Source organism: Parambassis ranga, chromosome 10 (genome assembly GCF_900634625.1).
Source record: "Parambassis ranga chromosome 10, fParRan2.1, whole genome shotgun sequence".
Taxonomy (NCBI): Eukaryota; Metazoa; Chordata; class Actinopteri; family Ambassidae; genus Parambassis; species Parambassis ranga.
The window spans coordinates 14863842-15111128 of record NC_041031.1 but is presented as its reverse complement, the minus strand read 5'-3'; the positions used below and the strand labels follow the sequence as shown (position 1 = coordinate 15111128).

The 247287-nt window shown below is 41.5% G+C and overlaps 4 protein-coding genes and 1 non-coding gene across 16 annotated transcripts; 1 reads left to right on the top strand and 4 right to left on the bottom strand.

The window, feature by feature from the left end:
* Positions 1–64918: 64918 nt before the first annotated feature.
* On the bottom strand, positions 64919–139785 carry fgf13a (fibroblast growth factor 13a). 2 transcript variants are annotated; one of them, XM_028416581.1, is made up of 7 exons: positions 139499–139785; positions 137882–138044; positions 104025–104192; positions 82759–82869; positions 78397–78500; positions 69903–70101; positions 64919–66909 (listed from the first exon to the last, which is right to left on the bottom strand). In XM_028416581.1, exons 2-7 carry the CDS (start codon positions 137928–137930, stop codon positions 66773–66775), a joined length of 768 nt encoding a protein of 255 aa, XP_028272382.1. In that variant the 5' UTR covers positions 137931–138044; positions 139499–139785; the 3' UTR covers positions 64919–66772. The 2 variants fall into 2 exon arrangements, with proteins under 2 accessions (XP_028272382.1, XP_028272383.1); XM_028416582.1 differs by lacking the exons at positions 104025–104192; positions 137882–138044; positions 139499–139785 and adding an exon at positions 84939–85128.
* A 7232-nt stretch (positions 139786–147017) lies between these two features.
* On the top strand, positions 147018–151638 carry f9a (coagulation factor IXa). Its single transcript, XM_028416383.1, has 8 exons — positions 147018–147178; positions 147370–147557; positions 147648–147672; positions 147750–147863; positions 149410–149544; positions 149617–149927; positions 150019–150142; positions 150278–151638. The coding sequence occupies exons 1-8, from the start codon at positions 147073–147075 to the stop codon at positions 150865–150867; spliced, it is 1593 nt and encodes a 530-aa protein (XP_028272184.1). The 5' UTR covers positions 147018–147072; the 3' UTR covers positions 150868–151638.
* mcf2a (MCF.2 cell line derived transforming sequence a) lies at positions 151627–171110 on the bottom strand. 6 transcript variants are annotated; one of them, XM_028416379.1, is made up of 31 exons: positions 170963–171110; positions 169627–169997; positions 166117–166185; positions 165780–165894; positions 165410–165500; positions 164075–164194; positions 163576–163692; positions 163182–163331; positions 162968–163101; positions 162746–162860; positions 162505–162624; positions 162229–162420; positions 161959–162150; positions 161699–161870; positions 160409–160485; positions 159670–159755; positions 159473–159539; positions 159280–159395; positions 158918–158987; positions 158742–158834; positions 158554–158646; positions 158306–158431; positions 157989–158210; positions 157495–157587; positions 156608–156686; positions 156384–156447; positions 154702–154802; positions 154199–154311; positions 153793–153905; positions 153521–153621; positions 151627–153424 (listed from the first exon to the last, which is right to left on the bottom strand). In XM_028416379.1, the coding sequence occupies exons 2-31, from the start codon at positions 169727–169729 to the stop codon at positions 153384–153386; spliced, it is 3345 nt and encodes a 1114-aa protein (XP_028272180.1). In that variant the 5' UTR covers positions 169730–169997; positions 170963–171110; the 3' UTR covers positions 151627–153383. The 6 variants fall into 6 exon arrangements, 5 of the variants coding, with proteins under 5 accessions (XP_028272180.1, XP_028272179.1, XP_028272181.1 ...); XM_028416378.1 differs by lacking the exon at positions 170963–171110 and having other exon boundaries at positions 169627–170327; XM_028416380.1 differs by lacking the exon at positions 170963–171110 and having other exon boundaries at positions 162986–163101; positions 169627–170327.
* Positions 171111–171445: 335 nt separating this feature from the next.
* On the bottom strand, positions 171446–207003 carry atp11c (ATPase phospholipid transporting 11C (ATP11C blood group)). Of its 6 annotated transcripts, none has more exons than XM_028416374.1 (32): positions 206453–207003; positions 200018–200353; positions 192707–192826; positions 191267–191356; positions 186795–186875; positions 185460–185567; positions 184609–184737; positions 184341–184429; positions 183799–183849; positions 183311–183375; positions 183136–183217; positions 182914–183064; positions 182253–182450; positions 181701–181871; positions 181128–181339; positions 180922–180993; positions 180764–180837; positions 180561–180664; positions 180257–180438; positions 179793–180059; positions 179539–179713; positions 179347–179449; positions 179117–179262; positions 178858–178917; positions 178176–178303; positions 177722–177857; positions 177558–177623; positions 177361–177464; positions 177123–177279; positions 175038–175146; positions 173949–173980; positions 171446–173658 (listed from the first exon to the last, which is right to left on the bottom strand). In XM_028416374.1, exons 2-30 carry the CDS (start codon positions 200021–200023, stop codon positions 175042–175044), a joined length of 3432 nt encoding a protein of 1143 aa, XP_028272175.1. In that variant the 5' UTR covers positions 200024–200353; positions 206453–207003; the 3' UTR covers positions 171446–173658; positions 173949–173980; positions 175038–175041. The 6 variants fall into 6 exon arrangements, with proteins under 6 accessions (XP_028272175.1, XP_028272174.1, XP_028272172.1 ...); XM_028416373.1 differs by lacking the exon at positions 200018–200353 and having other exon boundaries at positions 206453–206573; positions 206901–207002; XM_028416371.1 differs by lacking the exon at positions 200018–200353.
* A 30914-nt stretch (positions 207004–237917) lies between these two features.
* On the bottom strand, positions 237918–237989 carry trnac-gca (transfer RNA cysteine (anticodon GCA)). Its single transcript has one exon. It is a non-coding gene; the product is annotated as a tRNA-Cys (tRNA).
* Between the last annotated feature and the right edge of the window lie 9298 nt (positions 237990–247287).

Sequence of the window (247287 nt, the reverse complement as noted above, 5' to 3'; positions counted from 1 at the left end):
TGTAATGCTGCTCCACTTCCTGAAAATATATATATAAATATAAAAGCAATTTTACTTTAAAATCCTGTTTCTCCATTTTTAAAAAAACAAACTTGGACACAGCTTTCTGCTGATGATGCAGCCTTTAAAGGTGGTCCGTGTACTCTGTAAGATTTACTGAAAAAACAAACAAATGAAATAAGTGAAATCTGTGTAGTGTTCCTCTTTGAAGAGGTTATCTCTACATGTTGAAGCTCTTCTCTCCAAGTCTAATCCTCTTACTCACAAACACACACAAAAGCAGTGAGATCATATCATATTTCATATCATATTAAGCTGAATCAAAAAGGCTTCTAAAGTCTAATACAAACAGTATTTTTTAAAAAAACACTGATGCACAAATCAAAAAGCCTGAAAGCTGTTATGATGCTAAACGTTTGTTTCATCATAATTATGACGAGTGTATCTGAGGAAGCGGAGTTTCTCTGAATCCACACATGACAGAGCTGCCGTTCAGTGAGGACGATTTATAGAAATGATTGTTGCTATTGATCAGTGATCATCACACAGTCCAGAATATATAACACTGCTGTTTCCTTTAATAGTCCCGTTTTATCACGAACCAAAACTCTTCTTTTTTTTCTGTCTTTTTCTTTGACTTAGTTTTGCTTCCTCGCTGCCACAGGTGGATGAATAATGACGCAAACCTCGCCGGCTGTGTGGCCCACAGGCCTCCTGATGTTATTGAACTTTATTTATTTTTTATTTATATTATTTTGTTTTATTTTATTTTTATGAAAAAAATCCAAGTTTCAAATATTTTTTCCAATCAGCTTTATTTTAGCCACTGAAATGATAAAAGCGCCATGATGTTGGATTCAGGTCAGTTCATATTTAATTGGCGTCCGATTAAATAAGTTTTCCTCTTTCGTCTCAGACATCTGTTGCACTTCATATCTTGACTGCGGGCACAAAAAAAGTCAAGTTTTTGTTTGTTTTTTTTTCTTTGTTTGTTTTTAAAAAAAGGAATGAACCAGCTTGAAAGTCATATAAAACAACCATGTTTCTCTGTGGCTTCACAAAAATAAAAGCACAGTATATCTGAGACAGACAAACGTCAGAGTAAAACGCGACCTGACGCACCTGACAGGTGTCGTGGACGCGCAAAGCCATCAATCTTTCAGTTCTGATGGAGCTGATGTCATGTCATAAGATAGATAGTCTTAAATTTGACTTAATTGTTTCTAATTTACATGTTTTAATGTTTTAAAGCCGCCCAACACATTTCCTGACAGATGTCCACAGCCAGCCGTGCTGGGTCCATGTACTGAGAGGTGTTGGTCTGTCTGTGAGTGTCGGGCTTCATTTGCTGACTTACAGACACAACAGGATGTTTTCTATTCGTTTTTGTTCGTCATAATGGAGGCTCCGACTGAATCCAGCGTTTTATCCATTTCACTAAACAACGCACCGATGATTGTGGTTTGCTTCAAAGGAGAACCCCCCCCCCTCCTTTTTTTAGATCACCTCTGGAAGGAGGTTTGGGAACATAAGACTTCCTTGAAGTTGTGAGGGTCCAAACTGGCTTTTAGCAGAGCTGAATCAGATTCCGTGTGTACACACTACGTCTAACAAAAGCAGGGGCTAATCCACCTAATTTACACAATGCACAGGGCCCTGTTTACATGGGATATACCCACAGAGGGCCCCAGGTCCGTCCTCTCTGCGTCACGGACGGACAGAGGTGCTGGTCATTTTTATCCCTCTCTCTCATCTAACTTAAAATAAAATGAATGATTATCAGTGTAATTTACCACAAAACAGCAAATAATCTGACGCTGATTATTATTTTTTTTATTAATGCATCGTCCTCAGAGATCAGGCATCGTCCCCCACACATCAGGTTATCTAAATTTAATCACACATTTTTAAAACGTTTACTCTCCAAACAAAATGTGCAAATATTACTCCAGCAGCACTGTTTATTATCTTGTGACGTGGATTCATATTTTAAAACTAATTCTGCTCTTTTGATTTATGAACTAGTGGAATCACATCAACCATAACTACACTAAATGACTGTGTCTAGGCCTGTTTACCATAGAATGTCAATTAGCACAACAAATACAGACACCTGAAGGCATCACACAGACGAACGAGAAGACATGTTTGACATATTCACCACATATAGCAAAGCTACGTGTGGTTTTACGCACACTGAAGCCAAAACCAAACGAATGAGCTACTAATAGAATCTAATAACAGACTTTATGACGTCCATATATTTTACAAGATGTCACAAAAATAAATGAAATGACATTTTCTTATTTTTTCAGAGGCACTGATGCGTAAACACACGAAGCTGCATGATGTTATATATACTAAAAGTTGAAAATAATGGAGAGCTGATCATGTTTGTTCAGAAGGCGCGCTCTCATTGAGTCTTTTATCGACTATTTAGTACAATAAATGACGATTTCTGGCAGCTGCGACGTTTTTTTAATTACTTTCATTACAGTCCTAGATTTCCTCTTTATTCGACTTTAGAGCCATTTAGACTCTATCTCTGCCGTCTGGTAGGTGTGCGCGCGCACGTGTGTGTGTGTGTATACTGTGTGTGTGTTTTTCACTGTTTCCATAATTGCATTTATCCAGAAGGGGTTAGGTAATTACTCTGGCACATCCAGGTTAAAATATATATATATATAAATTCCGGCGCTAAATTGAAATATTCTGCTTTAATCCTCGCTAAATCCCGATGTGAGCAGCAGAGGAGTCATGTGGAGCTCCGGTTGCTTCTTCAGGTGAGCGCTGCGTCGCAGGGGGGCGGAGGATCTCCTCTCGTCGCCATAAGCATAAAACAAGATTACTAGATCTTTATCAGCGAGCGCACACCCCCCCCCCCCCCCCCCCCCACATTTTACGCAGAACCACAACTTCACAACCACAGGTTCAGCTCAGACAGGGGATGTTGCATAATGAGCAGGAAATGAATTGTAAGTTGTTGTTTTTTTTAGAGGAGGGGGAACTTAAATGAATAAAACTTCCCAGCATGCATTTCCAGAGTTTTTTCTTTATTCCTTTAACTACAGAGCAGGTGAGCCTGTTTATGTAAATCTGTGTGAAGATCCATGCATCTTTGCTTTTTTTGCAAGGAGGCGGCTCCAAACATTAAAAATAACATCTTTGTCTTCAGATAAACAAAATATAAATATATGACTGATCACAAGTGGAGTGCAGAGTCTCTCTTGCAGGAGTAAATACTGGTAGAAGTTTGTATGTTCAGCTTGTCATGGTGTTGCCTGAATTTACCTTCCCTGTATCTTTAATTTGTAGTCACCAGGAATAAAAGGCTGAATCTCAGCTTTGGCAGCTCCCATGTCAGTCTTTGCAGGAGTGGGTGACAGAGAACAGCAGAGGCAGATAGCATGCTAAAATCGCATCACTTGAGACCCCACATCAAAGTAGACCAAACCTCATATTGAGTGAACTTTTAAGCCAGAAAGACTGTGTGACATCAGAGCACCTAAAATGTGACTGTCATGTTTTTCAAACTTCGCTGAACACGAAGCTCAAAAGACTTGAGACGTGTGTTCAGTGGCGAGCACTTTTCAAACACACACACACACACACACACACACACACACATACTAAGATTAGCAGTCTTTGTCTTACAGGAACCTCAAAGACCAATTAGATTGAGGGACGGCTGTGACGAATTTGTCAAAAAGTAAGATGATAGATTTGGCAGTGAGCAAACATGGCTGGGGATTTCACTCAAGCACAGTCAGTGACAAGGCACTGTCAGAAAATGTGTCAGCAGACCTGCCAGTTGACAGAGATACAGCTTGGGATTGAGACTGATCAATTCCCAAACTGCCAACAAGACGCGGCTATGAGAGCAGCGCTTTATTTTGTAAAGAAAAAAAAGAAAAAATCTTTTTTTTTTTTGTTTGGATGTATTGTCAACTTTTTTTTATTAGCATCACAAACCATCCCAAGATACAGGAGTGGCATATTTATCTGAGGTCTGAAAACTGTAACAGCAGCAGAGTTTTGACCTTCCACACATCTGTGTCTGGACAGAGGCACAGCAACTCAGTGTATGCAGGTTTTGCTGTTTAATGTACACCAATTCAACACGTCTAATAGCCAGGCTCGTCTTTGGCCACTATTTCTGAAGTGAAATCCGATACTCAAAGCATTTTCCCCTTCAAAGTAGTCTCCTGTTGTGCTTTGTGACCACAATAGTGTCAATCTCGTACTTTCAAAGCCTCATCTCTGTGTCAGCTTTGAGTAGCTGTCTATACATGCCTCCGAATGGAGTCGAGGCTTTGATGGCTGGTCTGAAAACAGTTTGGAAACATTATGATAAAAATCTGAAGAGGAGCAGCCATTTTTGATTGATTTGGTCTGCACGAGAAATTTGACCTGTGATTTGTGGGACAGGTTTTGTAAGCGGCTTATGTGTGTCATAGCTGTAAAGAAGGAAACTCCCAATCAGCTGTGGATCACACATCACAATTCCAGCATCTGCACTGTATAGTACGCTGCGGTTATCCATCAGTGGATGGCGACAAAAAAAAACAACAAAAATCTAGGTCAAACCTCACATTAGAATATTCAGCATGTTTGTAATCAACATACTGATTTGCTTCAATTAGTGCAGAAAAGATTCATCAGTTGATCAAGTGTCTGGAAATCTTCATCATTTGTGCTTTTTGTCAGTTTAACATGATGTTGCCAAACTTCTACAAACAGCTTTCAATGTACTCAATCACCAGATAAAATTAAGACTGATCAATAGTTGCAGCCCGGCTTTTAGTTAGTTAAACAATGCTGTCTAGTTTTGTCAGACATGAGTGCAGTTAACGCTCTTGTTTTTCCCGATATAACAGTTAAAACCAGTGGGAGGTCGGTGGACATGAAAAAGCTCCAAACAGCAGCCATTTGAAAGGCCGTTTTTTTGAAGGGATGCCAAGTGATTGGGAATAATCGACAATAATCACAAGAAAAGAGAGGCGATCTCAATAAACTTTGTCATTCATCCATTCAAGGTTCAATCATATCAGAGGTGTTTTGCATAACTATAAGACGCTGCTTCTAATCCTCAAAGGGTTCTGGGGCTACTTGGCTTTGCACTGTAGTCATTCAAGGTCGCAACCTGGTAGGAAATATGGGCTGCCATAGCAACACAAGGATGGCCTCTGAAGGCTTAGCATAATTCTTCCCTAATAGAAAAATAACAGCGGCAAATCCCATCCTTAGTGAACTAGCTTATTTGACAGAGGCAGACTCCCACCTGTGAAGCACATAGTCACCACACCAATGCGCTAAGACTACGATAAGATGAAAAAGAACCCATCTCTGGATGGGGATGGGCGGCCTAAGCTCAAGCCAAATTCTTTCTCTTCTCTGAAGCTGAAAACAGCCCACAGTGTGGCTCTGGCTAGCTTTAGTTTTTTTTTAAAGCTGGACAATACAAGCTGCCAAATGAATCATGCTCTCTATATAGTTTCTAACTTTGAAGTGCTTAAGCCGCGCTCTGAGAAAAAAAAACTTCTGGCAGGAGAAGATGGTTTATATAGGATCAAATCAGTGAATTGTTTTTAGCTTCCTGTCTTGAAATTATTTATGAGACTTGTTGAATACTTGGAGTGTTCGCGCATATATCCGAATCAGGAGGTTCTAGTTGGAGTAAGATGACATTAAACCTGCCCAGTAACCATCTTCATCCTTCTGATTGGGATCACAAAATATCTGACACCCCCCCATCCCCCCAGCCACCACCACCACCAACACCACCGCTGCCATCCCCCCACTGCCAGGTACCACAGAGATGGATTCTTGTCACTGTGTGAGTTGCGTTGAAATGATGAGCACTGGGGAGAGAATAAATTACCGTAAGAGTGGGAGGCATGTAAGTATCAGGCGCTACAACGGTGCATTGCTCTCTGCTTATGGAATGGCTAATGAGGAGCGATATCCAGCAATGTTGCAGTCATGGTGATCGAGCTCAAATCAAAGGCTTTGTGAAATCATTACTGTCAAAAACTACCTATGAAAGTCACATGATTGCCCAACATGGATATCTGTAAGAGTTATATAGTGTTGTTTTGTCACATGTAAAGGCAAGCGAGGGAGAGAGAGACAATGCATTGAAGAGCTGTGATGCTATCTCTGCTGTGTACCTGAGTCAGCCATTTTTAGCTCCAGTTTATTCACTATATTCAACAGCCTGAGAGTCGTTGTGAGGCTGTGTCTTCCTGTCAGTATCCTGCCAGCCACTTGTCTCATTCAGCTGCATTTTAAAGGCTTTTGCTACCTCATTCCTGACTGTGTGTGTAATCTCATCATTCTCAGTGATGTTTTTCCTGTTTCACGGTGGGCACAAAGTCAAGATGATGGAGTAGAAGTGAAAGTAGGGTTTTCATTAAATTCAAACTCACTACTATCTTAATAGAAAGAAAAAGTCTTAAATGATTCTGGGCCTAATATCTTAATTTCATTGAGGTTTATTCTGTCTATCTCACCATCTGCTGCTCATGCTTCTGATAACTGTACGGGTGATGTATTAGTACTCTAAAGAGACTTTTTTGTGATGCAAATTAGAGTTCAGTAGCTTTCTTTTCTTATCAAGTCATCTTTTTGCTGCTGGGCAAATATGCAAAATTTATATATAAATATTCCATTTCTCCCATTATGATAAGACCTATAGCCCTTTTTAATATATTTCCTTTAAAAACAATATCTTGTTCTTTGCCCTTTACACCTTGGAATTCTACCTTTGGCTATGAGACTGGACCCTCTGCATTCCTGCAGCTTGCCTACTTTATAGAGTGATGCACAGTGGTGTCTCCACATTATATGGGCAGTGACAGTCATAATGGCCATCTGAGGCACTGGAATCTACTTTATGCCAGCGCAGCCTCAGCGATTGGATGAAGAGCAGAATGGAGTAATTAAATCAACAGCGTACGGACGGCTGTCCGACGAGACGCTAGATTCGGAGCCCTGAAGGGAATCCTACTGAATGTGTAAGCCTCCTGTTTCAGAGTCTTACACCGAGCACCTTTCTACATCAAAGCTTGCTCAGCACCGTGTCTCAAAGATTCACATCTCTAGGAAAGAATGGCCTCTGCTGAGATATGGACACCTCTGGCCTCATTTAACGTGCACAGTCCCCTCCCCCCACTCCAGGCCTGAATCCGGGGATAGAGTGGCTATCTGACGAGATCACACAGAGAGGTGCGGGAACTTAAAGGCAAAGAGTTACTGAGCATCCTACCAGGAGTCTCAAAAGGGTTCTATTAAAGCATGTTCAATATGCTGGTCAGGCCTTTCAAAGTGCTGCACACCCTCTAGCCCCGGCAAACTCAAAGGGCATCAGTGCACATTCAGTAAGAGGAATCTGGCCCCCATTAATTTAATGAGTCCAGGGTATTAGTATGCCATAGCCAGCTGTGAGTCTCCCTTTTTTCATCTCTGGTGGAGTTTTAAGGAAAGATCCACCAACTTGGGAATGACAAAGGAGAGCAGGGAACAAGGTGCTCTCATCTAATCTGAGATCAATTTCTAGCAGTCAGCCCTCAGAGGGCAATTTCCAGTGGTTAAGATGTCTTTGTGCAAGCTGGAAGTCCAGATAAAGAATGCAGAGTGGCACTTTTACTGTCACCGGGAGAACTCTGCCGCGTCTTTATCATGATTGCATCCTCCGAAAACAGACACGGAACTTGTAAAAGAGATTGGCACCTGGAGACGTATTTGCATAACATATTTGGAAACATGCTGTGGTCATTACAGTGCTGTGAGTGTTTTTTTCCCTTATTCAAATCTTGTCTACAGTCACTTCACAGTTAATTAGCTTGGTAAACAACGACGCCGCTTTCTAAAGTTGTAACACCTGACTTAAAGGAGAACACACATCCTGTCACTGTACGGCAGGCTGACATGCGACTGACAGTCACCTGTAAGAGATTACACAGACAGAGGAGCTTGCCAGGGCCTGTCAACCAGGAAGTAGCTGCTGCTGGAGCTAATTAAAGGCAGAGAAACATGGTAACACAGCCCAGCTCAGATCAAACATTCCTCTTCATGCCAGTCCGGAGTCTCATCACTGGGATGCTGAGGCCTCCTGTGACCTGCGTTGGGAACCTGCTGGGTCCTAAGCCTGACCTGAGAGCTGTGGGGTGAATCATAGTGGGTCAGGATCCCTGTGGGGTGCACCTTTGGCCAGACTTACCTGTGTCTGTGTATCTGCATACCAAAATGTGGCCATGTGGCTGTCTTGGAGTGTGTGGGTGGACTCTGACCTGGACAACAAAGAGAAAAGAGAGCATGGGTGAGAGGTCAGAAGAAGAGAGGCGGCTCAGAGAAAACACACACACACACACACACACACACACAGGACGCACTGGCTAAACATGATCAGAGGGACACATGCAGCTCAGCAGAGGTAGAACCAGATGCCCTCAGATGTCCTGATGAAACTTAAGCTCAATGTAAACATGTCAGTTCAGAACGGACTGTGCTACATTTTTTAGAGATAACCCTCAATTAAAACTAAACTAAACTGTGTTTCTCTGTAGATAAAAAAAAAGTACAACTGGCCAGTTACAAATTAAAAAGCAGTTTCAGATCGCCGTCTCTCAAAATAACACTGAGCTCAGTCGTAATGAGCACTCTCACTGAACAAAAGTACCTGCAGCCCACTGAGGAAAGGTTGTTCCAGCCAATATTTATAGACAAGCGATAAAAGAAAAAAGATAAAAGAACAGATAGTTGACTCTCTCCGGTCCGTCTGTTTCTCCTCTAAATCTGTATGTCAGTGTGTAACTAAGTGGAGGAATCTATCCAAACAAATCTCTCATGAAACTTTTGTCTCTTGCAGAGGATGCAGTTTTTATCGCAATGAAAACTGATTGGAGATCATGCATATTCTTTTTAATTTGCTTGTGTTTTGTCTGTTTGGTTGCAGTATACGTTGACACCACATCGCTCACTTGATTTAGAGTTCATTCTGAGCAGCGCTCCACCATTTTAAGCTAAAACTTTCATCACTCTCTGAACCAAATCTTCTCTTGTTTTCTTTCTTCGAACCTTGAAGATGCATGCCAGGGTGGATGAGCAAATCACATGGGTGACAGCAGGCAGCAGGCGGATGTAGACATCGCCTATGTGTAGTGATCTGGCCCCCGTCAGGCGATAAGGCTCCGACTGCTGTGTCACGGTGTCGTCTCGCTGCCGTATGCAGGAAGACAGCTTTGGCACGTCACGGCGGGGATCCACTGCCGCTGCACGGTGGCCACCTGGAGCAGGTCTCCATCTCTTACCTGCCACACTGCACGCTGACACAACATCGTGTCTGCAGGCATGTCACTGTCAGCCCAGACAGACACCAATTTGCCACCATCTTGGGAAGGTGAACAAAGCACGTGTGATGCATCCAAGAAACATGTTCAAATCTGCACCATCCACTTTTTTTTCCTTCTTTGGATAACACTTCACAATAGCAGTGAAAAATTCTATCCAGCCTGTTTTGTGTGTGCCTGTCAAGTAGAAGGCCTGAACAAAATGAACAAGTCTTTGACTGGATTTGAGCGGCCCAGGTTCTCTTGTTGTGTAAAATGGAGTGAAGGTAACTTTCTGCTTCACATCTTTGTAGCTCGGAGCTCGCAGTGACTGGCGGAGTGAATCTGAGCGCCGTGTTCTTTCAGCAGTTGTCGCGTGGTCTCAATCTCTTTACACGTTCCAAAGCCGGGCTCCTCTCTACCAGGTTTTAACAAAACTGTGTAATCAGCAGATGTCTTTATAGAGCTGCCCACATGCACACCCTGCTTTCTTTGCCAATTTCACTTTGGCAAATTATAATTTTTTTTTTAAACATTATTATTATTCTTTCAGCAGCTGCAGCAGCAGCTGTTGGTTTGGTGCCTATAATGTGGCCTGAGGTTCCAAATACAGCTTTGCTCAGCGGTTTGAATTCAATGATAAATCTTTAAGTTAGTCCACTCTATTATACCGCAGACCTGCTGATTTAAACAAACTGACGTAGGGATTTTAATCTCAATTCTTTGACCTTCATGAAGACAAAGTCAAAGCACGTGTGCAGGTTTTTAAAGCACTCCTTTACCGAGCGGGAATATCTTCATTTATATAACCGAGACACCAAGGACTCTCACAGGGGAGGATGGCGCACTGAGAAAATATGAATTAATTCAACTAAGAATAATTTAAAATACAGGAGGCACACATTTTAGAAAATGACTCTTGTTGTGTTAATTAAGATTTGGTTATAAATTTATTTCTGAATTGACTGAAATCAAGCTTAGATTTAAAATAGTACCTATTTACACTTTTACACTGGTTAAAATGGACATCATGACTGCGTGCAACTTTTTTTTTATTCAAATATTTCCATACTTTAAGACTTTACTACTTTAAGACCACATTTGTGACAGAAACATTTACACCGCATTAAGTTTTCTGATGAACACTTTTGCACATTTCACACAGACAGCCTGTGATCTGTTTCTAAAACGACTCGTCGCTGAGGATTAGGTGATTTACAAAAGTTAAAATTACCTGCTGAATCCTACTTAAGTGTTGCTATCTGATGATATAGAATGATGCAAGAAAGCAAAAACTCCTCCGAAGAATTTCTTCCAACAAAACTTCACATGAAAGTCAAAGAACAGTTTGCAAACTAACTTTTCTTGGACCGAACAGCCATCCATCCTTTATGGGCATGTGGCAGCGTGCATTTTCTGAACCATGAGCACCACCTGGGCGCCATCAGGGCACCGCCATGCCAGTGTTTCTTGTCTGTCGCCAACTTCAATATTGCTGCAGAAGGTGGCAGACTTGTGAAGGGTTGGGTACCCGTGAATTGAGCTGTCAAAATTAGCAGTGTTTCTGCTGTCTTTAAATGGCAAAGTGGGTCACGCGCTGCGGCAACAGCTAAGACCCAAGAGGGATGCCATAATATTCCTCGCTGAGAAATTATTCATTACTGTATGTTATCACATCAACAAAATATTTTCAGATTTTTGGTCCTCATTACCATCTGAAATAACCTGGCAGTTACGGAGAACTAATTATTTCACATAATTGAGTCATATTAAGTCACATTATAGTGTTGATACTTCTGTCACTTACTGCTTAATGTCTAACCTGACCTTTGATCATGATCCTGTTAATGACAATTCACTTTTTTTTATTTATTTTTTTATTAATTGCAGATTTCACTTGTATAATGACATGGAGACAGGGAGATGTATGTGTGAGTGTGTGTGTGTGTATTTGTGTGGGAGTGTGTCTCATAAGTGGTGATGTTAGACTTGTGCACTTGGCAAGCATTTTTTTCGCTCCATTTGGTGACAGATTGGGTTTAAATAACATTATATCTTCACAGTTGTGACTCACAAGCCTCAGCGTTACAAAGTCAGGGTGAGGTTTAGCACTTCAGATGAGGATGAAGGAGAACCAGGTCGCCTCACTTCGTCTTTTAGTTTATCACTTTCTGCTGGGTCTGATGTGGGACTCAATGAAGCCTTCAGTGCTGCTTCACTGTCTCAATCAGCCATTCTTCTCCAGTCTTGCCACTTAGTTTCTGGTGATATCATGGGCAGATGGACAGATCCTGAAATGAACTGATGCTGCTTTGCTGAAATGTCCCAATTTGTCTAAAAATATAAAAGCGAGCAAGATGGAAAAAAAAAGTAAAATTTTGACACAAATTCAATAACACATGTATCCAGTGCCTTCTAACATGTTTTATTGGAAGCTCCTCATCGAGAGCGACATGTTGCATTGTGGGGCGCTAATGCTTCTTAGCTACCATGCTAACAGCGGCGCTAGAATGTCTGACAGGACTTTGAATATTTCAGCAGTGGTCATAGCGGGGAGCGTCTCCTCTCTCCTTGCCTCTCCTCTCTGAACCCCAGGTAGGGGGTTGGGGGTGGGGGTGGGGGGTCTTTTTTTAATATTGATGCTCTGGGCTCCTCAGAAAAAAACTCCTCTGAACCTAAATGTTGCATTAACTCTGTGAATCATTATATGTTGCAGTCGGCCCTGACCCCCTCAGTAGCCATGTTTGTTTTTCGCTAGCGCTTTGCTATCAAAGGCTAACTGCTTCACAGCACCTCCTGGTGCTCCCCGGGAGGAACCTTCTCCTTTTGGAATAGAGAAGTCAGCCCACAGATTTAAGGTAATAACAACGTCTGTTTCACTGTGAGTGTATTTTTTTATTATTTCGGTCTTCCATAATTTAGATAAACGCTGTGAACTTTGTAATGATTTCGCAGAATGGAGTCGGGGGTCGTTTTCTTGGTTCAGAGCCTTCAAAACAACACGTGAGGATTGGGGCTGGTTGGATTTTTCATTGTGTTGTCTGCGTCTCACACTCCACAGGTAACGTCCTGCTCATTACTGCTGCCCCCTTTTGCTTTTACTTCAGCCACAGGCCGAGTTTGTGTCAGATGAAGCACTGGCTGTGACATGTCTCTTTTTGAGCGGGGAGTGCGCTGTACTTGTTGTCCCAAAAAGGACACACTGGAGTGTGGCCTCATGCTCTAAAGCTTTGCTTACGCTCTGCTTTGGCACACTTGTTCTGTCTGAGCTGCCTGTCCTTCAAATCCGAGGCTTAGCATGAGGTGGGGCGCAGAGGAGGGACGAGGGCTGTCACTGCTGTTGCTGCTGTGCATGACGCCAGCAGTGCACAGACACTAATAAAGACGCAGGACCCCATTGACCAAGCAATGAGATGTCACCACAAACAAGCTGCAGGATGTTGGCAGCCACCTTACTTATACAGTGGACAAAACTTCACTCTGTGAAACACAAATGTTGTTTAACTGTTTGTTTTTTCTACATTTTGATTTTGTTTTATAATCTCTGTTTAGGCTGTTTTAAACTTTAAGGGGCGACATGTGCAATTATTTAAAAAAAAACTAGCTAAAGGTTGCTAAATTTAGATTTATTATTTGCGTAAATAGAAATTGTATTTCAGTGTTCAGCGCAAACAAATGTTGCGATGGAGGAACAGATAATTTAAAGCACGTTTTGATGTATGCCAGAGAAAAGCTGAGGTGAAACTCAAGCAGAAAACAGTGGTTGTATTTCTGACAATTAGCCTCAAAACTGTTATTACCAGTTAATTATTTATTTACTTTCCATGTCAGTCTGATTAATTTAGCTCCAAAATATTACATATCACTTTGCCTGAGTTATAATTATGTCAAAGAAAAGCCTGAAGTCCAAAAAAGCAGGACTATCACTCTCATGGGCCTCACATATAAGGGTGCCTTAATTTGACGGTGTGAAATTGGAGCTCCTTTGAAGAACATCCACAAAAACCCTTTTCTCTATTTATTTCTCATCAGTGCTGTGACTCCAACGTGTCTCTTTTGTAGAACGGAATTATAGTTGGGCTAATTTAAAGTACATTCAAAGAAATATGTGACCAAAACCTTCAGGTGAATCCATTTTGTTGCACTAAATGAAAAAGAAAGAAAAAAAGGGGCCTCTGCAAAAGAAGCAGGCCGCCCACCTGAATGCACCTGATGCTGTGTTCACATCATCATCATCATCTTCATCATTATCATGATCTTCATCAGCATCGTTACATTCATGATCATATCTTTGCAAAACATTTAAAGTATCTATCAAAACGAAACAAAACAAAACGATACATAAACTGAGTTAAAACTCACACTCATCGTCAAAGTATTTCATGGAAAATTTGTTTTAACGCTGTTTTATTTTTTTTTACTGAACAACAATAATTATTTTGAAACATACACATTCTTCTAATTAATAATATTATAAATTAATTGTAAAATGTAGCTCAGCGCTGAAGTTTTTGTTTTATTTTCAAACACATAACCACTGATTTTGCATTTTATCAAATTAAAATAAGAAATGTTAATTTCATTTTATAAATATAAGTTAAACCAAAATACGCCAAAGTTTAAATTTGATTTTCTAATAAATACACTTAACAACAAATATTTTATAGGGAAAAAATGTTTTCTGTAGTTTAAAAACATTATATTTAACGTAGGAGACATATTTATATTTTTAAGCAAATCGTTAATTTCCATGTTTTTTAAATTTAAAACCCTATAAAAATGTGACATTGGCACACAAATACAACATATTAATCCACATCACTTTGAAAAATGTGATTGAAAAAATTAATTATATTTTGAAAATTTTCATTAAGTGTCCACAGACATGGTTTTTATGTCTCACACGCTCACAGACACCTGTCAATAATACTGAGTTTTATAACATTTATAAAGGAACTTTATGGATTTCAACCCACTTTCAGCAGATGGAGAAAAGAAAGTTGAGAATCGCTGAAAAGTTTTCTAGCTTATGTCAGACAAACAGTATCTGTAATTATGCACTTTTCCTTAGTTTAGTTGTTTGTTGAAGACGCCATCTGTTTATATGTTTCTTTGTAATTCTTTTCCATTGTTTTTTTTTTACATTTACAAAACTTAATGCGCAGCATCAAAAGACAATGAAATTCATTAGCTCTCTGTTTCAAGGTTTCTTCTAATTAGCAAGATTGTCTTATTTCAAGTCGTTTTTTTATTTTCTTCAAGGGACATTGTTCGGAATGAGAGGCTCTCATCCTAGTCGAATAATATGCAACGATAAATAAGAAGCAGAGTTTTTGATCAAAAAGAAAAGAAATCAGATGTTTCTGTCTGCAGATGTGAAACTTTGCTCAGTTTGCAAAATGAAAGGCCACCATCTGTTTTTGTGTGTTTGTCTGTAAAGAGGACATTGAACTGTCAGCAGTGTCCCTCCTACTTAATCAGAACGCTCACACGTCCCTGCAACACAAATCTGCAACTCTTTACCAGTGTTTTGTATTGTATCAACATCAGCGGGTCAACTGTGGTCAAAATGCCAAATAAGGGTTAATACCACTCAGCCTTCTGCTGTAAAAATAACAAATAAAATCTTTCTTCATTTCATTCATTCATTTCTTCTTTCTTCACTTCCTTACGTCTTCCTTTTAACCTGTTAAAACCCATCTGAAGTACATTCACCTCCACCATCTAAACTTTCAAATCTGCGATCAGTGGGAAACTCTAGTGTGGGAGAGGGGAACTCAACAGTCTTATCCTTTAAACCTCATAGAAAACTATCTCTTCACTTGATTTCCCAGAGTTAACTTAACACACAGGGAGAAGAGAAGGATAAAAAAAATGGAAGTCTTTTCCTTCTGTCATATGATGAAGGCTTTCAACTGAAAAGACTCAAGCAGACTTTCATATGAAGCTGTCACATTTTACTCATCTCATAACTCAAAATTCCAGCCAAAAATATGTATATGTAGTTTCTCATTTTGATGTTTGGTAAAGTATGTGCTGTTATTTTATTTACACAAAACAATCACATACAAAGAAAAAAAACAAAATCTTTCACTGTGATGTCAAGAAACCATTTATTCGCGTGTGCAAAAAGCAACGTGTAATAATATCTGGAATAAAACGTTCTCTATAAACATCGCGCTGCTTAAACAAACTAAATGTGCCGTTCTGCTGCGATGTTTAATATGAGGAGGAAGTCAAAGTATGCACGTGCTGTTTTCATGCAGCAGCAGCAGCAGGAGCATCAGCTCCATCTTCTTCCTGCCCTGTTAGCTTAGCAACAGCGGCCATTTTGTCTGTGTTTGTATTGGTCCAAATGTCTCTTTTAGGTCATGTCACATTTCTTTATAATTCCACTCGCGAGAGATGATGATACAGATTCACTTTAAACATTTTTTTGCAAGAACATGAATCTTTCGTTTGAACCGAGATATCTGACCTAAAATGTTGTTTATATCAAACATGTGCGATGCGTGTGTTGCTTTCAGTTCCTCCTGTTCAGTGTAAACCACATGGCTGTCACACGCATACCAGACATTCATGTGCATGCGCGTCAAGTACGAGTGCGCACGCACACACACACATAAAATAAGATGAGCTGATCCCTCTCTTAGAGTCTGCGTCAGCCACCCGCTGCTCCCACTGCCACACCACGTAGACAACCAACCACAGGATGTACAACCCCAGCTGTCCAGAGGTCACCTTGGCTTGTTTACTTGACTGCAGTGGATGCACGGTGGCAGAATGGACCACCACCATCCACAACAGCTCATCTACCAACGTGTGTGCTCAGCTTTCAACTCTTCCTGGAACCCTTATTCACGCTGTATGGGTAAGTAGCACAGGTCCGCTGCGCCAAAGAGAAGCTGTGATGGACAGACCTGCTTTTAAGGCTGCTCTTTCTTATGTCTTTTAACTCTTTGAAAATCTGCAATTTAAACTCACGTCATCAATTAGTTATCAGTCTACCAATTAGCATCTTCCCTTTCAGCTTTGACAGAATAATTCACTGGAAATCGATACATTTTTAATCCACTGATCCACAGGATCAGTTGGTCTGGGCTACCAGGAGACTACTGTACACTTTCCTCCAATACTCTAACTGAGCCTGAAACAGAAAGGAACACTCTGTAGATCGAACATTTCGCTGCATCTTCATAAAGCAGCAGCTCCCATTCACACAAACATCAATAAATACATTTTTTTTACACATTTTTTTTGCTTTACACACAAGCATGCTGATGTGTTATCTGTTACTGCATTTCAGAGGGTTCTGGGCCCGTTCGCAGGCCCAGTCACCAGCTCTGAACACTGACTTACACACAAACCTACACACTCACCTCTGCACTGCTGAAACGCCACACTGTGGAAACACTGGAGCCTCATCTGAATCTGGTACAAGGTCCAAAATGTCCATGTCACAGAAGGGGTAAATGGACTGTCTGGGAGTGAGGCCCGCAGACTGGGCTTTCTGTGGGCTTTTCCCGAGAACTGCCCTGACCACCCTGGTAAATATAGGAGAGCAAATCCTTTTCAGGTTGAGAGTATGACACGGGACTGCCACATAAATCAGTGCAGGCCCAGCCCGGCACAGGCTGGGAACGCCATGGGAGTGGTAGGCGGCTCTACGGTGAGGTTTTTGGGGAAGGATTATGGATTGAGACGTACAGCTGGGAGGCTAAAGTTACACTTTTCATTACCACTTCGAGGGGGTCTTGGCTGCCTGGAAGCCAGTCAGATTTGTGAAGACCTCTTTCTCCCCCTGGAATGGTTGTAATTCTGCAGGCGTATTCTTCACCTGAGGATAATTGTTTTTGATATGGCAAGAACAATTTGGCGAAACGCGATGGGAAATGCTGTTTTTTTTTCTTTTTTTGCCAGTGGAAGAATAAAAAAAAAAGGAAAAGAAAAAGGAGAGGGTATTGTGAAAAGTCCTCATTCACCAAAAGACCAGAGTAAAGAGAGAGCAGTATGCCCCCTTCTGGCTCTTTTCTTCTCTCCCTCTTTTCTTCTCCTTTTTTCCCTGGCGTCTGGAGATGTGAAGAAATGTCTTTTGATCAGCTCTGACAGAGCCTGGGCCATGTGAAGAGGGTGGCTAGCGGGACTCTGCCAATCCATGCAAGGCAAAAATGTTCCTAATAAGAGAGTAATAAGCTAACGAGTGCCGGGTGTCTGTCTGATCCACATTCTAGGTACCGTTTGTGCCAGCACACCCAGTGCCTTCTGACGTGTACCCGACTCTCATCTGTCTTTGGACTGTTTGCCAGGTCACTTCATTTCACCTGCCCAGTCCCATATGCTCTCACCAATGGTGCAATCGTCTGAAATTTAAGAAGCTCATGGGCACAACAAAATTGAAAGTGGCTGTATTTCTATTTCTGATTTTGCACACTTTGAGCGACTGTCAATGTTTGGATTTTACAATGTGTGCTGTATTTGCTGTGTTGGGGTGGAAATATAAAGTGCAGGGTCGGTTCAAGGCTAAGTAAATTTGTCTCACCTTGCCCACACAACGTCAACTTGGGCTATTTCCACAACTGACTGCTTCCATTGTATGTGTGGGTTTGAAGTGGTCACATATCAAAGGGCTCTGTCTCTGCAGGGTGTATTCTCTGGTACTCTGTACAGCACAACAAGGAGATAGTTACCTCTCACAGCTTCTCACTGCAGCATCCCAGCCCAAATAAACACATCACCTCCACTGCAGGGGGAGGAGGACAACAGCACAGCTGCCAACTACCTCTTTATCCTACCCAGCAGCAGCACCGGCCAAGTCCACAGTGCTGCGGGGCATCCCAGGCATGAACAGGTGCTCTGTTGGTGGAGTTGGGCCTGGTCTCGGGCCTGTCTCTGGGCCGGTGCTAAGTGCTGGATGTGTGAGGGCTGCTAAGGACGGGCTGGCCAGATTTTAATGGTGTGTTGGTGAGTCCCGGGCTCAGTGCTGGTAATTACGGTGGGGAGAAGGCGATTAGGCAGCGCTGAGCAGCCCAGCGAGGGGGACGGGCCCACGCCCAGCAGGGAGGGGAGTTCTGCCACAGGAGGGACCAATCAAGTGTGAAGCAGAGCGCAGACCCTGGGCCTTGGTTCAGTGGGAAAAGGCTTGGCCACTGGTTCAGAGCGCCGCAACTTTCACGGATTAGTAGAGACACTATTCTGAAGACTGAAAGGGGGAACACAGCACGGAGGCAGCATCAATGCATGTGTGCACGCACACAAACACACAGTCTCTCTCTCTCTTTCTTTTACTCTCGCTCGCTCAAACACAAAAACCACCAACAGCTGGGAGGAGGGCTACAGCCATCGCCATTTTACCATAGCAACGGCATATCTCACATTTGAGCCCAAATGAAGACACTACAAGCTGCGACTGGGATATTTATTCTTCCAGTTAATGGAAGTATTTTAATAGTTTCTGTCTGTGCATGTAGAATGCATCCCCCTGACTGAGTTAATGAGCTGCAATTGGAGGTGCTTAGTGCATCAGACAAGCATTTTGTCATTTTGAAAATTACAGGATATCAACACTGCAAATTTAACTTCTGTATTTATGTGGCACGAGGTCTTCCATATCTGCTGAGAGGACTTTCAGATTTTTGTTAATCTCCACTGCTTCCTCTGGTCCAGCGTGGAACTCAATGCAAACAAATGGATCACATTTGAGAGAAGCAGCTCTTTGAAGTGAAGTGCTAAAATTAAACAATTTTCACTGTTCGATGCCTTTGGCACGTCCAACTTTGAAGAGTAATCTTATACTGAGCTCCAGACGCATTAGATCCTTCTATTCATTTGGTTTTAAATGTAATTCTTGAAAAGCAGATAAGAAAACGGAGAGCTGTTAAACTGTGAGGTTGGATGCTCTGTGGGGAAGGAGACCTAGTCATGATTAAGTGACTCAAAATGACAAATTACTTAAAGATGACTTTTAAGAAATCTCTTTGTGTCATGAAAAGTTTAAAAGTGGTGCAAATTGATTGAGATACACCACTGTGAAAAAAAAACATGTCAGGATGTCAGGGAGCTTTTTTTTTTACAATATTACTTATTGCAAGAAAATGAAGTGAAAACACCTTTCAAAAAATTACACAGGAGACAGTTATAACTGAAAACATGACTCTATACAGATTCTCAGAGTCCAGGTAAGAAGGTGGTAATGGTGGAGACATAGATCACTATATATATATATATATATATATGTTCTTTCTCTGCATGATGAAATGCTCGATTCTGGTTGGTAAGTTGTGGTATCTTACAACCTCCTATTGCTGAAAAACAGGTTGTTCGACATGGTTCCGATCACTGGAACGATTATTATCCAATAATTTTGAATCAATAGTTTCTATAAATGTTAACCTTGTGAAACATATATCAGCCCTATCAATCAAAAAGTTGTGTAATTACTGGTTGTGTATCAGTGCTTGTGCAGCAAAGAGTTAGTATCATGACACACCAGTGCTGACGTAAAACAAATGTAAATGCTCCAGCATTCCTTAGATAGGAATATTGCTGATGCAAATGGTGACAGCAGCACTTATTGGGTTAATTTAACGGTTCGCTCGCACACAGAGCATTATATCATAGTAAAGATGAGTGACAGAGTAAATGAGGTTTTGCTTGCTAGTCCTGAAATGTGATATGTCACATTAGGCTGTGTTGTTAAAGCTAACTCATCATCGTGTTTGACTTGACAGCTTTTTTTTCTCTCTCTCTTCGGGTTATTTGTTTGGCAGCATGAAAGACAGGCAAAGATTCAGGTCAGATAACACTCTTCAACACGTCACAATAAAGATTAATCTAACTGATTACCAAGGTAGGCATCACAATAATAACTTTATTATGAACTCTTATGCGTATCATGGTGTGAAATTCAGATTAAAACATAAGCAAACACCATAAAATGGTTATTTACTATGTGACAATGATAACTAACCAGTTTACCTGCATGCTCCTCTGGGATGTATTAGAGAGAGTGGGCAGAACAATGCAGCTCACTATACATGAGGCCTTTGGCTGCTGCTGTTGTTGAAGGATAAATTGGAAGTTTTTATCAAGCATGTCGACGTCTCCGGCTTTCCTACCGTCTTATTTTCTGTGACTGCTTTGGTTCAGTTTTGTCCTCATTTTGGGAAGAGAGAGTAAACACGTGATGCTGATTTGTTTCTAGATGGGGTTGGGGTATGAGTGCTCAAGTCCTATTCTATTCTGTTTAATGGCGTCTCTTCCCCAGACAGCCTCTGTGTGCGTGTGTGTGTGTGTGTGAGTGATTTAGGATTCTTTGAGATGAGGAGAGTACGTCTGTATCCAGGGGCCTCCCCCCACCTCAGTCCCCCCCCCCCCCCCCCCATCCCATGCTTGCTTTGGGTACTATCATCCTGCAAAGCTTTCTCTCTCTCTTTCTGACACACATATACACACACTTCCTGTCTCTCTCTTGGTTTCTCTCTCTCTCTGCATTGCTCATCATGCTTCGACTTTGAAGTCACAGCTTTCTCTTTCCCTTTTTTTGTCTCTGTGTGGCTTTGATGCACTAACATTCAGTGAATAGTTCCTCTAATGCCTGTATCCTTGTGCCTTATTCTTCCTCCTCTGCCAGTGTAGGAACGGTGAGTCTCTTGCGTTTGAAACGACATCCATAAATTACAACTTGTCAAGTGTCATTTTCCTTGTTTACAGCCATTTTGGGCTCCCACTCCCCCGTGTTCCTCTCTTGTGTTTCACATTTAATTGCACCAATAATGTTGGTGGTGCTCACCAGCTCTGCACATGCAGCTTGTTGCCACTAAGGGGGTGCGGAAACTATTAAAATATTTTCCAGGTTTTACGAGTTTTATGTGTGTAATTTGTGTGGATATATCCCACTGTGTTACCACCAACTAGGAGAACAGAATGAGATTGTGCTGTGGCCTGTGTTACAATAGTGAGAGGGAGTCAGAGAGAGAGAGACTGAGGGGTGAGAGGAGGAGTTGGGAAGGAGAAAGACAGAAAGAGAGCGAGAGAGAGAGAGAGAGAGAGTTGAGTCTGTACAGGAAATCTGCACTAAGTGTTCCTAAAGAGCTTGTGTTTTTCCTCCCCTGCACAAACAGCTTAATTTATTGCATGTCTGTTGAAGTCAACAGCCCTTTATAACCCCACAATAATTTCCCATATGTTCCATATATCACCAGAGAGGGTGGAGGAGAAAGGGAGGGTGGCAAGGAAAAAAAAAAGACTGAGGCAGCAAATACATTCAAGACCTCAAGACACACACACACACACACACACACACAGGAGACCTGGCTAACTGCAGCTGGGACAGTACCCTCATCTTTAATCAGCCCCCGCATTGGTATGTGCGGATGTATGTGTTATTCCCAGCACACCGCCACACCTGTGGGTGGGCTATGAAATATTAAACACTCCTGTTCATGTTGTTTACTTTTCATCATTAAGGGAGAGTCCTTGATAATAGAAAACTTCTCTCCTCTGAATGTGAAGCAGGGAGTGCCTTGTAAGGGTCTGGCACAACGTCCACTTCTCCAGCAGGACCAGTTTGTACTTGTCAAAGCCCATGTGCCACCATGCAGTGACAAGGAGTAGGAGTTCTAAAATAAGATGGATTTAAGTCAGCAGGCCTTCACGTCACGTTCTTAGTGTCTGCAGTGTACAGGAATAGACAGTGTTTTACCTGTGCGTGCTTCAGAAGCTGTGAGTAATGTCTGATATATTCATTTTTATTTTTTATTTTGTTTGTTGTTAACATCTATGAACAGCATATTGCTCTGAACTCCAACAGTATATCAGCCTGTGGTCGCTGGTGAGGGGACAAGATAAATATTTTTCTTTTATCAGAATCAAAAATCCAGTTATTTTCTATTACATTACATTCAAATTATAGATTTAACAAGTAAAACTGTTCTTACAAATACTTTATGCCAGATACTCCGGCCCATACATTTTATTTAGCTGTATGATCATGAAGATTAACTTTTTATAGAGAATTCAATACACCAATGGAAAAAGTGAAGTAATGCTATCAGTAAGTTTTCTGATCTTGACTGATTTTTTTCTACTTAAAGTACTTGAAATACAGCAGTAAACAGGTGGAGAGAAAGTCTGTAATCATAACTGCCCACAAATGTTTCCCTCTTTTCATTTTACAGCAGGTGGCAACCAGCACCACCTGCCATGTTGGAGAATCAACCAGATACACCAGTGATACTTTTCATTTATTTTTAATATCAATGATTCAATGTCAATTCAATTTATTTGTATTTTTTTCTCTAAGACTGGTATTATTGAGTCATTTTTTGCTTGGTTTTGTGGCTTACATGTTTGCCCTGGTGATAAATGAGGATTAAATAATAATAATGTGGTTGTAAATAACTGTATTAAATAATGATCTGTAATATTCTATGAAGATATTTTAACTTTTAATAGTTAAAATACACAATAAGGAAAGAAGCATGTATTACACATTTAAATAAGAGCAACATGTTAAAATGTTGCATCTGTAGCTTGTAAGTCAGCAGTTTATATGACCTAAGTTCTTGTGTTAGTGTCCTTTGCAGGGCCGTGACTCTGTATGGATGTGAACTTGACTCTCATCAGAGAAGTGAAGAAACAGGCAGCACCCCCCGTTGGTCTGCCTGATACTGCCGGGGACAGGATGGGTTTCTTCTGGAGGGGTGTGGGGCTTGTTGGTGGTGCTAGTGTTTGAGGTGGGTGGGGTTGGGTTAGGTATAGGGCTGCCAGAAAGTTGATCGATCATGAGCTGCAGGTGGCTGTGCTCGAGAACAGGCGCACTCTTGAGTACTCTGAAAGCCTGTCCTGACTACCAAGCAAACTGCACACACACACACACACATACACAGCAGACATGGAGGAACACACCCCAGCAGCCATCAGATGACACAGATGCGCTGGCTTGACAAAATGGTGATAGGTCGATTGGATTGTTGATTAATTCTTACACTGGATGTTTCATGATTTGATGACTTCATCAGCAGACTTCAGCAGGAAAAAAAATGCTGCTATTACCACATGTGATTTTTAGGTATTAGAAGCTGTTTCGGTAATGTAAAGGCTTATCTTAGGCTTAGTGATTTATGCTAAATAATAGAACTCTATTCTATTTGCCATCGTGAAATTAGAGGCTTTAGAAAATGTCCCTGTTCAAACATTGTATTTGGAGCTCCCAGTGTAACACACCATCATAAATATGAAACACTGTGGTGGATCATATATGTGAGACCATTTCTATCCATGCATCCACAAATGAGTGAATCATCAAGTTATACGCCGAGAGCAGCCTCATCCCCTGCTACTGCTTATTCATAAAGAAATAGGTTAAGCCTTGATGTTTAAATCAGAGGCAGAGTGTAAATCTCCTAAAATCCTTTCATGCTTGTTAAGACAAAAGGCTCTTGTTTGGGAACATGTATTTGAGATCATAGTTTTTCTATTGCAAGCAGCCACATTTGAATCCCTATAAGGTGCAATGGTGTAAGAGATAGATGCAAAGCTGAAGACAGAACAAAGGGAGACACTCAGATGGGAAGGAAAAAAATGGGCATTTTACTTTAAAGTTTGTCTACTCTGAGAGCTCTGCAGATGCACAACTTCGCTTAAAAAGAGAGAATGATTTGGCGCTTAGGTCCCATGGGATGGAAACTGTCTGGACACTGTGTACACTCAATAGCGGATCAATATCTGTACGATATCAACCAGACCCAACCTGGCTCCCTCCTCCCACTATCTGACAAAAAAACAACATGAAATTGTATTTGATGTTCTCTATGGGCAAATGATTGAAGGTTGCCCGAGGCTAAAGAAGATTTGGTAAGGAAAAGAAAACTTAAATACATCACAAGCACCTAATGACTTACTGTAGGCCTACACTGTATACTCACAGCTTCTGCAGATGTGCTTATCACTGTCTAAATTCAGGTCTATTGCTCTTCAGCCTGAACACAATATATTACCTTGTTATTGTAGGCCTGTGTAGTAAAGGCCAGCAGGAGAAGGGGAGTTTTACTGCCTCTCCGAAATTGAACAAACAGGCTTTCTTTGCCCTTTCAAACTGTCACACAGGGAAATTATTATCCCTGACATGCAGCAGTAAAGAACTGATATTTAAGCATTGATGAATCCAGCATGTTACAGCTGAGGCTACCAGTCTGGCTGCTTATAGGAATAGAAGGAAAAGAAAATTGGATCCTGCTTGAAACCCTGGCTGCTCACTGGATACTTGATGAAAGCCATTTCCTCAGAAATTTATATTAATGCCCCCAAAGACTGTATGAAGATGAGGAAAAAGATATGTGGCTTGAAATGATTCACTCCAACTGCCACTTGCAAGATAAGAGGTTTTTCCTCTTTCTCTCCTCCTTAGCATAGATTCCTGTAACAAACAAAGACCCAAAAAGAGGGAAATTGTGTAGTCGATTAGAGGAAATAAGTGAAATGTCAAGGACTTCTCTTCATTGCTAAAAAGGCCTTCTCAACACTCTCTCTGCTGAATGAGCCGTTTGTGAATGGGCTGTAGCATTCAGCCACTATCCTATGCAAACAAGTTGTCCAAGTACCACATTGTTTCAAAAGACCTTGTGACACACAAAAAAGCAGGCAATGTCTTGGACACACATGCTATCCCAGACTCTTTCACGCCCAGGCTAAACGTTTAGCCACCCTGGCTAATTAACTGCTGTGAAAGAGTGTGCATCAAAAGGGGGGCGGAATTTGGAGTCTCTCTGACCAACCCTCAGGTCCAGAGGTCAGCCCTCTCCAAGACAGAAGTTAGGACGTCCTGGCCCGGGACCTCTGGATGCTAACCCTTAACCCCTGCTGGAGTGTATCAAAGCTCCAGCAGCAGAGGGTTGCACAGACGCCCCCCAACAATAACAGGAGGACATCAAAGACCTAGTTGGAAAAAGACGTGAGGAAAAAAAAATAAAAGCTAGCCAATATCAAATTCCCTCTTATTCTGCAGATATTCCAAAAGATGAATATAATTAATCTCTCCAAGTTGTCATGGGTCTAAAGGGCCCTTGCTGTGCTGCAGCCTCCTTGGGGCACTTGAGGAGAATTATGTGATTAAACAGACCTGTGAATTCTGGACACAGGCGGAGAGAAGAAAGCATCAGTCCTCTTCATAATGCCCCTAATGAAGTGGCTGGTGGCTCCGTCATCCCTGGCTGGGCCTTGTGCAGCCTGTTCACAATCTGTCTAATGACAGAGCGGGGGCTGCAGAGCGCACCAGTGCTTCCCAATGAGCCACAAAGGGAGATCACAGGCTCCATTGTGGCTAGGCACAGGAGCTTAGCACTCATCAGACCCAATAAACCTGTCTCTAGTCAGGCTAGGACACACCCCTGCCCGCCAGCCAAGAGCCCCACACAGCACACTCCTTCGGTCGTCAGTCTGTCATTATGACATCAGGGTGTCACGGCCTCATCACTCACTGAAATACAACTTACACTCTTTCTCCCTACTGTTTATATTTACATGTTGAGATTGGAATAACAGGCCCTTTTTTCCCCTCTTGGCCAAGGCTGCTGTGTGCACTGTAGTCCAGATAATGTATGGGTATGTATCTGCATACACTGGGTGTTTATACTTGCCTGCCCTTTTGCCTCCATTTTAAACAGGGCTGTTCCTCTTGGCCTGTGCTGCCTCCTGGAGCTCCTGCCAAACGTATGCAAATGAGCTTGTCCACAATGGTGCCCACAGCTGCACGCAGTCAGCCAAAGACAGAGGACAAGGCGGTCATCCCTTTCATCCGTAACCCCTGATCCCCTCTCAGTGACACGTCATGTTCACCCCAATACTGTTCCCCGCCAAAGAACCATGTCGCCTCCCAGCCCAGAAAACCGCTCCCTACAGCTTTTCTCTATACACACAGATGAGCCTTTGGCCTGGTTTTCAGGAACATTGGACAGAGAGTCCAGAATCTGCTCAGACATTCTGCATCGTGATTCACATACCTCCGCCCTGTCAATGGCTCTTGAACCTTTGTTGGGCCAAAGTGAAAAAGGAAATGTGGGGAAAAGTAAACAACTTGTGTCTTTTTTTTCTCCACACTTTTTGAACAGGCTTTCCTCAGTGGTCATTATTTGGGCTAAAATTACTGTGCAAAGTGGACGAGGACGTAGGGAGAGGGAGAGGCAGAAGGCGGAGGAGGGAGGGAGAAGGAGGAGGGTTATCCAAAAAGAGAGGGGGTAAAGAACCTGATTGCTTTAATCTCAGTGCTCGCGGCGCACCCCTTTTCATAAAGCTCTTTGGCCGTGTGATTCAGACCCAGGCCCCAGTGTTCTGCGCCCCACTATTGTTCTCACATGAAAATCAATTCCCTTGAAGACCCTCCTTAATCCCGTTTTTTGGCGTCAACAATGGCCACTTGTGCACGGCCCTGATAGACTAAGAGCTGGGATGATGCGGCTGTCTGCTCTGATTCCAGCCCATTCAGGTAATGGCGGCCTGCATCACTTTGTAGTGCCAAGTGCAGGACTCAACAGGAAGACGTTTGCGATCATAATTTCCTGCAGAGCAGAGGCCCAGGCACCCTACACACCCACAAGACTTTTAATTAGGGCAGACAACCACAGAGATTAGAGATCAGCCTGTAACAATGACTGTCCCTTTGAACGGGCCTCAGCCTCTGTCCCCACTGAGCCCATATGGAGAGCATAGCGCCATGATCACGCTAATAACGATCACCTCAGCAATAGCACACAGCAGTGGTCTCCACGCTGGACCACATGTTCGGCAGATCTGCTGTGTATGCAAATGTTTATACAGAAAATAATAGTGATGTTGGCAGTCGGATTCAAACTTAAACTTTCATTTGGATAAAAGAAAATATGAGTTAATTCCCTTTTTTTCATCTAGATTTTCAAAAGAGGATCAAAGCTTCTTCTGAGGTGTCTTAAGGGCGAACCAGGCTGGCGTCCTGCATGACTGTGTTCATAATTCTGTTTTTGGTTCTTCAGGTAGATTTTCAGATGTCTGTTGGTGTCTTGAAGACAAAAACAATCATGTCTCGGCCTGTCAGGTGCCGGTTTTTCGACGAGTTCTGATGTCCGCTTGTCTTTTTATTGGATTCATACATCAAAACAGTGCAGTTTCCGTGATTGCTGGACTCCAGATAGAAGCTTTGATGCAGCCTTCCTCTAACTCTCCAAAGGCCAACAGGAAAGGCAGCAGAGAGCAGCATCACAGCAACAATCCCCCTTAATTACAGTCAGAGCTATATCTAAAAATCCTGATGAGGAATACAAAGACCTAAGTCTACAGAAGAGATTTCATTACTCGTTCCTCTCCTTACCTTTTCTGTGTTTGGCAAAGAAAAGGAACAAAGGAGGAACCCTACTGACTGAAAACTACCAGAACAGTGAAACAACAGGACACAACTGATCGCTCATGCATGGCTGGGATTAGGATAAAAGTAGAAAGAGCATGGAGAAGAAAGCACACAACAAAAGAAACAGGGGACTGACAAACTTTTTTTTTCTTTTTCTTTTGTGGTGAAAGGGATGGAATGAAAGGTCTGGTCATATGAAAAGATAGAGAGAGAACGATTACCAAACAGAGGCGGTCCTTTTTCGGCCTCTGTACGCCTCCACTCTCGTTCCTTTTAACCAGCTACATGAAAGATGAAGCCCACGTCTCTGGCGACCAACATGACACAAACACAGCAGATAAGAATGAATTGTTTATCGTGATATTAGTATTAATTCATTCATTATTTGTTTAAAGGCAAGTGCCAGCCAAACTTCAATGTGAATTTCTAAGAGCAAAAGAATGGAACGTTGTGATTGCCATTGACCAACTGGCTTGTGAAAGTCGTTCATTACACACAAACTAACAAGACAGCAGTCTTTTCAGCCCCTGCCTCCACTAAGTGGAGATCATCCAACAATACTTTGAGTGCCTCCCCTGCCTTTGGACTCAGTTCAAATTGTATTCTCTTCGTTATTTATCTCCTCCAACAAGAAAAGGAGGGGAAAGGCAAGTGATTAGAATTTCTCTCTTTGACTTCTCCTCATTTAAGGGGGCATTTGTGAATGTGGGGAGGTGATGGCTGCGCCTCTATTTCGGACGGCTTGTTTTAAGTGGTGCCCCTCCAATCCTCCCTTTCTGTCGACGAAGGGTGAGTGGGGGGACACAGTTAACTTGTTTGGAGGTGAGTGAGGTCACGGTGTGAGTGTGAAGTGAATCACAAGCTTCCAGGATAATGCAAAACTTTATCAGTGAAATGTTTGTACACTATTTCATTTCATTTATCACTGTCAATATGATTCTCAGCTGTGTTTACCCCATAAGCTCAGGTATATATAAAAAAACAGTTTCTCTTTGAGCATGTTCCTCTGTGTTAACTGAATAGATGTAATTGCTTTACATCTATTGACAGAGTACAATTCAATTCAATTCAATTCAATTTTATTTATATAGTGCGTTTTACAATCAGAAATTGTCTCAAAGCGCTTAACAGAGATCCAGAGCCTGAACCCCCTTAAGAGCAACAGTGCAAGGAAAAACTCCCTTTTAACAGGAAGAAAGCTCGAGCGGGACCTGGCTCATAAGGAAGAACCTTCCTGCTGACAGTCGGCCGGGTAGAGGAGGAGAAGAAGAGGGAGACAGGACAGTACAATATATGAGTAGGATACAGTTAAAGTTTCAATAAGTGGTTGTTAGAATCACATTCATAAAACTAGAAGATTACTTGTAGCAATGACTTTTTGTGTATTATTGACTCTGAAATCATTCATTTTCATACTAAAGCTCCTGATTTGAAACCATAGAAAGCACCAAAGCATATCTGCACCATAGTGAGCAATACTGTATTTACATATTGGACATCACTGTCCACACATGCCTCAAGTGGATGGAGGAAATGCCTCTAGTTAAGTGTCATTTTTCCTCATAGCTGGCTTGTTAAGCAAGTAAACAAATCATCAGTCAATTTACAGCATGCATGTTGTGTGATATACTGTGTCATACCTGAATGTCTGCAGATAAGTGTTTATACATAATCAGTGTAATCTGTACGCAGGTCCACAGTTATTCTACTCTAACAGAAAATGTTAGGAATCAGTTACGTGGGCACATATTGAGTCTTTGGAGAAGCACATTTAAAAAAAAAAAAAAAAAACCTCCTCCCAACATTATCGAAAGAAATGTAATGTAAGCACCATAATATTTTTTTAATTGCAGAATATAATAAATGTTGTACCTTTTTTAAACTGGTTCAACTTTGTAAACACTTTTGACAAAACTAACAAATGATGGCAAGAAATTATTGTTATTGCACCAATCAAGGAAATAGTTCACGTTTCATTTCCTTTCATTTATAATGTGAGTAAAAAAAAAAGAAAAAAAAATAGCCCTAGAGAGTCAGTAATAAAAAAGTTGCAGGCAGTATTGTATTATGATTAGTCTAGGAGTAGACATAAAGTAGATACCAAAGGACCTGGTATGTCTAAGAACCCCAAAGAGTACATTTGGATTAAAATACCACATTAAATGAATATAATAAGGCTGTAGATGGAAATGTATTTGTAACTTTTCATCCCGTAATCAGATAAATTAGAAAACAAAGCCTCAGCTGGAAAAAAAAATCTATAAATAAATAGAAATATTCTTTAATGCGGTAAGGATGCCTCATGAGCATCGACGGATGTGGAATAAGCTGACAATAACGACAGAACTAAAACACTGTTTGATAGACATTGTTGTGCAGAAGCACACCAGTAAGTCTCTGGAGTGCACAGAAAGCCCAAATATACAGCTCAGCATAAATGAAAGAGATGAGTTTTTAAGTGGCTGCTGAGAGAAAATAGCCTGTCTCACTGGCCAGCTGTGCATGCAGCAGCGAAAAATAAACACACAAGTAATGAAGACATGTGAGGTTTGTATGTGCAAATAATAACTACAGACTCACACTCTGAGGCATTCAGAAACTTCATCATCCAAAATGTTTTTTGTTCTCTCTCTCTCCTTGTTTTAATTTTATTTGAGTAAACACCATTTTTATGAGTTATTTTGTCCCATTTTTGTGAATTTATTTGTATTCTTGCACCTAAAACAATAACCGACTTATTCAGTGTACATGATGGAGAAAGAATCCACGGAGGGGCAGTGTGCAGAGACACAGCAGTGACACTGCAGACCTTCAGTCAATAGCACAGATAGTGTTGCATCTTATTCATATGTTTGCTTAAGTGCTCCTTTCTTCTTTGAGGAAGTTCTCTCCATTATCCTGAAATATAAACCACACACTTCATCAAAAAGTGTGTGTGTGTTTGTGTGTGTGTGTGTGTAGGGGGGACAATGGTGTCTGTTCTTCTGATCGTAGGAGTCTAAGGGGGACTTTTCTGTGCCACCCCCGATTCTCTCGCATCTTGTCGATGGCTCCTCTAATCGCCATGACTGACTGACCTTTAGGCCGGTCCCCTTCTGGGATTTACAGCTTTCACTGGCTTGACCTTTGCCACCCAACACTCCTTCAGACACTCCCTTCACGTGAATTGATGCTCCAAGCTGGACGAAGAGCTACAGCTCACCAACGTGTAGGCTGCTACTGCTACCTCAGCATGTCAAAACCTCTCTAGGTGGTATGATTAAGTCAGTGGTTCATTAACCCCCACCTCCCACCACCTCATCTACCCCCCACCTGCATAAAGAAAGTTTCCCCCTTTGGCCCGGAGCAAGGTAGACCTGCTCAAAGCTCAGCCTAATGACGTGTGCCATGGTAGAGGAGGCTGAATGCCACCACCACATGTGGGGATGATTACAGGAAGTGGCTCAGAGTTGCAGGGGACCTCGGGACTTTGCCGGTGGGTGTGGGGGGGGGGGGGGGGGGGGGGGGACTCCGTTGGGGCACAGAAGAACTGAATTCCCAGAGGCCATTGTATGGGGGCAACTCAGCAAAAGCCCCATTCTGGCCAGGTCACGCAAATTTAGGAGTGAGTGAAATGTGGGTCTGATGGGGGTAGTGCTCTCTTTATTCTTTAATTAAACAACCCTCACACTTTGTCTCTGCAAAGTTAAAAAAAAACAGAATATGTGGTGTTCGTAATGATGGGTAAATGCATGAGTGGGAAAACACTGTTTGAACTTCTGAATAAAACGCACCAGGCTCGGTCTCAGGTCGAACCTCTCGGTCCACAATCCTGCTCAGTATAACCCTCCTATTCTCAGAAACACAGTAGCTAAAGTAATACAGCATTTCCTCTTTGGGAGGCAGTTAATGACCCCTGAATAAACAAGTGCACTGGAGCATGAAGGCACCATTTCTTGCACACTTCAAAATGAACCTTGCTTTACTCCTCCTTGTCAAACTGACCGGCATCACCAAATCACAGATGACTTTTCTGTGATTGCCTGCAATCACTTAAAAAAATATGGCAGGAGTGAGATGATGACAGAGGAGTAACAGGTTCGGTCTTTGCCCGACAAACTGAGCTGGCGCGAGGAGCATCTATGTCAGCTTTTGTTTGCTGGAGTGAAGCTCATTCTTCCCACCTCTCAGTCTGTAAGACTTCAAAGGTCACAAGTTATTATTTATTGCCTTGTTTGACTGTGGCTAATGAAATCCCCAATGCCTTAATAAAGCAAGTTGGTAACCTCCTACCCAATGAAGTGGTCTATTCTCTCTTTTCTCACAGACAAACAAAAACAAAACAACAAAGAGAGGTGGTACATAAAGGAGCTTTGGTCAGATGGGTCACATGCTGTCCATTGAGTTTCTGGTCCATCAAGACCATTCAGGAGGCTCTATAAAACCGGCAGGCTGCTTAAATACCTGACAGTAAGAAAAGAAACAAAAACAAAGAGAGAGAGGGGGGAACAACAGTTAAAATAAATAAGACAGCCCCTGTGACTGATGTGTATAGATGGTGCCGGAGAGTCACTGACAATTCAAGAAATGTGGCTGTGGCCACAAAAGGCGGCTGGAAAATACTGAAGGAGCTTGCTGGGCACATTTTTTAGGCCTTTCCCACTTGGACCCCCTTTTGAGTCTTTGTCTGTGCTCTGGGTCCATAATAAAAGTCAATCACAGACACTTCTTGTTTTTTTTCTTCTTCCCTTCTGGCAGTTAGTAACCCAACATCAAGCCAAGATGCATGTTTACATAACTAATTAAAGATGGGTATCTCCATTCCAGCAAAACAACAATTAAAGGAAATAGTAGAAATACAGTGCTTTTCCTGTCATAGCCTGATTAAGATGTTACTTGTATTTTAGCCTGAAAATATGGCAACATCAAAAGATGAGTGGAGAAGAAAGATAAATACTGGGCAGTCATTAAAATCCATATTTATGCAGCCCAATTTTCCTTGTGAGGGAATTGAATGTGTTGGTTTGTTGGCTCCATTTGATCTGCGCTGAGAAAAGAGATGTCTGAACCTCTGGGGCTTGTGATCCCAGGCTAATGCATGGGCAAAAACAGTCAATTATATTGTAAATTATGAGGAGAGGGGCATCAAAAATGTTTGAGCACCGCCATTTTTTTATAGATTCTAAAAAAAAAGGAAAAAAAGAAACAGGTTAGATCAGTGAGTATTTGGAGAAACCGATTTATCAACAATGACATTTAATTATAGCCAGGTAATCACACAGTTTGTGAAACAGCACAGCAGACAAAAAAATAACATGACCCTAAAATACCTCACACGCCACACAACAACGACACAGAAATTCTTTCAGAGACTATAAAGAGCAAAGTTTACATCAATGTCTCTACAAGTATGCACATCTTTTTCTGTCACACACAACAGGCTAAACAATAAGATGTTGTTTAGATCTTTTATTTCTCAATTCCAGTCAAGTGAATCCACCATAGCTCTGACTCCCCATTTCTTTAATAAAGCCTCAGAAGAATTCAAGCTTCTCTGCAAGTCTGACAAAGATTTCCAAGCCTGCAAAATAGCAGCAGCAGCAGTGTTTATTTGAATAGAAGTGTTTTCATGTTTTTAGCTAAGAAATACGTGTATAATTTCCCCAATGTCCCACTTTTTTTCTAGTGTTAGTTCTAATCAGACCATACTGTATGTATCCTTGTGGAGGGAGTTTTATACTATTTTACACATCACAAAGTGATTTGTAGTGAGTGTTGGGGAGTAATGGAGTTTCATATTTAGACTGGGTTACAAAAAGTGCACAGTACAGTCACAATTTCAAAAGGTGATAATAATACAGAAAGGACTGCTGCATTATTCTCTTAAAATATAAAAATAGGCTATTACTGTTTATTTTTTTAATAGTTGAACAGTTTATTGTGAAACGTTTACCTATACTACACTTCTATTAGCATAGTTAGCATTGTAGCTGGCTTGTTAAGCAGGTGTAGCTAAAAACAGAGTGGAGACCAGCCAATATACAACAAAAAGGGTGATATATTTATGGCTTATTTTTTCTAATATGACAGATCTAAAACTTTTTAGCATGCATGCTATAGCTTCCTTGGTCTGTGCAGCATTGTAGATTCTTATAACTACTATTTATACATTCTTTGGCTATCACATGCTTTGTATGGGGGCAAAAACAGGGTTAACTCATGTTGGTCTTGCTTGTCCTGTAGCCTGGTGCTTTGGAAAATAAATGGTCAGTGAAGTTTTGGGCCTTTTTGCCAGACAAATCAACATTAGAGTGAATAATGCTGGCAATCATATGCGTTTTAAGAATCGGAAATTACTTGTTTGGATAATCTGTAAGGGTTTATGTTACAAAATACTTGCATTTTGAGGATGTCAATATTTGTGTTGTGAAGCTGCAGCTGTAACCTGTATGCACTAATCTGCATAATGTGACCCTCGTGTGCTGTTATTATTCTACAGTTAAACCTAAACCTCTCACTATTTTTTCTCATCTTTCATTTTATGATCAATTAAATTCTATTTTAAATGTATTTGAAGCTGAGAAGTCACTGATAGGTAGTAATGTGCAGTCAGTCACACTGCAAATGATGCACTGCACTGTGAGTGCAGTCTAAGCACAATGAAACAAAGGACACACAGTGGCATGTTATAATGATGTACACATCCTGTGAAGATTAGCCACAGCGCAAACAAATGATCACCTTCACTGAGCTATTTTGATTCTCTCATTTGGGTGCACTTCATGAGTGCATTCCAAAATTAGAAATTCCATTTTGTCACTGTGGCCAGTGGGCAAAAACTAAATACCAGTTAATTCTCTGCTTGAGATAGCATATAGATGAGTAATCATCTGTCATAATCATAGCAATGTTTTTCAGTAATGGAACAGATATTATGTCGTTTCTTGCATGATGAGATGTGGTCGGCTCTCCCTTTGATCTTGTGCACTCACCAGGAAGGAGCAGATTAAAAGGTTCATGAAATCAAAATAAATCTTCAATTGGTTTTTTAGCGGAGCATTAAAATAAAATTTTAAAAAAAGAGCTCTATGCAGAAGGGTCACGTGTAACATGGTATATCCACATCTGCCTTGTACCCTATATAACCTGGTACATTTCTGACATCCTCATTGGAAATGTAGTGGCAGCCTGCTTGGTGCAGGTTTATTAAGGGATCACATGTAACCTGAAAATCCACACTTTTAGGCTATGCTTTTACATGTGCTCAGAGATCACAGTCTATAAAATAATAAGCATGTCTTTGGTCATATTGCTGTGTGGTCGGAGGAAAGATGAGGGCTCCTTTTAGTGCCGGGCTAAATTCATGGGGGGTGGGGGGGTTGGCTATTTGAAGTGTGCACAGAGAGCTCAGTTTGATTGGTTAAATCTAGGGCTTCACAGAGGAGCTGCCCCTGGTACAGGGGGAGAGTAGATATATTTTTTTTTCCTGTGGCATTTTTCCCCATACAAGAAAAAAAAAGATGGGCACTGGAGCTTGGCTGGAACGTGATCATAAGCCAGCACCAGACCAGAGAGCTCCCCATTAAGGTTTTGGGTTATAAACAGCATCTGTTTCAAATGGGGCTAAGACTAGAGGAGCACTCATTCCCTCTTTCCCTCTGCCTGTACCACAGATCTGGCACAAACCATGAAGTCTCTCTTTTCTGCACTCGCTTCTCCCATCTCATCTCATTGCGTCTCTATTCTCCCTCCTCTTTAGAGTTTTATGTGCCTCCTGCGCATGGTCTTTTTCTTTTAAAGAAAAGGATTTATTTAGTGCACAGTGCAGGCATGCACTCTGGTTTTGAGCTTACTGCCATAACTTAACTGCCATAAGAGTGACAATATAAACCACAAAATCACCAGTTTCCCTAACTGATTTCCTCCCCCTTGTTAGCCATGTAAGCACAGCATAAAAAGACAATTTTAGACATAAATGGAAATGACATGTGGCCTGTTGGGAAAAATATTCCTGACAAGTTCTTTTCAAATCTTAGGTAAACAGCCTGATATTATTATTATTATTTCTATTGCTATAATTGTCTGCTGAGGCCACTGTTCCTCAAAGAGGCTGTGTCGCCCTCTGCTGGTCAAGATATTCAAATATGTTATGTCAAACTTAACTTCATAAGCAGACACTGTTGTGTCCATAAGTGATTGTATTTGATTAAACTGAACATCACTGTTCAAACCAGCAGTTTGTTTCAAGTATGTTGCGTTCATCCTCATATATTTATACGGCTTGAGACGGGCTGGAGTATGTTGTGGTGTGAGTAAACAGGAAGTGGTTTATATTTACACCAAGGCCTCACTAATCCTCGCTCTGTGGACTGTGGTATCATTAGGGACTAGCATGAAAGTGCTCTTGGCAAGTTGCCTCTTGAAATAACAGCTATTAGGATGCAGCATCGTGTTTTTCACCAACACCAACGGACCTTTGAGTCCTTCTACAGAAAATGTATGAGCTGCTGGTGTTATCTGGACTAATTCAATGAGAAAGAAAAAATATCATGACTTCATTTAAATCCAGCGTGCCTTTGTGTGTAAGTGATAAGGTGGCTGATTTCAAGTTGAAAGGCTGGTGAGAGGGTGGAGGTAGGTCTTTGTTCCCAGCTTGCTGTGTGTGAGTGTGTGTGTGTGTGTGTGCAGAGCTCCAAGCTGCACCTATCTGAACGCTATGTATTAAAGTTTATAGCAGATTGAGGCCCCTGGAGTGAGGGGGAGAGAGAGGAGAGACAGAGAAATAAAGAGTTTGCAGGGAAGAAAAGTCTCTGCTTTGTCTATTCAGAAATGACAGCTGAGCTGCAGTAAGTACGGGGGAGTACGTCGTACACTCAGCCCTCCTTTTGACATCTATGTCAAAATAAGCCCCACATTTTTAACCCCTTCACCTTCCTTTAAATCAGCCAAAAAGGAAGCAAAATGAAAGCATGTCACACAGCCTGCTGCATGATATTCAATATGAGACAGTTCTACTACAGTGTAATAGATTAGCGATGATGCTTGGCACGGAAGATTAGTTGAAGACTGGCTTACACTATCATAGGACACTGTCTGGCTGGACTGAGACTGGCCAACAGATGGTCACCTGGATTAATAGAGTCAATTAATTCATCCCATTATGTAATTAAGGATGGAGTCTGTTGAGCTGAGAGGGCCAGGCTTGACTTCCAAAGATGTTAAGCATCTGATTTAATTCCTAAAAAAAGCAAATCCGCTGATCCAAACTATTTTTCCCCAAACCTCCAGCATCATGTCATTTGACTCAAGATTCAATTTGCTTTGTGTCCACAGTGTGTTTGAAATACTTAGTAGGAATACCCCAAAATCTTACTGTAACAAATATTTTGTCTTTGTCTTTATTATAAATTAAAATTCTGACATTGATTTTGCACTTAATTTATTGAATCACTGTTATAGCATCTCAGAAGTTATCACATCTCATTGCATTGACCCATCTCTGTCCACTAGAGGGAGCTAGAACGTGAGCAGCTCTCAGATGTGCTGCTCTTGAACATTCGTCGGCTGGTTAAAGAGGTGCAGCGTGGATCTGAGTTGAAAACAGTGTTTTGAGGGCACAGCTGATGAAACGTTGGGTCACAGATGAGAAAGGGATGACATGAAAGTGTACATCATACTGTTCACTCCCTGCCTTCCTTCCCCAAGATCTGTGAGCACATCCATTACATCTGGATTCAGACAGAATTAAGTAGTCTTCATTAGGTGGCTTCCTGTGTTATTGCAATTGCTTTTTCAAGCATATGCAAGCCTGCCGTTTGCATGATTGTATAATAAGTTCTGTATTTACTCATCTGGTGAGGAGGATTTCTGAGTTCTAAGACGTTTGATGAATGATGTAAATGATTTCCCTGTCAGGATCAATACAATTGATCTTAAGCTGTCACCGGTGAGTTCATGTTTCACTTATAAACCGAACTTATGTTATGATGAAAGCTTTCTTACAGCATGTGTTCTGAAAAAGCAGGATGAAAGACAACACTTCATAAAGAGCATAAAAGACTGCTTACTTTATTATGACACGTTTAACAGTTAATTTAAAACAGAAATAAAAATGTTTTTTTACATGTGCACTTAGCTTGTATCTAATCCTACAAATGATATCATTACAAAGGAGAACACTGAGTTAATTTGGCTGAAAGGGCAAAGTTACAAAATAGCAGGAAACCAAATAGGGACTTTGGCGAGACATTTCCCGGTAGGGGGCCATGGTCAATGGGGGGTATGTCCGGCTGGAGACCTCCTGAGAGCTTTGGGGTCACACACACGCACACACACACATACACAAGCATTTTGTAATCTCAGCTACTCCTATTAATTGCCACTGTGTAATCTCCTAAGGTTTTCACACATACCAACAGTGGGTCCTGTGCTCATTTAATTTAATGTAGGTTAGACAGAGAGGATAACAGACAGTTAAGCTGATATTTCTTGCCTCGCCCTTTTCCTTAGCATCCCATTGAAAAACCCAGCCAGAAAAGAGGATGCTGTCCTAAGTCATGACTAATCTACACAAATTCTTGGTCTAGCCTGCTTCCAAACTGTTAAATGTCTAAGAACAATGTTGAATCAGAATCCACTGACCTTTCTTTCTGTTTGTACTAGAAGATTAGTATGGCTGTATGTGTGTGTGTGTGTGGAGCCTGGAGGTCTGAGTGATGCAAGAAAACAGTCTGGACTGTGTGGCCAGTAGGGTGTGTCTCAGTGCCTTCGTTACATCAAAGAGCCTCACGTTCACTGTGCTCAGAGGAGAGGAGAGGAGAGGAGAGGAGAGGAGAGGAGAGGAGAGGAGAGGAGAGGAGAGGAGAGGAGAGGAGAGGAGACAAGGTGCCATCAAGGTGACACCAAATTTACTTCATGTATTTTTAGCTAACACTGTTCAAAGTCTTCCTGTGAAGTGCTGTAATTAAATATCTCAAACTTCTCCTGGCACTTAACATTCTACAAATAGAAACTTAAGCATGAAAAGCTCTTATTGTGCCTCGGCGGAACAGTTCAAAGGTAAATCTGTCTTCCTGTTTGTTTTGATCCAAGTGAGAAATGACAGCTGTACAGCATGAACAGTGTGCATGTTGTTTAGTAGCCAGCTCTGTGTTGACCTCATATTGTACTATACAAACATGATCTAAGACACTTTTACACTTTTATGTCTATATTGTCCATTTTTCTCAGACTTGGGCATAGTTTCACACAAAGATGCATATTTATGTGCTTTTTTAATACAAAAAGATCACCTTTCTCCTTTGTGTCAACATGAACCACTACCTCATTTTTATCACCAGGTGGCAGCATTGCACAGAAAATCCAACCCAGCAAAGCAGCACCAATTTCAGTAAGATGTCACAGAGGACATAATTAATTCCATGTCTGTTCTTGATGTATTTATAGCCATAACATTTTTTGTAGTTATCAGGTGTTTTTTTTATGCCTGCCAGATCATTTTAATGCTAATGCTAAAATGACAGAATGTAAGTGAGCATGTTTTGATAGGAGTCCCATGGGAGTGTTGCCTCTGAGCTCTCTCCCTTATCATCTGCAAAAATATCTTTCTGATCAATGAGTGTGACTCGACAAGCTGATAGGTTTGTTTAAATGTAGTTTTTTTTTTTAAAAAAAGTGCAGTTTGATGCTGCAGAGAAAACAACACAAAGTGTCTGTGATTTTTCTCCCACTTTAAGTGAACTGAGTTGAGGTTTGAACCATCAGCATGGAGCCCTAAAGCCATTTAGTCCTAAAGAGCCTTCACTTGCTCTTGTGTCTTATCATTCAGGGCTGGTTAATGACGGTTCAGTGTGAAATGGAGCAGCCTGATAGGCTGTAACTCTACAGGGAACATTTCCACTTGTGGGGGCTAACCTCTAGAGCCACTTTGTGAAAGCACTAATACAGGCTGTGGCTGTCTGTGGACTCTTAATGCACCAAAAAGGAGATAGGGGCCGAACAAAGTCGGGATACTGGTGCAATAAAAAGGAGATGGTTGGATGTGAGGAGGAGGAGGAAGAGGAGGAGGAGGAGGAGGAGGAGGAGGAGGAGGAGGAGGAGGAGGTGAAGGCCTGGCTTGCTGAGTCAGTGGAGGAGATTGGAAACTGCTAAGAGAAACATGACCCCAGGGCATTTTCCCATTGCAAAGACCTGTGTAAAGTGAGATTAGCTGGACCACAGGGGGCATTAACACTGGAGTCTCTGGCGTCAGTGCCTGATTGACCAGGGTTAAGTCTAGAAACCACCAGGACAGTAGAGGGTGAGTTAACACTAAAGTGTGTTTTCTGCCTAATAAGGGCATTTAAATTGCATGATGAATGGTTGCTTTCATTTACCACAGAAACTGATATTTTGGCAGATTTTTTACTAAATCTATTAGTCACTGCAGGCTGCTGATGTTTTCTCATCAAAGGATGTCAACTGATTTAGCAATAAAATATGGTGAGAAGCGGCACACAGACATCTGATTTCTGCTGTCTTAACAACACGTATTCATTCCATTCACCATGTTTGCTGCATTTTTCACACACATTTTTTCCACAGGACCTTAACCTCCACCTTTATGCTCACTGTTTAGCAAAGGAAGACAGCACCGTTCTTCCTTTTACTGTCAGCAGCAGTTGTGTTGACCTATTGCCCCGGCCTCGGCGCACTTCCTTTTTTTTCTTCCTGATCTATTAAACATCCAAGCCAGCCAGCCCAGAATGGTCTCATTACTGAGCTGTCAAAAACAAGAGTTTGATCGTAGTGTGACACACACCCTCCTCACACCTGCAAATCTCAGAAATACGTCTGATCTATCCGGCTGATAAACCTCATTTAGAAAGTGTAGACCGCTCTCTGTCTCACAGATGCTTTCAGGTTTATAAAAGAGATCTCTATCCACAGCCTGACATCCAACGCTGTCAGCCTCCACAGACCAGGCATGCTGTGATTACATAACCAGAATCTGAATATGGGAGAGAAGACAGGAAGGCACAGACATACAGTACTGTAGTGATGATAATTATCCAGCACTCCATCCTGGCACTGTAACAGCTTCTGATAATACTGACTGTACAATAGATCAGAGACACAAACTTCAAATTGAGATGTTTTTAGATTTTTTTGGTGGCTAGATATTATCACATTTGAGGGTGACACTAACAATTAATTAGTCATGTAAGTAAATGTAAGTTTGCATTTCTGCAGCATTTTATTCTGTGTTTTTCACTAACAGCTAATCTAATCATGATCACTGTGTAATCTGACGATCAGTTAATAATTCATGTGGAGTTAATGAAACAAGGGGGGATAATTCAAATTACATTACAAAGATAAAGACAGACCACATTTGTGGAAAACTATGTGTCAGTTAAAAATCACACAGCTCAATATAGCAAAGGCTAAGTTGGGATGTGACCTTGATGTCTCACCGATCTCAGCTATGTGTATTTAAAAACCTAAAACACAGAGGCTCTATTGATGCCATTGCCTGAGCTGCTAGGAGCAGTGGTGCAATACTCTACTGATTTATGACAATAACTTTCCCATCTAGCTTAGCCACCTGCCATCTGGCTGAAATAAAACAAACTTGTGATGCTGTTATGTTGGAGAGTATTTCTCTTTGCTATTTGTGAAAATGCCAAATGTTTATACTGTGTGAACAAATGCGAGCACAAGCCATTTACACTGAGTAATCTCCACTCTCTAGCTGAAAGAAGCTAAACTTCCCCAGTATACGACACCTTTGCTCCCCTGGGGGTTCTGTTTATAGGCCTAACTGTGCCTGATTATGATGCCAGGAGAGGTGAGGTTAGGGTTAAGGGCTGTCAGATGTAAGGTTAGGGTTAAGGCCATGGCTGACATGACTGGCCTTGTAAATCACATGAAGGAGGCAATGACACAGAGGGAGAGTGAATATCAATCTGTGTGGAATGAAGTCAAGCATTTTATGCCCCCTCTGATACGTGTAAAACTGTGCGAGCAAAGGCTTGTCGGCGCTACAGCGGCTTACCGGGCCAGATGGAAGGAGAGAAAAGAGGTGCTACCCTCTGATGTATCACTGAGGAGCGGACAACACCGACACAAACCCTTGGTCTGTCCCCCGTGGAACTTAAAAGGCCTCTGTCAACGACAACACCATTAATCTCCACTCGTAAAAGCTGTAATTCGTTTTTTTTTTGAATGGAGGGTGCTTCACTGATCAAAGGTAACAAATGACTGATATCAAAGCCACTCTACTTGACCATTCCATTACTTTATAGTAGCAATTTAAATATCCATTGCAGAATTATATAATATACATAAAATACATAAGTCTCTGCATGTTAGTGGTGGTGGGTGGTGAAACAGGAAGTTGGTACAATTGCTGCTCTGTAACCATTGGCAACCTGGTTCTAAATAAAATTCTAACTCTGCAAAGTGTACAGCAGTAACATCCATGCAGAAAACAGGACTGCACTGTTTTTATATTTCATTCATTTGGTTGTTTGTGAAAACAGTAACATTTGTCACCTCCCATGAGAAGTCATAGGATGTCTTCGTAACATTTTAAGCTAACACAGATCGGCTCTATTGGAGAAATTAGCCATTGTTCTCCTTTAGTTATGCACCATCTATCAGCAGCATTGGCGTATGTGATGGGACTATATGGACATGTTACCTATCATAAAACATTATGTTAGGTTTAGCTTAACAGAACATCTGACTGTGGGACTGGTGCAGCCACAAAATTTAAGTAGAGAGGTAGGTTGGGGATGCTGGGTTCCATGCAACATGGGGTACTTTCATCATCTTAGATCATCTTAAAATTCATTTTACAAGGAAAACCACTCCTGTCACACACTTACCATGGTTGGCTGCTATTAGGATGAGTCTCATCACAAGTGACATTGCTGCTGGTTAGCTAATGTCAGCTACTGTCGGACTCCTGTACCATCCAACCTAGTGACATCACCATCTCTGCTAGAATAAGATGGCACTATATATATGATGGTAAAAGTGTCAATAAAATTGCTTTAATCCTGCATCATTGTCAGTGTTAAAGCTGTTATAATTGTTTAAATGACTAAGCCAGCTTTTAAATTATGCTAACTACAGTCAGTGTTTTAATAAGACAAACAGTAGCAATTAATTCAGAAATATTTTCCCATGTGACATTAGATGGTTAAATTAGAGCAGAAATAGAGCAGTTGTCACAGAACATTAGACATGTAGCTGGAGAATGAGCACAAAAGGTTTCACCTCATCCTCACTGTGTCTCATAGTTATCCATCTATAGGCAATTATTAGTGTAATAACTGCAAGACCACAAATCCAGCCCCGTCACATTCTGCTATCAAAGCACTTTCTTGCCACAAATATCTGTCTGTTGTCTGTCTGGCCACACCCGAACCTCTGTCTCCAGCCTCTTCTCCAGCCCTCCATCCTCTGTGCCGCCCAATCTCCCCGCAGGATCATTCTCTTTCTCAGTGTCTCCCACTGTGGCTCCTCAGCTGCCATGAATGTTGTCCTGGGTGACATGAATTAATGATAAGAGCAGAGGCTTCACAGACCAGGCAAATCCATTACATAACCCAGACAGGTCGGCTGCACATCCACACAGTTTTTGACACTTACAATGCACAGTATTGTAGCTCACCTTCCCTGTGACCCTATTTCTCTCCTCTCCTCTCATCCCCCGAGCCTTTGCCCCTGCACACAAACATATGGTGCAGAGGGTATGCAGCTATAAGGGAAGTATTTATCCCAAACTTGTGCAGTGAGTGTTATATTTTTAACATAAAACTTGGTTAGTAGAGCACTGCAGTATAGAAAGAGATAACCTGATTTGATGGAGGATGCTGATGACTTTTTCCACGCACAAAGTTTTTTGAAAGTAAAAATAATCAAGTCACAAAGACGGGGACATTCTGTGCTGCTCTGCAGGTACGCCTTTACTAATAATCAGAGCAATGTGCAAGTCATCTCTCAGGTGGCATTAGGCAGCAGAAGGCTGTTGTGTGTGATCATTAAAAGACATTTGTGTGCCTCAACACCCCAGGGAGGACAGAATGTCATGGGTGCCCCCCTGCACCTGGATGCCTCTCATTATGTATTTTCTGCAAAGCCACACAGGAGATGGTGACTAAGCATGTACTCCTTTTGTTAGAAGGCCTTTTCAAACATGAGTTGATACTTGATAATACTCATCATCATCATTTCCAGAGGTGTTCAGTGACAGAACAGAAAGAACTTTGTTAACACTCATAAATGATAAAATTCCTGTATAAACTGCTCACAGTGCATCTCCTCTCCAGTGCCAAGGTGCTCAGCCAAACAGTTAAAGTTTAGCATGATTCAAGGCTGTACGTTAAGAACCATTGTCGTTTTAGGCTGTTCCTTTTCATCCTGCACTGCAACGGTCTCATAAAATATTGAGCACAAAAACAGAACCTACAGACTGTGTTTGTTTTGTTGCACTCTTTCCTTGTTTCTTGCATGTTAGGGCGCTGATACAGAACAAAATCAGAGCTTTTCTGTAAGATTACGAGAACAGATCGACCGTATCAGTGTCTCTATCTAGCTTAGACATGTATTAAACATTATCTCTTCCTTGGGTCTTTATTTCTTGGCTTGGAAGTATGTCGAATTCTCACTCCTTTCCCCTCCCTGTCCTTTTGACACTTTCTCTCCCTCTCATCCTTCATCTCATCCTCACACTTACTCAGCTTCACTGTTAAAGACTACCATTAAAGCTGTGGAAAATTTGTGATTGGCCATTAACAATGGATTTGCTCCGACAGTCCCATTTCTTTCTTCTTTCTTCACGGGTAGTTATCACAGAGTCAAAAGCTAAAAATCCTAATTATAGGTTTTAAGAAACCCAAAAGTGCTGGACTGAGTCAACTTAATTTAATTTACACAATGCAAACCACAAAACCCGAGGTAGGTATGTTTTTGTAATATCTTTCTTTAAGATACCTGCGATGACAGTGTGCAGCGCTGTGTGAGCTAATTCCAGAATGCACAGCCTTTTTATGTACAGTATACACACACACACACACACACAAATACACACACATATGCGCCTGCCAAAAAGTGATCTTAATTACTTCTGACCTCTCCCATGATGGCAGGTTTGAACAGCTGTTAAAAAGTAGGAAATGCAGGAAAAACACTGTGGCTGTAATGGAAGTGTCATAAATAGTTCATTGCAGTCTTCCTGCGGGCAGCAGCATACCTCGCAGCCTCAGAAACACCGTTCAGCTGTACAGTGGGAACTCGCTCCAAAATTACATAATGCGTCAGAAGTGTGTTGTTTACAAAATAATGGTGTTCCTGCTGGGAAAAAACAGTGGTCTTTTTAAACACATATACACACACACACAATTCACTCTGATTTATTCAGCTTTGACCTTTTGCTGATCTGTCATTCACTGTCCACAGCACAGTCTGTATATGTTTGTGTGTATGTGTGTGAGACGCCAAAGGAAAGCTATCTGGATTTATATCTCCAATAAATGCTGATTTGTGAAATAGATATTTGTATGTGATCCCAGCTGAAGTGCCCACTTCACTGTAAATTTCATCTCCCTGCATGCTGGGAAGACATTATGGAATCTAAGCTGATTATGTTGGAAACAACAACAAACCTCGACCGCAGCGAAGAGCTGAAATGGAGGCTGTAGCAGGAACACAACTGGTGGGCTATAAACTTAAATCCTCTGTCTAAATATTTCTATTCTATAAGTGCTTATTTAGACATCACTTGGGGAGGCGCCTCTGAATGCTTATTGTAGAGTTGAATCAAAAGGACAGGAAGCTAATTAAAAAGAAGATGGTTGTTGGGAATAAGACTACATCTCCTCAGTCACGACTCTGTACCCACCCCCACCCCCAACTCCACCCCCTCCTCCCGCTGCTGCCAACATTAAATGGGCAGCCACTGGGATGGAACTCGGGAAAGAAGGAGAGTAACATGAAGCCAGAACAGTCGAAAACAAGTCTAATCTAATTCAAACCAACCAATCACACAGATGTATTTTCGCTGTCTCCTTTCAACTGTGATCTTCAGTGCATGCTGGGATTCATTGTAATTATAGTCAGAACCTCCAAATCAATGCAACCATTCTCTGCCCTTTGTCAATATGCCTTCAGGAAGTCTCCCTGTGGAGGTATTCTTCACACGTCCAACTGAGAAGAGCCAGGGGCAAATCCAAAACATGCTGGAGGGATTTAAGTTCCATCTGGCCCGGGAACTCCTTGGGATCTCCAGGAAGCACTAGAGGTCAGCAGGAAGAGGGGTGTTTTACTTTCCAGGTACAGAAAATAGATGGACTAATGGTTAAAGACATTTAAGGTTACACAGAACATGCTTTGAACAGGAAATGAGTTGATTGTATGATCAACAACACACTTGATTTGCGAGAGAGAGCAAAATGGTCTACTGTAAATTAGGCAAAAGAATCACCTATTTCAGTTTTAATGTCAATGTTTTCCCTGAAACACTCTGGTCCACATTAAGCAGACCTTCTCCCTCTAACATTCTTCCCAGACAATACTCAGAGTGTATTGATTGTGGTGAACAGCCAGACACCACAGTTTCATCCTCACTTACCAAGAGAAAAATTAAACGTCTCCTGATGCAGGGTATCTAATTGTAGTTTAAGGAGGTATAATGTTGAAGAGAGGCAGGACATTTGACAAATGTGATCAAATTACACAAATGCAGGATAAGAATTATGATTTGGAGGATTTCCCCCTTAAAAAAAACTGTTCTATCATAATCATACTTCCAATATGCTGTATAGGCATTGCCCACATAATCTCACAGGGTTCAAACTTTCCATCCATGCTTACATAGTGAGGTTGAATACTGTTTTTTCCCCTCCAAGGCTAATTTATTTATGACTGGCTCCACCAGTTTACCTTGCAGAGATCCTTGTCCGTGGTTAATGCTAATAATGAGAGCTTGTTTATCTTTAATATATGCTGTAACGTCATCTTAAAAGCAGTATAAATGGTAATACTTTCTGAATATATGTGTAAAAGAAGAAGTTCCTTGACGCTGTGTTCTATGTATTTATGAAGTCTACGTCAGATAAAGATACATTATTAGAGTAACATGCCGAGTACAAACATCTCTGCAATATTTTCAAGATATTGAAAGTGGAAGAAGGAATGTGAAGAGTCAACTGCAGTCTCCATGACAGCGAAATCCAATGGTGGGCGTCAAACCATTCACCAGGGAGCGGCCCCCGCAGTGTGACCCTGATCTGTGGAATCAGAGGAACTCAGCTACTCACCTCTGTCGCCCTGGACCTTTAAGCCTGGCTCCAGGATGCCTGCTCTTCTGTTCCAGGCTACAGCCTTCTCAAAGGCATATTAAGTTCTGAGTTTCTTTATTAAGAAAAAACAGTCAACACACAATTATAGCTTCTTGCATGGTGCTTGGTGTAGAACACAGAAGCCAGTGGGCAGAGTGTGTGGGACTGGATCTGCATACTGTACTTGGCTTTCAGTGCATGAGCATGGTGTGTTTGAAATTGCTTGACTTATAAAAGATGCATTTGTTTATAAGTAGGTCAGAAAATGAGAGAGATTTGACAGGCTTGCAGATATATATAGTACATTCATGTATGTAGATCATTACAATATTCTTATTCTATATCTAGGAATTGATGTCAAATGGATGTACTGACTGTGTGTTTGTGTGTACAGTAGAAATATTTTGCACACATAAACTATAAAGGATAAGTGGTTGTGAGTCAGAATCATATAATTACTCTTAAGTGAAAAATACAGGACAGATTGCTCGGCTGCAAGGCTGTTCTACCGAGGTGCGAAGATCGACAGGGGTATGTTTCAGCCCCCTGTTGAGGCGCAGCAGGCGGGCATGTAAAGGTGAAGTTGTGGGTCTCCCGGCTCACAATAAAGACCCCCTGGGAAGGGTAATCACCATGAGGCCCGCAACAGTCAGCACAGCAGTGGCCCCTTGCCACAAAGACACTCCTCTCCAGAGACATGGCTGCGCCTTTGTGCTCCCCCCATTCTCTGAGTGTGTCCCACTCCAGGGGGCTTGAGAGGCACCACAGGGTGCCCATTAAACCATTAGGAGTGGAGGACAGCCCTGACAGCTCGATATACAAAAAACGCACAAAAAACACACAAATACACACGCGCATAAGAATACACAGGCTTTCAAAACCTACACATGTACTGTAAGTACACAACTGCTCCAAGACAACAAAAGCGGCCAAGTATTGTTCACTTAACGTTGCTGCCAGCTGAGCCTGAGTGGCAGCAAAATCTGTCATTTTTATCCCTTCACTCTCTCATTTGCTGCTTCAGTCACTCATTGACTCACTGATTTACTGACACTCATTCACTTCTGCGGCATTCAAGGTCAGTGGTTTACTCACAGACCTGCAGACCTGCAGAATGAAGCATTGCATTTTACGTTGTGCTCTAATGAGTCTAAGAGCTGGGGCATTAGGTGTGGTGCACACTGCACTACAAAGGTCCTTCCCAAATGTGTTTTTTTTTAATCGATCAACTATAGATAAAGATGATAGACAGGAATACAATGTGGAAATGGATGATCGTCACTTCCAGATCTACACTAGAATCCCTTCATCTGTTGAGGAACGAAGAGTTAGAGCTCAGACTACTGTGCTTTGTGATGTCTGCAGGCTTTGACACCCTTGGCATCTCTGCCTTGTAACTTAGGCTCTAATATGTCTTAGTCGCAAGCTTCAGTTGTTTCACAGCCTTTTAAAATTCATAGTTGAGAGGATTGTAGCCTGGTACACACTAATGCTCTTCTTAAAAGCCTCTTTCTGCCTTCATCTCTGAGGCAGGGTTGTCATTGAATGTATATGGACTTGAGATGAATTATGATGTCTGTATTTACAATGTCCTGTTATTAGTCTTTATACATTGGGCTCATTCTACTTGTAAGATCTAAAAGCTTGAGGAAAACACACTTGTTGAATTTCATTGGAGTGGACATATAAATATAAACGTTTTTTGACGCTACTAAAATTTGGATTAAAACACAATAAAACCGGAAGTCCGCTGACACGTGATCTGCCTGTGTCACACCTGCGGAAATATTTGATTGTGTTGCGTGGAAATGTTTGGAAGTGTCACGCTGCAGCAGAGGATTTTCCACAAAACTGTCCTACAATTTATACTCGGCTTCAAACGCAGGAATAGTTTTAACGGCCATACAATATTTGTTTTCCAGCGTTTTATGGCAAATACATACATAACCAAAGTTTGCTGTTGGTTGTACGAGTTGATTAGTAAATATTTACTGAGAGAACAAAAGACACAAACAATCCCGGGAGATATTTGATGATTGATGATCAGCCCCATGTACAGTATTTCAGGAGTAACCATGATGGGAAGTGGACTAGAGGTAACCACAGAGGCCACACAGGTGTTCCAGGTGAAGCTCTACACAGAGTAAGTGGAGTTCTTCTTATATCTGTGCTTTGCTGTGTTAATGGCCGCCGTGCCTTCGGGGAGGCTGTTTGTAAAGTTGTGATCAACAAGGCTTGTTGTTGTATCATCACACTGACAATTAAAGAAATATATATTTCATGTTTTATGCCTATTGTTTTTTTATGTGGTTGTGACAGAAATTGACCAGTTCAGGTTAGTCCTGCTTGTTCACTGTTACATGATATAGCCTAATAGTTGCCAGTAGGCGGCGCTAGTTTATGACCTGAATTAAGCCTGCAGGTTCAGTTCTGGTAGTTTAATGAGGGGTTAACAGTAACTTTTTTACTGTTGTGTCTTTATGTAAATGTAAAAATAGATGTGTAAAATCTGTGCTGGATTAACAGGAGAAAAATGACTTTATCCAGATGTTGGACTTGAATTTATACAACATTGCACAACAATGATGTATTCTTCAGCCTTCCTGGTACATCTATGTTGCAGCCTGATGCAGATTATGTAAACCTCTTCTGGAGCTATATGTGCTGATCATAAGATCTTGGTTATAAGATGCATGGGTGGAAAAATGTTCACAGTAAACCGTTCCCTTCTGTCATGTTTTTCTGCCTGTCGAGACTGAAAGTGCACAAACATGAAAGGGTGAAAGACTGTGCCTGTGATCAAAATTTAATGGTTTTAAGTTTCAGAAGCCTTTCGCTGCATTTCTCAGCATCACTCGCCCTGTCTATAAGGCCACTTTGATAACACACTTACCTGAAATAAGAGAGGTGTGTATGCCTGTGTGTGACTGTCACAGCTTCTCAGTTCCTAAAGTTACAGTTCACTGACAGGTTGTAATGTCATTTTGTCATGTTGAAGTCGGTGTGTAGAGCGATTACTCACACATTTTAGCCACAGCAGGTAATATGAGTTCTTCAACTGACTGTGGCTTTGCGCTTTTTAGAATGTGCTGATCCAACAAATAAAGGCGCTTTCTGTGCTTTTTCTGGAACTGATATGTGGTTAACCCTTCACTGATGTATTCCTCACTCTTCCTCTGCAGAGGCTTTGGATTTACTTGCATGTGTCAGGTGTCACGTTGTCAGATCACATGTTGTAGTTGTTGCTAGCAAGTAAAAAAAAATAGATAGGTTGTGAATTATTAAGAGGTGCAGCTATTCAGAAGCTGGGGTGAAATGGAATCACCACATCAGCATCCAGTTTTCAGGACCATGGCTAGAAACCTGACTGTAGCATTTTGACCATTTGTCTTACTGTACCATGTGTTGTTACTGGCTTCAAATACAGTGAAAACAGTATTATTATCTGGTGTTTCTAGTGTTTCTTTTTACTACACACCTTTTTGGCATCATTTCATAGTATTGAATGTCTTCAGTAATGTTCTACATTCTGTTTATGATGGCATAATCCACTTGAGTACATTTTTCTTGGCCATATATTTACATCAGTGTAATGAAGCAGCTTGATCTGAAGGCTATGTTGCTAGATTATCCATAAACAAAGAGTGAGTCATTTTGTGTTTGGGAATTGAAAGCTGCAGCCCAGATATTTTCCAGACATTACCCAGCAAAGCTGCATATGAGAACACAAATGTCCCAATCAGACTCAATGGACTGACTTTGTCCTGCCAGGCTCCCTTGTACAGTCTGTGCAACGTCTGATTGAGCCTGTGTGTGAATAGAGGCGGTAATTGTCTGGAGAATTTACTGTGACTCAGTGGGTGTGTTGATGATGTGATGCTCAGAATAACACCCAAAATGACTTAACACTCCTGATAGGTGCAATATTCCTACACCACATTTAGTTTCTTGATGTACAGCTTTACAAACCACTTCTACCTCCACTCATCTGTGCAATACCTGTTAATACTGTTAAAGGTAGGGTAGGAGATTTTGAAAACTCAGTGAGAGTCAGCCAGATTTCGAAAGTACCGTAAACACGCCTCTTTCTCTCGGAGCTCATCCCAAAGCCACGCCTCCAATAACATGGACGCGCATTACCTGAAGATGAGCTGCGGTCTGTGACTTTAGCCATCATGCACGCACCTCTCTGGTGTGCGCAGAGCAGGAAGAGAGTGACAACCAGCCAATACTCCGCGCAGGGGCGTCCTGGAGGATTGGCTGAAGTTTTTAGCCTTTTATCTCACGCACACTCATGCATGCTAACCCCCTCCCAGGTACGGGCACACACACACACACTCACTTCCCAGTTTCTTAATTGGCCACTCTTATAACATCTGTTTCATTAACATAGACTATACGCAATCTGTTTAGCTTTTGTCTAGTCAGTGTACAGTAATGGATAAGAAAAAGCAATACGCCTTGTATACTGTATCCTACTCTTATTTTAACTCTGTTTAATATGTGATTGGTTTTTATCTTGTCTTATGTTTTGCTACTGTATGTGTGCAGTTGCAATATAAAATACCTTCATATTAATTCTTGATAACACTAAAGCAGTCCTTCCTACTAACTAGATCTCTACCTGTTTGTTCCGCCGAGGTGCAACTCCTTTCCTAAACCAAATATTTTATTTTCGTCTCCTCTTCGTCACCTAAAGGGTAATTTTGACAATGTCTGGACTTGATTCTCTGGACTTTATGTGGAGGTTAGTCTTTCACAGTTTGAGGATGAACAGTGTTAAGATTGTGCTCATGCATTTTTGTAATCATGCTTGTACAAAAAGCTAAAACATGTCCATAATCTATGTATTATTATTATTACTATTATTGTGCACTATTCAGATCACAGTAAAACACCTTAAGTTGTTCAGCTTATCACTATAAATGTTTGAATATTTTCAAGAAATATTATATACAGCATGTGTCATTATTAGTCATTTCTTGACGTCCATTAATACCAGAAAAATGGGACATAAAGTGCATCATACATGCAGTGACATCACTGTTGAATAGATGTACACAGCAACACACAGGATGATCAGTTGCTGAAGGGTAATGACAAACCAGTGCCAAAATCACGTAATTATCAGAACAAAAAACTCATGTATGAATCAATATATAAACATGTTCTGCCAGTTGGTACAGGTGAAATAAAACACCCTGCTGTGGGCAATTACAGACCATGATTTATAGCTGTTTGCGTAATGCATAGCACTCCACAGAAATGATGAATTGCTTGCTGCATCCTTGGCAGTGAATCAATACGTCGAGTTCATACAATGGTGTCATGGTGCACTACACACATTCAGTACAAGTGAATAGGTTTAGCATACACCAATTCTTCTTTATGTGCCTTGTCCATATGTAATGTCTCTGGGATGGGTAAAGTGCAGTTCAGCACAGCCCATCAGCAGCCTCAGGCCCGTGGTGAGTTTTTCAGCTTAATTTGACTGGCCTCCTCCATCTCTGTCATCGGAGGGCTGTTTTTGGACCTGGCTATCACATTATTAATAACGCTGATACATTCTCATTTGCCCCGCCATGGGAAATGAATTATTCTAATGAGCCTAATTCCACTGTCCCTCCAGTTCCTCCTGCTTAGCATGAGGGGCAGGATGGATGAGGTATGCGATTGAGTGGAGCAGTGACATGCATGCAGTGATTAAACTGAGAGTCTGTGTGTTGTCTGCAAGAAAGCTCATGAGGAAAAGTTTTATCAGAGATTCATTTTGGGGTAAGGAGCTGTTCAATAAATTAATATTGGTCAGGTCTAGGGTCCCCACTGGCCAAACAATGTTTTGACTTCCCCTGGGAGGTAAGCCAAGGCAGCACTGGCCAAACATAAAGGAAGCGGTTTGCCTCATTTCCACTCTTACACCCTGTCTGATATACTCTGTCCATCTCTCTCTCTCTCTCTCTCTGTCTCCCTCATTCTGTTGTTGTTAGTGTCTCTCTCTCTGCAAACAACTATGAGTTACTGTCTATGAGATATAATAAAACCCAGCACAGCAACCCGTTGGCATTGTTCAGTTTGGTACAGAGCCATAATCTAATTGGAAACAGTGCCATCATGCTGGACTGTAATTATGGTTTCCAGGGCAACTGCACTTTTTTATTTTATTTATTTATTTTTTTACAGTGGAGTCGTGAGGGGGAAAAAATTATTAGGGTCATGCGATGCTTTCATCTGATCTTTTTTTGCTCACTTACCTGGTGGTTTTACAGCTGTGTTAATGCTTCATTAGACAGCAGAGAATTACCACTGACAGGGGATGACAGAGGTTCTTGTGCACATTTCACATCTCATACTGCCTTCCCATGTTTAGACTTATTTTACCTTGGGTGAAAGCACAGGTCTGTGAAGTTGTTAAAGTTCAGAGTCGTGGGTTCAGTGATCCTCTGCTTATAGTTTTTCGCTGCCTCCTCTGCTTATCTGCCTCTCTTAATTTTAAAATAACAACATGGACAAGGATGTGTGACAGCACACATGAGCCTGCACAAACACACACACAGGTACAAAATAATGCATAAAAAATGAACACATTCAAAAGTATATTTCCGATCAATAACCAAAAAAGTCTTGACAGCTCTAAAGCACAGCAGAGAGATCATACAATACTCTGTGAGTGTGGGTGTTTTAACAGAAATCAGAGTTAAATATAGTGCCAGAATACTTTGAGGGATTTTAAGTTCATGTGTTTTTTATAGCTTCACCAGTTTAAGGAGCAAAAGAGATCATTTCCGATCCTGTAAAATGATCAGTTATTGAGTTTATCTACTAAATAATACAGATGACCATCGCTAGTTTTACTCATACTTTTTGAACGTCCATGTGTCTGTGTAGTTTGCTGGTTACTAACTCAGTTTAAATCAAACTCTGTATTTCTGGCCCAGGTTTTATTTTATTAAAGTCTCTTCTTATGAATGGAGCTTTGTTCTGGTTGTGAAGATGCTGCCACATAAAAGGCTAAAAAGTCTGGTAAAGCTCAGTCATAACTCGCCATGGATTAGTCTGGTGTCTGTCTGTGTGTAAATGTGTGGACACGTGTGCACGTCTGTGTGTGGATGGGATAATGATGACGGGAATGATATGACACATGTAGGCGAGGGACAGTGCCTGTTTGTTCGTGGAAACCTGCGTTGCTCCATCTGCTGCTGTTAGGCAACCAGCTGCCTGCTTCCCGTCGGCCCAACAACACCAGCCCCAACTACTCTGATACCATGGCAACCAGCTCCTTCCTGTATGCTGCCCAGAATGACTGACCCTCCTTCTCTTTCTTCTTATCTTGTTTTTGTAAATAATGTCAGGGGTCTTTGAAGATAATTCATGAACTCCTCTTATGGTAATTTTTTTGTCTCAAATGTTGGAAAGACAAATACAAAACAGCACCAGCTGATACATTGTACAGTAAAAAATACAGTATGCAGTGTGTTACTGTACTGTGGCACTGCAAACGGCATGCACCCAGATGACAGACCCACACATGACACTCGCTCACTGCCTCACTTATTTGCAAAAGCATACGTTTCTGCTATGTGCATACATTAAATTTAAACCAAACCATCAGCCCCTTGCACTCATCTGGAGGAAACGCCAAGCTCTTCCATTCATTGAGGGGCCTCTCTTCACCTCCTGTAAAAAAAGATGATCAGTGCTCAGAGGATCAGCCTTATCACCACCATACTCCCTATGATTTTCCTGTACAGGGCAATATCCACAACATTTATAAGATTTAAAGTAATTAACAATAATGGGGTGTGAGTCGTTGTGAATATATGTACCCAGTGATTTAGGAGTCAGGAGATTTTTTTTATTTCAGATATTAATTGAGAATACGTGTTTATAATTAAGTAGACTGCAAAGGAGTGCATAGAAATAGTGACAGAAATACACAGAACAAATTCTCTTGGTTGTTAAGTCAGCATTTATGACATGAACATGATGAAGGTACAGTTAATAAGATGTTTTTTAAAACAAGCACATGTGGTTCTGGCAAGCTCTTGACAGGCTAATAATAATTAATTTTAAGTGATTGCAGTGCCTCCTAGCAATATGTACCCCCACAACACAGAAGCACTTAGCATTCAAGAAGTTGCAAAGGTAATGACTAATGCACTGGCAATCTCTAGCAAGCCAGTGCAATACATTTAAATTCATCAGTACAGCTAAGTTATTTAGCTTTTTATTATATTGCTTTGTCTGCTGTTTAAGATAGCTTTTAGTGTCTACTTGGTTATGATTAGGCACAAACCTACTTTATTTGATCTGTATCTTTATCTCATATATGACTGAGGTGATTGTGGTTTTTATACCTGTTATTAATGGACTTACTACTTAAGTCTAATGAACTGTTTTGGTATATTTTGCTTTATAGTGTGACATTTTGAGACCCTGATCAAGTGTCTGTGTGAGAGAATAACTAGTGCCTGTTAATTTTACAGTTTTGTTTAAAAGTGTCACATAAAACCAATACAGCATGATTTTCAAGAAAGTAGTTACTTATTTTGCTCATCACATTTGCATCTTCAAACAGGCCATCACATTTAGAGCAGCCATAATGATATGTTAATTTCACTACAGGAGCGAAATTGTGTGAAAAAGTTATCCACAGGTTTACCAATAAAATCCATAGTCTGATACCATTTCCACTGTATTAGTTTCAGGCATTGATTTGTGGTTTTGCTAAGTGGCAGTGTTGGGAAGTCTTGTGTATTTGTGTGGGCCTGTATTTGCAAATCTTTTTGCACAAATGTACATATGTGTTGCTGATTAACAGTGGGCGGAGGAGATGCCTTGCTCTTGCCAGCTCACCCAGTGATACTGGCAGACAGTACTGCCTCTTGGTGAAACAAGCTAAAACTCTCTGCTTCCCAATGTAAACACTGGATGGCATTATGCTAATACATGAGCAGATAATTTAATAAAAGCATCTTTATGCTTGTATCTTGCAGAAAAACTGGCCTCATCACTGTACTATTATTGTACATTACAGTATATTGAACTACGGTATTATTATTGAACTATTCTCTCTCATGACTGTGTAGCTTGCTGTGTCTGACCACGCAGTCAGACTACATGCACTCTGCCAAATGGCATCAGTCTTTTAGACTATGACTATTTTTCAGTGAACACAGTGATATTGTAACAATATACTATTTTCTTTTACCTTGGAAACCCTTCTTAAGGTGCCTCCTATGATGCAGATGTGTGAACACATTACATTTGTATGTCTCTCCGGGCTGCTGGTTTCAGCTGTACTTAGAAAGCTGATTGACAGTTGGCCATAGATATTGACAACTGGGTTCACTTAAGCTCAAATACTGCTGAGCCATTAATGGGTATTTAAGCCCCCCATCTCCAACCACGTTCATTACTCCTGCTAACCACAAGTCCTACTATTGACAAGTGGAATCGACACCAAATTATCAGAGAGCAGAAAAGGAATGTGTACTGTGTAATGGACTCTACTTGCGTGAAGCACAGAGACAGCGATCGCTCAAAGATAGAGACTAAAGATATAACTAGAAAGCTGCCTCTGCGGGGAGCGAGAAAGTGATTGTGTGCAGATAAGACCGGAGATAGCAGAACAAAGAGCCACTAGAGAAACTGAGAAAGAGAGTATTGTAATGGTGCAGAGGAGGAGGGGACACTTGGAGTAGTGTGATAACGGGGAAGAGGAAGATGGAGATGAGAGTAGAGTAGAGATATCTGAAGCTCACAGATTCATGTGTAAAGTCTGAATTTTACTGATATCCCAGGCATCAAGATGGACCAGGTTGGACTGAGTTCCAGTGTGAGATAGTTGCCAACAATACTAGCAATAGCTGAAGCGTTTCAAAGGATGCAGGAGGTGTTTATATAGGAGGGGATTTTGTTCCTGTCCTACTACTCTCACAAAAAATGTTCCTGTCCAATCCTGATCAGTTTTTGTAAATAGTGTTTCCCCAGAAAAAGTGACTCCGATTGCAGGAATTCCACTGGAATCTGGTACTTGAGAGACCAGACTACTGATTCTTTGTTTAAAACGGTAAGAGAATTAGGATGGCTGGGCAAGTAAAGACCTTTCTATTTGTCTAACACCGAAATCTTTTTTTGGCATCTATTCATAATTTATCCATTCATACTGACTGGTAGTTCTAGCCGCCTGCTCAGGTGGCTACCTTAGCTCTATTCACACTGCACCGCTTTGCCCCTGTGTGGATTATTAATAGGGAGCCAGGCAGACTGCAACACTGCCAAGATGGTGATGCCAGACCCACCACAGATTTAAAATTTCCTCACAGAACAATTATGGGTGATGTCACAGAGGTTTACCCATTAGTCTACAGTTTTTAGTCAATTTGAACTTCCCCATGGGGTCTGTGTCTGTCTGTCTACACATGTAGCCACACCATAAGAGTTGTAATGAGAACAGTTGCTTTATAGAAAATCTCTTTCTCCCCTATATGGATTTCCATATTTTTTCATTTTCTTGGTGACATTGTAAAAATCCCCCCTTTTCTTGACTTTCAGGTGTAAACATATAGCACCAGTACAGTGAATATAACGGCACAGATTTATATAATATAACGGCAGAATTTTTCAGCTTTGGCAGGCAGCATAGGAAATGAGCTGCTTCCTTCACAGAACACTTTGATTAGTCAGCGTCCTGTATGAACAGGGCTTCTTTTTTTCTGTTCTCTTCATTACACAAGCCATGTCTTTTCCCTTCCCTCTTTTTCTTTAGGACTTTTGTTCACCCTCACCATTTTCCTCTCTCGTGTTTTATGTCAGGGCCATTTTGTTCGTGTGGGACTGTTACTGTCAAGTTTATGTAAAACAGGAAATAACCTTCGCAAGCTGTCATATTCTCTCAGCAGAACAAATTGCTTTTCTCAAATATCCTATCGGTAAATAAACACCATCCAAATACGATAAGGACAACACCAGTATTGACTCATTCCTGACCCTCAGCCCATGGCAGTCAGTCCACTGGGATATTAAATCTGTACATGTTGTTTTGACGGCAGCGAGGATAATATGTTTTTCTTTTTATACAGTCTTACCAGTGATGCATATTCAGTATAATATCAAAACATTATAACGCACAGGTCATGATGTGTTCTCAGTTACTCATTTTTTTCTGACGCTCTTAAAAGTACATCCACATCTGTGGCTTCAGACACAAATCTTCTTGATATGCAGCCATCTGAGTTCTCGTTAATGGGGTGCTGGGTGGTGAGGTGTGTCGGGTTTTTACCCTCCCCACCGTTTACCAAAAGCTGTACTGTACTGTAGGAGAGCAGAGGAAGAATGCATTTGTGCTGCAGAGGCTTCATAAATATTGGATATGGCCCCTGTCTTCCCCCCTGCTTCTCAGTTCCTGCTGTATTGCTTGACTGCATGCTAAGAGAGGTGAGTGCTGGATGTCTGCCTCTTTCACTCCCAGTTACATAATGTCTGACCTCATCTACTGCAGTGAGGCAAGAGCTGGGATTCCCTCCCTCACATGGAAACAAGCAGTGGGGGAAAAAGGAGAAGTGAAACAACGAGGAGAAAGGGAGAACACTGAACAGCATAAACAGAAAATGCTTTTATTATTGATTAGGTAACAATCATAATAAAAAAATATCATATTCTTTATATATCTGTGATTCACAGTGCTAGAAATGACACTGTAAGTATGTTAGTCAGGCATTGGGAATGAGTAGCACACCAAGTGTTTCCTCTAGTCCAGAGGGATGGATTTGGCTTTGCAGGACTGAGATTTGAATATGCTGTGGTTGAGTGTACTGCAGCAAATCCAGCTGGAACAGGTAGAAAAGTAATGACGCAAATAAATTGAAAGTAGAATATTTGAAACGTACTGCAGTTGCATAACACTCCATGCTAGTCATGTGGATGTCTCTTGACTGAATCCAACATTTTCATAAAATAATTACAAGACTGCTAAATTGATTGTTGCAGTCCATGCCTTGTGTGGGTCATATTTGTTTATATTGTGGTTTGAATAGGGCTGCGTGTTTGTGTGTGTATTTAGTAGCAGGAATAATCAAAGAAGTGAGAGCTTTGACCGTTAATACAAGATCTGAATGCTGCGGGCCAAGAGACAGAGGACTGAAAGTTTAGATGTGGATGAAGAGTGAGGTGTTCTTCATTGTGTTTTTAAAATGTTCCTCAATCATACTGCCGATGCGCTGGCTCCTTAGTTAGCTACCTAGTTAGCTACTGTCTGCTAAAATAAGTCCATCCATCAATGATGGATCATTGAAATAAAGGAAACTTTACATCCTGTCAGCTAGTTTTATCAGTTAAAATACACAGTAAAAATAAGGATTTCCTATTTTTTATTGCATCTTATCATCGATTTCACAGCCTCTCTCTTCACTTAATGCCCACAGCCTGCACCATGAAATAGATTTTACTAGTTGCCCATAACTGGTTGTGAGGATGCTGAAAATTAAACTACACATTGTCGATGTGTTCTTTAATTATTTCAGCACCTCCAACAGTATGCAGCTGAGTGGGGGACACCATCTAAAAAACAGCCTACATTGAGAGAATCATTTTTACAATGTGTTGTTTTTTGGAAAGCGGGAAAAAAAATTGATTAGAATCTTGGATCGAGTTTCATGTGAAAAAATCAAGAGATTTTAAGCCCAGCCCTAGGTTAAAATATGTTAAACTCTGGAGAATTGACACCCCTGCTGCATGAGCAGAATAGAAATATGTTTGCGTCTGACACATAATAAGTTTCTAATTACACACTGGGTTAACACAGACTCAAACATGACTCAACATGTGCCATAATAAATGAAAAACAGACAATAATATGACATCTATGTTCTTTTGATGAGTGTGAAGGGGAGTGACTGAGGAGACAAGAGAGAGTGAGGGTACGACTTCAAACAGAGGTAGCTATTTGAACCCACAGTATCAAAGTGGATGAAATGTTTCTGATCCTCTTCACTTATAAAACTCGCAATACAGTCTCACACATGGCGTACCAATAAATGTTGTCATGTACAGTCAGTGATAATATTGAATTTGTAGCCGATGAACTCAACCAAAAGCTAACCTGACATCTCTGACAATAACCATTGGACTCTGGTGTCGGCTCCTCAGTTTAACAGAGGAAGACCTTTTTACCAAATAACATTTTCCACTGACATTTAATTATACTTCAGGGATAAATGCATTTTTAATGAGCTGGAGATAGAAACTGTTACCAGACTTTAACCCCACAAGACCAAAAGACAAAACAGCCACAAGGAGATATTGTATATTTATTGTAATTTTAAATTGTTTTGTGCAAAACAACCCGAGGCGTTTTCTTATTGCATATTTATCACAGCGGTGTTTCCATATATTGATCTCACTTAGTGTTTTTTTTATTTGCTCCTTTTCCATTCCATTTCTAATATCATACTGTATATACCACATAAAATCAGTTGCCATACATCTTTGTTCCCTCCCTACATCATCCCTAAATCGTAATTCTCATCCAAATCTGCTCTTTCATGTTATTACCTGAGGATTATTCATTAAAGTAATGGGTTGTTCTGTTTGTCTAGATTATAATAATGTTAATCTGACTTTCCGGTGTGAGACTCAAATGTGTTATTCCTCTTTGGTTGTTCCTGTCTGTGTTCAGACTATTAGCAGTGCTGCAGCAACCAATTATTTTTTTTATCCCTATGCACTCCTAATTACTCATCAGACATTTATATAATCTTTGACATAATGATGAGCCCGGTGCAAAAACAGTCAGTACATATGTGATCCCAGATAAATCATTCAGCAGGTGCTGAGGTACAGCCGACTTTCGACAGATGTGAGAATCAGTACGTCATCACAGGAAATGAAACAAAGGGCTTTAAATTATGGATTCTGTCAGCTTTTGTGTAATTTGTGAGACCATGTGGTCTAATTCTATTACCTAATACAGATGTGATGTCTCCACAGTTATGCAGGGTGTTGGGTGTTGTAATAGTTTTAAACAAAAACATCAGTAACTTCCTTTCCCATGTGAAGTGATACCTGGAGTGCTGCAGCGTTTGTGAGTCTTTAGACTAAACCTAATCACAAACACTGAATGGATGAGAACTGATTTGCATTAAGTTTGTAAAATTGCCACTTAGTCTATTTTCAGCCAGCCATCTGTGTTATTTCATGCTGTGTGAGTCTGTACTCCTGTCTTGATATAACTCAGTGTGTGTGTGTGTCACTTTATGGCATTGACAGATGCACAAGTGCAACAACTAGTTCCAAATACTTGAAGAACAAAATGATGCCAGCAGCTACTAAAATATAAGTTGTTTTTACAGGTATTTGTATTTTATTTTTACAGTTTAGAGCTGAAAGGTAAAGAGACGAGTGCCAGATTCAAAATGACATGTAACAAAGGGTACCAGCTGTATGTGCCACAGGACACTGTGATCACACAGCGGAGACCTGACCCCCCGTGCCACATAAAGTTCAGACAAAAGCTACCAATGCTATAGTACATTGAAATAAAGAACTATACTGTACTTTGTTTTCAAGGCTTCTCATGTGCTAGCTGTAATGTTGCTGTCCATGAATTTACTTTTTCTAAAAGCAAGAGATAAAATTAGCTGATACACAGAGCTGATAGAAGGTGTCTCTCTTATCCATTAAGGATGCTTAATGGAATAGTTTAACAAGTGTTCGTAAAAGGCACTCAGTTCCTTGCATTCCACCGGTGTTACTGATGTTTGTGTTTCAAGGACTGTTTCAGAAGGAAAGACATAAGGAAGAATTTCTCTATACCTTGGATGCATCACAGTAAGTAAATGTTTTTTAGTGGTTGAGCTATCTCTGATAAACACCCCATATTAACTTTAACTCGAGCTTGAAAGAATAAGCAAGAGGCTACAACTGTACTGTGCCTCTAATGGTAGAAGCAGTCATGTCTGGTGCTATTTGTGGTGGATGTTATCAGTGTGCATTCTCCTGGCAGTGTGTCTTACCATCTTTCCTGCTTGTCCCAGGTGCTCTGATGTGCTGGTAGTGCTGATAAGCAGAGGTGTTAGACACTTTCTGCTCAGGCTAATCTGTTGAGAATGAAGCTGCTGCTTTTTCTGTGCCAACCAGGGGCACATGGGAAGGATGATGGAAGAGAGGTTGTTATAGGGACAAACAGCAGCCAGCTCTATTTGGATTCTCTGCTCTCAGAGGGCACTTGGGTGTTGAGGGACCCGAGGCCTGGTGTGTTCAGGGTGAGCAGCAGTGCATTTCATTCAATTACATCAGTTTCTCGAACCTGACAAATTTTACCGCACAATGTTAGTCCACTTGTCTCTGACTGCTGCCAAGACATGTTTACCTGCTCTTAGTACATTTTTTTACACAATAACTAAACTCAAATGTCATTCATTTCTACTGTGTTTCTTTCCTAGGAGGTTATGCACATCTTAGCTTCCTTGTCCCCACTGCAGTCTGTTTAATTTTTATTATGGCTCCAGGGCTCAGAGCTGTATAGCTTAGCATTATTTATAGTCTGTTAGCTTCAATTTCTCTCCTTGGTTTGTTTGTTTTGTGAACTTTATATTTATTACTTCTAGACAACACATTGACTAACAATTAACATAGCAATGTATAGATGAAATGATTAATAAAGTGTGCACAGCACCTATGAGGGATAAGGAACGTAGAAGTAAAGTGCCCCTTAAAACTTTTATTGTGTACAAAATGCATGGATCATGGATCACTGCAGCTTGTTGTTATAATTAGAGTAATTTAATGCAGTGTCTACTTGATTGGCAAGTAGAAAATTGTTTTTTGCAGAACACACCTCAGTAACTGCAACAGTAATATACAGTTACAGATTTGCTAGAGAAAAGTCAAACAGTGCAGAACAAGTCTGTCAGAAGTAGGAAGAGAAACATTTGGAAGGTTCTGGATAGAAACCTGCCGAGAGATGTGTCTAAAGAGCCCAGAACAACTGCCAAGACACTAGTGAAAGCCAAGTCTGGAATTGAACTGTCAGAGAAGACGGTCACTAGAGTCCTGCACAGGAATAGACATTCATATCGTTTCTATGGATAAGGAATGCTGCTCTGAAAACAAAGCAACAGTGAAGGGGATGACAAAGACAGACAGAATGGGAGCCAGTCAGGCTGTGCTGGCAGTGATAAAGGGTAATGAGTTATAGCATTCACAGGTACACAGTGCTCACATATATCACAGCTTCATCAGCTCTGTCTGATTCGTGACAGAATATTTCAGCCTGATCTCACTCAAAATCTCAAATCCTTCTACTCTGTAGTGGCAGTGGCTGTGATTGTGCATGTAGCTGTGTGTGTGTGGACATACCAAGCATTTGAATTTGCTCTTTTTTGTGGGTTCCATGAAGACTCATTAGTGTTGCCAAGTGAAGGGCAGAGTAACTGATTGGTCAGCGACTGAGGGAAAGGGAGAATTATAGGGGGAGAGATACCACTGAGGAAAAGTGGCTTCTCTTCACATCACCATTTCTGAACAAGGCTAGCAGCCTCCGTTAATGAATTGGACTGTCCCATGCTAATGAATGGAGTCAGGAGATGGGCAAAAGGAAATGAAGGGAGTAGGGGGATGTCAAACCACATGAACAATGAAGTAGCTCATATCAGGGCCTATATTACAGAGGCTTATTAGTCCTCCTGTCTCTGCTGGCAATGGGCGTAATGAGGTAGTCTCCAAAGACCAGATTGATGCCTACTCTAACTCTCACACTCCAAGAACGAGGAGCAGGGTTCATCATGAAGTTTAACAATAGGTTGCAATGACACCATTTAAACTTTAAAGATTTTACTTTATTTTTTACTTACACTTACGTTTTACACTAGCATTTACACTGGACATCATCTGTCATTTTAAGTGCTTCTTCCCCAAGATAAAAGAGAGTGAGGACGAAGCCTGACCTTGTGATCAAAACTAACAGTGTCATGCTATCATTCAGATTATTATTTCCACCTTGTCCTACCAATGACGAATTCACCAGGTAATTACTCCTCTCTGCGCTCACTGAAGTGTTCTAATTTTACCCGTCAAAGTGGATTTTTTTCCTTCTTGCTCAGTTACGTAAAGACTTGACCTTGTACAGACCAGAATTCCCCTCAGTATGCTTGGACCTAAAGGCTTTTGGTGTGTGATCTTCAGCCTTAGCTCCAATGTGATGTGTTCTCTTGGAAGGACATTTTTGTGGTAAATTTGATTTGAAAGTGTTAAATTTAACTGCTAACGATGGACCAAAAGACACAGAATTTTAGGTGGAAAGGCTTTCTTTCAAAATCGGCCCGAGTGTTCTTGCAGGCTTCACCTTCATGTATGTTACATTAGACCATGGGTGGTGATTTACCATTAAAATAATAACAATTTTTATGAGTTTTAGAAGGCAGAGTTATTTATAGCAAACTATCTAAGTATTTATTTATTGATGAATGATCGAAATCAGTAACACCCACTGAAACCAATGACATGTTTACCTTTTTTTGAAAATGGCTTCAGTGAGGTTACACAGACAAGGCAGCACTTATTCAGACACAGGGAAAAGCTATAGCAAGTGGAACAATTTTCTAGGTATCAAGTCTTCTATCATGCTCCAAAACAGATATTGATTTATTATATAGAATGAGTGCTATAAGCCTGTACACCGGCTGCATCTGTGAAGCAATTATATCCCACCTCTATGGGACACATTGGAGTCCACAGATAGTAACGATGCAGGGAATAGAGTATGTCCAGGAGTTTGTCAAAGGTGAAGAATGCAGAATAGATGAATCCCAAACACCACCAATCATTGCAATCTAACCAACTAAAGCTCAATTCTAGTTTAGGATTTGGGTTGATGGTGCAGTGAATAAGGACAAAGAAGAAGGTCTGACACATTTTAAAAGTATATCTTAATATAAACATTTTATTCAGTGCATTTTTTGTGTATACAACAAATAATAAACAACTGGAAGTCATCAGACAGCCACAATGTCTGTCTGTATATGTTGTTTTTATCAGGTTTAGCCTGGTAGTTTGGAACACATGATCCAACATGGGTTAATACACATAGCCTACATCATGCAGCTCTAGACCAGAATTTCCCTGCTTTCTCCCATGCAACAGATAGGTTCACCTAATACAAACCACCTCCAGAGGAAACCAAGAAAACAAAGTCTCCCAGAAGCATGTACCAGAAAGAAGTTATGTAGCTGAAGGGAAGAGTACATAGCCCACAAAAAGGGTCCTTTTTGTACATATTTGTGTTTGTACATGCCCTGTGCAGGAAAGGGAAGATGTTCATTTTTGTAGGTTTTTGTCTTTTTTTTCACTTTTACAAATATGACGTGTCCTATAAAATGTTAAGCCACCTAAAAGTCCACAGTATTCTTTTTAAATATAGAAAATATTGTCACCACAATAAATTACTCAAACACATAACAAGCATCCTGGGAAGGGGCTTCACCATATTCCTATGGTGAACTGTGTCAGTCAATAGAAGTCGACAAAAAAGGATGGCTACAGAAAGGTGTGGGGGGTGGAGTATGACACAAGCACAGAGGAAGGAAACAGATCACGAGGACAAGAGCTAGAGACGCTGTGACACAGTGGTAACAGAAGGGAATGGGGACATAGACTAGTTGTTTCATACCTCGATCATCGAGCATATCGGCAAAAATCACAACAACATCAAGCACGCTGCCATCTCCAAAGTGTTTGAAATCACTTCCTTTGTCCATTGTTCTTTTCCCCCTCTCACCCCACAAAATCTTTTTCTTTCTTTTGTCAAAAATGTACAATGAAAAAAAAAAACTCCAGCTTGGCCTTTATACTGGCTTGGTTTTCAGCGGCTTAAAGGGACACTCTTTCGATCTGTCTTTGGTTTGCTGGAACCCTTTTCAGTAATTAACAAAAATACAAATACTGAACAATGGCAAGGGAAGAGAACAAGAGGGGACGAAAACAAAACCAGTTATCAAATAAAAAGCTCTCAGCTAATTCAGAAAATTAGCAAAAAACCAAGGTGCAGCTGTGACATCTCTGAAAAAAGAAAAAAAAACTGCAAGAGAGCCACACTGTCCCTTATATATCAGGTCAGTTGAACATAGGCTTCATTTTCCCATGCTAGAGAACTCAGTCTCTGAGCGTGTGCACTAGGACGCAGGAGAGCTACCATCTGGCTGGCCACAGTCCCAGTAGCACTAGGCTGTGCCACACCAGGGAGTTTATAGGCTTTGTATTCACAGAAGCATGGATGAGACAGAGATCAGGGCTTGAGTACTGCAGCCTTGTAGACCAGCACCATTACTGGCTGCCCTGAACACCTGCATGTCTACCTTCCTGTCTCTGTCTTACAGAAGCTTGAGTGCTTGGTGTCTGCATGACTTAAGAGAACGTACTGTCCACAGAAAATTAAGAACAAAATAAGATAAAGATGAGCGGTATCATCACCGAAAGATAGTGATCAAGATAATAAATAAATCTCAAGCCCAAAACAGAAAAAATAATAATAACAATTTAAGTCCAGAATGAGATATGTTTTAGGTTTCTTACTAATAATCCTGTTTGATGATGTTTGATGTTGCCAAACTGCTTTTTTTAATCATTATTTATGGTGTCTGGGTGTTTATGCAAGGATTGTTGTCGTAGCTAGTCCTGTACCACTGATCGGAGAAGTCTGCTTGGATTCACGCTCTGCTAGAGGTAAGGTTTTCGTGGTTCACCCCCCAGGCCTGGGTTTGGCTACCGGGCTACGTTGATTCATTCTGGCTCACGGCTTTGCCTCCATTGAGGACAGCTGAGGCACTCCGACTCTTGGTAGGTGTGCCGCTGCCAGAGCGGGAGAACTCCGTCAACTCGTGAAGGGATGGCTCTCTGTACATTGCCACTGTGGAAACACAAGATAGTTGCACATTAGACATTTTGACATTTTTATGAACTGAACAAAACAACTGACAATGTGCTAAAAACATATGACTCAGCTTTAATAAAGCCCTGGTTCAGTATTACCTTTCCTTGCCTTGATTTAAACTAATCGAAGTTTCCCTAAATATTTTTTTTGTTGTTTTAGTTAAACAAAATTGTTCGAAATCTGTGCAATCTGTGTTTTTTTTTCAACTTTGCTGCTGTCACAGATTGCTAATAGTTAAACCACAAACTGCTGAATCAGCAGATCACAGTAAACATGCTTGGTGCTGAAGTAAAAAAAAAAACCTATATTTACAGCATGCCATTATAAATTCTGGAGTAGCTAGTGCTTTAGCTTTGCTGTGTGTGCAGCATTGGCCCAATTTGCATCTCAGCAGCAACCTTTTCAGAAGAAATATCAGTAATCTGAGGTTCATAGTCTTTGGTTTCAGGATGTTGTCAACATCCTTCTGCCTAGAATGCGATTTGATGTTCATTCCTGGGGGACTCTGCGGCTGAAACAGCAAACTCGGTCCCTCAGACACTTCACTCAGCCCAGCGTTTTTCCTTACAGCAGCAGTCCAGAGAATATCCCTGTGTACACACATCAATCATGGGCAGGATTTTGCTGAGAGGCTGCTAATGATCAATTCTTGAAAAAGTCTTGCTAGTGACAGTATTGTATGATTTCTAATGGTAGGTGACTGACCTCAGGGTGATAGTATCACATCAAAACCACATTTTTAAACGTTCCATCTTGGTTTTTTATGCTTTTTTTTCCACACAAAGCTTCTGTGATAGACGCCACTTGACAGACACTCTCCAGATAAAGGCAGCTCTTTCTATTTAAGAGGATTTTCCTGTTTGCCTTTGAATGACACGAGCAGAAGTTGCTTCATCTAGAGGAAGACAGAATGAGAGTCTGTGGGCTGAGCCTCACAGACTGGAACCAGAGGAGTAGAGAGTAATGCCTGGAGGAGATCCTACCACCAATGCAGAGACAGCTTCTTAACCTGTTAACAGCACTGCTGCTGAAAGTGTATGCGCTGCTGGAACAAATTCTCTTTTCTTTCTCTTTCTTTCCACACCACCAACTACATATAACATTTAAAGTATGTCCAATATTTAGAAAATACTGTGTCAATGTTGCTGGAATTTAGTAAATTATGGGGCATTTAATAAATGTAACCTGTTCTGATACCCTTTACCCTTGTTGGGATTGTTACTATAGACTTCAACTGTATATTATTTTTACACAAAAGACAGCTGAGTGCTGTGATTTACACTGTTCGTTAGAATTACTGTCCTGCCCAGCCTACACCCATCCTCATTATTTCTTTCTTCTCTTTCTCAGTATTTCTCTCTCAGCATAAAGCAAGGCAATTGTTCCCTAGCTATTGCTCTTAAGTGTGTTTGAGACCCCCTAGGAGGCCAGTTAAATGAAAGTGAAAAGCCATTATAGTGATCTCAGAGGGCAGGTATGGATTCTTAATAAGGTGGAGGAGCTCCAGCAAAGACACAAGCAGGGGCAACATCACTTTGGCAAATAGAAGACATCAAAAATGTAAACTGGAATATTCAATTCTTGGGCTTACTGAATGAAAGCTCCGACATTTGGGATGACTGATAACATTCAACATTAACAAAGCCTTATATGGGATTATTGTATTATTATTACTATTATTTTTAGTGCAGTTGTTCATGTTGCTAGTTTTTCCTGTTTGAAAAAATACTGTAATTAAAAGTGTGTGTTTGGGATTGAGTGAACACTTTGATTTTATTTTTATAAATTTGGCATTTTTATTGGCTAAGGATAGAAAACATTTAGCCAAAATTTGACAACTGGTTCCAAATGACAAAGTGTTTATTGGATGAGTGGTGATCAAGAAAAGCAAAGACGTGTCATGTTTTTATTGGCTTTTATGTCTTGTACTGGACTACATCAGGTTCAAAGCTGTGTCTAATATTTTGGATACAAATCCAAACTGTACTTAACAATAGAAAAAAGCTGCCATCTTCTCTGCTTTGTTGGAGTCATTTGCACTGTAAGCTTTTTATTATTTCTTTCTGAGACAAAAACAATATCCAGTGAATGCTCTTCCTTTGTCCCACTGAAAGGAAACAGACTCTGGCTGTGTCTTCTCTCTGCTGACAGGTAAATCTGTATGTTAGAGATGAAAGGACTGCGGCCTTTTCAATGGAGAGAACAGAAAGCGTTCTCCCGCTCTCCTCCCTGCTTCCTCTGTTCTCCTCTGCCATTCTGCCACACATATAGTTTGGATGGGTGGGGCTCTCCTGTGACTGTTACTGTCACAAAAATACAATCCTTGAAGCTATTATTTAAAGCATTTAAACATATTGTTCCTGCTGCTTATGACTGCAGACAGTAGCTCAGCCTCATTCTGCTCTGTCTGCGGTGAGGTGTGACCAGCTACAGACAGCTATTGAATAAATGGCAGAAACATGAAAGCAGTTCATTTAGTCCTGAGCAAAAGAATGTCCACGTGGACCTGAAGAAGCATAAAGAAATGGGGGGATTTAATCAGAGAAAAACTAATAGTTTCCAGGTCACCAGCAACCACTTTACCAGCTGGTACACGCCTGAACAGTCAAGAAAAGTTTCTCAATAGAGTAAAGCAACTTTATCCTTGGTGCTGCGAGATGGACCACCACACACACACCTTTTTTAGTTTCATATTATAGTTATGAATGTCTCCTTTTTCTCTTTTTTTCATTTTTTACAAAGCTGATTTATTTCTGTCACTTTCCATCTGAACAACATAAAAATACGTCGAATGGCTGCACTGAATATGAGCATGCAACTCCCGTTTTCTAATATCATGTCTACCCATCTCCATGATGCTATGATGTGAGTGTAGCCTGTGTGAGTGTAGCCATTCAGAAAAGACGTGAACAAAAGCATAACGTTAATATTTACCAGCAGATTTTGAAAGAGAATTTGGGCAGGTTTACCTTTTAGAGGTTTGGGAAGGAAGTGGGCTGCTGGCTTGTTCTTCTTGACGTGGTTCCCCTTCATGATTTCTCCTTCCTTGTTCAGACCGAGGTACCAGCCCCTGCCCGACTGCTGCTGCCGGTATATCATGGAGGAGTATGTCACATAATAGTTCTCGAACACCGACTCCTTGAATTTGCACTCTGGTGTAAAGTGTTCCTGGGGGCGGAGGGAGAACAAGCATATACAGTGTGTAGTAGTTGTTGGGCAGTAGTTTACAAGGTCTCAAGAGTCTTTGACATCCTGTTATGAACAGAGGCAGCTGAAATCCCATTGTTTATTACTTAAGACTGCAACTTAAAAATGATACACTGTGCTGCACACAATCAGACACAAGCCGATGATTTGAACTTTTATTACTGATAATCTTCTAAATCTGTTCCCTCCTTTTAGCAAAGAATGATGAAGCACTTCATAGCACAAATAACAGTGATATGACGGATACAGTGGAGCATGAATAAAACATACAGGATGAACAGCACATTCTCATTTGGTCCCAGCTGTTAATTATGTATGAGGAGTCATTATCTTTGAGTTTTGTCCGTTGTGTTTAAGATTTCGTTGAATTAATAGGATCTGACCTTAAGTAATAACAGTTTGAACTACAATACAATGATTCAAAGGCTTTAAATGGATTATACAGTATGCTGCTGTCTGTGTGTAGTTGTGTCTTCTTGTGTTACACAGTTACTTCCATTTATTCTTCACTAATGTACCTGTTGTGGAAAGACTCCTTCGAGACATGCAAAATATGTCTTCCGGACTGTGCAAGAGGTTATTCATTCTTTCTGTTAGCTTTAGAATACAGTGCTTCTGGGATATGAGCAGTAATGCTACAGCAGGGCGTCTGAGCTTTTATTTCCCCTGAGGCTTACTGAGGCTTTTTTTTGCATGTGTGTATGTGTGGGTGTGTTTGTCTAATGCATGGAGGTGCATGGGCAGCGAGGCTACAGAAAAGTCTAATCAGGTAGAAGACTGTTCCCCCTGAGAGGGAGATTGAGGCACGGTGCAGGAGACGGCAAATGAGGCAACTAGTGGAGCTAGCGAGCAGTTCTTATTTGTAATGCTTCTTTTTGGGTCACTTTCTAATACTCTTTACCCTGGAAAATTGGTGACTATGCAGAGTGTAATACTCACTAAAAAAGCAATTGAATCCTTTCCCATATTAATAACTTCACTCTTCAACGTACAATTTGCCAGTATATGAGTGTGCCTTTCTGGTGCCAGACATTTATAATAGCTCCTGTTTTTTAAACAGCACCATCCTTCATGTGCGGCAATAACAGGACTTCAAAAGACTTAATCGGGTTAATGTCTGGTGGTGATTATGTGCTCTGCTCATCTTTTATTGAAGCCCTTTTAGACAATGCAGCTACAGTAAAACACACAGCAGCTGATGTAAACACTCTGCCCTGTGCCTTTTGTCATACCCTACCTCAGAGCCCGCTGGAGACTCAAAACATACACCTATAGTACCCACACTCATTTATCATCGTTTCTCACTGGCCTCTGCAGACCACCACACAGACAGAAGCCTCTGATGGAAACACTGCTGATGTAAATGGAAGGCTTGTAGCACATGCCGCCTAAATAGTGTGCATCCTGTTGGCTCAGCCCCTTATTCTCAGATAAGCTGGCATCAAAAGAGTACGAAAAACCCATTTGAATAAATGTTAAGCCCATGAGGAGGGTTGGAGGATCAGCTGGGAGCTCACAGTGTTAAGGTTCAATTGCTTCTGATTTCAGACAAGATCAAGACTTGTCAAATAAAATGCCAAAGACACTTTATTCTCTATGCCTACATGCCTATACTGATATCCCATCCCTGTCTCCCAGGCGTGTCAGTCAAATAGCAGTAATTGCAAGGGCCAAGACAATAACAACAGCTTCCCAGATCTCAAAGCCAAGCTGGAACCTGGAGGTGGTGACAGTCTTTATGTATTGCATTTAATAATTGAAGCACTGTGCAAAATGCATAAAGTTCAAATAAAGCTAACATTTTCATTCACACCACAAAGCAGGTCAATTTTTGTCTGCATGTCTTACCATCTAACATTATTACTCTCACGACCGTTCCCATAAAATGTGAATTGCATACCTACATGTTCAAGGCATCTTATTGTCCATTTAGTATATTATTATCAAATTTTAAATGTAAGTCATATTTGTGACTACTTGCCATCTCCACTTTCATCATCTTCAAGTCAGACATTTAACCTCACCAATATAAGGGATGTTCCAGCTTCTAAGGACATCAGTCAGCGCAGAGGAGACGTAGCCTTTGTGAGTGTAAACAGGAAGCTGTTATTTATCTTTTACTCCTTTAATGAAGCTCATGACCAGTCCTGACTGTTTTCTGCTTTTGCATGTGAAGATCTTGAGGAGGATGTAGTTTTTCAGTTGTAAAAGATTTACACACTCATGTGAGGATGTACGCATCTTCAAAATATACAGACCCTCTCAGTTCAATAGGAGACCACAGATCGCCATTTAGGTTCAATGCGTTCTATTAGTTTGTGACCTTTAAATGATGGTGTTACTGAAAGAAGGTCAGTTGAGTTTCAAAGAGCCACTGTGATTTGTGACTTCATTAGTGGTAAGCTTGAATTCCACTGCTATTATGGTTATTGTACATATAACACAAAACATAAGCAGGAACAAGAAGTGTTTATTCTTTCTAGATTTTTTACTAGATTATTGAAGGTATCTTAGCTTTTCAGTTTCTTCCTTTTTTATTTAATGACACTATTCTTTTGTCATCCATTGCCTCTTTAATCCCTCTCACATATTTTTTTTTAAATTCTTGACTGTTCACCTCGCTCAGTGTCTTCGTTCTGTCTTGCTATATGACTCTGTTGTTCAGCCTGATTAGAGACAGCAGTCTTCGAAATCCTGGGCAGCATCCATCTCAGCTATGCAAGAGTTTTAATTGGAAGCAAGACAACATGCTGCTCTCGAGCCAGAAGTTCTGTTCTACCTCTAATAATGAGCTTATGTGGATTTGGCTGGGCGCTCTTATCCTGGAGAAGAATAAGAGTCTATTGATAAACAGACATACACAGATAGATACAGGCGCAGTTGGAGCCAAGATGGAGGAGGAGAGGCTGCTGGCCGTTTCTGCTGTGTTGGAGTAGGTCTCAGGACAACAGGCTTGCCCAGATTGATGCGAGGAGGGGCCAAAATGGCAGGGGATCCCCATTTCTGTTCTAACAGGGCTGTGATAGACAGTAACATTCAGATTCTTTTGAATGGGCTCCAGTAGCATCTTCTTCAGTCAATATTATATCTATTGTTCACTAAAACTAATCTTCCAGTGGAAAAAAAAAACCCAAACAAACCTCACATCACTTTAATCACGACTCCAGTGCCAGATGGAGCTAGGGGAAATCACTTTAGAAATAAGAAGCAGGACACTATCTGCATAGAAATAATATTTGTCTTGCCATCTTCCTCCCACCAAAGTCTCTATGGTGGTTTGGCTAAATGGACTTTTAATGATCCCATTACACTATGTGGGCTTTTCCTTTACCGGTAAATATGCAATGATGAAGTCTTTGTTGAAATAATGCAAACTCACATAAAAATTGTCCTGACAAGCATTTTTTGATAAAAGATAATTACATAATTGTTAGTGTACATAATGCTTTAAGGGGGCTGTGCCAAATTTAAACACTAGATGAAAGGGCTCTGTTGTATTTAACCTCTTAGGATCTGCCTGCCTGGTAAACAGAGAGAAAGCAAGAGAGAGCAGGAAGAATTCAGAGCTTTAGTTTCTTCTATTTATTTTTTAGACCACCTTCACTTTTCTACCTAATACAGTGCCAATGGCGATTTTGTTTTTTTCAGAAACATTCCTGTCCTGCAGGTTTGATGGGGATTTAAATGTTTTTCCTCCAGCAGACAAATTTTCACTCAGCCTCTTTAGAGAGATGACTGCAAGGATCATTACATGTGTTTCCTGCAACATTAACACCTTCACTGTCACTGTCTCACAGTCTAATATTGCTTGTTCTTGCATACAGAAATATCTTGTACACAAATTCGTCTAAATTTGTGTTTTATCTGTCGGGCAAAGGGCAAGCAGAGGCAGAAGATGATCTCATGTTTTACAATAGGGGGATTTCCTGCCTGATGTTATGGCGGTATCACCTGAGCTCTTTATGATCTAATAGCGGTCTATAGGAAGAAGACATTAAAGGCAGATGAAGTGAAATCACTATGCTGTAGGGTATTTCTTCAGTGCTGACTGTAAAGCACATGCATGCACAGACACACACACACTGCCCATCTGTGAAGCATTCAATGCTCACACACATGCAATTACACAACTCAACTGTAGAAAGGGTAACTGCAAATTGAATATTTCATTAGCAAGACAGCCATGTCAAGAAAACGCTATCAATTATAATGCACTCTCAAACAGCGTTCTGTTGGCTGCATGGGAGTAATTACAGCCTAGTAATGTTTTCCTGATCCAATCAGCAGGACAAGAAATACTAGCATAATGGATTTGATCTCCTCTGTAAAGATATTGGCCAGATTTTTCACAAGAGAAGCCAAATCAATGCTGCACACAGACATGCGTATTCAGCTGACATCAAAACTAAAATGACACCAATTATGTCAATGCAATCAGAGTTGAGCGCTGGTCGAGCTTATTTTGCAGACACATCAGTGCCTGTTTGATAAATGAGTGCTTTGGCTGGGCAGTGAAGACAAATCTGGCTTTTAAGTGCCCTCTTCTTTTCAACAGATGCGAGGCAAATTTACAATTTAAACTAAATCTCGGCTGTAAAGTTGAAATGCACACATAGCGTTCAGATGTTTGGGAGTAAATTGGAGACTTATAAGCTAGTGGAAAAACACCCTTCCAAATACCAAACGCAAATAGGCACACCCACTGTGTCTACACATTCAATCCCGAAACACACACACACATAAACACACAACACAAAGTAGTTAATGACACAGCTCAGTGGAGTGAAACCTTACAGCAGTGGTTATTTACCAAAGGCATTGTGATTGCTAAATAGCTGAAAACGCTTGATGGGTGTGATCCAAGTACGCATATAACAAGGGCGCACTACAAACCCATAACGTACATCCACAAAGAGCCAGCTTTTAGCCTGTGATTTTATTTATGTTTATCTAATAACAGTGTTAAATCAGGGGGGATGTATGCTTTTGACCACAATATAGTCTTATTTTATGGTTAGAGCAACATATTTTATGTGAAAGCAATAAAATTGATTGATCTTTCTTTTCATTCGGGCATTTAGCTCAATTAAAATTACTTATGGATAACGAGAAGGTGAAGGTGATATATTTACTGCAGAAACCCTTTTGTAGTATGCACAACTGTCATCACTGCCGACATTGTCAGTAAACCTCACTGTTAGGTTGATAAATACTGTGTCTCCCCCCCAAGAGCACTGAACTCTCTCATTTTACAAGCTCTCTCTCACACACACACACACACACACAGAGCAGTCTAGACGAGACTCTACTGGAGCCTCAGTGACTCACACTAATTCAGATATGACCCACCAGGAAATTAATAACGCCTCTTCAAATGCACCTCATGAGATAAGTGTACACCACTGGGCTCAGCATCTAAAAACATGCCAATTTGAAAACTGTAATTCGATTATTATCTTTATTGTGCAAGTATATTGGTATTCTGTGTTTGCAGATTGTTTTAGATTATTCTATCAGGATTTTTTTTTTTTAATTTTCTTCAATAAAGGACACGTGTAGTTCTGATGTAAAAATGATCTTCACTACTTTTGTAAAAACAAAAAAAGGTGACAAGAAAAATGTAGAATATTAAAGTGAAATACATATTAATTGGTTCTTCCTCTCCCACACATTGACGCTGATGGATGAATATATTTTCACTGGTGCATTCTGCCTCACCCACACATGTGCACTCGTTTTTTTTTTCATGCCATATTTCTCACACTCATAACATTTCCTCATGTTTTCTTTTCTTAAACGTACAGAATGCACTGTTCATGCTCATTAGATGTGTAAGTGAGACAACTCCATCTGTGCACAAATTAAGGCTGCAGGAAATGTGTATCAAATTCAACATGCATGCACATTTATAATTTAATGCCCATTAGAATTTGTGTCAAAATATAAATTGAATATACATCATATGAATCCTAGATCACAGTATCACACACATTCACTTCCCATTCCACTAAAACTCCTGTATGCACTTCACACACACAGATGTAGAACAGTGGGAGACACCTAGCAGCAGCAGCAGCGCTCTGTTCCCTCCCTACAGTACGTCATCTGTTGTCTCTCCTCTGTTATTGGGATTCTTACCCCCCCATGCTGACCTGCTATTGGCTGATTTAACATGTTGCTTAAAGGCAGCACTTTCTCACAGCAGCAATCCAAGTAAGACAGGCGTTAATAGGCAGCCAGCTCCACATTGAATTCAATTCCCTCTCTCATTTAGCAGAAATAGAATTCTCTACCACCCATCCCCCACCTGCATTCATCCAATTTAACACACCATTTTATTCCACAGGAGGAATGGAATTTAAACGGCACGGATGTGTACTGTGCACTCGCAATATCACTTCTACCCCAGCTTTTCCATAATTCAACATATTTTATTACATAGGTAAAAGGCAAAATTCAAATCAATGATCGTAAACAGACTCTGGCTTCTGGTTTCATATTCTGATTCTTTGTTTTTTTAAATCCTCATCTTATGTTTTTTTGTTGTCGTTTGTTTTTATTGAGAAATTACTGATAAATTGATAAAATCGTAATTAGGCATGCATTTAATTCACACTGTAGCCTGTTTCAAGAAAGCTAAAATTAAATAAATAAAACCTAAAAATGCAGAAATCGAACAAAAGCAAAAAACAAAAGCAGTGAGCTGCATTTTGGCGTCTGTGTGCCCCGTAGTGTGTATAGAAGCTCATTAAAAATTTAATGGGCCCATATTAAAGGCAAAAAAACAGAACTTGAACTTGAGGTACACCACAAGACAGCGCCTGTTCTCAATGTACACTGATAATCTAGCAGGGAGGAGGCCGCACCAAATATTATCAAAAAATACTAAAAAAAAACCTAAATAAGGAAGTTTTAAGCTACATTTTTTTACTTAATTCTTTGGCAGTGAAAGAGAGTTGAGAAAGAGGAAAGTATCTCTCTCTCTCTCCTCTTGAGCCTTTGTCAGAAGGATCCATCATTACTAAATTAAATTAAATCTTACAACTTGCTTCTTATGCTTAATTACTGACAGACATCAAACTCGTATAATTAAAATCACTCCCTGGGAGCTGTGGACTGAAGGGGAGCCATGTTAAATAAGTGCGTAAATGTGTGTGTGGGAAGGGTCTGAAGGAGTGTGTTTTATTTCAATTATTCCTGTATATTCCCCTCAGGCATGTTTCGCTGGTGTTGTCAAACAGTTGCTACTGCTCATTAGAATGTAATCACAGACGGACCATGCAGCATTCGCAAAGGGCTGCAGTGATTACAGTGTCACTCTTTTGCTCCTACAAATGTTACACTGTTGTTTGACATAACTGTAACCAGAAATTGGGATTATTTGTTGATCAGAAGGGAACACTTATAACACAATGCATATCTATACAATTTAGGTTTAAGCAAAAGTTTTCGGTTTTGTTTTTTTAAGGCCAGTTTTATTTTCAATGCTTATGTTTAAAATCATTTTTCAGGCTCCATATAATTCATCATAATTAAGACTTGTATAGTGTGTAGTGAATAAAGTGAAGGAAGAAAAACAGAAGCTAGAAGACTGCCTTTCTTCCTTGATGGCATTACTGTCTGAGTCTATAATAGATAATTTGTCAGAGGCAGCTGCAGAGTAAAAAGTCAGAAGATCATTAGGTTTTGTTTGCTGTCTGAGCTTCTTCCTATCAGCCAGTTTGTGACAATCAGGAGACCTTTACCACACTAAACAATCTTTCCTAATTTGACTAGAAAGACATTCTGTCAGCAGTGAATGTGTGTGTCTGCACAGCCTCTGAATGTGTGTGTCTGCACAGCCTCTGGGTGCACATTCAAGCCTGTCAATCTCCTCAGTGACGCCTGCCACACATTACGAACTTGGCATTTGGGAAAAAGACGAACAGGGACATTGTTCGGTCTGCGACTGAATTATTCATAGCCTTGCACGTTTAATCAAAGATGAAGAGGCAGCTGCCATGATCGGATATGTCACTGCTGAGCTCGCTTACACAGTCCTTGAACTTTTTATTGACATGGAATCATATCAGAAAATGATGTTGTTCTTTCATCAGGCTTAGGAGGATGTTATGTCTGAGTGGGCATGGTGAGAGTGAGTTACTCATTTCCACAAATACTTTAAGCTAAGTCTATTTCTTTTTCTGTTCTTATCCAGGATGCCAACCAACACTCGCACACACACATACGCATACATATATAAAATGAGACACTTACTGATGTGTACAGGTAGCCCTCGCTGTTCATAGCCAGATACAGTTTGGTCTGCACCCCTTGGATGGCCACCACTCGCAGGCCCACTGGAATAAGGTTGAACATGGCTGGAAAAGATGGTAGAAGAAAAAATACATTAAAAAATACATTAAAAAATACACTTTTATCTGTTTTACACTTTTTACAAATAAATAAATGATTGAGTTAAAATCGTCATCATCTTATAATGGACAGTTGCCAAAGAAACATGACTAAAAACAGATTATTCACAATGAACTGCAATTATAGGCAGTAAATGTAGTTATGATTTACATAACAAACAAACTTTAACAAAAGTAAATGTTAATCTGACAGTAATACTGCTGCTGTGTCAGTTGTTTCTCTTTAGTGTAACGGAAGGTTTTCATGATATTGTTACTTTTGTAATGGTCAACATTTAGTTAATGGAGTAAGAAATAAAATGACATATTTGTTGATGTAGTCATGCTAACACACACTCATAGAGCTGTCTGACAAGCAGACTGAACTTTCTTTGGCTGAGAGAGCCGGTGGGAGACCAGCTGGTCAGTGAGGTACATCTCTACTTAATTAATTAGTGTGTGTGAATCCACTTACCTAAAAGAGAAAAACACATAAATGTTCATCTTAGAGTCTAAAAACAAGCATCCAACATATTGTACTGTACAGTACCAGGTATCATCAATACGTGCTATAGATGCTTTCGAACCACATGAACTTTGTATGTTAAATGGACACTGCACCAGCAACCTGCCTTTTCATTAGGTCTGTGGACAACACCTTAATAATAGAAGCAAAAAACAAGAAAAAATTCACTTACAGTTTAAGTTTAAGTCAATATGTACTATCATGTATCAAAGCATGTCCTCAGACTTTTTCCTCTTAAATATGAAGATTGTATTTTGTCTCATTTTTGGGACGTCTGCAGATGTGGGATAAGAAATTCACATTTATTATGAGTTAAGCTATGAGTCAGAGTTCATCTTCAGGATAGCTTCTCTTAGTAGATCCCTATCTGCAGATTCCTTTGAGACAAGTGCACTACAGAGGCTTTTTGATGGGCCATTTCATTTCATTTCATTTCATGCCCTTATCGCTTCAACACTGCTAACTGCCTTCTCTCCTGGCTTTCATAGTAAACAACAGCCAGATTTACTTCATTCATAGAGTAATGTGTCCTCTCCTCCTTCAGTTTGTCTTTATCTCTTTCTCAGAACATACTCTGTTCTTTTGTCACGTCGTCAATGATATGTTTGAAACAACATATACTGTACCACAATAGTTAATGATGGAGACTTGTATAATCAGATACTTTGTTTATTTCTCCTCAGACTTACTTCTGCATTCTAGGTATGAGAGGAATATGAGTGACAGTGGTAACTAACCTCTGCTCACACTGAAATCGCACCACCTCTCAAACACAACTTAGTGACTGTTACACAATATTGCAGCTATCAAAAGAATTCTCCTCAGGGAAAGTCATGCCACTCTCTTGAAGCATGCAGGATGACAGATTGGTGTATCTTTGCTGGGAGAGTATCTTATGTGATGCTGCCAGTAATTCAAACAGATAGGACCTACTATTTAAAACCTCCATGCCTGATATGTTGTATAGTGCTCTTGTGCGTTAATTGAGCTGACTAACTTGTATTTGTTGGCTGCCAAATAGAAGATCTGAGGAATAGTTGAGAGCAGGTTATCTCTACAACTAAAGATAAAACCAAGCTGACTTTTTTCCAAGTTTTGAAAACCATTCTTCATACTGCAGTGTGGAGGCGCAGCAAATTCTTGCCAGAAATTCAGCTTACAGGTTAAAGATGGCACATTCGGCAAACTTTCTTTTCTTTATTGCACAGATTAATCCGCCCTATGTAGAGCTGTAGGGATGAAAATCTCTCTTCATCACTCTGGCAGACCAACAGGATTTGCAGATTACCAGCAAGCATAATTTAAACACATCTGGATGGGTTCTTTTTTTCTTTTACGTGAGGTATTTTAGATTGGATGATTTGAACTCTCCCTCTCTCTGAAATGTTTTGCTACACGAGCAGTTCTTGTCTTTATAATTGCATCCTCTGCCTGTGTGTCGCTTAGCTGAGTTTTCTCCCTTGATACTCCCACCACGATGTGCACGTACACATCTGCACTCCACTTCATTTCAGAAGGATTACCAGCCGGTGGACTGATGGAGATTTTCAAGAGGGGGAAACTCAATTACTTCCTGGCTCCTAGAAACACCTGAGCACACTGAAGAGGATGACAGGGCTGCCGCCCACTCATAGACCTTTACTGGTGCACACAGACACATGGAATAAAATGGGCGAGGAGGCCTGAGGGACAGTTTTCACAAATGTCTCAGTTCCACCTACTAACCGCTGAGCAGTCATGACCAATTCAACGTGACAATAAACCTAATGGTTCCCAACAATACCTACTAACATTTTACAGTCACCTATTTTGTTACTCACTCTGAGAGCAGCAATTAGAGCAGCTGCAATATGACAACATGACAAAGTATTGGAGCTTAAAAGTAAGATGTTGTGACAGCAGTACAAGGCTTCTGTGGTTCGAATATTGTTGATCTGCAGTGGCTCTTTGGTTGAAGAAACTGGGAAAAAATACAAGCTGACGAGCTAAATAATGTAAGAGTCATATTTAGCTGCTGCAAAAAAAACATTAAATGTGCTTTGGTTGCATATTATCTGATGTGTATCATATATCAGACTTTCCAAAGATAATGGACTGCATTATGATCTTGGAGGAGTGCCTTTGAAGAAAAGGATGTAGTATTGGCTCATAGTTCAGTTTGTGTGTGTTTTTCCTCAGTCGTGATGCAATTTAAGAAGACAGTAACTAGTATTGTATCAGATAGGACAGACACTGCAATTTCTTTATCGTCTTTATAAGCCAGCCTGTCAACTTAGCAAGCACAGATCAGCTCCTTGCTTATGTGTTTATGTGTGTATGTGTGCACACATTTGAGAAGGTCCTCTCCCACCATCACAAGACACCAGTAGCTCCAAGAGGACTGCGCTCTCCGTCACCATGGAGACAAGCGCACCCAGCGCCTAACAACGCTATTTTTGGAGCAGTGCAAAGAGCTTCACTCTTTCTCCTTTTCCTATTCCTATTCCTATTCGGCAGCACTTAATATTTTCCTCAAAAAAAAAAAAAAAGGTATTATTTCGGTGCCAGTGCAGGCCAGTTGTTCTGTAAGTCAACAGAGGATAGAGTGAGTCTGTGCAGACATGATGGTTGAAGTGGTTGGTATAATGTGTGCAAGTGTTAACTTTTTAAATCATTTTTAGTACACACAAAAGTGTTGTTCTCCTTTGACAACATCCCAGTTGCACAGAGCTCCTATTTGTACATCAGAGACACACCCACTGTGCTGAGGGACTACATGGATACAGAGGTGCTAATTCAGGGCCTTTGTAAGTGTTTACATCCACTTAGTGATAGGATTACACACTAAGTATTACATCAGTGTCCTTATTGTTTTGTACTGGCGACAAAGAGAATTTCACAGGTCACAGGTCACTAATCACTGTACTGTTCTAATCTTTAAAGGCATGTAGTGTTTTTTGTGCTGTCTAATTATAAGGCGGTCCATTTCTGCTGCATTGTTCTGCAGACAAGTGGCAGTGCTGTTACTCCTCCATTGATCCCCTTTTTTTAATCTGTTGAAAACAAAAAGCTGGTGGGTGTTGTATAGCAATGATAGGGATGCATCAACAAATAGTATCAGACAAAATTGGTTCTCAACACGGAGGCAGTGTGTAGTAAAAAGCCTGACATGAGCTGTGTGCAGTTTGGTACAACATGACATAGACTCCATAGAATCCATATATATATATAAAGACTCATACGTTTTCTGACACTATTAATTGAGTACGTGTTGGCACATTAATGCAATTTAATAAGATGACAGTTGTTATGAATAAGAAAATAATCCAAAAGGACCATCCTGTAAACATGTTCATTTCTGTTGTAAAGGTGGGAATTTAACATGGAGGTCTATGGGCATTGACACATTAGTTGTTGCTTAGTTTTTCAGCCCCAATGGTTGTTGCTTTGGGAAAATGTATTTTTGTCAGAATTATGAAACATCTAGCCAAAGAATAATTACAAAGTTTACACTTTTTATAGAGTTAAAAGAGTCTGGCTTTTAAATGCAGCTTAATATGGAAATGTAAATCTAAGCAGTGAAATACAGAAAATCTCACTTAAACCAGGAACATTAGTTTGAGGTTTGAATTGACATAAAGATGACACTCAGTTGGATGTGTGTAGTACATGGGAGTAGCATTAACAAGCACAACTATAAGCTCGAGGAGTGAAACTTACTGTAACCATTGTCCTCCTCCTTTGTTCCGTCAATGGTTCCATCTGCCTGCAGCTGCAGATGGAATCCTTGTCGACTGTACAGCTTCGTCACAATCCCCTTCAGCTGGGGCTCTGTGGAAGCAACACAGACAGGAAGACAAAAGAATGAAACCACAGGCTGCAAGAGGATGTCATTTGTAGGCTCTAATGGGACGTTTCGAAAAGCCTGGAATTTAGTGCTTGCCATCAATTTAAAAGTTACTCAAGCCACACAAAAAAATCAATTATAGTCAAAGGCTGAGTGCAGCAGAGGTGAGACAGAAAGGACCAATTATTATTACAGCTGATTGTCTGCCAGCCATGCAAACACAACCGGAAATCACCACTAAAAATTTTGTAAATTTGCTTCTTTAGAGCTGATGTTGTTTAAGAGAATATAATGTCAGAATCTAATTACCAGTAGTCGAGCTCTAGGTTCACACATTCAAAATGGCTTGACCATTCAGTCATGGTGGAATGGAAATATATCAATGGCACAATGGAAAGAACTACTGTTCTATTATTGCCACCATGTCAATGATCGATGACAACCGACAACTGTTTACATCCTCTCTCAACAGGATGAGAGGTGACTTAAAAAGACAGTCCCTGTGGCTGGACAGCTGGACAGAGATGTAAGCACTGATTTGTGGGGTCATGTGACAGCTCAGTGGTCCAAAAGGGCTGGAGGGATTTCTTGGATGTCACATTTATTCAATACAAACTAAAGTGAAATCTTACAAGAATAAGATGTGAGTTAAATTTAAAATCGAAACAACATTGGACCTAAAGTTCAGCCTAAAGACTGTAGTTGTTGACCTGGGATAAAATGTAATATGAAGAATTTGAAAGCTGCTGTGTGCAGCAAAAGAGAAGCTTCAGATAACAGACAATAGCTTTAGTGCTGGTTAGGACTGTGTGTTGCATCAGTGTGATAAGTGCTCTGAGTTCTCTGGTTACTGTCCCTAGTGGAGTGTCCTTTACTGTGGTTAACCACACCTTCCATCTATCCTTTCATCTCATTTACCTTTCACTGCAGACATCACTAGCCTTCTGCACAGAAAGTTTATCCAGTCTGCACACCAGGGATTTTATAATGACTGTGCTGTACGTTTGTTTAAAGTCGTGACAAAAGAACTGGAACCTGAAGCCTTCGGATATAGTGCTGCACATATAGTATGTACTGTACACACATGACTCAGGATCACATATCAAACAGCCTACAGCACACAAAAATGGTGTGTTTCCTTATGATGCCACTTCCTTTGTGTCTAGTATGTGTAAGTCACACCCAGACAACACCTTCTTTTTGTCTCCGCAGGATAGGAAAGGAAACTGGAAGTGAGAGGGGTGCAAAAACTAAAAGACAGTGGTGTTATATAAACATGCACCTTACTCTCCAGGAGCATCGTGTGTGTGTGTGTGTGTGTGTGTGTGTGTGTGTGTGTGTGTGTGTGTTATAAAACAGTGCAAATGAATGAAGTAGATGAGATGGAATAAAGCTGCAGGAGCTTAATGAAACTATAGGCAATAATCAGGATGGTGACATTACTAAGTGAAGATGAGCGCTGGGCCTGAGTGAGATGTGATCAGATCAGATGCACTGGATTTGTAAGGGAGCGGGGAGCTTTAGGCGCACTGTCGCTACAAGACTGATACGTCTGGGGACCCGGTAACACTCCACAACAATTTTTATCATTGACGGTTAGATGCTATGAGATGGATGAAGTCCAGAAGCGTGTCATAGTATGCAGTAAATGTTATTTAAAAACTAATTGTTCACTGTAACCTAAAACGCTTAACAGCAGGCATTTGGGAGTGATGGTGACATTTTTAAATTACTTATAGGTTGAGGTGATTATCCAGATTCATTTGAACACTGAGCCATGACTTTTATGTCATAGTGCAGTCTTAAGTGATTCAGTTAATAAGCCTGTTTTGTATCTACTCCTGTCTGAACTGAATAAGTAGACAGTGAAGGATTAAGCACTAGTGTAATAATCCCTCAGCAAAATGTGAGGAGCCAAAGGTGACTCCTCTGTGGATACCACTCACCCACATTGTCAGATTCGTTAATCTTTTAGAGAACCTGAGCAGTACTTTCTGTCTTGTGTGATGTTTTTCTATTTGATAATCAGGATGATTAAAATTGCACAACAGACCTGGTCGTCTCCTTCTCCTCTTCTTGGAACCAAAGAGTTTGACCCGTGAGAAAACATTCAGTCGACTGGGTTTTTCACAGCTTCCTTTGTTTTTACTGGGGCTGCTAACGCAGCGGCAGGCATTGGACTTCTCCCGCTCCCTCGCTTGCCTTTTCTGCCTTATGAGGGAGCTGGCAATCGCTGCCGCCATCGCCAGTTTGGCAGCGCTCTGGAACAAACTTCCAGAGAAACGTGAATACAATCAACTCCTTTTGAATCCAGAAAACTGGATTCTGAAGGAAAACGTCCAGGCAACGTGAGGCAACAACGATGCGTTAAAGAAAGAATTTGCAAAGTGCACTTGTTATAGTAGAATGGAATAGTCCCAGCAGTGCGATGAGGCCGGTTAGATAATGTCCTAATGAATCATTTTTCATGAATTTAGGCGTTATTCAGGAACTGTCCGTTGTATCTCCGAGGAAAAAAGTGACAATAATAAAAACATCAAACCCACATGCTCCACCCGAAGCTGTACAAAGACTTTCAGCACAACAAGCTGCATGTTCCTCCAACTGTATCCTTTTCTCGAAATCACAACAAATACGCACAAAAACACAGTTCCTGTGAGCCGCTGTGCATCATCCTACTGAACTACATGGCCGCGCACATGGTGATCGGGCAGGCAGACAGTCGTGAATGAAGCTCAATGCGCAGCCATAGGATGGGAACACCTGTTTGCAGACGCCTGGAGAGTGTTTGCAGCGCTCTTAACCAGGTCTCTCTCTCTCTCTTTCTCAGTGATCCCTCACTGCAGCTGCTGCTGTTAAAAAGCGACTGAAGCCGCGTTTTAAAAATGCAACGGCAAAGATGTCAATACGGAGATTCCGTCTGTTTTCCCTTTTTTTTTTAGTTAAAGAGACGGTGAAAGCAGGAGGCGCCTGATTCTGGATCAGTATCCGAGCCCAGCGCAAGCATAAACTCAGCTGTGCTGCTGAGAGCATCCCACCTACAACCAGGAGAGTGAGCAGTGGGGAGGAGGGAAAGGACAGGGACTCTTAACTAGTCAGGCACAAACCCATCAGTGTGTACGGCTAGAAAATGGATATCTCCATACAAGCTGTCATATGGCATCATTTCAATTACATAGAAAGAGAACGCAGGGGGTGGGGGTAAAGGTGGCAAGAAAGAATCAATTTTTCATGTTTCATGGCAAAAAGTACACATTAAATAAGTGAGGCTCTAAACGGAGATCCCATATTTGGATTGGAGAGTCACGTGTCCTTTGAAAACACAAATGGCTAAATATAGCTGTAATAAAATGTTTATTAACGTATTTAATTGAACGCTTTAACGAGCAGATGGCTGGAGTAAGACAGTCATAAACAGTGACGTTAAAGCACCTTAATAATAACAATCCCAACAACCCAAAGACCTTTATAATATCATAAATACCCATTATTATTATTATCATTAGCCTATTATTATTATAGACAGAAAATACAAAAACCTTTGTACCTTTACATTTAAGACACGTTATCGTTTATAATAGGACATCATAAGTCAGTTTCACGCCCATAAAGCTAATTATTATGCTTGTAAAGGCAACTTTTAAAAGTGTTATCAACGCTATTAGATGTCAAACTCCAGACCAATAGTTGACTCCCCTGCTTTTACTGGATTTTAACAGACTGGCCAATGCTGCCATCTACAGTCCTCAATCAGAACTACTACTGAGACTCTTTAGTCAGTTTTCTTTTTTTGTATAACAGACAGTTCAATTATGTCTTTGCATTTATTCATTTTAAAGCGTCATCGAGTCATATATGAAATTAAAATATAGCATCAATAGACATATGCCTCACCGATACATTGGATTACTGCATGACACTAATTATTACCAGTAGAATATATCCCTAAATTGTAAATAAATAGAGTCGAAAAGGTCTCACAAACAGCCACAAAACGAGGAACTAATTTTAAAGTAAACTCTTTAAATGCGTAAAAAAGCCGTCTCCACTCCAGCACCATGGACAGCACCGGGACGATCAGAGTAAGAATCTGAACACCTATCAATACACAACACTCTAATAACAGTGAACAATAAAATCACTTAGGAAGCTTTGTCACAATAAAGCTGAAACACAAAGAAACAAAAGGAATGCGGCAGGAAACAGCTGCCTACCTGAAGCAGATTTCCTCAAGGGGAAAGTCATGTTTTCTTTACAGCAGAGCCGAAAGCAGTGACTGGGATGCCTGCAGCCCCTGGATAGTGAAGTGAAGGCGAGTAGACTATATTCAGCAAAGTTCAAACCATTGTCAGACAACTGTCAGAGGCGCAGTGGAGGAGAAAGCATCGAGGCGTGGCCATCAACAGGAAGATCATTACAGGACATTAGCGACATGCCATTATGACTTCTACAATGCTCATTAAACATTCATTTGGAGGTCTTGTTGATCCGGCAGACACGGGCGTGTGTTCACTGTGCTGCTGCGTTCTGAGGTGGGGGGCAGATTGGAGAAAAGTAAACGAACACGCAGGCAGAGATTGGACTTCCTTCTTGGGACAGAGAAGAGTTTGCGCTCATGTTACAAAAACGATGTAAAATGATACGATAATGCGTTGACTAAACCGGTTATACAGGCCTGTCCACTTTCGACTGAAAAAATATCGATAAGCAATCAGCTTAGAGAACTGTATGCATTAGACAAAGTGATTTTTTTTCTTTTACAAAGACGATTCTGTTTCTATGAAATTCTAGAGGCAGGATTTTCAAACCACCCAGCTGAGATTGACCCAATATGACATTGGATTATTTATCAGCAATACAATCAATATGGTTTAGTTTCATATTTGACCTCTAACGACGGACACATAAAGCGTAATTCTGGAACATGCCTCTAGATCTGATTACAGATTAGCCAGAGTGAAATCAGATTTGATGATAACATCTGCAGACTAACGCTTACTGCACCCTCAGTGACACATGCACGGTTTGACCACTAGATGGAGCAAGTGGACCGGCTTTACAAACACACCAAAGAGAGACGCAGCTCTTAAAGCAGTGAAATATTTTTATTCATTTACATTTTGTCAGTTGGTTTACAGATACTAAATTAGTATTTGTCTTTTCTTTGGAGGTTTAAGATGATTTTTGTTAAGTTTATTTGCAGTAATGACCAAATTTCTTATTTCTCTTTCACCATTATTCAAGATTTACAGGGCAGCCCTGCTGTTTGTGACACTGTTTCTGCACAAACAGTTAAAATGATTACAAAATAACAAATACAAACTGGTGAAAAAAATAAAATCAATTAGGTCAAGAGTGCAAAAAGAAAACATCTGTGGCCTTATATATGGTTCATTTGTTTTAGTTTCTTTGAGGAGTCAAGATATAAAGAGGAATATAAATTTTTTATGGTTCAATACCTATAAATCACTTTACAAGGGACTTTGTTTAAATGCCATACAGCCTACTTGACATTAAAGTGTGTTGTTTTGCTCTTCATAGATGGATCACTATGAGGAGGTAACCTCCAGAAAAGCCTGACCTTTAACCGCACACACTTATGGTTTCATAAGGTTGTTTCAAGGGTGAACTGGGCTGCAGCTCCCACCAATATCCAGACATAATGACAGGATATTCATAGGGAGCAGTTACTGTGAGTGAGAGAATGCTTGCAAAAGCATGTATTAGGTGGAGAGAGAGAGAGGAAGAGAGATGGATAGTGACGATGGAGGATGGACTTGAAATGTGGTAATGACTTGCATTAGACAAACTGCTACCTCTGCTGCTAAGGACAATTCTGTCCATATGTTGTGCCTGTAACCTGCTCTTGTTAATTTTCCTGTTCCTTGCCATGCCATTAGAACTCAGTCATTTGTATTGCAGCGTTGAGGGTGTTGCTGTAAATCATGGGACCACAGCATGCAGGGAAAGATGTATATTTATTTATGGCGTGCACAGCTGCACACAGTGTCTCTGCCTGGTACCATCCAGTACCTTTAATCTTGCCCTGAACAAACACATGCAGACTGACAGCTTTCTCTGCTGATTCTAGGTTTTGCATCAGTCGTCTTACAACTGATAACTCCAGGCCATCACTCGAGCAGACAGTGTGGCCCTTCAGGAGGATGACTGGGTTTATCACTGACAGTTCGGTAGACAGGGTGAGGCATGCTGTATTGTACAACCATGACACTAATCAAGCACAGAAGATGTCACTAAAGTAACTGCAAATGTGTATCGGACTGATATAGCCTCTCCTGTGATGAGTGCTTTTCTTTGAGGTATGGCGGAGGAGGTAAAAACACAAAGCACCAAAAATAGTACAAACCACACTGTTATAAATGAACACTTCACTTTTCGTTTGGACTGGACTGTAGCTATATTTGACACATTTGAAGTCTCATGCAGTCATTGATTCACAGATGGACGATAGTGTACCAATCTTGTTTTTTTATAGCAAACTGCAAAAAGTGATTTTTTTTTAAGCACATGCTGTGACCTCCACAAGTGGAACCTTAGAGCACAAGGACAAGCTCAAAGAGAGGAAAAACCTACTGCCACTGTATGTACAGTGTGTGTGTGTGTGTGTGTGTGTGTGTGTATTGCTTGTGTAGCAATGTCTCATGGATGCATTAATTACTGTAGCGCCCCAGAATGCCAACCTCCTAGAGGCACCTTCACTGTACTGTGCTTGCACACTGTGGGACAGTGAGGAAACAATTGAGACTAGTTTAAAGCATACAGTTCATACAGTTTTGAAAGTCTATAAAAATGCAGTTATAGTACTGCATGTGTTAACCCCTAAACATATTAAATAACACTGTTGGTGTTTTGTTGTTTCCATTAGTAGCCCAGGATTAGATTTATAGTCACTACAGAATATATGCCTGTGTTCAAGAGGTAACATAATACAGCCTGGTTACTGGACTTAAAGCAGACCCAGGGTCACTCTACTGCTTTTCCATCTCTGGCCACAAGAGAGCAGAAGATCAGAGAAGAAGAGGGAGATAGCCTGTATGCTCACAAGGTTGAGCACAGTGTTAACCTTTGTATTATTAAATATAACCCAACAATTAAAGCTATCTATTCTTATTAATAACCCGAGGCTGCCATGATAGCAAGCAGGCTATAATGAATTTTTAAATTCAGAAGGAAAAATTGGCCTCCAAGGGCAAGCAGTGAATAAATGGGGTGGATAACCTTGCTCGTGGTGTTTAATAGAGGGCAAAGTTTGCATGCTATGAATTAGCCACCAACTGTATCAAGATATCTAATGTCAAACTAAATCATCATCTCCACATTCAGTCTGCATTAGCGGGATTTTAACTCTGTGTACAGAAGTATTACAAAGGGAAAAAAGAATGATCTCATATAAGCTCAAAGGGCGGCTGCTCAAATCATTCAGCCCTTTGGCAACATTCTGCTGGCTGTCTCTTCTTTGTGTGCACTGGTACAGTCAATCCACTAAAACAACAGCAGCGGTTTGCAGCATGCTGACCACCAGTGCCATAGTGATACCATGTGTTACCATGGAGACTGCACATACGTAAGAGGGTGTGTGCGTGTGTGTGTATGAAGGATAGAGATGGAGAGAGGATATGTGTGCTGAGAATGGGGGTTGGGTATTACAGAAGGAGAAATCATCAGTCACTCAGGGTTCCAGTGTAGGAAGGGGTGGAGTGAGGGGAGTGAGGGGGGGAGTCATGGCTGACTGGCAGACCTTTGGCAATGATTGTGTGATCTATCCCTCTCTTTTTGAACCAGAGGGCTGTGTTCAGCACATGAAAGCAAAGAGTCAGTAGAGTGTAACTGACATGAATTCCATTATTTCTTCCAGTGGGTAATTCAGAAGGAATGAAAAATGCTGGATTTTGGGGACAGACAAGCACGAGGCCTGCATGTAGTGCCAGATTTATAGCATGCAGTATATACATTTTTTTTACACATCAATACTGGATGATCTCTAAACTGTGCACCAGTCTGTATATTATTATATCATTGCCAGGTCTGTTTTTTATTCCTTGTTAAAACTCACTAGGAACAGACACAGTTTTTGGCATTTGTTGTCTAACCTGTCACCTTTTGTACAACAACTGTCTTTAAAGTCTTTATGCGCTGATTACCGCTGCCATATTTTCTCTTACAGAGAGAGAGAGAGAATAACTGCAAAGCTTTGTGTTACTCAAGTGAAAGGAATACAATTCCATTTCATATATCAATAAAAGCTAAATATGGCACCAAATCATAGAAGCAATTTTGGGAGCGGAGTCTGCCAGACTCTTTGTGTCTGTTTGTTTGATGCTGTTACAAATAGATGGGCTGGTTTACTGCTAAAAATTATTTCTCTATTGGATTTTTATTTGTGTGGATATTGATAGCAAAAATAATTCATAAAGCAGAAGTGATGTTATAATCATCTCAAAAAGTGACAGTATTGTCATTCATGTGTGCTTCAACCTACTGAACACCATGTGACATAAATTTGATGGGTCACAGAAGAAGATGTGACATCAGGATGAACATGGCATAAAAGCTATAAGCTAACCCAGCATGCTACAAAGTGAAAGAAAAAAAACATAAAATAAACCCTGTTAAATAGTAGATGCTCATCTTGTATTTGTGTGGATTTTGTTGCATTTCTGTAAGTATTTCTAAACTATTTTCAATTTTCTATTATTTATAATTTCTTCTTTAAGCTCCACAGAGAAAACACATCTACATCTTTGAGTTGTTGGGCTATGCTTGATAGTTTTACGATGGCAAAATGCACAAAACATATACCGGTACCTGCGCAACATTGAATTTACAAGTTACCGCTCGTGAATTTTACTGCATGGATAGTGTCTAATTTGGCTGCAGAGCATACATGTTCCGGCCTCTTGCTTTCATTATGCCTTAAAATGTGTGTGCACCAACAGTATGTGTGTAAGTTCCTAAGCTGTAATGATGTGCCAAAATCTCAATCAGAGGCACCAAACGGTGTGTGAAATGGCCAGAGTTCAGAGAGCAGCCTGCTTGGAATGACTAATGCTATGTGCTGTTGTTGAACCGGCACATGCAAGTGTGTGAAACCACAGGCTTACAGAGACTCCCTGGTCTACTTGTCATCTTACCAGATGACCCTTATTGCTCTCCCTATTTAAAATATGGGATTGGTGGTGATAGTTTGTAAAAGCTCCTGCTGGCCCCACTCCACCCCCACCCCGGCTGAATAATATTGATGAGGATTTATCGACAGAGTCTGGCACATCCACAGGTGACCTGAAATACGTGCATTTCATACTTTAGACATTCGAAGTGAACTGTTAGAGTGGTGTATATTTGTGTGAGGATGTGTCTGGATTACATGACCCTGCAGTTTTCAGGTCCCGCTGGGGATTGTGGGTGAATCGTAACTAGTGTTGTTATAAGCCAGAGGGAGATGCTGAAAAGCTCCTATGACTGATTGCTGTGTCCTTTGCTAGTGTGACTATCTTAAATGGCAAAAGCTCTGAAAGAACCAACGGCATGGGATTATATTAATGTAATAATCAGGGCTCAGTTCAGGTAATATGGAAAGCAATGAAGAAGAGAAGAGGACCAAGTAAGCAACACGAAAGCTTATGATAATACATATTTATACTGGCCACGGTGACTCTGCTGCACAAAATGCCTGTTTCTAGGTTAGATACAATAACACCATCTCCTAATGCCACATCAGACAGTTCCACTGGTGTATGTAGATAATACACACACATGCACACACGCAGGCAGCCGGCCTGCCAAACCAAATATGAGCCTTTAAATGCCTGTTATCAGAACATCTAGTGTCTGTCCTTGCCAGCATCACAACAGGAGTTAGCTGGAGGAGGAAATGAAGTGCAGTAGATGCTCCCTTGCCAAAATGGATGACTGAAGAGTCACATGTGTGAATCATAGATGGTGAGTCAGTGGAAGCCCCTTGGCAATATCCATCATGGTGGGGCAGCTACACAGAGAAAAGCATTTAGGAGTTGAAAAGCCCATAAATAACAAACTCACTTTCATTCTGTTTCAACTAATCCCTCCTTCATTTCCCAAATGTGCTCTCATCACAAGTGAAGAGGGACATCTGGTATCAACAAGAAATCAAGGAAGTGCGCTGCAAACTTTCTGAAAGTTTGTATTAATAACTCCATGCTAATTATACCCTGTCAAGCAAAAGCAGTCTTAGTCCCAGAATACAGTAAGTGAAGTGATGTTGTCCTACATATCCCTTCCAGGATGACACATCAAGGAAGGGGATGGAGTAAGATTAAAGTCATCATCTCAGACACCAGCTGGCTTAAACTGTCTACTCACTGATGGAGGCACAAAAGAAAGCTGAGACGGGTACGAGAGCGCAAGGTCATGCTGAGCTGTTAACTTAGGACACATTAGCTCTGTCTCAATTCAGGGTCTGCATACTTGAAGGGTTTTAAGAAGATTGAGCTGAGTATTGTTAAATTGGACGGTCTGGCCCACGCAGGATTTCCTGTTTGCGTCACCACTTGTCAAGAAACGCTGCCTGTGTCACCTAGCAACCTTCAGAGCTGCAGTTGATACTTGATTAAGTTCAGCTTGTGGTAAAATGCTACTGGTGCACAATGAATCTTACGGATAGTTCAGGTCACAAGGGGAAAAAGGGGGGAAAAAACGATGGGCTGCATTTCTTGGCTGCATTTAAAGGAGCCTGAAAATGGGACAGCCTTGTCACACCCCCATGATGCAGCAAGCCTTTGTAGAATGCTGCCCCTAAACTGAGACATAGCTATTGTCAGCTTTCAACTTCCTAACAAGGATAATGAGGTTTAGAAATGGTAAGAAAATATTTTGGAAGTAGTGTATGTTGTCTAGTGTTTAGAGACAATGGTCTTGGTCATTAAGCAGATCTCTGTCCTCAGAAAAACCCTGTCTCTGTCCTGGAACAACTCTATGACATTATGTAATCAGGTTAAATGTGCAGTGTAGTGAACATTAAAGAAGCTCATTTTAGTCTGGACACACACTCCTGCAAACTAAAGTTTGCTCCTCAAGGAGAGGGGGGTGGTTTTTCGTTTCCTTGTGGTGGCAGTGTGGTATCCCATGATTCTTCACTGCATTTAAGAGAGACAGGGAGGATGCTTCTTCATTTGTTATACAGTAAGTGATGAACGGTGCTACACCCAACATTTAAAATGATTATTGAGAGAGGATCAGAGTATGTGTAAACGTGCCAGTGTGATTCCATGGTTTAAGGCTGGCACAGATTATTTTATTGTAGTTAAAAGCGTTAGGTGGAACACATCGACTATGCTGGAAATGACACGACGGGAGACGTGAGTCAACTGATGGGAGTGGGCGGGTAAATAGGTCATGTTCCCTACCCAACAACACAGAGTATCCCACTTTTCACTTTGGTTCCCTGGGCTTGTTAGTGAAGTCGGCACACAGAGAAATCAATGGAAGCATAATGACAACGGATGGTAGTGGACCAGTGTTGGGAGCATAACAGGTGGGAGGAGCTGTGCCGAGCTGATAGAAAGCAGAGGTATGAAAAGTTCGAACAAAGCCCAGCGGTAAAGTGATAAATCTCTGTGGTTGGCTGAAGGCACATATAATGAAATGGAAAACTAGTGCAGTATAGTGTTAACACGGTGTTATCTCATCCTTTGCCCACATTATATATACAATGCCCCCATTAATGACCTTAGATAAAAGCACTAAATAAATCTAAAAGTGCAACTCTTCACAGACTTATGATGTTAAATTATTGACATATGGTCATTTTACTGATACTATGCACCTTGTGTCTGTACCCCGGAACAGCCTAAGCATAAGTAAGCCTTTTACTGCTGTCAATGTATGAACAATAATTGCTTTTGTGGTGCATTCAATTCCAGGTGAGAAGCTCTGACATTTACATTTGATTCAGCTGCTGAGCAGTAACTGCACTGCTGAGCTATGTTATCTGAAATCAAATCAGGTATGAAAAGAAAATGCAAATGTAGATCAAAGAACTACAAACACTCTGCATGACAAGAACAAAGAAAAGCAGCTTAGCACAAGAAATGCTTGTGCCTTTGTAGTGTATGTATATATGCTGTAGGAAGTGTGTTACTGTGTTGTGGTGATATGGCGTTGACACTGTTTTGTAAATGCAAACAGTCGGCTTTAATTGTGATATGAAACAGGCTGATAAAAACAGACTGACTGTTATGTGAAAGGCGGCTGCCTCCCACTGTGGACAGATGATTCCTATATCAGAAGTCTGACTCTTCTCAAAAGCAGTGCAGCATCTTATATTTATACTTTTCTTTGATTTGGGCTGCAAAACAGTTAAATAGGAATGAACGGTGTGCAATATTTATGATTTCTTCAATCCTGGAGTCTTTATGAACCCATCAAAAAGGATGAAGGGGCATCCAAAAATCCAAAGACAGCACAGCAGGCTTCTTGCTGCAGAGTGCTGGAGCTGTTTCTCTGTAGACAGTGGGAAACCACTGTAGCGAGGGTGTTTCTACCTTTTTTGCTTGTCTTCGTTTTGGGCTGAGGTTAGGATTGGGGTTGGATTTTTATGTGTTGTGGAATACGCAGTGTTAGTGAGGGACCTCATTTGTGTTTGCATGTGTTTCTGTAGGATTCTTATGTTTCCAGAGTAAAGGTTTGCATCCTGCATCTTCCACTTCTAAACACTAAACACAATAAATTCTGCTATTGTTTTTTAACTTATACATTTGGTTTTTACCTCCTGATGTTACATTAACAGACATCTTAAAAGTAGGGTAGGAGATTTTGAAAACTCAGTGAGATTTTGAAAGTAAACACACGGCCCGTTCTCTTAGAGCTCACCCCGAAGCCACGCCTCCCAACCAGTCTGTGACTTCGGCCATCATGCACGTACCTCTCTGATGCACGCAGAGCAGGAAGAGAGTGACAACCAGCCAACTATACGTGCAGGGGCGCCTCGTAGGATTGGCTGATGTTTTTAGCATTTTATAGCTTCCACAGATGATTAATATTCTTTGTTTTAATGCGAAACTGCCGATTGTAAAGAGAAGTTACACTAATTTAACAAAAAGTGCATCAGAATGAAATCTCCTACCCTACCATTAAGAGCTGACCTAAAACTCCAAAAAGGTTTGCAATATCATTACAGGATCTTTAGTATAAAAGGATCTCCTCTGACTGGAAGCATAAAACAGACTGTTACAGTAGATGATAGTGGGATTAGACTAGGAATACAAACGAGGGTGGAACTTATCTGATTGAGGTCTAGTGTGTTCCCAGTATGATGGAAAAGATTAATTGTAGTGCCCTTTACCCCTCTCTTAGCTCCTCCTTCTATCAGGCAGATTGACACTTGCAGCTTGCAGAAGTCACAGGGCTGTGCTTTAACGTGATTGAATGATTGCACTGCGCCCGTTGCTACTGATTGAAGGATCAGTGCAAACGACTGGAGGCCATATCACAATACTAAGGCCTGTACCCCAAGCAGCACAACTACCATAGCTGCCACACACTATTCAACAAGTCAATGCAAGTTTGAAACTGTACTGCTGGACCTGGTTGGTCTCACAGAGAAAATGGGTGAGGGACCATTGCTGGATATCTAGGCATGACCCGTGTTACACACCATCATCCAGGGTCAGTGTGTGTGAGGAGATAACATGAGGAGATTAGGACATATTAACATGCTTTGGCATTCAGGGGGACAGATTAGAGATGGGAGGCTGCGTGACACTGGCCTGTTGTGATGATGATTTACGTGTGATCATCGGTACAGCTGAAGGACTGCCACACTGTCTCTCTGATTGCTACCCATTACATCACTCTGCACATCAGCATCTGAGGCCTGTGACATCCAACCGACACACACACACACCGACAGAGGACAGCCACGAGCAAATATAGTAATCTAGTGTTCATCATTTCACTCAAACATGCTGTCTGTTTTGTTCACGTTTCAGCATTTTAACTGATCAGAAAACAATGATTCAACCTTTTGTCTTTGGTTTTGTTTTGTTTCACTGTGTGTGTGGGAGAGAATGAGAGAAAGAGAAAAAACTGAGAGGCAGCTGTCAATTTATGCTGGCAGGGGCTGATGAGATGTGTGATGTCTAATTATCTCTCCAGCCAGTGGATTAGCGAGCTAACACTAATGGCTGCCATAAGGCCGTAGGCTCCGGAAAACACACACACGCACAAAGCTCTAAAATGCAGATGAGACAGACAAGTGCAGCCAGGTAATTCTTCTAACAGGGAAATGACAGATGTGCTTTTTTGTTTTTGAGGGAAAAACCGGACAGGGCAGTGTGAACATATTGAAGACAAGCTTCTAAAAGCTTCTCAGAGCACATTTGGCAGAAAAGCTCTGCAGGGTTACCTAAGCTGGACAATGCATGCTCCACTGAACTGTTTGCAGTTATGTGCATATGTGTCCATGTGAGCATGCATCACCAGCACTTGACAGCTGAGGTTCTGCCGCAGCCACACAGATGCAGCACCTCTCTGCTGTTGTTTATTCAGGTCCAGAGCGGCGGCCTGTGTGCCGTAAAATTAGATTTCAGTCCACAATAATGACTCACGGGCGTCATGTTCACGGCATACTGATGTAAGACACCCGTCAAAGGGTGTGTGTTTGTGTGTGTGTTAGAAACGGTGAGGACGAACAAGGCTGTGTGACACACAGTCACGTATACAATCTGCTGGAGCTTGTTGGAGGTAAAGGGCACGTCAGAGAGGTCAACTGTGTTACTTACATCAGGGCTGATTTGACAAACATGCATGGAGGGTAATGGAGAAGCACAGCACATCTTAGTGAACAGAAAAGCATGCTGGAGGGTGCTGATGAAGGAGAGAGGATGAGGAAGGAAGATGTTCTTTCATACAGTACAGGAGTTGCTATATGTTCAACAGTACATAAGTATTTCAGTGGCCTTGAGTATATTCTTTTTAAAAACTTTAAAGTGTAGTTTTTATGTATTGAAATATTGTTGTGTGTTTAATATAATAATAATAATATTTCAATAGATTAATTAATATGATGACACTACATTCCGAGTGTTGCAGATAATCAGGTGTGAATTATGACACTTTATAATCCTAAATGCTGAATACCAATGTAAACAGCTGATATACAATAGTTTACCCTAGTAGTAAATGTTTTTGAAGGAGCCGCTGTTGCAAACTTGTGGAGGAGGTTGCTCAGCATACAGATCACTGAGTCGGCATTAAATTGGCCAAGGCAACTGTGGAATAGCCTGGATGCTTTCCAGACATTTAACCACAGCTGAAAAGGAAGTAAACAAACAATCTGTCTCTTGTGTGGCACACTAAAACACAACTAAGACAGGAAGATGGGGAGGAAAAGACACAATGTCTGGCTGGCACCCCATTTTAACAGCGACGGTAAAATGATTCTTTTCTGGCCTAAATGTTCTTGGATTTTAGCTTATACAGACTCTTCTGCAGTATTTGGCTCTTTCACTGTGGGAGTGATGGGGACATCAGTAAGCTACTCTCTGTATAGGGAGGACAGCAGGACTTTACCAGTCCTTAATCTGGGTTTTATCTGGCTCCCTGGAATAGCCAAGTTGTCTCCAGGACTGGCAGGCGACATGATGGGAAAAATTGGGTGTCTGTATGAATTCTAGCCAACGTCGGCCTTGGCTGGCAGGCTGGCACATTACTCGGTGCCCCCGGAGATGAAACATGCAAGAGTTTTACATAACTCCGCCAGCTCCTAAGATGACCCTCCAACTGTCTGTATGGGTCAGAGCCAAACTGGCCTGTCTTTGCTGACACAGTGCTGGTGTTGCCTTCGACGTTGTTAGGCAGTCTTTAAATAGTCATGGTGCAGTCCTTAATGTCAATTACTCTTAGTCAAAGACAATCATTAGTGTCAGGGTGATACACTGTTAACTCACTGTTTTGTAAACACTAGCAGTGTGAGATCACATCCAGGAGGGAATGCATTACTTCTGTAGGTTGTGCTAAGTGAAACCCACAGAATTAAAACAGAGGCCTTACGTTTTGAGGATACAGTGTTTTTTATTATTAATATAATGCATCTGCTAAACTAATTCTTCTTCCTAATAATTGACACTGTTTAGTGCATTCTTGTAATCTGTGTCTGGGCAGCTGTCAGCAGCCACTTTGCTGTAGCCTCCCATTAACTGTGATGCTGACTCAGCGGTGTGCCTCATTGCCCCAATTAAATAGCTTAACGCCTGTTTACTCTGGGGAAAACTTACACATTGCTTGTGTCACAGTTACTTTACCATGACTACTATACTGACTGTTAGCATTTAGCTCAGATTTACAGCCAGACTGTACTTAAATGGAAACCTCTCAGAGTAAAACAATACAGTGAGTCCATTTCTGGCATAAGCTGGGATTTTAGTGTCATGCTGGGTGAATGTTTGTCATATCTGAGTCAAGCTGTGGGAGTGATGGGGGACATCAGTAAAGCTGCTAATGTGAACATGGTGGATAAATATTGCTGCATTTAGTTGCATGAAATATAAAATTACAACTGTCCTCTAGAGATGTTTCTATTCAATTCTCTGCAGCCACAATTAATTATTTCCAAATAAACATTCACTAAATGTTATTTATTAAACTTAGCCTTAACTATGCAACATAAAAATAACACTCTGACTGCAGATTCACTCTCATTAATGCTTTCGGCTTCCTTCTAGTCCCTGATGCGTTTTTCTGCAGTGAACAACATGGAGCAGCCTGCTTTGCTAAAAAGCTACTGTATATGCTACTGATGGTAAAGTTGTGAGAAGGGGCATAATTTTTCTGTATATTATTTTTATTAAAAGCATTGTGCAATTGAGGTTTAGCCTTTAACAATTCTATGTCATTTAAGAGGAATTTTTTCTACAGTAAGTCACTACTTTCTTTAAATTTGCAGACACAAGAAATTGATGCATGCAGATGACACAATGGCCCTTGCTTACCCCACAGAAAGACTACCACACATTAGAAAACAGCATGGTTTATATGAATTAACATTATAGCCTAAATTCGATGTGGCTTTATGACTATTATCCATTCATAACAAACCAGTTCCTGAACAGAATGAGCCTGTCATTCACACATTTATTTTGTGTAGTTTGCAATGAGTAGGTGTGGAGGTGAATAAGAACTCTTATTTAAATAGACAATAATGGACTGGAATAAGCCTGACAATCTGACTGCACTTCATTTCTCTAATGGTCTCCAGAGTATATTTTTTGTTAATGTTGTCATACACTCCCACTCCTCTCGTTTATGGTCTCAGTTTAAGAAGAGTCTGAACATGACACTGAATCAGCATTTCTGTTCAAGTTGAGGAAAATATGAAAATATCAGTCTGCTAAGTACATGCAATATGTACATTATCATCTCAACAGAACATGGGCTGTTCTTTTAGTTTTGACTAATGATGTAGAACTCTTTTATTTTTACTTCTCTTATTGCTTATCCTTCAGATGTCCTGGAGTAAATAAGGGAATACGTTTTGCATTATATAATGCAAAAATCACATTGTATGCATTTACAGGGGCCCAGTGTGGTCAGGTAAGCACAGAGGAACTTAGTGCTGATGTGACATTGACACTTTGCTGCTTGCCTATTCTCTCCAGGCACCAAATCACATTATCATTCACATGATTTATTCATGCGTAGTCTATTTATGTATTGACTCTTAGACAGAGTCATTGCTTTTGTGCAGAAATGACATACTGAGAGAGAGAGAAAGGCTGCTATGAGGCACAAACACATCTGGTGCCTGTATGTTTATGTCACCATTGTAGGACATGGTGAGACACTGCAACAGGATGCTCTGTAGCGATGTCTGAAATGTAATTGCACCATGTCAACTTTGTGGTGAATCATTGCCATGCATTTTGCATTTGGATATCGGAAATGAATACTTATTCCTCCTGCACCACTGCTTATATTTTCTTGGTTGAGTGGGCAGCAGATAAATTATTTCGTCAATAAGGCTGAAAGAGATTAGATAGTGGCCTGAATGCTGAGTAAAACATAGTGGACCTCATTCTGTCTGATTTCATTACATAATTCCTGAGCTCACAGTTGCTAAACACTGTAATACCTTAATAGAGGCTGCTGTGGTTAAACCAAAAGGGTCAGTTTATAATGTAGCCATGTGCCATTTACAGACAAAGAGCAGCACAATGAAACAAACTGTCCTTAAAATAATTGTCAAGTGCCCCTATAAATATTTAAATAGGTTCATCCTTCCTCTAAATATTCTGTCTGTGAACAGATGTGTTTGTTTTGGGAGAGGATTGTAGATTTTGTCCTCCATAACTTCCATTAAAATTGCATTTGGAAAGGATCCATCAGTATGTGTTATGCCTACAGTCTGTGAGGGGAAAAAAGCTTGAACCATAGACAAGGATATTTATGAAGGCGGAAAGTAACTTTAGACAGTTTTGTAAAATTAGTATTTTTTTTTAGTTTGAAAGCGACAATCTGTGACATTTATTTCTGCCATTGGGTAAAAATTCAGAGTCGTTTAGCATTTTAAAGCTCTGCTGTCTAAACCCAGCCAATGTGAGCCAACATTCTTTCTGTGCCAGGAAAGTGCAGTGCAGGTCAGTGCAGAGGAAGTGAAATGGTTTCTGATTAACAGTGAGCACTACAGCTCAGATCTGAAACCATAAATGCACTTCTTCTACTATATACCATGTTGAGTATGTTGTTATACTTTTCTGTTTACATTCCAGCATGGCTAGTTGTCTGTCTGTGTATACATTACAGAGCCTGAACTATAAACACAAAGTCTTGCAGTGTTGTGAATTATGGATGGATATTTACCCAGATCTACCCCTCAGGTGCCATCTTTTGTTTCTGTAGTGGAAAACAGAACAGAGTGTACATAGGAGAGTAAGAGAAGCAGAGGAAACGGGAGAGAAAGGTTTGAGAATAAAGAGTAAAAGGACAGGAGAGGTGGTGACACAGACTGAGCCAAAGATAGAGACTCAACTGTCTGAATGACAGTAGGTAGCACGCAGAGGCCCAAGGATGCAGGTGAACACGTGTTCCTGTGCTCCCTGCAGCTCAGCTCAAGATGAACTGATATGATTTGAACTTATTCTCTGGGGTACTACAGTCTAAGTCCATGTGCTGCTGATGTGGTGCTCTGTCAAGCATCTCTGACGCTTGTAGTCTGTGCATCATCTACCTCCAGCAGTGCTGGGATATGCATAAGAAGCATTAGACTGCAGATTACTCAGTGTGTCAAAGCCACTGTAAACAACAAGCAGATCCACTTCAGCATAATTAAATCATTTAGTGTAGTTTTTAAAACTCATTGTAGTAGCTGTCTTTTACGGTTAAGAATGTACTCTAACCGTACTGGAGGAAAAAAAAGCAGAGAAGCCAACCGGACTGAACAGTCTGTGCTTCCAAACTCCATTTGACACATAAAACAACATAGCTAAGTATTCTGGAATCCATGAAAGTCATTAATAAGCACACCATAAAACAGTTAGGGATGTCGTTGCCATGGTAACAGTGTGACAAGGCTGCCTATCCTGCTCAGAGTTCTCAAAAATATACAACTGTAACATCAAATAGCAACAAAGCTTAAAGCAAATATATCACCACTAACTCAATTCTCCCTTTAAACAATAAGTTAAGCACGTCCAGGGTGTGAGTCCACACGACCTGATCCATGCACAGTTTTCTTCCACATCATGCATCGACATTAATGACGTCCTCATGAACAGGTTACGTAAGAGCTGTAGTCTCCCCTCTTCCTTTGTAAATTCAGTCACGTCCAACTGGAGCTGCAGACAAACTGAATAATACATCTGTACTTCTAAAGCCAGACCCTTGCTAGCATTCCACTTCTCTCTCCTCACAGAGATACATGTGCTGGCTATCAACAAGTTGACATCTAAGTGCAGAAATACTGTAACATGTGTGACCCCTTTTATATATCTATATATATGTGTGTGTGTGTGTGTTTGTGTATATACTGTATATGTACAGCAGAAGACAGCCGAATACATCGCAGGAAACATTATCATTTATACTGGAGAGTTTGTGTCTTACCTATCGGGAAGTCTGCAAAGGAAAGCAATTTCTACAATCTTAGCATTCTATTAAAGGATAGATGATAAATGAGCCTGAGTGCCAGACAGACCGGGGCATGGTAGCATGCTTGGAGCACAAAGGGATTTTTTAATTTACTACATGTCCTTAACTATACAGAGATGGTCTAATTCTCATGCTGCTGCTGCAAGCTTTAAAGCAAGAAAAAGAAACAGAGGAAGGGGAAAAGGTGAAGAGGGAGGGAGGGAGAGGGGGGGGGTAATTTTAGGGAGGGAGAGAAGTAAGGAAGGGGACGGAAGCAACGGGTGGGTAAGCTGCAGCCACCAACACAGGCAAAAGCATAGGAAGCATAGGGAACAAGGAGGCGGGAGGAGGGACTGCTGACTTGCAGTCTGTAGCTGAGTAGATCACTCTTTATTCATGAATATGAAACATAATCTTCAGGACTGGAAGATAAAAGAGTTCACCTTTTTCATTCCGTGAGGCCAGTTGAAGCACACACTGAAATTGCCTAGTCATTGAACTCATTAGGGCAGCAGCTGCCTCCATCTATAACCCTTTTCTTTTTGCACTTTGTTTTGGTCTGTGCATGCGCCTCAGGGTGGCAATGACCGAGTTAATGGTTCGTTGTAGGGAGGGGTGGGCAGGAGCTACAGATGCTATGCTCCTCAGTACAGCATAAGGGGTATGCAGGCAGGCACACACACACACACACACACACACTGGATGTAGCCCAGGGAGAGATGCCGTCCTACAGGTTCTCAGCGAGCAAACATCCCCTAAGTCCTTAGTCGAATACTTTACTAAAACGCACACTTTCACGCACGCATAGGTCCGTGCACCAACACACACATGCTAGAAAGGGGTAGAAGCACACCAGATGCTCGCTAAAAATGGGACAGGAATGAAAAAGAAGTTAGTTTGGAGGGGCGGGGAGCTATCAGTACTCACAGAATATGAGAGAGAGAGGGGAAAACAAGACGAGAGAGGGCAGGGGAAATGAGGAGCATCAGCAAATCAAAACAAGGAGGGGGTGCGAACAAACCTTCGGGCTCTGCGCTCTCTTTGTGGACGGCTTGCTTCAGCGGGCAGCAGAAGATTTCGTGACACTTAGCACGAAATGGGGACCCTTTACTTCTTATATCCGCAGAGTGGATGGAGTCCTGCCGTAACATAATGTACTCCTGGGTACCTGGGGCAGCGTCATCCTGGACTGCGGTGGTGCCATAACAGAATGAACTGGGGTTAGAAGGCTCACCACACAGAAACAAAAGAAAAGAACCACAAAAAAACACAAGGCAGAAACACAGGCAAATAAAAAACATCTAACATTAGCAACAGCAATAGCTTTAAATAACATTACTATAGCACAGACTGACAGCAGGAAGAGAGAAGAAAATAAAAAAAACGGGCTTAGATCAAGAACACCAACATCACAAAACAACTCAAACTAAAGAGAACCAAATTAACAACATTGGGAGCCATCCTTGGTTGCTGAAAAGGAAAAATATTAAAATAACACAAAGGGGAAAGAACAGTCTGGAGTTCATAGTCAGTGTTATGGCAGGCTGTTAGCAGGCACTAAACCAGGAGGTGCTGCACTTACATGAGGGCTGGCAGGGTCATTAGTTGTGGCACTGCAAGACAAGCATGCGTCCTGCTACTAGTTCCCATAGCTCAAACTTTAGGTTGTGTTTATTGCCCCCCTGCTGTTCAACACATCTCCACCCTATTTAGGCAAGCAGATGCAAAGGCATGCACAGCCCCCCTCCCCCCGGTCACAAAGGCACGGCCTGATTAGCCGTCATAAAGTCATGCTCCCAATAAGTGACAATAAGCTTCTTTAGAATCACTCTTTATGTGTCTATAGGAATTCTGGGATCCTGTGAAAATCCTCGTATTTGTGTCTGTGCTGTATGTTTTGGACCTATTACATGTGTCCTCTTCTGGGCACAGTCCCTGCTTGGCTTCGATCATTGACCTATTTTCTCTCTGTTGATGGATTAGCTACAAGCGAATCAGCCCAAATAAATTGTATCTTCTTTTCCTAATGGATTTGAGGCCAGTGTTTCTCTCTGACACATATATTGCTTAATGAAAAAAACTATAGAGAAGGCTGTTAATCAGTGGCCTCTATCAACCAGCACAATGCCTAATCCCCCATTCATTCACAGCATGTATGACCAACGTAATTATTTTCCATTTTTAGTTCTTTCAGTTCAAAATTTTTCAGACAAACAGCATGAATTATGTAAAGAAATGTACACGTAACCATTAACTCACACATGCAGACATTTGTAATGACCTGATATAATTTATAAAATCACAATCTTGTTCTGCATGTAAACCTTGGCCAGCCTTATTCAGAGGACGGAAACATGAATGGATTACAGGGCTGTCTCAGCTTCCTCTCCTGGGACAACACACTAAACTGCTAAATATAAACTGAAACATTACACACACACACACACACACACACATCTGTGTGCTGTATTTCTTCACAGATGTCTTCTTCTTGCACGTTTCTCTGTCCGACTCAAACAAAATCACAGATCTTGAAAAAAGCCCATGTGCTTCAAGCTTCAAATATGTTAAAAGGTTAAATTAAAAACTGAGGCCATCACAGACACTTGCTAATGAGAGAGGTCAGGTGCTACTCATGTTCAGCAGATAAAACAGATTAAATAGATGCACACCACACGAGGGCCGATAAATGAGCCACCTGTCCTGAGGACACATCCGACCACGCGCAGTAATATGCAGAGAAAACGCAAAGGTGTTACACAATAGGTCAGCTCTCCCTGGACACAAAGGTCCCTCCTATGTTTTTCCCTTTAAAGCACACAGACACACACCAACAGGCAGCCAATAATCACTTTTCCACACACTGTGCAATTAATCACCACATGCCTTTTCTCCTAGAGGACTTATCAGTATCTCTCTGCCTCTTTCAGGCACTTGGATAACCTGCAACACTAACACTCTCAACACCAGCAGAAGGTCCTGAACTCCCCACACATACTATCCATCGCAATCCCTCACCAAGAAAACCACAGTTGTACTAAAAATTTAATGGGGCTTTTGCAATGACAGAGGCTGTGTCTGAGCTTCCTTCCAGGAATATGACCCCATTTTCTGCCCCTGAGGCACAGAGGTGCTGCAACTGTGTTTGATCAAGTTCAGCTAAGCTAATATAATCTGCTCCTTTTAAACTGCACAGAAAAAGTAAACAATCTAAACTGTCTCATTAACCCATTGATATCTGGATTTTATTCCCCCTCCTTCCTGTTGGGTTTCTTCTTGGCCAATAAGCTTAAGACTTTGTTAACACACACTGAAAAGCATCTTGACAATAAATCAGACTTCAAACTGTTTGATGGATTTAGAGCATTCTGCAGCATTCCTAACTGAGGTCAGAAATATGAGCGTGTGTGACTGTAAGAAAAAACCAGAGAACTTCAATGAATGTCTAATTCCAGCCAGTGGTTATTAATGATCCAGCTAACTGTTGGCTTATCAGTGGTAATAAAAATGAGTGACAGCAGGGCTGGGAGGATGACAACAGAGGAGGGGTTGGGCACCATCTTTTACAGCTTTCATCCTTGCCCCGGCCTTGATGAAGAGCGCATATTGAGACTGAAGGAAGCATGATGGATGATGCAGCAGGGCGTGGGACCTCACTCTTTATCAGACCAGCCACTCAAAGTGAGCTGTCACCCAGGTTCATGATAGTTAGTGATCTATAGACTCCACTGCTGCCACACTGGACCTTCAGCAGAGTGCAATGGATGTCCTTGCCCCTCTGACAGGAATAAATCTCCTAGTAAAGAGAAATGGGTACAAATAGAGGGCTGTGTTTGTGTGTGTGTGTGTGTGCGTGCATGCTTCGGTTAGTTGCTCATCTCTTTAAAACCTCTTAAGGATGACAGGTCATGTTTTGGTTTTATAGCAACAGCATGGTAAACGTGCTATCTGTGTGGGCGGTGTTTACCATATGTATTGTAACGCCACTGACATGCAGGCTGTGCCTATATGTTCCAATGTGTTTGTGGGACAGAGGAGCAGGCTTAATGTGACAAAGCGTCATCAGTGACCATCTGCCTCATGTTCAAACAGAGTTCAAGGACATGTGTAATCAACTGAAGCACTGTCAGCTCTAGAAAAATGAACCACGCTTCCATATCCGAGAAACTATTTGCACAATTTACTCAAGTCATGGTTTCTATCTATCAAGATGGAGGAGAGCATTCATAGTAGCTTGACGAATAGCATACTCACTAAATTAGAATCAGAATTAAGCACAGAAACAGGTCTGTAGCCTGAGGTCTGCTTTATTAAAATAGCCTGGCCTCAATGTGGTTTTACAAGAAGCAGAATCTAGCACATTGTCTTCTGGGATGCCTTTGGTTCAGCGTGGCTCCATCTCAAGAAGAATAGTTTTATTTTGGCTGTAAGTCACCTTGCAGGCAGCAGGGAAAGTAAGTCGGGTTGAACTTGAGGTTTTCTTTGAAACGCAGAATGAGCTTGCAGTTTTACTCATGCTCTTTTATCCCTGTGAGCTCATTGTTTGTCTCTCTCTCTCTCTCTCTGTCGCTTGATTTTTTTCTCCTACGTGTGCTTTGTTATCATTTGTTTTTTATCGTTTTCATAGTGTGACATGAGTACTTTGGTACAGTGGCCAGAAAAACTGCAACTTCAGAAAGCGCACACAAAGAGACAAAGCACTTTTTTTTTTTTTTTAAATTGACACCTCATGTTCTGCGAATATTCACAAACAAATATAGAGCTGCAGCTCAAATACACACAAGATGTTTTCAAGAACCTTAAAATATTAGCAAAAATATGTGATACTGATTTGACAATAAATGTGTGTGGTATGAGTGCAGACTTTAAAAATCCCCAGGCGTTAAGTGTGTGTCACCCTTTAAGGTCCATGCAGCTTTTCTGGTGTGTATTTGATTATGTTGTAAGGTAAAATAACATGTATGTGTTATTTGCATGTTCTATTGGTCATATATATTAACTTATGTCGGTGTCTAATTCCAGTAGTATGAAGCAGGCACGGTTTGTAAAAGAACACAGGGAAACAGTTTCCACTAAAGCTGGCACTTACTCAAATGTAACACAATATGGTTGCAGCTCCTCTTGTGCTCTCACGGGCAAAGCAATTGATTTACGCCAATATGTGGTATGCAAAGCAGCTATGAATCTGCCTCAAAGGTCAGTCGGCCATCTCGTTCTATTTATTCATTTAGAAATTAATCCATGTGGAGTGGATGAATCTTTATCTTCTCTCAGATTCATTGTTCCTCATGACACTCTGAAACACACTCAGGGGAGTGTTTACTGTAAGACACGGCTGTACAGGAATTTAAAGGGACAGCCTTGCATCACTGTCACATTTCATTTTGTTAATTGCTGGGTTTTGGAAATATCCGGCACATCTGCGTATTCTAAATAATGTCACTACATGGCAAAGTAATTTCAACCACACAGGGTTTATTCAGACATTCTGGGGCTGAGCTAGCAGGCACGTGCTGTGTATAATGGGTGGAAAATATCGGCCACACTGAGCAGATTTATTCCTGCTCTGCAGTCTGTGTGGGAGACTTTCAATAGATTTTTGGTGTTTGGTGTTTGTGTGGCATGCTTTGAGAGAGACTTTTGCCTGCCAGTGTGGCACATCTGTGTGTGAGATTAAGGTTATGTCGGCTCAATGACAGACACATACAGTGCTTGTATGAAAAAGTATTGATCCAGCATGAAATAGAGGCCTTGCAGAGAGCCCATTCTGCCACATTCTGACAGCCTCCTTAGCCTCGGGGTTAGCAGTCCATGCTCACACTTCATGCAGTCCCCTTGATGAGTCAGAGATATATGTGTTGTGCGCCATCTGTAGAAGTGATATAGTGGTGGAGTCAGAGATGAGATAAATGTGTGAAATGTCACACTTTTTTTCTTTAAAAAAGATGATCTAATAATAATGGAACTGACCTCTAGTTTAGAAAATAAGGCTAGAGGGTTGAGAGTCAAAATATATTCCATTAAGGTTATATTATTTTCAAGACCTAAAAAAACTGACCATGTACTTTAAAATGTTAACGCCAGTATTTATCACGAGTAACTACCAACAAGAGTATATGAATGTGAGAAACTTAATAAAAATAATCCGCAGCAGAACAGAAGTTTTTCTTCTTTGTTATTACATCAACAATCTTACAAGATTTATCTTGTGACTCCACTCAGGTATGTCTGTAAGCTGGAAGTTACTGTGAAAGAGAACTATTAAAGTCTGCCATGAGGGAGGTGAAATAAAGGTAACATTAAGAGCAGCGAGGCACAGGAAGAAACATCCTGCAGGATCGTACAGCACAGACAGATTCTTCTCTTCATTCTCGTCTTGAAAGCTGTTGTGACATAGATTCAGGGTTTTGTCTTCTTGACAAATCCAAATGTTGTTTGCTGCATTGCCTCAAAATGGGAGTTTTGTTGTGTATTAAACCAGCCTATGCATGGTTATAACTTTGACACTCACACATTGTTTTAAGTGATTATTTTCAATTATTGTATCACACACAATGGTGCAAGTGATTATTTCATCCACGTTGCTTTGCCAACATTTAAAAAAGCTTCTTTTTAAAAAAAAAAATTGTATTTGAGGGTTGTTTTAGTATTTGGTTGTGTTGCAGGTTATTTGCAGCACACTGATGAAGGTGCTGTTCTCTGTTTTTCATGTTTTATTTAATTGCAATGCATTAGGAGAGAATCAAAACAAGACTTTGTACTAAAGTATGACCACTTAGCAGCAGCTAAACAAAGGCTCTGGAAACTACGCTGTTGCTTATAAAGATTGAAAATAAAATAATTTTCATGAAATGTAATAATTGTAACAGTGCAATTTATTCTTGATAGATAATGTCTTCTAAAAACTGTATTGATCCATCTCTTTTAAACATATCACAGTGGAAATTAAAATAGGAATAAAAAGAGGAATTTGGCTGAAAACAATAATATTCAAACTTTATGGGCAACAGCATAGTATATACGCAAATACTAATAATAATCTACACCTGGATGCTTTGCTGAAATAACCAAAACATAGGAAACTGTACAGTCTTTGCTCTTCAAGTCCTCTTTAATAATCTGATAACAGAACATACACTTGTGGAAAAATAGCATGATTTTATTTTTTATTTATTATTTTTAGCATGAATTATTTTTTTTTTAAACTCGTAGCATTCATCACCTGCTCTGAACACATGCCAGGTAAAGAAAAATTAATGAAGACAGTATTCGGGTCTAAGCTTACACACATACTATACATTACCACCAAATTCTAATAGCACGGGTGCACATGCAGACACAAATTTTGTCACACATTTTCATCCCTATCATGGATTTAAAGGTTTCATGGATAACGTGTCGACAGACAGGGATCAAACACATACTCCTGCTAAGGCAGATTAATGCTAAGGATCCCTTTCACCGCAATTAACAGCTGACAAGAGCAAATAGGATTGTAAAGCATATACTACTGCCTGCTGATCATTAGGCTTTTGAGTTTGAGAAGACTGAAACATTTGTGGGAGGAGGTTCAAGTGTAATAGGATCAACAAAGCCTGAGCAGTAAGTGACACCAAGTAGCTTATGATATGTATCAAATCCGCTCCAAAGTCACATAGGAATCATGTGTTACATCCATGGTGACTCTGCGCTCGCTGTCGTCACACAATATGGTTACAGGGATGGAGGGACGTCAGCCTTCACCATCATGCTATGATTTATCAGCGTGTGAAAGCATGCACTACGCTGTGTAGTTCACCTTCAGTCAAGGATTTTAATAGCAAACATCTGCCCTCTTTTATGCATAACACGATTAGCACAGTGTTGACGACCTCCTCCACAGAATTATCATGAACTAGTGAACCAAACGCACGAAACGCCCTAGGATTTTAAAAGATTTACCAAAACTCTGACACAGTGCTGGTGGAAATCATCATATAAATGCTGAGCAGTAGGCTGTGGTTAGAAAATGTGATACTATTTAAATATTTGAAGCATCATTTTGTAATTTATAGTATATGAAACTATACAATATTCTCTATTTTATGTTCTCAAAGTGATACCAAAAAAATATTATTATAGTTATTATTGTTATATCGTTGGTCCACTTGTAACAGTTGTAACACACAACAAAAACACTGAAAATGTTTGCTGCCAACTGAACACAGTCGGCTGGCGAGTTGCATAACAGGAGGCAATCTCAGAGACCTGCAACTCAGAGCAGAAGAGACGCTGAGTCTGTGCTGCTGGATCTTGAAACCCAGTGTATCTGTCTGTCTGCAACATATGAGATGTTAATCCTCTCCAGAGTTGAGTCTGATCTGATAAGAAACCAATCACTTCACAACTTACAAGCTGGGGACTAGCAGCAGCTCTGGACTGTTAAATCAATTATTTAAACCCACTAATGTGTGCTTCACTTCTCCTCAGAAGAACCAGAATTATATAATGGGAACAGTAAACTTGCCTTCTGCTGACCGTGTTACTATACCACAGCGGTATGTGTCCCCAGCCTCTTTTCTTTCTCAACTCTCAGTGCACTTACTGATGTCTCAATGCACAGCTGACTAAGTGCATAGGCCAGCTCAACTAATGTGGGGTCATCAGGTGCTGGTTGCTTGTTATATCAGCCACTTAAAACTTGATCTGTTCATTTCACACTTTTTTTCATATGTTCTACCTCCAGATATAATAAAGCACCAATTCTAAACATTATGCAAAGGTTTGAGCAGTTACACTATTATGATATCACACTAGGCCTCCACAAGTTGTAATGAGCATTTATATTAACTTTCACTAAGGCTGTCTGCCTGCCAAGAACTATGGCAGAGCAGAAATTGGGGGCAGCATCTTCCTCTGCCCTCTGCCAACCAGATCAGATCCCAGATGGGCATCGCCACCACTTACACTTGAGTTGCTATATGGATATTTCCTGTTGTTAGAGGAAGAAAAGTAGCAGATGGAGAGGGGGTGGAGAAGGAGTAGTGGAGGCATGTGCACCGTTTAAAAGAACAGGAGTAAGAGGTGGAGCAGAGAAGAAGAGGGTGACCTTAAACTGCCATTAGTGTGAGTCTCAGCACTGCAGAGATGTTCTGGAATGTTTGCAGCAAATAGAAATGCCGCAGTCCTTCATTAATGACAGATTTTATATAGAAATTACACCAAGGAAGGACATGAAAAAAGGTTATTGTTATATATATCATTCAGTAGCTACATCACTGTAATATTATTGCCTTTTTGGTGTATGATCATCATATTTGTGGCTCCTATACATTAATCAGACTGAATAATGGATTTTTTTTTCATTCATGTTTTTTGACTGAGTAAATGTACAGTAAATATTGTTCTGTTAAAACTTAAAACTACGTACTGCATTTTAATCATTTCCATTTGACTTCAACCCATGGTTTTTATTATGACATGATAGGAGCTCATCATTTCTCTGTACCAGGTTTTCACTCTTATATCACTAGGAACTGTAATAAAATATATATATATATATATATATATATATATATATATATATATATATATATATATATATATATATATATATATATATTCAAATATTCAAAAACATGTTCAGAAAAAAAATAAATAAATAGAAAATCAAATAAAATGAGAACAAAAGCAAGACAATCTATTGAATTATAGCTGCGAATAAAAATAAACAAATACAATATCAGAGAGACTTTACAGAATTTATGACTAACCCTTCTGCTGTATTAACGAGTGATGAACACACTGTCAATTCCAATTGACCCACGAGTCCCAGCTTGGCCTTGATGCAGGATTACATAAAGGATTCAGATCCAGGCATTCAGAGAGAGGAGATTTAGGAACAGCTAACACCAACGCTATCTGAATCATCAAATATATGGGATTAGTGTTTGATGGCTCAGTTTCCTGATGATGCTTTTGAGAGGGATGAAATCTCTTAGTTGTTTTGCTTGTGTCAAAATTGGAACCATTTCCAGGCATTTGTTAGATTCTCTGATGGGAACTAACGCAGAAGAAGCAGGAGAGAAACAAGTTTCTGTCCGTCTGTCACAACTGAACCCTGAGGAGCTGAACCGGAACAAATTAGATTATTCCAGAACAGTAGTCATTGTCTGAGTGGTCCTTCCTAACTTAAATGACAGGACAGCTGACCAATCAGACAAACTTACTTCTATCCCATTCTTATGGATTGCTGTCAAGTAACATTTAAATCAAACAAAAAATATATATTTTTATAAATGAAGATAAATCCATGTTCTTTTTAAAATCATTTAAAAATAAAAAATACACTTATTTTAAACATTAATGAGCCAGAAATGCAGTTAAAAGTTAAAGTTTGGCCAAACTAGAAAATTGATTGTGGGGTTATTTTCTAACCAGTTGCAGCAAAAAAAATATTAAATATCTTTATGAAATTTTCTTCTTGTGTAAAAATGAAAGGTACAGTGTACACGTTGTAAACTATTTCGAATATTAAACAGAAACCTAGTCTTGTGACAGATCCTGTTCTGCAGCTGTTACCCAGCCTGAATCTTTCCTACTACATCAGCCAAGCGATGCCAGCTGTTAACTTATCATGCGGTCACCATACTCACATACACACCCACTGCATCAAACTAATGGTAACCAGAAGAACACAAGATCCTGTGGACAATGTAGGGTGGAGCTGGTGGCAGTTATCAGGCACAGTTATGCCAAAACAGTTGTCCTCATATTATACTCAGCCAAGGGGAGATTTGGTGCTCAGAACCACCCCAGATGGGAATGCATAAGGAGAGGCCAAAAGTACGTGGCGCTGTTCTCTCTGTTTACTCTGTTTCTGTACCAAAATGTCCTGGAATGAGTGTGGCTCTGTCCACAACTAAAGGCTGTCTCCAGTTTCCTGTCTTTTGTATAAATTAATCTTTTAATGCATCCATTGGAAAATGTCCACAGAGAGGTGATGTCTCACTTTGACACATCTGTCCAAATCCAACACTGAAGACACACACTGCCAGTACCATAAAATAACAACTTGTTCTGCGAGCTCTGTCACTTTGAGAAAATCAGACTGGAGCTGTACCACATAACACCAACGTCACAGCAATGACTCTGAGAACTGCTCTGCTGTTTATGGTGAGGTCACTGTCCCTGGTCATCTTTTGTGTGTGTGTGTGTGTGTCTTGTATGCTGGTATAACAAATATCACTGTGCATGCAACAGTTTGTGTAGGAGGGCTTGTCTGGAGAGTCCATCTGTCCAAGGGGCCTCAGGGCATCTGGAAACTATGCATGTGTGTGTACTTATTCATTTATGACTGTGAGGACCATTCTGTACCTCATTACTTTAGACTGAGGGCATTTTGGCTAAGGCTTGGTTTTAGGGGTTAGGTTAGAAAAGAGTAAAGGTTGACACAAAACAGTTATCAAAAGGACGTCACAGCACAGGAGAGCCACCTCCTCAGGAGAGGATTCAGCGGTTCACCTGCACCTTAAAGACAGCGGTCACTCCTTTGAGGATAAGAATGTCCACATTCTGGACAGAGTCAAAGAAGCCAACTATGTGGAAAAACCCTCTCTAAACAGAGCATTAGCTCTCACCTGTCTACAACTGTCCTTTCTCCTAACAGTGGGCGGGTAACTAGTCCTGCAGGGCCCTAGACAGTGAGTGAATGTATACAGTATACTGTTATACAAAGTCATATTGTAACTCTTATTTTAAACAATAATGATCACACCTATAGAGGTGTGTTATAAACCTCTACCTGAGCTTAAAATCCAAGATGGCTGCTGTGCGCATCAATAGTTTACTTGTGTCTATTTAAATTGGCCGTACACACAGTACTGTTCTATGTATATATGCTACTATAATGTTCATGTGTATATTTGCCTGTCCGATTACAGTGTCCTCTAGATAATCAGCATGTGTATTTAACCTACCTTTTACCTATCAGGCCCCCATGAGACATGTAAACTGCACAGGACTTATCCCCAGTGACAGTCAACGCTAATTCACCATAAAACACAGTCAAGCCACATGTGGATGAAAGCACATGCACCGCTAACTTCAGAGCAGCAACCACCCTTCTTTATTTATTTCTGACTTTAGCTCGTACCTCTTGGTGTTAATTGATTTTGTGTCCCACTAACAGCCACCAAATAATTAAACATTCCTCTTAGAGGACACGGAGAAAATAGGAACTGTAGCCTTCAAAACAGAAAAAGACATTAATTACCCACCAATTTATGAAAATACAGCTTAAAAAAAGACAACTAGAGGTAAATAAAGTATGGTTATTAGGCTTCAAGTGAGTGTAGTTCCAGGTTAAGACTCCTTGCCAGGTTGGGTCTGTGCATTAGTTTAGACGGGTAGTGGTGGGAATTAGTTTATGTTACAGTAGAAGCATTTTCAGAACACATTAAAGAGTTGAGGAGTACAGGAGAGGAAGAGCAAAAGTGAGGGGTGTGTAGGATCCAGCTCTACACCGAGGCATAAATTATGCACTCCAGCCATCCAGACATGGAGTTGTGTATATTTTATAGATGACTTACAGAGGCGAAGCAGGTTTAGCTAACATTTCCTCCCGCCACTTAGCACCACACATCGAGACACAGAGAGAGATAGAGAGAGGAAGAGTGAAAGGGAAAAGAAAGACAAGAGGGATTTTTCAGCAGAAGCTTTTGGCACAACGCGTGATAAAAACTGACATCTGAGAGCAATGCAGCAAAAAGAGTTCACTCCATCGGTCTTATGTGGGCACGGCACTTGAAGGATTTAAAAAATGATACATGGAGTAGAGTTCTGCCCCCTTCTCACTTTCTGATCCCAAGTGAAGGTTTAAAAGAATTGTACTCAGTCATAAGTATAAATAGGCCAAGGGGCACCATCTGTGCAAATTAAGGATAGACGGTGAGGCTTGTTAAGTCCAGCACATGGTGACTAATCAAAATAAAAATGGTGGCCACTTGTTTTAAAAAAAAAAAAAAAAAGGTGTTATACCCAGTGATTTTAAGAGCTCCATAGAGGACCAGGAAGCTTGTGTGTGTGTGTCCAGGTGTCTTTGTACTGACATAAATATAAGTAAACCAGAGAGGAAGAGAAGAAAACAAACAGTACAAGAATGTGTGTGCGTGTATGTGTGAGCACGCTTCCAGTGCTTAGTCAAGCTCCGGGCTAGGTTCACTATCTGGTGTTTACAGAGAGCCTGATCAGAGGGATTACAATTACACAGGAACTGCTTAAGACAGCTGCTTTACTCAGCGTTATCAAACCACCCACACACGCCATACGCTGACACCCCACCACACACACACACACAACAAGTGGTAAAAAGGAAATCTACACCCTCCACAGTGTTTACGGGCACTTGTATGAGCAACAGGTGAATATCCAGGGTGCTGGTAATTTTATTGACAACATCTCAGGCACCTAGACGTTTCAGTAATAGACGAGTCAAACAGTGTCTGGAAATGGCACTATTTTTCAGTCTCTATATCAAAAGTCATTTTACAGTTTCCGGTAAGTGCTCACCTTCAGGCACTAACCTGCACTTTGATGAATTAAATAGCAATAAAACTGTATGCTTATACAAGTGGTTAAGGGAACTCACGTCATAGGTTTTGATTGATAGTTCAACATCTGCTGTGCAATCACTGTGTTGTCACATGCTTTCCTCTCTGTGACAGAGTGTGCCAATCACCACCAGAGGTTTGTGGTAACAGAATTTCCTTAATGCTTCTTTACAATATCAACAGTATGTACTAAAATCAGAAACACTGCACTAGAGGTTTCAGGGAAGGTGGATAATCCAGTTACACACAAGACTTTCAGCCAGGAGACCCAAGTTTGACTCCCATGTGGATCTGTTTGCACTAGCTGTGTACTTAGTGTCACTTTTTTAAATGATTTCAGTAACAACACATCTCGGTTTTGTTTGGGGGAACTTTTGCTACTTCTTCTAAATGTTAGCAACCAGAGGTTTCATTTTACAAGTAGCCCAACAACAGCTCAAAGAAAGATTACACTTTCCGAGCCCTTTTTCAAAGCAGTGCATTTGGTGCTGCGGACCCAGTGTATTATAAATATTTCTGTCAGACAACAACTGGTTCAGCTCCACAATCATAAATCAAGCATACCAGTTCTTTACTGTTCTGACAGGAGAAACAAAACTAAATTTTTGGGCTTGCATGTTATCCAGCAACTATTTTTACCACAACACAAAAGCCGCCAAATGGTTCCTGATACCATGTGAGTTTGAGTGACAGGGAGGGACGGGGGGGAAGCAAAGGAAGGTGCCAGTTGTTGATGATCCCCGTGTGAAAATTGACCTGTAACTGAAAACCACTTGTTACCCTGCTACTCTTTTCCAGAACAGTCCGCACTGGAGGGCTCAGGGAAAAACTACAGAGCCAGGCTGAAATGCTCAGCCTTCATTTACTTGTATAGACTTTGAATAGATTTCATTCATGCATTCACCCGCTCACATCTTACTGATGGATTAATGGATAGGGAAAGTACCTAGCTTGCATCCTCCTGCACAGAGAGATTACTGTGTGGCTCCCTTAGTAATGATCCCACAAATGTTTGAGTGCTGTGTGTATTTAAACAGCTGACACTGATGAGCAGACACTAAGGCCAGAAAACAGTGTTTCGCAGTGTTGCAGATAATTGCCATGACAACACCCACAGCCTGAAAGAAGAAGCGAGCTAGAACTGCTGAAGTAAAAACACTGCAATGTTTGCAATGTTATACTAATTGATAAAATGAAGCTCACATGGGATATGAGCTGTTAGTGTGTGGTCAATACTTGTTTAATGAGGTGCAGTTCTTCCAATTAATTAATACATCATAGCTATCTACCTTATACCTGTACAAATTGTACAAGTGTACAAATTGTGAGCAACCTTCACCTGCCGATTAGTGTCAGATGTGATTCTATTCAGTGCGGTCACACTGTGTGCAAATTCATGTTGCTGTGAATGGGAGAAAAGTGTGCATGCTCTGCTCTGTACTGCTAACTTGAATTTGCAGAATAAATCTCAGCTGCCACTTCAGCAAACTCACACTGAAGTAAAGGATGTGTTGGTCTACTGCCTCTCTGCAGTAGAAACCCTGTCAACTACACTAGTGTGTGTTAAATATTTGATGGCCATATATGTACAGCAAAGGGCTGTTTGCAGCAGGCAAGACAGGCTCTCATTCAATCACCGCAAAGTGCATTTGTGCTGTGTTTTAGGTTCAGATTTAGAGCCATGACAGCAGAAATTTTTGTTAAGGCTAAAAAAATGTTGATAAACAGGCACAAGCCTACATCATCCTTGTTTTAATATACACTGAGTATAATTGGCCAGTCTTAAAGCTTGGCAAACTGGTAGTGCTGATATCGTGTATTCAGGCAGCCATTTGGTGGAGATAATGAGCTTTCTCTATGCTTCCATAGGTCAGTTTGTTCTTACAGCAATGCCCTTTTGTTTTAACACAAAACCAGGCAACACACTAGGAACAAATGCCACACAGCTGCACTAGACCAATGAAAATGGCACCGAGAGAAAGAGAGAGAGAGAGAGATTCTTGATACAGCCTCCATTACCTTGTGTTATCATGGTTGTATTGCTACAGGGCCAGATATCCTATTCAACTGAGATGAAGAGATAGATCCCAACAATAAACTAAATATCCTCTGTGCTTCATAATATTACCGCATGCAAGAACAGCAGGAGTGGCTCACAGCACATGATTCGTGGCCACAGTGCTTGTTTTAAATCACAGCTGGAGTTTGACCTGATCCATCACACATTATGCAGATCAGTGGAAGCCTTCACCATGTCCATTATCAGTATCAGGCATTTGCACATTGTTGTGTGAAGACTCGCTTTAATAAAATAGTACTATATCTGTTATTCTATATGAGTCGATTATGAGAGCACAGGAGTTTCTCAATCGATCAATCAATCAACCAACCAACCAACCAACCAATCAATCAATCAATCAATCAATCAATCAATCAATCAATCAATCCCTACAGACCTCTGTGTGAATTTCTTTATAGCTAAAATTAAACATGCTTACTGACAAACCCAGAATGTTTTTGGTGTCCAGATATTTATTTATTTCTTTTAAGTTGGAGTAATTCATAATGACTGCTTTTAGTGACAGATGCATCTGCTTATCGTTGCACATATTTGGATTAACCATCATAAACAGAGACATCACCCATCAGCAATAATCATCATTTCTAAAAGTCACCACTGTACAGAGTTTCAACATGTTTTTAAGACTAATCAACAACATTTTAAAAAAAAGAAAGAAAAGATAACAGGTGTTGGAAAAGAGCTTTAAATAGAGGCTGCTGTCACTCTCTGTTCTCTGCATGCAGACTTCAAATCACAATCAAAGGTCTTATTAATGTCAGTGCAGCCGACCTTAGCCAGCACACATGAACACATTACCGCTGGCGGCAGGATGTTAGGAGCTTACAACTGTACACATCATTCTCACAGACTTACAACTGGTGCTTTCCCCACAGTCCATCAGGTTTAAATCTAATGCAGACTGGATTAGCCTTTGTCCTTCATATGACCCAACCACAAACACTCCATTATGGCTTGAGGCTGTAAAATCCACAGGGACCTTATTTCAGTACATAAAGCACCTCTGGTTCCAGCTCAACTCCCTTAACTGAACTTCTCTATGTAACTCTGATTACCAGGGTATGTCAAAAAGCCATTAAGGTCAAGCAGCCATTCTGCACAGTTTCACACATTCTGTCGAGCTTGCAGTCACCGCAGCTCTTACTAGAAAAACCTGGAATTTAAACATTTCTGTCACATAACAGGTACCACATGCTGTCACAGCATAAGCCGTACAGAAAGATTTCATAGGAAAAATGACTAACAACAAAGTGAACAGCAGTGGTTTTCTATGACCTTTCCTGATGTTGGCCTGCAGTTTCACTATCCACAGGGGATTGTGGGTAAAGCAGCAAGAGGTGATGGGAGGTGTCTTTCAGGTTAGCACCATTCAGACTAACAGACAGCTATAGACCGAGGCCAAGACGAAGCAAGCTGGAAAATGTATACAGAAAAAGATACATTGATTACTCTCCTGAAAAAACACTTAAAACACTCACCTATTAATATAATTATTTATTCATTTGTTAATATTACATTTTTTAAGAGCTAGCTACTTTAAAATGTCATATCTCTTATAAATAAATGACCTTTGGTAAGGAATAAAGATAGCTCAGGCAACTATGTGACCCCAGTGACCTAATCCTTTTTCACAGAAGTCACTTCTTTATTCCTCCACCTGTCACATATCACCAAATCAGGGGTCACCCTGAAAAAGGCCCTGTAACCAGAAGAAGAAGAAAGAAGAAAAAGAGAAAGAAGAAAGAAGAAAAAATACACCCGGAGCAATCAGCACCACATCAGCGCATCCATCATCGTACTCCTCATCCTTGGCATGCCTTCACACTGCTCAGCACCCTGCCCTCTGACCCGCCTCATAAACTGACACTTTGTAGGAGCGAAACTGTGAACATGGAACGAAAGAGAGCACGATGACAGCTTAGTGACCAATCAATGCCCTAAAATGTAAGGCATTAAATTTTAAGGCCGCTGCAGACCTGCAGTTCTGCAGTGCAACAGCTGACCACAACCTTAGTTGGACAACTGAAATGGAAGATAGACTAATACTATTGAAATGGCTGCAATAACCACTTCTGACCTCTGGAAAGTGCCCGTGTATGTATATGATGCGGAGGCAAAAACAATGTTTTTTTTTTTTTTTTTTTTATTAAATCCACTTTGGAAAGGCTCAATCCTTCAGCTAAGTCCCACTGTTAGATCAGGGTAAGGTGTACACTGCCAAGTGTCTCCTGTGTCACATATGGACACACATTTAATCCCTAAATGGCTTCCCATCTGCAGACACTGACATTTGCATATGATATGGTTCCTGGCCAAGCTACTCTGCTGTGATTTTAACCTCTACCAAAGTGAATAAGAGTTTCTCTGCCATGCCATCTGGGCCCCCCTAAAAATAATTTGAAATCACTTTTTTAGCACATAGCGTATAAACAAGGATTACACATTTTCTGCTGTGTCAAACAATGGGGAGCTAATAAAAATGATGTCAGCCAATGTTTATTTTCTTTGCATAATTCATTCAACTTCATTCAGACTTTGTCAGACACTTGTCATCCACGCCATGCCTGCTGAAAGTCCCCACTGTACTGTAGTGTAGTTTCATGCAGATATGAGTTGTATATAAACTCATTCTTTATGGACTGTGTTGGCTGTGGTCACTCCTATAGTGTTTTCTACCTTCTACATCCACTACTTTATCCTTTGCTCTCAGTTACTGTTTCAGTAGGTTCATAAAACTAAACTATAAAACTTACGATACCTTATTTGAAGTATCGTAATTTGGTTGTTGTTGCCAAAGAAATGGCTAATGCCCCATGTAAACTATGTTTAGCTGCCTGCAAAGACAGTGATCAAACCAGCATTTAAATCTATCAGACTACCTGACAAAACTGTCATCGTGCCCACCATCCCTCCAAACCTGAGGTTGAGATACAGTTATCTGTTGTGTTCTTACTTACATAATGTATATTTTGTTTAGGAAATAAAAACATTTTTTAATGTCAAAAACAGGGGCCGTGTTGCCTTTATTTGACAGTTGTCAGTGTTTAGAGGCAGACAACATGCAGCAAAGGGCTGCTGCAGTGAGCACTGTAGCGTCACCTGTACCTTGTGAGCTATCTGGACTCCCCACAGGCGCCTCTTTTTTTCTTTGTAATGTTCAAATGCCACTTTCCAGAAATAGCTTGTTATTGTCTCCATCCAGTTTAGCTGTGACTGATGAATAATTCAGCAATGACTTTACTGGTGAGAATGAGCTCATCCGCATATTCCAACACTGCATACAGCCATCATATGTCCAACAGCCTTCAATGACATCAAACACAAATACTCTGTATGTCCATCACACACTGTACTATATGTGACACACAGAGAGTGAGAGTTAGTATGCGACCACCCAGACACGCATGCTGTGTGTTACCATGCATAGAATATACATGGACCTGCCTATAGCCTACATTATGACCTAGATGGAAGAAAGGGGGCAGCGAGGAGACTTAAACACTTTTCTCTGTCTGCTGTCTCAGTGGAAGTGTGGAGTCCTCCTTCTCCGACACACTTAGCCACCTAATGCGGCCTGGTAGCTTTGTGTAAAGTATATATGTGAGAGAGAAGCTACCAGCACTACAATCACTTCACCATTGGAGGATCGGGCAAAACACGTGAGGCTGTGATTTGGCAAAAAGAAGGGCTTTTTCAGCTCTTTCATAAAACAGGCTGAGTGGTACAAATTTCTGAGTAGAGAGGGTAAGAACTGTCATGTCATATGTAAGGACACAATCCTGTAGAATAACCTTTTTTTGTCTTTATGAGGTTAAAATTACCCGTTTGAGCTTTAATGGGCTGAGTAACTGGGCTAGTCTGATCTGGTCTAATCTGGGCCGGGTTGTTCTGGATCTGTCTGTTGACTGTCCCCTGTTCAGCTCTGCCAGTCTGTACCCAGAGGGCCTGTTATTTTGGGAGCTCAGCTGAGAAGAGATGACAACATCATGGACTGCTTAAGCTGCTTACATTTCCTCAAGCACTCCCAGTGCACCCTGGGATCTACACTTTTGTGTTGCTACTGTCACTGTTGCTTCACATGCATTGAAAGTATGTGAACAGGCATTGCGTAGCATATCCAGACACAATGCATTCAAATCTACTCGGTCTACACACAAGGGAGAAAAAAAAATCTGTCAAAGAGAGAGATGTGACAGGAAAGCATGTGAGAGAGTCTAAAACGCTATAGAGAAGCATGAGAAGTGTGGGTGTGTGTATAGGGGGTTACAGGTAGCCTGCCTTGTTGATCAAGTGAGTAATATCAGAATCAGTAGCTAAGGAGCAGGTTGAGTAAGCCCCTCTCTTGTGAGGGATTGTTGTGGTTTTTGATTTTCCTTCTTCATTGTGTTGGGTGCATGCAGTATTCCTTTATAACATAAAAATCAGGCATTCAGATCTGTTAGATAAGCCTCCCAGGAAGGAAGCAGTGTCTTGTGCATAGTTAACTTTGCGATTAATTTTGTTTTACAGTGGGCGCTTACCAAGGGTTTAGTCATTACTGCAACTTGTTTATTCATTTGCAATATGTCAACCTTTGACATCATAGCTCTTCGCATTCTGTTGCCTTTTTGCTAACATTTTAAAACTAGAAACTCTTTTTTGTGACATCATTTTCAATAGATTTTGTCGTTTCTGATGGGCTATGCAGAGTGGAGGTAATAGGTTAACAGGGGTCAGACTGTGAGCTGTCAGTGCAGTCCGGCTTCCTTATGTGAGCGGATATCTTAACAGCAGGCTTATTGCCCCGAATGCCTGCCTGGCACAGTCGTCCACAGTTATTACTGCTCAACCCTTCACTCATACTACAAGCACTGATGCAAACACTGCAGGACGGGCCACTATAAAACTTCTGGCCTGTGATGTTACAAGCTCATTGGCCAGCAGAGCCACATAAAATTTGATAACGTGAAATCTAAGTGTCGCTCAGGGAGGAAGAGGAGGAGTTAAGTGGTGTGTCATGCTGAGTCTCATGTTAAGTTAAAGTGGAAGTGATAGAAGGGAAAGTAGACAAGCAGAAAGATTTAAACCCCATCTAAAAAAAAAGTAGCACTAATGTGCTGCTACAAGTAGTCTGGGGTGATGAAAAAGAAGTAAGTGGTGTGAAGAGAGGTGAGGATGAAAAGTCTAGAGGAGTTTTTAGAGAGTTACAGAAGTGTTCTTGTGACAGGAGTATTAATAGAGAAATCTGAGAGATTCGCTGAAAGGGCAGCATAAGTGATAAATCAGTAGACCACCTGAATAAGGCCTTAACCCTTTACTGTTCAGCTTTCTTTTTGCTGTTGTGTGTAACCATCAGTCTCTTTTTAACTTGCTTGGTTACATGAGGGTTAAATTGGAGAGGAGACAGACAGTGAGATAAGTCACAGGTTATCTGTGCAGACATTCATCAGCATTCAGACCGCTGCCGGTTCAGACAGCATGCTGTAGCACAGCACGCTTCAAAGTGGGAGAGACAGGGAGAAGTACGTAGAAGAAAGTAAGAGGGCTGAGAGGAAGCCTCCAGCCAGAAGAGTCCTAACCTGAAAAGACCGCATGCAGGTTTGAGTCTTAACTCTTTCAGTGTAGACACAAAATATAATCAAATTCTATCTTTAAATCAGCTAGATTTTAATATACAAAAACTGAATGAGGCAGAATAAGAGAATGGATTGCACACATTGCATTACAACAGTCACGCTACAACACATGCAAACATCTGCATGCAACTGTACACATGCATACCGACACCCACAGAGCTTCCTCGAGTGATGTTAGACTCGGACATGTACACGCTCACCCTTCATTTCGTGTAATGTCTCTAAAAAGGCTAAAATTACCGCCCAGCTCTTGCTCCGTGTTGTGTATAAGGTGACAAGCGGGAACACATGGGCCTCCTCTACAGTCCCACGATGCCCAGACACGACAGATGGGAAAGCCATTAGGTCTGTGCTAGCTTACACAACCTCTGCCTCTAAGGGTTTGCTTTTACACAGTCAGGTAAAAGTTCACACTGTAAACTTTCAAAATTAGCATGCACCCCCCTCATCATAATATTAGAACAAAACTGGACTTGAGAGCTGACTCGATCTACCTTCATAAGAAAACTGCTGCTGTGTTTTGATATTAGATTTAAGACATTTAATCTGTATGTTCTGAATGTTTTTAATTGCTAAGTGATCTTTTAACACAATTGTCCTGACACTTTTAAACATGCTTGTTATGTAAATACAGAAAAACTACATTATTAAGTTAGGTTAAATGACAATTAATGATGTGTTCATCATCATTCCTCAGAGAAAATAGAACCAATGATTGAAAAAGTACTGCTTATAGTTTTTTACTTGCTTCTAATTGGGAATGTTTAATGCAGACCTTACTGTGCACAATAATAGCTCAGCTTTTCCTCAAACCTTAGTGCTTTTCACTTGAAAGAAACCTGTATCATCTATAAACCTCCATGGGAACCTTCAGCGCACCCACACAACTTGCCTGTTAACAAGCCCCAACTGGCACCAATCGGCGTCATATACGACAGCTTCTGCGTTGCCTGTTATGAAATCCGCAACCATCGGGTCATTTTTCTTCCATTTTTTTCTCCTTTCATCTTCCCTTCAATCAGCAGGCAGGGTGCCGTGACACAACTACTCATTAGTAAGCAGCAGTGGGCAGGCGGAGATCGCTTTGCAAAGACAAACAACTTAATTAGTGGCGGCACAGCTTTAATAAGTTCAGCTCAAAATAGTTTGGAAATGCGGGTAAGAAACATAACATCACCGGCACTGTAATTATGTCTGGGCTGGATTTTTTGATTTTTAATTATTGTGTTACTACTAGCTTTCACTGTATTGTCAGTGTCAACAATTGTTGTTATTGCAATAATGTAATGTTTGTGAGCTCTACTGGGCATGTGAACAGAGAATTACTGCTTTACCCTGTGACTATGAGGGACTTACAGGACATATATATGTTAATCTGTGGTCCGACTGTGGGGAGCTGCCGTATGAGAGAACAGCTTCCTGTTTTTATCTCTCAAAATGTGCTACAGAGGAGTGCAAACAGGAAGATGATTGAATAAAACGCCCCTACACACCTGCTCACACATGCAAATACACACACACATCCCACCAGGGTTTTCAGTCTTATTCAGTACAAGATGAGCAGAGATATAGCAGCAATAATCAAATCCAGCATGATACCTCTTTCCTCATCATTCTGCTGTCTCTGCACTGGAAACTGTAGATCACCGGGGCCAGGTTTTACGCAGGGAAAATTCGAACAGCTTCTTTCATTCAATTTGAGCTTGCAATCTGTTCGTAATTAGTGCCTGATTATTAAGGTAGTGGGTAATTACACAATCTAATGGGACTGCCTTCCAACATTCACTTCTGTGGGATGGATTTGTGTGAAGACGAACTCGAAGAGGGACTATAAAGTTTTGATAAGATGTAACTCCACCCCCTGTTCTAATGGTGATGATGTCAGCGCCATTTCACATTCAGCTGAAATAACCATTAGAAGGCACTCATTTTTAACACTGTAACCTGGATCAACAACACTGCCATACACATCAGTTATAAGCTTTTTAGATAAATTCAGCCATTTGCAGCAAAAATAAATACATGAACACAGCATTAAATGAAAGGTTTTCTCGGTAATTACATATTCTTTCACAATTATTCCACATATGGGTGCACACATATGGAGTAATGCAGTGCCATTGAATTTAGTGGGAAAAAAACCTGCTGAGGCAGCAGCCTGTCGCAGCGATTAGCTTGTTGGTTTGAACTCCAGCATGGGTCAGGTCACTTGCTGCAGCAGCGTCACTGATTATCACAGACTAGGCAGAGTAGCTTGATTAGCCTGCAGGGTAAAAGGAACCCAAATACTTAGTGTGTGTGTCTGTGTGTGTGTGTCTTTTTGCATGAGTAGGTGGGTATTGTTGTGAGGCCAAGACAGGATGGAGACCCAGAGCCAAAGAGTAGAGACCGGTAGAGCAACTTGTAACAAGACTGAGCCACCATCTGTCCCTCGAGCTTTGCAGCATTGTTCGCCCACACAAACACACTACACTAAACCCTACACTACATTACCCAACAACCGAAACACACTGTGCATTCATAGGGCATGTTTTACTCATCATGCTTTAGGTTGTTTGCTGCCGAGTCTCCCTCTGAATAAGAATACCTCTCAGTCCATGAATGAACAGAAGAATGAATGAGTAGATAAAGAGTATGAACAAATGTATATTTCATCCTAACATTTCACATTCTAAAGTCTGTAACAAAGCAGATGCTGCTCTTTGTCAGGAAATATAAGTATGTGCACTTTTAAAATGTAAAGGTCTCTTTCTTTTGTCTCAGGTTAAACAATAAAGTAAAGTAAATGTTTAGTCACCTGACAGACACATATATGTGTGCTCTTCAAGTCTCACGGCTGCAGTGCAGAGCCATGAAAGTGCTTTTTTTAACGGGTGTGATGACTGATTTTAGAGACTGCCTCCACACAGTGTTAACAGCACATTCTGTTCATCCTACCAAAAATGCCCACAGGGTCCAACACATCGACATACACTAATACAGCCGATCATTCCATAAAAGAGAACACATTGTGGAAGAAGCAGTGACGTTCAGATTGGCATTGTTTGAAAGGCTATTCGTCTCAGCACTCAGCAGTATGAGGAGACATGCTGAAATAGCGGTTAGCTATTATTATGAAGACGTACTACAGTATAATCATGAGGAAGCATGAGACTGCTTGTGAGAGTCTACAGATGTTCATTTTCTAAATGATTTCTGGTCTAGCCGTGCAAATCTGTATGAAACCGGATATGGGTGACATTATAACATGTTATTTACTCAGCAGTGATTATGGCACCCCTCCTCCTCTGTTCAGAGGAAGTTTACATCCAGGAGAGATACCATTGTACTTGGAGACTTCTATGCATCAAGCAGCTGGTGTTATTTTGCTAATCTGCGCAGATTGTAGATGATTTTCCCTGCAGTGAAATGATTAAAACACTATTTCTGAAGGCCTCTTTAGACCCTGGCATGATAACCACCACTTCCTGCATATCAGAGGTTTATCACATTTAATCACTGATTGTAATTCTATGGATTTGAAGGTATGATTGATGTAGGCTGTACTCTCTTTTTCAATTTTGTTCTCATCACATTTATTAATACATACTGTTCAAAAAGTGTTCTTGTCAACAATGAAAAACTTCCATGATGGCACACACTGATATATATAGATATATATAGAGACAGATCAACTTATGTACAGTACAGCACTCCCATTACTCACATGAAAGAAGAGGCTGTGCTATGAACAAACACCAGATGCTGCTCTGTAAGTATAGCGAAGCAGAAAGCCCTGCAAACACATGAACACTGACACACCCACACATATAAACATTACACACAGAACGTCATGTGACGAGAACAATCTCAGACGCTGCTGCTTGGGGGCTTTGGTGTCAGCTATGAGTATTAAGCATTAATTAATTGAAACTTGGTGTACCTGCTCTTCTGACAGTCTGTTCCTGATCAGGAGAATGACACTGTAATCACTGCTGTGGACGATGTTAGACGAGAAGCTGCAGTAAGTGCAGGAACTGAAGCAGTTTAACATTATTCCTGGCCTAATTTTCCAGTGTAACCTTTAAGCAAAGCTGAAGCGTTTTGGCGTCATTGCGTGTAACCTTTTCATCTCGCCTACAGCACTGTTCATCTTCTTTATGGTCGCCAGTTCTGCTGGCTTACTGTTAGATCACTGGCTGCCATCTCTCCCTCTCTCTCTCTTTATCCCATTGCTCCATCTCTTTGTCTTCCACTGTCTGTACTGCAGTGTAGGCAGAGACTTGTCTCCTCTAATTACATTGAAAATGATGTGATCATTCACTACAGAGAATCTCTGATGACATCTGACAAAACAAAAAAAGTTAGGTAGGAAACTGACTCAGACTGCACTCAGGCTAAAGGTTTACTGTGAGGTGGAAGGACCGGGGAACAATAGAAACACTATTTGTAGTCCTACAGTGTATGTATAGACATACAGTAACTCCAGAGACAGCTTGTGGTTTCTTTTTGCATGTTAATTGTTCAAGATTTTGTGTTAGGAGTGGACATTCCAGGCTGTTTGCTTATAGATGTTAATATGTGGATGTTGCAGTGGCTTCTGTTTTAACATCAGATGAAGTGTCCACTATCTGGAGTTAATTTAAGAGTTAATTTAAGATGAAGAGTTAAAATCTTTTTTTGTGTGTGTTCTATGAGACATAGAGTCTCATCATTTTCCTGAGAACAGCATGCTATTGTTATGGTAGCAAGATTTAAAAAAAAAGCCTATAACACTGTATAGATGATGCAACAGATGATTGCTATCAATGTGTTGCTAATGTGTTGCAGTAAATTGTAAATGGAGGTGTTAAAGTTTGTCCTGTTGCTATAGTTACCCATTCTAAATACAGTCTAAGTCAACCTATACACTTGATAAACTTCATAAAATAGTCAGCATTTAACTAATAAAACCTGCAATTCATTCAGGGGCCACCAAAGGCGATCTCTAAAAGTGAGGTGATCATTGGGCCAAATGTACAACAAAAATAAACATAATGGCCCATACAGAAGGTCACATTAAAATCAAGATTTTACCCTAACTTAGTGACATGTAGGCTCATCGCAGGTCAAACTCTATCTGAGCAAAAGTTATGCATTAAAAATCTTAGAAAACTACATTAACAAAATCCCCTGTTATTCATCTTTGGTAGCATTTTACGTGTGTAGATGTTTGTGTTGCAATTATATTTTCGAATATTGTGTGTACAATGTTTTAAGAAAATAATAATTAAAGCTTTTGACATCATGTTTACAGGTAAAATGTTCCCTGAAGAAGTCTTTTTAACTTACACCAGAGGAGGCTGCTCACTTACTGTTGCCTTTCCGCCCTTTATTTTCTAATCAAGAGTGTCTCTCCATGTGGATTCTTTCTGCGGCTCACAGCACATGTTTGTGTGAACGTCTGTGTGTCAGCTTCTACAAGAGCGCATGTTAGGAAGGCACCTTGGTATCCACCACCCATGACTGACGACCCCCATGCTTATTGGGGTTTTGTTGCCGTGGCAGCATCTCATTATGTAAATGATGTCTCCCTGATGAAAAGAAGGCAGGCGCAGCCGTGATGCTCACTGCTCCAGACTGTGTAAAATTGGCTTCAGGGACCAGTGAAGGATCGGTGCTATATTTAGAAGTCATCTTAACAATGTCTTTCTTCTCTATTCTTTCTCACATCCTTGAAACAGAGGACCCACTCACATTTAACACTTGCTTCATCTTTTTTTCACACAGTCAGTACTAAAATATTACTCCTGTTAACATGCACACAGACACACTCCCACATTTGAATAGACATTTACTACTTGAAGTTTTCATAAACGCTGACTTAAACCATCTGCTATTTTATTTGGCTTTCTTTTATCTTCTCCTCTTTTCTGTTGAATATTCTGCTCTGAGTGTATTACCCGTCCGTCCCCAGCCCTCATCCTGCTGAATGAATGAGCTTTCTCTGAGGAATGGTACTAATGGCTTTCTGCTATATATCATCTTCATATTCCCGCTCAAGGGAAAGCAACACTAAGTGCTTTGGTCATTCCTCACATAAAGCGTGGCCCAGAGACATGAACCTATATGTTACATATCTCTTACTCTAAATTAAGTACAGTTATTGCTTTTGTCCCCTTCATCAGTAACTGTACAGTAGTCATAAAAGTTGTTCCGTCTGTCAGTTATTCATCCATCTTTATTAGATGTCTAATTTACATTAATAATGAGTCAATCTGAGAACCCATCAGCTTTCTTTGCTGCTTTTACTTTTCAACCATCTTCTTTGGTGGTTTCCAGTGTAACCAGAGGATTCCTATCCCAAGGCAGCCTGATGCGCAGTGGGCAATGTTTACAGTGTGACAAACATGACATGCTAGCAGGGCATTCCATCGCTGCAGGACTGTTTACCTGCATTTACCCGAAAGTCTTTGGTACCACATGGTTGTCCCTTGTTTCCAAATTCTGCATCTTCATGTGCAGATATCAGTAGTGATTGTGTTTGTGTATGGTTTATAGTTTGAATTGTTGCTAAAATCCTCTGGGAAAATCCTCTTAGAAAATGATAGTTGTCCTGATTATAATACAATATATAGCTTAAAAGCTGTTTAAATCGCACAACTTCCACACACTGGCTGTCCCTTTCTAACAGGACCTAAATTCTAATGCAAACTAGAGGTAAATGCATTGTGTATAGTGATTTAAAGGCTCGATGGTCTAGAATTCAATATTATTGACTTCAAGTCATTCCTGTTCACCTTTCTTTAGCTTTCTATTTTCAGAGTGTCCCGCTGTGTGTTAGGACACTGTTGGAACCCAGGTGCAACACAAAGAAAATACAGAAATCACAGTTCTGAGACAACAGAATTCCTTAAATAAATGCAAAACATTTACATTTATAAACCTCCTCTGCACACTGTCAGTGTGCATATCATGAATGTGATGGCTGCTCACACACAATAATGTGTATTTTCCAGGATTTTTCAGAGGCACAATTGGACATTTTTAGGCAACAATAAACAGTAGACCAGGCTGCATAAAGCAGCATAATCCATCAGGTCATTTCAGGATTTCTTTGCATGCTTTCCGCTCTGTTGTTATTCCTCATTGGCAGTTGCTGCTGAGGTAGAACACTGATGCAAGCTGAAGTGTGGCCCTGCCCGCAACTTGCTTCTGAAATCAGCTGCAGGATTGGAGGAGAGCAGGAAGCAAATAATCCTGTTAACTACCCTCTGCACGTTTGCAGAGGAGACGGTGGTCTGCTGCCCTGGCGTCTTCCTGGTGGATTCTCGCTATTGAGAATTGAACCTTGTCCGCAGTTTAGAAACTTCACTCACTTATCTGCATTCTGCTCAAACCTGAATTAATTATTTGTCTTTGTTGGGAAGTTAGATGCTGTCTCCCAGGCCTGCTGTGTTCCAGCCAGTAGATACTGTTTATTACCAGTGGTCCAGCCTTATCTCCTCTCTTTCTTACCTCGCCTTTAATCCCCTTTATAATTTTCACCAACTTTAATTAGTTCATGTCCAGAGCAACTATTAATCCTGAGCATGAGTTAAAATGTAGAATCCAGCATTCCATAAAACCTTTGAACGCTGCATGATTTACAGACCTCGACAGAAATATTTCACTGCCGAGCAGAAAATGCTCCTCTCCTCAATCTTTTAGCTCACAGTAATTTTATGTGAGGCTGTTCCAGTCCTACTATACAACGGTGCAGGTGATCCTGGATAATGATGACAACCCATGGCCTCAATGGCAACCTTGGGTCTCAGTAATTGCTTCTGTGACCTCTTTCTGCCCTAAAAACCTCTAACAGCTCTCCACAGTGTCACCCAGGCTGCTGTGGTATTTTTACTGCGGCTGTGCTTGTGGGTTTTTATATCTATGTGTCTGCAAATACATAGACTAAAGCAAACATGAATAAATTTACTCAGTAATGAAAACTGCATGTGACACGAAGTGCACACAATCTGAAAGTGAGCTCAAGGTGGTGTGAAGGCTTACAGACAAATGAGTCAGTGCTGCCACATGCTCAGTTGAACACATGAGCTCTTCCCTCTCTTCCCTACGTCTCTGATGGGCTAACAGTGTTTGAGTCCATTTATACCCTCAGTCAGATTGTCACACGCCTGGCAAAGATAATATGTGCTGAGGAAATGATTGCCGTTTGTCGTCTCCTTCATACGATGGGCATAAAAAGAAGAAACTAAACAATTCCATTAAAGCATTCAGCATAAAGACATCATTCTCTGCTGATGCCATGTTTGTCCAATTTAACAAGGAATTAGAATTACTTCTCTCCGACAAAGAGTGCTAACCTCCACAGCACTGAGCAAAGGGGTTAGTATGTCCCCATAGCTGACGTCACTTTAAAGCCTAATGTGACATAAATATGCAGCAAAAAGAGTCACTCTCTGAAATATTTCACTGTTCCGGCCTTGTGTGGGACAGACGTCATTTATTGTTATCAGCCATTTGACACACATAAGCAAAATTATGGAGGATTATCTTTAGATGAGATTAGTAGTGTGGAGTGCATTTCTGAAAGTAACTGCAGTAATCCACAGGTAGCAGATAATCTCATACCTGTTTCAGATCAGAGATCAGATCCATGCCATTATTCTGATGAATTTTTTGAATCAGATTATCATGATTGGTCATTATTAGTGGACCGTAAACAAATCTGAAGCAGGGAAGGAAAAGGGGGGAAAACACATACAGCTGGTGAGAGGAGATGAAAAAATTGCTCAAAAATATACGTCAAAAAAGTATTTGTTTTAAGATCATAAAACACATGATTGGATCCGCTATCTGTGTCTGACTAATGGGGATTAAAACTCTTTAATTCCTGTTCCTGACAATTTTTATAGAGGACGCCAAATGACACGACCAGTTTAATGTCTACTAAGAGGAGCATTATCAAAAATGACGCTGGGGGAAAAAAGACACTTAAGAATAATGCAGGGAAAGGAGGAGATCGTGCCATGTTTTCACTTGTTCTGTGGCCCAGCAAATTAACAACCAGCGGCAGAGCCATGTTGCAGCAGGAACTGAGGGAACAGCTCGCAAAGCCATTCACCTCAGAAGACATGAAGCCCTGTGGATTACCAGCAGCGAGCTGACTAATGCAACAGCAGTCAGGTATTTAGAGATTTTAGAGGCAGAACTCTTCTGCTAGGGATGACGTAAGACCGGCAGCATGATTCCATTTCAAAGTGGAGAGAAATTAACAGGATGAAAATGTGTTTTGCCTGAACATGTTGCCGTGGCATTTCTCCACCACTAATTGACCAGTAACTAATCATGTCAGCTCTGGCACAAACACCTACAACAATGTGTTTGGCATGGCAAAAAAAAAACACAACAGATCAGGAACTAGAAGCCCCGCGTGCCCATCACAGGGCATCCCGGGTCACACGGAAACCAAACCTGACAGGAGAATTGAAGAGACAGGCCCCCCCCTCAACATTCTCAAACAGCAATCAGTGTGCAAGTCAGAGATGGAGAGTGGCAGATCACTGATGCCACTCAGAGATCTGAGTGGCATTCGACTCAGCTCAGGAGGAGAGCCAGTTTCCTCCCGGCACTGGAGCCGGATCTACGTCAGTACCAGGAAAGAATCTGACAGGGGACAACTCCACCACCCTGACAGTGCAAATATTTCCAGACAAATGTGTCCTCACAATAACCCTGATGTTTACATGTGACAGACTGCAATATAGTGTTAACCCGTAGTAAAATATGATTGAACTGTAACTTAGTTATGTCTCATTTTACACTTTTAATCTGTGCTACGATAGCTAAAGCAGCACAGGAATGAGATGAACATTTGTTAGCTGACCCTGTCAAATAGCACAAAGTCCTGTGAGCTTACTGAGGTCAGAATTTAAAGCCATTTCCTAAAGCCTTGAATTAAAATTACAAAGATCAGATGAGCTTAAACACAACAAACCTGTTCATTTATGACGCTGCAGGTATCTTTTAAATTTCCTCTGAGAGTTGATAATAAAACCTGACTGTGCAGGTTCTGACTAATGTCTCACTGATTAAACTGCTACCGTCACCACAGGCCACACAAGGAGCTCCTCAAAGAGCCAACCATTAGATCGAAAGATCTTAATGACGCTGTAGACAGTATGCGGTTTTGCTGATGAGATTAGAGCAGGTGTCAGTGTTGTGGAGGACAAAGCTGCCCACGTTGTGATTAATGAAGCGGCTCCAAACTCCTCTCTGGGAATCTATTGATTCACTTCTACGGCTGGCCTTGCTCTGAATTAATCTGCCTGCAAATATGCAAGACTTATGTCTTCCACCAGGCTCAGACCTGCAGTTTGCGGCAGACATGAATCCACCGGCTGACACTTGCAGCCCAAGAGGGGAGTCTATCAATGAAGTCTGAGAAGGGTGACAGAAAAGTGCACATTGGAGTTCTTTGCTGACATAAATGTGGCATTTATGAATCACAATTAGCAAGAAATCATCAAAATAGAAATAAAATCACTAATCATAACTTTACACATTGTGTCTTAACCGGAAAAAGAAAAATTAAGACATAAACACAAGAGTTTCAGGCCCGTGAAACTGCTCTATAGCTGAAAGTGTGTACGTCACGCTCTGACGCATCACTTTGTCTGTACAACTTAGCTTCACAAGAACAAGGGGAAACTAACACAACATGAGTCACTGGTGTTGATGCTGGAGCTCTGATACACACCTCCTCTGTCTACCCCAGCATATTTCTCTCTGAAAAACCTGTCACCTGGTTTCAAAGTTATCAAGTTATCAAGCCAAAAAGTAATTTTTTCGCACCTTTATGATGTGATTATTATTAGAACCTCTGCATCTCTTCAATATTATCTTTGTTGAAAGATCTGGAAGCCGTCCCAACATGCATTGCTACTTTATTAACTTTTTCTGACTGTGTTGGATGTTAATGAGCCATTATTTACAAGATGTACTGTAACTGTGAATCAGCTTCCTTTAGATCATTTAGAATAATGATCATATGCATTCATTATTTCATTTCAGCACCCCTAATGTGAGAGGAATGCTTGTTTAAGTTGGGGGTGTCATTTCTGTTCTGAAGAAAAGCAGGGCAGTAACAGCTTGCAGTAAAAAGGCTGTGGAGATGGCAGGTGGTTCCGGCTTTAATGGACTATTTCCCCAAAATAATTTGTGGGACAGGTGGTTGCCAACATTGGCAGAGTCAGTGGTGATTTTCCCAATGCAATTCCCTGCTCTTGTGCCATTCAAGTCTCTGATGGAGGGCAGCTGGCACCAAGTGACCCTTTCAGCGATGCAGAAAGTGAACTGTTTCCCCCCCTCCTGAAATTGGAAGGAGGAGTTTTTTTGGCTCTTGGCTGTGCAACTATAAAATTAGAACAGGCTCTGCTGAATGTTCCTCGTCTGAGAATTGTGGAGATGGTGCTGACTGTACAGTAGAGCCTAAAAGAGTCAGCTATACACACGTGGCATTGATTTCCAGTGGGAGATGAGAGGGAAAGTTGCTGTGGAGGTTAATCTCAAAATCAATTCTTTTGAGCATATTTCGCTCACTGTATTGTCAGCAAAACATGGCGGGCTAGCACCTCTATCTTGTAATTGGTCTTCTGTTTCAGTTTTATAACTTACGTAGAAAAAAAACATGAAATGAAAACAAAGACAGGAGAGACTGTCCCAGAATTAGCAATAGTGGTGAAACTACCAGGCGAGGCTGTACAAAGACTGCAACATGCAGGTAGAACAGGTGGTGGTGGATGTCAGGTGACAGGTGGTAATTCAGTCACATAACTTTGAAGCTGTTTTTTCTTCACTGGATGTTTACGTTTACGTTTTTATGTTTTACGCTCCTTGTCCATTTTACCCAAATAATTACAAGGATCTAAAACATGATATGTTGTCAAAGCATCATCGGCAAACTTTGGCTCTGATGATGCATAGCATACTGGACTACCACATTGAAAACTATGCTATAAAGAAGGATGCCAAGGGCTACATAACTAATAGACCGTTTATGACAACCTGGGATAGGAAAGATGAGAAAACACAGGCCTGTTATATAAACCTAACCTGAAATATTTAAGTTAAGGCAAAAACAATCTTCCATTAATGGAGCTCTGTTATGTATCTAATCTAAGTTTGATTATTAACAGGTGAGATTTTCAGTATTCCAACAACGAGATGTATAAAAATATGACATTTTTGATCATGTGTTTCCACAAATTTACAGCCCCCCCCCCTCCCTAGAGGAAAGCACTAAAGTAAATTATGCCAGATTACCCATTAATAAGTGTAATTAAATGTTGAAGGAAAACACATAAAGAAAGCTGTGTGCAGTCAGGCTGTGTGCAGTCAGGCTGTATAGTGTAGGTATCTACTGTATGTACCACTTATAGTAACATCAACAAGCGACGTCACCAGTTTAGCAGTGCTGCCAAAAATAAGCCAATTAGGTGTATTGATTTGCTGTGAGCACCTTAAAGGGAGCCGGAACATGACAACAGGGAGATCCAAATGTATTGCTGTACTGTAAATAAAAGGCTGCAGTGGGCACGCTGCCAGAGTGCACAGTAAATGCTGCTTGTTATTATATTACACCCAGGAAACCCATGTTGATTCATTTACCATAAAGATATGGTTAGGTAATTAGGTAATTAATTCGGTTACTAATAAAAGCTACAGAGACAATAAAACACAGGCTTGTGTTTTTGTGGCTGGAAAACAACTCTGGGTCTGTGAATAAATCCACTGACGCAATGAAACTGATTTCCTGTCAACGTCACTAAGATTGGTTTGGTTATTCAAAGACGAAGGTGCAGTAATGTGTGTGCCGGTGCGTAAAGTGTCGTGCACATCCCCAAGCGTACACGGAACGGTTACTGCGATTAGTCCCGCCAGGTTTCTCTGGCAACCCTGTCTCCGCTCTGTCTCCATGGCAATGCATAGGCAGTTTACTTCCTTTTTCCTCAGAGGTATGGGAGGAAGAGGGGAGGAAGGGGGTAGATTTCTACGCCATAGGTCACAAGCTCAGGCTGCGAGACTTATTATAGGCTCCGCGCTTCGTGGTTGTACAGATGTGCGGCTCAGTATGCGCAAACGGTGCGAGCGAGAAACACAAAGGGACCTTTCAACAGGATGCCAGTAACACAAAAGGATCACATCGCCACCATCTCTACGCTTTAACTGCTACTCTGACTGTAATAATCATGCTCATTGTCATGCTGTGAGCCTACAGGTCTGCTGCAACACATTGACGGATATTCTCTGTGTGTTTTTTTTTTTTTTTGGCTGTAGCACCAAGCACGTAAAGCATGTGATCTCAAACCAAGGCACTCGTGCAGTATTATAGGCCTACAAATGCTTACATCTCAAACAGCAGTATCCACATGCACCGTGCTGGAGATGGCTCACCAAACCAGTGGCAGCTATTGTTTTCAGTCTAACCTCAAAGGGTGATTTGAGCACCATGCAGGGGTAATGAATGGGCGCATGGCCGCGTTTAATTAAAAAAAAAAAGAAAAGAAAAGGAAAAAAAGAATCCTGTTATAAAAGGATAAAAGCAGTCAGTGCAAGGCAAAGGTTCGCCTCTTACCCTTGGAAGCATCCTTGTCTTCTTTAGGCTTCGCCACTTTTCCGCTCATAGATCCCAGTTTGGATGTGTAATTCCCGATTTGGATAAGAATCGAAATCCCCTTAATTGCTGACTGTCCTCAATGAAATCCTTACCAAAGGTTCCAGGTGCTGAGATAAGGGTTCTGTGAGGAGAGAAGTGCTCATTTTAAAAATTGCTTTTCACAATAGCAGCGTTTGGTGTTACAGCTGGGCCACATAACGAGACAATAGACCGTGGGGGCTACTCAGGCTGCAAGGTGTTTATCAATGATATCAATGAAAACGTCCAACAACTGATGCTCTCTAAGCGCACTCACACACGCCACACGACAAAGAGCCCATACACTTCCAATAAACACCAAGAAGCAGCCTGTGAGCATGGCTTTATTCTCAGTGCAGCGAGCTTTAACCTACCTTATCTCCTCCACGTTTTCTGCTACATCAATGCACATTGATGAAAGGAAACGCTCCCACCATGAATCCCGTTATGTTGCATACAAAAATCACGACCTAATCTACTGTGATAATGAAGCAAAAAGCTGCAAAATAGAGCGCAGGTTTATTTCCCCCCCCCCACACTGGTCTTCAGTCACACACACACAAAAAATGCCAAGTCAAAACACTGAAGCGTCCTGTCTAACAAACCCCGGGAGAAATGCCATCCAGTGTGGCTTCTGCGGCCAGCTTTTCTAGTCTGAGGCTCTGCTCCTCTAGACGCTCGGCGGGCACAATCAACAGGATACAGGAACAACGTGAGAGCGCTCCACCCGTTACAGCGCAGATTCACACCGTGGACATTTGTTTTTTTGACCCCGGTATCACAGCTGAGCTGAAAACGAGCTGCTCCATCAGTGAATGCAGCCAGTGCGTGAGCCGTGCTGACGACGCGCTGGAGAATTAAAGCAGGAGGCTGTGCTGCATGGCGCTCACCATCTTGCTGTTGCTCTCATTCAGTTGCCTTTGCAGAGCTATGCGTTATCCCATTCACATCCAGGTTTATCTCTTATTCTTTGACTTTACTGGATGCATGAAACTGTATTAAAGCCACTTTTCAGCCAGGAGGATAAAGTCTCATTCATATTTTGGTTTATGGTGAACATTTGGCAGTTTAAATGATCTCACTAGTTTAAAAAGCTGATACACACACGCAACAAAAGACATACTTTGTAAGGACACTGTGAAAAGTTTAGAGATTAACATCCACCAGGAGAAGTATTTATTCATCTACTTGACCTGAAGCTTAAAATAAGAGTTTTGTTTGCTGGCATTTTATTAGTGTTTCACCTCAGAAATCTGTGCCTTTATAAATAGAGACTATAAACCTATAGAAAGTGATTTAAGCAAAACCTTAGGTTTTATTTTTGCCACTAGTTTTCTTGTACCTGTACCTATAAGCTCAGTGTGTGTTTTCTAAAGGAAATAGTGCATTTTATTTTGAAAACTTTACTCTCTACACAACCTAATATTAAAGCAAAGTGTTTAAATAACACCACAAACCATGTGGAGCAACACTGTCCATCATGACTTATAAACACACAGAGAATGCTGCGCTCCACACATCTCCTCAGCTTTAAAGCTTAAGATGTAGGGTCCTTACCTTTCAGACCTGTTAAGACAAGCTACTCCTCATCCTTTGTTTGTTCTCACATTAAAGCGTCCAGTTCAAAAACAGTGACTGAGCCTCAACATCAGCCGAAAAAAAAACTCTTTCCAGGCCTGTTAATCCACTTTTAGAGACACTATAATAATTATGGGTATTATCTTTTTTATCAGATTATGTTCAGAAATCCTGGTAATCCCAGTGTGATTTTTTTTTTTGTTCAGGCTTTATGTCACATCTCCTGGTCTTGCAGGTCTGTAGTACTCTGTGGCAGCAGAGGAAAAAAGACCTGAGGGTTGAGGGTTACAAGATCTATATGGTTGCTATTTTTAGAGGAAATTGGACCCCCTTCCAACTTTCTTCACATGCTCAAATCTTCCTGAGACGTTTAAGTGACTGAGGTCTGTTTCACTGTGTTTACCTCACACGGGCAAATGATTTTTAAACAGAATATGCACTAAGTTCAGTTATGTTACTTATTTTAAACAAACTTAAACTAAGTAATAAAATCCTTTTAAGACCATTTTTGACTTTAATATGATAGTCAGTCCTTTTTGTATTGTACTAAGACTGTTTGTGCCGTTTCTAAGCTGTTTGAACAAGCTTCATGTACTTTACAACTGTAGCAAAAAAACTTGGAGGCTATAACTGTTTGATTGCTATAATGATAAATTAAGGCTCTGCCATTGGTTACTGAGAATCATTTGGACCTGGAAAAAAAATAGAAACAGGCGTCTTCTATTTTGACTGTTCAGAGTGACCCTGTTAAGCATGTAATAATTCATACAGAAAAAAAAATCTTTCTCTTAAAAAACTATAAAAAATAGTTTCAAACAAAGGTTTTGTCTGCTCGTCAGCATGCTCTGACAGTAATAATGCTCGGGTTTGTGGTAGCAGCTGTCTTAGCAGCAGATGAGAATGGAAAGGACCATGAATCGATGGGAGCTGACCACTCAGCTGAGAGGTCAGAGAGGTCAGGCTGGGGGGGAGGGGTGTCACCAACAGGATGTCTTCATGAGACACTAGAGAGAGAGCATCCACAGATACATAAGACACTACCAAAACCTGTTTATGTAACAAACACACACACAACTACACATTACAAGGACAGATGCCTTCATCTTATGAACAGTTGTAATATATATAAGTCAACCTCTGACACCAGCTGGACGTTTGCATGCATGTTGGGACCGAGGAGGGGAGAGTAAGGGTCAGAGACAGTGTAAATGTCAGTGGGTTGTGTTCCTACTGTGTTCATGGCCTGTGGCCTTCTTTGACCCCTCCAGTGGGGCATTGCACTACAGTGCTGCGTTCATCCGCAGTCTGTTTAAAGCAAAGACCTGGAGCCGGTTTGGTACGGTGCACTGTGCCACCTCTGATGTCAGTTCACAAGCTGCGTCCACCCGTGTCACCAAATAACCCTGAATCACTGCTGTTTGTCTGCTGATGGCACGATTTATGTTAGAAAAATCACCTCAGCCTCACATCGCTCCACACTCAGCAAACAAACCATGTATGTGAATATCAAAAGTGTTCGTATGTACAATGGCATTCTTTATCAAATCAGCACCATCTAGATATTAAAAGACCTTTACTTTCATAACTTTAAGTACATTTAAAAGTAAGTACTTTCACTTAAGTAGGATTGTTTATGTAGCACTTCTACTTTTACTTAAGTATATATTTTGCTGGGTAATTGTACTTTTAAGTCAAGCTTTCTTGAGTTTTATGTAAGCCAATACGATGATGGACACTTGGTATCCCAGGGAATGACAAATCATTCAAGACAGCACAATGGCATTTGGTGAGGATGTTGCATGTTCAGTGTTTGCGTGGGTTTCCTCCAACGGCTGATGCAGTAAAAGCAGGTTTGAGGCTGAAGTGTCAGTAAAAGCAAAACTATGGAGTCTTTTAGCCTTCAAACTGTATTTCATACAAACTGTATCACATCAATTCACAATAGATTGCATGACACCTCCATCTTTGCTCGAGAGCATCTGTACCGCCTGTACTGACAGTAGGAAACTTTGGGGTTTGGGTAGGAACTACAACATTTTTCTACTTTATGGCATGTGTCACATCCACAAACAGAGTTGGCAGATCTGATCTATCTGATCTTTCTGATCTACAGAAAGTAAAGGTGATGTTTGAGTAGACGAAGAAAAGGGAATATGTATTTTTTCTTTTATTCATATTTTTTTATATATATGTATAAATAGCTCCGGCTTCAAAGCAGTTTGACGCCGTCCTTGGCTGCTTGTCAACAATTTTTTTTAAAAATTACGACAATTGTAACAGACAATGTTCATCAGACAGTAGGGGGACCCTGCGAGCAATTCCTCCAAAACCTCCATAGTGTTGCTTTAAGTAAGGCTTGGTGCTGTATTGGTACTTTGTCACATTTTAATCACCATACGTTTCAGTGATTTCTCATCATCTGGGAGCCCAATTTCTTAGAAGATTCATTAGCTACAGGGCAATACAGCTCAGGTCCTTTTTTTCTAGAAGTGTGTATTCATCACATCAGTTCAAAATCAATTTCCAATTGCATGGAACAGCCATACACACACACACAGCATCTGCACTCTGAGCTGACTTATAAATCAGTTGCATGGGAAGACAAAGCAACACTGGACCAACAGTGAAGGAGCTGCTTGATTTGCTGCTCGCCCAGACTAAAAATCACCCAAGGTTATATTTGTTGGAGGAGCCGGTATGGATGCTACAGTCCCAAAGCTCATTCTCTGGGACAGGCGGGGAGGTGTTGGAGGGTAATGTTGTGCAGCAGCTGGGTTAGTCATCTGCCCCTGATTGTAGGTGTTAGTCTGATTCAAGCTCTGAGTGTGGCTGATAAGGTAATCAGGCTGGTTCTGTTACACGGGTGCTGATGACAACAGATACACGCTGGTATCAGAGGAGGTCAAGAACTGTTTGGAAGATTTGTTGTGTAATATAAATGGGAGTTATCGCAGTAAAAATGTGTGCAACATTACACAGATCAGAACATTTTGTGATGTTGGCTCATATCAGAGAATTGCAGGTTGACCGATGCAAATACATTTAATACACTTAAACATACTCAGGAAGTTATCATTCAGTGTAGATGTCAGCAGAGGTCAGTGTCACACCAAGCAGAGCAAGTGTGATATTCACATTTGTCATAAATGAATAATAATGTATCAGAGCGGAAAATGCAGCACAATAAAACCCAAAGACTGAAAATAACAATAAAGACCACATATGTGTCCACAGGCCCGTACATAAATTTGATGGATTTTATTGATTATAAGATGGTCACACTTGCTTATTTATCTCTGAGTCCCAAAGAGCTCAAGCACACAAACTTTAGTTTAAAAAGGTCAGGATGGGGTCAACAAGTTATTTCAAAAGTAAAGAGGTCAGGGTCAGAGGGTAAAACATGATGTCGTATTTCTGTCACGTCTCCCGATAACACGCCCCATAATTGACTTGGCCCCTCCACAGATTGCATTTTTATATCTCTCATGTCGCAAAGTCAGGTTATATATTCCAGCTGGTGGACAGATGATCTACATGTATTTGGTGCAGCTGATACACACCAAGACCTCATCACTGCAGCTGCAGGTGACTAATTGGCGCCTGAGAAGTGTTTGAAGGTGGAACTGATATCATAAATAATCCATTTGACCCATTTTTTTTAAACTCATGCAGTTTAGCTATTTGCAAAAAATCATTTCTGACATTCATCAGGACAACAGTAAGCTTCGCAGGCACTTTTTTGACCAGGAGGGATGAGAGCTCCACTTTTCATTAACGGTGGCTGAACATCAGTGAGCCGGCAGCGTCTGTCAGCTTGGCTGCATCACGGCTCACAGAACCAGTAATACAATAATACAGTGTTTCTGGCTCAGTAAAAGAAATGACCTCACCAAAGTGCAAACTTAGACCAGGTATGTACCCACTGTGAGCTGATTAATCCAAGCATTAACAGATTGAATCTGCCACTGAACTATTACTGTAAATCAACAAAATGTGTTTTTAGTTTATTTCATTTACATCTGCACACTAACTGCTGTTTTAAATCCAATTTCCCTCTTCTTCTTCATCAAAATTAAAAGACAATTGTTAAAATGTCAGGGTTTGGTGGGCGTGCATGTGGGCAAGTGGGTGGAATGCGTGTGAAGCGTCAGGCTTTTTAAACTACAGAAATTACTGTGCTAATTAACGGAGCGAGACGCTCTAAAATATCACATTAATGTCAATGACTTCATCGGGAGGAGGGGAGGGTGAAGGGGGGAAAGGAGGGGAGGGTGAAGGGGGGAAGGAGGGGTGCTGGTGTGAGGGTCCCAGCTCCCTTTGGATATTACTGTACAGGCTCACAGTGTGTTGAGCAGATGCATTTTTCTTTATTTTTGCCCCCTGGATTTCCACAATAATCCATAACCATTATGCAAATTGAAAGAAGAAAGGTCATCTGGGGGTTTAAAGGTAGCTGAAACATAAAGTGCCTTTGAATCATTTTAATCACTTCTCTTTACAGTAGAATCTTTATAAATGCAGCCCGGGTACACATGACTTGGCCCTGACTTTGTGCACAGACTGACTGCGAGCAGGTTTAGCTTTGTCACCTGTCTTTGCCCAGATTCAGCTTGGTTTAAAGAGGCAAAGTCTCTGTTCTCGGTAGAGCATCCCGGGACCTTATTTTACAAAACCACGTGTGTAGTGAGGTCATCACAGCTAAATACTTTATAGAGCCAGTGACCTTCTCCGTAGAACCAAACTCCCTTCAGCTGCAAATCTCAGCATGTAGCTCAATGAGCAGTGTTTCACAAAGTAAATGGTACTTTACAATCTTTGCTGACTAATGTCATTGTTTGGTTTTTGGTGTTCTATATTGTGAACCTCAGTTCTTATCTCTAGGCCATTTAATGCTGCAAAATGCTTGATGTGTAGACTTAATACACAGAATGTTCCAGAAGTGACTTGCTATTCCTCTGCAGTTCTTTGATTTCACATCACCAGGTTAAACATGTTAATCAGTTGACAGCTTGGGGCACAGCTGCGGTTGCTGTTTCCTTGGGTTTCCAGTCTTTATGCCATGCTATGACATAACATAGCTAACATAACCATCTCCTGGACTAAAATAACCTTTTGGCTCTACCTGATATGCTGTGGTTACTCTAGACACACACTCTGTGATGAATGTAACACCGCTTGTTGAGGCTTCAGTTACAGCAGCTCTTTTCACATACACTGATTAATTATCTGGAATTAGATCATAAGGTGGATCGTATAAACACACAGCTGAACTTTCCTTTCTTCGCCATAAGCTCACACATATTAACCTTTACGCCCTTTGCCCTGATGAAATTGATATATCACTGTTGCTCCAAGATATTATCATTGTATTATTAAATGTCACCCTGTACACACAGGTTTCACAGACAGTTAACAGAAAGTGAGACCGGTCCTCATACAAACAAATTCTAATCTATATTGCAAGTTTAATTGCAGCATATTTATTTTTAAAAGTTTGGTTTAATATAGATTGTTTTTTCTCTAAATATACCAGTAAATATTTCAAGATTAAGTTACCTTTAACGAACAGTTTTCTCAAAGCATTCTGAGCTCTGCTCTTACCACAGCCAAAACATTAACCAAATGACACCGTGTGTCCGGTGGAGACTGATCTCCCAGACAGCACTGAGAGATACTGTACAGTAGCAATCAATAGCACTGAGCATCAGAGTTTTTATTATCTGCAAGGCCCTGACTCGATCCCTGTAGTGACTAATCTAATTGGAGCTGACACAGACTCCCTAGCCGTGCGCTGCTGCCAAGGAGTGAGAGAAGACAGATATGTCAGAGAGATCTTCATAAATCAATAGTCAGTCACAGACAATTTTACTTCCTTCGGTCCATTCATGCATTTGTGCCTTCCATCTAGATCGGTCTAAGAGGCCTGCTCCTCTCACAAGTCATCACCTCACTTTTAACAGCGAAGAGCATTATTTCAACTCCACCCTGCACATACTTTAGTGCAGTCAGGCAATGGTCTGTATCCACTCTGCTATTAAACAAAGCAGAGAGACAATGTGCTAGGTATGTCAAGCCTGCCGACTCTCCACGAGGCTCAGCAACAGGCGCACATTTAGAAAGATGACTTGATGAGTGCGGTGCACGGTCTGCATGCAGTGATGTTTAGAACTGAAGTTGGCATTAGAACAGCCACTCCAGTCTGGAATAATATCTACTTTACTCTGACATCCATCCCCGGGTGCAGAAGACAGAAAAGCTTTTGTATTGAGCAGACAGTGTTAATTACTCAAGTATGAATAATTCAGCCTATGAACGATTAAATGAAATATAAATGCCCCGAGTCAATAGCTGCCAACACTCGAGAAGACTTCAGTGTCCCAGTGGGGGGATTCCAGAACCAGTGATAGGTTGCATTTTATATGAGAGTTAAATCTTCTGCTGGCTTGCTGAATCAGCAGCCCGGACTACTGATGGCATCATTGTCACAAGCATTGATTGGTCATATTGAAAGATTTATGATTAGGTCTGAGGAATGATGGTAAGATAAAAAAGTTAGTATATAATTTACAGACACAGGATAAACCACGTTGAATAAATTCTCCACTAAGTTTGGATAGTACAATTCACCATGACAACTGGTAAAAACACACACACACACACACACACACACACACACACGTTTTGCATTCATTGAAATCTGTAAATTTGACAAGTTATTAAATGGCATTCAAATTATCTTCATTCAAAAAATATTATGACATCATTGGATTTATGATTGATGTATCGCTGTTAATGTGTATAAAGTTTTATATATCACACCTCACGGACAAACTGTTAAATATCAGTTAAACGTTTATAATATAATACTCACATTGGCACCAGTATGTTTTGCCTCAGCACTGCTCATTGTGTCAGCTCCAGGCTTTTCCTCTCTGTAGCAATCAGACATACAGTAATGGAAAACATGATGCCATCACCACTCCCTCTGTCTTGTACTGAGGCGCCATCTTGTGGTGTAAAGCTCAAAGTACATTTTATTCTCTCAGACTAAAAGGGCACATACAGTAGTCCAAACAGAAGGCAGAGTGAAGATAAGATGATTTATTGTCATTTAATTATTGAGAAAAAAGGTGCCTATTCACACAATATAGGATTTAAATGTTGTTGTTACAGGTAAAGACAGGCACAAGTGTTAAATTCTGTGTTGTTTCTTCTCCTAGCTCTAAATGTGGGCAATAACTTATTCTTATGCTGTCTGTAAATAACAGTATTTGCAGAGTAAAATACACACGTAAAAGTATCAGCCAGATAAGTCTGAGCTGGAAATCAGACTTTCAGTGAACTTGTTGTTTTCTAAGCTTCTAAATCTAAAAGTTTGTCATGTTCTAACTGATTTACAAATCAACATATTCATAGAGGAAAACCCCAGGCTCTCTTTCTGTGTGTGTGTGCAGCCGGATGTTGACAGACACTAGTTTTTCCCAGACAGAACAAACACACAACACACAACATACAACTAACTGTCTGCAAACAGAGATTTGTACTTTGGAGTGATGGTCCAGTGTGTGTCTGTCAGGATGTCACAGAAGATTAGAATGGCTCTAGTTCCTCTGTTTCTGCTGTCTTTGCTGCTTTTGGACTCACAGCTGGGCTCTGCAGGTATTATAAAATGTTGTGTGATGCTCATAAATAATTTGTCTCTGACTTGCAGTTTATTTCGGTGGCACAACCTTTATTGTTTGTGTTAGTGTTGTTGGAAGTATATGTGATAGGTGGAGGATTCTCTGCTTTATTTGATATTTAACTGTTGTCTAAACACACACTCCATATCTTGTCTCTTGTCTCTGAAGCTCCGGCTCCAGCTGCAGGCCCGGTGTTTGTCTCCAGTCAGACAGCCGACAGCATTCTGAGGAGACACAAACGTCATAACACTGGTTTGTTTGAGGAGCTGCTGCAGGGCAACTTGGAGAGAGAGTGCATGGAGGAGGTGTGTGACCTGGAAGAGGCGAGAGAGACCTTTGAGAACGATGAAAAAACAGTGAGCATTTATGTATTTTGCCATCATTATTTAAGTTTGTGTGTTTGTTTCTGCTTGTGGCACTTATCTGTGACTTCACTCTGTTTTTAGATGGAGTTCTGGGCAGGATATATAGGTAAGAGTTATTGTTTGATCTCTGTCCGTTTTACTTAAATTGCTGTGAGTAACAGTCTTATGTTTGGATTTGCTCAGACGGCAATCAGTGTAAGTCCAGCCCGTGTCTGAATCGTGGGACATGTGAAGACCAAATTGGAAACTACATCTGCATATGTGGATCTGGCTTCACTGGCAGGAACTGTGAGATTGGTAAGTGAGCATCTTTAGGCTGGAATGATTCTGGCGAATGATGTCAGTCCTGATTAGATAACAGTCTCTAAGGACAAAAAGTCCTTTTTACCTCTTGTTCCTAAATTACATCAGTGACTCCTGTCAGACTGAGACAGACTGGTTTTAGCTTCCTAAATTAGATTGTTTGTTTTTGATATTCTAAAAACAGCAGCTGTTTCCTCTCAGTGAAGGATGACTGCACCTAGTAGAGTAAAACGTGACTCTGAAGGTTAGATTGTGAAGGCTCAAAAGAACATGATATTCCTGAAACAGGTTTTGGGCTTTCTGTCCAAACAATGAGAAATTAAATCCACAGCCCTCGTTCTGAAAATGTTAGAGAGAAGAAAATACTGTGCTTCACAGCACAGTCTGAATACAATTTTAAGTATGTAATAGATGTTTTAATCACTGCTTCCTGAATCAACTGGTTGTGACCTCATGGGATACAGATGTAATGTAGGCGTGTCTCTGCAAGATCTTTTTTTTTTTTTTTTTAACAAATCAGGAAGTAAACATCAGGATTTCTTCTTCCATAGACTGCGATTTTTAATCCTGTCAGGAGTCACAATAAATGTGACAGTCCTATTGATGTTGGCCAAAATGCAACAACATGTTCAACGTCCTCATTTGTGTAAAAAATAAATATATCGTGAGACCAAATTAAAACAGAATACACAGGTCACAACTTTAACCACTGGAGGTTTGATAATGGGATTAATAGTGACCATACATTAGCATCTGCTAGTTGTGATCAAATAGTTAATATGTGACTGTAATCAGAGTTGAGGAGTAACAGATTACAGCAGCAAGTGAGACATTTCTGTAATGGTCTCAGTGATAGAAATGCATTAAACTTTGAACCACAACTCTGTGACCTTCCTAACTCTAACCCTAAACCTAGCTAGGGTTTGACAGAAACATCACTACTATTAAAATAAATTCCAAGATTTGGTTCCTTGGGGTCAGGAACTGACATAACTACACAATTATAGCCATATATAAATATACCTGATCACAGATCGCAGATGCTACGTTTTGGTCTCTACCATCTAATTTATACTGTCTTCCATAGTGTTGCTTTAAGGGATGTGCATACTCGCGTTGACAATTCTTAATTAGAGTTATATATTTTTTTATTTTGTGTAGCTATCTATCCACCATAAATAAGCATGTAAACATTATCTGAGAAAACATGAAGAGGAATATTTTGTACCAAAAAGACTGCAGCTCTGGTGGAGCCCCACTTGATGTAACTCCAACATCTGAAGCCTCATTTTAGCTTTAGATTAATTTTTAAACACTTGTATGCACAGAATGTGGAATGTGCATTTTGTCCTGATAACTTAAGCACATTTGGAAGATGAAAGTAAACAGGGAGAGTGGTTGCAGCAAAGTTTCAGAGATCATACTGGCACATTATAAGGCTATTAAGATATCTAGAATTAACAGGTAGCATAGTAAACACTGTGAAGCAGGTGTGTGACTTTGTTCATTTATCCCAACTATATACTATGTTTTTATTCAGTCGTCGCAAAAAGCTGTGACGTGAACAACGGAGATTGTATGCACTTCTGTAACTCACTGGGAACCTCTGGAGCAAAATGCTCCTGTGCGAATGGATACAGACTGATGCAGGATGGGCTCAACTGTGAAGCAGAAGGTAACATTAATAAATAACTGCTAATAATTGAGACTTTGAATTTCACAGCTTCTCCGTTTCTCACACCTCCAGTTAAGTTCCCGTGTGGCAGGAGTACACTGACGGAAGTAAGCTCTGTAAAAATGAGGTCTTTGTTCCACCCTGAGAATGAAAGCCTGCACAACACCACCACCACCATCACCACGACTACATCCCCTCCTTCAACTCCAGCCAGCACCACAGAGCCACCCCTGTCAACAACGGACTCTGTAAGACGACAATCTAGAAAGAAACTGCCGCTGTGGGTGTACAGCGACACTGAGGCCCCCTCTGAGGAGCCATTGAGACCTTACAAACGCATCGTTGGAGGTGAGGCGGTTGCTCCAGGAGAGATCCCGTGGCAGGTATGTATGTATGTATGTATGTGGACTTGATTGTTAAATGATTGCATAAGGGAAAAGAAGCAGGTGTTCCATTTCTCCCTTTTTTATTCAGGTCGCCTTGATAGCACGTCCCAGCAGTCATTTATTCTGTGGGGGTTCCATCCTAAGTGAACGATGGATTATCACTGCTGCTCACTGCCTGGTGGAGGCACATGGCTCCTTCTTTGTCAGAGTGGGTAAGAGTCTCAGAGGACACAAGTGTAAAATAAAGTAAATTACTGTCAATCAAAGCAGAAACAGCTAACTTTTGTAGTTGTAGTTCAGGGGTGCGGTGATGCTAGCGTCTTGTAACTTGATGTTTTTGACCACAGGGGAGAATAACATCTATATCAACGAACACACAGAGCAGGACTATGAGGTGCAGGAGGAGCACATACACCCGCTCTATAACGCCACTGTAAGCCTATACAACCACGACATCGCCCTGCTGTACGTCAAAAGCTCCATCACGTTCTCCACAACAGTGCGGCCCATCTGTGTGGGGCCCAAGGCTTTCACTGAGGCCTTAGTGAAGGAATCCTCCCCAGCTACTGTCAGCGGCTGGGGCCGAACACGCTTCCTTGGATCCACTGCCAACGCGCTGCAGAAAGTGGAGGTTCCCTTCACAGACCGGACGGCCTGTAAGCACAGCAGCAGTTCCAGGATCACCTCTTACATGTTTTGTGCAGGATACTATAATGAGGCCAGAGACGCTTGTCAAGGTGACAGTGGAGGTCCTCACGCCAACAGGATTCATGACACCTGGTTCCTGACGGGCATCGTAAGCTGGGGGGAGGAGTGTGCAAAAGAAGGGAAGTATGGCGTGTACACCCGGGTGTCTCTTTATTACCGCTGGATAAACTATGTTATGGGATTAACGAAACGCAGGCTTGCATTTGATGTGGAAGAGCCAGACCCTTAAATCCAAAGATTATAGAAGAAAATACACACATACTGCATGTTAAAAACAATACTACACAAATGGAGGGTTTAAATCAACAAGCAATGACCTGAGTGCATGACTGAATCATTTCACCATACAAATTAAGCATAAAAACCGAAAGTGCATCACTGCGGGCAGCTGTGGAAGAATTGATCATTTATCTAATCTATCAGATTATTAACAGTGATAGCGCAGCATTTTACTGTTGTAGCTGCAGTGGTGGAGCTACTTTGAACTAATCACACTTTGATATTTGATCACGTCAACAAATGCTGTCTACAACTACTCACAGACATCTGAAATGTAAGAGTAACCACACACACCAATGTTTGTAACACATCAGAGGGCAAAAAGCACTGCTGTAATCTCTAACGATGTGTTGTATTTTAAGATTGTTTTGTCATCCATTCTGTCAAATCTTCATCTTAAAAAAGATGTAACATTGAGATGAAAGTGCAACATTTCTCTCTGATATGTAGTGGAAGTACAAAGAGGCATAAATCACACTCAAGCGCAGAGCTTAGCAAACTTAGTGTTTTACAGAAGAAAGTGACAAAAACAAAACTTGCAAAAGCAGAAAAGTCTGCATCACTTTATTATTACATAAGCTGACTTCCACTGAATCCAAAATGCAGAAACAATAGATGAAATCAGTGTGTATGAAAAAGCCTTGATGTAGTTTTCAGTCAAAACAAAATTATATGTTAAAACAACAACAATTAAAAAAAAAGCAATTATTGCAATAAATAACATGTTTTCTTTGGATTATTTTTTTTACAGAATTTTAAAGCTGTACAAAAAGAAGCCAGTGTAGAGCAGCTCAGCGTTCAGTTGTCATGCAGTTTCATCAAAAAGTAATGTTCAGCAACAAGCTTACTGGACGCTACTTGGCTCGTCACGATACATAATATTTCAAGCAGTTTATTTGTTTCCCGTCTTGGAAAATCTGTGCAAATTTTGCAGCATTTTGGATTGATTTTTTTTTTCTTAGATGCAAAAGTGAAAACTAAAGTGGGTGTTGCATTAGAGTGAAGTGTAGCTAGTGTAAATATATGAAGATGTAATTTCATTTGGGACAACACAGACACCTCACAATGTGAAGGAACAACATGACAGCAAAAATAAATAAATTAACAACATAGGAAATATGTGATGCGCGGCAGCCGCCGCTGCTTTCTGCCCTCATTTCCATATCAAACGCAATGTATCAAAGGCTGCCCTCCGACCGGGGCCTCGATTTGATGTGGTAAATTCATATAGGTCTGCAATCAATATTTAATTAAGTATTCAGCACAGAGGCTATATTTCATGTTGGCTGTATGAGCCCTTTTAATGGGGAACCCGAGATTAACTGAGCTGTAAATCTAAGGAGGAATGACTCACGCGGCGTAATCTTCCTTTTCGTGTTTCTTCCTCCCTTTTTTCTGACAAGTCAGGTCCCAGAAGATCCTGAGGAAAATGACTGTATTTTGCGCTCTTGAGGCACGCGCCTCCCATTTGTCTAGCGGGCACACACAGAGGAATACTCCGCCATCGATCTTCATCATGTTCTTCTGTGTCTTACATTACCGGCACTGACGTTTCAACTGCCACCTGCATGCAGGGAGTTTCTCTCCCCTGCTACCATAACACATCATTCATTCAAGAACAAACAAAGGGGAGAGGACTGGAGGGGGGATCCACTAAGAGAGGTAAAGCAGCAAGCAAAGGACACATTCAAACTGAATGTGGATTGAAGTTTCTGTTGTTCTTCCACCTTATTAAAGTGCCTGAATAATTGTGAGGTCAGTTCAAAGCAAGAAAAGAGTATCTGATTTTGCAAACAGTACATATAAGAAGAGAGCAGGAATAAAAAAGGCATTATGGCATGGCACATTTTGGCATTTTAACTCTCAGACTGTACACAAAAACTGGGCTTTAAGGAATGAAATGTAAGAAAACACAACTCTATGGAAAACTACACAAAGATGAAACACAGTAAATGTTAAAAATGATGCTATATTATGTACAACAGTCTCTGTTTTAGGCAAATCCTGGGTTGAACACACGCACTCACTCATACACTCAGAGCTACTGTAACCTCAAGTACTCAAAAGTCCACAAATTGTGAAATGACCCACAAACTCACATCCTGACCACATGTGTTGCAGAAGGAGCGCCAGCGAGATTCATCGGAGAAAAAAAAACAGGGAAGACCAGACAGGATCCAGGGAGAGGCTGTAGATTGTCCAAGCTCCTGTGCCTTTGTGCTGGTGCCTTCACACACCTTCACTATCAGAAAACAGTTTCAGGAGATCATCAGTCAAAGCCATGGAAGACAATCAGGTCTGTTTACCCCACACAGTTTCCTTTTTGATGGCTGAACTGTGCTGAAGAAAGCAGGCGGCACAGGGGAGGGAGGAGTGGGCGGCTGATCAGTGCATCAGTTATGAGACGGCTATGGCTCAGTCTGTTCAAACGCCACAGGTAAAGATTCACATTCTGTGCTTTCTTCTCTAGGGGGAGCTGAGCTTCCTCACCCTCAGGTTCCCTGGGTCTACAAGAACAGACATTTGAAGAAAAAAATCTAATTTAGAAAACACAATGACTCAGCATTGATCTGATATGGAATGGCGTGTGTTTTCTTCAGCACCTAGTCTGGAGGAGTGTTCCCGGCTGCTGTCTCCTAAAATCAGCTGCAGGCTGGCAGCTGCTATGAAGCCCTCCTGACGCCGACTCAGATTTCTCACAAGCCTTTCCAGGGCAGAAAGGATGAAGGTACTCAGGTTTAGCAACATATTTACAGCATGTTATACCTCATACACACATCACTTTTAATCCACAGCACCTGTTCTCAGTTTTGCTGACCTCTCCTCCAGGCTGAATGAGGGATTTATGGAACATCACAAGTGGCTGAAAACTCACCAGCGCCCCCTGTTGTCTTCACATTGTAACTGGATGACGTCTCCACATTTGATGATGATACTGTCTGGTCCGTTTTGGAGACAGTCAGCCAAAGCCCTGTACCTGCCTGGGGACTAACACAGGTAGTACTGTCATGCACTGAATAATAAATATTAACTAATTTATTCACCAGCTTTACAAACAGCACTGAACAGCACTTTGGAGACGAGCTATAGTTTCCCAGCTGGGAGTAAAATCTTTAATGATCAGTCAGATGGGGTTCTTTTAAAAACTCTCACCACCAATGATAAAGACCTCTGTTTCACTACATTTATGATGGGTAAAAACACCACTATATAATGTAATATGTATGTAATATGTATATTATTTTAGCTGCCTTATTATGATTTCTTAAAATCTCTCTCACCAGTTGCACCAAAACCTCCTCCTCCGTGTCAGATGGGTGGAAGGCGTCCCGACCTCCAGGCCACTCCTCCAGACCCTCGCAGATGTCTACCGAGTGATGAGCTCCGGGCCAACCTGTGGCACAGACATGACTCTGGTAAAGATACTCCTAAACATATTCTTCTAAAGCACTTTACTCTGTAGAGGCACTATGTAGATACTTAGTAACTATGTGGACATTTTTAACAACCCCTTTGTCACTTACTGGGAAAATAACAAGGAGGTAGAATCAAACACTAATCTCAGTAGCTTTTTCCCCCAAATTCCTCGATGTACCTGGTTCTTCAGGTCAAAGTACACCTGAACGGCTGAAGCGGGACAAGTCAAATATCTACATTAGTTTATGATTAAAAAGAAAATGAGTGTGCAAAGCAGGGGTGATTTGCATAAACTCCAAATTTTCAGTGGTAGTTACTAAGTATCTACTTGATTATAGCATAAATGCTTGGGGATGAGCTTACTCACTCCTGCGGTTGTGCTGGTGTTTTGGGGAGTGTGGCTGGTGGTCTGGACTGCTCCTCCCTGACTCAGTGTCCTCTGAGCTCACTGATGCTCTGTGCTGCTTGCTGTGAAAACAACACAAAACAATACACATTACTAAATGAGGTACAGAGACAGGCAGACATACTCAGGACCTCAGCCATATAATCTGGGGTCAGCTTCCTAACACAGAGACAGTAAAACTGGCCCCAGATCATTGTCATTAACAACACAGCAGGCAGCAGCCAAACAGCACACAACACATAGCAGCCATTTGCAAGCCTCTGTCCACACAAGGAGGTGAATCTTACAGCCACACTGACACAAGCTGTGTCCCAACTGAAGGGCTGCATCCCTTGAAGGACCTGGTCTGCAGAGGTCTGTCCTCTGTTCAGACGAGTCTTTCAACACCCCAACGGTTGTTAAATGAGATTTGTTTAGTCTGTGGAAGACTTCCTGCTTTTTGTGATGTGCTGCTCCTACCTTCATGTTTACATTTAATCGTTTATGTTTTAGCTGTTGGAGTTAAGTTTGTGGAAAATGCTGTAAAAATGATCCAACCATTGCCAGCGGGCAATGAATCCTGGGACATGTTGGACCACGAAGAATCCACCTGATGCATTCTTTGTTACCAGAAAAGAAAGGAGGCTTTTGTTGTCTGCAATTCAACGAGTCTTCAAAAATGGGACAGCCTTGTGGTGCCACGATGATGCAATCAGTCTACAAATGCATCCTTTGAAGGATGAAGCCCCTCAGTTAGGACGCAGCTGCAGTGTGCACCCACACAGTTCAACCCAAAGGGAAGATCTGGTCTCGATTAATTAAGATCTAAATATACTGATTATTTTCATTTTATTATGAGATGCTGAGTTAGAATGTTTCTAAAAAGATTTTTTTTTCAGATCTCAAAAAACGAGCCCCATCTTAAAAAGCAGCTGTCATGAAGAAAATTAGGAAAATTCATGGAATGAAACTGAAACTCTCCTCTTGTTTGCTGTATGCACTACATGCAAAATAACAAATCTGAGATGCAGAGATAGGAACAGGTGTTTTGATGTCATGAAGGAGCCACTGGCTTCTGAACACAGCGTGACGGTGTAGGGATCAGTTATGGACCAGAATGGACGATCAGTATGCAAACACATGGGGACCAAAAACCCCAGGCTGGGCCATATGGGTCATGCCATGGTGAGGTGAGCCAGGCTGAGTTTACCACTGAGCGTTATGGCAGGTCAGTGGCGCTGGGGGCAGTGGCAGTGGCGAGGGCGGGGCCGTTGCCGGGGGCTTCGGGGACGGGGGCTCTGGGATCGCAGGCACAGAAAGACATCAGCTGACAGCGAGACAAAGTCCAGCCCCGGGAGACAGCCCCCGGGGACCCTTCTGGACGGCCGCATGCCCCTGCAGGTATGGGACGGAGGTGTGGGGATTGGCAACTAGACAGCAGTGAACAGAGTGGGGCCTGTGCCCATTGTCACACACTGCCATACATAAAGCCTTCAGGGCAAAGTGAAATGATCAGATGTGAAACTCTGCAAAGCTGTAGCGCTGTAACTGCGTGTGTGTGTTTTGTATAGGTCTGTGTGTGTCTGTATGTTTGTGCAACTACAGCCTACAGTCATGCTTTCAACAGTCTGCAGTGCCGCAAATATTGAAGCGTAGGCACTGACCTCTCAGAGAGTGATGGAGAAGGCTGCATGTGTTCAACCATTTGGCCATGTTGGTATGCCTCATCTGTGAGAAAAAAAGGGAAAACAGATTTCAGTTTTGCATGTATACGCTCATTCATTTTTATTTTTTTTTTGGAAACAGCAACTCTAAACAGAAAGCTGAACAACCAATCACATCTCATGCTCTCTGAATTTTTGCACATATTAAAAAAAAAATCACTGACCTCTGAGCAACTTCTGCTGGTTAGTCAGAATTCGACGAAGCTCATTGAGCCAGGCCATCTTCACTTCCAGTGTAGGTGCCTAAGAGGTGACAGGAACAGGACACATCAGTGATCATTTTTTATCTAACTGGCAGTAAATTATTTGTAAAGAAATCCTTATTTGAATCACCGTGTAACAAAACATTAATTTATGGTGTATATAATGAATCTGTTAAGTAACACGGGCCACTAAATGCAGAAATTGCAGCCCACTCAATACACATTATTGTCCAATAGTGTATAAAAAAGTTGCTGCCTCTTCAACATTAAAATACAAAAGGCCTTCCCTAGTGTGAGTTTGGTTTGTCAATTCTGGGCCGCCATAGAATCTTGACCTGTATCAAGTGTTCTTTCCAAGAAAACAGAATAATTCACAGTTAAATGTCTCCTTGAATTTGGCACCTTTAAATGTCAGCACATTGACCAAATATATCCAATTTATTGTGACTGATCACCAACAAAAAAAATATTCACAATTGGGAATATGATGTTTAATTTTTGTTGTTGTTTGTTTTTTTTAAAAAAAACAGCTGTTTAGGGAGACGGTATAAAGAGGGACCATCAAAGCTCCCCAAGGTGAGGCCAAAACATCTTGATTGCCCCCTGGTGGCCACATGCAATAATGGTCATAAACCCTGCTTCAGCCATGTTAGTGGCTAGGACACAGACCTAACTAAAAACTAAACCTACTCCTCACATACTTTTTTCCAAAGATGGTTTATGTTATCTTGTTAGTCACACTAAGCTTTCTTCTGATCAGTCATATTATTGTAGCTCTTGTGAAAAATCTTTTATTTAGTTAGTCAGACACCTGAAAATTCTATCTTCAGCTTTTTGAGGCTCCTTACCTGAACCACGTACACTTCCTCCCTGCCACTGTACCAGATTTCAAACTTCTTCACATCTCCCTTGACGTTTTCTGTGATTCCCACAGCAGTCATCTGCCAAGACACAGTGTTAGGATGAGCAACACATCATAAATCACAGTTGCATCATGTAACACATCTGTCCTGTCATAACACTCATGCACACACACACCTCTGCCGCGTGGCTGCTTCCTTCCCACATCCTCAATAATAAATCAAGAGCTGCAGCAGTTGGTGTGACACCAGCTGTGACACACATCAACACGCACAACAAAAGAAGTGCTACAGGAATATACATCAGTGACTAGCTGGGCAGCTTGTGTTGAAAGACAACAACACTGACACCACTTTCAAGTCTGTGTCTTCATTAGTAAATCATGCTATGGTATGTATCTAAGTATAAATACTTCACTTCTCCTCTCTGTATTTCACAGCTAACCTTATTAACATATTACTGTGTGAACAAACATACCAACCTTGAGACAGTGCTTGAAGCTGTAGGATGGCGTCTTGTCGCAGCCGTCTCCGTGCTCCTCCCGCCGCTTACATAAAAGCAGAGCTCTCTCATACAAGAAGAGGTGTCTCTGCATTGGCTTGAAGCGAGCCAGCTCCTTCATACGTGTGGGACCTTTCTTATGGCTGATCCACACACTGAAGGAGCCCTGCATCAGCACACGGCCCAGTTCACATAGGTCACCCTGCACATCAGGAAAAAAAGAAGTGACTAATGTGACCCGTCCCAAAATTAACTGAAGTTTAGAAGTTGAGCTGCTGTCAAACAGATTGAGTTCACCTCATATCCTGTGATGGCTATCTGATGCATGGAGTCATTGACTGATTTGAGAAGGTCCAGCATGGCTGTCAGTGCCCCCTGCAGCTCAGAGGCATCCTCACAGTCTGTATTGTATTTTAACAGCTCCTGAAAATACATACACACATAAAGGCAATAAGGTATTAAAAATACTGTTGGATTTGATTGTTGGTTTGCTGACACAGAGCTGAAATACAGGATATAAAATTAAAAAAAAAAAACTTTCTAACTTTAAGCAGCAGCTGGTATTTGGTGAGGCGTTGGACGGGTTTCAGCAAGTAGGAATCCAGGCCCAGTTTGTGCTCCAGCTTTTTTTGACACTCCTTCAAAAGAGAAAACACCAGAATTAATGTCTGGAAGCAATATCCAAATGTTTACAGAATCAGACTACTGTCAGAGCCGAAGGTGGAAAACTGACCTGAAAGAATCCACAGTCTGAGAACTGTCTCCACAGCGCCTCAGAGCGCGGCTTATTCTGACAGTAGCATTCATACATTTGAAAACTTTCTTTCTGGGGAAACAGGAACGGAGAAATGTGTTCTAAAAAAAGCAAACATACCCAAAATAACAACACAACATAAACATTCATCTCACCCGCTTCAGAAAACATGCTCCCACACCTTCAGGAGTCTCCAGGCATCCTTCCAGGTCCTGAAGGAAAACCCTGGATTCACAGAAAGGACAAGGAATTTGATCCTAAGAGACAAGAGTGACTGAAAAAGCAGAGTTGCTATCTTCAGAGCAGCTGCGAGCGATGAAGGAGAAATCAAAGCATCAAAAATAACACTAAAAATAACATTAGAAGAAGTTTCTCTGAAACACTGAGGCCACATTGTCAAACTGTTTACAGCAGTTTGACTGTGTAAAGCTGAAAAGCCATACAGTTTACAGCCACTACAGTCTATTTCTGTACTATTAAACAGGTTTATCTGTGATGAGAGTCTTTAATCACTTGCCTGCTGTGAAAATTGTAGATCTCAGGCATGTTTCCAAAGAGAATGTCTCTCTTACTGCGAAGTATTGGTGGCAGAAGTCCCGACAGAGCTGAGTTGTCCATCTCAGCCCTGTAACCCTTTACAGAAAGTGGGAGTGTTTCTAACTACCATACAATACACACAGATGGTAAAAGTTACAGGTGTGTTTTCATACCAGTAACACTGACAGCAGCTCTTCCACATAGATTCTTTCTGTCTCTATGAGTTCCCTCATCACATGACTGCAACGCAAACACAAGCAGAGGGAGAGAGCCAGAGGCATCATTAGCAATGAATAAAGAGAATCACAAAGTAAACATCAAGAGCAGTATTGAGGACAGACAGATGGGTGGACGGGTGCCTCCTCCTCACCGCTTCAGCAGATCTGGGTTGTCATCTCCATCCAGACTGTAGGAAACACAGCTCCGGTTCTCCTGGTAGTCGTGAATCACCTCAATCTAAACACACACACAACAAAGACAGACAATGACACATTACATGTGGATTTAGTGAAAAAGTTCATATTACTGATCAGACTTATTTGACCAAAGAGGAAACATTAGATGAGAAAATGGGTTTAATTAAGGCTTATCTGTTAATTTCTTGGATTCTAAAACTTCCCAGGATTCAAAATCTGGTTTTCACAGGATCCAATGATGTCACTGACTTTACTTGAAATCAGCTGCTTGCTTGTATTGCAAACAACCTGATTGGCTACTTCAAATAGTCACCTACTGTACACAACTAAAGAAATTCTCCAGAAACACTCTAAGGCTGTCACTATATGCAAGAAAACACAGCCTCAGGGGACCATCCAGAAACAGTGAAGAGCATCTGGTGGTGCATTTATACAAACTGTTTTCTGAAGTAAACAGAAACAGAATCCTTATGCTGCTCTTGGATACCTAATGACCTGGGTATCTTCAAAATTCAAAACTGGAAAAGAGAAGCAAGTCCAGCACCACCAAAACAACTCAGACAGAAGACTTCAATGTTTTACTTGACTTCAGTTACCATCAGCACCCTCATCAATAACATGTGTCAGATTTACTACTTTACTGACTTTAACATTTGTTCATTTTGGTGGTTTGGTACTTCTTTTTAAACTTACTTTTCTAGGGTTGGGGCTCTTCCTTGAGGCTCTCTTTCCTGGCAGAGAAAGGTCGAACGTGAACTTCAAACCATCACCTGTGAAAACCAAATTAGCAGCTCATCAAAGAGGAAGAGAGAAATTCAAACACAGTCTTTCCATGTGCTTTGAGGAGCTGTACTCATGAGAGAACTAATTTAAGTGCCCACACTAAATCAAACAGAATTATTTTCTATGACCCTGTGCAGAAAAGCCCTGAAGGGATTTGTTTGCCCTGCCTTTGACCTTTTTTGATTGCTCAGTAATTTAAAAAATATATAAATCAGTCATGATGGACATTTTAGGTAATGGCTAGTAATAAGTTGTTTCCTCTAGAGGTGAAGCCTGGACCCAGTATGTACAGATCTGAAGGAATGTTTGGCAGGGCTGTCAGTGTCTTTTTGATCCTGGCTGCTGATCCTTTACATGTTCAATGGTGTTGTCGTGCCTTTGCATCCATGTGCCATGTTACATTCGTCAGTGGTGTGTATGTGGATGCAAATATGTGTACCAGATCCGATCAATCAAAGCTAACCACTTCTCCCTTTATCTCCTTCCTTAAATGGCTGATGTATCAAAGCAGCCTTGAAAAGGGTTCAAACTCACTGTCATGTTGCAATCATTAATACATCAGATTATCAAAAAGACAGGAATGGACATAGAAAACATCTTATTAGTACATTCAATGTGATGAAGACACATTTAAACAACAAAAAGATTGCACTCTCATGAGATAAAACATTCTGTATTAATTGGGTTCTGCTGTACATGTTTGGCTTTGTGCAGCCACTCCTGGGACACAGAGGAAGATGAAACATTCTTTAATGTATATGAACTACATATGGTTCTATAGCAGCTACTAGTGAATAGTGAAGTCAGGTATTTCCCCACTGACTGATTAGAACTTCTTTCTTGTTCTAGCTCATTTGTAACGGCAACATTCTAACCACAGGGGCCATTCAGAAGAAGCTCACTGCTATACAGTGAGACCCTGTGATGTGTTAATTTAACCAGGGTGCCTAAAGGGAAGATGCAAAGGGAAAGCTGGATTTGTGCCATCCCATAACAGCTGGGAGTAGACCCCATACTGGGCAGGGAAGACAAAGGAGGGTTGGTTGGGAATTGTGCTATATATATATGCTTCAAATCTATGCAGCTGACTGAAGACAAGTGCTGTTTCATCTACTGTACAAGTGCGCATCAATGAGGAGACAAATTCAACAGTTTCTTGTGTGGAGATAAAACTGAAAACTGTGTGTGTGTGTGTTGTACCATGCTTTGGGGAGAAGAGTGGGGACTTGGAGCGTGGTGGGTTTTCATTCCTGGGGGCCACCAGCTGAACCGGTCGTATATGTTTATCTGCCAGCTTTCTGAGGCAGGCTTGTCGGTTCTGGATCATCTGCTGTACGGCTGCATGCTTGTCAAAAGTTTTCTCAATCTGGGCCTAAAAGGAATATGTTTTATGTTCAGGCTACAAAATGGCAAATCAAATAGTGGTGGAATTGTTTTTCTATGTGTGCAAGTGAGCTGACCTGAAGCTGAGTCGTGATGACAGCCTCATACTCAATAGCCAAAATGTCAACTCCTGAGCTCAGCATAGACGGCGCCCCCTCCAGGAACCTCTCAATGTCCCTCAAAGCAGCCTGAGCGCCCTCCTTAGACTGAAACTTGTCCACCAGCTGATTGGCCAACAGATAAGCTCCATCATCACACCATGTTTGGGCCTAAAGGTAATGAGAGCATGCGTGTAATATGAAAGAGAATACATACATTTGCAAATGAATGTACACATATATCACTACCTGCCCAAGACAAAGCAACAGCTGGTGTGTTTGCAGAAGAACAGAGTGTTTGGTCTTGAGAGCAGCAGCGAGTGTGTCACAGTGGTGGCGAAGCTCATTGCAGCGCTGCATAATGAGAGCCATGGCATAGTGATGACCGGCCGATAGCTGGTGTCCGTGAAGGATTATGATCTGGGCTCGAGCCATCACTTCCTAAATGGAGACAGAAGAGACATTTTATTGTTTGTTTACTGTAGAACGGTCATGATGTGCAGATTTTTTTTTGCAAACACTGACATGTGCATTAGATTCCAGGCTGTCCAGCCTTTTCAGAGCCTGTTCTGTTTGAGCCAGAGTGTTCACAGATATGGACAGTTCCCTCTCCTGAGTCATGAGATGCTCCAGACATAACTCCATCTAAACAGAACAGATACATAAAGCCAACCAGCTAGCTCAGAGTGGGCCACATTAACAATTACATGACCTAATATTATATTAAAATGGACAAAAACACACTCTTTGAAGATGAAATCCTCACCTCCTGAAAGCTCTGCTCATATCTGAGCAGCTGCAGGTACTGATGAAGTTTCAGATGATGCTTCTCAAAGAAGCCATCGAAGGCTGACTCCATGTCTCTGAGCTGAGCAAGAAGCCTTAAAAACAGAAGAACTGCTGTAAGTTTTTTGTTAATATTACAGATTTACATTTTGACATTTTGAGTGTAAGCTTTACATTGTTTACAACTAGTCTAATAAATTACAGGGAAGAGTCTTTCCACCTCTGTACCGTCTCCCAATCCAGCTTCACGTCCCACTGGGAGTCATCCTCCATCCCAGTGGTCTCCAGGTTGGAGAGAAGACGACGACCCTCCCTCGACACCGACCTGATTGCATCCTAAGACACAAAGGACCAATCTCCATCATAAAAATCAGATAACTATCTATGTGGTAATGTGATAACATTAGAAATCTAACCTTGAGTTTTTTGTACTTGTCAGAGTGAGACTCCAGAAGACATTCGATGGCTTTGGCCTCATCGGACAGCTCTGTCTCCGCCAGCTCGGTGCCAAAGCCCTGTAGCATCTGTGCAATGTCTTTCACTGTAACAGCAAAGCTTTCAATAGCCTGGAGTGGAAGCAAAAGCACACAAAATCACAGAAAGACTGTAACACTGTGCACTGTGCAAAGACTGTAGCAAAAATCTTGAGGGGTAAAAAGAGGGCAACAAGTGGCTCACTGTTTGCATGAATTTTTTATTTAACTGTTTTATAAAAATTAAAAACCTCTGGTGCAGTCATAGAGAGTAAGAGAAAAATACAGGGATAAGGATGAAGAGTGATCGAGTTTAAGGTGTTTCAGAATCTCTTACTGTCCGTAAGACGATCCAGTCACTGTGACAGTAATCCAATGTGCCTCCAAACTCTGATGTGAGCTGGTTCTCATCAATGTAGTGCAGCAGGTCTGTGACAGAGCTCAGCATCACCACCTACAGGTGCAGACAAAATCTGAGAGCTCACACAGAACACAACACACATCATTACCTGTTTCTGAAAGCTATAACTGATGAATAGCAGATGTGCCATATTGGAGGAGGCTCGATCAAAGTATAAGTAAATATACATACAACACAGGATAAAAGCTCTTGAAAATAATATGGCATGTACAAGACAAACATGCTTTGTAGCACTGATAAACATGCTTGGATAACCAGCTGTGTGTGTAATGTTTATTTTCAAAGTTAAATGTGTACTTTCAGCCATGTTCACCACAGAACATTTGACTTATGGAGCTCTGGGCTTTAAATGAGAACGAGGTGTACCTTGTTGGGATGTGAGACATGTTTGGTAACTGAGGAGGAGCTGCCTTACTGGCATCTTGAGCATGAAGTCCTCCTGGCTGAAACGGAAGCCAATGTCTGTAACAGTGCGGTGGAAGAAGCTGGTGGGTCGGAGCACCAGGACCAGGTGGAGGTTCCCAGGAAAAGAGGCCTTGATGAAGAGATTTAGTGTCACAATGATGATGCAACTGAGGCCTAACTCCAGTATGCATACAATGCAGACACAGGAAGATATATACAGTGAGAGAGAAAAAGCATCATGTCTCAGCCAGTCTGTCACTCACACTGTCAGCTTTAATGGATTCAGTCGCTTCTGTTTATGAGATGCTGCAGTTGATCTTTCATGTTCTTTAAGGTCATGGTCTAAGACATATGTCTCTATTGATAAATAGAGCTCTGTCACAGCCTATAAACCAACCTCCACCAAGTAAGGAAGTTAAATCTGTTCTGATGACGTCATATTTCATTATCAGTATTTAAACATTTTCATCATGCAGGCAGAAGTGGGGCAAAAACAAAACAAAAAACACAGCTCTGCAGCAGGATGTATGAACATCACACTGCCTTCTGCTCTATGCAGCCATGCTATTGTTTTGTATTTGCGTGTGACGCAACTTCTGACATCGATTTCTCCTGACTCTGATCATCACCCATGCTTCCATTTTTAACCGAAACATGCATCAGTCTGAAAACAGCGCGTTTCCTTCCAGGCTCACACAATCCCATGACGAAGCACTAATCAGTGCGCTCTGCGGCGCAGCGCAGCGCCAGCCGGTGCCACTGTCTGCCGCATTCACCCTGCCCGCCCAAAAACTTCCCCCTAAACTCTTCGCACAATGCGTAAAACCAGCGCACAGCTCATTACCGGGCTCCTCCGGATCTTCGGCACTCCTCGCCGGTAAAAGCAATCAGCCATGGTGTTTGAAGCCATCTCGGTGTAATTAAAGTTCCCTCCCGACCAAATAAAAAAATAAACCGGTGCCAAACAGAGGTACGCAGCAGCTCCCTCCGGCTGCCGGACCACAGCCGCAGCGCTGCTGCTGCTGCTGCCTCTCAGGCGCAGGGAGGCAGCGCTCACTGCAATGTTTCCCCTCCCGCCTTCCTCCGCCTCCTCCTCTTCCTCAGCACCCCGCGTCATCACACAGATTTTTTGCTTACTCATATATTTGCAGTAATACTCAACAGAGGATCCATCACATGACTTTGAACTATAATAAGAAAGTACATCAAACCGGGGGAAACGGTTACTCGCAGAAATGGATGCCTTTCAGCACCATGGACAGAAACTCATAAATAAAACAGCAGCAGCTCCACAGCAGCAATGATGAACAGCTTGTCCTATAAACAGTCCTTAGATTTCACTTACTGCTATCCTGGCAAGTGCAGTTTTAATAGAGGCCCATGTATCCAGTCTTCGGTCTAGAATGATGATAAATTTGACTCCAGGCTGCCTTGTTCTGAAAACAAAAACACACATTTTAAAAAAATATATATAATTCTGTGCAGTTTTACGGCTTTTAGTCACAGACATCTGGCTTAATCATGCCTATTATAATTCTGTACAGTTCTGAAAGGGAGGAAGCCTAATCACAGAATGAGGTTTGGACACAGAGGACGTGAGCGGGACATTTGACCCTGAGCTGTGCCAGCTGTGCTCAGAATACAATCACTGAGCTTTTGGTGCACTGCAGAGAGGCAGAGCCACAGACAGAGAGTGACTGAGAGAGAGGACGCACCGTGGGATAAGAGTGAGGTACGTAAAGACTTTGGCTAAGGCTTCCTCTGGAATGTCACTGAATGCCGAGCATTCTGGGAGGGTGATGATGACACTGGAGTCTTCCCCTCGCCCCCCTAAGACAAAAAAATAAATAAAAACGTGAGCAACCACTATAAACAAAAATGCATGTTATCCTTTTCACCTCACTCCTCTGATGATCCACTACTAATGGGTAATGGGTTGCTTATGTTTGTTATTTTTACAGTTTTTTTACAATATCAGAAGCACAATGAAAACATTAGGATATACATTAAGACACTAAACTCTTATGAAATTATCAAATAAAAAGGCCTCACCTGACAGGTAGGCCACCTGTTTCTCTATATATCCTCCCACCTCCTTCAAGCTCACTGGGACAGTCACCTCTGGAAGACAACACACAAAACCATAACACCTAGCTAAGGATTGATGGAAAGAGCACAACAACCAGACACTACAATTAAACCTTTAATGGGTGCAGAACTCAAATGTGGATGTTTAATTTTTTGTTATACTGCCTGAAATTTTTACCTAATGTAATTAACTAATAAAAATATTTATTTGCAGCTTTTTTTAAAATAAAAATGTTGGTAGTATGTAAAATCTACTCTTTTAATCTTTTATGTAAAATTAAATTAGGTAAATTTTTAAAAAGCAGTAACCTGCACAAAAATACTTTCTCTAACTGAAAGCCATTGTCTTTATCTGATGCAGTAACATCATGAAAATACTTACTGTATGTATAGCAACATCCGAATCAATGTTGGAGTAAAGTTAAGGGTGCCTACATCTAATGCATAGTGCCATTAGGGTTCCAGTCTGAGCTTCTAATACATGCTGTCTGCTGTCAGTCAGTGTTGTTTAGAAGAGGCGTAGACACAGTGTGTCCACTGACGCACAGGAAGTGAACAACAGAAGGCAGACACGCAGACCTGCACATTCTCTTTTAAAACTTAGAAACAAAAAGGACATTTTGCAAGCAGTATGCATACTATCAGCTTTTTAATGCAACAAATTAAACGGGACGAAAATTTGTTGACAACTTTTCTCATCTATTATGCATAAAGACATTACAAATTAACCAGGCCAGAGAGATAGAAAATAAGGAGTCAGAACAAAAATGAAATGAGAAAAGGCTTGAGGACAGAGCAGGAAGAGCAGAGGAGGTGTTCTTTTCCATGAGTGGACTGGTGCAGTAATAGTGTCCATCAGGCTGTCAGGGAGCAGGTAATGAGCTCTGCTGGCACCTGCTGAATATTTGATGTGTGTCTGTAACAGAGAGGAGTCGAGCCAGAGCAGGACCAATGGCTGGACGCTACTCATACTGATGCAGGATAAAGTTACTGTCACACTCCAATAGTTATATAATCATATAAACCTGCAGTCACGAGACATTCAGGAGGATTGGACAGGTAAGGTAAAGATGACTGTGTCAGCTAAAAGGATGTAGAACAGATTATAGTTATATCTTTAAGAAGTTTGATGCCAACTAACTCCACAAGCCAAAAGTGCACACACACACACACACACTGCGGACCTCTGCTTGATCAAAGGAAGCTTGTGCTGCAGTGTGTTTAATAAACCTGCCAGTTTGTGAAAACACTGTCCACCCCCCTCACCCTGCTGAACCACTGATGCATTTAAGGACACAGTAGTAGTTTGTCAATTATGTTTTATATCTGTGACTGTGGATCACTCAAAGAAGCCTAAACAACACATTTAAAGGTAAGCTAAGTAAATTAAATCCTTGTGTTTTTCTTGGATTACTTTCAGAAAATGCTGCAGTTCTCTCTTTTGCCTCATGACATCTCCAGGTCACATAGAGGAGAGTGTGCACACACACACATACACACACACGCGCCAAAGTTAAATAATCAGTCTGCCCTTCTATTCTTACACACAGGGGGGAAGAAAGAACAATGTTTACCAGTGTGCAATGGAAACAGAGATCTGCTGCCAGTCAACATATCCAGACTCAGACCAATCCTTTCAGTCTGCGCACAAAGCTGAAGGCAGGGAGCTTATCTCTGTTGTCCAAACACAGATAACCATCTACACAGATTTCACTTCATGCAGCCCTTATATAAAGCTTTTACCCTCACTGTACTTCCTCATGTTTTATTTTTTTACAATAAATCACAGGTGGCTTCATCAGGATTTTTGGGAAGAAATGTTAAATATGTATTAAAATATTATAAAACTGACATAGTAAATGAGAGGCTGGTTTCTGTGTAGAGTGCACATGGATGGTGTATTTTTTCGATATCCAAAAAGCAGGCACATGTAATCCCGTGCAGAGCAAGAAATCCCCTCTTACACATACAAACATGTTCACAGTACACACAGGCCCCAGCCTCACACTGCTTTTAGGTCATGAGATATTTTGCTAAATGAAGCTTTAAATACTAAGGGGATTAGACCAGTGGGTGGCTGCTTTCTGCTCACTGGGATACATGCAACCTTGATTGGTTTTAGGCCAGAAAGGACATGAATTTTGAACTCTGAATAATAGCACAGCGAGGCTTTGATGAGGCAGAGCTGTGACTAGTTTACATTTATATTTACTTTCAGATTTGTAGAGTGATTATACATTATATGTAGTCTTTATATAAGCTGTAGATGCAGAAAAATATTGAATTTTCTGTACAAAGGACTGTTAGCTTTTCTGTTAGATATTTTACTTCATGGTGTCAATAATATTTTACAAATGTAGCTCTGCTCTGAGACTTTCTGACACATTTGACTTATATTTCCGGGGATAGTACGACAAAACAGTGTTATTTTAGGTGTTGCCCAACAACGTAGTCATGCGGTTCAGGGTCATGAGGGTTGGGAAAATGTACTTTGAAACCCTCACGTTCTTGAAAGGACTCAGACAAGGCTAACACAGTTATGGGTCGGTTAATTGGAGCAGGTGAGAGTCAGATTTGGATTCTGCTAGTGTGTGTGTCACAACATTAGATTTGTAAAGAAAACACATACATCTGAGCATGTATGGTCACCACTGCATCCTGTGTAAGCAGATTATGAAAAGCAGAGCGCAAGGTTCACATTTCACACAAGGGGGAGAAAAAGGAAATCTATTCCTTCTATTTATGCGTATAAATAGAAGCTCGGCATGGCCTTTTCTCTAATGTCTCTGTTACCTTAACACATAAGACCAGGAACAGTGAACCCATGGGGGATGTAAAGAGGCAACAACCCATCAATTAAGAAAAACCCAAGGCTGCCAAGATCCCAAAGTAATGGCATTATCCTCTGGAGGATGCTGCTCTGTTCACTTAAGGTCCTATTTCTGTCCATCATCTTTTTTTTTCCAGTGTTTAGGACTAAACATGGCCGTTAAAATGTCATAAACAGTGTGATATATCTGACACCAACTCTGACAGTTATTAGCTACATACAACATAACCCAAAAAAACCAACATCCAGTGTTTTTGCCTGCTTTTTGCTTCCATCACAGTCTGCAGACACCAAAGCTAAAAATCATCACTATGGATAAATATCTATCCATCTGTGATGTCTTAAAATAGCTGACATACCTAATCCCTGCCATAGCACACAGTTGCAGACTAAAGCTGCAGGAACTGGCACATCAATAACACTGACAACCTATAAGATACTGTAGAGGGTGCACTTTTCCAGTAACATCCTGTAATGTAATGGCTTACCGAAGTTACAAATCAGACTAAATGGACCTGTGCTACAGCAGATTTCAGACTGTGAAGAGTGATGTGAGATATAGTAACAGGGAGCAGTTTCAGAGCTGATACAGGATGATGTTTAAAAGCCTGAGTGTGGCTACTATAAGTAAAATGTGTACTCACGCTGCAGAGTGCTCTCAAGCTGAGAGCCAGCCTGCAGAAGGCAGTGGTAGCTCTCCATCTCCTCCTTGGGTTCTCTCTCCTCCTGCAGCGAGGCTGGGCCCATTCCCTTCGTCTCTGACACTGGATCCGGCTGAGAGAAACTGACGCTGTCGTGGGACGAACAGACAGCAGTCCAGGCCTCACATCCTCCTCAGAGTGCTATCGTCCTCCATAGTGGCACAGGCTAGGAGCTACAGTAGCTGTAACTTGTGCCCACCTGACTCTGCGGGTCCCAAAGATCCAGATGGGACAGTTCCCTGAGGAGGCTGCTGCTGCTGCTGGCTCTTCCTGACCTTGAGCTGCATAGAGCGCCTGCACACTGAGCAGCACAGCTACAACAGAGTAAACAGAAAACTGTATTTTGCCGTCACGTTGTGAAGTGTTTTCCCCTCCTCTTCATCCACACCAGTGCCGACAGCCTGTCCGGCTCTCAGCAGCAGTCAGCTACTTCAAAACAAACAGGGCTCCATCTGGCCACTGCTGTCTGTCTCTCTTTCTCCTCCCCTCCCTCACTGAGCTTCAGTGCGTCAGCTCTGCACTGTGCAGAGCTCCACAGTCTGCTCCTGACACACAGCCAACTCCCTCCCAACTTTTCCTCTCACTTCACACTCCTTCAAGCTGCTTTCAGCTTTCTATGCCCTCAATATAAGGCTGACTGTACAACAGTAAGCTGAACTGTTAGGCTGTCTGGCAGCCATGTTAATCTCCCTTCTGTCTCCAGCTTTACTACAATAAAGATGCACAGCAGAGAATAGATCTATTGTAAAAAAAAAAAAAAGAAGAAAATCTACCACACCCTCTGCCAACAAGTTTGACCCATGTGAAGCACAGCCTTTAATACACAACAATCACATTCAAACTGTAGGAACAAATATGAAAGAGCGTCATTGTGTACACACTGTCACACAGAGCCCTTCTCAACTCTGCTCCCCACTGCTCAGCCCACAACTGCTCTGAGTGGATCATTAACACTGTAGAGTGGAGAAAATGTGTGTATGTTCATGTATATATAAGTCAAGTCAAGTCAAGTCAGCTTTATTGTCAACTCTGCTATATGTGCTGAACATACAGAGAATCGAAATTGCGTTACTCTTCACTCCGCAACATATAACATGCAACTAAAAACTAAAGATAAATATAAAGTGTAAAAAAATGTACCTACAATGAGGCACACACAAAATACAAGGCACATAATGAAGGCACAATGCAGTAAGAGTGCAAAAGATGTATAGTGCAAGTCAGTGCAGTTGGCATAATATAATATAAATATAATATAAATATAAATGTCCTGACTCACAGCACTTGATGTTTTCTTGATGCAGGGCCACACATGAAGCAGTAGGAGAGCAGCAGCACGCCTTTCCTGATACGCAGCCACTCAGCTGATCCAGCTTAGCCTCTCAGCCATCTCATTACTGCACAGCATCTGCTTCATGTGGTCAAACACACACACACACACAGCCGCCCACACACACATACACAGATCTTTACATCAGACAGAAGCTGCTGACATAACAAAGCACAAACAAGGCAATCTGTTTTTCTTCAAAACATTCTGCTTTATTACGTAAAATCTTTTTGAATATACTAGTTTCAAAGAGGTACATTCAGCTTGGAGGTTTGAAGTGTTGAAGCTGGAGACCCAAAAGGCTGGAGGCGGCAAAGTGTCCCTGCTGTACGACACAATCTGAGCTGCTGAGGTGCCTGAAGGTGTCCACCTCCAGCCCTCACAGACAGGGACAACAGTCCACAACCACAGGGCCTCTCGTGCTTTTTTTCATTTTTTTTTCTTTTTAAGACCTTTTAAATTTTTGTACAAAAAGTGGCTGGAAAAAGGTTGCATTAAAAATACAATCCATTCTTTTTAACTTTTCATTTAGACAGGCAAAGATTAGATTCAAACATATATGAAGCTCTGAAAATAGCATTTCTGATGTCACTTAAAGGTTTTCTCATTGTTAACAAAGCAGGCAGCCCCTCTCTCTATGAAGATCCAGTATCTCTGGCACAGTGCAGTCTGGGTAAAAAAAACACGCACACGCTCCTCATTTCTGGTCACAGATGGTCACAGTAAGAAATGATATAGAAAGGCATGTAAATTTCATTTTGGCATTACATTTGCCATTTTGTTGATGCACTTGACAAGTCAATAGGATTAAATACAAGGCCAGTACTGGAAAATACATACTAAGATTCTACAACCGTTTGTGATAAGAGGCAAATTATTTTCAAAGAAGGAGTAAAATCACCTTCTTCTTTTTGATTTGGAGAAGAGGCAGGGCTGCCTGTCATTGTATACATAACAAAGACTATTAAATGGGATTGGTGCGGGCTCACACACATCAGAGCTGCAGTATAACAGGACAACTCGACTGGCACAAAGCTGAACACCCTCCACAATAAAAAAAAGATTTATGTAATAAAAATATAACATTTGTGAGTAAAATTACACTGAACAATAAATATGTTGAGTATATGATATATGTTTGTGGGGGTAAAAGAAGGAGAAAATATTCCAAAACAGTATCTAAAAGTGAGTCATGTTTAAATGGAATGTATGAAGCACTACACACAAGAAGTTAAAGGAAGGAAGAAAAGACCAAACAGTCCACTCTGTCAGCAGATCCGACCTGAGAGCGGGGCCTCACAGTGACAATAACTACACTGACTCTGGAGTTTCTTCACAACAGAGACAAAATGATGCAAACATCAACATGGCTAATGACTATAAATACCTCATTTAGGCTTTAGTGCATGTGTGCATAAATGTGGACAATGTGTATGGCTAATTGTGTCTAATTCTCTTCTCTATCTGATATGTGTGTGTGTGTGTGCTCAGGCATATATTCATGTGCCTCAGTGACTGCAATGAAGAAACCAGTTTCCTTAATAGTGCAGGAAATGTCTAACCAAACTACATCAACAAGATTCAAGTAATCCTGGTTTTCATTACACGCAGGCATTTGTGGCTGTTCTCACCCCGTACAGTTGCACGCACTTATGTGACAAACACACACAGAGACACATACATGTGTGACATGCCACTTTCTGATGGACGGAATCTTCTTTTTGGCTTTGAGCAGATGCTAACATACCGTACATCTCTAAGCTATATACAATACAGCACATATATTAATTTACTCATCTTAATTGGACTCTCTTAAATTATCTCTGAGGCTGGAAGCAATGACTTCATTGCCAGAACATGCTCAACATTTTTAATCTATCTCTATCTCTCTCTTACACACACTCACACACACACATATACACTTTTTGGTGGTGAGTGGGGATCTGTAGTGACCTCCAGTAACCCCTCTTAAACCGTCCATATAGATTCATCAACGAAACAAATAATCATCAAAAAAACTGCTTTGATGCTTTAACAGTCTGTTCACTGACTGAAGTCACGTTCGGTAACGTTTCATCTTAAATGGGTTGTGTCTCTAGATGAGTGTAAAAACTAGAATCACAGTTGAGAGTGTAATCTTAAAAATGCCTGAATGATAAAGTAACTGATCCTCAGTGGAGTGTTCTTTTGAGCCTTCTTTCATGCAGATGTACCATTCTTGGAGTGGATATTACAACTGCTAGTTGGAACAGTTGAGTAGAGCGTCTAACAAGGCAGCCATGTATGCATTCAATCGTAAGCTAGTATTTATAAATCAAAAGTGAAAGAAAAGGAACTCATGCCTGTCATTTGAATAAATATAAAATAATGCAGGGCACTGCTCTGCAGGCATGCGTTGGGCCATTTCAGGATTGGGTAGAAAGGAGAAAACAAGCCAGTAAAAAACACTGCTGAACCACTTTTCATCTCTTCTCCCCCCAAACTCTGTGCAGATGTGTTATTTCTCCTCCTCCTCTCCACTTCTTTTCAGACAGCTCTGACCAGACCCTGACTGAGGCCAGATGTCGCTGTCGTTGTTGAGTCCTTGCTGCCTTTTACTCGCGCTCCTTCAGATGTTTGTAGGATAGTGGTGTGACAGCTGCGATCTGGAAAGAGCACAAAGAAAAGGGATGTCAGTTTATGCTGTCATCATGAGTGTCTGCCAACAACAGGAAGAGGATGAGAGAGCTTGAACATCTCCCCCCAAATCAGCAGAGAAAGAGCGAGTGATCGGCGAAAACGTGATTGGCCATGCGTTACACCTCCACCAGAGATCAACAGAAAAAAAATTATTAAAGGAAATTATCTGGATTTTACCCAAATTTACTGATCTTTACAAGTGCAGAAGAGACACACACACAGAAGGTCACTGCATGTCTGTCTCTTTGTGGTTTACCTGGATGTTTGTAGGATGCCTTCCTCCGACAGCTACAGGGAGAATAGAAAGGAAGGTTAAACAATAACAACTGCTGTATAAGAGGACTGGTGTTACTGTGAGTGTGTCAATCAGCAACCCTGCTCAGCAGTGATGTGTGACATTCAGTCCTGTGTCCAGCAGGGTGGACAAAAAAACGAAGACACAAACAGGTGCAGTAAAGCAGATTGTTTTTTTAAGCAAAAGAGACCAAATTCATAACACATTATATAAATAAATATTTACAATTTTAAAACTGATAACAGTTTTGAAATTATAATTTCATTCCAGCAATTTAGGTAATTATTAATAAGAAAGAACCAATTATGGGATGTCGTGCTGACCAAGTCTATTAGACAACTAGGTCTGGTTTTCCTTGAACAGTGATAGTGACAGTGTTTAATGCAGAAATTGTGTTTGTGTCATTATTCTGTTGTCCACCCTCTGTAATACAGCTGTTGCCTTCAGGCAGAGGTTATGCCATCATCACATCATGCACTGAGCTAAGTGTGGCACTCGTCTGTTATTTACCAGGTAAGTAAGCAGACGCTGATCACCAACACACGTTTGGGTGTGCACACAAACCATAAAAAAAAGGAAAGAACGGAAAAAAACAACCACAACCACACCTCCATGTCACAAATAGTAAACACATGAGAGCTCACACAGAGAAAAACAGACTCCTCAGACACACCCAGTCAACATAAATTAGAAATAAAAACATTTGAAAGTGGGGTTTAAAAGCACATGCAGAAGGTAATATAAGCTAGGCATCCAAAGGGAGGCATTCACATGTCACATAAATGCACCATTTGACCATTTTAACAAAAATGCACAAAAAACATAAGACACAAAACAAGTGACATGGAAAAAGTGCATCTCTTCAGCCAGCCAATATCAACTTATACAACACATAACACCACACTGGGGTCTTGCTGAATGTGGCCTGTATGCCATTATGCCTTTGATTCCCTTGTTACACACTCAAAGTTAGAGCCAAGAACAGCTGGAGAGGCTGACTGGGGGAGCGAGTCATTGATTGGCTTAAGTGGCCTGAAAGTTGGCTGGTACCTGTTTAAATGACAGTATTGGACTCGTCTGAAAAGGTTCTCATGAGCAGGGGCCTGGCTGAAGACCGGGGTGACTGGAGGCCCCCCACACTCGACTGAGCCAGCTTCTTCTAGAATGGCAACGCAAGAGACACCATTGATGTCACTATGCTGACAGACACACACACACGTTGTCTCTCTCTCTCTTCATCGTGTGTTTTCACACAGACATTCAAATACACAAAACAACAAACATATACAATATAAAGACAGGTGGACAATGAAAATCAGTCCAAGAGCCCTTTTGGACTCCTTTTCCTCGGACGTTCACTCTGCACCTTTCACATAAGAATGAATGGAATAAAAGACACACACTCACACACACACACAGACAGACACACACAGACAAAATGCAGAGCCCCTGCAGGGATTGTGCCGAGGTTCCAGGGTGAGGTTGTGAACTTGAGCCTCATGCAAGTTAAGTTTGGGTGCTTTGACGTGCTGCAGTCACCTGACTGGACATGCGGTGGCAGCAGGCATTGGAGCAGCACAGGCAGCTGGGAGGAGACACTGACTGATACAACTGGACAGACATGGATGAAAGACTGACTACACACTCTTAGCACGGACACCCTGTCCTTCTCCACACTGCTGGGCACACAGAATTCCTCCCTATTTAATAACATATTAAGGGAAATGTACTCAAACTTAAAGGAATGATTCATAGAGGATCAATTTTTCTGACCTAATCTATCTAAAAAGAAAATGACTTCAGAAGGTAAAGAAGGAGTCTACAGTGGGAGAGGAAGGACAGAACAAGTAGGAAACAAGCAGGTTTAGCAGACAGAAACGCTGCAAGAAGAGCCTTATGTACAAAAGTTAACAGAAAGAAAAAGAGACCTCAGTCACTCCATGAGAAGCTGTGAGTGCTAGCAGTCTGTGACAACATGAAGATAGTAGATGTCCCCGAGGAAGGAAGGCGATGTTTCATCTTTAGGGGAGAAGAATCCAGAGAGGAGGAGAGAGAAAATAAGAGCATGACACAGGTAAGAAAGATGTGTTCAAGTGCAAACACAACAAGACCAGTTAGGAAAACCAAGCTGGAAAAAAGACAGAAAATATTTCTGAGAAATAAAAGCCAAGAAAATAATACATTATAAATAACAATTCATCATGTGAAGCTTTATAACCTGTGATCACTATGTTTTTTTAATCATTCTTTCATAACAAATGTATACCATCTGCTCTGTATTGTACAAAGCTGCATGGTGTCTCTCAAATATGTGCAAGACATTTGGTTAAGTTTACTACTTTTCCTAAAAAAAAAACAAAGTCTTGGCACAATTTAAATTAAAAAAAAAGAAAGAAACTGTGGGATACACCCAAAAGCACACTCATACCACCAAACATTTCCAGCTGTTTGGAAAACAGAAGCCTCATGGGGAGGGAAATGAAATACCAAAATATGTCTGAGAAATTCTTCTGAAATTCTTCTTAGCGGCTGTGAAGTCAAACCAGCCCTGAGTCAGTACCTCATTTATTTTTTATTTTCATGTTTAATTTGATGGCTGCCAAATATAATGTTAAACATCTTTGATTTTTTTTATTTTACAATCCTACGCTCTTTACTGTGGCCATACACATACAGCCGAATGTGACTGAAGACTACAAGCTACAAGAGCACTGGACCTTTACCTCATGAAAGCACTGCTGTATTGGATCAGCGGGATGTGTTTGGATGTTAGCTGTCAGAAACTGTTATTACATTTCCAAAGAACCTGAGATTTAATTTTTTCTTTGCTGTTCCCTGTTTCATTATGTAACACCGCAGCCATGAGAGATTCTGTCACTTCATATTCACAAAGCAGTGCAACTTTACAGTCAAACATATCTGAGGGCTTTGATTTAAATCCTTCTCATAGCTCTTTCCGTTCCCTCTGAAATACATTTAAGATGGACTCCAACCAAAAGCTTGGGGAAAAAAATGGTTAATTATCATAACAAAGAGCATCTACATAGTATAAATGTGGGAGATACAGATGAAGGAGAATGGTGGAGAGAGAGAGGCAGGGTGAAATGTGTGAGTATGCGTCTGTTTCTGCTGTACCTGTCGAGCATGGGGGCCGCGGGGCTTGCGGAGAACCACAAGCAGGATCTCTGGCAGTAGGCTGAGCAGGATGAGCAGAATGATGACCAGCCAGGCTGACACAGAGCTCAGCATGTTGGCAAACACAAAGTACAAACGCTGCTGCTTCAGGAAAGGCCTGTAGGAGAGGCAACGCTTTTAGTCTCAGCGGTCCAGAAGAGTTACAATAAAAAAACCACAAACCAGAGTGTTCTCTGACCATATTATTCCTCCCCAGAAAAAGCTGAAAAACACGTAAAAAGCCAGAGAACCCCAGATAACAAAGTGGTTAATCCATGTCCAATGCCGCGTGTCCAGAGCAAGCTGGAATGACAGAGAGATGAAAACATGTGTCAAAAATCATATTAACAGTCAATGTTTAGACATGTTCTCCACTATGTCCTGGGGACAACTTACCTTTAGTGTTACAGTGAAGACCAGGACAGTGAATACAATCGTGCCATATGACCAGTTTCCAAACACCTGGAATAAAAAAAGTAGATATAGTAAGGAGATTGTGCTTGAAAACACGTTAATATCATGTCTGCCTAGATGGTGATTTAACAAAAAAAAGGTCAAACCTGGCCATTGTCTTGTAGGGCTGGGTTACTGAACAAACATCGAACACCGAAGAAGAAGAGCAAGCCATGGAAGACTCCTAGTAACGTCCAGTAGAGGAACGGTCCCCACCGCAACATTGCATTCTTAGCAATCTCTCTGAAGAAAATAATGAGGAGGATGATATGATATGATATATGAACAAAGTCATTATTTTATGTGTGCACAATCTGAATTATAAAAAAGAAGAACCATCAAATATTCAAGTGAATTCTTTTAAGACAGAAATACAAAAAAATCACTTTTAAAGCTTTTAAATTATTTGTAGTCTTAAATATAAACAAACTTGTTTAAATAAGGCCCTTCTTTCAAGTTGTCACTGCTCAAAACTAAACAATCCTGGATTTAAAACATAAAGGAGAAGACACTATAATAAGTATCAATTGTAGAGCAGGAAAATAAAATCCCCTGGTTTACCTGTAGAGGGTAGCATTGTCCAGGAGAACCTCAATGCAAATGTGCTGCTCCAAAAGGCTATAAGCCAGGATGGGCATAGAGGTGAAGCAGATGTTGTACATCGTCAGATAGGCCGCATCATACAGGGGCTGGGGAGGATGGCAGCAGAAGGGAGGATACGGAAGGGAGAGGGGTGGGTAAGGAAGGGTAACTAGGGGTTAATATCATGGAGAGGACAGAACTCATCCACACCGGCATAACTGAAACATATACAGCTTGTCATAGAAACAAGCTTATATATATATATATCTTTCATGAATTTATGAAAGATCTATCCGTGAGGGTGAATGAAAAATTCAACCTCACCTTTCACACAGACAGATGTGACAAACCACAACTATCTTAAAAGGAGATGAGACCAATGTTCATCAATGCACTAATTTAAGGATGAATATCAGGAAGTAATATTTTTATGTATATACTGTGCTGTCTGTGTGACATGTCTTTATAACTAACTGCTTATGCAGTATAAGTCTGTTTATAAGCACATCAGAGCTCAAACATCCCAGGGCAGTGAGGGAAGGGCACACTGAAGGAAAGAGTCTGGCATTCAGGAGGAGGAGAAGGTGTGGATTTAAGGGACTCTGCCTCCTTTTATATTCAGAAAATCTCTGAACCACTTTGTTACTCAGGCCATACTCACTTGCTGAGAATAGCCGCAGAAGAACTGGTACAAAAACTGAGGTAAGATGAAGCAAAGATTCTGCAAGCAAACACACAAAGACAAAAACACAATACATTAACATACAAATCAGTTTAACTTGTGAAGATCAATTCAGACAAATATGTGCCTCTTCATCACATTATTTCTGAGTGAATGTATGAGTTTGTATGGGAAATACAAGCTTTGCCGAACCTGCAAACAAGATACGAACATGAAAAAAGCATCACTTTCCTCTTACCTTGTAAAAGAAATACTGCACCAAGTGTGCAATGCGAACATAGTAGAGATGTCCATGAGCCAACAAAAGTTTCTTGAGGTGCTTGAGTTTTGGGATGGCATAGTCACTGTTCCTCACTGCCTGTCGACCCTCTTTACCCTTAATACCTGAAACAAAACACATGCTACCTTCAATAAAAAAGCAAGAAATTCCTATATTTATATGAGTAATTAAAAACCAAAATTACTCACCAATGCCAACATGAGCTTCCAAAATCATGCTAACATCATTGGCTCCATCTCCAATAGAAAGGGTGATTGGGCTGCCTTTAGAATTCTTCACCATTTTTACAATCTGGAGATGGAGTAACAATGTAAGTGTGAAAGTATTGAGACATTATTTACTAAGCCAGTGGTATCTTTATTTTATTTGTTTGTTCTGACCTGTGCCTTCTGCAGAGGGGCCATGCGGCAGCAGAGCACAGCTGTGCAGTTTTGACAAATCTGCAGGAGCAAGCTCTTGTAACTGCTCGAGTTGGATTCTGAGGAGTTAAACACCATCGTCAGAGTGGCTCCATCTATGATAAAACCATAATCCTGGTTTGACATAGACCAACTCCTGCAACAAAAGGAGAAAATACAGAAAATAGTACCACAAAAAACATCATGTTTAAAATGATGCCAATCAAGGTACCAACCTGGTGACGCCTGCTTTTATTGGCAGTGCATCCTGTACAGCTTTCTTGTGGTACTCAAGCAAGAGATCATGCAGTCGTTGCTCGCGTGTCTTTGATTCGTCCTCCAGAGTACGCACCGTTAGCTCCAAGAGTTCTGTGTTCTTTTGAAACAATCTACACGCATAGCAGGTGGACTTTGCTGTCTCCATCTTGTCTCCTGTTAGGACCCAAACCTTCATGCCTGCTCCCTGCAGGGCTTCCATAGTCTCTGCTGCCTCCTCTTGAAGCCTGCAGGAAAAAAGAGATTACTACACATCTTTGATCATGAAGGCCTACTACCACAAGATGGCAGTGTGAACACACATTTTTGTCACCGATGTCTAATAAGAAAGAGGGACAACCACAAACAGCCTGCAAGACACTCAGCAACTTTCATCATTAGTCGTTTCATGAGAGCTGTATGTTTATGTTATGCAAGCACTCACCGATCTTCTACAGCAGTAGCCCCAATTAGACTCATTCCAGTCTCCACTTGGTTGTAAACAGCCATGAGCCTCTCCTCTCTGTCCTGCATAGCCAGTCTAGCTTCCCTCAGCCCTTCATCTGCCTGGGCATACTCCTCTGCACTAAGACGTTTGAAGGCCACACAGAGTGTTCTGTAGCCCTCCTGAAGGGTAGAAGAATAACTTATGTTAGACTAATGACAAATGATTAAGAAAAAATACAAATATACAAATTAATCCTATAAAATCATAGCAGCTGACAAGCAAAGTTGTTTGTTTCACCCACTGTTGCATTGCGCTCCACATGCATGCGTATCCTTTCCACCTCCTCCTGTCTGACTCGAGGGAAGATGGAAGAGTCTGCTCCCTTACAAAAAAGCAGTGTATCACCTGGGAACACATTTAAACAGACACACAACATAAAACAATAGCTGATAACACACACTAAATTGCCATCAGTTCTTCAAACCTATCAGTAGTATAGCTCACCTGATCTGGATCGGACTATTACACTCATTCTCCTTCTGACTGGGTCAAAGTTCAACACATGAAGCAGTTCATACCTTTGGGAGTGGAATCAAGATGTAGTGTTACCTTGTCTACAATGCAGTAACTACAATTAAAAAAAACTTTTAAATGTTACTTACATTTCAATTTCACTGTGCCTGTTCATAATTTTCATAGTTTTACTTTCAAGGCCCAGATATGTGAAGCCATACCTGCAGATGGAGACAAATCACCACAAACAAACCATTAGGTAAGTGCATATGAATTAAAAAAGCAATGCTATGCTGTAATTTTATAAACATATTCTGTGACATTAAACCTGTGTCCTTAATACAATGTCTCATACCTCATGGCCCCCTTGACCAGAGCAATCTCATCAGGTGAGGAGGCTATAAAGCCCCTCTGCTCCTGCAGCAGTTGATGTACCTCTCCATCCACCCCTAAGCCATCCACCTGGTCTATCAGCCCATCCCCTTGGCCTTGACACTGCTCTGTGGCCTCCTTCACCTGCACTGTGTGGCAGAGACACAGGGCACGCAGAAACAGCTCCTCTTTCTCCTAATGACACAACATGAACATGGCTTAATACAATGAGATACAGTAGCAGTAATTGGTAAGTTATAAATAATGTGCAGACACACAAGGAGTCATATACAGTAGCTGGAGTTTAGAGGCATTAGTCCAAAAAGTTGACTTCTTATCATTGTAGGTGTTAAAGTGCAACAGTCTGTAAAGTGTTATCAGGTGCTCATGTCAAGACCACACGGCCACTTTCCACCCTTTCATGCATATGTTGACATGTCAAGCAGACTGCATGTGTGACCTATGAAGGGTCTTTCTGAGCAACGAGCTATGTAAAGTCCATATGTTAATGCTTGTGTGACTTTTACAACAGATGGAGGGACACCGCAACACCCACCCTGCCAGCTTTCTCCTGTAGTTTGCTTACAGGTCCATCTGTGACACAGAAGCCGTCCAATTCCGTGCTCACGTCTCGGTATTTGTACTGGAAGCCATCGATGCAGCACTCTATGAACTCCATGTTGTTCTGGGTGAGGGTGCCCGTCTTGTCTGTGAAGACATACTCCACCTGCAGGTAATGTGATAAAAAAATAAACATCACAGACTCCTACAAGCCCATAAAAATCAATTTCTAACAGGTTCCAACAACAATAAAAGCAATTACAGTATTTATCAGTTTAACGGAGCATCACCACTAAAACTGAAGTTATCATCTGGCAAACCAAGCACGACTGATTTATGACAGCACTGTTTGAGTTAGGAGTGTCATAAAAACAGCACGGGCAATCTGGCATTATGTACAACAGCAAAATATAGACTTTTTTTAGGTGAATTATAGAAAACCTATATTAAAAAATAACTGTATATCTATTTTCATTTTAAATACACACACATACAATTTCACATAAAATGTAATCTACCATAATCTAATCTAATCCATCAGCCTGACCTGTCCAAGCTCCTCATTGAGGTCTGATGTGTTGACCAGTGCCCCCTCCTCAATTTCAGGGTCAAAGAAATCTTTGTCCCATGTGATGAAAAAGGATCCCAGAAACTTTTGCATCTCCACCGTCACATACATGGACACCGGAATGATGAAGTTGAAGAGCACCATGAAGGACAGGAAGTCAGTGAACATCTTTAGATACTGTTGGGGGAAAGAATTTTGCAAGTGACATCTTGCACCATTTATATCCATAATTTATACTGATATAAGCAGCTTTAAATACATTTAAAAATAAATAGGCCATTAGGCCAACCACATGACCATACACAAAATGCAGATGTTGAGGTCAAAAGACCTAGTTTGTGTGCACATGAAAGATGAATACCTGCTGATGGGCACTGTGTTACCAGTTTAGAGCAGAGCAGGGGGTTAACAGCTAATGAAATGGAGCATATCACAGTGTAGGTCTGCAGTGGCCATTTTGCTGTTTTACTAGTGTGGATAAGACGAGGCTCTGGCCTGTAAAATACTTTACTAGTATGGTTGGAGCTGTACTATTAAAATGTACAAACAGAAGCCTCTATGTATCAAATTAACAATGACATAGTATGCACATATATTCATGCAATTTTTGTTTTAACAGCAACGACAGGCAGCAACTTACCAGATTGGTGTCCTTCTCTCTCTGAGTCTTCTCATTGTACCAAGGCTCATCGTGTCCGGGGTTGCTCTGCCACACATACTTCAGTGTAGTGCACACTAGAGCCTTGCTCACCAATATACAAAGGTAAACCAGAAGGAAGGCATTGATAGACCTGTAAATATAAGAAATCACATGAATAAGTGGGCGAGGCGTGTTACGTACACACCTTTTCTTTAAACTTACTTCTCCACAGCAGAGCGTTTCTGAGATTTGCCCTGGTAGTTAAGAGCCATCTTTGTCTCCATGCCAGTGTAAACTGCAACACCTTGACAAAGAAAAAGAGGGGTCAGCATTTTAGATAATAAGCCATCTTCAGTAATAAACCTTACTGTAATAAAGCCAACATTTTCTGACTCACCGCAGATCTTCTGAGTGTTCTTTAAGGTTGCCCCTTTCAGCAGCAGGTTTTCTGGGCCCAAAGGACTGTACAATCACATCAGACCAAACTGTTTAGTCATATAGAGGCTGTTGCAATCCACACACTCCTCCATTCTCTAAGTGGAAACCTGGCAGCCAAGCTGGCATCCACTCCAAAATACGCAGAGACAGTACACAGAATGACTGCAGTCTGGGCATACATCGGTCCCAGTGTTCTTGAAAGGACACTGGCATTTGTTTATTTGGCCATTACAAAGCAGTCAATGATAAATGCCTATGGGAGTGCTTTAGAAGTGGCAGCTAGTCCTGCCAACCTGTTTTAATTTTAATGCTTGTTTGCAATGAAGGATCAATGGAATAAAGATTTGTTGGTGATGCAAAGGGAAACAAATGAGTGCTTAAGCAACTGTGTTTTGATTCTGCTCTCAGTTAAAGTGGGCTGAGATGGCTGTGCATGAGTGCTCTCACCTCACTGCAGGCTCCTGATTGTTTTTGTAGATGTGCATACGCCCGGTAAACCTGGAACAGAGTAACATAGAAACTCGTACATAATACAAGCTAAAGTCAACAATATGTGGTATCGTTTCTGCATATTATTCGACCTGTTAATACAACAGTGGATTTGAAGTATAAGCTGGAACTCCTCAGTGACCTAAAATCAGAGGTTCTGAGGTTGGGCAGGGTAATTACAGGTGGAGACAAATTATTGCTCCTGAATAACAACATTCCTACACCTTAACCTGAGGGGAAACCAACTGCTGACTGTTGACAACAGTTAACAACTGATGTTCCTACAGTTTACTAAAAACAAGCCCTCTGTCTCCATCCCAATTATGAAATCAAACAAAATCTTACTAAAGGATGCCAAATCCTCCCAACTTCAATACATGTTAATATTAAAGTCAATTAGGACATTCTTAACTGACACAGAAGTAATCCATTGCTCAACAAATCACAGGCAACACATGCTTGCGGTGTAAACCCAGAGGGACCACATGATGATTGCCTACTTGTAAAGGTCAGGCTGTGGCTGTTCACACTCAATGGTGGCGTTGAGAGCTTCCAGATCCTTCTCCGTGTCTGGCACCATGTAGTGTGTCTGGACGTGGAAGTGGAAGAAGCAGAGAGGAACAGAGTGTGAGCTGTGACTGACTTAGGTCAAGTGATCACTTTATCTTCCACTGCTTCCCGTTACAGAAAACTGGGCGAGACACCCTGATGTGTTTACTTTTTCTATACCCGGTCACCCTCTCAAAATATGTAAATACATCGTCTTACTTTATGGTTGGACTCTCCGTCCAGACTCGCTGTGGTAACAAAACATGTGCCATCATCTCGACTCGACTGCAGCAGTATTAAATCACAGGGAAAGGTCTCGTCTTCTTTCACCTCCACAACATCACCCACCTGGCGAATCACAAATAAAAGTCATTTGTTAAGACACTATTTGCTTGTGCATTAAGATGACAGAAGGTTAAAGAACCACAGGTTTACATTATTTTACCACTAGGGAGAAGGATTCCTATCAAGTTGTTACGGCTCAACAACTGCCTGCACAGAGGGTAACAAGAGCAACTGATGCAGAGTCATTTGTCTGACTGCTGGTCAATAGCCACTTACCTTTTACATCTAGTTCGGTCTGCCAAGTACTGACAGAAAAAAATCTAAGTGTTTACTTTAGGTCATTTAGCACTAGAAGGTCACATTTAACTTGTGTGAGCTCCTGTGCAGTGAGCATCTGTCCAAAGTTAGATACACAGCAACACTGTTTTGGTTTTGACAGCTGCATGGTGAATCTCAGAGGTATCAGCAGCACTAACAGCCTCTTTATTGTAACCAAGACAATTCTGGTCCACTTTAAATCTAATTAAGTGCCTTTATCTTAACATCTTTGTAAATGTTTCACCTAAGGCAAACAGAAATAGACTGCACCTTCAATATAATCTGCACCAAACACATGAATGCATAAATAAGCCATCACACCCGTATTTGAACTTCCAATCAACTCAGCGTGTTCTGCCCTCTATATATATTCCAAACACTGTCATTCAAAGATGGCAACACCGTTTCTCTTGATGCTATTATTTATTCCATTTGATTTAGGTTAAGATGGGAGAGCTAAAAAGTACCTTGATCTTCTCACTCTCCTTGTTTATCCTCCGGCCGTCCTCTAGCACTGTCACTGGGTACTTATTCACCTCATTGTCAGCCTTGTGCCGGAGCCAGTCCTCATAGCCCTACAGCAATATATCAAAATCAGAATAGCATTGTTTGCTTAGCACAACAAAAAGCAAAAACTTTCTCTCTGGCATTAGTACCCATGGGGCAGCGACAGCTACGGCTGTAACATCAGAACAAACTGATACAGTCAAACAGAGGCTGTCAAAGTTAAGGGAGGGCCATGGATGATTTTGGACTTCTGAACAGGGTCACAACAGAAAAAAAACACTGCTGTAGAGGTGAATCAGGACCTGCTGTTGATCCAAAGGTGGGCGTAGACAACATGAGTGCTCATGCATAGAATTTAATTCTTACATTCAGTGTTTTATAATTATGTGTATGAGAGCCTGCAGCAGCCGATGGGATGGCGACCGTCCAGTAGTGCATTAAGAGAGTATAGCATGAAATAATAATGAGACAGGTTAAAAAAAATAATACTTGGGACTGCAGCAATCGGCACAAAAGCATACCGTAACTATTTTACAATAGCAATGGGAATAGAGGAGATGGTGCAGAGATGCAGAGGGTCGAGAGGGGAAGCCGAAATGTATGCCAAGACTGAGCTTGAGCCAGAAAACAGGATTACTGGGAAAGTTGATAGGAGGAGAAAGTCTGGATGAGTGATGCAGAGAAATTTTACGATGATGGATGAAAGGAAGAAGAAAAAAGGGGGGAAGAATTCCATGGATGGTTAGTAGTACTACACAGTTGGACCAGTCAGGCTGAGGTATTCTATCTCTGTGTCCCACATCAAAGCCTGGCTGAGGGTGGTCCAGTGCTATCAATGCATCCTGGATATTTTTGTAAGGAAGCCCATCCACTATTGTGCATTTCAAAGCCGCTAGAGGTCTGGGGATGCACTGATAGTAGTCTAACTGAAAAGCCAATTCTAAAACAATACATCTAAAGCTGGGACATGGAAGCAACGGTGTCAAAGAAACAGACACTCCCCTTGACAATTTGTATCTCTGTAATAGAGTTGCTCCGTCTCCATTTGCTCACACTCCCCTAGAGCCCATTTCGCCTTCACCCCAATCAGAATTCTCCAGCAGAGCGCATTAATACAAAACCCAAGAGAGCACTAGTCACATACTTTGTACAAAAATCACAGCAAGGGAGTTATGAAGGCAGTGGGACTTAAAATGGTATAAGGAGGGGGAAGGGTGTAATGTAATGAAAGACAAAGAGGGAATGAGGACAAGGCAACAGAAATGGCTGAAAATGATCAGCCATTATTAACTTACCTGCTTGATAGCAGTAACTGTAATCACAAAAAATAAGGGTAGGCCACTGGTGACTGGGCTGGTGGGGGTGTCCACTATCACCTACAGGGGAAGGAAAAAAATTAAACTTCAGAGAAATGTAATGTTAACACTTAATGATAAACACATGGCATTCAAACAGAAAAGCTATGCATTAAATTTGTCACAACAAAGTCTGGCTGCAGCATGTTGCTGTGGCTGCAGCAGGAGCAATGTGTGGGTGTGTAGAAGATGGGGCTAACCCTCTAAATGCAGGGTGTAGTCTCATAGATGAGATGTTTCTACTATTTCCCATTTTTGTTCATCAGTAGGAAACACATGGGAGACATTTACATTTTGGAAGGGAGAGTGGGCGGTTCTGGACCACAGAACTTTTAATCAAGTGACCCAGGGACGAAGTGTTTAATCTGCAGGCATGCCAACATTTGTGCGTCTCTGCCAAGGCATTGGAGAGAGCCAAAAGAAAGCTTTGTCGAACTCACCTTACCTCCCTGAGCCAAAAGAATCTAGAGGTACGGCGTGTCAATGTGTTGCAATTTTAAGCATGGATGTAATAAGAATGTGTGACCAGGTAATCCCAAACAACCACTTTCACAGCAACTCCTGACCAAAGCTAAAACCCCAGCGCACAAATGACCTTATGTGTTTGTGCGTTCCTTTAAAACCACAAGATGGATTTACCCTGGAATTAAAATCCTGCAGAATGTATATTACAGACACAACACATCCAGCTCATTGATATTCTGGCCAAGAGTGTTGCAAAGTGTCAGACAGAGATCAGCTGAACTAAAGAGTAGGAGATGCGTTTTGATGCAGTCTCCTGTGTTTTCTTCACCTGAGCTTGAAGTGAGAATGAAGCAAAGCAGCTGCTCCCTCCAGTACAGCAGCAACAACAGCAACACAGAGCAACATTCTGTGCTCATTCAAACACATATTCACACACACAAAGTATGAATGCAGTAAGTTGCTAGTCTAATGTTTAAAGTGATTAAAATTATATCAATTATACAGCCGTGATAAGACCAGTGCGCATCAACCATGTAGAAAACTGCAGATTCAGGGGAGTCTACATTATATTTTCTAGTAACTGGTAATTCCAGTGAGTCTGAGGCAAACATGAAACTGCCACAGTAGCCTCAGGTGTTGGAATCCAGAGGTGAGAGTACTCGCTGTTTTAAAAGGGCAGGTGTGCATATGAGAGTGGTGTATGAGGCTCTGTGTTAAAGATTCTTCAGCTATTACACGTTGCTAAAGGACATGTAGCTATCGGAAGGAATGCCTCTTGAGAATAGCGCGGTGTACCCTGGTCATGTTCGCCTCGATTGACCAGCATGCAGAACAGTTTCCTAGACAGTGGAGGAAGGTGATTCTTATTTTAGCCTATAGTAAGTTAATATCACACATCATTTGTTTACATGACTGTGTCTAAATGTGTCAAGAGTGTTTTATAAAGCCAACTTTCAGCTTAAATGTTGTTTGATTTTGATTTATCTGTGACAGCCAAGCACTAAATTGAGCACTAAAAAGCCAGTACAAATGTTGGTATCTTTTTTTGGGTATCTCTTCATCATCTGTGAGTCTAAAAAGAAAAATGGGTTTTCTTTCATCTCACACACAAGATGTAACTATATCAAGCACAGCCATCACTTTAGGAACAGGATAATGCTTGTACAGTAACTGCCCGCCAATGGATCAATAGTGTCCTTACTGAAGAATTTCTATGTATTTGTGGGATCTGGGTTTAAATACACACCAATCAGCCAATGCACAATGTCAAAAGGGTTGTAATGGTCTGCAACAATATTCAGGTAGATTGGTCACATCTAAATGGATGAATATATAAATATATTACACCCTCAGCCAGGTGTCACCATAAAATAATCATTAGTATTTACTTCACCTGCCAGTGTTTTTAATGATGGGGTGCTTCCTTGTTTTGATAACTGCAGCTTACATTTAAGGAAGTAGTGTGACAAGCTACAGCTGTTGCTGATTTGTCAGTGTACATACAGTTTTTTTGTTCCACCATACATGTGGACACATTTTGGAAGCACAGATAACAGCATTTCTTACTGCATGTTTTTAAGTATAAGCAAATAATTACTATATATTGCAACAGCCAGCTCTGAAGCAAGCTAAAGCCTACACAAATCTTGAGCTACAGTAAATCTGCCAAGCGGCACAATCCTCCAAAAGCTCCTCCAAGAGCTTGTATTCCACAGTTTATCTGCACTGATTTAAAACAATCCTCACCAAACTTCAAGATGGCCAAATGCCCTCCCTCCACCAAATGCAAAGCCAAAAAAATCTCAGCAACAGCAGTGAAGTGGTGTAGTGCTGCTGATATGCTGGTGTGAGATCAGAAAAGCAGAGCAGCGCATAGCCCTTCATCTGAGCCAGGAAGTGTGTCAGAGTGAGCGACAGACAGCAGGTCCCCGGGGTCCCCGAGCAGCACTGTGGGTCCTCGTGTCCTCCTACCCCTTTCACCCTCTCTCTCTCTCCCTGGCTCATCCCCATTTCTCTTACTCTCTCCCAGCGCTCTATTCCCATTCAGTCAAACTCCAGCAAAGACATGCAGGGCTATTTATAGAATAGTGGTGCTTTTTTATCAGCCTGTGTCTATTTGTGGAACTCAGAAGTACAGAGGGCTTCCTGCCTGCTGACGTCAGCAGTGCAGCGCTGCAGGGAGATGAGGGTTATGTGAGACAGAAAGGGAGAAGAAGGAAAGAGACCAAATGACAAAGGAGTATAGAACTGAGTCAGAGGATGCATCACATTTGGTTGTTGGTTAAGTATTTGCATGCAGCCTCTCGGGGAAAATGAGAACGTTTATTTCCGTCTGCGAGCTGCAAGTGCCGAATGAGTGCACAATCTGTGTACCTGTTTCTCTCTCTCTGATATAATAGAAGGCTGCATGGCAAAAAAAACACTGAGTGGTTAGGATAAGAAGCCCCTCTAGAGAGACTGGATTAGTGGAGAAATGCCAGCCATGCTGCAGCTTGGGTAAATACCATCAGCAAACCCAGGACACCTACTGATTCATACATCACAAGCATGTACGCATACATACATACATACATGTATTCACCAACAAATAAACATTTAAATGCTGCACACAAAACGCATAGAAAACCCTTGTGTGTACATGCAGCAATAGGCAGTGTGTGTGCTTGTTATGAACAAGCTTGGTGGTGTACTCCCACACAAGTGTACTACATTAGCTCATGATCATTTCACACATTAGCTCTCAACTGAAAAATCCAGCAATTATACACATCAGCTGTGGATAAAAGAGAGTTTTACTAGACAAACTGGAAAAAGGGGTCAACTACATAAACAAAGAAAACATACAGTGCAGCTGATCAGCGATTGATTTAGAATTTCAAACGACAAAAGCTATTTCTCAGTTTCGTTTCAGTGATTGTCTTGTAGGAACAGTCACTCTGTGAGCTCATTCAGTCAGTATGTGACTAGGGACTGCACATCCCTTCTGAGCAGGCCCAAAACCAGCACCTGTTTACACTGGAGGGCTGTTTGTTGCTATAGTTTAGGTTACTGCTAAAAGGAGAAAGGTTAGTTTCCATTTCCACTGATCATAAAGAGGAACAGGAGAATAAAAGGGATGATGGAAGAGCAGCAGCAGGTGTAAGCAATGGATCTTCCTGTCTTTTTTTGTCCCATTCCAATCACAGACTGGCAGAGTAGAATAAAATAATATAAAGGAGAGGAGAGGACTCACTTAAGAGTACAGAAATAGGCCATTAATTGCATTTTAGTCAGCAATTTACACCAGTTCATGCTTCAATAGAGTGACAAACACAAACACAAACACAAACCAACAATGACAGACACAAAGATAATCTGATATCAGCAATGTAATTTTCAAATTTTTCATATCAATATATTAGATAAAGATAAAATCTACTTGCCTATCATCATTGTCCAAATACACCAAAAACAATGTCCCAATATTCTGGCTGCTAAAACAATTCTGGAGCAAGTAAGGAAGATTGTGGACCCCTGTGGGACTGGATTCATAAACTATTTCTGTTCTATCAGGATAAACTCTAAAAAAAACATACACACACATATTCACACTACTCAGGCCTCGAGGGAAAAATTTCACACCAGCTAATATAAACGCACAAACACTCCAAACATGTTGTTCAGTTCACACATCCTCTTTCTGTTTAACACCTGCAGTGACCACGTGCAAATAACACTTTTTCCCTTCTCACAGCACTTTTCATATGGGGAACACACCCATTGTGATGACCGTGTACATTATATACACTCACCCATTCAATCGATCAACAAGTTTGCTTCTCCATTCTCTCTCATATTATTGCTTGGAACTATATTAGATGTTCAACAGCACACACAGCCTGACTGCACATTAACCCAGCCCCATGTAAACACATGAAATGATAAACAATGACAAAGCATGTCCTTACCTGCACCAGGAAGATGATGAGGAAGTAGAAATTGGCAATTCTTCTAAACTGCTCGAACAGGTTCTTTGGTAGAAAGTTCCAAACGGTATACTGAGGGGAGAAAAAGGAGAAAAACACATGCATGTAAGTCCCAGAGAAATAAAATACGCATGGCAGCTTGTGGGCTGCTGCTTTTTGTTGCTCTTTGCCCTCTAATTTTCCCCGACCTGCTTGATGTTTTTCAACCAAATTTAGGGAGGTTAAAGAAAGGCTTGGCATGGGAAGAGAGATTATAGACATTCAGTATTTACACACTCTAGCATGTGTGTGTACTGTCTGAACTGGAGAAGAAAAATAGGAAGGCAGCTTCAATAGCTGAGTCTCTGTTCTTTGTGCTGCCTGGGGAGATGGCCCTTGGGGAACCACAGGTATTCCATCAGATGAATTTGGCTACACTTGAATGCAGGGCTTATCAGGTTAGCAAATGTTTTGTTGCACGTTTTGTTCTTTTTTAAGTGGTCGTAACTGCTGATAACGTCTGAATTGAAGCAACACTTTTATCTGTTTAAGTCCCTGGAAGACATCTCAACAATACCCTCCTGGTTACTTTATGCTTCACAACAAAATAGCAGGGTAAAAAAACAAAAAAAAAACACAAAACACACTCCTTTACACACACTTACTCACACACACAGACTTGACAGAAACAGCAATATGGGTGTGTTTATGAAGGGGAACGTCTGCATGGGGAGAGTGCTGAAATGCAGAGGCAGCAGAACGGCCCATCTCATTTTGCTTGAAAGAAAAGACTGAAAGTAATGAGAAAAGGGGGGTGGCAGCAGCAGAGAGTGTGTGCCGTAGTGTGCTGGTGCAGCCGCAACGACAGCAAGAGGAGAGGCGGAGACTGGTCATTGCAGACTGCAAGAGCAACAGGATGATGGAGAGCAGAGGCATGGAGGAGCATAAACACTACAGCTGGAGTAATTAAAGGCTGTTTACCCTGACATACTGGCAGGAGCCAATTGATTGGCCCTTCCTCACTGGGACCCACTGCACCACTATAAATCCCATGGCCATCTTACTCTCACAACACTTCCTTCTCAGAGCAGTCTATCAAAGCTCACGGGAAACAACCGAATTGCCCACCCTTCTAGTACATTAATAGCAGCCATGTATTTCACTGCCACAGTCAGTGCTCCCCTGACAGACAAATAATCACCTTCCGTTGGGAGCAAAGACAAGAATGTGGAGAGGCAGTGGGAGGAGGAACAGAGAAAGGAAGACATGGAAATGCTCAGGACTGTTCAAGAGTTCATTTTGCATTTCAGGTTAGACAAGACAAATGCCAGAAGGCAAGTCAAACATAATACACAGATGAGCACAGGAACAAACAAAGGCATATTAAATTTATCCTATTATATGGCCAGAAATGGAGCCCTGGCATATGCATGTGCTTCTTACCTTGGAGGAAACAATCCTGTTATCACAGAACTTGGGTGGTATGAAAACTTCACTGGCAGGGCACGACCGATGACCAATGTAGATAGTCCTGTTGTCCACTCTTCTCTCATCACCACCAAGCTGAAGGAGGATGCAAAAGGGAGGGGTGCAAATGAGGGGAGGAAGAACCTTTAATCTGAAGCCTGGCAGTAATAAGTAAATCATCATAAACAAAGGTGGTGTATTGTTGTATCAAGTATAACTCAAACACAAAGGAATTATTGTGGCCACAGTCTGATGAGGCCTAAATTCCACCCACAGAATTAGAAGATTAGAATTTCTGCTGTGGAGCAGAACATTAAAAAGACTTGAAAAGCGCTCTCCTGGAAAATTGTTGTGGAGAAGCCAGTAATTCAGAGAAGGAACAAAGAAAAGTGTGACAAGGGTCAATGTGTGGGTCCTATAACTTGCTTGCATACCCAGTCGATCACTATCGATAGTAAAGAAACAATAAATATGAGCAGCCAAGAGAAAAATGCTGTGCTCAGATTACCGAGTTGAGCTCCCTTGCTGTGATGCAGGAAGACTTTTGATGTGCGTAAACATATCAAACACGCTCAGACGAACCACCACAACATCTGAAAGACTTCAGAAGACAGGTCAGGAGCCAGAGACATTTTGGACTTCTCTCAAAAATGTTGTGGCCGCGGCATTCTTCTTCTATAAAAGGCAGGTAAGGTGAATCCAAAAGGAGGGACAGAAGCCAGGTTGTTGTAATAACTTTACATGAGCTCTCTTTATGTAAATCTTAAAACAATAATATAAACCAACCCAAAATAGGAAGTGAGAAAATATCAGAGTGATTATCAGGTAGGAGTGAGGTTTATTCAGAGGGAACCACAGAGCTAGTCACAAAGGCCAAGTCGTTGTCATAACTTTAGCAAAATATTCATATTCTGTTTAGGCTTGTGAAAATTTAATTTGTCAGTGGCTAAGAAACAAGATTGTGATCAGTAATATGTGGCCAATTCCCAGTGTTTGTAATACGGTTAGTATAAATACCAACACTAGTATACGAGACTGGTGCATGAGTACTGTAGTGATCCATTGTGAATGAATAGTCATTTTCACAGTGCTGTTCACAAGCAGTGTGTCCCAAGAGAAACGTAGCCTAAAAACCTGGCTTACCCTCCTTTCTCACTGGCCTCAATTTCTTTGCTCCCACACATGAAATCCCAAGGCTTTCCTTGTGAACAGCTACAAGGTCTGGAAGATCACGATAAACACAGCGACTAAACTGGATCAGCCAGAGCTACAACAACCCATATTTGCTTTAACCTTCTCGCCTTTCTTATCCTCAAGGATGTTCCTTATCTCATCAAGGATAAAGACCTCTCCACCTTTTCAAGAGTAAATTAACTGATCAGTCAAAAAACTGTTTTGACATATCTCAAAGGCTGATTTAAAGTCATACTGTATCTATTTTATCCCCTTATTACTCATTAGTTAGGTAAGATAAAGCTAAATAATCACTGTTCAACTGTCTCTTAAATGTTTTAAGCACAGATGTTTTTTATTGGAAAGCGAAGATGAATTCCTCATTCACAGATAAGTGTTTGATCGTCCTCCTCACATGGACAAAGTTTGACAAGTAGAGTAACGGCTAGATGTGAATGTGCAAAAAGATGTGACTGTTTCACTACATTAAACCTCTGACAGTCAAAAATATGACCCTACTAAAAAACCCAGTTCTTATTCTTGAACATAGTATTCTCCTCAGTTCTAATTGTGCATAAACACTATTACCGAGTTAGTAAAGTACTGAGGGTTGTGCTAGCAGGGGATCCGCTTTAACACAAATAAAATGCCAGAAACATATGGGTTGAGGGCGCAGATTACCATGAACATCTGATCCTGGACAAATGCCAGGGTGCGTGTGAATTACGGCCACCTGGACAGCAAGCTGCCCAAAGTCTGTTTTTGACAAGAGGTTAGATCAAAGAATAGCCTTGAACACTTGAAAGCCCAGTTTATGCATGCAGAAATAAAAACACAACCTACCCACAGTGAGTGTAGTTGACAGTCATTTGCTTCTCAATAACAGTCAGAGAACAAGATAAAGGCCAAGTAAAGGCCAAAAGTGTTGCTTTCAAAACACTTCCCATCCTCTCTCTCAAGTACAGACTAGAGAAGGGAGCCGGTCGGCTTACATAATACTCCCTTATGCATGAGCAGCTATGTTCACACCTCAGTATGGATGTCAACTTTACCATCCCCATCCTGCTCAGCACATACTGACACTTCTCCAGCAGCACTGGACAGACCTGGCTGTCAGATATGGAGGGGAGGAAGAGTGGGAGGAAGGAAGAATGCAAGGAAGTACAACAGAATTCAAGTACATCCAGGTTTTACTGTATCTAAAAAACAACCAGCCCAAAGTAACAGTGAGCTCAGTGATCTTTCTGTGTAAAACAGACACATTTAAAAGAAGCAATCCAGTGAACAACTCTAACAACAGAAACCAATGTAGGACCAGTAGTGTAAAACACATACAAGAGGGCTGTGCAGACACAGCATGACATGTAGATGCAAAATCTACAAACCAAATTAGCCTCGAAGTACATGAGAAGTGCCTGGCTTGTACTTCAGGGTTACAGGTCAGACTGTCAACAGTTTTGGTTGGCTGGCTTCTGCAAGAACAATCTTTCACTTGTGTCCACCTCTGATTTTGCACAAGCACCATGCTAATGCAAGCAGTTTCAAGGTCATGGACAGATCAGATAAACAACCATGATATCCAAGCTAGCAACTCAGCACAAACACTGTTAAACAACCAACAGGCACGCAGTGGAAAATGTTTAAACTCATTGTGCATAAAAGGAAGAAGAAGAAGAAGAAGATTAGAACTATTGAATGACCACTGATTTGGTGGTGGATTTACTGTAAAATGTATTAAGGGTGAGGCAAAGGGGCCCACTTCATTTTTGAGCAGTTACGTGATTGCAATGCTCATCTCTAAAATACTAACCTAAGGGCTACACAAGAAATGCTAATGTAAGGAAAAATAGAAGTGATTGCATTATCTTTGCCTCACTGTCAAAGGTCAAATGACACCATTCAGTGCCAACGATCTTAGTAAGTAAAGTATAGAATCAAGTGCCAGTATGTCAATATCAAACAGTAGATTCATCCTTGATTAAAAAGCCTCAGCTGCAAAACATGAATGGAGATCAATAAAGCAAACATCCGGTGCACAATTGGACTGTGATATAATTGCTCAGTCGAAAATTAATGGTGCATTAGAGAATTAAGTGTGGCTCAAACTTTACATTAAATTGTGCTTTAAATTAAATTATGCACACATTGTGAAATAAGCATATGCTGGGACAGGGTGGGGAAAGGTGCGCCACTGAGAGCGAAGGAGATGTAAGGCTGCATTCAGCCACTGCCAAACTGCCAGTGATGACTCTGGTCTGATGACACTGCGTCCTGTCACACCATCTCACTATTCAGTGACTATTCTGTTTTGTCACCATCTGCATGGTGTTAGCTGAACAAACGCACTGAGTAACCAGAAAATGACAAGGCCTGTTGATTGTCTTACAATCCATCGCAGTGACTTTCTGAAAGCACCGCATTTGTCAAACTTAATGTATTACAATTTCACATAAATTTCATTTAATACATTTGGCACTGTATCAAGGGGATAATTCAGCTGTGGTCTATTCTGGTGCAGTAGTCTGCAGTGTGTCACTACAAAAAAGATGCATTATAATTTTATTATAAATAAATGTATAAAATAATCTACTAGACTACAGATTATCAAAATAGTTGCATGTCAATAAGCGGCTGGTCAACCAATTGACAGCTATTATAATAGGTTTAGCTCTCTAATATCAGTTCCAACAAGTTTAGAAATGACTGAGATGGGCCTAAAGAAGGGAGTAAAAATATCTACCATTCAGTCTTTTGTTTACCCAGTGTTCCACAGCAGGAAACATTTTAGGGCAGTATGCACCTTTGTGCCTGCTCCGATCACTGTAACATCTCCTATATGACCATTTTTCAGGGTTATTAGGTGTTTTTCACCCATCATTTGTTTTCATCACAGGAGCCCCATATATGAGATTTTTGTGGGGTGTGGGGGGAGAAAAAAAAAGTGCCTACAGTAGAGACGGCCAGGAAAAACACAAAAACACAGAGTGCCCCTACTGGCTAAAGTTCCTGTTCACAGTGGAGAACTGCTGAGTTTGTAATGCACCCCCTCAGGTAACATGTGAAGGACAGAGAAATTAGGCAATAAATTGACTCCTTTCACAGAACGTGTTACCATTTATGGTTTGCAAGTCAGTCAGTGAGCTTACCATAAAAGTGGTTCTGGCTTCCAGAAGAGCTCTGAATACCAAAGTGTACTTTCTAATGTTTGCATCTTCTGTTGCTACGCTTGGCGTCCAGGCTTAACAGTAGTTTGGCTCAGGCAGACGAGGTGTGAAGATGACACCTTGGTGTGTACAACAAAACAAGCGTGACAATGAAAGCGCAGGTATTATTTATCCTGACACAAGTGAATTTTGTGGTCAAACAATGCTTCAACCTTTTCTTACAAATGTGCCGAAGCAAATTGGACAAGAAGTGAGCCCAAAAGAATAGAGTGGGTTCAGCTCCTGTTATGATCAGCCTGCGTCTGTGGTTTTGTAACCTTGCACAGGGGACAAAAACACTAAGCTCTTCCAGCACTGAATGCAGGAGCTGTGCCATTAAGCTTTGAAAAAATCCACTAAGAAAATCTACTTAAACACATTTAATGAGGTGTGAGGGAACTGTGCAAAGAGGCGAGAGCACTGGGGACCAATGCCTGCAGATCTTTTATATCCTGCATGTGTATCGCTAACAAACTCCACTGCTCTGAGAATGACAGATTCATTGTTAGGTTTCTGATCCCATTCGACCTTAGTTCCCTTTTGGGCAATTTCCGGTGAAAAAATGAACAAAGAAATTTCCTTTGCAGCTGAAGTGTATGAGGTGAGTGCAGCGTGTGTGTGTGTGAGCATAGCAGTCCTTCAGTAACATGCAACATCTGCTCCAACTGCTGCTCGGGTTTTTATGTTGATGCTCTCAGTTTAGGTAGACTTATTAAAGGTCTACCTTTTCTACCTTGCAGCTTCTTCTTTTACCACAGAAAAGAAACGAATGGAGGAAATGTCCCAAGAGATGATCAATGACGCTAAAAAGTCTGAACATCAAATATCATTCTGAGAGTAATGAATGGAATGACTAAATGCTTGTGCAAAGTAAAGTCTAACCTCCACCAAACAGTAAAACAGCCTCACAGCAACATAAAGTTGCTATTATGACAGGCTGAATGGGTTAGAGTGATGAAGGTTTGGATGCAAGGGGAAAGATGCATGTGTTGAGTCAATGCTGTTCATCACTGCAGCACTCTCTGGCTCTTGCCTCTTTCATTCGCCCTTTTTTATGTCAGCCCACTTGTCTGTCTTATTCCAGCATGTGCACTCTGTCTCACTAATTGTAACTCTCTCAGTTTTGATTACACATCTAAGTGCTCAAAGTCTGGACTGCAGAAAATGTACAGAGGATACATTAGACCTGGACAAGATACAGCCCACAGGCCACAACAGCCACTCCAGGATCAGTAGAAAGTAGCAGAGTCACCGGTCTTGAGCCCAGCATCACTTGCACCCCCTCTGCTAACCTCTCTCTCTCTCTTCTAGCTGCTGTTGATGCTCTCCTTCATCCTCTCTGTCCTGTCTCCCTCTTCTCCTCCTCTACCCGGCCGACTAGCCGCAGGACTGGTTCCTCCTTAAGTAGACAGGTCCTGCTCAAGGTTTCTTCCTCTTAAAGGGAGTTTTTCCTTGCCACAGTGCTCTTAAGGGGGTTCAGGCTCTGGGTCTCACACTCTGAGTTTCTGTGAAGCGCTTTGAGACAATTTCTGATTGCAAAATGTGCTATATAAATAAAACTAAATTGAATTGAATTGTTGAGATAGTTCCTGTTGGCTGTTGCATTTATGTAAGATTGAAAACACACATTTGTCCTAACTTTAAAAACATTTTGGTTTTAGGTCTTTGTTTTTGTTTAATGCCAGTTACGTTATCGTCACCTGTGTGTATGTGTGTGGACACTTCTCTAAACACACCGCATGTACCTGAAGTGTACAGGGACAAGCACAGGGCAACGAGGGAAGAACACAGAGACGTAAAGAGTAAATGACAGCAAAGAGCTCTCACGATGATGACAAAATAATAAGTGCATTAATAAAAGGTACTAATATCCTTTAAGAGTAGCCAATTATTTATTTTAGAAAATGATGATGACCAAAAGAACATTAAAACATCCTTTGTTTATAGACATCAGTGTGGCTAACCCAAAAACATTTCTTAAATCTTTTGAGGGAAAACACAGGCATGTTAACATCTAATCAAAGTTAAAGGTTTGTCACCACAATGACTTCACAAAGTATTTACCTCTTTGTTGCACTTACTTTGCAGAAAACATGTTCTTAACAAAGCTATTTTACATGTGCTAATTTGTCCTATTTCACTACAAAGAACCTTTCTGATATTTAAGTGTAACAGACATTCAATAAATCATCAATAAATCCTACACATTTGAAAAATCTGTAGATTGTAATGAGACTTTCTTATGTATTCTACAGTAGTACTACAGAATGTCATAGATTTTAAACATTACTGGGTGGTAACAAAGTTTCTCTGTTTACTCAGACATGGGTTTTGTTGAGACTCAATAGAACTACTTACTAAATTGCCAACCTGTTTGTCATCTCTTAGCAGTATTTTAAGGTATATTGTGTATAAGCCATCTTCTTTCCCCAATAAATGGAACATCACTACAACGAATAAATTAGTTTTGAGAGCCAGCTGTTATCAGGCTCAGGTGAAGCTGACTTCAGTTAAAGATGTGTTTATATAATTTTGTAAGTAGGGCGAGAGTTCAAAAAAGTGAGGTATGCAAGAAAAAAAAGGAAAAAGAAAGCATGTTAACAGCGTTTGTCTATCTGCTGTGTCAAATCCCTGTGTCAAAAAATTGTTTTTGTATAGCATCTTCTTTTAAATATAGGAGCAGCTCAATGTGCTTCAAATGACGATTAGCTTAAAAATCATTACAGCATTTTATATCCGAGCGGATGTGGGTGCAATGCAACGCACCTTAATATCCTGCAATTCAAACAAATCGACCCCCTCTCTCAAAAGCATTAAGAGCGCACATTAATATAAGTTACCAACACAGACGGCTACCAAATCAATGAAAAGCAGAGACATTACTCCATAATGATACTGTAATAGGAGTTACCTCCATTATGGATTCATCAACACTTGGCCTACGGCATAGTATAAAGACCCCATATTAGAGGCTACTCTCTCCTCTGTCCGCTGTTTGCACACAGTGATGAATACCCCCACAGAGTAATAATAGTCCAACTTCAACTGAGGGCTGATCCTAAGAAGCTGTTGTGGATAGGCAAAGGCTCATTGTTCTACTAGCATCCCCGCAGCTGTAGGAGACACAGAGTGTACTGTACCATGGGCTGGTACTGGCCTACATTACACTGTGTCCCTCGACAATGGGGAGGAGGGGTAACTCATCTAGACCTTGCACTGGGAGCTGCTTCCTCAATCATTTGGTTGCCTGAAAAAAAAAAAAAAAATCAGACCAACATTGCGTTGACTATTTTTGCAACACTTTTGAAATGTTAAACTTCTGAAAAAAAATATTGTTATTTTATAACTAGGTAACAGGTAGCCAGGAGATTAAAGACTTTTATCTGAGGAATGCCTGTGTACATTGTTTCAAAAAAACTCAAATTAATAAACATCTGAACACAGTGGGAGACCTAAATCAGCTATTGTTTGACACCAGAGAGGATGATCAAAAACAATGTTGAGAAACACAATGAATGACCACAGGAAATGTGTAAGAAAGTTACACAATGCTGACAAAGGTCTGTGATCAGTCATGTAGCTGAGGCATGCAGTTCCTCTAAACGGAAACTTAAAAGACTTCGCACGAGCGTTTCATATTATCTGAGGAAGTTATTTTTTAACTGGTTTATAGTACCTAAAACATTTACTCACACTTCGGTTTAAGATTATATTTTATACCACCATTATAATATGAACCTTGTTCCCTTTCTTTTGACCAGTTAGTTCAGGAGGAAAATGACAAAGGTGCATTAGTTTCTATGATTCTTATGGAGCAAACCCCCACACACAGACTTTATGTTTTAAGGCCAGAAAAGCAAGCACATTTCAAGCTACAGCCTAGTCACACTTTAATCTATAATTAACTAGAATTTAAAGCACCGCAGCTTTAAATGGAGTATGGCTTTTCCAGCCAAATGCACATGCTCTCTGTTCATGTGTGTGAGTGTGTGCGACAAAACACCAGATACATCTACTTAGAAGGATGTGCCTGATCCAGCTACTTTTTCCTATGTAGAGTATGGATTGGTAACTAAACAAAACTGCACAACACTAAAGAGGCCGAGGCCCCCCACCTTCCCCTGCACCCCGACCATTATGTCTGGCAGCGAGCCATGCAATAGCAACAAAAAGGCATTTACAGAACATCCTAATGCTGACGAGCTTTAAAAATCTCCATCTCAGCTACATCCCTACTGATGACATTATCTTTAATAATGTACTAGGCTACACTGCCTGTAATTGCTATTCGATTAATTATCCTGAGACACTGCATAGGAAGGCAACAAGACTAATGACAAGAATCAATGTGGCCCTTTTCCTTCCTCTGCTTTGCAGGACATGGTTGATTTTGGTCTTCTAATCAGGCGTTTCCTCCCACTGAAGTGCAACCACATTAAAAAAAACAAACTACTTTCTCTCCCTGTGACTGAGTAATGCCTGTCTGCCTAGCTGGGAGTTTGCCATGGAGATAATCATTATAGGATGTTGCTTAACCTAGGTACTGCATGTGGGAAGGGGCACATTCATATGTACTACAGCACTCGTTAAATGCACATATGATGTTCCTCTTTCTCTGCGTCAGCGAGTTCCCCTATCGTTCCAGGTGATGATAAAAAACCAGCATGATGAAATATCACAGATGCTGATGTCTCTTCCCTTTCCTTCCGTGCTCAGACACAGAGAGTGAGACACAGACACATACACACACACACCTAAAACACACACATATCTCAGCATTCTCTTCACATCTCACTGCGAATGCTCTCTGAGTAATACGAGAGCTGGAGCATGGCACAGAGAAATCTCTGGATGAGCCTTTATACATATATGGATGATGAGGATGCATTTTGAGTGCCACCAGCCAAGCGCTGAGCGGGGATACGTGGGTCAGGAAAGGGAGGAGCAATGTGAGGAGAATTCAAAATAAATGAAGCGACCTGAATTATTTAGAGGTACAAACTGAGAATTCAACCTAGCTTTTAAAAGAAAGTGGGAAATTGCCTCAAAAAGCTATCTGTGGTCCCCATGTATCCACCCTGAACAGCTCACTGTGTTATCCACCACAAGTAGCCTGAAAAGGGTCTCTCCATTAGGTGGAGAGCTGCAAAGAGACAACAGGTCCGCCCACGGTTTCACTCCATTTTCTCGGCTTTGAGTCACGCAGGTGCTTTTTTTTGGTCTCTCCCACTATATTTCATCAGCCTACTATCCCACAGCCGGCCGTTTATTCTTTCACACCACCTCCCTCTACACACTAAATATATTTATTATCCCGCTGTGTGTTGCAGATGAGCTCCTTTGGCTGTGTTTCCATTACTGGGCAGAGTGCAGGAGGCCAGACGGAGAGAGAGGAAGGAAGAGAAAGAAATCAGAGTAAGCAATTCTGTTCGCCAGCAAGTTCATGGTTGCAAGACTAATGGCGGCAAAACTGAGCGCAGCTCCAATCAATACGCATCTCTCCTAATCAAAGAGGCCAGATAAATCAAATGGCTCTACATGCCTTGTTTGGTCCCCAGATGCACTCTTAACATAACTGCTCACACAACAGTGAGAACTCTGTTTGTGTTAAAGCTCCAACAGGTGCTGTTAGCAGCTAAAAGATGTCAGCATCTTAAAGCAAGACTTAATAAAAATGTATCTATACTTTACAGCTGTTCATTCTTCCAATTTTTGAACAATCAATCAAAGGTACTGTTAAAATATAATGATTAATCAACAATCAGCAGGCCAGTGAACATCACACTGTGACAGGGAACCATTGACAGTACAAACTATGGACAGAGCTTCCGTGACGTCACCCGTTTGTTTCTGAAGAGCCGTTTTGAGGCTCGGTGGGAGGTTCTGGGACGTGATGACCGCCGCCATGTTGGCAGCGTCATGTCCACCAAAACTCCAAATATGGACAAAGAGGGGGAGCACGAGCGGGGTTTGGGGGGGCGTGCGATCGCGAAAGCAGGAAACTCACGCTGTGATACGTCAACTGTCTGTCACTCAAGCAGCAGCGCCCATAATTACGCATAATTTTAAGTCCGAATACAATTGAAAAGAGTGAGTTGTTAAAAAATTCACCCCCCGCCCCCTGTACAATTGACACTAGAAGGGAACCTATCATTTGAGACCAGAGTGGTTTTTTGTACCAGACTGTAAACATGTTCTTTTCTGCTCTGAATTCGGCCATTTTAACATGGGAGTCTATGGGAAATGACTCGCTTTTGGAGCCAGCCCCCAGCAGTTGCGATGTGAATTACAAGTTTTGACACTTCCGCATGGGCTTCAACTTTGAGCCCCGAAGGTTGCCGCTTGCAGGGAACACACTGTACGACTAAAACACATCAATCATGGTGGTGCAGCATGCATGGAAATTCGTCTGCAAAACAACAGTGATGAGTATCTAGCAAACTTACCTTAGCTAATGTCTCTACAATCATGATGATAAGGTTGCTAAGCAGTAATTTTGCACATGATAAAGATCTGCACTTCACCTGCGGAACAATAAACAATCCACCTACTCCACCCTACTCATGTAAGCTTGACTGCTACGAAAAAAATCTAGTCTTAAAATATCCATACATTTATGATCCCAATGATCATAAATGTTGATCTATGATCAATGCAGCAGGTGAAGAAAAATCTCTTTTCAATGCTGAAAAGAGTAGAGTGATGCTTGTGGTGTGACTGCATGTCAACATTGCCTGCGTTAAGGGTTTGTGTGGAACATTTCAGATTGTATGGCCGCTTGGTTGACCTGAGAGACAGGTTTGCAAAGTCCAGAGGGTTCCAAACACATTTCACATGCAGTCCTTCAAACCCCTTACACATAACAACATCTCCTGCCAGGAAAGGGTCTGCTCACTCGTGCTCGGGTCACAGAGGCTGCAGGCCTCAGCACTTCAGCCTACAGCAAGATAGAAAGACTGAAGAGCAATGGGGAAGTGATTTCATCACAGGAACACTGAACCACAACTGAATCAGTAGAACAGAGTCGAGGTGTGTAAATCCTCACTGAAGCAGCATCATAACAGGATGACAGCAGTATTAAGCCATTTTCTTGCTAAATCATTTTGCATGTAAAATGTGTTAATTTCCCTTCAACATATGACAAAAAGGCAAATCTTCACAACTCAGAAGGTAAAACTACAAAACACTTATTGTTTATTTTGTCAACTGATGACAATGTTTTTCCAGAAACAAAGCAGCTCTATTGGTGTTTATGCAGTCACTTCCTTTCTTTGTGCTTAGGGGTAAAAACACCTGCAACTCTGAGTGGCGGATGCAGAACTTCACACATCACTAAGCAAAAGGAGTATTTGCACTGGTATACTGTAACAGAGTCAAAACATACCGTAGAAACTTCACTTGTGTTATTTTAACTGAGCTAGTGAGTAGGAGGAGATCCCAGTTACCATGGTGCAAAAAAAAACCTGAGGTGCTGCTTGGGTGATGGTGTGTTTTCACGTGCCTGTGCTCTGCTTCTTGCACTCAAGGCAGGGTCTCCCACAATGAATACTATCACATTTCCGCCAGGCTCCACCTCTCACAGATCACACTGCTGCCTTCAAGGGCTTGAAAGAACATCAAAGGCAACTGTGTGATTTTGCATTCCTGTCAAGAGCATTACAACCTCTGGTGCTCCCCCCACCCACCCTCGATGAAAAGCCCTGCCCCACACTCAGGATTTAGTGGCATGGTGCATCATAGTGGGAGACTCATGGGAGGTTTCCTCTGTGCCTTTTGGTACAGTCACTCGCTCTCCCCCTTCTCTATCTTTCTCCCTCTTCATGATGCACGTGTACCTCCCGTGGGCAAGGGGAGGGTGGTGTGAATCAGGAGGCAGGCAGCCAGAGCCTCTGAGATAACAGCACTGTGTGCATCAGTGACAGCGTGGCTGGCTGCTCTGCACAAAATATTATTTACAGCTCACACTGAAGAGAAATTACAGCAGCAATCCTCTCTAGAAGCGGGAAAATCAGCTGACCTGGCAACACTTAGAGAGAGGCCAGGAGGAGGGTCAGGCACTATAATTATTATATTGCTTCTCCTTATTCACTGTCGGTATCTATACTGCTCACATAGCAGGTGGGGGATCCAGCCCAATGATGACAATAAGCTACTGGTGCATAAGAGGATGATAAAGGGGTGGTAAAGTCGGTTTAGCATTTATAAACGCTAGCCCCCGCTCATCGTTAATGCACGAGAGGCAATCAAACCACTGGATGAACTTTAAAAAGGGTCGGCGTTAAATTAACCAATCACGAAATATGATGTCAAAGCAATTCTTGTTGGCAAAACACCAACTTCTTAAACTGAACAAATAAGAGTGCTGCAGAAAAGAGCAGATCATCCTAGAAACAGTGCTATTTCTGCAGTTAGACACCATATTATACCCAACCACTGACTACTATTATATATTACAAGGTGTCTTTAAAAATGCACTGCTAACAAAAGTAAACTGTCTGTGACAGTCAAAATCACATAATATAGGTTGAATATGTAATGTGTGCATAGGGATTATTATGCAGATTAAAATAAGACCATCCAAAAAATCAAAAGACAGCGAGGTGCAACGATACATCATGAGGATGGATATCTATAGTCAATGATGATGTGCAACATGATATTTTAACCTATAAAAAGTTTCTATATTGCACATGCTGACAACTTCTGTATTTCTGCTGAGCAATGGCTGAAGCTATAAACACTTGATTTATTTTAATGTAGTAATCCATTAATATTCTCTACTTCTGTTTCAACAGATGCTATTCAACTATAACAGCAACACACTAGATTCCTTCCTTATAACTGAGTGCATGTTTTTTTTTTAGCATCTAAACCCCCCAGAGGACAGCAGCCCACGTCTGTGCACACAGGTAGGTGTTCACTCCATGGAGCTGTAGTTCCCTTTATTTAATGCAGGTGGCTGTTTTCACTTTACTTCTGTACAAGCTATATATTTATGTCAACCAGCAGCCTTATATGAGCTGAGGGTGTAGCTGTCGTGACTTCCTGCCTGAACTCACCCAACAACAGACAGCCGGCTAAAAGGAGAGCACTGAGGTGAGACAGCAGCTGATTCACATTGTTTTACAAGTTTGTTGTAAACTGGGTGGTTTCTCCAAAAAAATAAATAAATAAAATGTAAAATGTCAGGCGGGAGGGGGTGTGGGGGTTAGTTACTGGAAGTGTCAGCTAAGCGGCTCCTTCTTCCAGGGCAGAATCACAGCAGTTAAAACGCTAGCTGGAGCAGCTGGGTGTCATAAGCTAACGATGTGTGTGTATGTGTAGTGTTGATGCCAAGCACACATACCAGGCGGTTCAGTCTTCTCCGTAGCATCTTCTTATTTATCTTCTATGATTTCGCAACACTGATGAACTCTTCAGATTCAACAGACGCCTCCGGGCTCTGCTTCAGCTTCTCCTGGGAATAACTTTACATGTATGTTAGTTAACGTGCTAGCTCCTTAGCTATCTATTTCCTACTCTAACGTTAGTTCTAGCTATATGAGATGCCGCAGCGACGCTACATCGTTTCCATTTTGTTTGATTTCGGTATCTTCGCACCATTCGCATTCTCTCTCCCCTGGATATTTTCCGCGTTGCGGTGTACTAGTCGCGCTTCCCGTTGCTCAAGGCTGAAACAGTCCCTGACATCTCTCTCCGTGCCCTGTTGCTTGGACTCCTATAAATCATTTGTCGCTCTGTATTCCGCCTCCCCGCTGACACGAAAACTGTCCGCAGACACTGTAAAAACTTACTTCTCCTTCCAATCCCCGCGCACAGGTCGCCTCACCTCCCTCTCAAACAATTTTCACTCTAACAACCAGCAGCAGCCTCATAGACGTTCCCACGTTCACAAGCTCCACCCGGCGAAGGTGCGGCGACTTTCGCGCGCACTGCATTGTGGGTAATGTCGTTTAAAACTGATTTCCCTGAATGTACAACAACAAGTGATGGGTGTGATTATAGTCGTTAGCACCAAAGCAAAACTATAACAGCTGCAACAGTTTGATATAGTCGTCAGTAGATATATACAGTTATTGGTGCGTATTGTCCATTTTTATGCTCTAATCTCCTGCTTGTACGTTTTTGCCTAAATAAAACTAAACATTGTTTTTACAAGACATATTCAGAGTTTGTTATGCTAACATGATGGCTAGCACAATGTTAAGCTAATAATTTTATGCATAAAAAATGCAGGAAATGCTTTATTCTGTATTAGCAGTTAGAACACTGCTAATTTGGGATTTGGTAGAATAAACAGATCTGGTATAAAATAGAATAGAATAGAAATACTTTATTCATCCCAAGCTGGGAAATTTCACTGTTGCGGCAGCCAAATAGTCAGTCAAGCATACCAAAGAAATATAATACAATACAAAAAATACAAATACAAATAAACCTTTAATGGTAAAAATTAAACAGTATAAACATTATTTACAGCAAGATAAATATAAACACAGGTGCAGAAGCAAAAAAATGTGCAATTTGTAATGCAGGTATAAATATAAATCTGAAACAGATTGTGCAATTTGGTATGAAGATATGAAATGATATATGATATACAAGAACAACAGTGTGCAATTTAAAAGTAAGAGAAACCTAAACCTTGTGCAAAACCTTGTGCAGAACGTGTCCCTTACAGCAGTGAGTCTGTGTTATCTCTGGCACAGAGATTAGGTGTTGTACAGTCTTACAGCATGAGGCAGGAAAGCTTTCCTGTAGCCTTCTGTGTGACAACGAAGCTGTCTGAGCCTTTTGGAAAAAGACGCTCCGTTGTCTGTCCAGTACAGGGAGGAGAGGGTGGTCAGGGTTATCCATGATGGATAACAGTTTGTTCAGGAGTCCTCCTCTCCACCACTGCTTCAAATGTCTCTTGTCTGCAGCCAATGACAGAGCCAGCCTTCCTTATCAGTTTGTTTAGTCTGTTGGTGTCACTGGCTGCAATGCTGCCCCCCCCCCTCCCCCAGCAGACCACAGAGGAGAACAGAGTGCTGGCAACAACAGACTGGTAAAAAATTTCCAGCATCTTGCTGCACACGTTGAAGGACCTCAGCCTCCTCAGGAAGTAGAGTGTGCTGCAGGCCTTCTTGTACACAGCTGTGCTGTTGGTCCTCCAGCTCAGTCTGTTGTCGATGGTCACTCCCAGGTACTTGTACTCCTCTACCATCTTCACATCCTTACCCAGGATGCAACAGGGCTGCGATGCTGTTCCCTTCTTGGTGTTGGTGTTGGATTAATTAAGTTTACAGGCTATAAAATACCCTTTTATCAATGTCTTGACCAGTGTTATGATGTGCTTATGTAATGAAACAAATGCTTTTGCTTGATTTTATGGAAACTCTAAACTTGTCTGAAACTTCTGAAATCAAGGGAATGTTCGAGCTTCTGCAGGTTTTTAAGAAATCTGATTCTCTTATTAGCTTACAAGCTTATTTGTATATCTGCCTTAACAGCAGTTTGCATGAGGTTTGCATGTTTGCTTTGGTGACTTCCTAAGTTTAATGTGGTAAAGTGCAGAGAGAGAGAAAAAAAGTAGAACAGACATTTTCACATCCTTACAATCCATGCGCATATTTGTGTGTGAATAAATGCTATCATGCAGGAAAGTGTCAGCACATTTAACCACAGAATGTGTTGACACTAGGGGGTCACACTGCATGCGGTCTGTGTTGTGTGTTCAGTGGAAGCTACAGTGGTCAACAGTGACAAATAAAAAGAGAGTAAGCTCAAATACTACAGACTAAATCTATTTTCAGTTCAGTTCAGTATAACTAATGGACATTTTAAACTTAATAATGCTTGTTCGTCCTACCTTGTTCTTCCCTCTCAGATGCGCTGTCATTACTGATGTCACTACTGACAACAAAGCAGGCTGAAACCATTAGAGCATTTAAATAGAGAGTTCACAGCCTGACTTTACACCTATAAAGAGGCGCCACAGCTGAATGTGCTGCAAAGTGAAAAAGCAAAATAACTTCTTCTATTTTAACCTCACTGACCAAAAGATTTGTTCAGAAGTCAAGCTATATTTACAGGAACAGGGTTAGGGTTAGGGCTGACTGTTCATGTAAACATAGCTCGACTTCTAACCAAATCTTATCTGATGAACATATGACCAGCAATGTTTCTGCTCTCACCCCTATCAGAGAATCATCCTGTCCTGGCTATGGTCAAATCATACAATCCTGTTGCTTCCTGTGTCATTTCAAATTTTACATATTCTGTAAAAGCATTAAAAAGCTGCACTAAAAAGAACTTGGTGGTTTAAAATGAAGAAGTCTATCTGCTATATCACACTGCTGCCAATAAACAGATAGAAAATTGTGGGTTGGTCTCTATCTCTACCTTGTGGCAAAACTGAGAAGTGAACATTTCTTTTGAGAATCTTGAGAATAATTGATTCATTTTCTTCATCCTTTTCAATCAGATCAGATTTAGAATTGTTATAGATTTGGGTTTTTTGTTGGGTTTTATTTGATCTACTTTTTATTTCAGTGTTGTATTGCACTTTTAAAAACATTTAAAGAGGAACTTTAAATGTTTAAATAGAGGAACTCTGACTCTATTTTGCATTAGTTTCCTCGCTGGTGCACTGCTGCTAAATAACATCTGATTGAATCAAACGGCCTTGAAAGCCTTGCAGCCCATATCTACAGTGGTTATTACAAATAGTAGCATTACAGCTAACAGGAGGGTTCTCTCAATGCAGTGCTGCTACCAAATAAGCATGAAAAGTTGACGATCTTTCCCTGTTTGTTGACTTCAGAAAAATCACCATGACACACATTCAGGACATCCACAACACAAACATAACTTCCCTTGATCACTTTTTGTTCGGTAGCCATTGTCAAAGCTGCCACTAATGGCAGCTACTGTTGGACTTCCACAGCTCTAATGACATCAATGTCTCCTCTAGGATGCAATGGTGCTATACATGTTGGGAAATCTGTAAATATAATTGGGATTATTTTAATCCTGCTTTACTAAAAATGTTAAGCCTGTTGTTATTATTTAGAGGGATAATCCACCTTTTAACTTGACTACAGCCAGTGTTTCATTTCCTCTCTGAGTTTTTATTGGTTAGAGTAATGAATGATCAGTATTAATGAACTGTAATATTCTTGGTCATAGAAGTATAAATAAAGAAACTGCTGTTTTATGCTTTAGAAATACACTGAATTGAATTAAACTGAATATCAAATGATCGGTGAGTCAGTTTCATTGGTCAGAGGTACTCATTCTGTACTTTTGAAACTGTTACTAAGGACACTTTTCAGGATCACCCAGATACCGGTTTAGGACATTTTTTTCCATTTTGTGAATTTATAATCAATTTTCAAAACAGCAGAAATAATGAAAGCTGAAAGCAGCGTTACAGGCCCTCACACAACTTGAGGGCCACTGCAGTCTCCTCTCCTCCCATTTGCAGATGTACACCAAAACCATGTTTTTTTTCCTGCTGCCAGCAGGTGGCGCTATGACTGTATCATCATATTAGCATTTCAAACTGTTCACAGCAGTACTGTAAGTTTTTGTGGGTTCAAATAGTTCAGAATCAAAGAACAGAGAAACCTGAGAACAGCTCTCAGTATCAGAACTTTGTTTTTTCTGTCCTCTCCCAATGAGCTCATGACAACCCCTTAAACCCTTGTATAAAATGCATCTGCTGTCCCAGTATATTAAACCCAGCATGCTGCAGTTAACTAGCTCCACATCCAAAATAATATTCAGATTTAGCATGAATTTTTCACTGTTGATAATCTAATGATGTTATTTATTGCAGTAAGTGTCAGAAACCAAACCAGAACTTCCACATTTTACATGCATGTTTAAATAAAAACTAGCTGTTGATACTTGCTTTTTATGTTTGGATTGATAGATGACATTTTAATAAAGGACCTGCACTACATATCCAGACTCTTTTCTCTTCACTGACATTCCTTTTATTCCCTAATGCATGTACATCAAAGGTGACTGGTTGTTACTATTCAATGTTTGTCCACATGGTGGCAGCCCAGTAACATCAATGAGATGTCACCAACCTGTTGCCTGTTACCTCATGCAGAGAACGGGTGCAGAGCTGATTCTAAGTTTCACTATATTTACTCAATAAATCTTACTTTTGTTTAGTTGTTAGCACTGTTTTAAGACTGCAGTTAAAGAACACAAATCACAAATCATGTGACACATCTACACATCAGAGAGTCTGTGGAGGTCCTTCAGGGGTTGTGACTGGAGAAGTTTCAGCATTAAATCTTTAAGTGAATGCAGAAAACAACAAGTTAAAACAACAAATAAACATCAAAAGATTTATGAATGGTTAAAAAATATTATACTGAACTAATACTCAAATGTTCTGACTTTCTGTGCAGCTGACTCTGAGCTGTAAGACAGTGGTAAGAGCATTTTAATTCAGGGTAACAGTAAAATCTAATAGGTAAATAGTTTCTGCATGGGTGAAACCTAAAATATTTTTAACACATCTAACATGACAAATTAACTCTGTGTTTGTCTTTGTCAGTGTATGAATTATGTGATCCAGCTGTATCTGACAGAGAGCTGCGGGTTCTATATGCTGGGGTCCTGGGTGAAATATACAGTAGCTGCTGAATGTACTGGGCATTCCTGCAGTGGTTCTGCCCCTGTGTGTGTCAGTCGTAGTTCTGAATTCAAACTGACAGCCCCTGCGGAGGAGTCGGGAGACTTCCCTAGCCATCTGTCTTAGAGCAGCCCCCCTTCAACCCCCCCTTCCCTCCCTCCACACATCCCTCATTCCCACACTGGGTCTTTGTCAGCAGTTCCTGTCCCTGGACTAGGCGTGGCGTGCGCAGAGGCTGGGGCGACCGTGGGTGCTTTCAGAGGCACCTGCAGATGGGACAAAGGGCCAAGGGTGCTGGGGCTGAAGACAGATTGATGCTTTGTGCGCTGAGGCTGGAGAGAGTGAGAGAGGGAGAGAGAGCAAGAGGGAGAGAGAGAGGGAAGTGGGGGGGGGGGGGGGGGGGGGGGTAGTTAGCTGAGAAGTTTTGAGGGAGAGGATTTTAGGGGGAACAGGGCGGGTTGATGGTTGAAGGGGGAGGTCTGTCACTCCAGTGTGTGTGAGTCCAAGCTTTGGAGGACCCAGAGAGATTGACAGCTTTTGTGGACTGCATCTCTGCACAATGGTTGTGCTTTAATGGGCGGTAAAGCTAGAGTAGAGCTTTGGGGAAGGTTTGGAGGGGTGGTGGTGCTTGGTAGTGGTTGCGATGGTGGCAGTGTGGGGAGGCTAAGAGATGGGGGGCCAAAGGCTTTACTGCTTTGCTTGGTGGGGACCAATTCATGGGCATTCAGTCCAAGGCTCGTTATTCACTGAATGCATCCAGTGGAGGAATGCAGTAGCATCAATTAGAATGTGTTAGCAGATAGCAAGGCAGGGAAGAAAAACCTTTCTCTCCCTTTTGCTTGCAGGACAACACAGTCCCACTATAGGAGGTGTCAGAGCCACAAAGCCTTTTTTGTGGGTCTCTCTCCATTACATTACCAGTGCAATATGTAAGGTGGGGACTCTTTTGATTTAAATTAAGTGGAAAAAACACTAAATCCTATTTTTATTCAGCAGGGATAATGGTGTTATACTCTATAAAGGTCTTTAACTACTTATCTGTGGCTTAAAATCTTCCCCAGCTCCCTTTTCACTCCACCTCAGTGTCTTACTCTCATTGGGGGCATTATATTTATTCAGTGGTGGAGGGTCAAAGACAGACTGTTAAACAAAGTTGCTTGTAGCCTTAACTGCCGCATCACTTCTAATTGTGTATCACTGGGTCAGTGGTTTGTTGTGTTGTCCCTGCGTAAGAAAGGAAGAGCGGATATGAATTTAAACAGTATCTTGTAAGGCATTGTTTGGAGTGTGCTCAGGCCACCACTTCAGAACCAGAGGGGCCTTTTAGAAAAGGAGGGTTTTTTTTCTCAATAACTTTGAAGACAGTGATATAAAAGAAGAGGAAGCCGTGGAAAACAGTTTGATGGTGATCACACATTCGGTTTGTTTGATAAGGCTTTCTGTTTTTTTGAATGTAAAGAGGCCAGCCATACATGCCATTTGAACTAATTAGCACTTAATTGAAAGCTTTTTCAACTTGCACACTGCAAACACATTCTGTATTTGAAAACAATGAAAATAGCTTTAATTTCAATCAGCCATGCCCTTTAGTCTTTTTCCTGGTAGATTTCTAATTCATGCTACTTGTGAGAAATTTAGAAAACAGGCATCACAGAAGAGAAAAAAACACCGTTATTCTGCACTGACTAACTTGAACAAACTGATTTTTTAAGTTTTCCATCCATGCACTCAGCATCCATTTTGTCTCCAATTTCCTTGCTTTTAACACAAGACGATACAGATGGCATGTGTGCTGAAATGGAATTGGGAATTTTTGTTCTCCTTAGGTTTAATGAGAACTAACTGGCAGGAACCTCTTGTAGAAAGGTGTGGATTTCAATATGAGCAATTATGCTTCATTTGAAGCCAAATGAGCCAAATTTGCATCCTCTGAAAAGAGAACCAGAGTTAAACTGTATGAAAAGTGCAGTAAATTGGGGCAAACATCGCAATGTGCAGAAATGCATCTCCGCTGTAATTGTGTAATAGTAGAAGAGCTCTAAATGCACAGCCCAATTAAACTTGCTTCTTCTGCAAGGCAAAGAATTGGCAGGTTATTATGCAGGAAAGTATCAGCACATTTAAATAGCTGCCTCCTTCATGGGTGGGGATGGAGGGGTGAGATCATTTGCAGCAAAATGGAATATCTGATCAAATATGGACAGATGTCTTCATACATGTCGAGCGGCTGTGAATTGGATTGGAAGAGGCAAGATAGATGGATGGCCTCCTCTAAGAGATAGAGCTTCCTGCCCTGAGTACTGAGGGGGCACAAGAGGAAGAGGGTGAGAGAGGGGGAAGGTTAAGCTCTCAGTGGGGGGAGACATTTCCCTGAAACACCAGTTGATGGGTTTCTCCCACAAAGGGTGGAGTGACGCAGTCTGCACTGCTGCAGAACAGCCTGGTCTCTGTCTGGATTAGGCCCTGCAGCACACAAAGGAGAGCTCAAGTAAACGGTTCATGAATGTTGATTAATTGATGCCATTTTTTGCAGTGTGCCATGGAGATTTAGAGGGTAGGGTGCATGAGGGAGGTTGTGAGTAAGCAGGGTGGATGGCGATCTGAAGCTAGAAATGTGTTTTTGTGAGTGTATTTTACAGATATGCAAATCTGAAATGGTTGCTATAGATCACTAACCGACACAAGTCTGATTCATAACTTGCGTGGAGATTCCTTAATCTTTCTGCCTTCAATAACAACAAGAGTTTGCCAGTAAAAAAAAAAAGTTCCAAGAGCTCAATCACGCTGGCACACTGTGACTACCTTTGGTCTCTGTGTGCTTTGACTCCCAGCGCTGTTTGTCAGATGTGCCCAGCTGGCACAGTAAGCTGCTCAGGTGGCAGAGGCAGCGAGGAGGTTCCCACGATGGGGTTTAGAGGTACAGGTGTCCTGGGAGAATGAGGGTGGCCCGGGGCAAGGAGGGGCGAAGCACTGGCCCATAGCCCACCTCAATGGAGGGATCCCAGGGGCCAACTCAATAGCCCGGGTTCCACTTGATGGAGAGAGAAAGGAGCGTTTCAGCCGCTGCCCAGCAGGAAAGATCTGGTTGTGGGAGACCTCTTTCAGGACTCACTGTTTGTCTGAAGGCTGTCACAGCAGATGAGTACTCAGCAAACAGCGTGAACAAGGATTTGAACCAGAAAACCAACAGAGCCTTGACAATATTGTGATTGGGCCTTGTCTCCTTAGAGGGGGCTGAAAGCTGAATTGAGAGCAGTAACAAGTGCACATTCATTGCCGGACGGGGATGCCTTTGGGCTGTGTTTTATGGTTTTGAGGCTTGTATGAGGTGAATAAAGCAAAATCATGTTAATCTCCCTTTTCTCTCATCTAAAAGCAGAATGGGGGTAAACCTGTGGCACTTTAATGGTCTAACCAAAGTCTTACACAAAGTTGTTCCTCAGTGAATGAGACCTCTGTAATCTCTTGACCCAAAACAGAAACGTTTTCTAAAGAATGTAAATATGACAGCAACAGCTGCATTGAGTTTATTTTCAGTTTCTCTCAGATGGGTTTCTAATTATCAGTATTAGCATGGTTCTTTGGAACCTTTCACTCTCCCAATGCTAATGTTAAACATAGCCAGAAATGTTAAGCCTGCATGCTTACTCACTCAGACACGCATGAATATTTGGAATATTGGTTCGTAAGTAAAGCAGTACAACAGTTAAAATATGATACAAATAGGTATTACTAGAGCTTTATTTGTTACGTACTGTAGACCCAAACATTTACAGGTCTGATAATATCTGTCCGTCACCTCCTGGCAGCAAACAGAACGGAGGGGCAGGAGTCAGTGAAATCAGATCACTCTTAAAACAAACCAATTATATGCTTGAGTTTTGTTTCCCCTCTGACTTTGTATACATTTATCGACCTATTTATCTATTTGATGGCGAGTGAGAGGGGCACAACAAAGAGCAATGTTGTCTTTTTGGAGGAGTTGGGCTAACTTTGAAGGTTTCTGAAGAGAGAGGCTTGTGATGGAATGGGCCGGGAAGGACTGTGACTTCTCCATTGAGAGTGGAGGGGCACGCTGGATTAGCTTGATTTGCCTGTGAATGGGTGCTTTCCATTATTCTTGTTAGGGAGCTGTCACATCGAATTGAGAAAGTGAAAACCTCCTTTTATCAACCTTTTCCAAGTGAAACTGAACAGGCAATCAATAACTGAATTCAGACCCAGGGGAAAGTCAAGCAGAATGATATGGGGGGGTGTTTGTCAAATTGCTAATGTGAAAAAGTGGACAACTGATCTAGTTTTGGCTCTAAATGCTGTTAAGCTTGGGGGAAAAAATGAGATAAAGTCATAGTGGCAAATAATATTAGGTTCTTAGCAGTTTTTACTACTTGTAATAAAAAATTACTACTATTATTATTTACTACTGCACCAGAACTGACACGACTAAATATATGTAATGATAGAAAAATTATAGAAATGATAGAAAGATTTTAGTAAAATATATGAAACAAAAAAAATTAATTTTCTTATATATTGTCAAAAAAGTCACAGACATGTTTTTCTTCAAGTACAATTACAGGTCAGATGTTAACACAAAATTCATTTTTGTTTGGCAATATGATTATGATTATTTGCAGTGAATTCAATATCACTGTTTAAAGACTAAACAATGTGACAGCGGCTCACATTTTATTATACGAATGACACCATATTGTTTTGGAGTTTCATTATATTGACCTTATTGTGCCATTGTGCTTGTTCTGACACCATGATAATGCCTGAATACAGGGGGAATTATGCCCTGTATAAATAGATCCCATAGTCAAAGATCGCCTCAATTATCCCTCTACACATTGACAACATGAACAGAATAAAAACTAAAGCCTTAGTCCAAGCTGGTCTCAAGGCGCTCTTTAAACATTGTTTTGACCATTGTTAGAAGGGCAGAGGAACATCATCAGCATCAATAGCAACAGAGAAAAGACATACATTCATCGGAGACATTAACCTTTTTAATAATACAAAAGGTGAATTGAGAAAAAGGATAAATAAAATAAAAAAAATGTATTTAGAGCAGCTTGTTTTACCAACATTGTTCCTTTTTTATGTCGTTGTTAAATACTGTCATCCCATCGAACACACAGGACTAACCAAAGTGTTTACTGCGATTTTCTCTCACGTTAAATTGCACATTATATTATGTGAGGGGCCGTCTGCACATCCGAACCATTAATCAACAAATTTCCTCATATTGCAGCTCCCACATTTTTACACTGGATGAAGAAAATGAGTCGGTTCATTTGGCCTCATCAATCACATTGGTAATTGATGTCTTAATCATTATACAGTTAATTGAGCACCTTGATTGTTGCCTGTCATTGTTGAAAGTACTCCCAGCCAGCAGCCAGCAGCCAGCAGCGATTTTGGGGAACTAGAACAAAAATAGAATACATTTTACTGTGGTAAAAATTGTGCATCACTTTTATTATTTTATAATATTTCAAAAGATTTTAAAGCAAAAATGTTTTCTGTAGTTTCTATAAATTACTGGTGTGTTAAGAAGGTAAAGGAAAATAATGTTGTAATGATTTCTTTGAGTGCTCCACTCCTGCCAAAAAAGGCTATGTGAGGTTTTCATCAGCGTAATTGTCATCCATCCATCTTCTGTGCACACTGAGTTGATAACAGCCTATGAAAAATGATTCAGGGCTGTAATGAGTGTCTCACCTCTCAGTGGCAACCAGGTTCACAGAACCTCCATGGAACACCAAATTCCCCATTTATTCCACTTCACTGTCTTTACTCTGCCTCATATAGCACCTTACCTTCAATTTCTCACATAACAAAATCCCTCTTACTGAATGCAAAAACTGGCATTAGTTAAACACTAAAGGCCCCCCCCTCAGATACCTTAGGTATGATAGGGGTAGGATAGCAGTAAGGGCTCTGGGGGAAGGAGAGGGGGTGAGCCCTTAATTGAGTTACAGAATACTTTAATTACGACTGTTTCCCACATTCCTGCTCTCAACGCTTCACACACAATATGAGCCAACAAGAGGGTTTAAAAAAAAAAAAAAAAAAAAAACCAACTGGTTCCAACCCGGGAGTGCAGCTGTGAAGCAATTATCATCAAGCATCCCCGCATCTGTGTACAAACAATCTCACAGCTGCTGCCATTGATACTGTACATGCAGAGAAGGAAAGAGAAAGGCCAGGTTGACCCCAGGGCTCTAGTATCACCTCCAAGACCATGACCCATTCATTTGGGAGGCATTTGTGACACCTACAAAAACTAAACCTGTTTACAATTACAAATGAGCTGTCGCTTACTGTTCACTGCAGTGCATGCTCTTTGCAGCTACACAATGCTGTATCAATGTTTGTATTCGTAGGTGTACTGAAACACATGCAGCTCTGAAATGTAAATTTATGTGGCACCTTACTTTATAAGCACAAAATGTTCTTTTTGTGCTTTTAAAATCCCATTTATTTATTTATTTATTATTCCACAGATAAAATAATATTTGCTCTAGACATTTTCATTATGAATATTTAAATACAAAGCTTTCTTTTTCTTTTATTTTTTAAATTAAATTAAAATGTAAATTCTTTAAAATGTACAACACATCCACAGACATTAAAATAACTTTAATCACTGCTTTGTTTGCCATCAGGGTGAGCATATCTGTGTCTAAGTTGAATGAATGTGTGTGACCAGGAATGTGAGTGGGCTGGGGACAGTGTGTGAGCGGGCCTATTTGCGAGAGTGCTGTGGCTGAGAGGGCCACTGTGGGATAGATGGGAGACAGAGGATGACTTTATGACACTGAGGGGACAGGATCAGGGGCAGGAACAGAGAGAGGGCCTCTGGAGGTGGTTGTGGGGAGAGGGGCTGCCCAAGCTGTCAGCTCTGAGGGGCTGCTGGAAGGCTCAGCAGGAGCCCAGCTTGGCCCCCAGGATGCCTTGTCACCACGGAGAGACCCTGGAATGCACAGGCACACAATGAGCTCCTGGGGCTTAGAGGGCACTCCGATTTGATAACCACATTAAAGTCCTAGCAACATCTGTTGGTGTGCAGGAGAAAGGCCTACTGGCAGGCTTTAACCCCCCGAAACTGGGATCATTAACCCTCAGCCCTGTGAGAGAAGGGGGACAACAGCCCTCTATTTGTCAGTCGCCCTGCACAGGGCTGCGGGGGCTAATATTTTACCAAAAACAGCGTGAGAAGAGAAGCGGCCCTGGGCACCATGGAGAGAGCTCCTACACACATTACACACACATTAATGAAAAACTACAGTTTTGATTTACAGAACTTACAAAAATAACATTTGCATAGCTTCCCAAGTAAAGGCCCTATGAACATGTCAATGATTTTTAATTAAACTGATCAGCAGAATGCATGCAAAACTAAAAACTGTGTCTTGTATGTGAAACAATAACATACAAGGAAAGCTGTGTGCATTATTTACCTCTCAGATTTAATTAAAGGGAAGGGGCAAAAATGATGGAGAGATGGAAAAATAACAGGTGTCCTGACACAAAGACACGTCTCTGGCTCTATGATGGTGCTACATGGGTCAACTCCAAGCCTCATCCACCTCCACAGGTTTCAAAGCAAAGACCACCTCTCTGTAATGAATAATTAAGAAAACAAAAAGCCCCAAAAGAGGATTGGGGGGGGCTGTGGAGGGCTTAATGCAACTAGACCAGATGCATCGAGGAGAGCTGAGGTTTTTGCTTCATAGAAAACATCATCCTAAATGTATTCCCTGGAGATAAGGGTCTGCAGGAGGTGCCCCCAATGCACAGGGTCCTCAAGTGCCTCCACACAAGTAATCCCATTCACTGCAGCTCATTACATGGGCAATTAAGTGCTGGGGTGGAGGAGCGGAATGGAAGGGTGGGGCGGTGGTGGGGTGTGTGCGTGTATGTGTTTGTGCGTGTGTGTGTGTATCAGAAAATGTATGTGGATGTAACAGGCCCATCATTGGGTTGCCCTACCAATCCAATTCCCTCTCACCCAGAGTTTCCCTCACCCCCCTCCCTGCTCCTTCACCTGGGCTGAATCTCCGTGGACACCTGCCTCTCCTAATGAAGATCCATGGCTTCATTTCCATTTCTGGAGTCATATCAGAGACTGCCAAGCACAAAACAGGCCTGTTTCCTCAGAAGCCTGGAGAGCCGGATAGAATGACACGGCTAAGTGCTCTGGCAGAGCAGGGCAGCTGCAGAGCCTGAAAATGGGATTTGGTTGGGGGTTCTGAAGTGGGGGGCTCGGATGGAGAGGACCTGATGTTTGGATTGGCCACAATGGCAGCCATGTGCTACCTCAGCAGCTCCTTGGTACTAATGAGGCAGAGATGGAAGAGGAGGAGAGGAGAGGGCAGAGGAGGAGTGTATCACTACACACCTACCTCACACACCACTCTCACCTCCTCTGATGATAACTCTTGAAGACTCACACCAAAGATCTTTAACAGACAAAGAACACACATACATACAGGTGTCAAGACTCACATAACCACCAAAACCTCTGCTGTGCATCATGGCTGTTTAAGCTGTTGCCTGAGGTAACGGACAAAATTGTTTGTAGCTCATAGTAATGTAAACATGTGCTAAAATATATTATATGTTTTATGTTGACTAAAATGTGAATCCTGATATCGGAAGTTGCATCTGAAAAAGAGCCCCCTGATTACAGCAAGCATGTGTGTCTTTCAATACAGTGGTTGAGGCTGTGCTTGTTAACATGTTCTAGCTCACTGACTCCTCTCAGCACCCGGGGGTAGGGACTCAGAGCTGAGCCAGGTGAGGAAGAGCAAGAAAGGAAAACAAACAAGGTGACACCCTAGCCACATCACAGCTGACACACCTTAGGGTAAGATGTTTAACCCAGGATTCTTTAAAAGATAATAATCATTTGGAAAACAACAAAGAAAGCAGTTTTAACCATTAAAGTCAGATGGAAAATGTGTCAGAAGTGAGATTTTAAATACATCCCAAATAAAGAAACTGTTAACTAGAAAAAAACGAGGTCAGTGTGTGAGACATAAAGGTGACCTGTTTGTGTGTGTAGAGGCGGAGCCTGAGAGGAAAAGGGGGGGTGGTGGTTAAGGTAAGGGTTGTGTATGGTGTCATTTTGCGGGCCCCTCTGCGCTCACCTGGAACAGAGTACTTCCCCTCCCTAAGTCTTATCAGTTCCCAGAGGAAATACCTGCCGCAGGTAAACACGACCCTTCGACCCCCCGGCCATCCACTCTGCCCCACTCTCAGCAGCCCGCGTCCCTGTCCTGGAGTCTGTCTGCCTAAATCCTAGGATTAGCTGTACCTCAGCCCCTCTGAGCCTCACCTCTGCATTTATCCCTGTGTCTGTGCTCAGACCAGCACTTCTGACAACCCATGCCCCGACCACCTTTAGATATTGTTCTTCATGCACCAGTAGGAAAACCTTTTCCCTCTTCCACCCCCACCGTCCCTCCATCCCCTCATCCCTCTGTCTTGAATTTAATCTTATCTACATATCACCAGGTGTAACCAAATATCCCTCTTATCAACCAAGGTGTCTTCAGCTCTGTTTTTGCATTGTCAGGGGAGTGATTCATTCGAGGGAGGCAACTGGATTAAACAATATGTCATATGTCAAAAGAATGGTGGTATTTGCGATGGAAGTTAGCTTCATTAGAGCCTGAAAAATATGATGAACCTTCGAAGTGATCACATTAAAGAATGATTGTAATTAAAGTGGAGAAGTAGTCTACTTTTAATGACTTTGGAGTGTAATTAATTCTTCTGCTGTATCTATAACAGATTTTCTAATAAATGTGTGGGTGGTGATTTATTTTTAATTACCTCCTTAAGAATTTTGAAATAAGAGTTTTTCTATGAAATATGACATAATCAGTCATAATAGTGAAGAAGCAAACATCACACACTACTAATTTTACAAATGACATATAAGCATAGACCATGTTAGTGAACATGAGTAAATATGGGCACATTCATACAGATTCATAATAAACTGTAGAACTTTCTCTTTCTTGTAAACACAACAGCAGAACTGCAACAAGCAATGTGCAGAATACGTTTCAGATTTAAGGTGGTATTGCTGGGAAGATGAGTAGGAGGGTGGGGGAGCACCTACAGAAATGGTTCTGTCTCCCAAGGGACAGCTGGCCCTGTTAGGACGCATCAATTCCCGCAGTCTGCCTCCAGGACAGAGGGCGCTGCCAGCCCAGTCCATCATGGCAACACAACCCACTTCCCCACTACTACTGCCACAGGGTCAGGGTTACTCTCTCACCCCGGGGCCACCTACCCCCACCACCACCTACCTCTCTTCCAGTCCACCCACTCCCAGCCCCTCCTCCAGTGTCACCTGAGCCACACAGGTAAATGGTTGACTTTATTTGATGGATGCGGTTTCCCACGGCGACAGTGATGTATGCAAGGGCCACAGGCACCTCCCCCCCAAGTGAAGTCTGGAGCTGAAGTGGTGATTTTGTGCTGATAACCTACTCAGTGCACCCCTCATCAGCCGGGATGAGGGAAACTGGAGAGGACAAGACATCCTGTGTGACGCACCTGAGTGAGTGTCTCATCAGGCTGAAACAAAGGGGGCTTCGTCCTGAAACAAGGCCAATAAGACATGTGCACTAACAAAAATCAAAAACTTCAAGTCTGTGCACATATGCAAATTATAAGCTCAGAATCACACCCTAATTAACAACAACTTGTGTTTATGTCCTTTATCAGTGACAACATATCCCTCTATTTCCCCCTCATTAGCAGCTAGCCCTGCAACACAGATAAGCATTGACAATGGCTGGGGTTGAAGGCCTGGATCACAGTCGTGTTTTATCTCTCACCTCATCTGCAGCCTGTGGTGTCTCTGTCAGAGGATGTTGTTAAACCAAGTCAAACAGTCAAACATCCTGTGGCATCATCCTGCCTATATACAGCCCCACACCCCTGCTCTACACACACAAACACACACACACACGTACACAAACCTCTTTTATGGCAGTTCACACTTGGCTGGGGCCTGTGGAAGATTCACAGGCCCAGGGATGCTGTTTGTGGAAGTGAGAGGGATCCTGGCGCTTTACTACATGAGCCTACATAAAGATTAAAGAGGAGAAATTTAAAAAGACACATTAATTTATAACTTTAACTTTTAAAACTTGCAAAATTAAAAAACAAGTCTCACCTTAGTGTTACATTTACTAACTTCAGTCAGAGTAAATATTCGAGTATGACTTCTTTTGGCCAACTTTTATCAGCACTAGCCCTCAAAATGCTTACACGATTGCACTCTCACACACCCACACATCTCCTGTGTGAAGGGAGGAAGCCCCGGTGCAGGCAGGTTAATATCAGGACCACTTGACAACAATAGTGTGTTATGAGGTGCTGCAGCGGTAATAAGGTCTTTGTTGGGACTTTAGAGCACAGCCACATCACATCATTACTCATCCTGGGAGACCAGTTGCCAGTCGGCATGGCAACCGGGACTTGGCTGAAGCCAGAAGCAAGACCAGAATCTCAATGCCTGGAGAGGGAACACACACACAAAGAATGTTCTAGTGGAAGGAAAAAGTTTACAAGTGGCCACAGTGACCCCAGACCAGAACCTCCGAGATGGGACCATGTTGATCTGAAGCCCAGCAAGTGAAATCAAAATTAGATTTTGTGCAGAAAACCTTTATCTTGATATTAAAAGTGGAAAGCAAGTTGCTTGCTGAGTTGCAAATTGAGTTTGCATTTGGTTAAATTTTAACATCACCTTTTCCAACACTCGAAATAAACTTTGAAAACAAGACTGAATGGGCCACCCAATCAAACAGGAGACTGACTGAGTCTACCCATGTTGGGTGTATGAATGGACAGATCAGGAGTGGACAGTGCAGTCAGTGGAAGTATGCAGCGGTGTGAGAGTTTCATCCTGCAGGTTGTTGGGAGTGTTGGGTCAGTGTGGAGCGGTCAGCAGCTGCTGCCTGGCCTAGGTCCCACAGTTCCCAGGCTGGGGGGATTGACAGGCCAGTAATAAAATCAGGCGCCCTGGTTGGGCTGTGTGCGGCCCATTGTTCCCCCAGCAAGGCCCGCGGCTGCTGTTTACTTTCTCCCATATGCATTATTCAACGGCACAGGAGCTCCCGGAGAAAGGGGCCCCATTCAGGGATCCTCTTGCCCTTGTTTTGTTTTGCTAATTTTCAATTAAAATAAACCATCTCTTGCCAGTGCCATGGCTCAGTGGGGAAAGAGAGAGGGACACTGTCCCTGCCATTTGGGCCGTCTGAGGAGATTAGACAGAATGCGTAAATGAGAATAAAGTGGGATGTATCATTTATACTGTCAGTGATATGTTTTTCTGTGGTAGGATTTAAATGCAGACAATGAAGAGGGCTGCTGTTTCAGTTGACAACATACGCTGGCCTCATATATGTTGTTGTTGTTAAGCATGTTCCCCAGTGTGACCTGTTTTTTTTAAGAGGATTAGACATGTAAAAAAAATCAAACATCTTCAGATTTATTTTTCAATTAACCAACAAGTGGGCTTTTGTTCTACCCAAAGCACATTATGAATTTTACCCTTGAGTTTGCAACAGTAGGATTCCCATATGGTGGGAGAAAGTGTGAACTAATCACAAAGACAATGACTCTTCAATAATGACTCCCAGAGGTCATTCAATGAAGACAGCCGGGCAGCCTGGACTAATCAATAAGTCCAGTGATAGTTCTCTTTTTTTAAGCGCCTTTTTCTCACAGGAGGGGGCTGAGCCAACCTTGCGAGGAGCAGAGACAGATGCGGCGACAGTGGGGAACTAGCAGAGTTAAAGATTCACCACACATCTGTCACTTCAACAGGCAGCTCAAAGTCTGCCCCCGCTGACTGACTGACTGCCTGCCGGCCTGCCGGCCTGCCTGCCTGCCTGATGCCATGCCTACCTGTGGCTGGGATTTGGTCTGTTGCTAAGGTTTACCATATGCCTCTTCTTCTTTAGAGTGTCTGTCTGCCTAATTCACTGTGTCCCAGTAATAACTCTCCCCCATTCTATTTCATTTTTAGTATTATGTAAATCCTCATACAATCACACACACACACTCACTGATAAACATCCTCTAAAATTACCTCTTTGAAAAAATTTTGGAAAGCACTCCTAATTGGCTGGATCCCAAAGCACTTACTCTCACTACCTGTCAAATGCTGATAATTACAGAGTTTAGCATCAACCTGTTCTGGCCTGTTCGGGATCTTACAGAAGCCAACATTCACTGAACAACATTATTTATCCCAGCATATCTAGTACATCATCATGTAAACTATCAACTGACGGTTTGCTTGGGTCTGTAAGGATAAAATGATTTCTCCCTGGTGGACCCATGCGTGCCCGTTAGTGCCTGGTGAGTGGGGATATGAATGTGGAGGGCCTCTTGGCTTGGCTGGACACAGTATGTTCTCCCGCTGGGTGCAGGTGAGCTCTCAATGCAGCCCTCAGCACCTGCCCTCTTTGTTCTCTTGTTGATGGCTTTATGGCGTGAAGGGGATCCGTCTGTCTGGCTCTCGTAAAGCCAGCAGCGCGAGGCCTAGTAAAAGCCACGCTGCTGCCAGGGCATTGTGTGGGGCCCCCGACAGCTCCCAGAGTAACCCCACCAGCCACCGACAGCACTCGTTTTAGCGCCCAGCACAACTGACGCACAGGCTTATCATACTCCCCCAAAGACATGAAGAAAAGAGCTCTGAATGCACATATTGAGATTACAGATATTTCAAACGACCAAACAATAACAGCTGTTACTGCTGTGAGAACTTACCTAACCATTGTCATAACCATAATCATAGTGAACTCAAGATTACTACTAACTACTACCAATACCAATACCATTACTACTGTTATTGTTTAAGCATTTTAACTTGTTATATTGTTTTTTAAACTTGCTTTAAACACAAAGTACTCTATGGATCAAACAGAATAATGTTATGTATAAGAAGGTCTGACTGTAGGTCTGAGTGTATAAATACTTCAGCCTGTGTAGCGGCCCACATCTCAAGATATTTAAGTTGTATCTCTTTAGTGTCTCAAGACTCCAGTCTGTGCTGAAGCCTTCACATTAGTTTGACTGACAAACACTCACAGTCCTGAGCTCTGATAAAGCAGCTCAATGGCTGCTGGAGGTCAGTGATTGTACAGAAATGAGCCCTACATTAATGTTTAATTTATATGATTTTCCCGGATATGAAATCTTACTGATAAGCTCAAGTAAATTAAGTGGCTGAAAGGAGGGTCATAAGCAGCTTGGTATTTGAGATCAGGTCTTTGAGTGGGCGCATCTTTAGAAACCAATTACCAGACAAGAAATAGATCATTATTTTTTCTTAGACGATTGGGTTGTGAGGATGTGGTGGTGGTGGTGGTGGTAGGGGGGGGCAAAGGTGGTTGCTAAAAAGGAAGGGAGGGTTTTCTAGATTGAGGAGAGAGGCCACAATAAAGACATAATCATCTACCCTCAACTTTTCCTATCCAACTTTCAGATTTTAATTTGCCGTCTGTGAAGTGGTACCTAATTTACTTTCGCCTCATCCCTTCAATGCACCATTGTTGCTGCTGCTGAGATTCAGAGCTTCCTCTCTTAGCTCACCTCGGCGTGAAATTGGTTTAATGAAGCTGAAAGGTATGGGGCTCTCACAACACTGTGGATTCCAGTGACACTGCTTGATCCACCCACCCCTCCTCTCAGTAACCCGCACACCCCACCACCCAACCCCACTCCCTAACCCAGCTCCCAGCACACTCACATTATGGTACAATTTATAACACACCCACAAAAGATCCCTATCTCACACATTACATCAGTGCATATTACTGTCCTTTTGAGACACCAACCCACAGGCACACACTGAAGGAGGAAAGAAAAAGGTGAGTGGCCTATCAGTAGCATGCATGAGGCAATTTTAATTATCAGATGAGCGAGAACTGTAGATCCAATCTGAAACAGAAAAAAATCATGTAAATAAAAAAAGACAATAAAAAACAGATATATAAGGAGGTGGAAATAATCAGACTCTGTTTTTCCCACCTCTTCCAAATCTGACCCTGTGAAAGGTGCTCTCGTGTTACCTGTACTCCTGGGTGTGGTTTCTAATGGGAATGGGAAGGAAGTCCTGTGGGATTATTGTGTGTGTGTGTTACATTAATATGATCCTCTTAAGTCATATCGCTTACTTCTTCTTGTCCCCTTTTAGGACAATCGAATGGAAATGCATCCGTAACCGAATCTTCCAGGCTGTACCGCTTGTTTCTGGTTTGAGGCCCACTTTGGAGCTGCTAGTTTTCGAGCAAAAACTAAAGAGAGAGGAAAAGTAAACTAGGCCACGCGAGCGCATGAAGACAGCAGGATATGAAAGGTTTCACCACTGTGCAGGTCTCCCATTAGAGAGGAGAGGGATGATGAGCAGAGGTGGCTTTAAAAAAATGTCAGATGCATGTATGGAAACTGAAACAGTAGTGGTTGCTGTAATCACTCTTACTGATCATGCTGGCTTAAAAATAACATAATAATAATAACATAATTCCTGATTCGCTTCCATTATGGTTTAGGACAAAAAGAGACATGTAGTGAAAAGTTTTTCTAATCGCTTGTGCAGATTTAAAAAAAACATCTTCTGAAGACTTTTAACCACAAAAATCCTTCTTTGTTGTGTCACAGTACTTCAGAATAAGCAAAGAGACATTTTTACTATAAAGAGCCACAAAATATGGAATATAGTCCAGTGATCTCACCAGCTCTATTAGCCTTGTAAGCCTCCCTACATGTCAGAGCAAACAGGTTGATTAAACTGGAGGAACATCAGGAAGGGACCTCTTAATTATCTACAGCAATTGTGTTGAATGTTTAGAGTGTGTTGTCTTTCTTTAAAATACTGTAAGAAATGAACAACTATAATGTTAGGCCAGAGATTTTCATTTAGCACAAATTGTTTTTGGAACCTCTGTGCTACAGTGGTGGGTCAAGGTTCTATTTTGTTATGTATCAACGTGAATCCACACATCACTTCTGTAAGGTATGACACTAGAAGAGTGTTCTCATCAAAAAGCACTATTACACTGCAAGTTTTGTGTCAACAACAACAACATCGACAGCAGCCTTACATATCTCATCAAGTGTCCCTTCCATTTTCTTGTTTACTAGATGAGTCTTAGTTACCAGAAAAAGGTGACAGAGAACTTTCTGAGGTTTTTAAATCAAAGCGCTCAGAGCTGTGGCAGAAAAACATATGAGAGAGAAGAGAAGAGAAGAGAAGAGAAGAGAAGAGAAGAGAAGAGAAGAGAAGAGGAAGTTCATCTTCTCTTCAACCACCAAGGCTGACTCTTAAAGCTTTCTTTACACAGTAATGACAATGACACATGCATTATGCCGAACTTTGGCTACCGTAAGTCAAAAAGAATGAGCGCTTTTGCTGCTGTGGAGCTCTGGCCAGCAGCACGCACTGCTGTTTGTCTTTCAAATGCCATTGTGGGTGAGGCCACGAGTGTACGCACAAAGTGCCTGTTACAACTTTCCATTCACGGTGGGATTGTGAAACTCACAAAGGAATGTCAAATTATCATCCTGTGATTTAGTGCAATTTTGAATGACCAGTCATGATTTGGTCAGAGTAGTCAAATGATTTTTGAAGCATTTTCCTTGTTTCCTGTGATTTTATAGTCACTGAGAACAGTTTAGTGATAATGTGAGAGTGGTTATGCACACACTGTATGGACGTCTCTCGCACATTTGCACAGAGAGCCGAGCTAAACTGTTGTATTTAGCTTCTTCCCGAGCAAAAACCTGATCTGCAGAGAATACAGATGGGAAGATTGCAGCTGAACAGAACCACAGGAGTGCTATCTTTTACAGGTAATTACTCAATTATCAGTAAACACTGTCGCAGGAGACACAATGCCATGGAGGGGATCACACACACTGCTGAATGATTCACTTCAACGCCACAACAACATGCAGTCACAAAGACGGCTACATGAAGAAAGGAAAAACTCATTACACCCACTTGTCGGTGCATTCTTACTGCATGAGTCTACAAGATAAGAAAATAAAATCTAGGGTTTGTCTCACTGTAGCAGTAAAACCGTTACCTCCAGTTTATGTGTTCAATTAATACCATTAAAGATGAGAGTACTATCTTACTCTGTATTAAATGATTTACAGAGAGGAACTCAAGAATCCATTCACCCTGTAGGTTGACAGTACTGCTCTTTGACCACTAGTGGGAGCTAGTAAACAGATGACATGAGGCTGCGAGGATCCCCTACAGGCTCCCCTGTCAGAAAAAAAGTTCTTGTTTGTACAGTGTTGTGATTTTATAGGTTTGTTTAAAGACACAGGTTAAGACACAGACAGCCAGGTAGTTAAATAGATGAGTTTAAGAGGTTAGGTTACACCAATGTAGGCTGAGATGAGACGTCCTTTCATTGGTGTGTAAACATTTAGAGAGAATTTAACAAGTTGGATAATGTGTGACTTTACATGCTGAGCTGTAACACATCTGACTGAGATTCAGTCAGAGTGCTGCATCTTTCCACCTGGAGGACTAAACCACACACACACTCAAGCAAACACAGAAACACCCCTCCCCCCCCCACACACACACACTGGTGTTACCTGCTTGTGGTCAGTGGTCATACACCTTGCCTGAAGCCACAGTCCTTCCCTGTGGTCGTACCTTCACCACATAAGTTAACTCACTCCTCTGCTCAAGCAGCCCTCCAGGCTTTTAAATCTCCCCAGAGACAACCTGCTGTGAGGTAATAAGGAATTAGAGTGAAGGAAGGAGGTTTCGTGAAGATTTACAGGTTTTAACTCCTGTTACTGTCACCTCAGAAAAGCCCACAGGCCTGTGGCAACGTCAATAACGACAACAGCCACCTCCTAACCAACACATCACAGCTTATTAGACCTGTAAAAGCAGGTGAGTGGACATGCCAGCTTTAAATCAACAGCATGTAATCTGTCATACACAAACCACTAATGGCCTATTGAAAGCTTATATGTGAGCTATTTTTATTGTTTTGACTCATACTGTGACCTGAAATACCCACAGAAAACACTAATGTGCTCAGTAGAGCTGAGAAGGCGTGTGTGACACATGCAAAAAAAAAACCTATGCTGCATAAACTGAAGACTTTGAGCTGCACTTATGTTATCTTTATTTATTTTCTCTTAAAACCTTAATGGTTGAGTAAAAAAAAGATTACATCCAGGCCTATGAATGATGACTGATACGTTTGTGACTTTAGGTAGAAAATGAGTTCTTCATCCTCATCTCTGAAGATGTTAGCGTTATTGTTTTAGGAGTATACGTGACATAACCGAGAGGATGAATGCTGTGAGACCTTCACACTATGCTGTAGTGTGGTTGTCTTCATAAACCTCTTTGGATGATAAGACAGTGAGACAAACAGGTGCTATGATAAATTCAAAAGAAGTTACTGACTTCAATCTTTCTACATGCATGTAATGAGCTGTAGAACTTTATTCTCTCCTGGTACATTGGGCTTCAAACTGACAATTACCAAACATTTTTTATTTACTAATTATTTAAATGATCCAATAGCAGGCAGAAATCAAAGGCTAGAGAAAAAGGCAGAAAACAGAAAAAAGATTCCTGAATCAGAACTTTGATTTTTTTCTCCCATTTATCATCAGTGTATTAAGTACTGTAGTTTAAAATAGCTCCACCTGCTGCAGCTACAACAGTCACATGCTGCTCAAATACTGATGCCTCTGATATATAATAATAACAATATGTTACTCAGGACTGTAACTACATTTGCTGGTATGTAGTGTTGATTTTATTTTGTTTTCCACAAGTGTCTATGACAAAGAAAACTATATGCTAATGGTAAAAGCACATTATACACCTTGTTTACTAATTTGGCTGAATTTGTCAGTAATCCACAGCTCAGTGTTCAGTGATTTTTCTATTTTTTTTAATCAGGCAGAACTTGTGTGACAAACTTGTGCGGCCACTCCTCATTCCACTTTGCTTCTCCCCGGAATGAGCAGGTAACTACTGTGAAATTAACCAGCTTAATCTTTCTGTGAGCCTTTATTTACTTCTACTTTCTTTTTCATGCTTCCCTATTTGTTCAAACAGAACTGATAAAGGATTCTCATTTCCCTACACTTCCTCATGTAGGTAAAGTCAATATCTTAATAAGCTATGTAAGCATGTGCCAGTAAAACTGGCATTATACAGAAGCACATGACAGAAGCACATGTCTAATTCCAGAGTGGGCGGCGTTGGACGGGCTGGAGATACAATCTTGTGGGCCAAAAAGATAAGCATCGTCTCAGACTTTGTTGACAAGTTAAGTGGGACAATTGCCAAAAGTACCTGCTAGTAAATATTTGTATGTGATGTCCAACCGTGGTTTCAGAAAACATAATGTGCCACCACAATCGTCACCACCGGCCGCACACATGCTCACAGAGTCTGACTCATTCACTTGTCATGAAAATTACCGCAGGATTAGAAGCCGTGCACTGATTCACATGCCGAATGACTGTTGGAAACCATCAGGATTTAACTGTTGAAGGGTGATTTTGACACAGAACTTATCATAAACAGCAGCTGATTCAAAATATGAACCCATATCGATTGCTACATCAGAGTGAGTGAGGATGCACAGACTGATACTGAATGACAGATGGGAGGCTCGCTCTCTGAGTTACAACAATACAGTGAGCCATGTAACAGAGGGGCCCCATGTTCAGCGGATGGGCTTACACCCTGGACAGGTATGTACCGTGCAATTACCAGACTAGCTCAGAGCAGGCAATAATCAGTAGGTGCTGTACCATTAAGTATGGGGGCGGTGGTGAAAACAACTTTAAAGAGAGACCACTAGTGTCAGGTGTCAAGATTTACTTCACCTGACTAAATTTCCTCCTTTACAACCACGTAGGCGGTGTCCTCCAGTACGAGGATGGGCTCGCTGCATGACATGGGCCGCAGTGGGTGTGCCCAAGTATGGGAGAATGTGTGTAGGTGTGCTCAGTTGTAAAAATAGGGCATGCCTGAGACAACTGACAAATCAGATACATGCTTGTGTTTATGTTTGCGTGGAGGGAGACCGTGTGAATGTTGCTAGATCTCATCTAGGTCTGACACATGGCATGAGTGTGTTTGTGTGATGATTGCATCACTGGAGATAGAGAGAGAATGTAGATATGGAAAGAATTTGTGTTTACGCACAGAAAAGGGTCTTGGACACATATGGAAGGTGCTGTATAAAAACATGAGGAAGCTTACATGCTTGAAAACACTGAGCTGGATGATTTTTTTTTAACGTTGCGTGTTTGTGAGTGTGTATGCATGCGTGTGTGTGATCAGCCATGTCTGCAGGGTGAGGTGGAGGCCGATGCTTTGGCAGCAGGACTGGCACGTCTTTCAGGCCCAAACCTGCAGAAGACAGAGAGAGAGAGAGAGAGAGAGAGAGAGAGAGAGAGAGAAAGCAAATAGGTGTGAGAGTCTGCCTGCCTGCCTTCACGTGATATGCTTCACTTATTCCTCACCATCACTAAAAGCTCCTGACACCATCAAACTGATTACAGGTCAAGTCAACTTAATGCTCTGTGTGCTAGTGTTAATAATGTAGTAAACAGTGGGACAGCAAAGTGCAGAAAGTTAATTTAACATGCATTAACAAGCTCCTATGTATGTCTATAATCTGCTTGTTGCATCCACCTGGGTGGTTACAGTTTCCACTAGATATCCCTTTATGATACTGTCTTCTTCATGTTTTGGTTTAGATTCAGATCGTTTTTCTTGCAAAGAGCAATGAGCAGGCATGTGGGGCATCTTTGTTTTGCTTCGACATTTCAGCCATGCACATCACTGTTGATGAGTACATTGTATTTCAGTAGTCAAGCATTTCAGGAATCTGTTTGTGCGGCTTATTTTTAGTCTGTTTCTCCTCCAATTGTGCCAGCATTCTAGCTTTTATTTTGATTGTAGCTTCCTAAAATTTAGTTTTCTGTTACCGTATTAAACATGCTGTACCAGCAGGGCTCCTCAATCATCACTTCGGTGTATGGTGTATTGTGTTTTTAAATTTTTAAATGAAGTCCAAACTCTGCTGCGGATATCATTAGATGAAAAGATTTCCTGAATAATATCCAGATAATACCTGCACCTATACAGGAAGACTTCTAAAAAAGACTATGTGTCCCCTTAGGCAGTGAGTAAATCACTGTACATTGTGACCATGGCACAAAAGTGCCGTTGGAGAGTGTATCAACTCCATAACCTCAAAGGAAATCTCTATTCAGCGTCCATAAAAGAACGCCTTAGTGCACTATCGCTGTGGGGCTGATTTCAGAATGAGAGAATGGATTAAGAGAGAAAACAGAGAGGAGAAAAGTGGAGAGTGTACAGGTGAAGTCCTGTGGCTATGGAGGTTTGCTCAGCTGTGCAGTATTCTTTTCTGTGCCCCACCCAGTAACCAAAGGCTGGGATATCTTTCCATTTCACTCCTCTCCACCCTCCCTCTCTGCACAGCTCTCTCTCTCTCTCTGTTTCATATTTGCACAGGTGAGAGGACAGCAGTCCAATAGGTGTGGGTGGGAGACTTGAAAGTCAGGTTTGCCTGGCTGGTGGAGTGAGTTCACCTGTGGACTGTGGATGGAGGGAGATCTGATGGCAGGGGCCCAGCCTTTTGTCTGCAGAGACAGACAGCAAACACACTAATGTACAAAAACAAGGAGGAATTCTGTCAATGAGCGATTTACTCAAAAGACCATTAGTCGCAATGACCTATCAGGCTGAAAATAAGGTGCTGCACTGCCAGGCATAGAAACCAGTTAGGCGTATACAATTCTAGAAAGATGCGAGGAAGAGGGAGGGACCGAACAAAGGGAGGGCAGAAAACAGGGGAAGCAGGTGGAGCAGTGCAGGAGTCATAAGGGTGGGGAGGTTTAGCTACCAGGGCCAAAAGTTCAGAGCGAGGCAAAGCGAGCAGGTAACCCTAGCCACCATGTGCCAGGGTCTCACGTGTTCCCTTCATTGTCTTAACAGGCCGGAGCTCGGGTTTCTGGAGCACTGCAAGCTTAGGATGAGGTCCAAGCCCCCCTTCCCCTCCACTCATCTACCCCTTGAACCCTTGGCCCCACCCTACAAAAGTAAACACATACACACAATAAGCAAACACATGCATAATACATCAACATACATATGAGAGTTAAGCAAACACTGGAGTATGCTGAGGCCTGAGAAACTAAGTGAAACCAAAGCACAGCTGAGAGGACCAATAATAAATGTGCATACGAACAAAATAAAAAAGGGAAAAGCTGTTTTCATCACAGAATTATGAAGAGCCACTTTATACAGTGCATGAAATATAATGGTAGCAAGAGGAACGAGTTGTAAATCACCATAATTACTATTACGCCCATGTCAAGAAAATCTGGCTCAGACGCATGAGGCGGGATTATCACACATCAGGATATGTATACCAAAGGCAATTAACCCCCACCCTACACCTCATCCTACAGCTCCACCCTCCCCTCTCACTCTCCTTCTCCTCCTCTTGTAGAATTCCACCAGAGGATCTGTGTCTGATTCAGTGAATCTTGTGCAGCTTCTGCCATTGTTTGCTTTAGGGTACAGCTGATTACAACATGCAGTAGGACTGCTGCTGTAAAATGGGCTGAACGATAGTTTGTTTCATTAAGGAAATAAGTCCAGTAGTGCTAATTCAAATGTCATTGTATTTGGTTTAGGTTTTTTAAAGACAGTCAGGACAATGCAAATATCTTAAGAAAATAATGATGTGAGAGCTCAGTTAGACACAGCTGTAATGTGTGGGTGATAGCTGTGAATCCGGAGCATGTATTGTCATTCTGTTTAATCCCAGATGATTACACCTCCTGATCTCTGAGAACAACTCATCCAGCATGCTATCAGATTAACAGTTCTCTCAACCAGTGATCTGCAAAATGATTGACATTCTCCTCAGTTGCACATATTGCTTGGCACTAGTTAGTAAATGTTAGCAAACTAATTATTGGGTCCTACGTAGCTAAGAGTAGTCTCACCCTACTACAGACTGGTGTAATAATCCTTTACACCTCGATCAGCACATACAGTAAATGCATTTTTAATGTACTTATTTAAGTAATGCTTAGTAATGCTTTGCTGTATATTGTTTTAAGTAAAATACTTTATTGTAGAGGTTTATTTGTAATAAGTGACTCAGGGTTAGTAATCGAATCAAGTGTTATTGTTTAGAGACTCTCTATAGGAGGTGCCTCAGTGGCCTAAGGTGGTTGTTGTTCTGTATTTCCTCCTGCCCTTTCTCTGCCAGCTCTCTTAAACTATTAAAGGCTTGAAAGATAACATCAGCCTGAAGCCTTGTGCATGTTACGGTATGACACACACACACACACACACACACACACACACACACCTCTGAGCACAATTTAAACCTTTTTTAGTCTCTCTCTCATTCCAGCACATGGAACTGGACTCTGAGGCTTGTGATCCCCATGATCACTGAACACACAGAGCCTGGAATCACTGTGATGTCATCAGGATTCCATGAGGCCTACACAATGACCGTCTCCACGACAACATAACTCAGCCAACTATGGGATGGAATCTGTGTGTGCAGACTGGTATTATGCTTTGAGGACCTGTCTGGAATAAAGAGGACATATTCATAATGCAGATCAGTATATGTTAGGGCATAGAATTTACGATTAACATTTGATTTATACTGTAATCAAATGTTTCATGTCTCTCAGTGGTCATTCAAGTACATAAACTCCACCCTCCTGCCTCCATCGGTCCAAAGGCCATACCTTTGTTGACAGTCTATTAGCTAAAACTTGTATGAAATCTTCTCACATTCAGTAAATGTTGTCTGAAGTTCACAAGAAAGACCCTACAACCATGATATTACACTGCTTCCAACAGTGAACCAACATGAAAACACCATGTTCACATTAAAATATAAGATCTTCACTGTGATCATAACCTACATCCAACTGCACTTCATCGTCATAGCAGGCCACTACCATTATCCTAATGGCTGACAGATTTTGAGGCTCTCTTCATGGGAGGTAGTGAGTCTGGCTTGGTCACTCCCTGATTGCTGCTGACAAGGTGCTGAGGCTAATGGTCCCCCACTGGGAGAACAAAAGTTCCCATGACTACTGCTGTAGGTGGGAACCCCAGCAGGTACAAGAAGCCCCACCTGATCAGATCATGAATGTAGCATCATGATATGAGGAGTAAAACTGATCAGGGAGGGTGATAGAATAAACTGTACTGAATATTACCAGAGATAATAGGGTTGTTAAGTGAAACATGATATCTAGACTGTGAACAAGTTGGTTTACTAGTGTTTGTTGGAAAGCCGGATTAGGTGCGTGGGTTACATGGTGAAATCAGACAAACTGCTAAGATGAACCAGAGCAACTGCAATATTAATGAGTAAGACGGTGAATAATGACCTACATTTGAATACACAAAGGTTTCCAAGAGTGGCAACATGTGGCACTTGTAGAGAACATCTAATAATGCACCAATCAATGGTTTCTACAAGAACAAAATGCAGCACAACAAAGTTTCTGATGCTTTGTGACTCATTCACTTTGTCTCTATTATTTGATGCACCCTCTGCATTCCCTCTGTTCTTCAAAAATTTACCAAAGCTCTGAGTAAGGTCTACTTTTCCTCTGCAGTTTGAAGCCTCTGGGGAGCCCTGGGACGCTGTGCGGAGGTGTGAATGCTAACATGGCTCAATCTGTATGCCACAGAGAAAAAACAATCCATGCTAATCTGCCACCACAGACAGGAGTCCAGTTAGGCCAATCAGGAGGGGAATCATCTGGAGTGGAGAGGGCTCAGAGAAGCCTAGATCAGGACCCTGATTGCAGCAGGGTGATTTACAGCTCGAGAACAATGATGGCTGCCTGGGTCAGCCCTGATGGAGAGGCTCTGACTGAACTAGCATAGACAGCTTAAACTCACCTGACATTCATGCGCTGATGTGCATATATGCAGGCATTCACACACGCACGTAGGCTCAGCCACTGAAAACCCTGACACTCTGTGTTATTCAGAAAGGTAGAGGGGGTCGACCATGCCAGGTTTACTCTGTGACCTAAACGTGCCCCCGAGGCTCGCATTTGACCCTCCGCATTTTACTAACAACACATAAACCAAAACAACTCAGCAAGATACTTCCTATGAAGTCAGCACAGATAAAACGGGAAACTACCTTTGCCCTGCAGCAGCATATGTAAATACGACGGGAAAGGCTGAGGTTTGCATGAATGAAGGGGGGGGGGGTCAAATGTTAAGTGTGCATGTGGGGGGAGGGAGGAGTGGGGGAGAGAGAGAGGCAGAGAGTTGGGGGTGTCTCCATCAAGAGTTTTCTTCAGAGCATCTCCTTTGATCTGCCTCGTCATCATTTTGGAAAAGAAGGGATGAAAGGTCTCACCAAAGAGTGACCCTGTGGCTTCTCCGGCACAGCCTGGGTGGTGCATCAGAATTTGACTGCAACACATAATTTTAATCCTCTCAATGAGTGAATGACTTTGAGTTCTGTAAACAGATTTGACTGATTCAAACACTTTTAAAAGTTAACAAATATAACCAAAGCAGCCACATTTTCCTACGACTGGCTGTCATTGCCATAGATTGTAAGTAAAACAGATGCTAATTTATTTAAATACATATGAACATACAAGTCAGCAATACTGTAGAAAAAAACAATGCACACCAGAAAAATCATATAAGAAATTATATAGCAGCAGCTCCAACAGCATGCTATTGATGCTAAAGCACTAATATCTTATTGAGTGTTTTGTCATACACTGAAACATGGACGTCATTGCTGTCAGAGATATTGAATTCTCAGCTTTGAATGCTCATAAACAATTCTGATCAAATATGTTATGCTAATGAAGGCAAACCTTGTAAAATTCTTAGTTTTATATATAAAAAACACTGAAAACTCAAGCAAAAGACATCTACTATGTTATGCTAACAAGCAAGCATCTCCCCATACCCCCCCCCCCCTCATGTTCTACATGAGAGATGACGGATAAGTAGCACAAAAGATAGCCAGTGCTGCAAGCAGATGCTGTAACAGTGTCTGGCAAGGTCAGGGGGCATCTGGATTTGAACCAGAGACCTCTTGATCTGCAGTCAAATGCTCTACCACTGAGCTATACCCCCTCATATTGTACATAAATGGTGGACATACTACACACTCAAAAAGCACAGAAGGACAGCTATACACACCAAACAAAGCTTCTACACCTTTTAATGAAGTACCAAGGTCCTATAGCTGCAAGGTGCATGATTAAAATGGATATGCTCCTACTTGCGTCTGTGAAAGCTGGTGGTATTAAGAAAGAGTTAATTCAGGGTTTGTCTTGTGTGCTCTAAAGTGGCCGCTCTGTTGCCCCAGGTCCTGCGTGGGAGTTGATAGGCTGGCTTTGACGTGCGATGCTACACAGACGAGATTGCTCTCAGCTTCTAGAATAGGCAGGTGAGTACATGCATGTGTGCCCTCACCCCCCCTCTTCCCCACCCCACACACACACAAAAACAGATAGAGTCACAGGTCACATGGTGATCAGACTCATTCATAACAGTGTTAGCAGCATAAACACTTTATTACATATGGCTTGAAAGCTCTTTTTTGTGTATGTGTATTTTGATTTTTTGCATGTAGAGAAGATTTCCCAGCGTGTTTTGTAAACATCTGCTAGTGATACATGGGGCTTATAGGACATCCCTGACTGATGACAGAAGCTGGAAACCATGGCTACGGTTGGCAAAAACATCCTGTTTCAGTCCTTCAGGGCATGACTCACAACACCAAAACCAACACTTTAGAGTCTGAAGGTTGGTAGGTTCTTGTGCTTCCAGTGCAGGGTGCGTATGTGCTGTACACTGCAGAGCCAAGGGAGGCCTGGAGAGGGTGAGAAAGCCAAGGGGGAGGTAAGGGAAGATTTTTAGGGTGCAGAGAGTTTTTGGGCCGAGTGGGTCTATTTAGCCCCCAGCAGATTGCCCCCACCCTCTCCTTCCCTCCCCTGCTCCTCCTCCACCCCTCTCCTCCCCCTGGCTTTGTGCGCCCTGAGCCCACTCCTCCCCCTTTTGTCACCCGGGCATTCCGCTTTGGTTAGCACACACAATGAGCGCTCAGTGCTCACCCTCCTGACACTGCATTCTGCCTGTGCACCAGGGAGTGGGCACGGGAGGGAAGGGAGGGAAAAGGGGTCCAGGGGTGGGGTGGGGTGGGGTTGGGGGGTTAAGGGATGACAGCAACCCCATGTGACCAAAATGCCATCAAGTATCAACTCCCCCACCTACCACCCACTACCCTTTTCCCCTTTTTTCTAACTTCACCCATCCATTCAGATGGGCAGTAAAACAGTGCCAGTGGGCTGGGTTGGCACGGTGAAAAACAAAAAACGGCGGCAGCCAAACAAATGAACAGGTGTCTCTCATGGATGACTGGCGATATGTGCCCGCTATTGCTTCTCTGTGTGCCCTGCTACATGTGTGTTCCCCCTAAGCTTTATACCGCTGGGCACACATCCTAAACGGAATTTTAAGACCTGGCTTCAGAACATTTTTGTCTGAAAAATAATCCCCTACATCAGCAGCGGTAAGGATAAAATTGGCATAATTACAGGTCCATGCTTTTCTGCTTTGACATGTTTATCAAAGATATAGGACGCTTCCTGGCCTCCAGCAGTTCGTCCTGCTGATATGATGGCAGGAGTTGGCTTGCACTTGGTTTGGTAGATAGCTCCATATACACAAATTATTCCATAAGGTTAATCTACAAACTGCGATATTTAACATATAAACAACAACAATGCATCCTAATGTCATCATCATGTCACCTGGAAGCATCTCAGGTTCAGAGAAAAGTTGAGAATGGAGTCGCCAAGCATGTAAATACCCAAAGACTTGAAATTTAATTCCGCTTTAAGGAAAGCAACCGGTGCAGTGCAAGAGGATGACTGTGTGTGTGTGTGTGTGGCAGAAACTCAGAGGCTGGTGGGGGGTTAGTTTGGGTTTCAAAGACCCTGCTTGTTCGCCCATATTTCACACCACGGTGACATCTTAAAGCCTAGACAGGCCTGGTTGCTTCGCCCTCTCTTTCACTTTCTGAGAAAAAAAAAGAGGAATTGGGATGTGAGGGAGGGGGCACTGAAATATATGCAAATGGTCCCCCAGAGGGGATACGAATTTTATGGGTTTAGAATTTAGTTCAGCCAACCTGAATAATCAAATGTGGGAACAAAAAAACAAGCCCCCCCACCACTGCCACCACCACCATCTCACCACCACCACCACCACCACCACCACCACAGCTCCATACCTCCAGCATCAACCCCCACCTCAGGCCTCATCTCTGTTCCCTCCTGCCAGGTCTTCACATAAGAGGAGCTCAGTACGTCCAAAACTCTTATTAGGATCTCCTTACGGGGCAGGGGAAGGGGAAGAGAAATGAGGGGAGGGGGGGCTGGCGAGGAAGAGGAGGGGTTTGGAGGAAACGAGAAGAGGAGCTAGTGTACCTGATCAGGCAGAACTGCCGGTTCCTGATTACGACACCATTTTCTCAGCAGGCTTCCCAGCCTCATCCTGCTTCTGTGAATATGGAGCATAGGGCCAGCCAATCCCCACAGCGCTGCCTCTCATCTAATGGCAGAATTAAGACCGTTTAGAGTGATTTCCTCTGCCTTCATGGTCGCTTTCTGAAAGAGCTGAATCTTTTTTCCCTTTGCGCCGATTTACAATGTGGGGGGTCTGGCATGCAACTGGTGAGAGAAAAGTTCTACATGACTGAACATAACATTACAACAGGTGGGGAATTGAGCCGAGGCTGGGCAGAACACGGCAGAGAACAATTTCACCTTCACCTACATATCCTCATTAAACTGAGTTCCAGTTTGGCTGACATGTTTGACTTTCTGTAGCACAATTACCTTCATGTGGGTTCGTAATTCTACAATCAGCTCCGCTGTGGAAACCACATCTGTACAATAATGTATAAGAAAGCATATATAGTCATGCTACAAGCATATAATGTGTTGCAGGGCATTAATAATTCATGATGCTAATGCCACAGAAAAGTGCAAAAAAAAAATTCCTTTCATAACCTTGTGCGTGTTGTGTAAAAAGCACTTTGTACCATCACTGTGTGTTTGTGACACTTCACTCCTAAATTAACCATTTTGGAAATATATTCCATTTTTTCCCAGCAGATAACTCAAATAATTTTTTGGTAGAAACACAATTTACTTCATTTAGTTTCAAATTGTTGCTTTTTCATTTTAGAGTGCGACCAAATTTTTATATAAAAGATATTTTCGTTCTAAGTTAGACTCAAAGGATGTTACAGACAAATGATTTATTCGATTGTGACTGTCACCTTGGACTTTCTACTATGGGCTCAGTAGAGTCTATAGTTCCTTCTGATAATGTTATTTCATTATTTTCTAAGAAATCTAAAATTAAAATCAGTAGAACAGTAGAACATTCAAGTTTTAATTTTAGCATTGTTAAGGAAAAGGAGGGTTGTGAGAAAGGTCAGCTGAAACAGATTTCTGGCTTTAAATTGGCAAAAACCTTAAATTTCTAAATTAAAAGTCAGAATTTGCCAAATAATTTGTGGTCATGAGTCAGAGGCAATTAGCTCCTGAAAAGTTGTGAAAAGTTAGCATTTGGTTCATTTTACATGCCCCTAACAACCCGGGGTTGAAAGCTGTTCATGACTCATTATGATCACACTGATTCATAATGACACGAACCCAAACAGGATGTAAATCTGGACTCAAATCTGCTTAAACTCACTCTCTCTATGTCAAACTGCATCACATCAAGCCCATCGCCGGAATATGGCATAACAGCATATCAAACAACCACAGTTTGAACCTGTTGCTTTTGTATTTCCCATGCTGTCTAATGATCCCCCCACTTTTCCTCCAACCTCCAGTAGACAAATCCTTCAGCTTTATTGCCCAGACTCAAGGGCTGCAGGTGCACAGGCCACAAAAGGGAGAGGAGGAGGAGGGGTGGAGGAGGGGATGGGATGGGAAAGAGAATGGTCAGTCGGGAGATAAGAGGGGAAGGAACAGGACCCCCCACCACCACCTCCTCCCCCACCAACTACCCTGGTTTAACCTCTACACCCACCCATCCTTTCCCTCCTCACCCCTGCCTCTCCCCCAGCCCCGTCTCTACCCTGCTGCAACACCTCTCTGTTTTGCTCTGCTGCCTTGCCACACGTGAGAGGAGTGCAAACTGCGAGTGGTGCTGCCTGGCGCTACCAGGCCTTCCTGGGTGTGTGTGGCAGGGGACAGTGGACAGGCGTGGCAGACTGGCCATGTGGCGGGAGCGGCCCTTTTCTTCTGAACCAGTAGAGGAGCAGTAATGACTCTGAGCTACAGCTGTGCCTACTCAGGCTTGGCCTATACCTTGCCCTACAGTGGCCCCTCAAACCCCCTCTGAACATGTTGCCTTGTGTCTATGGCCATTTGTTAATGTACGTACCTCTGGTGGAATAAAGCTTTATAAAAAAAAAATTGTTTCACATTCATTTATATTATTAATGTTAATTAAATGGGTGGTGTTTTATAATTCTTATAGGATGTGTCATACATTTGACAAGACACAAAAATAGATTGCAGTCATTCACTGTTTGTTTACATTGTTTACTTCTTTATTTGGCCTGGACTACTGAAATTCATTATTGTCAAGACTACCAGAATAAAAACTTTATTTTCCCACCAGGAGATATAAGTTTGAATCTCATCAGATGCTGTTATAATTTTTGCATGTCACTTTTTTAATCACTTTGACGCTCTCATTAATTACATTTAGGGACATAATTTGCTTAAGACATCTCAGTTTGTGAAAAAACAATCTACAATACGATACAATATGATTTACTGCCCGAGAAGTTCGCGTCTAGATCAGCATTCATGTTGAAAACTGACAACAAAGTGTGACCTTTAGCTTCATAAATTGTATGTGATGCTTTCAGACCCCGACCACGTGTCTGCCTGCGATACAGTCTCTGAGCAACAGGTTCAGACTATCGGTACGCTTTAGATTTGTATCTGTATAAAGTAATCAGATTGGGTGCTTTACCCAAACACCTGGACCTCCCATGATGCACCAAGCCCCTCTCCTCTGTTTCAGTCTCTCTCTCTTTTTGCTTCATTACTCTCCCTGTACCTTTCTGCTGGTATCTCACTGCAGAGTTGCAGCGAACAGCCTTACCCCCAGCTCAGTGCTTGTTGTTATTGCCTGACATTTAGATGATTGATGACAGAAGTATGGCTGGGTTTCTTCCAGTAATGTTGTAAGATTGTGACTTTTTTCTATGTTAAGTGCTGCCTACGAAGACCCCTATTATCCAGGTGTTGTAGTTCTGAATGTGTTAAGTGCTGTAAACAACATTGAATCTCCAGGAATAACAGAGGTTTTATGGTTTTCTTTTGCTAAATAAACAGCATTTCCTTCAAAAACACTGCAATGAACCCTAAAAAAGGCAAAAGAAAGCAGCTTCATGACCATCCTGAGGGTTGATTTGATTGATTTGTTGATTTGTTTAAATGAGTGAGATCAATGGGATGGCTGAACAGGACACACCATGACAGCAACAGATATAGACAGATGTGGTGTGATGCCAATGGGGAAACACCAACTGAAAATTCTTTAAAGAACTGTAAGGAAGCGTTGTCTGCGCCTCCAGCTTTGCTCCACTAGACAAAAAACACATCCCACATCCACTCCAATTCGCTTCCTATAACTAACACATATAAACACTTAAAAGTGCTTATGTTACTGGAGCTGATGTGCTGGGAACACACCCTCTGGGACAGGAATAACAGGCCACTCCAGAGCATGAGGACGTCTGAGACACAGTGGCACCATACAAGCGTGATGACTCTTTAACGTCTCCCTTATCTCCATCCCTAAGACTCAGCCGCTTCACCATCAGCTACTGTTTACACCAACCACAAGTCAAGAGTAGAAGCATAAAATGGACTTTCTTAATACTGAATGCCTAAAGTCCACTAGAAAGCCATTGAGGAAGGACTCTAGTGTGGAGGGAGCCTCACATTGAATACGGATTGAAATTTACATGACAACTTAGGAAAAATGCTTTTTTATTACTCATTCATCCTCTAAATCACTTTGCTCCCCCGCTTCTTTCCTCTGCCTGAGCTATTAAATCACCATCTTGACCCTGCGACCTGGGGCCGCAACCATAAAGAGCCCCCTGTGGGTCAGGGGCCTGATTGTAACATTTGAATATGAAATGGACTTGCTTGGGCCTGGAAACAGCCCCATGCACTGAGACACAGGCTGACCCCCAGGAGAGAGGCCTGCCTCAGCAGCCCCAGGCCTGGAGGCTCCCTCTTCTCTCTCAGCAAGGATTTACTTGGACTTGAGAAGGGCAGAGAGAGAGCGAGAGAGAGAGAGAGAGAGAGAGAGAGAGAGAGAGTTGAAGTCGGGGGATGGAGGGGAAGAGGGGTGAGGATGAGTGGGGGCGAAGCAGAGTTGAGAGTTGAGAGAGAGTGAGGGAGTGAGAGAAAGAGAGGGCAGACATTTGAATAAGACAAGAAGCGAGTGGTGTTTGCATGACAAAAGGGCCCGCCATCTCCCCTGATTGGTGTCACAGTGCAGCACTAAAGCCATGCAGCCCCCCCCTCACCCCTGGGGTGGGGTGATGTGTAGAGCACAGGCATCCAGGTTTATGCATCCAAGGTGTGATACCAGGGAGGAGAAGTGGGGGCCTGTCGTCAAGTTTTGGGTTAAGATCTTTGTGCAAATAGGGAGAAAAGTTTGCATCGTATAAATCCACCTTTCCTCATTAAAAATATCATAACTTGTAACACTAACACATACATCCAATTATCAGTTTGAAGCTTACTTTTATATCACTCATCATGAGATCTGGTACCCAGATAATAGAAACCCTTTATTATTTAAATGGAAATGAGAAAATTGCTGCAGAGAAACATGTTGCCAATCAGTGGTGCTACCCTTCAAAAAGTCTCTGAAATATAAGAGGTGGTCCACAGAAGAAAAAAGAAGAAGTTTGTTTCATCTTTGAGTCTTCATCTTTGAGTCTTCATCCTTTACCTGCATTCCTGAGGCAACCAATTATTCCAGATAGGTGTAAAGTCCAGCACCTCCCCTGCTGGGCCAACACTGGAGTCGTCAGCTACTGCAGGTGGACCCACAGCCCCACCAAGTCCTCACCATCCATCTACCCTCCTGCTACCCGTCTTTCTACTTTAAGCTCCGATAGGAACGACGACAATAGAAAAACAGAGATGAGAGAGGATCATATAAGTAGGCAAATCCAGGGACTATGAAGAGGGATTTCACAGCTCAATAACTTTGGACAATTTGTTTACAATCCCCATTATTGCAGGCCCCTTGGGAGTGGGTGTATGCATAAACATTGATGCATTTTCTCAGCGATATGGATGATTATTGAGGGAGCTGCAGGAGAATGATGCAAAAGTTGAAGTAAAAGTACCACAGAGAGGTCAGAGGGGGATGAAGACGAAGGAACCATAGGTGAGAGTTTCAGCATACACAAGACGCACACACACACACACTATAAACCCCCTGCGGACAAAGCTTCCATGGACTCATCTGGGCAGTGCTGCTGGCCCTAAGGGACACACCTCCGAGAGAGATGGCCTGACTAACTCTCCATGGCAACTAATCAATAAGTGACAGAGTCAGTCAGGACTGACCCGTAGCTGAGTGTGTGCCACCTCCCCCCATGTTCCCAGGGTTACACTCCCATAAAACACACACACACACAGACTGGGCTACACTAAAAGACAAAGTGACCCCAACCTGGCCAGTGCCCCCAGAAAAATAAATCTTCTCAACATAAGTTCTTCTCCCCCAGCAGGGGTGCATGCAATGTAAGTCTGTGTATGTTTATCAGAGGGGGTGGGGGCATGGGTACTGGTTGCTACAGGAACACAACCCCAGACAATAGTGATATGATCAGAGGGCGTCTGATGGCACAGTCACCACACCACCATTGTGTGTCTGTCAATCTGTATTCCTTCTAACTGTCCTCAACAAACACTAATCAATATCTGTGGCCTAGATGAGAGGCCTAATCTCCCCCCTTGTCACCCCCTTAAGTCTTAAGACCTAAGACTCTGCATTGTCTTGCAGCAGTCCCATACTCTGGTCGCTGTCCCTAGGCATAGTATATACATTATACACTTGGCCCAATTTTTTAAGGCTTCCAGGTCAGAAGTGGGGTCAGAACTCTAGTTTGGCAACTTAAAAGAGACTCAACATGCTCCAGTGTTCATAGACAAAAAAAGTGATGTGTGCTACAGAAAGCGGCCATCTGCAGCAGTCACAGTTTCACAGCAGAGTGACTGTCTGGGTGTCTCCCATCAGAACCAACCGTTTGTGTGTAATTGTCATTACAGGTTATTCAGGAAGAAGCCTTTAAATCCAGTTTCATTCTTCTGTGTGTGTGTGTGTTTTACTCATGATATTCCAACCACAATTACAAGGAAAAGTAAGTTCAAGTAAAGCAAAATGTCTAAAACAAGAAAAGATTCCTTCCATTTCAGCTCTTCGTGTGATTTGTATTTGTTTTGTTTGGACACAAAAGAGGCCATAATCCTGTCTTATATTTGACAAGTCTCATATTCACACACACCTGCTGGGACAAAGTAAACACACCTTCAGAGTCAAACACCTTAATGGATGACCCTCACATTAAAACCTAAGCCGGGATAAATCCTAAAGCAGGCTTGTTGACATGATACGGAGACGTGCCCATTTTGAATGTGACTGATGAGACGCAGCCACATCACAGGTAACCTGTGTACAGAGTGTTCAGTGTGTACATGGGTCAAACAACATCTGCAGCCTCTCTTCTCATTAAACCTGCACCCATAGAAAACTGATCAAGATATTGTCTGAAATTGTTACATTTTATTTATTATATACAACGTGGGCACCTATAATCTATATGGCCTTAATTCAGCTAATTTACTCTTATCTGACTGGAACACAAGTAACACACAGCTGGGCGGATGCAGTTTCTTGAGTGGCGGCATGCTTGTCTTTGAACCATTTCCCACTCAGCATTCTTTGTGGTTGTGTAAGTCAGAGTGATCAGACGGCAGCTATCATTAATGAGACGTTTCATCACGCAACAAGCCTCAAGTCAGGGTTCAGATAAGTTCAGGCAAAGACCTGAGCATGTGGAGGGTACTTCAGAGTGGAGCGGTATAAACATGGTCAAATGTGATTTTCTAGAGTCTCTCGTGAGTGCTGTCAGAGAATGAGTGAGTCAGTGAATGGCGAGGGATTCAGGGGACGGTGCACTGGAGAGGGATGGCTCTCAGTGGGTCAGCCTAAAAGCCCTGACCCCAGGAGGATTTGATGCCATTTTCCCACGCAGGGAGTCGACCTGAGAGGAGCTCGTTAACAACATCTGCCC

Coding starts and splice junctions, on each gene's coding strand:
- fgf13a (XM_028416581.1), bottom strand. CDS start 137,930: ATGAGCGGAAAAGTGGCGAAGCCTAAAGAAGACAAGGATGCTTCCAAG. Junction 82,870..104,024: donor AGAGAGCGCAGAGCCCGAAG/GTTTGTTCGCAC, acceptor TTGCTTCCACAG/AGCCCCAGCTGAAGGGGATT. Junction 66,910..69,902: donor CCTTCCCAAACCTCTAAAAG/GTAAACCTGCCC, acceptor GTGTTTCCACAG/TGGCAATGTACAGAGAGCCA.
- f9a (XM_028416383.1), top strand. CDS start 147,073: ATGGTCCAGTGTGTGTCTGTCAGGATGTCACAGAAGATTAGAATGGCT. Junction 147,864..149,409: donor TGGCAGGAACTGTGAGATTG/GTAAGTGAGCAT, acceptor GTTTTTATTCAG/TCGTCGCAAAAAGCTGTGAC. Junction 150,143..150,277: donor CTCCTTCTTTGTCAGAGTGG/GTAAGAGTCTCA, acceptor TTTTGACCACAG/GGGAGAATAACATCTATATC.
- mcf2a (XM_028416379.1), bottom strand. CDS start 169,729: ATGGGCCCAGCCTCGCTGCAGGAGGAGAGAGAACCCAAGGAGGAGATG. Junction 160,486..161,698: donor ACTCTTCTCCCCAAAGCATG/GTACAACACACA, acceptor TGGTTTTCACAG/GTGATGGTTTGAAGTTCACG. Junction 154,312..154,701: donor ACACCAGCACAACCGCAGGA/GTGAGTAAGCTC, acceptor TCTGTGCCACAG/GTTGGCCCGGAGCTCATCAC.
- atp11c (XM_028416371.1), bottom strand. CDS start 206,479: ATGCTACGGAGAAGACTGAACCGCCTG. Junction 181,872..182,252: donor TCAATGAGGAGCTTGGACAG/GTCAGGCTGATG, acceptor CATTACCTGCAG/GTGGAGTATGTCTTCACAGA. Junction 179,263..179,346: donor GGAAGCTCATGTTGGCATTG/GTGAGTAATTTT, acceptor GTTTTGTTTCAG/GTATTAAGGGTAAAGAGGGT.